Genomic DNA, 242,163 nt, shown 5'->3' with positions numbered 1-242,163 from the left:
GGATCTACAACGAGATCTATAGCGAGATCTCCAACTACACCAACAATTTTTGCACCTGTAGCAGATCCTGCCATTGCTCGAGCACAGGCAGAATGGCACAAGAAATACAAGTATGCATATCAGCTGATCAAGCAGAATGTGCAAGGTGTCATGCTAGGATAGCTCGACATCATCAAGACATCCAAAGAAGCATGGGATATGTTCGCAGCTATCTACGAGTCCAAAAACACTTCTAGGATTCTCACACTAAGAAACCAAATCAACCAGAGTTTTCGCAACTGCAGCGAAACTGGTCATCCTTATGTACTCAGGATTAAAGGTTACAACAATCAACTCGCAATAGTTGGAGAGACCATGAATCCAATAGAAATGGTTCAAGTCATCCTGAATGGACTAGGAGAGGGATACAAGAATCTAGTCCAGAGTATTGCCATCCAACAGCAAAGTCCGACATTGGAAGAACTTCAGTCAATTTTACTCAGTGAAGAACTCACGACTCAAGCCATTCATGCACGCAAAGGTCATTCCAATGATCAAGCATTCACAGCTTCAAATAGAAGCAGAGGTAGAGGCAGAGGCAAAGGTAGAGGTAGATCATTCCAGAGAAGTGGTCATCATCAACAACAAAATCATCATCAAAGTCAGAATCAGCATCAACATCATCCTCAACAACATCAGCATTAGAAGAGGAAATCATTCCAATCAAGGAAGATCCCAAGGACGAGGGGATGCATCCACCAATGTGTCAAACATCCAGTGCAACTATTGTTAGAAGTTTGGACACTATGAAAGAGATTGCCGTAAGAAGCAGTATGATCAAGGCGGTCAATCCACCAACAATCGAGGGAATTTCTGCGCAAGGGAAAATCATAATGGTGGACATTCTAGTCACAATCATTATGCAAATGAAGATGGGAATATGTTCCCTGCAAATGAGGAAATGCAAAAGACCGATACAGTGTATATAGACACGGATTGCAATTCAAAAGAGGATTTCAGTTATCAAGTCGACCAAGCAAATCAGGATCCTTGGTACATCAACAGTGGTGCATCATCTCATATGACAAAGCATCAAGAATGGTTCACAGAGATGAAACCATTAGAAAGTCAGAATAATGTCATCTACATGGTAGATCATACACAAAATCCAGTTCAAGAGACAGGCATTATCCCTATGAACAATTTCAGTGGTATGAAAGGATTGGTGAAAGATGTACTCAATGTTCCGAAGCTCAGCAAGAACCTCTTGTCAGTAGGTCAATTGATGGAACACAACTATCGAGTCATCTTCGACGGAGATGAATGCGCTATCAGAGACAAATCTAGAGGATTTTAGCTAGTAGGAAAAGCAGTCAAGGAAGGATAGTTGTTCAAAAAGCTAGCTATAGTACCAGATTTGCATGCCATGTCACCTCAATCGCAATAGATGCCACTATCCACAAAATGGCTCAAGAGATATGGTCATGTCAATTTCAAGAGGTTGATAGATCTCAGGAGTTAGAATATGGCAATTGGGATTTCTAAGCTATAGTTTCTTGGAAAAGTTTGAGAGTGCTCTCAACAAAAGCAAGAACGGAAGAGGGAGAGAGAGAAACAGAGAGCCACACAAGTTTTGGTGGGTGCAGAACACCCTAATCTTCTTTTTCATTCATTTATATATGTGTTTGAGTATTGTACATAACCGGGGTAAAGGCATAGTGACCTTTAACCCCCACAACCTCCCACTTAAAGGATAATGCGCCTTTAAGGGAGAACAACCAATGAGCATACTATCCAATGCCCATCAATACATGACAATACTCAAACTGTTGACTAGGTAGACTCTTCGTTAGCATATCTGCAGGGTTATCATCTGTATGAACCTTGACAAGCTCTATGCACTTGTCCTCAAGTACCTCCCTGATGAAATGGTACCTGACCTCAATGTGTTTGGTCTTTGCATGAAAGACCGGATTCCGTGCTAGCTGAATAGCACTCATGGAATCACTATGCAATGTTGGTACACCTGTATGAATCCCCAAATCTCCCACTAGCCGATCAAGCCATATAGCCTCCTTGCAACCCTCTATGGCTGCAACATACTCAACCTCTGTGGTAGACAAAGCAACGCACTTCTGTGCATGGGACATCCATGACACTGCACCACCTGCAAAGGTGAACACATAACCAGAAGTGGATCTCCTACTATCCACATGCCCTGCATAGTCTGAATCTATGTACCCAAGTACACGCATGTCTCCTCTACCAAAGTAGATGCACATCTCCTTGGTACCCTTCATGTACCTCATGATGCACTTAACTGCCTCCCAACACCTCTTTCCTGGATTAGCCATATACCGGCTAACAACTCCCACTACAAATGCAATGTCTGGTCTAGTAGCTATCATAGCATACATAAGACTCCCAACTGCTAATGCATAAGGAACCTTGGCCATCATGGCCCTTTCCTCATCTGATTTGGGACTATCTGTATGACTCAGTTTCACATATGGAGGCAATGGAGTACTCACTCCCTTCCCCCCCTCCATATTGAAACGCTGCAATACTTTTGTAACATACTCTTTTTGTGAAAGCCAAAGGAGTTTCCTACTCCGATCACGCACGATGCGCATACCAAGAATATGACCTACAAGTCCCAAATCCTTCATATCAAAGGCCTCATGCAACTTGGCCTTTAATGCATCTAGCTCATAAGTATTCTTGCTAGCCAATAGCATATCATCCACATATAGTGCCAAGATTATCAGGCTATTATCCTTAGCCCTTTTAGTGTAGAGGCAGTGATCAATTTCACTCCTTCTAAAACCCTGGGACCGAATGAAAGCATCAAACTTCTGATACCATTCTCTAGGTGCTTGCTTAAGACCATAGAGACTCTTCTTCAGCTTGCAAACTAAATGCTCTTTGCCCTTTTCTTCAAAGCCTTCCGGCTGCACCATGTATATTTCCTCATGCAAATCCCCATGCAAGAAAGCTATCTTGACATCCATCTGCATAAGCTTCATATCCTCTGATGCCACTAGTCCAAGCATGCATCTAAGTGTGGTCATCTTCACAACCGGAGAGAATATCTCATCAAAGTCCACACCCTTCTCTTGCGTGAACCCTTTAGTGGCCAAACGGGCCTTGTACCTAGACACATCATCACCTGTGACCTCCATTTTGTAGACCCATATACATGGCAATGCTTTCTTTCCATGTGGCAAAGAAACCAAGTCCCAAGTCTTATTCTTCATAAGTGAACTCATCTCTGATTGCATAGCATACTCCCACTTGCATTGATCCTCGCGCATCATAGCCTCTCTATAGCAAGAAGGCTCCCTGCAATCAGTAAGCATCACATAGTCTACCCCTGGAACAAACCTATCAGGTGGTCTAGACACTCTAGATGATCTTCTCAAGGGCATTTCTGCTTGCTATCCCACCTGCATATCAGCCACATTTGGCTCATCATTTCCACCAATAGATGATCCATCATCTACCCTTGATTGTATACCTATGGGAGTACTTGGTGGTACCATTTCTTGCACATTTGGTGCATGGACAGCTTGCTGTCTATCAACATATGCAGGTGCATTCACATCCTGGAAAGTGATTCTCCTCATTTCCACATCCCTCATGGGTGCCTTATGCATCTTCTTCTCATTGAAGACTACATCATGGTTGCGTATGATATTCTTTGCTTCTGGATCCTAGAGACGATAGCCCATCTCTCCACTTTCACCATAACCTAGAAAGATGCATTTCCTAGACTTAGGATCTAGCTTCTTTCGAAGCTCTTTTGGCACATGTGCATATGCCTCATACCCAAATATACGCAAATGAGAGTAAAAGGGCTTCTTGCCACTCCATGCCTCTTCAGGAATACCACCATCCAAACTCTTACTAGGTGATCTATTGATCACATGCACTGCGGTCTTCATTGCCTCAGCCCAAAAACCACCAGAAAGACTTGCATTGGAAAGCATGCATTGCAACCTTTCTTGAATGGTACGGTTCATCTTTTCTGCAACTGGATTTTGCTCTGGAGTATGAGGGGATGTGAGCTCCCTCTTTATCCCACGTGTATCACAGTCATGAGAGAGATACTCTCCACCATTGTCAGTCCGTAGGCATTTAAGCGTTCTACCTGACTGATTCTCAACCAAGGCCAGCCATTTCTGAAATACCTGGAACACATCACTCTTTCGAGCTATAGCATAAGCCCACACTTTCCTAGTTGCATCATCAATGAATGTCACATAGTATTCAGCCCCGCCTAATGACCGTGTAGGCATGGGACCACATACGTCTGAATGCACCAAATCAAGCTTTTCAAACTCTTTCTTTCCCCTTCTTTTATGGGATGATTTAGTCTGCTTCCCATAGAGACAGTGCTCACAAAATTCAAAATCAGAGAAACTCAAATGCGGTACATAACCCAAACGGCATAAGAGTTTCATTCCATTTTGGCTCATGTGCCCCAACCTACAATGCCACAAAGAAGTGCTTGGCTGCTCGGTTATTACAATTGTGAAGATAGTGGGAGAGAGGGAAGGAGTCTCACTTGTGGCTTTCTCACATACACAATGGGGGAATACACACAAAGGTGGAGGCTGAAAACAGTTTTCCTCTTCTTAGTTGTGAAAGCCAAAAGAACTCTAGTGCAAAGAAATAGAAGAACCCTATATGTGGGTCTCAAACCAACTAACTGAGCCGCGAACTAGAGTACATAAGGATAGATGTCATCCAGCTATTATTCATGGGTGGTGTACCAACCGCATCTGCAGCTCTAACAAGTCGGTGACATAAATGCACAATGGTCACCCTGGCATATCACGAGTGGAGCTCGATATGTCAACACTCCCCCTCGAGCTCAATCCCAATTCTTGCACACCAAGCAGGTCTCTGAACTTGCCAGCTTCTCTGTGCCCAATGCCTTCATGAATATGTCAGCTACCTGATTCTCTGTGCTGACATAAACTAGATCAATAACACCTAGTAAGACCTTCTCCCGCACATAGTGATAATGCACCTCGATGTGCTTTGTTCTAGCATGAAAGACTCGGTTATTTGCCAAGTGTATACTGCTCATGTTGTCACAATAAATGACAACTGGCCCATCTATAGACTGATGCATATCATAAAGTAGCTTATGCAACCAAGCTACCTCACATGCAGCCATTGCTGCACCCTTGTACTCAGCCTCTGTCCTCGACAAGGCAACTATAGGCTATTTCTTGCTGCTCCAAGTGACTGCAGCACTCCCAAAAGAGAACACATATCCACTGGTAGATCGTCTATCAGAAATAATACTAGCCCAATCAGCATCAGTGTATCCATGCAACTGTATCTGAACCCCAGCCTCATAAAATAGTCCATACTGTAATGTGGACTTCACATACCTGAGTATGCGTCTAGCCGCATCCAAATGCAGTTTCCTTGGAGCCTGCATAAACTGACTTATCAATCCAACAGCATAGCTCAAATCTGGCCTGGTAATAGTCATATAAAACAAACTTCCTACTATGCGTCTATACATAGTAGGGTCTTCCAGAAACTCACCTGCATCTGCGCTCAGCTTCACCTTCTGCTCTAAAGGAACTGAAATAGGCTTACAGCCTGTCATCCCATATTTGGATAGCATATCCAATCCATACTGCCTCTGCAAGAGCTGTATCCCACTTGGTGATCTAATCACCTCAATGCCCAAGAAATAACGCAGCTCTCCCAAATCCTTCATCTCAAACTTCTGCTTCAATAGCATTTTCACATGAAGGATATCTTCATCACTATCACCTGTGATGATCAAATCATCAACATAAATGACAAGCAGCATAATACCTTTCTCTGGTTTTCTCACATAAAGTGAGAAATTTGCCTTGGAAATCTGAAAGCCAATAGTGACAAGATACTGTCCTATCTTGTCAGACCACGCTCTAGGTGCTTACTTCAAGCCATACAAGGCTTTCTTCAACTTGCAAACAAACTCAGGATGAACAGCATGAACATAACCTGGTGGCTGCTCCATAAAGACCTCTTCTTGCAAATCACCATGCAAGAAGGCATTCTTTACATCCATCTGATGTAAAGACCATCCCTTTGATGTAGCCATAGCAATGACTGCTCTTACGGTTGCCATCCTTGCAACTGGATTGAATGTTTCTTCATAATCAATGCCATATGTCTGTGCATACCCCTTGACAACTAATCTTGCCTTGTATCTGTTCACAGAACCATCTGCATTGTGCTTGACCTTATAAACCCACTTACAACCAATTGCATTCTTGTCTTTAGGCAAAGGCACCAATTCCCATGTAGCATTTGCTTCCAAGGCATCCATGGCTTTCTCCCATTTTTATTTTCCCATGGCTTGCTCAAAAGAAGTGGGTTCTGGTTCCTATATCACTTTGACCATATAGGTATAGTGATTGGCTGTAAATCCATTATATTTCAGCATATCCACAGGATACTTGACTTTGGTAGACCTGCGCAAAATAGGCTCACTACCAGGTGCTCTTAAAACATCCCTGGTCTTCCTTACTCCAGGTGTAACAACAGAACGAATACCCAACTCATCATCAATGCTCTATTCTGAGCCACTGGATTCACCATCGACATAAGAGTGACCTGCATTCACATCAAACATGGGCTGATCTACCTTCTCTTTTCCCTTTCGTGATACGTGCATACCACTATCTGCATTGCTTTGAGGAGATTCTCCTGATCTCAATCTGCCTGTCCATGGCGAAGTATGTGAACCACTGCTAGAGGACACTACAAGTCCACTAATATTTTGTGATTGCTGCTGTGAATTCTGTGCAGCATTACCATTTTGTGCATCTACATCAATCATCACATTTACTGGTTTATACCAGTTGCTCATCTCATCAAAAACAACATCTCTGCTCACTGTAAACTTACGAGTAGAAGGGTTATAGCATCTATACCCTTTCTGCTGCAGAGAATAACCAATAAAGATGCACTTCTCAGCTTTTGGATCCAACTTGGACCTCAACTCATCTGGCACATGAACATAGGAAATGCAACCAAAAATTTTCAAATGAGAAATATCTAGTTTCCTACCAGTATACATCTCCTCTGGAGTCATGCCATGTATTGCTGCAGTGGGAGTCCTGTTCATTATGTAGACTGCTGTAGCAACTCCTTCAGCCCAATAAAAATCTGGTAGGTCTTTTTCATTTAGCATGGCCCGAGATACCTCTCCAATATGCCTATTTTTCCTTTCTGCAAGTCCATTTTGCTGTGGGGTATGACTGCATGAATATTGCTGCTTTATGCCATGCTCCTGCAGGAACCTTGCAAACTCATTTGAGAGGTACTCTCCCCCTCCATCTGACCTTAGGCATTTTATTTGCAGGCCTGTTTCTTTTTCCACCATAGCTTTAAAGGCTTTGAAGTGCCCAAACACTTCACTTTTCTTTCTCATAAAATACACCCAAACTTTTCTACTGTAGTCATCAATAAAAGTGACAAAATAATGACAGCCTCCAATAGATGCATCTTTAGTAGTCCACACATCAGAGTGGATTAATTCCAATGGCTTCTTACTCTCTTGAACATGTCTAGGAAATGGTTTCCTTGCCTGTCACATACCTTATGCATTTCTGCAACCTTGAATTTAGGCAATCCTGCAACAATATTTTAGGCTTGCATTGATTTAAGTCGTTGTACATTAACATGACCAATGCGTTTATGCCAGATATCAATATCTGCAACTACACCAGTCCGATTTGCAAACATTGCTGCACTCAATTCAGGCATGTCCGCATCCAACGTAAGCATCCTGCCCTTCTTCTTTCCTTTTGCTATCAAGCGACCGTTATTTTTTGTATCCTCAACAAAGCATCCATGAGGATTAAATCTGACCTGCAAGCCCTGCTCAACCATTTGTTCAACAGAAACCAAGTTCTTGGTGATGTTCGGGACATGAATTACATCAGACAGGTATTTCTTTTTCCCATCTTGCATAGACAAAGGAATTTTACCAATCTGCACAATAGGATGTGCAGTATCATCACCAGTCTCCACAAATCCTGGTCTTTCCATTTTCCTTGCATATCCTGCATCCATTATGCATGACCTGTCATGTGGTTTGACGCACCTGAGTCAACATACCACACATCATTGCTTTCTTCTGCACTTGTCACAGAGTTGGTCATGTGCTGCACCATAAATAAATGCTCATTTGTGTCATCACCCTGTCTACTAGAAGATGCATAATTCCCTTCCTGCAATTTTCCATTCATGATGTCATTCTGCTTTTTATAGCAGCCTTTAGCCATATGACCCATTTTACCACAATACTAGCATTCAACATTGCTGTTTGCATTTTGGCCTCTCTGCCATCCACCACGACCTCTTTGGCTCCCCCTACCTCTAGAGTTACCACGTCCTCCTCCAAAGGACTGGTTTTCTTGAGTTTGCTGCATATTCTGATTTCTACCATGGCCTCCAGATCGGCCTTCTCTACCTCTACCTCTACCTCTACCTCTACCTCTTCCAGCATTTGAGTAGAAGACAGTTTCTTTTGAAGTTCCTCCTGAAGAAGATGCACCACCATTTCTCTGCTCTTCAGAAATTAGAAGAGCAAACAACTCCTCAAAATCAGGAAATTTTTCACGGACGGCAATGGATGTCTGGAACTGTGCATAATCCTTTCCTAGACCATTCAAGGTCACAGAAACTAGATCATCATCTTCCACTAGCGACCCAATGGAAGCAAGTGCATCTGCAATTTTCTTCACCTTCATGTGGTAGTCATTGATGCTCATATTTTCTCTCTGCACATTGTGCAACTCCTGCTTGAGCTGCATTTTTCTGGCTTGCGTATTTGTGCTATACATTCTTGCCAAAGTACCCCATGCCTCCTTTGGCGTACTTGCATCCTGAATATGCACAATCATAGAATCTGAAATACTGATAGACAGCCAATACATAACTTTTCTGGCTCTCTCATGCCATCCTTTAAATGCCTGCATTTCCTGTTGATTGGGAACATTAGGAAGAACTGGTTCTTCTTTATTTCCTATAATGAACTCCCAATAGCCTTTTCCCATAAGGAAATTCGTCATTCTAAACTTCCATGCTTGGAAGTTGTTCTTGTCAAGCTTTTCAGTGACAATCTGTGAAAGAGAATCAGACGCCATTACAGAACATTGCAAAAAATTCTGTCACTGCAAAAAACACAACTTCTGCCTCACACAGGCAAATCTGCAAAACTGACGAAAGTGGTATTTCACCACACAGTCACTTCCTAGTGACGATTTTGCATGAACAGGCAATAAGGATGATTCTGTAACTCCCAATATCTCTGTGCACATGCATACGATGCAATTTTTACAGCAACTTTTCACAGACCTGCAGAGCAGTGGTCACACAGCAAAAACAGGGCCTTTTTCTGAGTGCCTGCGAAGAACTTCCGCCTTCAAAACGGGCCCTAAAATGGCCTCGAATCAGAAAAATAAAGTCGTAGTAGTAGTAGTAAAGAGAGGGGGTACTTAGAGACTTAGAGGAAAATGAGGACTTAGAGGGGACTAATAAGGAGAGGGAACTAACCAAGGAGAGGGGCTAACTAAGGAAAGGGGACTAACTAACGAGGGGGGAGGGGGATTTGAAAATACGAGGGAAGGGGGTGATTTTTGAAGTACGAGGGGAAGGGGACTAACTAGGAGAGAGGACTAACTAAGGAGAGGGAAGAGGGGTTTGAAATACAAGGGAAGGGGGGGGGGGGGTTTCTTAATGATGATGGCGGTAGGGCAAAGGCAGCTCGTGGCAGTAGCAAAGGCGGCATGGCAGCCTCGACACATGGCGGCTGCGCAGCGGGGCAAAAGGGTAGAGGCTATAGGAGAGCTGACAACGGGGCCACGTGGCTGTAGGCAGCTACAGAGGACGTTGGGCTGACGTGGCTAGTAGGTCTGGGGCGTGCCTTATATAGTGGCTTGCAATGCATTTATCGACGTGTTTTTTGGTACGAATCGAGGCGCGTGACCCTACACAAAGGTAGCGCACTGCCAGCGACTATAGGTCACATAGTTGACGACGATAGAGGGGCAGCATAGACTTTGAAGGCCGCCGGCCACTCCATCTTTTATTACAAGCCCCCCCTTATTACACAAAAACCGATGACCCCCTAATTAAAGAGGAGAGACAGCCAGACTGGGGCCTAGACGCCCATGTATGTTGGGTGGCGCAATTTGCGATGCCTTGTGCCACGCGGCACAAGGCCTTATTACACAAAAGTCTGCGCCTTGGGGATGACACATAATTTATGAGGCGAGGCCACGCGTGACCGCTACAGTAGCCGGGGCTTTGAAGACCCATGATTCTAGACACGGGCTGGTCTCCTTTTTTTTTTCTTGAAAAATAGAAATTGCCTATCAACTTTACAAAAGACATTGTCTAAGCAAGAAGAAAGTGACTTTCAGAGAGGGAAAAGGAAGCCCCCTTGTGATTTCTTGATTCTTGTGTGTCCTCGACGATGTCACGTTGATGTCGGCATGCTACAACATCACAGGTCCACACAGTCAGAGAATCACTGCTCTGATACCACTTGTCACGTACCGGTTGGAGGATGCACATGTGTGAAAGAATGACCAATCTAGAATGCACATGTGTGAAAGAATTGACCAATCTAGAATGCTCATGCAATCCACAAACCACATATGAATGCATAATGCCTCATGCACACATTCCATGCATATGAGAGGTCACAACCTCTCGTGCCTCTTGGGATCCATCCCTTGGGCATACCCCATTATTCTACCACATGTGTGAAAGAATGACCAATCTAGAATGCACATGTGTGAAAGAATTGACCAATCTAGAATGCTCATGCAATCCACAAACCACATATGAATGCATAATGCCTCATGCACACATTCCATGCATACGAGAGGTCACAACCTCTCATGCCTCTTGGGATCCATCCAACAGTCTCACTGGAATGCAGCCAAAAGAGTCTTGAGATATATCAGAGTTACAAGACAGTTTGAAATAGAATACAGAGGAAGTGATCCAAGGTTGCATGGCAATAGTCTCAGCAAATGGTTTGGCAAGGAGGGAAAGAGAGCTGCTGAAGGTCTGGAACTGGGAAAACATGACGGCTATGGGGATAATGTGATAATGACTATGTCGAAGATCATGAGACCAAGAGATCGACACAAGGATATGCATTTTTCCTTGGTCAAGGTGCTATATCATGGTTGTCAAACAAACAACCAACTGTTTCTTTGTCTTTGACTAAAGCAGAACAGCACTCACTACAGGTGCATGTGAGGCTATATGGCTAAGAAGACTATTTTTAGAAACATATTACTTTGATAAATCAAAGCCAACAACAATATACTGTGATAATCAATCGGCTCAAGCATTGGCCAAGAATCCAGTATATCACTCCAGGACAAAGCACATTGATGTCAATGAGCACTTCATTAGAGAAAGAGTGTTACTTGGTGACATCACACTGTAGTTGTGATAGCAAAGAGAATGTTGTAGACATCTTTACCAAACTACTCAATAAAAAGAGCTTTTTTAGAAACACCAACACGCTCTTGGTTTGACGCAGAGGAAGGACATTCTTATTAAAGGGGTGTGATGGAATGTAATGCTCAGTCCTTCTTCGATTCCCTAGAATCATCATCTTGAGGGAAGGCCTACTTCATGATGTTGATCTTGAGGGAAGGTGTTGAGAGACCACGCTCAACATCCTGTGATTACATATGTTGCATAGCACTAACACATATAGAGTGCTATAAAGGAAAGGGTTAGATGCCCTAACCCTGACCCTAAATGGGTTTGTATATATTCTACATTTTCAACTAAATTTAGTGTACAGTTAGTCATTTGTGGTGTGCTCTCTAGCTGTGCCCTCTCTCCTCATCTCCACTCTTCTCCTCTCCCCTCTTCATATTTTGCTAGAGCTTAGAGGGTTGGGGTTGGGGTCTAGGGAGTATCCTAGGCCTAGGCAATAATATGTAAGACCTAAAGGGGCAAAGAGGTATGAAGGTCCATTATGGGCATGTGGCACTCAAATGGGCTCCAAGTGGCATGCACTGGGTGTGGGAGAAGACTCTAGAGAGAGAGAGAGCTATGAAGGAACTCAAAGGTGGTTCAAGCAGAGACACATACAAGCTCTCGGGGAGTCGCATGGTTAGGTGGTTAATGATTGAGTAGTCCTCTTTTGTGAGAGATGTTAAGAACACACACAAACCAAAGCCATAAAACAAAACTTAGCACTTACCAATCCTCATGGATAGGTAATCGGTTGGAGAAACACAATTTCAAATTTGTCACAAGATCATTAGAAAGATAAGGCATATGCTTCTCCTACTAAGAATAGGTAAACGCCAGATTCACGGACTTTTGCAGCATGATGAAGGTCCTTACAATGCTACATATCAACCTAATTCTTGGAGAGATGCTCATTGTACCTCCATGAATTCGAATAGATCATTCTTCACACAAACTACGATTAGCACATCAAAAAATGCACAATACAAAGACTGCAAAACCAAAATCAAAATGTACTAAACGACACCAACAGCGTCACACCAATCAAAAAATCTTTCCTTTGAAGCTTGTATAACTCAATACCTCTCGGGATATAGAAACGGCTCAAACAATAAAATGTCAAATGCCTTTGAAGACCACGAGGGGATGTAACAACAAAATATACATTACTCATAATCGTCCTTTTTTGTTTGAGACCAATCACAACAGACTTAATGTGACCTGCTAAACCTCCTTCACCAAATGACTCATAGCAGCTATCAATAATTTCTGACTCCATCGAAAAATTGGATTCATTGAAGTGTTAAAAGGAACTTCGACACTCTAGAAGTTGCAACCTGAACATGTTCATCAACAAGGATACATCTTGCCATTAAGCTTTATCACTTGTAAAAAGAAAATATGCAACAAATCATTCAACTCCCGTGGATCTAGTTTCTCAATAGGCACGCTGCAATCCAACCCCCTAGACTTTCTCTACTCTCCTAGTCCAACCATCCTTCAAGACACTCCTATTCTCCCCTCCCCTAGAAACCTCACCAACCAAATCAAGATCCAAGTTGAGAAAAGGAACATTCCTAGCACTAGCTCCACACCGTGTCAAGATACCCCCCATTGCCCTCAAATACCACAAGAAAAAGCCCAGTTTGTAGCACCAAGATGAAGATTGCAACACCAAGACGAAGCAGAGGCAAGACCAAGCTCCACAATACATGCAACGAAAGAGGGACATTCAACACACCTTCGAAATGCATGCGGGGGGCACATTCAATAACTACATGCCTAAGCAACACGCGGACCTATCAACAATTCACAATGTACAACCTGTAATCAGTCACTAAACACGATCAAGATGTCGCCATGTGTACCTCCTCCCTCCAGCCCTCCACGTGGGGGAATTATCCACGGTCGGGGATCCCGGGATTGCCCGGAATTTGGCTTGTGGCCCGCCGACCGCAAGCTGGAAGCGAGGAACCACTATACCCCAAATGAAAATTCATATTTGCAGGGCACAACACGTGGATCGACGAGAGCCTCCGCTCGTCAATTACCCGCTTCGCTTGCAACCCAATCGAGATTTCTTTCCATGTCTGCGAGCTGTACGACCTCGTTTCTTGGCATCGATGGCTCTGGCAAGCTCATTCTTCCATCTGCGTTCCACCCTTCTCATGTTTCCGACCATGGAAGCCGTCACCGACAAAATTCGACCCGCACCGGCCCCAACCATCCTATGCTCTTACAGTATTTCACGAGCGCCAACAACTTGAACGACTTAAGTACGATGCTCGATGTATATGGGCAATCTCAAGTCAAACATAGAAGACTGCTGGGAGTTCGGAGCCAGGCTGGAGCTGTAGAAGCAGTGAAGCCACAGAGTTCGAACGTGCAGGCCTTGGATATGGGCAAAAATCGCCTCTCGAAGGTTAGAACTGAAATGTTATGTGTGAGAATTTCTCTTGTAGAGTGTTTCATTTTATTGTCCTCCACATAAGTATTGCATAGACCAGCAGTACGAGTCAGTATTGCAATCAATTCTACGTTTTGGACAGCAAGCGGAACGACATGTTAACCATGGCCCGTGAGCCTTGGAGGACATTGATCAGTCTTTGAGACAAAAAGCCCACGACATGCATTATTCTGGAGTTTGCACATGCAACTAAGTTCTCTCAAGTTGTGGAGCTACAGTTGAGGCCGAATTCATTCGTTGGTGCTACAATTACATTTGAGAGAACAAGATAAACTTATGTTGTGCTACCGAGATATGTAGGGCTCCTCTGCTTTGTGAATCGAGGGAATGGTCTTAGATATTGTAGAGTTTTGCAAGAGGCCTTATTATAGAGCTCAGGATTTTTGTTTCCCAATCGTGGGTGGGAAATTGAGCTTGAAGGCTTTTATGATCTTGGGATTCGCCCTTCTGTCGTTTTTCTTTCAGGAGTGATGTGGTGAAGAGTGTGGAGCTGATACGGTGCGAGATGCCACCCACATTTGGTTAGGGACATCATAGGGGGATCAATGTAGTCTTTTAGAGGCTGTAATAATCACTTTTCGAAGGTTTTCATCTAGGATCTTTGGAGTTGTTGCCGTAAAAGATGACTAAAAGTGTCTGCTATTGCCATACAAGGAACTACCATTACTTGTGTTGCACTAACCTTTGTCACGGCTGAGTCTGCCCTTCATCTCCGGAGTTGTCTACAAAAACTCAGTATGAAGACCTTTGCATAAAATGAATGCTCAAGCTTGTGTGGGTGTGTTTGTGAGAGCATATGTTGATACTATGGTTTACACCCACCGGTGGGCACTTAAGATGTCAGTGGGGATGTCATAGTAGCTAGTACTTGCTATGTGTGATGGAGTTTATGGTGTTAATTGATTGTCATGAATTGAAACTATTGGAGAAATAGGATCAATGCCCCACTGATGATGGCAGTGGGGATGTCATAGTAGCTAGTACCTGTGATGGAGTTTATGGTGTTAATTGATTGTCATGAATTGAAACTATTGGAGAAATAGGATCAATGCCCCACTGTGAGCTACCAAATGAGGAGACTTGAAGGGGTTGATACCTCAGCATGCGCAAATAGACTTCAGTGAGAGATGCGTTATGTGGAATAGGTGTGCTACATATAGGAGGTCAAGGTGTTATACACATAGGTATTGATGTGGCTGAAGTAGGCGTAGCAAGAGGAGAAGCTCCACATGATGCATCCTTAGAATCTGCTGCTAACGTATCAACTCTTGTTCTCTTCCATACTACCTGTGGGGCATTTGAATCCCCACTTGTTGGAGTCTTGCTTACACAGAAGCGTGATTTCCAGCTGAATAACTCAATAAACTTAGAATTTAAGAACTTTTATAGTTCCACATAAAAATACCACAACTTTAAATGCATTCATCCACCTAGCAACATAAGATAAAAGAGATAGAGACAAGTACATTGGCACCCAACTGCGTGAGAATGAGGCTGCTCCCCCAAAGGGTAAAACCGGTTGTATTTGTTTAAATATCTTAGCCTTACTACAATGGTAGTATGGATCTTTGGACAAAACCCTGTCTAGGAAATGAAGAGTTCTAGACCAAGACTCAAAATATAGGACTATTACAATCATCTTCCTTTCCAAACTGGGACAATACTTTGCATGTGTCTAAAAAGTGGTGGTATTTAGTTGCATTTAAAGTAGTACACCCATCCGATAAGCACATGGTCAGATAACGCACCTAAAAGCGTGTTTTTTTATGGTTGTGCATAACAGTGAGGCACAAACGGTGTTTAATGCTTGATATACCATGCAAAGCATATCCGATGGGCACAATACTTTGCATGCACCTTAAACTCTATGGAGTTGACTTACATGCAAATTGGCGCTCTCATCCCATAAGTACTTGTTCGAATAACACACCTAGGACGGTGTTTTTTGACGGTTGTGCATGACACTAAGGCAAAAACGGTATTTAATGTTCCTCGACCATGCAAAGCATATCCGATGGGCACAATACTTTGCATAAACATATGACTGAGGATCATCTAACAAAGTAACCATTGGCAACCTTTGGCCTGGTACGAGTTGGAGAAAGCCACATAAATGGTCTTGGTCCTCCTTCTTATCCCTTAAACATAGGAAATTCCGATTCTACCCGTTAGGGCTAGTATAGAAACCTTAGACTCTGGAAATATCAATCTTTTCAACACATGCAAAACCCTAACTATCTAAAAATTAAAAAAAAGAGAGTTTAGAGACAAAATCAATCACCTTCAAGATCAACCAAAAGCGAAAAAAGATTTTGAAACAAGGGAAAAAGAAATAGCTCAACCATCAATTGCACCTTATAGAATAAAGGTTGGCTGCTAGAGAGAGAATGTGCTTTTCGAGAGAGAATGCCTAGAGAAAGAAAGCATCTATAGAGATGGCATCTAGAGAGAGAAAGCATCTAGAGAGAGAGAGCATCTAGAGAGAGAACGTCTAGAGAGAGAGCATCTAGAGAGAAGGCATCTATAGAGTGGAAGGCTGATAGAGTGGCTTGGCAAAGAGGGCTGATGGAGCGAGGCTAGGAAGCAGAGGGAGGAACAAGCCAAGGCTGATCTAGATTGAGGCAAGGCCCTTAATTTATAGAAGAGCTAGGGGAGCTCAAAGCTAAGGAATAGAAAAAGCTTTTACAAGAATAGGGAAAGCTTGGAGAAAAAGCCAAAAGTAGAAAAGCTAGACTCTAAATACAATAAAGCTTAAATCCTAGAAAAGCAAGGAAAGAAAATAACTTTTAATATAAATTTAACTTTGTATTTTATACCACGGTACCCATACACAATAATTAATTGATGTAGGGGCCTAGGACTCAATTAAACCTAGAACTTAAACGACTTAAATCTAGCTCTAGACAACTCAAAATTCTACCAAATTGGAACTCTTGGAAAGCCCTAGAAACTAGATACGCATGGACTGGGTTTTGAGATCACTTTCAACACACAAGACTAGGTGATCTAGATCTGTCCTCATTGACTAAGCATCATAGCCTCACACTCCAAGGCTCACCCCCAAGCCCATTGAAGGTGTTAGGAATAGAACAATCGGGTAAGGAGAACCCTTGTAGATGTGCGAAGTGTCATCAGTCTCGTACGGCATGTCGGTAATTTAATACTAGGTGGAGGTGATTCAGTAAGATAGTCATTCGACTCGTAACTTCAATGGTGTGAAGTCCACCCCATGCACGAGCTTCCAACTTCCTGTCATATGGATGTGACTATGATGGGTACGACCCATGGCCATGCTGTAGATGGCACAGAGAGAGAGAGAGAGAGAGAGAGAGAGAGAGAGAGAGAGAGCATACTGAAGACGGTAACATAGACCATACTGAAGATGGTAAACATAGTCCATGCTAGAGATGGCAAACCAAGACAGTAATGAAGACAGTAGATCACATTGAAGATGATAGAGCCATGCTGAAGGTGACTGGTCGCGCTAATGAAGGCGACAAATCGCGTTGAAGGCAATGAATTTCACTGAAGGCGATAAGGGCTGTGATGTTTGGAAGGGGTCACACTGAAGGTGACAAGTGCTATATTGGAGATAGGAATACGTGGTGATCAGCCATGTAAAGAGAGTACTCTGAACTACCGATAAAGATGTGCACATGGTAGCAGAAGATGCCCGGTCGGGATGTGAGGTCTTGTCACAAGAACTCAGATAGAAGAATACAAACGTGTGGTCAATAAAAATGAGATCTCAAGAAAGTAAAAATAATGATCAAAAAATATGGTAGTCAAAAGAGCCATTGTTACACCACTCCAAGAAAGAATTGATTCATTTGGAAGATGTATAGGACATGGATTAACGCCTTTTCTAGACATACCAAGAAAATGAACTCTCATATGGGATGTGCTACCCTTGTGATCTCCTCCACAATGCTAAATTGTATCCTTTCCATGACCCTTTGGACTCCAGAGGAATCTTGATGTAATGTGCAATGCTTAATGATTGTGTAATTGCCGTGCGACCTTCTTTAAAACTTAATGCGAGTCGTCTTTGCATATGCAACATAGAAAGAAAGAAAGAAAGAAAGTTTATTAAAGTCTTCAGAAGACCGATGGGTCTATGAGACTAAGAGAAACTTGATACAAGCAAGCTGAAAGGATGGAGCTACTAATGAGCTACAATGTCACAACTGTGGTCCACTCTAACCCCCCTCATCAAGGGTTGGGGAGCGAGAGCATAAAACTAGGGATAGTTAGCTGTCGGTTGCCTGTGGCGTAGTCTTGCGCTGTCTCCTGGTCACCGCTCTACGTCTGACAAGTGCGACCATGACCCCTGTCAATCGCGCTGCCACTTTGAACAAGGAGGGAATGTCTCCAAGCATAATTTGTGTGTCGATCCTTTGCTTGAGGTGTCATGTCATTGGATCTGGATCTTGATCACGTCTAGGGCTTGTGGAGTGGGAACCTGTATGGTATGGCTGGAAGAACTCTGTGATCATGCTTTGAGAATACTCTACTAGGGTATGTCTCTGTGATTGAAGTAGGTGCTCACGATGTTTGACTGCCTCATGGGCATACTGCTCCTTCATTGCATCCAACTCATTGTGATAAGCAATGGTTACTGGGGAAACTTGAGGCTTCCTTGAAAATGCATCAGCCACTACATTCTTTTTACCTTCCACATGCACTATCTGGAAGTGAAATATGGATAAGAAAGTGGCCCATTGCATATTCTTCTCAGATAACTTCGTCTGAGTGAGGAAATATCTCAGAGATTGATGATTTGTCTGCACTGTGAAATCAGCCCTAAGCAAATATTGCTTCCACGCAGCAAGGGCATGAATTACAGCCAGCAATTCCTTCTCATAAATGCCCAGATGTCTCTCATCATCCTACAAAATTCTATTCTCATAGGCCACTACCCGTCCTTCCTGCATACTGACCCCTCCAAGGCCATTCTTTCCACATGCATCAGCTTGGACATGAAAATCTTTCCGAAGATTTGGCAAGATCAATATTGGGTCTGTGGTAAGCTTTTCTTTTAGCATCTCAAATGCTGCAATCTGATTTTCAGCCCACATGAAGGATTCTCCTTTCTTCTGCATAGCATAGAGTGTTGAAGCAATTTCAGCAAATTGGTGAATAAATCGCCTGTACTACGAGCATAAGCCCAAAAAGCTTCGTACTTCATGCAAATTGTTAAGCTGTGGCCAATTGCGAATTGCTTTAATCTTCGCAGGATCCATACGCACTCCATCCTTAGAGATAATGTGCCCGAGAAAGTGAATCTCAGGCATAAAGAAATCACTTTTTTTTTGCATTTACAATCAGCCTATGCTTGCTGAGTTCTGCAAATACAATTGCCAAATGCTTCCTGTGCTCTGCCTCATCTTTTAAGTACACAATCATATCATCGAAGAAAGCGCCCACAAAAGTCCTAATGCTCACGGAAGATTCTGTCCATCATCCGATTAAAATTGGTAGGAGCATTCGTAAGCCCAAATGGCATAAGTAAGAACTTATACAACCCAAAGTTGGTCATGAAGGCTGTCTTGGACACATCCTCTGGACTAATGCGTATCTAATGATACCCACTCTTGAGATCTATGCGACTGAAAATGGCTGACCCTTCCCATCTATCCAAGATATCATCAATCCTTGGAATTGGAAATCTGTTTTTTATGGTTATCTTTGTTGAGTGCACGATAATCAATGCACATTCTCCAAGAACCATCACTCTTTTGCACCAAGAGAAGTGGTGAACAATAAGGGGAAGAACTGGGTTGAATCAGCCCCTTATCCAAAAGGTCCTTCACTTGGCTCATGATTTCTTCTTGCTGAGCCGCACTCACCCTATAAGGTGCCCTGTTTGGTGGACTACTCCCTGGCACTGTATCAATTGCATGATCCTTAGGCCTCTCAGGTGGAAGTTCACCCGGTAACGACTCAAAAAAACACTCTCCGTACAAATCAAAAGAGATACATGAATCGGAATCCGATCTTGGAGGAGCTCCCGTCTGCTGCTGCCCTCCACCGCCCGTCGCCATCACCTAGCCCTTGGCCGCGCCCTGCCCCCTTGGCCGCGCCCTGCTCCCTTGGCAGCGCCCTGCTGCCTTGGCCGTGCAGGCTCCCTTGGCAGCGCCCTGCTCAGGTCGCCCCCCTTCAGCCCTCTCGCGTCGCGCCCCCTTTCAGCCCGCTCGGTCGTGCCTCCCCTTCAGCCTGTCTGGCTGCTGCAGGTCGTGCCCTGTTGGTCGAGCCCCCCCTTCAGCCCGCTCGCGTCGTGCCCCCCCTTCAGCCCGACTGGCTGCTGCTGGTCGAGCTCCCCTTGCCCTTCAGGTCGCCCCTTCAGGCTGCCATCTAGGCCGCCCTTCAGGCCGCCAGTAGCTGTTGTCTGCCCCTCCCTTGCGCTTCAGGCTGGGCTGCTTCAGGGCCCTCTCCGGGGCTGTTCTGCTCGTGTTCCGGGGAGCTGAGTTCCTAGGCTGCTTCCAGGCATTGGCAGAGCTTTCTGCTGAAGGCATTGGCAGAGCTTTCTGCTTCAGCATCGAGCGGCCTGTTTTCATTCCACGCAGGCTGAAGTTTGGGGCATTCTTTAACCAGGGGTTTTTTGGGGATTCTAGAGGTTGGTTGCGAGTTCTTGGTGGGTATTTTCAGCAGAGGTAGCTCCTCCCCCTCAGGACAGCGCAAGCTGAGACAATGGAGGACACTAATGCCACTCCCGTCGCCGAACCTGAGGAGATTGAAGTCACAGTTTCTTTTCCTCCTGACATTGTGCAGATGATTGAGGTAGCAGAGGAGGGTTTTCGTTTGACGCACATCATTGGCTTTCTACCCAGTAGAGGCCAACAGTTACGTGATTGGGTGTACACCAGCATGGCCTCATTGGGTGTCTCAGTCACGGTTTTCCGATTGGTTGGCAGAGGGTACTTTTCTTTTGGCCTTTAGTCTACAAAGCAGGCTCAAAGAGTACTTATGAGCTCACCGATTCAGTTTCAGAGCAGAGTCATCCATTTGTGGCCTTGGCGGAAGCACTTCAGTACTACTTCCTCGGGACCGCGTCAGGTCTCTTTTTGGATGCTTTCCCCTGGACTTCCTGATGAGGTCAGCTCTTGTCGCAGAGCTGTGGAGCATATGGCTAGTGTGGCAGGTACAGTCATCCCATCAGGTGCTAGACTTTCCTATGCTCAGTCACTTGCTGGTACAGGTGTTACGAGGGTCAGACTCACTTCAGAGTTCCCCCCTCCTCGACCTTTGCCTACTTTGATTTCGTACTCCACGGGAGATGGGGTCCAGATGCAGCAGAGGGTTTTGTACGAGGGGCTTCCTGATCAGTGTCTTTTTTGTCGGAAGAGAGGTCACCTTATTAGGGATTGCCCTAGTCGTCGGCTTCGATCAGAGACTCCGGAGCCTTCTCATCCTACGAGTGACCCAGAGCCTACAGTTCAGTCTCCAGGGGTCTTTGAGCTTGCTTCGACTCATTCAGAAGAACGAGAGGAGACTCCTCTGGGGGAGCCTCCAGTGGACTCAAAGGACCTGGAGGTGCCTCCAGTGGAACAGCTTTCATGGAGAGCTCGGAGGAGACGGAGACAAAGGGAGAGCCAGCAGTACGAGCAGCTCCAGGTACGAGCTCACAGATGGCAGAGAGTTGAGACACATGTGCAGGAGACCCCGGAAAGGGGAGATGCAGAGGACCATCCGCAGGCATGTCTTGACACTGTGCAGGAGACGGTAGCTCAGGGAGTCGAGACACATGTGCAGGAGACCCCGGAAAGGGGAGATGCAGAGGACCATCCGCAGGCAGGTCTTGACACTGTGCAGGAGACGGTAGCTCAGGGAGTGGAGACACATGTGCAGGAGACCCCGGAAAGGGGAGATGTGGAGGACCATCCACAGGTAGGTCTTCACACTGTGCAGGAGATAGTAGCTCAGGATTTGATGACTCTAGACACTACTACCCCGGAGGTTCAGATATTGGTTACGGAGACAATTATTCAGCAGGAGACTGCTCAGGCTGTAGTTATTGTGATGGATGCCTCTCCCCAGCAGTCCATTGAGAGAGTGGTTTTTTTACGACACAGGTCAGAGTCAGAGCCCGTCCCAGGATCACATGTGCTTGTACGAGGTTTCCTCGAGACCCCTTTCACAGCCGCGTTGCACAGTACCTTCCTGTGTTGCTATGCGGAGCGTCCTTTTAGACACCCCTCCCAGTACAGCCTCGTCCTTGCAGCTTTTCACTCTTGGTTTATCCAGATCTTTTGCGAGTGCGGTCACATATTTTGCTCAGTACCCAGACATGCGTGAGGATTGGGAGATCCTAGCAAACGAGATCGAGCGAGATTATCAGTCACCCACGCGGACATGCATCTCGTCGCATATTCTTCCTCTCCCTCTCACCTATTCCAGGAGTGGAGTCAGGACGGCTCAGCCCTTTTCAGCTCTTCTGACTCCTAGACCTGACCCCAGGATGGTTGACAGAGATCTGCCCGTTGAGTTTTGGCCCTTTTTGGCTCGAGGGGTTATCACAGACTCCCTCACTCGATTGGAACTTCTACCGGTGTTTTGCCGACGGTCAAAGGAGGTAGAGGAGTACTTGGGATCTGTTTCTCTCTCCAGAGAGGGGCACGTTCTTCGTTTCTCCGCAGGTAGCTTTCGATCTCGGGGGAGCGAAAGCTGGTCAGCTGAGTTACTTGACAACGAGATTGCTAGATAGCTCATGAGCATGACTGAGTTTTCATCGGTTCACCGTATTGTCGGCTCGCAGATTCATTCTTGCCCTAGGACTCTTCGACCTGGCTTCGGTGGTAGGGCCTTTCTATTTCTGTTCTTTGAGATTCAGGGAGACTTTGATTTGCCCAGGAGTGCTGGTTGGTTTGACTTTCAGCTCCTCAGTTCGCGCCAGAGTACTATTCCCTTGGATGGAGCCATTTTACATGAGTTGGGGCAGATTTGGAGTTTCATCAGAGACCGACTTTGGATTGCGCCGTCAAAGAGAGAGTTTTGTGCAGTTGCCACTGGCACCCCCTCACTTCCATCCGATGTCTAGGTTGTCCATCATTTCTTGGAATGTGAGAGGACTGAACGGCCGCAGATTTACCTCAGATGCAGATGGTCGTAGATTGGGAGTTCCTAGATTGCAGTTGCTTAGGGACTCCCTTCGGTTTATTTCCTTAGGGTCCCCTCCAGACATTGTGCTTATCCAGGAGCATAAGCTCTCCCAGGACAGGATTGACAGATGCAGATCCTTACTCAGAGGACAGAGCCGGACATATTGGAGCCCAGCGGATGGCGCGAGGGGAGGAGTTTACATTTCAGTTTCAGCTAGGTGGGCCTCAGAGATCACCCAAGAGGGTACACTAGTGGAGAGCAGAGCATGCTATGTTATTCTTCAGATTGAGAGCACAGCAGTTGGTGTTCTCAATGTGTATGCTCCCGCGGATCCAGCCCACAGATGTGCTTTTTGGAGACAGCTCAGAGAGTCCCTTCTGTTAGAATTATAGATATAATTCAGCAGTGACCAATGTAATTTAATAAGCTAGTTAGGGGCACTTTTCCCTCTTTAAGAGGTTTTTCCCCCTAACCGCAGTTAGTCCACTAACTATGGTTAGTGACTACTAAGGTTTTGTCACTAGGACAAAACCTTATCTCTCACTCTTTCAGTTGTACTCTCACACTCTTCTATTGCAACTAAGCTTTCAAGCTTTCAGCTCTTAGCTCACTCTCTCCCCCAAATCTTACATTTGGTTTTAGAGCAGATCGTGCTCTAGGACCTGCTCTAAGCTCCCGCGAGCTCTCTTTGCTGCTCGTACCTTCGTCAGCTGCAGTCTTGTCGTCAGTACCTATCGTACTTGCTCGCATTTGCCATAAGTGTTGCGTCCGTACTTGCTTGTACTTGCTATACCGTACGTACCTGCTGCCTTCGTACCTTTCGTATAGTCTTGCCGTACCTGCTCGAATCTACTGTTCATCGTCCGTACCTACGCTTCTTTCCTGATCGCTCCGTACGTTCGTCGTACAACTTCGCTATCCGTACTGTACTACCCGAACTGTACCTACAGCAGCACCATACCAACCTTACCTGCGCCTACGCCCGTACCAGCATACCTGCAAACTCGACGTCCGTACCTACGACTGTACTATTTCTCGGCCGTACGATTAGTCGCCGTACATGCTGTACTTGCACGTACTTGCCGTATGGTCCTGCTTCAGTACAGCTCATCATACGTAATTGTACCGTACATATGTACTTCTCCGTACATCATGAATCTGCTCATCCGTACTCACCGTATCAGCAGATCTGGTGGTATTTGTACATACATTTGCAGTCTTTTGTAGCCATTTGGGTATCTTTGGGTTCATTGTTGCTTGTGAAGCAGACATTGCAGGCAGATTCAGAGGTTTAGCCCAAAAATTTGGGGCTTTCTGTGCTTTTGCCCCTTTCTGGTTGCAATTTCAAGCTCGAAATTTGGGGCTTTCAGTTTTGCAGTACAATTTCTTGCAGAAATTTGGGGATTTTGTGATTACACTGCAATTTCGCAGTGAATTTTGGGGCTTTTGTGTTGGGAGAGCAATTATGGAGATTTCAGTTCATGCTGCCTTTCTTGAAGTGTTTTGCAGCACTTTTGGCAGATTCTGGAGAGTTTTTGATGCTTGGACAGATTTCTGACAGTGCAAGTGCAGACATCTGAGTTGCATTTACAGCCAGTGCTTGGCTGTGTTTTTGGGAGTTGTGCATTTCATTCCCAGTAAGGGAATTCAGTCTTGTATCTGCTAAAATCTCTTTCTTAGATATGGCCCAGCAAAATCAGAATGATTTCCAGTTCGGTGGTCTTTCACAGGAAGACAAGTTGGATGGTACCAACTACTCCCTCTGGAGTTTTATGGTACGCAATATTTTGATTTCTCGCAATTTATGGGATTATGTGAATGGGGGTGAGATCCGACCAGCAGGTATGGCACCTAATACCCCTCCCTAGCAAGGAGGTGGAAGAGGTCGTGCACAGGGTGCAGCTGCAGAACAAGTTGGTGGTGCAGCTATAGCCACTATTCCAGAGCAGAAGAGATGGGATTCACGGGATGCCTTAGCTTTGTCATGCATCTCTCTTTCAGTGAAAAGATTTATCATTCCGCATATCCAGTCGTGTAAGACCTCGAAGGCAGCGTGGGATATCTTAGAAAGCATGTATGCAGCCCGGAATGATGCAAGGGTATCTTTCTTGAAAAGAGAGTTAAGTAATACACATATGGAAGAGGGTGACTCCATGTCAGTCCACCTCACAAAGCTACAGGATCTCAGAGAGCAATTATTGAACATTGATGAGATTATTCCTGATTCAGAGATGATTACCACCACTTTGAATTCTCTTCCTGAGTCTTATCTCAGCTTTCATACCTCGCTGAACTTATCATTGAGGGGGGGTGCAAATCCTCTCACTTTTCATGAGTTGATAGGATTTCTGCTTCAGGAAGAGCAGACCAGGAAAAACTTGGCTTCACGTGCAGGTGAACAAGCTATGCTCTCAAAGTTCAAGTAAAAAACAAAGGGACAGGCAAAGACATCAGTAAATCAGCCGTCGAGTGGGTCAGGACAGTCTTCACAAAAGGCTAAAAATGATGCAAGTAAGCCCAAGAAGAAGGGTTTTTGTCATTACTGCAAAAAGCGAGGTCATCACATTGCAGAATGCAGGAAAAGGCTTGCAAAAGAGAAGAAAAACAGCTCCGGTATGGCTGTTTCAGATTCAGCTCCTCATGCATCTGACAGTGGGGATGCTGCAGCCAACTTTGTTGGACAGGATTATGCCTTTTTATCTTGCATTTCAGATTCTAGGCTGGCTGCTCCAGATGCTCGGGATAGTACAGCCACTTGTAATGATGATACATATGCCTTTTTGACTTGCAGTTATGACCCCTCTACGGATGCATTAGTTTCCAGTGTCAATGAAACACTGAATACTTGGTATTTTGACAGCGGTGCCTCCAAGCATATCACTTCTAGGAAGTGTCTCTTTACTTCCTTGCATCCACCTCCCGCTGGTAAGAAAGTCACTTGTGCCAACAACTCGTCATATTCAGTACGTGGCACAGGAGAAGTTGAGCTTACCGCCATTGATGGCTCAGTTTTCAGACTTTCAGATGTCTTGTATGTGCCTGGTATCACCAAGAATCTCCTTTCAGTGTCCACTCTTAACAGGGCTGGATTTCAGGTCATCTTTGAGGATGACAAATGTGCTGTCCGAGACAGGGAAAATGATTATGCCTTGAGATTATCTGGTACTCTGCTGCGTGGGCTTTTTCAGCTTGATCTTTTTGAGAAAAAAGCAGCCCATGCTCTTGCAGTTTCTACTCCTACTGCTGCCATGCAGAATGCAGCATTATGGCATGCCCGATATGGCCACATGCATTACAACAGCTTGATGACACTTCAGAAGCACTCTATGGTTGATGCATTGCCACCTCTTGAGATACCTCCTCCACATGCCTGTGAAGGGTGCATTTTAGGCAAGATGCATAGATTCCCCTTCAAAAAGGATGGTTCAGTTAAAGCTGTCCGGAAATTACAGCTTATACACAGTGATTTCTGTGGTCCCATGAGGACTCCATCATTGGGTGGTCATCTCTACTTTGTTACTTTTATTGATGATTACTCCAATTTCACTTGGGTCTTTGGACTAAAGCGCAAATCAAAAGTGTTCATGGTGTTTAAACACTTTTCAGCGATGGTTGAAAATGAAACTGGACTCAAGATACAGACATTGTGCACAGATAGAGGTGGGGAATACTTGTCTGCAGATTTTGATGCTTTTCTGAAAGGCAAGGGTATTGTGCATCAGCTCACAGTGAGGTTGACCCCTCAGCAAAATGCTAAAGTTGAGAGGAAAAATAGAACTCTTATGGAGATGGACAGATGTATGCTGAAAAGCAAACACATGCCTCACAAATTCTGGCTTGAAGGTCTAATGTGTGCCAACTACATCTTAAATCGGGCTCCCACTAAGGCTTTGAAAACAAAAACTCCCTATGAGGTTTGGAATGGGAGAAAGCCTTCAGTGGATCATTTCCGAGTCTTTGGATGCCTTGCATATGCTCATGTGCCAGTTGAATTTCGGCATAAGTTGTGAGATAAGGCAATTAAGTGCATATTTGTTGGGTACAGTGCAGAAAGCAAGGGGTACCGTCTCTACAATCTTGCTACACGCAAGATCATTGTCAGTAGAGATGTGATATTTGCAGAAAATTCAGCTCACACTCAGGATGAATTTCATATGCCTTCTTCTTCAGAGGATGTTTTTGAGGGGATGCTACCCATTGCCTTGGGTTCCCCTGCTGATATTTCTGATACAAATCAGAATTTACAGCCACCTCCCGATGCTCCAGTTCAGCCACAGGATGTCTTGCCACCTCCACAGGCAGTGGAACAGGTAGTTCAGCAAGAAATTGCAGACATACATGCAGCAAAAACAGTCCCAAACTGGCTGTTACAGACTCTCAGGGAGAGTAAGATTGATGCTCCATTACCTGGCAGGACTCGCAGTGCAGCAAGGCACATGGAAGGTGCTAATTCAGTGGAATCAGCATATGCAGGTACTCTTCTCGATGAGGAGGAGCCTGCAACATTCGAAGAAGCAAAGGACAATGTGCATTGGATGAATGCCATGCATGATGAGTTGCAGTCCATTAAGAAAAATCAGACTTGGGATGTTGTAGACTTGCCACCAGGTAAACATGCCATTGGCACACGATGGGTTTTCAAGGTGAAACGGAAGCCAGATGGCTCCATTCACAGATACAAGGCAAGGCTGGTTGCTAAAGGCTATGCTCAGAAAAAGGGCATAGATTATGAGGAGACTTTTGCTCCTACATCCCGGATGACCACCATCCGATCTGTTATTGCAATGGCTGCACATTTTGGGTGGAATGTTCATCAGTTGGACATAAAAACAGCCTTCTTAAATGGAGACTTGTTGGAAGAGGTTTATGTCAAACAACCTCCAGGCTTTGAAATTACAGCAAATGCACTTCAGGTATGCAAGCTAAACAAAGCTTTGTATGGGCTGAAACAGGCCCCTCGTGCATGGTATGCCAAGATTCATGCCTTTTTGACCAGCAAGGGGCTGCACAATAGTCCTACTGAGAGCACCCTCTACATCAAGATGGATGGGGGGGGAATTTTAGTCATCCTTCTTTATGTCGATGACTTACTGCTCACAGGGTCCAATGAAGATAATATTGCAGATTTCAAAGCTGATTTGCAGACCAACTTTGACATGTTAGATTTGGGACTGCTTCACTTTTATTTGGGGATCCAGTTCTCTCAAGAGAGACGTGGCACTGTTATGTCTCAGTCCAAGTATGTGCAGAAACTCTTGGACAGATTTAACGTGCATGATTGTAAGCCCATAGCCACTCCCATGGAGCCAGGGCTGAAACTCACAATGCATGATGCAGGAGAATTAGTTGATGCCACACTTTACAGTCAGGCTGTTGGATGCCTCATATATCTCTGCAACACTAGACTTGATATTCAGTTTGCAGTATCTCAAGTGAGCAGGTATATGCACAGCCCAAAAACTATGCATTGGCAGGCAGTTAAGCGCATCTTCCGTTATTTGCAGGGCACGAAGTCTTCTGGCTTGTTATTTCCCAGGGGGGGGTGACTTGCAGATGCATGCCTACAGTGATTCAGATTGGGCTGGTGATTATGACACTAGGCAGTCCACTCGTGGCAATTGTTTCTTTTTGGGTAAATCTTGCATTTCCTGGCTGAGCAAGAAACAATCTACAGTGGCTACCTCATCATGTGAAGCTGAGTACAGGGCAGCTTTCACAGCAACAGTTGAATGTGTCTGGCTGCGACGTCTATTTGCTGATCTTCATCTGTCATTGGAGGGTCCTTCTCCAATTCTCACTGATAGTCGGAGTGCCATTGCAGTGGCAAAGAATCCAGTGTTTCATGCTCGCACGAAGCACATTGAGGTTCACTATCACTACGTCAGAGAGAAGTTGCATGCAGGAGAGATCGGTATGATCTTTGTGTCCACACATGACAATGTTGCAGATATTTTCACCAAAGCACTACCACGTGAAAAGTTTGAGGCATTTCGCTGTGCCCTGAACTTATATCCGTTTGGTGATTAATCAGCCTTGTACATGACATTGGCACTGTAGGGGGGTGTTAGAATTATAGATATAATTCAGCAGTGACCAATGTAATTTAATAAGCTAGTTAGGGGCACTTTTCCCTCTTTAAGAGGTTTTTTCCCCTAACCGCAGTTAGTCCACTAACTATGGTTAGTGACTACTGAGGTTTTGTCACTAGGACAAAACCTTATCTCTCACTCTTTCAGTTGTACTCTCACACTCTTCTATTGCAACTAAGCTTTCGAGCTTTCAGCTCTCAGCTCACTCTCTTGCTCTCTCTCTCCCCCAAATCTTACACCTTCCTCAGGCAGACACCTGGATTGTTGGAGGAGATTTCAACATGGTTGAATTCTCTGAAGACAAGTCGGGTCAGACAGAGGGTGACCTTTCTGATAGGGAGAGAGTGGAGTGGGATAGTTTTGTTTTGCATGTTGGACTTCATGATGCAGCTCGATTGGACGACTTTTGTCACTTGGCTGACAGTCTTCAGTTCTCTTGGTCTGGGGTTTTCCATGGCTCTCTTTCTTTGGTCAGACTTGACAGGTTTTATATTGGCCAATGGGGCCAGGCCAGAGGAGGACAGATTCGGATCCGCCCGGGTTATGTTTTATCTGACCATGCTCCAGTCCTATTACAGATTCTTCCTACCTCTCGATTGGAGAGCACATGCTCTATGAGAGTTTCGGACTTTGTTTTTCAGGACACAGAATTCGTGGAACGGTTGAGAGAGGCTTGGTTGTCAGAGGACACTCCTGTGGATCAGGGCTGGTTGATGTGGGTAGAGGGGGCTTTGGCTAGAGTCAGCATGGCTTGCCAGTTGAGGGCAAAAGAGGAGAAGGAAAAACTCAGAATCAGAGATCGGAATGCAAGCGCGGAGGTATCCAGATTTCAGAGATCGATTCAGAGTTTTCCTCATTCTCTTTTCATCAGAGGGCAGCTTTTGGAGGCTCAGGAGAGACTAGAGGAGATTCAGGGCAGGAGGGCCTAGTTCAGGTTTTACTCCCAGCAGACTTTTTGGATTCAGAAGGGGGGTAGATGCTCTAGAGAGTTCTTCAGGGCAGTGGGTCAGAGATACTCTTCGGACAGTCTTCGTAGACTTGTGGATGACGTCGGGTCTCTTCAGACGGACCCTCACCGTCTTGTTGAGATCACTTCTGATTTCTATTCCACTCTTTACACCGCCGATCCAGTCACCGAGGAGATGATCAGATGCAGAGAGGAGATTTGGAGCCATGTCCCTCTGATGGTCTCAGTCAGGATGAGTCATGTTTTGGATAGCCCAATATCACTCCTGGAGATCACGGACGCGTTACATGAGCTGCCCAGAGACAGATGCCCGAGGGAGGACGGTTTGTCGCCACTTCTTTTTAGAGCTCTTTGGGATACGATTGCGCCTCATCTACTCTCTACCTTTTCAGAGGCTCTCGATACAGGATCTTTGGGCAAGACATTATGCACAGGTATGATTTGTCTCATCTCGAAAGGGGGAGACAAGACAGTCCTACGTAATTGGAGACCCATTACATTTCTAGGGACAGCCTACAAGATCCTAGCGAAGACCTTGGCTCTTCGCCTAAAGCCTATGCTGCCAGATATCATCAAAGCTACTCAGACAGGATTTGTCCAAGATCGGAGTATCTTGGATAACATCTTCACTTTTTGGGAGGCCACTCACTGGGCGAAGGAGAGTCAGCAGGAGATTGCAGTTCTTCTTCTCGATTTTGAGAAGGCTTATGATAGGGTGGACTGGGGTTTCTTGGAGGGCACTATGAGGAGGCTAGGCTTCAGTGATAGATGGATTTCTTGGGTCTCCTCACTTTACTCCCACTCTTCTAGCAGGATGGTGGTCTGTGGAGGCAGAGGACCGGATTTTCAGCTATCCAGATCGGTACGACAGGGATGCCCGCTTGCACCTTACCTTTTCCTTTTCGTAGCGGAGGCTATGGGATACTTTATGCAGGCTACCAGTCATGGCACTTTGGGCCTCCATCTGCCTATCCGGCAGGAGCAGGAGCTTTTGGACATTGAGTTTGGTGACGACACGCACTGACAGTCAAAGGAGATGCATATAGTCTTGCTACTGCTGCGGATTCAATTGACAAGTTCTACCTAGCCTCAGGGGGATTTGTCAATTGGAACAAATCAAAAGGCATCTAGACTGGAGCTCAGTAGGATACCCCAGCATGGGGAGGAGACAGAGGCTTTGTATGGATTCCCAGAGGCACCTCCACGAGATATCTAGGCTTCCAGGTTGGCATTGAGGTGTCCCCGACGCAGCAGTTTGCCCCAATTCTTGAGAGCATCCGGAGAAAGCTAGCCTACTGGAGTACGGCTAGACTTTCTTTGGCCGGAAGAGCGTTGGTACTCAACCAGGTTCTACTAGCGACTATGTGGTACGTTGCGTCATGTTGGTGCTTTCATGCTAACTCGATCCGTCAGGTGAGGAGATTGCTCTGGAACTTTCTGTGGAGTGGTGGCGACGGTTCTGAGGACACTAGGGCCAGGGTTTCATGGGATACTATCACTTTACCCTCCTCGCAGGGAGGACTTGGGGTTCTTGATCCTGAGATGCAGAGCAGAGCCCTTTTAGTCAAACTTCTTGTTAGAGGTTTGACTCCAGGAGATCAGCCGTGGAAGCAGTTCCAACTGCATGGGATTCACCAGTGCACCCCCAGAGCAGCAGGCCAATGGGCAGGTAGAGTCAGTTGGATCTTCCTGATGGACCAGCATTCTCAGCCCTCCTCACCACTTGTGAAAAGGCTTATTCAGATTTGGGATCATTTTCGACAGCACCTCATCAGAGCAGTTCCCTCCTCCAGAGAGGAAATTGCCTGACAGCCACTTTATCATAACCCCCTGGTTCGGTATCAGGGATCTTCCCCTAGTACAGAACTTAGGACTCCCTTGGCCAGATGGCATGCTCAGGGGGTTGTGACAGTCGGAGATTGGTTCAGGGGAGGTGTGGAGATGTCAGAGGAGGAGATCAGAGATAGACATGGGCCACTTGGACAGATTGCTTCCACCAGATTACTGATCATGAGAGCTATTCCTCAGGAGTGGAGGGATATGCTTACAGATCCAGCCTATGTTCATCCCATCTCTACTTGGTCAAGTTGTTTTAGTGAGGCAGGGCTATGCATTGCAGTTCGGCACCGTTTACTTATTTTGAGACAGACTCCTCTCACAGATTGTATCCCAGTCAGCCCCTGGATCGACAGGAGCTCCTTTGGTAGAGAGTCAAGGTCATTGGTTGCGTGGGTAAGGAATGGGCCACAGATCCTTCCAGGTTGACCATTGTAGAGGATCCTAGATGGAGACTTTGGATTTTTCAGGGTCGACCTCTTGCGGAGCTCGACTGGGACCCAAGTGAGTGGGCATTGGCCTGCTTCGGTGACAGGCGTTCGTCCTCTTTCCTTTTTCCAGTACTCGACGAGGGCAGGTTACAGGCTTCAGCAGAGAGACTCTCATCACCTACCATCTGCCTCACAGCATTCGCACACACAGGGACTTACTGCAGAGCTCTTGCTGAGCTACTGGACTCACTTTTGGGGCATCAGTAGAGCCAGGAAAGTCTCCTACTTTCTTTGGCTCACTATACATAGGGGTATACCTGTGGGTACTTGGCTTCAGCAGATGGGTAGACCCTCCTTGTGTATGCGTTGTCAGCTTGCAGAGGAATCTAGTAAGCATTGTTTATGGAGCTGCCCCAGCTCTAGAGTGGTATGGACAGGTATCTTCAGGTTGTTCTCATATGTTACATCCGAGTCCTTTCTGATGACATGGGGCGCTGCCCTTTGGGGGAGAGGATCTGGAGCCTTTGCTCTCTTTGAGTCAGAGCCAGGAGATCACGGTTTCTTCATGCAGCGTCGCCAGAGACGGGGTCCCACAGAGGTCAGCATCATGGAGCCGCAGGATTTACTTTTGGTACCTGTACCAGCTCAGGATTCCATGCCTACTTCACTTGCAGGGTCAGCCTGGGAGGTGATTTCCAGCATTACCCTATGGCGGATATGGTGTTCGCGATGTTCTTTTGTCCTTGGGGGCCATTTATGCACGGAGGCTGACACTCTCGCTTCCATTTGGGCGGAGATTATCTTCACTCTTAGGAGTCAGTGGGAGCGGTGTACAAGCACCTCTTTGGCAGCTCGTGGGAGACTGTTATCCTTCATGAGGACATGGGACTGCTCATTATTTTTTCATTTGACCCCTTTTGGGATGTCGTGGCATTTTAGACCACCACCATGGCTTTTTTGCCACATTGTTGAGGCTAGGGATAGAGTACTTTCTGTCCCATCTGTTGTACGATTCGTTTTGAATGGAATATATCACTTTTTCTTTAAAAAACACTCTCCAAACTGATTAAGAAAATTTGTCCGCTCTTTATCTAGCTTAGAGATTACAAATTGTGGATCATCAGACTTAGTATCCTTTGCAAAAACTAAATACGCAGAAATATGATGTTTCATTACTGAGCATATAGCTGAAGCAGGTACAACAGGGACTGACTCTCCCTTTAGTTTGACATCCAAAAGATGCTTCTTTCCTCTATGTTCCACGGAGATCTTCCGATCATATGTGTGTTGGAAAGGTCACCTCACCATCTGTAAGCCACTGTATGAGGAGAGCATGGGGGGGTGAACCTAGTGTCTGAGAGAAGGCCACACGGGCAGCACTATGGCTGTTATGGGGGCAGAGATCAGAGAAAGAGAAAAGAAAGAGATGGGGCTGTCAAACGGGCAGCACCTCACATCAAAAGAAGAGAGGAGGGTACCTGGCTGATCTGCAGGAGCACAAGGCAAAGTAGAGGACAGCAGCAGGGACCCAAGAGGAGAAGCGTCTCATGGCACAGTGTTGCAGCAGCAGAGGCGCACACGTGCGGGGCAGGTTTGGGGCCTGCACAAGGGCCTGTGGATGTTGGAACAGCTGCAGCAAAGGGCAGCCTAGCAGCAGCCCAAAAGGGCCTGGCTAGGGCCCTTTTATAGGGCTGGTTGGACCAGCCAACCAAGTCGGCTAGGGGGAGAAGAGAACTGACCAGCAGTCGGCCATCAAAGGCTGCTGGGTCTGTTGGAATGGTCACCTCCCCATCTGTAAGCCCCCATATGAGGAGAGCATGGCGGAGGTAGACCTGGTGATATTGGGGCTGTCACATGGGCAGCACACGAGCTGCCATGTGGGCAGCTGTCAAAGCAAAGGACAGGCATACGGCCTGCAACAGGGCCGTGTGAAGGGCGTGCTGACATCAGCAGGATACGGCCCCACTGTACAAGGCTGTACGGAGGATTCTTTGATGGCTTCTTTGATGGAGAACAGGGCTGTTGGAAGCTTGACAGATGGCGGGACCTGCAGTGGCCAAAGGCGCCTGCATGGCAGGGCCTTTGGGCCTTGTATGGAGCCTGCAACAAGGCTGGAACAGGGCCAGCAGAAGGGCAGAGGCCTGCGCCTATGGCGGGCTGCCACGTGGCCAGGCGGGTCTGTGGAACAGCCCCCAAACCAAGTCGGTTTACAGACTGGGAGGGGGCAGACTGGTTGGCCAAAACAGACCTAGGGGTCGGCCCTACCAGGTCGGTCCATTTCAGGGTCCCTTGGGCCTATAAAAGGAGAGGCATTTGGCCTCATTCATCATCACTTGGAGCAGCCCTCAGGACAGCAGACATGAGCAGGAAAGGGGGAGCCTTAGGCCTACATTCAGGAGGACAAGGTTGCCTAGAGTGGCTGCCCACCTAGGCTGGCGTCTGGACAGCAAGGTGGAAGGGATCTAGACAGAGAGTCTACATATGCTCGAGGTGGAGCACGCGGGCTCAAAGATCTAGAAGTGTCAGGCTTGTAATAGAAGGACCTTTTGGTATTGTATCCTGTCCCTAGTTTTTGGACGGATGGAAATATAAAGTGTTGCTTCTATATTTCTCTTTGAGCATTGTCTATTTACTGGCTTGCACATCTATGCACATAAGTTAAGAAGTTTGTGATCCCACACCCCCACATCACACCGTGTGAGCTCCTAGGCATTACTATCAGTCTTCCGCTGTGCATACCCTCTGTTAGGTCATTTCTAACATGGTATCAGAGCCCAAGTAGGAGGCTCACAGGTGTGGGAGCTTGAAGGCAGGGACCTTGCTGAAGGACGGCCCTGATTCAGATGCTCTTGGGAATCGACTTCCACGACTGGAGGATTATGCCCTTGCGAGAAGGAGGGTGACTCAGGTTCAGTCAGGTGCGTTCAGAGTTCTAGTCTACTGAAAATTGAGTTTGGTTGACTTTGCTATGTAGTATAAACAGCAGAGATGTCGACCTCTACAGCCTCTTCAGCCCCTACTCTCCCTTCCTCCTCTTCCAGTTTTCTCTCATTCACTATCCCTAACTTTGGAGAGTCTGGGAAATTGGACGAGACCAACTACCCGATCTGGAAAGTGAAGATCTGGAGTCATTTAGTGGCTCGGAAGCTGTGGAAGTTGACAACGGGAGTGGAGGCGAAGCCGGAGGACATGGTGGACTGGCAAGGGAAGATAGTCATGGCAATAGACAGAGAGGTGCTCGAACCTTGGGAAGATGGAGATGCCCATGCCCTGGCATTAATCATAGGGACTACGACGGACTCTGTTCTTCCACATATCCAAATGGCCGAGACGTCAGTACAGGCGTGGGTCACTCTGAAGGATCTATGCGAGACTATGCACGATGGGGGAGGTCGATACAGAGGAGCATTTTCTACGTGTCTATCCGGCCTACTATGAGATCCAAGGGCGATACCACTGTCTCTTTCAGGAGGGGCTTGGCTTCAAACCATTCACATAGCTGATACGTTTCCCCAACTAGGTTTGCATTGGGCTCTACCTGATTGAGATGCGGAGACACAGAAATTCCCTTGTGCGGCAGGCCAGAGATCAGCTATAGTTGATGCCTCAGGACACCGAGCTAGATTGAGCGCAGACACGCGTCACCGATTTTTACGCATCCGAGCCAACATCAAATGAGATCGAGGGGGAGGAGCTCGAGGAGACGAGAGCACTATGGATCAGCAATGAGACCCGTCACTAGGATGTGGCTGGACAAGAGAGGCGAAGACCACACATAGCACGTGGGGTGACCAGAGCACGCACGATTGAGGTCCGGCCTATCTCAGCCCTCCTTAGAGGGGACTGCCAAAGACGAGGCATTACTCTCGATGTAGCCCATTGAATACAGAGATCCAGGAGAGTGCGCTCCTCACCTTCGCGGGAGACAGCCCGACAGATAGAGATACGTGAGCTCTTTGCATTACATCAGAGGGCTATCAGAGAGCTGGGTTATATAGAGCCTGCACGTGTACTTGGAGCTCTGGTTCTGAGCAGTACTTGATTGCTCTTTTCCTACTATTTTGTACTAGCTTTTTGCCTTTTTAGCACTTAGCACTCAGCAAGGGCCTTAGTGAGCCCTTTGCTTCAGCCCACAGTGGCTTGTATGGGTTACATAAATTTTGTACCTTGTCCCATAGACCCGTGAGGTCTTCTAAAGACTTTAATACACCTTACCTTTCCTTTCTCCGTGTTCAAGGTGTCATTCTCAGCGTCGCATTCCATGCAGTCTTGAGGAGTGTCTTTCAAGTTCTCCAAATTTAAAGCAAATTCTCCTTTATGTTGGGAGAGGGCCCCCTCATGGGTCCAGGTACCCAATTAGTTGTCAATTCCATTTCTCTAACCCTAAACTCTCTCTCTTCCTCTCTGTTGTCATGCACAAATACGCCTCGCACTAAGGTTTAAAGGTGGTCTCACTACGATTACTCGATCATGAACCGCTGTATGTTACTCCTATCTACTCTTTGCTTCAAGGTCCACAGCTGGCTGAGATCTCCATTCGGTGCCATCATCATTAGCATCAGAATTTGAAGAAGAAGATGTATCTGAAGAAGAGAAAGAAGAGACACGTGTAGGTGCAACTACAAGTGATGTAGATGCAATCTCTGTGGACCTACCCTCTCCTCTTGCAGCTCTGTGATCATGTGGCACGCAGTAACAGTTCTCGCTCCTCAGTGAGAAAGACATAAACATCATCATCCTCATGTCTGGGATGAAGTTAATCATCATCCCACACGTATTTTGTATGGGTTCACCTCGATTGGACCTTATGTCTTCTTCATTTTCCGAAGCAGCCATAGGTCTGTGTGGACATACATAAGCCTACCTTAAAAATTAAAAGACTCAAATTTAAATTATGCCATAGATTTTAGGAGTCATGCTTCAACGTAAATTTTAAGTTTTCAAATTTCAATCTTGCTGGAATTTTGATACTTTTCTCTCAAGTTGAGCAATGAATAGTCTATTCCTTTTCTTGGTATGTGTAAGGGAGAATACACTCCATTTTTCTCTCGCATGTGCTAGATGAGCAGTCCTGTGAGCGGACTCTAATGGCAAGCTGCCTCAAGGCCAGAGTGCCCTTGCCATACTTGTCCCACCATGAAAGAGGCCTTAATTGGGACTTAGTGATGCATGCACTACCAAACTCCCCAAAGGAGTTTCTGAATGTGAGGAGTTCATCCTCCATGGAGTTTTGCGGACTCGCATCAGGGTATGCTCTCTCTAGAAACTTGGCTCATCCCTGTGACAACTCCTCATCATCACTTTGGCCCTCCCTCCTCCATAGAGGGTGCACAATATGGGCCATTGCATGGGGTTGGCCTATGAAACTTATTCCATCTAGTATCCCATATATCCATATCTGTCATAGCCTAACATAATAGATATGAAATGCTAAGTAAAGGAAAGTCTCAGGCTTTAGCTAACACAAATTTGAATTGGAAAGGAAAAAAATTTAAGCTTGCAACAGCTCAAACTTGTTACGTGGATTTACCGGTCTCTTTGCAACCAAGTGCAGCCTTTCATTGCCTCTCCAACCTTCTCCATGAACTCGTACACGAATCCTAAAGTGCAGTCACTCACAACCATGCATCTTCAATTTTACCAAGCATTACCAAGATAATGAAAAGATAGGCAAAGCGAGTTTTAGTGGGCTATAGAATCTCCAATATGATGTGCTTCTTGAAAATAGCAAGGGCCCTATGCTTTTGGGTATTGAAAGTCACTAAAGTTCGTGCCTTGTCAACAACTGTGGCTACCCATGGAAGCTTGCCTATAGTCTCAATAAGGAGATCCAAATTGTGTGCAACATAAGGTGTCCAAATTACTAGCATTGTTAATGATGACATGCACTACATTTTGAGGTGCCACATCCTCAAGAGCCCTCTTAATATGACCAATAATATTTTCACTTGTATGAGATTCATTGGCCACATCTATGGACCTGAGAAACACAGTGCCAACACAACATGACACAAGAATATGCCTCCTCTTTGTATCTAATCACCCATCAGACAAGATAGAGCATCCATATCTAGTCCATGCTGCCTTAATAGGCTGACGCTCCTTCTCTACCTCAAATCCTTCTGCATGTAGGTCTTCAGTGCACAACATCTCATGACGGTCTTGCATCTCCCATTGCTTGCACAAACTCCACAAATGCAGGAGTACGTGCAATGGTAAAAGGAAAATCACACTTGTAGAAGAATCTGCGACATGCTCTGCGAGCATTGCTTGATAAAGATGCAGCCCAATCGGCCCGTAAAGATTTTGCCCCGTGTGGTGCTCTACTTTTTCTCCTTGCTGCCTTTGATGGGGCTATAGATACACCCTGTGTAGGTAATGTAGTGGATGATGACGAAAGCTTAGGTGGTGGTCCACATTCAACACTCAATGGAAGACTTACACTAGGACTCCCAGGAGGAGATCCATGTACTGTCATAGCGTGGGGAGCCTCAAACCTTAGTGTCTTTGATGCACCTGGAATGCCTCCCAAACCAAGAATAACGTCATCCGGGACATCTCCTACACACCCATTCGATCCTCTCCCGGATATGCCAAGCAAATGTGTCCTCACACGAGGCGCACTTTCACAAAAGGTGCCCCCATAGTGCTTGCACTTCCACTTCTTCATCCCAGATGCACGCCCCAAATCACTAAAGTTTTCTCAAATTCCCAAAGCCTTAATTTTCCCTAATTTCCAAACACGTTTCTTTGTAAAAGAAACGTTTCGAAACCTGAGAAACGTTACAGTGCCGTAGAATCCCATACAACATTCAAATGATGTGCAATGACCAATCGTGCAACGCGCCAATGGCGGTGCAACAACACAACCTATGCTATGACCAGTCTTCAATGTTGTACAATCATAATTATTGAATAATTGAATTCAGTATTTAGTTGTTTATACATTTGTTGCATTTTGCACAATCGGTTTGCATTTTGCACAATTAGTTCATAACATCCGTGAAGCTTGATGTGAGAGACTCATGGATGTAGTGCTAGGTTTTTGGACAAATACTTAGTGAATGGGACATAGTTTACAGATGGTGCCCGAGCTCAACATGATCTTAGTGTGAGAAATTGATGGATGTCGTTCTTGGTTGATGATATCCTTATGTACAATAAAAGTCTTTCTAACTATAGGAAGGTAGCATGAGCTATCCTTCATTAGCATTCTTCCACTAGTATGGATTTCAGCCTAAGGCCTGTGGGCTACTAGGTTATATAACAGTAAGGCTGACGCTGTTGCTGATTTCTTGCGATCGCAGTAGGATATGTTGCAATTTGTGAAGGGGAACCTTTGCACTGATCAGGATAGGGCTTAATTTTATGCAAATCTAAAGCGTTGACCCCATCTATCATCAGGATCCAGGCTCCAGTCAGTCAGTTTATCTGAGGATACCTATGGATTCTAGGGCATTAAGAACTGGTGAAGTTTACAAGCTGAGTACATTACTGCAGGCCCTATCGTGTTATAGTATTGCTTTATGAGCTGGAGTTACCTCTAAGTGTGAGGATAGACTAGTCTTTCATGTTAGCCACTTGAAAGAGGTGTTGGGTGTTGCTGATAGTTTGGTTTCTATTTGACGAGCTTGTTTGGTCAGTTTAGATCCCTCATGAGTTGTAACATGCAACGGTAATCTGATCGTGTAATTCACAGCAAGACCTTCTTTAAACCTTTAGCGAGGAATTAGCGTTGTACACCATAGAGAGAGAAATGAGATGAGGGTAGAGAGAGAGAGTAGAGTCGACAACCGATTGGTTCCTTGTACCACTGAGGGCCCCTTCCCAATCAACGGAGAATTTGCTTTATACTTGGAGAACTGAGAAATACTAAGAACACTTTTCGAGAGAGCACGAAAAATGCGCTTCTGAGGAGCTCGCTGTGCACATGTATAGCAGACCCAAAGACTTGAGAGGCAACGCCGACCAATACCGAGACCTTGATGCTGTCCACACTGACGATGTAGGACGCTTCTGCAAGGCAAGGGAGAGGCTTGTGCTGTCCACCGGAATGCAGGGTTATTGCGTGAGTGAGAGAGTGAAAGCTAGGAGTGATAGATCCTATGAGAGAGGTGAGAGATGATTTAAATAAAGAGCTGAGAATGAGCTGTGTAAAACTGTAAAAGATAACTGAAAAGAGCTGCTGAAACAGACCCCAAACCTTACTCGGTTCGCTGTCCCGACTCCCCGTCTGATGCGCTGCCAGAACACCTTCCCAGAGGGCTGACTTGATGCCAAAGGCTGAGGCTGGTCAAAGGGCCACTGGGGGTGAGTGTCAAGCTATTCAGAGGGGGCTGAGGAAGACCTGTAGGAGGCTGAAGTGCTGGGAGAACTGAATGAGGAAAGAGGGCCTGGAGGCCCCCTATTTATAGGGCTTTTGGGGCTGGTTGGCTGGTCCCTTGGCCCCATAAAGGCAGCCGTAGGCCCCATAAATGGCAGCCTAGGGAGGGGTGCAGGGTAGCCTATAAAGGCAGCCCTTCCCTTGCCATTCTCTTCACTTGTTCCAGCCCCGAGGGGGCCCAGAAGGGCTCCTATCCTAGGCTGGATCCAAACCTATTCCTAAACCTAACACTAGCCTACGGTTCTCCAGTGGGTACTAGTGAACAAGGACTGATCTTCTGACTTGACCTAAGGCTGAGAGACTGACTTATGTAGCTTGTGCCTGACTGTCCCTGGACAAGGGCTCACAAAGGGGTCACAACATACAGCAAAATCTCCTATTAGGTAACTATTACACACTTGTCGATGTAGCCAATGTGTCACTTTGCACCCAAGTGCAGGGGTGCATGTGACATTCCCTCCTCCTTAACTTGGCGGTAGGTTCATTGCTTCCAAGTAGTCTGCCAATATCTGGGAAACTCGTGGAAAAAATATTCATCCAACCACACTGCTTCATGGATACCTTGATCACGGAACTTGGTGTAAAACTCCCAGATTTTGCGTCCTGACCCATGCTTGAATTTATGAAGAAGGATCTGTTTTGGCTGTAAAACTTCGGTTTCATCAAGAACTTCAGGTTGTTGATTGTCAGAAATCTCTAAAAGAGGAGGTCCAAAATATGGCTTCAACCAAGCTACATGGAACACATTGTGCATAGTCCAACTGTTTGTGCATAGTCCAACTGTTTGGTAGGCGTAACTTCATTGAGACATCGTTGATCTTTTGAATAATAGGGAATGGTCCAAAGCTCCCGAAGGACAGCTTAGGATATCACTTGCCCACTTGCTTCAATCTTTGCTTGATAATGCTTAAATACACCCATTGACCCTCTTTATACTTGACATCTCGTCTGGATTTGTTAGCCTGGCGCGTATATGATGCTTGAGCTTTGGCGATGCGGATTTTCACGGACTCCGTAATCTCTGCCATTGATTCGATGGTTTTGTTGGCTTCAAGAGATGGAGACACCATCCGGGTGAGGAGTGAGGTAAACCGTCGTCCAAACGCCGCTTCATAAGGTGTGCGACCAAAGGTGGTTTTTCAAACCTTGATAAAGAATCATCCAATTCCTAATGTGAGCAATGAGGTTGATGAGACCATTGAAGGAGAAGCACTGATAAATGTGAGGGGTGCATCAATATATGAAGATGATGTAGATTTGCTATAGCAAGTGGGTCACAGTTGAGTTTTGATGTGACTAATGTCAGTCAAGTAAAGAAGAGAAAAAGGGGAGAACAATCATCTATGGAGGACTGCTTAAGGAAAAAGATATTGGATTTTTTTCCTACATATGGGTGCATTCTTGCTTTTGATGGATGGACTAACAAGTAGGCTAGAACCTTGATAAATGTAAAGTGCATTACTCCCAAGGGAACAATGTTTTTGGAGAGTATAAATATGGACCTCTAAAAGAAAAAACTTCAGCATATATTATAAAAATACATGAAAGAGCAATTCCAAGCATTGTTTCATGATGATGCTAACACCTGCTCCTCCGTCTAAGATTGCCATAGCTTTCTAATCATGGGAAGGAGATGGGCAACACTGCATTCGTGCCATCACTCTCAAAGTATTGGTCGAGTTTGTTGACTGGCACCTTGGAAGGTCTTGAGCTTCACTAGGAGATTCAACATTCTCAGGATTTGTGGATTGGGGTGTTACTATTTGCTCATTCATCCAATCTAAGAGGTCTCTTCATAGAGTAGGATTATCCTGTAATAGTGTCGCGATGGGCATCTTGATCTCAGTGGACAAGAATGAGGCTAAATGGTACGTGAATGAATGATGATTAATATATTGCATTCTTGAAGGTGATTTTGAAAGCATATTTGTTGCTTTCGACATAATATGTATTGCAGCATGTTTCTTTTGCATACGCAAATTATTATTATTTGTTTATGTTTTTCCTTGCAACTTCAAAAGCATGGTGCATGGAAAGATTTGGTCATATGTGATGGAGATACCGAAAATGCATGCCTCGATCTCTTTCTCGTAGTGTAAATATTGTGGATACAAGTTCACGAGCGATTTTACTCGCATCAAGCAACATTTTCTCGGAATTGGCAGTGACATTGAAGCTTGCTCATGCACTCTGTCTGATGTTCTTCCATTATGCAGATCATATTTAGAGAAAGTGAAATCAAAGGAAAGGATCTTGATAGCATGAAGGCACAGTACGCGGAGTCAGCAGAGTTTGGCACGCAGTTCCAGTTAGCCACGACGCTTGCTCCAGGTCATTACTCATTAGAGGACGGTTGGCTTTTCTATAAGAAAAGATTATGTGTACTCAAAGACAAACGACAGTTGCTTCTTCACGATGCCTATGACGCCCTTACCGATGGTCATAGAGGTATCAATGGGACTTTGGAGAAGTTAGAGCACTATTTCTATTGGCCAAAGATGCGGAAGGACGTATATGGCTATGTTTAGAATTGTCAGATATGCCAAAAGGTCAATGCTTCCCACAAGAAAGCGGCAGGCTTACTTATGCCATTGCCAATCCCCGACGGTCATTTTCAGAACATAGGTATGGATTTCGTGGGGCCACTTCCAACATCCGCAGGTACGCGTAATACTCAATGTCTTACTATTATTTGTCGCTTTAGTAAATATTGTATGCCTATTCCCTGCAAACAAACGGCCAGTGCTGAAGATGTGGCTCGTTTGTTTATTGGTATCCCATTGGAGGGTTGCCAACGACCGTCACATCCGACAAGGACTCCAAGTTTACGTCTAACTTTTGGCGAGCCTTGTTTGATAATTTTGATACTATGCTGCGGCCTGCTCAATGGTTTGGATGGAACCTTTCCGACTGAGAGTGTCTGCAACGGGGTTGTTTTTGCCGGGAACGTACTCGATCATTCGCCCAAATTGCTGGAATATCTGGCTCCACCGTTGCTACTTCCGATCGCTCCATTGTGCACTAGGCATTATCTGAAGCCACTTAAGGGCTTGGTGATCTGTCTTAACTGTGAAAGTCTGTCCGTATAGGAAAGACTTCCAATGTTTTAATGCTTGGATGACACCGAGGAGCTCTCTATCATAAACCGAATAGTTCTTTTCGGCATCGTTAAGCTTTTTGCTGTAATATGCCACAGGCCTATCCTCTTGTTGTAAAACTGCCCCGATGGCAACATTGCTAGCGTCTGTGATAACCAGAAATGGATCATTCTAAGAGGCAATCTTCATAACTAGTGCTGTTGTGGCCAGCCGTTGTAAGTCATGGAAGGCCTGCAAAGCTTTGCCTGTGACTTGAACTTTTTGTCTGCGTGTCTTTACCCCCTTGAGTAAATCTGTAAGAAGGGTTGCGTATGTTGAGAAACCCTCCATGTGTGAGCTGTATGCTTGACACAAACCCACAAAGGATCAGATCTCCTGAGCCGTCGTGGGGACAGTCCAACTTGTGAGAGCTTGGATCTTCTCAGGGTCCAATCGAATCCCTTGAGCACTAATGATGTAGCCCAAATACTGAATTCCCAGCAAGTCGAGTTCACTTTTCTTTGTGTTGAGATATAGTTAGTTATTACGTAATAACTGTAGGGCACATCGCACATCCTTAATATGCTGCTCGGCTGTAGCGGAAAAGATAATAATATCATCGAGAAAGATGAACAAGCACTTTCCAATATACTCTACGGATACCCATGACATCATCTTGTTGAATGTTGGTGGTGCATTCTTCAGACCAAAGGGTATGACGATGAACTCGTAATGAGCTAGCTCTGTTCGGAAAGATGTATTTGGGATGTGTGCTTCAAAAACCCGGACTTGATGGTAGACACTCTTGAGGTCAATCTTTGAAAAAACTCTTGCACCATTGAGTCTTTCCAAGATGTACTCAATGCGGGGCATAGGAAACTTGTTGCTTACCGTAAGCTTGTTGAGTGCTCTATAGTCGACACATAGTCGTGCGGACTTATCCTTCTTTGCCACAAATAGAATGGGTGCAGTAAAAGGCGAAGGAGATCTAATAAACCCTATGCGCAGTAATTGAGACAATGGCTGCTCTAACTCCCTCTCCATAGACTTGGAAAGTCGATGATCCACCATTGCTTGTCCCATCGGAGGAGCAGTTTGAACCGTAGTGATTTGGTATTGGACGTAGACAAGTGCACATATGGCACCCTTGTGGGCGGCGCAATCTGCTTGAATATGAGAGATTAACGGAATCCCTGGTATGCCCCGATCACCACATATCACGGCGGGCTCAGGTAAACCTTCCACAATCGTGAAGGTGTTCTGCTGCCAATCAGGCGTCGGAACATGCTCACGGAACCACTAAATCTCGAGGATCATGTCGCACCCCATTAAAGGAGGCATAATAAAATCCCCTGTAAATATGGCCTTTTGAACGGAAAAAGTGAAATGGACAGCCTTATGCGTGATGTGTGTGTGCAAGCCAGGCGTGAACCCGTCCACTGCAAGCTTTGAGGCACCAAGGTGCACTTCACTGTCTTGGCAAGCTGAGGGGAGATGGCATCTTCTGAACTCTCCATATCAGATAGGACAATAAACTGATGCCGGTGGGAACGGCATTCAAAGCAGGGAAGATGGCATTCGTAGCTGAGGATGCAGGCGGGGTTGGAAGAGCCAATACATTGGCGATGGACGTGTTCTCATTGGGAGTCATCTTTGGCTTGGACTCCTTCTTTTGACTAGAAGCCTAGTCGTCTTTATTTTGGAAGTGGTTGTCCTTCTTGTGATCGTTACTCACTGTGTTGTTTGAATGCTGTGGGATTTTTGAACCTTTCTGGACCTGCTTGGGCTTTCTCCCGTTCAGCATCATCTCTTGATTCTGTGCGAGAGTCAACGCCCGCTCGTTATCTGGCGGGTCAAAGTTCCAGATGGTATAACGGATGTTTGTGTCCAATTCTTGAATGAATTGCTTCATCTTGGCGCTCTCCGTCACGCCCAACTGCTGCGCCAGCGTGATGACCTTGTTATTGTATGTCAACACAGGCATACCATTTTGGGAGAGACGAGAGAACTCATCCTCCAGGTTAAGGGTGGGAGAAAATGGGCTTCGAGGTCGGCCACAAACGTTGCCCAAACGAAATTTGTCTTAAACGTCGTTGGATTAGTATGCTTACTAGCCCAATGTTGCCACCAGGTCACTGCCTCACCCGTAAGATGAGGGGCTGCGAGGTGGACTTTATCTTGCTCATCTTGAATCCACGCTAATGGAAAATGAGCTACAAACTGATGAATAAATTGCCAAATTGCTGAATGGTCACACTTACCATCATACTTAACAAAATTTGGAGGGGATCTAGTGAGTGGTGTTACCTTTGTCGATGACGAAGCTGTGGCGGTGACGGTTGCTGCGCTCAAGCTTGCTTGCATAGCGGCTAACATCTGTTTGTGTTAGAGAAGCATCGCCTCTCGGTCTAGCTTTTGTTCCCTCTCTGCCTAGACAAGCTCTGCGCGTCGCAGTGGCTCCTCATTTTTGCGTTTCTCACGCATCAACAAGAGCAATTTTTTGAAATCTGTGGTTCTTCTCTCTTCCAGCGGCTTTTCCGCTTCTTTTTCCTCCAGATGTTGTTTATCTGGTCCAGCTGTCTTCTGCTTTCTTCTAGATGGGATGAATGTTCTTCGAGTTGCTGTAGGAGGACCCGATTCAACTCTCGAGGGTTCGCCATCACTTCTTGCGCACTTGGCGGAAGTGTATTTTGTTGGTAGTCTTTCTCCTCTTCAAAGTCTTCAAGGGTGAGTCCTTTTCTTGATCCTTCCATGGTGCTTAATTGTGTGTCCTTTCTGGATCTCAACACAACCATACACTCATGGTAGTCAAGTTGGATACAGGCCGAAGCTTTGATACCAATGTAACATGCAACGGTAATCTGATCATGTAATTCACAGCAAGACCTTCTTTAAACCTTTAGCGAGGAATTAATGTTGTACACCATAGAGAGAGAAAGGAGATGAGGGTAGAGGGAGAGTAGAGCCAACAACTGATTGGGTCCTTGTACCCACTGAGGGCCCCCTCCCCCAATTAAGGGAGAATTTGCTTTATACTTGGAGAACTGAGAAATACAAAGAACACTCTTTGAGAGAGCACGGAAAACGCGCTTTTGAGGAGCTCATTGTGCACACGTATAGCAGACCCAAACACTTGAGAGGCAACGCCGACCAATACCGACACCTTGATGCTGTCCACACTAACGATCTAGGATGCTTCCGAGGACGTTAATCTCTCTCTCTCTCTCTCTCTCTCTCTCCAGCCTTCAAGCAGATGAGAGGGAAGGAAACAGGAAGAAGAGCAAAAAGAGGAGAGAGTGAGAGATGGAGAGAGACTCAAATGTGCGGGTGTGAAGTGATGAGCCACACCACAAACTCATAGGTTTTATTAGGATTAGGTTTTTCCCCCTATGACTGTCTTAAGACAGTCATAGGTGTCATATCTTTAATAAAGGGGTGGCAATGTGCCTTTACCCCAACAACCTCCCACCTAAAGGCCAATGTGCCTAAAGGGGAGAAAAGAATAAAAATTACAGCAATATACAGTTACTGTATACAAGACCATAAAATAAGAGTGGTCTCATCCTAATCCCATGATGTGGCGGCAATGTGCAAACCGCTCTGTAGGCAAGCTCTTAGTGAGAAAATCTGCAGGATTATCATCAGTATGCACTTTCACAAGCTCAAGTCGCTTGTCTTCCAGTACCTCCCTGATGAAATGATATTTCACTTCTATGTGCTTGGTCTTCTGATGAAAGACCGGATTCTTTGCCAACATGATAGCACTCTGACTATCACAATGCAAAACTGGCATATCTCCTGTAATGCCCAAATCTCCCACCAGCCGAGTAAGCCATATTGCTTCCTTGCAAGCCTCAGTGGCTGCAACATATTCAGCTTCAGTAGTTGACAGTGCAACGCATTTCTGCAACCGAGACACCCATGATATAGCACCTCCTGCAAATGTGAAAATATAACCGGTAGTAGACTTCCGGTTATCTGCATTCCCTGCATAGTCTGAATCTGTAAAACCATGCACCAATGCATCTTGCCTACCATAGCATATGCACAAGTCTTTGGTACCCTTGAGATACCTCAAGACACCTTTCACTGCTTCCCAGTGCCTCTTGCCTGGATTTGCCATATACCTGCTGATGACTCCCACCGCAAAAGCAATATCCGGACGAGTGGCAACCATGGCATACATCAAAGAACCAACTGCAGATGCATACGGAATCTTGGCCATTTCAGCCTTATCATCATCTGATCTGGGGCTGTCCTTACTGCTGAGTTTTAAATGTGGAGGCAACGGGGTACCAATAGACTTCCCCCCCTCCATTTTAAACCGCTGCAGTACTTTGTCAATGTACTCCTTCTGGGACAGAAACAAAAGTCCCTTGGACCTGTCACGAGTAATCCGCATGCCAAGAATATGATTTGCATCACCCAAGTCTTTCATGTCAAAAGACTTATGCAGTTGTTTCTTCAAAGCACTAATCTCATGCTGAGATTTACTGGTAATAACCATGTCATCCACATATAGAATGAGTAGCATCAAACTGCCATCCTTTGCCCGTTTGGTGTACAAGCAATGATCGGTCTCACACCTATGATACCCTTGGGACTGCATGAAGGCATCAAACTTCTTGTACCATTCTCTTGGCGCCTGCTTGAGTCCATACAAGCTCCTCTTGAGCTTACACACAAGCTGCTCTTTCCCTTTAACAGCATATCCCTCTGGCTGACTCATATAGATCTCATCATGGAGATCTCCGTGAAGAAAAGCTGTCTTCACATCCATCTGACATAAATCCATGTCGTCATGAGCAACAAGAGCTAACACTGCTCTCAAAGTAGTCATCTTGACTACAGGGGAAAAGATCTCATCAAAGTCAATGCCCTTCTCCTGCTGAAATCCCTTGGCAACCAATCTGGCCTTATACCTTGGTAAAGCATTTGACTTTGTAAACCCACTTGCATGGCAAAACCTTTCTGCCTGCAGGTAGCTGCACCAAGTCCCATGTATCATTTTGAAGTAGGGAGTCCATTTCTGACTGCATGGCTTTCTCCCACTTCTTTTTCTCTGTTCTTCCCATAGCTTCCTTGAAGCTGGAAGGCTCACCACAATCTGTCAGCATGATAAAATCAGCCACATTATTGGCTCCTGGAACAAACCTGGCAGGAGGCCGTTGTACACGGGTGCTCCTCCTAACAAAATGTTCCGGATTAGGCTGCTGTCCAGCCTGTTCGTCATGCATGACGGGTGGCTGTACCACCATATCTGGCTGTTCTACAGCCCCATCTGCTGGCATATCCAGTGGTGCATCATTGGCAAAATTATCTGGCTGATTTTCAGCCTGTATACCCTCTTGAACAGGGTTATCTGCAGCAGCCTGCTGCTGCATATTAATGGGCATTCTTTGCTGTCCGACATCATCATAAATAACCCTTCTGAATTCCACAGGTTGCACGGGTTCCTTGTGTACACTATCCTCTTTAAAGATGACATCATTGCTGCGTATAATCTTCCGTTTAACGGGATCCCATAACCTGTACCCCATTTCACCTTCGTCACCATAACCCATAAAGTGAGTTCTTGTTTAATGCCCTTAGCTTCACAAAACTGTTCAAAAGCATGTGACACATACTCACCCCCATTATCGGATCTGAGGCATTTCAGCCTACGACCTGTCCGATTCTCAACCTGAGCGACAAACTTCTTGAAAGCATCTAAGGCATCGCTTTTATGCTTCAAGAAATAGACCCACACTTTGCGTGTGGCATCATCAAACAAAGTAATAAAATACTTTGCACCCCCTAGTGATAACTGTGGCATCTCACACAAATCAGTGTGCACTAGATCAAGCGGTGCTCTATTCTGGGGAGTTCTCCTCTTATGAGGAGTCACAGAATGCTTGCCAAATATGCAATGATCACAAGTAGGTAAATCTGAAAAAGAAAGAGACGGCAGATAACCCAAACGTGACAGTTCTTGCATTCCTTTAACAGACATGTGTCCCAACCGGCTATGCCACAATGAAACCTTTGGCAGCTCGGTTAAAGCAACAACATGATTACCCACACTGGAAACATAAAGAGGGTACAAGGTATCACTCTTATAACCCTCAGCCACTACAACCTGGCCATCAGTAATCACCCATTTGGAATCCCCAAATGTGGTGTGGTAACCACTGTCATCCAACAAGCCAGTGCTAATCAGATTTTTCTTGATTTGCGGCACATGGCGGACACCATCAAGCATAAATGACCGTCCATCAGGGAATACTATCTGTATACTGCCAATCCCTGCAATCTGACATGCATAGTTGTTCCCAAGATGAACAACTCCATGAGTACCTGTGTAGGAAGTAAACCACTCCCTATGAGGAGTAACATGAAAAGAAGCACCTGAATCCAAGAGCCAGGTGTGCATGTCATGGCCATCAATAACCAAAGTATGTGCAATTACAGCAGAAGAGCATAAAACATCATGTATGTCACTGTCACTATCCTCTGCTGCAACATTCACTGCATCCAAGTCATCTGCCTTGGCTTTGCCTTTGCCTTTGCTTCCACTGCCTGCATCCTTTGTTTCAGCCTTCTTGGCTTTCTGATCCCGTATGAACTTGAAGCACTTAGACTTCACATGTCCCTTCTTGCCACAATAAAAGCATTCAATATCCTTTTTGCCACGGGACTGACTGCGGGATTTGGACTTACTAGCAGATCTCCCCTTTTGCTGAGTCCTGCCTCTATCTTGTACCTGCAAGGCATTTGAAGACTTGCTGCTCGCATTATTCTTCCTGCTCATCTCCTCCATAAGGAGAGAGCTCTCTACATCAGCATACATCAGAGTGACATTCGAATTAGACAGGGTGGTCTTGAAAGTGTCCCAACTCTCAGGGAGGGTACACAACAAGAAAGTAGCCTTGAACTCCTCATCAAGGTTCAATCCCTGTGCAAAGCTGTGTAAAGATGGCATTGAACTCACTCAAGTGTGAGGTCATAGCTGTACCTTCCTTCATGCGAAGATCAACCAGCTTCTTGAACCAATAAACCTTACTGGCTGAGCTCTTTTGGGCATACAACTCTTCTAGCCTCTGCCATAGGCCATAAGAGGTCTTTTCAGCCTGAACATTGAACACAAGAGTATCAGAAATAGTGAGCATGATAGCTGCCCTTGCGGACAAATCAAGCTCTTCCCAGTCATCATCTGCCATGTCAGATGGCTTGACACCCTTTACCCTTATGGGCTTAGAAATCTTCTTAAGCAGAAGTACATTCAAACACTGTTCTGCCCATAATGCATAATTGTGTGCCCCTTCCAACTTCTTTATGTTCAGAATTGATGATTCACTTCCCCCTGATGCCATATCAGATAAGGAAAGTACCTGACTCCCTGTAAGTCAAGAAAGACTGAATAAAATTCTGATTTCTCAGAAAAAACCTGCTCTATCAAGAGCCAGGAGCACTCACAATAGTGCTGTTTTTTACTGTCAGAAAATCTGCAGCAAAACAGAAAATTCCCCCCAGTTACTGTACCTTCTGAAACACTGTACCGTGCTCAAATAGGCATAAGAAACAGTAATTTCAGAATGCTGCAGCTGCTCCACAAGTGCTTTAACAGTGCATAATCAGCTGACAAAGCACAAACACTGCTGTCCTGATCACTTCTCCCACCTCAGATGAGGTATTGCACTGATTTAATATGCATAAACCACTTGGCATACACCAAAAAAAAATCTGACACTTCAGCCTGTCACAAAACCTGCAACAGAAAATGGGATAAATCCCAAGCAATCACCCTTCTGCCAAGGGGATAAAATGCATCTGAAGATCTCTGTCGGTAACCCAAGTGCTCTCAAACAAAATCTGGGCAAAAGCCCCTTGATCTGACACCTGAACCAAGTGAAGAACACCTCAACACTGAGGTAGCATGCAATGTGAAAATCTCTCTGACAAAATCAACCAACAGTGTAATGCATATACTGCCCTGTGTAGAAATGACATACACAGATCCCAACGTACAAACACTCAATGAGGAACCTTTTGAGCACTGTCAACGATGGACAGTTAGGGACCGAGTAAACTCGATGCGCCCTGGCCAAGCGTGGCTCAACTGAAGTTCTCTGAGTGTTGCACAAGAAATGTGACCTGCATGAAAATGTCACCTCCACACTGCGGAAATCGAGGCAAATGTGTGCTCTCTGGCACCACACTACCTCAAGGCATACAAAGCATCAACTGCCAGGCAAAAGCCCTATGATCTGCTCACCCGTAAACTGAGATTCAAACCCAGTAAAAGCATAAAAGTCCTCTGCAAAATCAAGGCATTTCCTTCACGAAAACAGATAACTGTGCAATCAACCACACACTGTGGTTCTGTTCACCTCAAGCACGAGGGAGATGAAGGTACTTGCTGTACTTTCAAGAAAACACAGTTTTGAGAACTGAAAGATGACCCTGAATGAAAAGCAGAGTGCTCTTTCTCCTTCTCTTTCTTCCAAAAAAAATCTGCTGTACTTCCTGTACCTGCGCAGTCCTGCTGTACTTCCTGTACCTGTGCAGGGTACGGAATCCCAGAAGAGAGAAATTTTTTTTTTCGAAAGTTCTTCCCTGATGCACGTCCTGTACCTGCGCAGTGTACGTCCGTACGGTACGGCTCCTGTACGGCGTCCGTACGGCAGGTACGGATGGCCGTACTTGGGTGCGCGCTGCGCGCTCTGCCTCTGCGCGGCCTGGTGCTGTGCGATGCACGCACTGGCTGCCCCTGCGCAGCTAGCAGCAGCTAGCTGCTGCTGTAGCTTTAGCTGCGTGAGCAGTTGCGCTGCTCGTGCTGCCCCGCTCGCCTTCGCCCTTGCTCGCGCTGTGCCGCTGTGCCCCCGCGCTGCGCTGCCGTTGCTGCCCGCAGATCTGCGACTCCTGTCCGTACGGATGTACGGACGACGTACGTCCGTACACCTGCGCGCCGCCTCTGCTGTCACGCTGGCCCGCGATGCGCCCTCACTGCCCCGCTGCAGCCCGTGCTGCCTGCGCAATGCCAAGCTCTGCCACGCTGCCTGAGGGCACGAGTTCCGAGGGGGTAGAGGACAGGAGTGGAGAGGGAGAGATGAAGGCTCTGATACCAGTTGAGAGGGAAGGAAATAGGAAGAAGAGCAAAAAGAGGAGAGAGTGAGAGATGGAGAGAGACTCAAATGTGCGGGTGTGAAGTGATGAGCCACACCACAAACTCATAGGTTTTATTAGGATTAGGTTTTTCCCCCTATGACTGTCTTAAGACAGTCATAGGTGTCATATCTTTAATAAAGGGGTGGCAATGTGCCTTTACCCCAACAGAAGACCCCTCTCAACACCTCCCCCCTCTCCGTACCCGTCTATACGTAACTCTCCGTACCTCTTACAGCCCGTCGCCCGTCAGCAACAACGCATCAGCAGAAGCCTGTACCTCTCCGTCTGTACCTCTTCGTCTGCAGCCCGTACTAGTCCATATCAGTCCGTACTTCTCCTTCAGCAGCCCGTACCTCTCTGTACAGCCCGTCAGCAACCCTCCACCCGTCAGCCCTTTGCCTCAGCCAGCAATTACCTCGGCTAGCAACAAACACGCTAACCCTAACCCCGAGTTGGGCTAAACCTCCAATCCAACCTGGGGGTTAGGTTAGGCTAGGGGGTTCAATAGACAGCCAATTATGGATTGGCCTACCCTCAACTCCTTCAACCTCCATCAGGACTCGGTACTGTACAGTTGCAGCCTTGACACCCTCTCCATATGCACGGAATTACCAACAAGAAGGCTCAAAACGACCCATCCTTGGGCAACAAGATCAGATTTTTTATCTGCAGCATGCATTGAGAGAGCTACGATTGGAACTAGCAGAAGTAAAGGCTCGACTTCACATTCTGGAAGGGCCTGGTAAGTAGGCAGTAATTGATGAGGCTGTAAAATCTTGTAAGGATTCCCCTCCTACTCCACAGCTAGTCTCTACAGTCAAAGATCTTGAAACAGTGTCCAAACCTCTCTCCGTTTGCTGGTCCAAACCTCCGACTGTTGTGCTGCGTGGACACCTTCAGATCAGGCTGAACTGATGGCCAAGAGACTGAGGCTAGAGCGGGGCCAGATCTGAGGTGTTCACGGCTGCACAAGGAGGCTGAAGTGGAGCTGTAGGAGAGCTGTAGGCAGGAGCAACTGAATGCTTCAACAGGGCAGCAAAAGGGCCCTTTTATAGGGCTGGAACTGAGCCAACCCAGTCTGTAAACAGCCGACTGGGTCGGTCTGTTTTACAGACTGGTTGGCCTACAACCAGCCTATAAATAGCCCTCCCTAGCTCATTTACTAGGGGAGTTTTTGGGCTGCCAGAAAGGATGGAAAATGGGCAGTTTACCGTGAAGGCGTAGCCCGAATCAAACATTTAAATCAAAACCAAAAGACTCTCAGTCTTAAACTGATGTATGGCTGTTTACTCTTTCAGACTATTATGTAGGTAGTGTAAAATAATGGGGGTTGCGTTTGCACTCCTTGGGAGCTGCCATGTGCCCTTTCTGAAGTAGATGTACTAGAGGGTTTCTTGCTGTCCCATAGACCTTTTGGTCGCTAGTGGACGTTAATGGACTTTCTTTCTTTTCTTTCTCCTTTCCTGCCCTTGCACAAACAACTCATGATGTCAATTTGCTGCAGTATGCATAGCTGCTGCAGGTTATCTTTTCTTTCTTATAATTTGGTGATCATGGCATTTAAGTATATGTAGCTGCTGTTGGTTATCTTTCTTGTCTAAAAATCTGGTGACCAATGCATTGAAGTATATTTGTCTTGACACATAGGAAGTGGCCTTACAAGTTGAGAATACATTATACAAAGCCATCTCTCTCCAGAAATATCAAATATTTCTTTAAATTTAAAATCCCTTTGAGTTTTGCATGCAAATGCACTTAGGTGAGCTAGTACCTTGTATAAAACTTATTCTTTTTTGTTACAGGTGCCAGTTTCTCATATCAGAAACTTTTCTATAATTGCCCATATTGATCATGGGAAGTCAACTCTAGCAGACAAGTTATTACAAACAACGGGTACCGTCAATGCTAGAGACATGAAGGAGCAGTTTTTGGATAACATGGACCTTGAGAGAGAGCGTGGTATAACTATCAAATTGCAGGTGCTTATGTGTTGGGCCAATTTCAGTGTATTTTATGGGCAATAAAAATCTTCCTTGAGTTCGTTGTCCAGGATAAGGGCAGCTCGTTTGTGCTAGTTCTTTCTGCAGGAGTGTACATCACCAGCTGGTGACATTCTTGATGTATATTAGGCATTTGTAACCAAGATAGACGATGAAGTTGTATCAAAGTACCTTTTTGCAGCTGTTACCACCTCAAGCTGCGAGTACAGCATTGGATTAATAGAATGTACAGACTTACATGTGACTTGCACGTGTTTGTGGTACCAATGGTGCGAACAAGTTCGTCATTTTAAGGATTCTCTTAAAATACAGAAAACTGTGCATTGGAATGGGCCTCTTTTGTCTTGCTGAAAAAGAATGCTATCTGAAATCACTTACACAAACCGACAAAGGTGAGCTTCAAGAACTATATTCAGTAGAGTTTGGAAAGTTGCTGGAGCATTAGTCAAGCCAATGGCATACACCAAATTCATAATGCCTGCTGTGTATTATTGGTCACCATCTTTGATACTTGTTCAGTGCTTCTCAAGACAGTAATTCAATCTTAGAAAAAGATAATGCCACCCTCAGAGAATCCAAGAAATCTTTAACTCTTAGAATGGTAGATCAACTGTTGTAGTCACCTTATTTGATGCTTACAATCTTGGATGTGCCATCTTTTTTCATAACCAATAAAAGTGGTGGAGTGTTGGTTAAAGGAGTCTTGCACTTAGTATGCACATCTTCTGTTCTTTCAAGATAATGGCTGCAGAATTCAGAGTGCTGGTTAAAAAAGGTTCTTGGACTCTTCTATTGCTTTCAAAATATGTTCCTTTGATATAATGGCTGCAGAATTAGATTGATGCGATTAGCATTAGTTTCTAACTCTAATTCATGATCAGGGGAAAATGCTGGAAGATCTTTGTTACTGCTTCAAACTTTTCTGGATAGCAGCAGTTGTGCTTAGCATTCATGGTCAGGCCTCTTGATGGAAGAGGTGCGCTGGGCAAAATGGTTGCTTTCAAAATCTGACAACGTCCGTCCTGGCCTATCTGCCGCAACCAGCTCCCCACTGGAAGACCTTTGTGGGCAAGAAGCCACAGGAAGTAGGAGATCTTCCGCGGCCGCCAGCTCTCCCACAAGGCCTTCTAGAAGGCCTGCAAAAAGAACCTGGAAATACCCTGTGCGTACCAGCTGGGCCGCTGGGTGGGAGGGCGGCTCTGCATCCTCCCAAGAACTCGCCTGCCCAATGTCGTGCTGTAGGCAAAGAAAGAGGTCGGCCCCTGACCTGTCACAATCTCTGGCCATCTCCACTCTCCTGGGTCCCAATCAAGCTCTGACAAGGCCCGCCCCTCCCAGAGCCAGAGTCGCCAAAGCTGCAGCTGATCCTGCTCTATGCTAGGATCGGTCCGCCAAACCTTCCCCATGAGGCCTACGACCCGAACCCTCTGCCATGGGAGTAGGGGGTCGATGAGTGCATCCTCTCTCCTGAGTCGTCCATCCCCCATAACCGCGAAGAAGGAAACAGAGGAGTCGTCCATCCGCCCTGCGACCACCAGTGGGATGCCACGGGGGGTGAACTGTCCCAGCCAACGGTCATCACCAGGCATGAGGATCTGAAGATCAGGTGGAACCAACCAATCAGCTGGAATCGCGTCGTCGATCTCCGTACGTCTCGCCTGGGCTCCACGGGCACCTCCAGCTGCGTCTGCAAGATCAGCCGTCTCCAAATGTCTGTACGTGTCCCTCCAAACTCGAAGGGACCGGGCTGGCCCCCGCATCCAGCCGTCCCACCTGATGTGTGATCTCTCCCCCAACTGAAGGCCCTCGGCATCTCTGACCTGATCATTCCAGATAAGCGGCTGGCGATCGATCTCCTCCTGACAGCTAGGAGGGGACTGAATGAGACTGAGGCGGAGCCGCCTCCAAACCATGAGGAGGCTACGAACGAGTGGGGAGCGGGGCTGAGTGAGTGGGGCGGAAGTGAAGATCCACCTGAGGGACGGAAGCCACTCTCCACCTCGGCGCGAGACACAAGAACTGACCCCCTGCTGAAGTAACATCTTCCACGTCTGCCCCGCCGGGGTCAAACCGCGGATGACTAGCTTGCCTAACAGGGCTTGACTTTGAAGCTCTGGATCGATGACCCCCAGGCCACCCTCAGCCTGCGGAAGAATGACTGTCTGCCAAGCAACCCTGGCTCTGGTATCTCTGAGGCCATCCTCCCTGGACCAAAGGAAGTTCCGAACCAACCTCCTAAGCTGTGCCACGCTGGATCTCAAGAAACACCAACAGGAAGCCACATACCAAGCCGTGGCTAGGAGGACCTGGTTGACTACCAGGGCACGACCTGCAAGGGAGAGCTTAGCAGTGCTCCAGAAAGCCAGCTTCCGTCGGATGGAATCTAGCACCGGGAGAAACTGCTGAGCTGGCGTGATATCCAGGCCGACCTGAAAACCGAGATATCTGGCTGTCTGTCCCCGCGGGATCCACCTGAAACCCAAAAACCTCCCCCACTAAGAGCACGCCCCGGGGTCTGTGAGAAAACCAACTGATTTGTTCTAGTTGATTTTCGCACCGGCAGCCGAACAGAAGACCTCCAGGGCCATCCTCACCCTCTCCAGCATCATCTCATCGTCCTGGACATACAGTGCTGTGTCATCCGCGTACTCCGAGTCCAGGAGCTCCGTGTCCTCCCGGAGTGGAAGGCGAACACCCCTGATCCCAGTAGACCTCGCCCGAAGGTAGTATGTCATAGCCTCAGCGAAGAAGAGAAACAGGTAAGGAGCAAGGGGGCAGCCCTGACGCACTGATCTCTCCAGACTAAAACGCTCACCCATCCTGCCGCCAATGATGACCCTGCTAGAAGCTGTCCTGTACAACGCTGAAATACCCTGAATCCATCCTGCTGGGAAACCTAGTCGCTCCAGAGTCCCCTCCAGAAAAGACTAGTCCACTCGATCGTAGGCCTTCTCAAAGTCGAGAAGTAGGATGGCTAGGTGTGATCCACTGTGCTGAGCCCACTCCGCCGCCTCTGAGAAGGTGAAGACATTATCCAGGATACTGCGATCCTGGACAAAGCCTGTCTGAGTGTCATGAATGAGGTCTGGAAGTAGAGGCCGAACTCTGGCGCTGATCATCTTGGCAAGGATTTTGTAGGCAGTGGTGAGGAGGGTGATCGGGCGCCACTGACGGATCTCCTGTCTATCTCCTCCCTTCGGGATGAGGCAAATCAGTCCCGAGGAGAGGCTCTCTGGCATATAACCGCTGCTGAAAATCCTCTGAAGAGCTGCTAGGAGGGGCTGATGGATCTGATCCAAGAAGGAGGTGAAGAATGCCCGGGATAGCCCATCCTCGCCCGGGGATTTCTGCCCGTCGATGGCCATCAAGGCCTCCAACATCTCGTCCGTGGTGAACGGTGCCAACAACGTCGCCTGCATGCTGGGCTGGCTGGACCAGGGATGGAGTGTGCCTCCACACCTCCTCACTGGAGCGTCGAGTGGGAGGGGCAAGCGGCTCCTGCTGGAAAAGGGTCCTGTAGAAGTCGGTAGCCAACCCCAAGACCTCACCCGGATCCGTAACGATGTGCCCCTCCGCTGTCCTGAGACTCCGAAGCTGATCACTTGCTGCTGCTCTCTGGCCATGCGTCCTGAAGAACTCCCTGCACATCCGGTCACCCTTCTGAGCCCAGAAGGAGAGAGAGGCGTGATAGGAAAACTCTGAACGGCGCTGGAGGGTCTCCTCAAGAAGGGCTCTGGCTCGAAGGGCCCGGATCCGAAGCTCCTCCGAGCCCGGGGCTGCCTGCTGGAGTCGTTGAATGGAGGCGAGGTCTCTCCGAAGAGCTCTCTCTCTGCCCCACCACTCCTGTTGAACCTGTAGGGCTGCGAGCTGGCAAATCTGGCTGCACTCCTGCAAAGCCTGCGCCACCGAATCAACCAGATCCATGCACTCGCCCCAATCTCTGTCCCATAGATTGCATATACTGCTGCGTACGTCCACCCTCGAGAAAATGGAGTCGGGAATCCGGCATGAACGGGGGGGATGGGCCTGAACTGCCGAGTCTAATGATAAGAGCACAGGCGCATGGTCGGAAAGTGTCGTCCCTGGAACTATACCCGCCTGACCGCCTCTGCTGATGGCCCAATCACTGACATAAAATCTATCCAGCCTCTCCAGGAGTCTGCCTCCTTCCCTGCGGAAGCCCCACGAGAAGTCCAAGCTCCCGTGCCAACGCCGGAAGGACGGGTCTCTCCAACTGTCCCTACCTCCTGTCGCGAAGATGAATGAGTCCCAAGCGGACTGCTCTGCTTGAGACATACCTGTAAACTCCGGTCCTCTGCCCTGCTGGTCCTCCAAGGTCTCCAGATTGTTGAAGTCACCTCCAACAATCCAGGAATCCATGTCTGGGAGAATCCCTGTAAGTGTCCTCCAGAAGTTGGCTCTGCAACGGAGGTCTGTGGGAGCATAAATGTTGAGGATTCCTATTCTGGAACCCTCCAGTTCCAGGCCTACCCAAAGGGCACGGCCTGGGATCAACGTGCCATGACCGAAAACTCCCTGGGCTAGCTGCTCGCACACGGAAGTAGAGACACCACCACTCCTCCCCTGTCCGCCGATCAAGTGCTCCCAATAAGTGTGAGAGCGTCCAGGTAGAATCTTCCCGCAGCTACGGGAGTGAGCCGCAGAAAGCTTGTGCTCCTGGAGCAGAAGTACATCCAAACGACCAATCACTGCTGGCTGAAGTTCCTGTCTCAAAATGAGCTTCCTAGGACCACGGGTGCCAGAAGAATGAAACCCGTTCACATTCCAGGATACGAGGTGTAGGCTCATGGTGAGGACTGGGAGGCTGCGAACAACTGTCTGCTCGCGGTCGAAGTCGATGAAGAAGCTGACATTTTGGAGTGGAGGCGCTGACGCTTATGAGAAGGTTTGGAGGGGGAGGCGGGGTCGTCCTGCCCGTTCTTCAACACCTTCAGCAAAGGCGAGAGGCCTTTGGTGCCATGAGCAAATGCTTTCTCGAGCCAGCTCGAGATCTCTGAAGTAGTCATCCCGTAGAAGGCTCGGAGTTTCTGAGGAGTCCAGGCTCTGACATCCTGGGGGAGGGGCCATGACAGGGGGGGCCTGAGGATCACAATCAGTCTGAAGCGTTTGGCGGCGCAACGCCACCGCAGGCGCACGTCACCCTCGGACCACTGAGTCTCGAGAAGCTGCCCACCGGACGGGCCTATCCAGGAGCAAACCTGAGCGTGCGTCTGCTCCCTGAGAGCCTCCCAGACCGAGTCGTCTGTCCAAGTCTCGGTGCCGTCGCTGAGGAACGTGAAAGCAAAGCTAGGGCCATCCCTAGGGGCCAAGGCGGCTATCTTCCCATCCGCCCCTTTGCGGAGCAGGAAGATACTGATGTCGAGACAAGCAGGGAAGGTCCCGAGGTCGGCCACATCCAAGTAGTCCCAGGGGCCAGATCTGTAAAAGTCGCGAGGAAGCTCTCTCTCCTGAAGCTGAGGCCCATCAGAGTCTGCCACTGAGGGGCTAGCGGACAGAGAAGCCTGCTCCAGTGGTGGTGTAGACTCAGGGTGTCCTGCCAGTGGAGGGGGAGGGGGAGGAGGCTGGGGGATAGGCGACCCAGACTCCTCGGAGGTGACTAGCGGAGGAGTTGGAGGAGGGGGAGCGGGGGCTGCCCTCGGCTGAGGAGCCGTCGGTGCAGCTAACTCTGCAGGAAAGCTGAGAGAGGCGGGGGGGGGGGGGATGGGGATGCATCTGGAACTGGGGCTGAGAAGGAGGAGGGGGAGACTGAGGAGGAAGAGGCGGGGGCTGAAGCTGCGGGTCGGGAGAAGGGGGGTGCAACTGGGGAAGGGGCTGGGACTGAGTGGAAAGGGGCTGGGGAGCGGAAGAGAGGGGGACCTGAGGCTGTGAAGGGCGGGCTACCGTCGAAGAAGAAGCTCTCCCAGGTCCCTGGGGCGGCTGCCTGTCAGGTCTCTGAGGTGCTGCTGCAGGTTGGGTAACCTCTGCCTCCTTGCCTTTATCCGAAATCTTCTTGTTCTTTCCTCTTTTCCTTCTAGCCTCAGTCCAACCGCCGGCTAACTCTGGACCGGACTCCGGCTGCCTCTGCTCCTCCTGACGTGGCTGCCCGGAGGGGGGGGGAGGGGGCGGGGGAGGCCGAGAAGAGCTGGCGAATCGTGGACAAACTGCCGCCAGGTGCCCAAAGCCGTGACACCTTAGGCACTGGCCTGGCTGTCCGGTGACTACCATGCTCTGGGTGATGCTGCCGGCATCTGTCACGATCTCGATCACTGCAGGGAGAGTCGCAGGATCCGCCACAGCCACACGGACTCGGGGGGCTCCTGCCGTAGTCACCGCATCGGCGAAAGTGTCGTGCATAACCCAGCCAAAGTGGGAGCCCAGGTCCCTGACAATCGGCCGCAGCTCAGCAGCAAGACCTGGAAAAACTAGCGTCACTGGATGGCGAGGTATACGGAACTGAACATCAAAATCCGCTGCGCTGAATCCACGGTACCACGGGACTATCATAATAATCTTCCCATCCACCGACGTGGGGGAGCCAGCAATCAGGTTGCTCGTAGCTTTCGCATTGGAGAGTTTGAGCCAGAAGATGCCCCTTCCCATAAGGGCCACCTCCTCAATATGGCCGTCCTCTAGCATGAGAGTGGACTGGAGCCAGTCCCTGATGGCTGATCTGGAGGGGGAATGTCCAATGACTCTGCCATAAACAGAGGTAAGGGCAAAGTCATTGGCAACCTCCTGAACCCGAGATGATTGTTGCTCTGTCAGGATGACGCGGTAGGCATCTGGAGAGGGAGGGTCCGACTGGGCCTCTGGTTCCGGGCAGGGAGCCGCCATACCGCCAAGACAAACTGCGAGGCTTCCGATGAAGAAGAGGTTGCCACCCAGAAAAAAGGGGGGATAGATGCGGGAGGGTGGAGCCTGGGTGTGAAGAAGACGGGTGCGGAGGCGAAAAGCGGGAAGGATGGAGGGCGGAGGGCGGAGGAAACGGGGCGGGAGGCCGGGAGGCGGAGGTGGCGCGGGGTGGAGGAGTGAGGACGGAGAGCGGGTGAGGTGAGAAGGCGGGAGCGGGGGAGAGGCGGAGCGGGGCGGGAGGGCGGGAGGGGGCGGGGTGGAAGGGTGGGGCGGAAGGGGCGGGGCGGAGCGAAAGGGCGGGAGGGGCAGGGGCGGAAGGGCGGGGTGGAAGGGGTGGGGGTGGAGCGGAAGGGCGGAGGGGCGGGAGGGGGCGGGGGCGGTGTGGCGAGGGGGCGGGGGGGTGAAGCGGGGGGGCGGGGGAGGAGCGGAGTGGGCGGCGGGGTGGGTGGAGCAAGGGGGCGGGGGGGGGGTGAGGCGGAGCGGCGAGGGGGGGGGTGGGCGTAGCGAGGGGGGGCGGCGTGAAACGGGGGTGAGGCGGAGGGGCGAGGGGGTGAGGGAGCGGAGAGGCGAGGGGTGAGGGAGCGGAGAGGCGAGGGGTGAGGGCGGAGGGGGACGAGGGGGGGAGAGCGGAAGGCGAGGGGGGCGCGGCGGCAGCGGCGGCGAGGTGAGGCGGCGGGTGAGGGGGGGTGAGGGCGGAGAGGCAGGGGGTGGGGGTGGTCGAGACGAGGAGGAGCTAAGGGGGAGGTAGAAGTTGCGGGAGGGGAGGGGAGGCTCGCAAGAGCAGCGTATGTTTGTGATATGCCCTTACTATGCACACATTAGGAAAAAGTTCAGCTCTCTTCTCCAGGGACATAACAGACTGGCTGATTTGCTACATAAGGCGTCACCCTCAGCTTTAGGAACATTTGTATCTAAGCTTTTCAAGCACAGAAACTCACCTAGACATAAAGGGAGTTTCTCTTATTACCCTCCCCTTTGAGGGAGGAGTCTTTATGTATGTAAGGTTTTGTATTGTTTCAGGTCCCATAGGCCATTTTTTGGTCTTCAGAGGACGATAATATATTATTATTATTCTTCTTCTTCTCTTCCATTTACCTTTAGAGTTGGTGATTTTATTACCAAATAATGCCTCAAGGCGATCCCAAATCTCCTTAGCTGTTGACTTGAAGTCCACATGATGGATGAGAGAGTCAGCCAAGCAAAGACCAATGAGGGCAATGGCCTTTGCATTCTGCTGCTTCCAAAGCCTTTGGTGTTGCTGATCAAGTAATTCAACTTTGTCGTCCTCAACAACATCCCAAACACCTTCACGCATAATGAGCAGTTGCATCTTCGTTTGCCATGTGGGAAAACCTTCCCCCTTGAACTTCTCCACGAGTAAAGAACTAGAAGACAATGAAGTCATGATGACAAGGACCTTGATGAAGGCGGACAGCAAGCTGAGATTAAGGACCCGCAAAGGAATGGGCTGGTCTCGGGCAGATATAGGTGTCTAGTGGTGCTCCAAATGCCTGAAAATGCAGAACTGAGTGAACCCAAGTCAAATAACAGCAACTAGATACCTGAAATGCAAGAATGAGCCAAGGGAAGAGCACTTGTGGGCTTGATAACTGCTCAACTGCTCAAGGTGCTGTAGCACATCTGAAATCCTCAAGTAGGTAGCTGGAGGGGCGCCAAATGCAATGATATATCTCGAAATGTGTGAAGCACTCTTGTAAACCAGCTCCAAGCTATACAGAGATGGTGTAGTAGGGTGTAGATGTACAGCCCTGAATGTGGCTGCAGAAATGAACACCAAAGGGCTGCTAGGAAAGGCGGAAAAGAGTGCAGCAATGAAGGTGGCTGTGCAAAAACCCTAATCGGGTAGGAGGCAGCTGAAAGGAGGCGGTAATGAGGAGAGGGAAAGCTTCAGCTGTGACAGAAATGAGGCTGCTGCATAGGCTTTAGGCTTGAGCAGAATTAGGGTTAGGGTTAGGGCAGAGATGACGTGGCCACTATGCTAGGGTTAACCTGGTTGTGATACCATGTTAGAAACATGGTGTGAGGGAGAGAGAGAGAGAGGCTAGGGAGTGAAGAAATGTAGACAAATGTAGAATCCATGAAGGCTTTCATTCATTCATCATCACTAAATGAGAGAAGTGAAGTACAAGCCTTATAGGCTACACACTCACACACTTGCACCAAGTGCATATGGGATAAGTCCCATAGTGATAAATGGCACTCACACAAGGACTAGTACCAGATCTCCTAGTACTACACACCAACACGTCACATCAACACAATTCTTTGACTATGAAATCTCCAACATTGCCCCTATGCGAAGTGCTCAGTGCGGAGTCCCTCATGATCTTATGATCTCCGGTTATGATGCCCGAGAAGGGCAGCCCGTACATTCTGTGCATGAGAATTCTTTTTCTTCCATCGAGGTCTCATTTTAGTTGAAGGGAGTACTTTGGATTTTGTTTGAAATCATGCATGGCATATGCAGGCGGTGCAGTAGTCTCCGAGTGCTTTGCACCCATGGCATATACATACTCCCTTTTGACAAACTTTGGTTAGATTTCCTTTGTGAACTCTTTACCCTAGGAGTGAAGAGGCCACTAGGGAACTGAGGTAAATGCCAGCAGGACGATATCGCAATGGCACTTTATTGAAAGGGATTCCCAGCTTATAGTCTTGTTGAAGACTTCAAAATCTGCCTTTGAGAAATACACTTAATGCTCTCTCTCTCTTTTGATGCACTGTGCTTCCTACCTTCGTAACCAAAGGACTAGCACATGCTTCCATTCGAATGCCTTGGTGGTGGTATTTGGTGTCAAGGGTTTGAAAATCAAATGAGGTGAACTACCCAAGTGTTTATGTAGCAAGTCTCTAGGGATGTCTCAGGAAGAAGATACATACAACTTTTCTTGACCAGGTCTCTAGTGAGTTTTACATATTGGGAAGACTGTACTTCTGAAAAATTTCCATTTTTTTCAAATAGATCCAAAGGGGCTTAGGTTAATGGGCATGCCATCGTTTTGACAATAATGTGGGAAGACATAATTTTTAGAAATATTAATAAAGCATACCTTAACAAGTGGTCTGTTGGACCTTATTTGCATTCTCTGTTTACTGTGATCGTTTTCAGTTTAGTTAAATCTTGGCTGTGTTCACTCTCTGATTGCTTTGATCTCCTAATTGTTTTTTCTTCGGCCTTTTTTGTAATGCGTTTACAAAATTCTGTTTTGTTGGTCTTGCTTATATGATGTCTAGCGTCAAGGGACATGTACATTTTCCTTACATCATTGAAGCTTTTCAGGCGGCACGTATGCGATATCTAGATAAAGAAGGCGAGGCTTATTGTTTGAATTTAATCGACACACCCGGTCATGTTGACTTTTCTTATGAGGTAATTATATTTTTTCTATCGATTGTTTGGCAGCACATGTGCGGTATCTAGATAAAGTTGTTGAGGCTTATTGTTTGAGATTAATTCACATGCCCGGGCATGTCGACCTTTCTTATGAGGAAATCATGTTTTGTCTATCTATTGTGCATCTTTTGTTGCAATCTGCTGATGTACAAAAAAAGTTCATGATGAACATACGCTTGCTTGAAATTTACCTCATGCATTTTATCGGGATCTACCTCATCTTTAGCTTCAGCTTCAGTCGCAGCCATGGCCTCATCTGCAGCCACATCACTCCAACCACTTCTTCAACTACAGATATACCCATGACACAAGGTCCGACATCGACCTTCTCCCCCTCTCCGGCGACACCTCTCTCCTCCCTCTCTCCTCCCTCTCTCTTCCCTCTCCCCTTCTCCCGTTACTGTTACAGTCTCCCCATCCGCTTCATTACCTATGTCACCTATATCGGAGGCTTCATACACTGTTCCACACTACTCCTTAACTTTTCTTTCCCCTCTCCTCAGCCAGCCATCTCTCCCACACCCAGCTGGTATCATTCCACCCACGCCCCAGTCATCCCCTTATCTCAATCAGCTAGCCCAGTCACCGCCCACCATTTTGCCACACTCCTAGTTTTGTACCACAACCTTTTCAGTTCCATCTTGGGCGAGGACTAGTTGACCCATTACCAGATGCTTGGGAGTTTCTGCTCATGGAGGTACACAACATTTGTGTATGCAAGGTGGAGTTGACTCGCTTCGCACAGGAGCAAGCCGGCTTCACCAAGGAGCAAGCTCGTGCCATGCAGGAGCAAGATCGTGCCATGCAAGAGCAAGCCCGCGTCATTCAGCAGCAGGCTGGCCTCACTCAGGGGCTCAAGCAGGACATCTTGCACCTCCGACAGGAGGTAGCAGCCATCTATGTAGTCCTAGGAAGTACCACAGTGGTCCAGGCACAGATTGCGAGCATGCAATCTATAATCGAGGAGACATCCAGATGGGGCTAAACGGGAACATGTCAAGGCTACCGTTTTGGGCCACCCTTATGGAGTAGCAGCAGAGAGCCAGTAAGGCTCTCAACATCAGAGTCCGTGGCATTCCACGCACCAAGGCTACACCCATGAGCGATGCGACTACATTTGTTGCCACCACTCTTGGGGTAGCTGAGCACAGGATTGAGAGGGCATGGCTGGTGGGGAGAGACCCCAATCAAGAGCAGCCTCTTATCATACGATTCCATGATGCCCAGGCACGATTCTCAGCTCTACGGCATAGATCAGTCTTATGGGACTAGCCATTGATATCCATGGGATGAGGATCTCACCCCCTTACGGGTTGAGGAGATGCGCAGGCTAATATAGCAGCGGGTCATGCCCGCAAGGATGGGAAGTGGCCGATAGTTCGAGATGGATGACTCCTTACGGGCCCCCATCAGGCATCTGTCCCTCCGGGTCTATGAGACTTAGCATACCGAGACCCTATCATGTACTCGGAGTTTTATACAGTTCGTGACATAGTCTTTTTCACAGAGACACAGAGCGCCCACTACCAGTAGTCAGTGGGTACGCATGGGAGTTTGCTTTTTGGGGACCATCTCAGTAGAGTAGAAAGATACACACTCCATATTTCTCTGGATCCGGATCCCACACATAGACAATCGGGATTTGTTCGTTGTAGTATGCTACTCCCCTTCGAGACCTCCCACTTTGCTCGAGATGTCTGAGAGGAGACGAAGACATCACCATACGCAGCTCTCTACCAGGACATTGTCGACTTCTCGAGCCACGAGGAAGTCCTCCTAGTTGGGGACTTCAACACGAGGAAAGGGGTCTGCCAGATACACTTCTCGATTTTAGAGATGATTCAGTAGAGCGGAGAGATACACACTCCAGATTTCTCTTGATCCGGAGCCGACACATAGACAGTCTAGATTTGTTCGTTGCAGTATGCTACTTCCCCCTCGAGACCTCCCACTTTGCTCGAGATGTCCGAGAGGAGACGGAGACATAACCATACACAGCTCTCTACCTGGACATTGTCGACTTCTAGAGCCACGGGGAAGTCCTCCTGTTTGGGGGCTTCAACGCGAGGACAGGGGTCGTCAGTTACACTTCTCGATTTCAGAGACGATTTTATTCTACTGCCAGACATTGATCTTGAGGATGTAGGTATGATACGAGTTTCATCTGAAAGACGAGCTCCGGTCACATCTTACGGGCAGACTCTGCTAGATCTAGGCGGGATGCATGATCTTATTATTTACAATGGCCTTCATAGATGGCCCTCCTTAGGTGGTTTTACTTGCTTTCCACATGGAGGGGGCTCTAGCGTTGTTGATTACATCATGGCATCCCCTGCCTTCACCTCTTGTATCATTGATTTTACAGTCACACCCTGTCTTCCCGGGGCTGATTACACATACATCTTCTTTAGTATCTCTACACCCCATCTCACAGCACGTCCCACTCCACAGGTCTCTCACACTACTTATCATGACATACATTTCGACCGCAACCTCTTGCCTATATATTCATCTCGCCTTTACATACTTCTCACATATATTGACTTTATACCCTTACCAGAGGACCGTTCTGCTCTGGTCACCCGATCACTACACGAGGCTGCCCTTCATGCTTTCCCTCACACTACTCGCTCTACTCATGCATTAGCACTTGGGACCGTCCCTTGTAATAGCTGGTACGATGATGAGTGCAAGGCTTTACGCAGTCAACTTAGATACAAAACCAAAAACCACCTCCCGAACGAACCAGAGACGCTACGTGAATACCGTCGATTGGTACATAGGAAGAAGTTGGATTTTGTCCGCGAAACGAGGAGGAACTACTGAATATTCTATTTAGTAACAACTCCAAGGACTTTTGGTGGAGATTTCTAGAGGGGCCGTCCCCTTCACCGCTCACTCAGATTCAAGTCTGGCATAATTATGCACGCACGCTTTATGATGTCCCAAATCAGCCAGCTTCTGACCTCTCACACATACCCTGCCCCACATTCTGCACACTCTTCACTTAGGGGTGTGTGAAGGATGCCGTTATGAAACTTCATAATGGTCGAGCGAAAGATCATGAGGGCCTATGCATTGAATTCATTGCATATGGCATTAATCTTCTAGCCCCGATCCTAGCAAAGCTTTTTAATGAAGCTGTTTGACTGGGGTTCCCACGCACCTAGACTGTGAACACTATTTCACCTATCCACAAGGCAGGGGATCCCATGAGCCCGGAGAACTATAGGACCATTATGATCGGACATGTCATGTCCAAGATTTATGCATCAGTGCTTGATTTTGAGGTCAGTGGATTCGCAGAGATGTTGGGATTTAGAGCAAATGGACATGTTGGATTTTGACGTGCTCATGGGACCATGGATCACATCCTCACCTTGGTCCGCGCGTTCTGGAAATGTGAACGAAAGCACTGCCTCTCTAGTCTGACCAATGAAGCGTACACTCTGCTCAGTCGGGCCTGCATCGACAGTCTCATAGTAAAGATAGGTCCAGAGAAGAGAACCCCTAGGTATGTATATGACGAAACAATCTCAACCGGTGATCAGTCAAAAGCGAGCTGCTCCTGGTGCATAGCGGCTCGGGATGTGTTGAAGATCATGACCTTGGTTTTACCAAGGTTGACCTTCAAATCATGGGAATCACAAAAGGACTGTAGTGCATCTAGGTGTCTCTAGACACCCTCTACTGAGGAAGATAAGAGTGTCACATCATCTGCGCATAACAAAATCTGAATCAAAGTGCCAGCGAGAGAGCATCCCACCCCCTAGTGTCTGCATAACTGTCTCAAGCTCATCAATGTAGAGACCAAGCAGGGTTGGTGATAAAGGACACCCTTGTTTGATCCCAATAGTACTCATGATCTCGTCTGTCCACCCAGACCCTATCCGAACTCTTCCTGAAACCCTCTCGTAAAGTGCCATGACAGCCCAAATGATCTCCTGGCCATAACCCAAGTTCTGCAAACGCCTGATGAGGCGGGCTCTCGGAACTGTATCAAAGGCTTTGCGGAAATCCACAAAGCACCAATAAATCCTTTGTTTCTGTGCCATTGCCTCCTCAATAATACATCTAAGTGCTTCTTGACTCCTTGGTCCGCCCAGCGGGGATGTATGGCAGCCGTAGTTGGAGGCTGGATCTGTCAAATATAGAGTGGGCTCAGGTGGAGCGCCTACAGGTTCTTATGCTATCACGGATGATTCGTAGTACGTCGTCAATTCCTCACCAGATCATTTAGGCTGAGTTTGGATCATCTCCACTACAGCTTGATGTTGCATTTCGGGTTATCACCTACCTATATCAGGTTACGGGAAAAGGAGATCGCACTTCTGGACGCAACATATTACCTTGTCTAGCATTGTCCTCCTCTATGGCACTATCAGCAGCAGGTGATCAGAATGAAAGAAAATTTATTAAAGTCTTCGAAAGACCGATGGGTCTATGCGACTGTGAAAATCCTGATACAACAAGCTGTGGTAGTGGAGCTACTAAACGAGCATCCATACCAATGCAAAATGCAAAAATGCAAAATGGCAGTACTAAGTCCTAAGTACAACATAGTCATGTCGATGGTCGACTATATATCAATCTCAGCATCATCATCAATATCATCATCATCATCGGCAGCAGCAAGATATCAAGGATGGATGAGGCAGTGGAGGCATGAAGTCAGCAATAGAGTACTGTTGGCCACTTAGAGGTGCGGTCCTGGCACGTCTCCTGGTCGTAGCTCTGCCTCTGACCAGGGCTATTGTGACCCTCGTCGGTCGGGCTCCGACTTTAAACAAGGAGGGGATGTCAACCAGAGATGCTGGTTTGCACGCATAGAGAAATGGTTTGAGCGACTGGGACTCCACATGGATAGACTCCCCCCCTTCCAGTATAGCATTGACGTGCCTTTTTCCTGTCTCTTCTCTCATGAGGTCAACCAGGTCATTCGTGAGGATCTTTTGTAGCTACACACTTTTAAGACTTGGTTGGGACCGAGCAAGCTTCGAGTAAAGCTCAGTTTCTACAGGGATCATTCTTTATATATTACAGCGGAGGGTTTTATTGACCCACCAGTTTAAGTCTCTTCACATAGACCTTGCATTGAGAGTGGCAGGGCTGAGAGTTTGCCCAGGGAGAGGCGCTTATGCACATTATGTGACACACAGGAGATTGAGTCGGAGGAGCATTTCATTTTCAGATGCCCACTATACTAAGAGATTCGAGGACTCTTCTATTTTCACCCCTTCATCAGGGGATCTTGGGAAGTGTGCCTGGAAGCACTGTCTCTCCGGCTGAGCTAGAGCTCCCTATCCTCGTGTGAGTTGCGCCCGAGTTGCATCGATCATTGTGAAGACAAGCCTCTCGAAAACTGTCCCAAGGTAGGTGTATGTCTGTACTATCTCCATTGGCTCCCCTCGGTAAGTGAAACTATGTCGTAGAAGTACTGCTTGTGTGTGTTGAAAATCATGACTTTGGTCTTGCCAAGGTTAACCATTAAATCTCTCTCTTTGCAAAACACCTCTAAAGCTTCAAGATGTCGTTGTAGGCCTACTGCAGAAGAGAAAATGATAACTATGTCATGCACGTATAGCAGGATCTGTATCATCAAGTCTGCAAGCAAGGATCTCTCTCCTCCTAGGTGGTTGAGAAAGTTGTAATCTCATCAATGTAAAGCCCAAAGAGTGTCGGAGAGAGTGGGCATCCTTGCTTTTGAGAGGGAAATGAGAGAGGGAGTGGAACGAAGAAGTCAGAGAGAGAGAGGGGGAGACACAAAAGTGTGGGTGTGAAGTGTTGAGCCACACCACAAACTCATAGGTTTTATTAGGATTAGGCTTTCACCCTATGACTGTCTTAAGACAGTCATGGGTGTCATATCTTTAATAAAAGGGTGGCAATGTGCCTTTACCCCAACAACCTCCCACCTAAAGGCCAATGTGCCCAAAGGGGAGAAAAGAATAAAAATTACAACAATATACAGTTACTGTATACAAGACCATAAAATAAGAATGGTCTCATCCTAATCCCATGATGTGGCGGCAATGTGCAAACCGCTCTGTAGGCAAGCTCTTAGTGAGCAAATCTGCAGGATTATCATCAGTATGCACCTTCACAAGCTCAAGTCGCTTGTCTTCCAATACCTCCCTGATGAAATGGTATTTCACATCTATGTGCTTGGTCTTTTGATGAAAGACCGGATTCTTTGCCAACATGATAGCACTCTGACTATCACAATGCAAAACTGGCATATCTCCTGTAATGCCCAAATCTCCCACCAGCTGAGTAAGCCATATTGCTTCCTTGCAAGCCTCAGTGGCTGCAACATATTCAGCTTCAGTAGTTGACAGTGCAACGCCAGGTGTGCATGTCATGGCCATCAATAACCAAAGTATGTGCAATTACAGCAGAAGAGCATAAAACATCATGTATGTCACTGTCACTATCCTCTGCTGCAACATTCACTGCATCCAAGTCATCTGCCTTGGCCTTGCCTTTGCCTTTGCTTCCACTGCCTGCATCCTTTGTCTCAGCCTTCTTGGCTTTCTGATCCCGTATAAACTTGAAGCACTTAGACTTCACGTGTCCCTTCTTGCCACAGTAAAAGTATTCAATATCCTTTTTGCCACGGGACTGACTGCGGGATTTGGACTTGCCAGCAGATCTCCCCTTCTGCTGAGTCCTACCTCTTTCCTGTACCTGCAAAGCATTTGAAGATTTGCTGCCCGCATTATTCTTCCTGCTCATCTCCTCCATAAGGAGAGAGCTCTCCACATCAGCATACATAAGATGGCTTGACACCCTTCACCCTTATGGGCTTAGAAATCTTCTTTAGCAGAAGTACATTCAAACACTGTTCTGCCCATAATGCATAATTGTGTGCCCCTTCCAATTTCTTTATGTTCAGAATTGAAGATTCACTTCCCCCTGATGCCATATCAGATAAGGAAAGTACCTGACTCCCTGTAAGTCAAAAAATGACTAAATAAAATTCTGATTTCTCAGAAAAACCTGCTCTATCAAGAGCCAGGAGCACTCACAATAGTGCTGTTTTTACTGTAAAAAAAAATCTGCAGCAAAACAGAAAATTTCCCTCCAGTCACTGTACCTTCTGACACACTGTACCGTGCTCAAATAGGCATAAAACAGTAACTTCAGAATGCTGCAGCTGTTCCACAAGTGCTTTATCAGTGCATCATCAGCTGACGAAGCACATAACACTGCTGTCCTGGACACTTCTCCCACCTCAGATGAGGTATTGCACTGATTTTATATGCATAAACCACTTGTCATACACTGTTATGTTCACTGAAAGGAGGCTCCAAACACTTCAGCCTGTCACAAACCTGCAACAAAGAATGGGACAAATCCCAAGCAATCACCCTTCTGCCAAGGGGATAAAAGGCATCTGAAGGTCTCAAACAGTAACTCAAGTGCTCACAAGCAAAATCTGGGCAAAAGCCCCTTGATTTGACACCTGTACCAAGTGAAAAACACCTCAACACTGAGGTAGCATATAAAATACAGCGCTCTCCTGGTACTTTCACCTGACAATGTGATGCATAAACGGCCCTGTGTACACAGTAACAACACAGATCCCAACGTACAAACACTGAAGAGAAAATCTTTTGAGCACTGTCAACGATGGACAGTTAGGGACCGAGTAAACTCGATGCGCCCTGGCCAAGCGTGGCTCAACTGAGATTTTTCAAGGTGTCGTACACAGAATGTGACCTGCAAGAAATGTCACTGAATACACTGCGGAAACAAGACCAATGTGAGCATTCTGGCTCCACACTGCCTCAAGGCATACACTGCATAAACTGCCAGACAAAAGCCCTTTGATATTGCAAAATCAAGGCATTTGACCTTCCCGAAACAAGATAACTGTGCAACCACCACACTTGAACAACCGGGAATGAAGAGCAGAGTGCTCTCTCTTTTTCTTCTTCCCCCCCAAAAAAAAAACCTGCTGTACCTGCGGTACCTGATGTACCTGCTGTAGGGTACAAATCCCACAAAAAAAAATCGACCTGTTCCTCCCTGACGCAGTGAACGTACGGCGGCGTCCGTACAGCACGGCCGCCTGTACGGTGTCCGTACGGCGGTACGGACGTCCGTACCCGACCGTACGACGGCTATATGCAGCCTATGCTGTGCGTTGCGCAGCAGCTAGCTGCTGCTGCGTGTGTGAGCTGCCCCGCGCTGCCTGCGCGCTCGCCTGCGCGTTGCCCTGCTCTGCCCGCGCTGCCCGCACGTGCTGCCCTGCGCTGCCTGCGTGCGCTGCCTGCACTGCCTGCGTTGGAGAGGAAGGGATAGAGGGAGGGGTAGAGCGGAGTGGAGAGGGAGAGGTGAAGGCTCTGATACCAGTTGAGAGGGAAATGAGAGAGGGAGTGGAACGAAGAAGACAGAGAGAGAGAGGGGGAGACACAAAAGTGTGGGTGTGAAGTGTTGAGCCACACCACAAACTCATAGGTTTTATTAGGATTAGGCTTTCACCCTATGACTGTCTTAAGACAGTCATAGGTGTCATATCTTTAATAAAAGGGTGGCAATGTGCCTTTACCCCAACAGCTTCAACCCGATCGTGCTCTCAACCCAATCTGATAGATCTCCTGGTGCATGTGCTGTCCCTCTGACAGCAGACTCGTATATGCTCATCACACCCCAGATCTCATGCCCATGTGCAAAGTATTCTCTTCTCAATCCCTCATGGTCCATGGCTTTGCGGTTGTGGAGCTGGTGTAGCGCAACTCGTACATTCTCTACGATGAACAAGGACGACTTGGTGGAGAGGAAGCAAACTGTGGTGGGGCATAGTAAGTTGGACTAAGGGGAGACAGTGACGATGATGATGATGCTACAAACTCTGGCATTGTCCCAGGTACTATCGCATCCGAAGGTAGTGGTGTCGTCACATCCAAGGATGGTGTAGAGGATATCTGTCATGTGCACGGATTGGTATCTGACGTGTACTAGGTACACAGGACTAGCTCAGGTAGCCTGGGGAGGCTTAGAGCTAGGTAGGCTTGATTCTCGGGTTGAGTGGCAAGGGTACGAACTATTTATAGGTCTTCGCTATTTTTGGCGCTTGGGGCCCGAGTCTATATAAGGGGCCCAGGGGGTTCAGTTCTCAGTGAGCCGATGGGAGCAAGTTTCGTTCCCAGGTGCTAGGTCTGATCCTGGATTGAGTCGCGGACGCGCGCCTGCATCTTAGCGTAACCCAAGGCCCAGTGGCAGATCCCAGGCTTCACAGCGCCACCTGGTGGTATGGGACACCAGGCTGGTTTGGATCTGATTGGGAGTTCGTGCCAGTAGCTTAGCTCGTGGCTCGGAGGGGACATCTCCTGATTCGGGATCACATCCCGTAGATGTCATGGTTGGGTGGTGAGCAACCTGCTCAGTTTCTCACGTCGTGTGTGTTTGTTTGCAGATCAGAGGTTTCAGGAGTGCTGGGATGCGTCAGTTGGTATCAGAGCCAGCTCCTGAGGTAGGAATTTCTGATGCGAGTACTTTGGACGATTTCTTCCTCTAGGTATGCCCTAAAATTCGAAATTTGCTGCTGCAAATTCTGGTTGGTTCACGGGTTATCAGGGGTGGTCAGGATGTATGGAAAAGGTAGGAGAAAGAGAGAGTCTAGATTTCGGAATTCCTGAAGGGTTGAAGTGAGAGAGAGATGAGCGTAGTTGGGAGAGAGCGGAGGTGTAGGAAGGAGAGGCGATAGAGTAGCTGAGTGGCAGGCGTGCAGATCGAGGCTGATCGGGGCTGCATGGGGGTCGAGAACGCAGAGGTGGAGGCTGTGTTGGTGCGCCATGGCTGGAAGGATTTTCGGCCAGGGCAGGGAGAGGCACAAGGGGCTGGAGCAGGGTGCGGCCACCCTGTGGGAGGTGCTGCTTTTTTCGAAAAAGCACCACCCTCCAAAGTTGGGAGGGTGAGCCTTTTTTGGAAGCAGGGCTTCCTAATTTGGCTGCCCTGTTCCCTATATAGTTGGACAAGGTTCCAAGTCCAGCCACAGCCTTGCAAGAAGCCCTCTTTGCCTAACCACTAGACTGCGCCATCAAGATTCGGGACAGCCTGCGACAGGCTGCCGAATAGCTTGCGTCATCAGCCATACAGCCTGCGTCATCTGTCGTACACCTGCGACAGGCTGCCGTACACTTGCGTCAACTACCGTACACCCACGTCAGCAACCGTACGGACTGCGTCAGCGTCCATACAGATCGCGTCAGCAACCGTAGAGCCACGTCAGCCATCCGTACTGATTGCGTCATCTGTACGGTCAGCAGGAGGATTCCGTACTGTACGGATTGCTGCAGGATTTCGTACACTGCAGCCTGCAGCGAATTCAGCAAGAGGAAGACTCCGGGTTTATTGCGCCTGCGGTTCGCCAGTTTTCAGCATCTTCTTCCGTCAGCATCTCTTGGGACGGTTTTTCTCTGCTCCACTCTCCTTCCAGCTTCGATTCCCCCAGTTATTTCTCTCAGTTTATATTCGTTTCAAATCAGATTTCAGTTATGTCTGATTCTGCAAATCCCGAGTTCACCATGGGAGAACAGGATTTGGATTACACTCCTGTGGGAGAGGAAGATCAGGGTCTTTATGATGACCTAATTACGAAAAAGGCCTTCAGTGAATTCACCACTGCTCTGGATGGAAAATTCGAGCAGGTTAATGCGAATCAAACGGGGTTGACACAGCAACTCCAAGGGATTCAAGCGACTCTCACTCTTCTGGCTAGCATTGTGCAGGCACTCACGCATGTGGATGCCATGGCTTTAGTGCTAGGCCCGAACATAACTCCAGACCCTTTTTCGGGAGATCAAAAGTCTCGAACGAAGGAGGTGGTTGACACTTGGTTACACAAATGGCAGGTACACTTCCAGTTCCACCCGTACCGAGATGAGAAGAAAATCCAGCTGCTAAGAACTTCTTGCAAGACATGCAGGAAATGTTGCAGTTTGCCAAGGAGTCTATTAGAAGTGCCCAAGATAGGGACAGATTTTATGCTAATAGACATCGTTCACCAAGAGAGTTCTCTGAAGGAACGATGGTATATTTACGAATTCCTAAGGAATCCAAGAGCCTAAGTACTGGTTTGGTTCCGAAATTATCCCCCAGATACTGTGGTCCTTTCAAGGTCATTAAAAGAATTGGACCAGTTGCATATCGACTACCTGATGTTAAAGTACATCCAGTCTTTCATGTCAGTAGACTGAAAGAACTATTGGGTGTAGATGATCAACTTGTTTCTCCTCACGAGATAATAGAAGTTACAGATTTGACTTTTATTCCCCACGAACCTGAGTGTATTCTTGAATTTCGTGACAGACAGATTCGCAATCGATCTATCACGGAATACAAGATCAAGTGGAAGGATCGTGTTGAGGAGGATGCAACATGGGAGACATTACAAAACCTCCAAAGAACATTCCCGGGTTTTTTAGCGAACTCAGGAGTGAGTTCTTAGAGGAGGGGGAGTATGTCATGTGCACGGATTGGTATCTGACGTGTACTAGGTACACAGGACTAGCTCAGGTAGCCTGGGGAGGCTTAGAGCTAGGCAGGCTTGATTCTCGGGTTGAGTGGCAAGGGTACGAACTATTTATAGGTCTTCGCTATTTTTGGCGCTTGGGGCCCGAGTCTATATAAGGGGCCCAGGGGGTTCAGTTCTCAGTGAGCCGATGGGAGCAAGTTTCGTTCCCAGGTGCTAGGTTTGATCTTGGATTGAGTCGCGGACGCGTGCCTGCATCTTAGCGTAGCCCAAGGCCCAGTGGCAGATCCCAGGCTTCACAGCGCCACTTGGTGGTATGGGACACCAGGCTGGTTTGGATCTGATTGGGAGTTCGTGCCAGTAGCTCAGCTCGTGGCTCGAAGGGGACATCTCCTGATTCGGGATCACATCCCGTAGATGTCATGGTTGGGTGGTGAGCAGCCTGCTCAGTTTCTCACGTCGTGTGTGTTTGTTTGCAGATCAGAGGTTTCAAGAGTGCTGGGATGTGTCAATATCGTTGATGAGGAAGGTGATGCTAAGGATGATGATGAGAAAGAAAGAAAGATATATTATCATCCGTGAGAGGCCTCATGGGCCTATGGGACAAAGTACACCAAGAGAAGGAACTCATCCATGCCTCTGTGGGCTGAGCAAAGGGTGCGCTAGGGCCCTTGCTGAGTGCTATGCTAAGCTAAAGAGCTCAAACAAAACTTAAAACTGAAACCTAGCACCGTGTCGGCTCTCCGGTGGGCTGAAAAGATGTCCGTCGAGCTGTCTCTCGCTGTGGCGGAGGGTCAGCTCCACTGTCCAAGCCAATTCCTGGCTTCCATAGGCATCGAATCCCAAGCATACACTAGCACCCAAGTGTCAAGGCAAGGCTAAGGCATTCCCTAGTGTCTAAGACCAATTGAAAGCTGACTATGCATTCCACAAGGCATCTAGCTTGCTCCACAACACTGTCCCTCTAGCTCCAATCTAGGCACACCCTCTGCGTCTAGATGTCTGTCCACAACCTCAATGGCCAAGAGAAAGTAAAAGAAGCCAGTAAAACAGGAAAATGAGAACTCTACCATGAAGGACAAACATTGATTAGGGAATTCAAATCTAAGCCCAAAGACTATTAGTCTTAAACTGATGTAATGAAGGCACAGGACTATAGGTATGCTCTATAATAATTTTCAGCTGCTTAATGCACTCTCTAGGAGATGCCTTGTGACGGAAATTTTCAAGGAAGGCTGAAAACGTCATTATAATTGCTTGTAATAATTTCAAAGAATGCTCGATTTTTCTTTCAAAATGTTGATGTGATTTTCAATCTAGGCCTGTTTTAATGTGTCTTATATGTGTGATAATGGGATATAATTTGCATGCCTTCTATTTTACAGGTTTCACGTTCACTTGCAGCTTGTGAGGGTGCTCTGTTAGTAGTAGATGCTTCTCAGGTAGTCTCATTGACAAGCTAAAGGACAAGATCAATTAATGAGCTATCAATGCACATTGTTAGTCAACTTTCGAGCATTGCACCTTTAAGAATGGCAGTTCTTTTTAATGTACAGTTTTACTAACTATGGAACTGCAAAAGAGTTTTAAAAACCAACTGCAGGGGGAAGTACATGCCATGTTGTTGCAAAACCGTATTCACTACTGGTTATGTATTTTATGGTTTTAAAATGTTATAAAGAACAATTAATTTTGATCCAGACTTCCTCAATTCTGGTTTAGGCATTTTTTGTTGTAACTTAAATTATCAATGCTCCCCCAGTGGAGAATAGATTCCTCTTTCAGGAAAATTAGAAATTAGAAATTCCCCTTAGGCTCGTAGGAAGCAACCTATGATAACTAAAAGAAATAACCTACAATGTTGAGTTTTACATTAAGGCTTCATAATTTGGAGCATTCTCCTCAAGGATCTGTCATTTTTGTTTTTTTAAATAGGGTGTGGAAGCTCAAACACTGGCCAATGTTTATCTTGCGTTGGAGAACAATTTGGAGATAATTCCAGTACGTCTTTGAGTTCTTCTTCTTGTTCACACAAGTGCACATCTAGTTTGTCCTCCGAGTGGCATTTCTCTTTGTTGTAAAAATAATTGTTTTATTACTTGGCAGCTCACCCCTTGTAGCATGATTTCTTTTACTAATGCATTTTCCATTTTTTTGGTTGGTGTACAAGCTTTTTATATGCCAAAACACGAACACTTTTCTTGAATAATAATGGGAAATAGTGTTAACACAAGTGCACATCTAGTTTGTCCTCCGAGTGGCATTTCTCTTTGTTGTAAAAATAATTGTTTTATTACTTGGCAGCTCACCCCTTGTAGCATGATTTCTTTTACTAATGCATTTTCCATTTTTTTGGTTGGTGTACAAGCTTTTTATATGCCAAAACACGAACACTTTTCTTGAATAATAATGGGAAATAGTGTTAACATTTTGGGCTTGCTTTGGTGAGAGTAGGTGCTCAACAAGATTGACCTTCCAGGAGCAGATCCTGAACGTGTTAGGAACGAAATTGAAGAGGTCACAAACTTTTTCTCTTTTTCAATCTTTTCTGTGTATATTCTAGCTGACATTGGTTGCTTTTAAACGCTGTTTAACTTCTTCCCATCTGATACTTACAAACCTAAGTTTTTCTTGAATTTGTAGATTGTGGGGCTGGATTGTTCTGAAGCAATTCTTTGTTCCGCCAAGGTAATTCATAATTGGTGTAATGTGCTAAATTTCATTTTTGTAAGAAGCCATATGGCGCCAAAGATGACACATTTTATCTTTTGCAGGAACTCCTAAAATAAGTGTGTATTTTGAAAAAATTCCTTCTTTCTTTAAAGTAGATTTTCAACCACTGCATTGGCTTCCTATTGGGTACTTATGCAGGGATAACATCATTTTCATACCAAAGAAGGGAGAAAAATAAAGTTCTGGTGACATGTATCCCAAAGCAGATGTTTCTTGCAAGTTTCTCTATTTTCATTCAGTTGCATGCATGCAATTTCATTTGTGTTGCATTTTTTGTTGCAGCCAGCAAATTCCTCTCAAGAATAGGATCATGAAGTTTTCATCCATGTTGCGGCTTGCGGATATTGCGATAATTCTATCTTAAGTGGCACATGCCCTAGCAACCAGATCGTCTAAGCATTTTTTGCTTAGAAATGCTCGTTTGGGAGAGACTAAAGTGAAATTGTATAGTCTTCACAAGCATTGTAGCTTGAATGAAGAGAATGTGGACTATTGTTTAATTAGCTTTCTCCTTTGGTGCTAGCCTTTGTCGCAGCTAAGTCTGCTCTTCTTCTCTGTGTGTTGACAAAACTTCAGTGCGAAGATCTTTGTATAAATGGATGCTCAAGTATGTATGGAGGTGTAGTTATGTATGTGTGAGACATATTTTTAACTATGGTCTACACACACCATTGGGGGTGCTGATGATGGTGGGGATGTCATGGTAGCTAGTTCTTGCCATGCGTGATGGATTTTATGGTTTTCAACCTTGTGAGTGATTGTCATGAGATTGAAACTGCACTATGTATTGTCTTTCCAGAGGATGAGTTGGAGCATGTCCTTGGATTTATCTAGATATATATTTGTTGACCTTATTGTTAGAAACATGGTGTGAGTGAGAGAGATAGGTTGAAGAAGTGATACTCAAATGAAGAATAATGAATGCTTTCATTCATTCATCAAGTATGACAAGACAAGTGAAGTACAAGCCTTATATAGGCTACACACTCACACATTTGCACGAAGTGCATATGGGATAAGTTCAATAGTGACATGTGGCACTCAAACATGACTCACCAGATCTCTAGTACTACACACCAACACATCACATCAACACACTCTTTGGCTATGATAGCTTCAACACTCCCCTTCAGAGCAAAGAGTGTGAGACCCAACACGCAAAGAGTAGACCCCCCTCCACCCCAATACTGCAAAGAGCAAGTCCAACTATCCAAAACCTCCCGTGTGATAGTGGCTTCTCAGTCAGCTTGCGACCGGCAAGAGCAAACCATCACTCGTCACCGCCCCTTACTCTGAACTGGGTGGTCAATACCATCAAACCAAAGTAAAGGACAATACATTCATTTTTGGGGGACAACCCATCGCAGAGTACCTCTAATTGACTCCAAATACATTCAATTTAGAGGGACATTTCAAGGCTGAGAGCCTTTATTTGACTCAACACAAGCACACATAGCATAGAGTGCCTAGAAAGCCCAATCCGTGTCATATGGATCGCCTCAGGGGGGCTCTTCATGTTTAGCTTGTTCTTTAGCAGGGAGATTGGCATGGTGCTTTTCTTGTTCCTGTTCCTTCCTCTTGATCAATGTGTCCTTTTCTCTTGCAAAATCTGCAAATAATGTTCTTGTTGGTCTTCCATTTGCTTGTGGAAGCAAATGCTTGATCACCAGGAGAGGAAAGAGAGACTTCCTTATTGCGACGGTCCTTCTCAATGAGTAGTGCCCAAATGTGGTAGTAACAAGGCGAAGGACTTCAAGAGTTTGCTCAAAGCAAGAAATTCCATGCATACTCATCATAAGGACAGCCATCTTATCTTGATCATTAGGTGGGCTCTTCTAACTTGAAAGTTGTTGAACAAGAGATTGAAACCATGGTAGCTGATCACTCCTCACTCTCTTCTATTTTAAAATCTTAAAACTTGAGCTTTAAAAAGACTTTAGAGTTGGTGATTTTATTACCAAACAATGTCTCGAGGCGATTCCAAATCTCCTTAGTTGTTGACCTTGAAGTCCACATGATGAATGAGAGAGTTGGCCAAGAAAAGAACAATGAGGGCAATAGCCTTTGCATTCTGTTGCTTCCAAATCCTTTGGTGTTACTGATGAAGTAATTCAACTTTGTCATCCTCAACAACATCCCAAACACCTTCACGCATAGAAGCAGCTGCATCTTGGTTTGCCATGTGGAAAGCCTCCCCCCTTGAAATTCTCCACGAGCAAAGAATTGGAAGACAATGAAGTCATGATGGCAAAGACCTTGATGAAGGCGGACAGCAAGCCATGCAAAGCAGCTGCCTAGAACAGCTCCGGGGGATGAATTGGAGATGAGGAGCAGCTCCAAAAATAAGTCTGGAAGAGGCGGTTCTGCAGCAATTCGTTAATGCAAGCAGCTGCTGCAAAACAAGTCAAAAATGCCTTTAGAAGTGACGAAAAACTGCAATGAAGCTCAGTAATGGTCGAATTCTGCTGTGACATCCTGCAAACCTTAAAAAAGCTTTGGGAGGCCCTTTGGGCTCTTCCATCACAGAAGTACCCCAGGGAGGACGGGCTGTTGCATGATCTCCATGTGAAGCATGCTATGAAAATTTGCAAAGCATGCAATAGTAATCCTCAAAGGTCAGCTTTGAATTTTATTCAAACTCGTAATAGCTATTGAGTGTCAAATTTCTCTGGCCTCAACTCTCATGGCTCAAGGCAATTAAAATTTCTGTATGGCATGTTGATCAATAATGGTTATGTCTCCTATGACTACATATACATGTCTTGTGAATCTGTGATAGTTTTTGAGTCTCCTCCCCCCCATTGGAAAAAAAATATTTAAAAACTTAACTAGCGCCTTTCATCCTCTAAAATTTAGGAGTCTTTAGAGTCTTGTACTGTACACGCCTCTTACACCTCTTACCACCTTGCTATAAATCCATCTCTCACATGTAGTATGGATCACCATGAAACAGCTCAAGACCTCATCCTATTGATTCCAGATCGAGCTAGGGCGGGAGATTGCGGCCATGCAACATCTTAGAGATATATACTGGATTTTCATGTATTCCAGGTCAGTACATAGTCCCTGCAAATGCCTATCTCATCCGAGGTACTATCATTGTGGCATCTCAGCATGAAGCTACTTCAAATAATCCATGAGTATATACCATCAATAGGAACTGAGGATGTCAGTGGCAGATCTCTGATATGTTCTAGAGACATTGTGACTCCCAATGGGACCCTGGTCAGGCCCATGCAGGGCTTAGACTACTCATGGCTGATACAGGACAGGATAACATGAGTGGAGTCCTTGGAGCTCCCTCCAGTTCTTACCCATTTGTTTCCAGTATTTTTTCATTTTCATAGTTTTCAGGAGGTGTACTAGACATCCTTAGCTCCCCCCATGGAGGTGTATCTCCATGATGGGACCTAGTTTTCTTTGGTCTCAGAAGCTTTTTTGGCCTTTAGTAGACATTAATAAATCTTTCTTTTCTTTGTTTCTTTCGCTTGGCTGATGGAGACTAGCATTGCTGTCACAAGCACCCGTCCTATTGGGGCCACCATTATTGTGGTGTCTCCATGTCAAGTTGCGTCACTGTGTTGCGCCTATTTGGAGTCGAGGGAGCCAATGACAAGACCCTGGACACCTTCTAGAGATATTGAGACTCCTGATGGGACCCTGATTCGGCTCAGACTACATGACTGACACAACATATGACATGACATGCTATGACACAGGATAGGACATGACATGATGTGCCAGGCGCTACTCGTACCCAGATCCACTTTGCCCGTGCCTTGGATCCAGTGTTTGTGTGTCACTTAGCCAGAGAGCTTCCGGTCTTATTGGAGGCTGATCTATACCTCGCCCACGCCTCAGCTACCCTTGTCACAGGGATATAGGATGCTGCCACCAGATCCTTTTCTACGAGATCTTCACAGGTACGAGATGGGAAGATGCCTCAAAACCCCTGGTTTGATGACGAGTGTAGAGAAATGCAAGCTCACCTCACACGGGGGCGAGTCTTGGGTCAGTTGACGCCACACGATGCACACGGGATCTTTCAACGGCTGACACGCCGCAAGAGACGGGCCTTCCTCACACATAGGATGGATGAGATCATCAGATCATTTCGCAAAGGAGACCCAACCATTGGGTGGGGATTCCTCGTGGAGGGGAAGCCACCCATCCCCATCACCGATCTCAGCGTGTGGCACACTTGTGCATGCTTCTTATATGATGTTCTGAGGCAAACACCGCCAGACATGTCCACTATGCCAAGGCCCACTACTTGTCATCTATTCACTACGCAGAATGTGCGGGCTGCACTCCGTCGGCTCCACAATCGGAAAGCACAGGAGCGTGAAGGCCTTCGGACAGAGCACTTTGCACATGGGCAGGAGGTCCTAGCACTGATCCTTGCACATATGTTTAACCTTGCAGTTTGCCACGGCTTCCCACCAGCGTGGAGCACCACTACTATCGTACCGATACAGAAAGCAGGAGACCCCATGGACACCGGGAACTATCGTACCCTCATGATTGGCCACACATTGGCCAAGATCTATGGATCGGTACTAGAGAGAGAGATCAGCAATCATACAGCGGCATGGGGGCAACGAGCACTAGGGCAGGCAGATTCAAGAGGCAACACTCTACTCTAGACCACATTTTTACTTTGAGGGCTATCATTGAGGAGGCGAGGTCCAGACATCATAAAGTCTACACATGCTTTGTAGACTTTCAAAAGGCCTTCGACACTGTTCCATGATCCCGCATGATCAGGAGACTACAGGAGATGCAGATCCCAGAGATGCTGATTTGGGGTGTGATGAGCTTATATGAGTCAGCCAGAGGCAGGGTCCGTGCCCTAGGCGGCCTATCAGATTGGGTCGAGAGCACCATTGGGGTGAAGCAGGGCTGCCCTCTCTCACTGACTCTTTTTTTAGACTCTACATTGATGAGATCACATCTTTCATAGATTGCCTAGGTGGCGAGGGCTCATTACTAGGGGATCTCCTCATATAGATACTGTCATATGCTGATGATATAGTCCTTATATCCTCTTCAACGGAGGGACTACAAAGAGATCTGGAGGCTTTAGAGGTGTTTTGCAGAGAGAGAGATCTGACGGTCAACCTTGGGAAAACTAAGATTATAATCTTCAACACCTCACGAGTAGTGACTAACCGACTCACTTTCACCTATCGTGGTGAACCAGTGGAGATAGTGCAATCATACACATATTTGGGAGCAGTCTTCATAGGACCCATCTTCATGATGAAACATGTAGCCTAGGAACGCCTCACATGAGGGTGTAGTGCTTTGGCTAGACTAGAGCGGTAGTGTTTCCAGGTGCACTTCCAGGATCTACCAATAAAGGGATGGCTTTTCGACACACTAGCGCGGCAGACTGCCATGTATGCAACACCTTTCTGGGGGTGCGATCTTCTGAGGACAGATTGGAGGAGCTTCGAGCGACTACAGGTGAGGATGGGATCCATGATGATCCGATGTAAGCCCTTAGTTCCACATGAGATAGTACAGGCAGAGTTCGCCATGACACCTCTCCAAGTTGATGCCATCTTTTAGACAGTGACTTTCATCCACAGGGTGTGGGACTTACCCCATTGGAGACTTCCCAGGTTGGACCTAGAGTCATCCAAACGACTCATAGAGAGCGGGGTAGACACATGGTATGCACACATATCTACATGGCTTGCTAGGCACGGTATTTAGATGGATAGGCTTCCCCCCTTTCAGTACAGCATGGATGCACCTCCTGAGTTGATCCGGCGAGATGAGATTAACCGTATTATACGGTTAGAACTCCTCCAGCTTCACACATCCCGGACTTGGGGGGAGGACCAGAAACTCCCCACCAAGACCCAGTTCTATTGTGACCACTTCCTGAGAGTATTAGAGGAGGGATTCATTATTAGACCCCAGTATCTCGAGGATAGAGGAATGTCTCATGCACTGAGGATTGCCATTGGTCAAATGCGGGTTTCATCCCATCAGCTGAGGATTGAGGCAGGGAGAGCAGCGGGTATACCTAGAGAGCAATGGATCTGCATGCTATGTAGGCTGGGTGCGGTTGAGACAGAGGAGCATTTTCTTTGTGTTTGCCCAGCCTACTACGAGATTCGAGGACGCTACCATTGCCTCTACCTAGAGGGGAATGGCTTTAGTACTTTGTCACAATTGATCCATTTCCATGACTAGGTCTTTATCGGACTCTATCTGATGGAGATGCGGCGGCACAGAGAGGTGCTTCTACGACAGATCAGAGAGTAACAGGGGGTGGTCAGGCCACTACAGGACATAGAGGATGATCGGACACAGCAGCACGTGACAGACTCTATACATTTGAGTCAGCCCACGGACACAGTGGAGTGGAGGTAGAGGAGCTAGCCGATATGAGAGTAGTCTGGATGAGCAGCCGGCACAGTACCGCCGAGAGAGGGGTGCAGAGGCCACATGTGCGACAGAGAGCCCCCAGAGTACATTCTATTGAGGTCCGACCTATCATAGCTTTCCTCAGAGGAGACGGATAGAGACGAGCGATCACTCTAGACATAACCCAGAGAGTCTAGAGATCGAGGAGACCGCGCCCCCCACCACAGCACGAGACAGCTCGACAGACGCAGATACGAGATATTTTCGTAGCACACGAGAGAGCCATCACTGTACTAGGCTTCGGTTTCGTCCCAGCGCCTAGATAGATTGATTGATATGATATGATTATGATGATTATGATTATGATTTTGTTAGCATAGATTAGTACTCAGCAAGGGTCCTAGCGTACCCTTTGCTTCAGCCCACTGAGGCTTGTATGAGTCCGCTTTTCTGTGCACTTTGTCCCATAGGCCCGCGAGGTCTCCCGTGGATGTTAATATATCTTTCTTTCTTTCTTTCTTGAAATAGTGAGTTTTCTTTAGTTCAGTCTATGGCCGTAGTTCAGTTTATCAGTAGTTTCTTGGAGGTGTGATAGACACCTCTAGTTCCCCCCATGGGGTGTACTCATATGATGATTTTCAGCTCACAGGCGTTTTTTAGCCTTCCACTGACGTTAAAAATATCTCTCTTTCTCTCTTTGGCATTTCTTTGGATTTTGTTATTTGTTATTTTCTGTTCTGCTCGTGTTTTTTATTGTTTGGGTTCGGACATTAAAGCTTAGTGTGCACTGGTTTTAGTGATTCCAGTTATCTTTCGAAACCAAGGTAAGAGCTCATGCTTGGGTACTGATGAGCATCAGCACAACTTTGCTAACTAAGTTATATTTATTTTATTTTTCTCTTGTACTTAGTTTTGCTTCATGTCCATTAGAAAAGCCCTTCTTCCCTTGTCTCTTATTCTTTTTATTCTATTGCTGTTTAAAAAAAAAATTAATTTGTATAATTGGATATATGCTAGTCTTATGAAGGTATAGGGAACATGTCTAATGTCTCATATGTGGCATTCGAAACTCAGCTCTCACATAGAAGCATCCAGCCCTCTGTACAAGCTTTCCTTTTTCTTAGGGAGGAAGGGTTGGGTTTTGATTGCAGTATGTAACACTAGAAAAGTTCTGGAATCAGCTAACTTTCAGGCAATTTATCTTCAGTTTTATGTGAAAGGTCTCCTCTATTTCAGGAAGGCATTGGTATAAGCGATATCTTGGAAGCCATTGTTGCCAAAATTCCAGCTCCTAAAGCCACTGCGGAAATGCCTTTAAGAGCTCTTATTTTTGATAGGTATATCCCCAGAATATCTCTGGCTTGCAATTTTGACTCTGTTCGACAAGAGTTATATTTTTGTTGGTTGAAGTAGTAGTCAGGTCCATGGTTGTATGAGCTGTGCATTTTAAGGTTTGAATTTCTTTCCAATTTTCACCTGAAACGTTCTTGAGCTATTATGATTTCCTTTTCTGATTCTCACCTGGAATGTTATTGCAGTTATTATGATTCATATCGAGGAGTAATTGTCTATTTTAGGGTGGTTGATGGAAAAGTACGCAAACATGACAAAATTCTTTTTATGGCAAGTGATAAGGTAAGTGGTGTTCTTCCTCACTAGACTTGAAAATTGGGTGTGAGATTAGCTTTATTCCATAGTGTGAAGAGTTTTATAGGTATACATATAGTTACGTTAGGCTATTCTTTGAGAAGATATGGACTTTTCTATCCAAAGCTCTGTGTTGGAAGTTCTGAGTCGTTGCCTATTTTATTGACGGTGGTTTCCTTCTGGAGCTGTTTTGTTCTTGGAGTCTTGAGGAGAGGGAACTTTTTTCGGATTATATGCTTAAGAAAATCTTTGTATTCAGGGGATTTATTACTGTCAAAAGCTTACTTGGTTTGTGCTTTGCATTCCTTATCAGTGCTAAAGGTACATAGCCTTTGCACATAAAGTTCATGCCCTTGAACTACAAACCCTTGCGGCTGCTGAACATATTCACTCTCCAGAATATATAGTACTTTTGGCATCCATTCAATAAACCTTCCAGACATAGGGTGCTGCCGTAGAAATGAATGTCCTAATGTTAGTCATCTTGACTGTAGGAGCAAAGATCTCTTTATAGTCAATGCCCAACATTAAATATTAAAAGAAAGAAATAAATATAAAAAAATAAAATAAATAAAAGTACACACACACACACACTTTTTATATAGTGAAAACTTTTGTACAAGAGTAGCGACCTCAAAATGAGGCAGCTGAAATTATACATCAGTTGAAAATCTCAGTGTATGCTAGATATACATCATTATATCTAGCATTCACTGAGATTTACAATGTATGCATATCTAGATATACATCATGATCTATGCAGCGTGTCTGCAAGCAATCAAAGAAAGATTGCTGCAGAGAACGCTAAAAAAAGCCAAACAAAGAAAATATAGGATCACTAAAGACTTTACAGTTCCTGTTTGTCCATAAAGTCCAGAGTGCCCAATAGCGAACCCAAACAAAGAAAAGATGAAACTCTGGTCTGGGTGGATGGAAACCAAAGGGCCAGAAAGACTTCCCTAAAGGAATAGTCGGGAATCTCACTTGCAGGCGCTGTCGAAGAAGATCAATGAACTCACGAGAACATGGATAAAACCAGAATAGATGAGGCACAGTCTCCTGAGAACTCAAACATCTGTGGCAACGAGTAGGAGCAATGTGCCTACGAGCTAACATCTGTCCAGATGGAAAAATGCCCAGAAGCACTTGCTAGAAGAAAACTTGTTGCTGAAGAGGAGTTTTGTAGGCCCAAAGTTGCTGTAATCTCTTTCTCCACCACTTGGCTGGGCGATGCATTTGCCAAATAGAATTGCCTTTCTCTGAAACCCAATGTTGAGGCAAAAGGATTTTATACAATGCAGGCACCGTAATTCGAGATAGCCTCAAAGGGCGAGAAGATGACCTTGGAGAAGTCAAAGTCCAACCTGTCCTGAAGTTCCAAAGTAGGAATTGGAACAAAAGGCGAAAGCATATATGCAATTTGTTGCCACAAAGCACGATAATGAGAGCCCAAGACATATCGTGTAGCTGTCAGAGAAAAAGGTAGCATAGAGCCATCATCATGAATAACATCAGCAACATAAGTGATGTCCTTAAAAGAAACAAAGTACGAACGGCGAGGTTCCTGTAAAAGCCAGTGGAGACTGAAAAAGTGTCGACCAGTGAATGCTTTTTGCTCGCAAAGAATTACCCAGCAAAGACTGTTGACCATGCCATTCGAGATGAGAGAGGACATGCTTCCAATCAAGAAGCAAACTGGAGACCAAAGGGCAGCCAGGGAAAGTGCCATCGATGCGACCAAATAAGAAATCCCAGTAATTGATTTGCCAGTGACCAAAGGCAGAAATATTGATATGTGTGACTAGAGATCTAATCATAAGAGCCCAAGGCTGATCACCTTGCAGAAATTGCAGCAACATTTTTCCCCTGTGAGCAAGGATGTGCACCTGGATATTTGTGATGTTCAAACCACCATGCATCTGAGGAGAACAAAGTTGATGCACTGAAAGCAGCTTGAGACTCTTTCTGCCATGTTTGGAACGCCAGAAGATTTCCATTATGGCAGACATGAAAGAAGCAAGATCTGCCTTGGTGAACAAGATCAATGGCAAATAAAATTGAATATAAGCCACAAGGATGGATTGCACTATCCGAAGCCGAACATGCAAAGGACAGGTTTCCAATTTCCAATACTCCAGCTTTTTTCGAAGCTTGACCATCACCCAATCAGTTTGTTGACGACGTGTGAGACCCCACCCGAAAGGGTAACCAAGATGATGAACAATCTGAGTGGGTGGAATGATTTCCTCGGGCCATAAAAGACTATGCCAGTCTTTAGAATACAATGGGAGCAGCTTGGAATTTTGAAAATTTACATGAAGACCAGCTGCCAAACCATAAATAGAGAGAGCGTGCATCAAAGCCGAAAGATGATTCTGCGTATTCTTCAGGGTAAAGAAAGAATCATTAGCATAGGCTTGAGCAACCATGATGCGATTTGCATCCAATTCCAAACCATGAAGGGAGCGTGCAGCCACGAGATGATCAATATATTTGAGCATAGGATGGGTAGCAATGGCATATAATAAAGCACTAAGGGGACACCCCTGACGGACCGAACAACGAAGAGTCCACTCATTAGAGAGATCTCCAGAAAGAATGCAAGCTGCATTGCTGTCCCTGTAAAGCCAGTAAATATATTGGTGCATTTTTGTTCCAAACCCCAAAGCTCGCATTGTTTGCGAGATGAATTCCCATTGAATAGTATCAAAGGCTTTTGCAATATCCACCTGTAAGAGTAGAACATCCTGCTGCGTGTATTTGGCATATTTAATCCCAATATAAGCATTGGCAATATTATATGTGATATGCCTACAGGGAACAAAACCATATTGCGAAGGATGCAGCCCATCATGCAAATAACCTTTAATACGATCAACAACCATTTTGGCTATGATCTCGTAAATAACTGGCATGAGCGTTATTGGTCTCCAATCAGTGAGCGAATCACATAGCTGCTTTTTTGGAAGGAGCTTAACAAGTCCTTTTTTCCATGACATAGGCATTTGCTGATTTTCCCATGTTGAATTAACCATTTGCAGCAAAGTAACCTTGAGAATATCCCAGAAGGCAATAAAAAATACCATAGTGAGACCATCCCATCCTGCAGATTTCCATCTGCCATAGGATTTAATAGCATCTGACAATTCTCTTTCAGTGAAAGGAATTTCCAATTCCAAAGTGTGAGCATTAGAGAGAATGGGATGGACATGCTGCAAAAGAAGCTGGCGGGCAGACACGACCTGAGGAGAAAGAATGGCTACATACCCAAAATGAGATGAAAAGTGATGTGCACAAAAAGCAGCAAGCTCTAAGCGAGATGAGGACCAAGAACCATGAGGCATCCTGATCCGACAAATATTAGCAGCCTGTCTTTTGTAATGCAAACTTTTAAAGAATTGCTTGGAAGAGCAACCTTTATCCAAAAAAGCCCTTTACCGAGATCGGGTTTCCCATTTAGCAAGCTTTCTTCGATCATTCGATTGGAGACAAAATTTGGCCTGACATAATAGCATGCTTTCTTCTGAAGACAAAGGCCGAAGATGACCGAGTTCAGTCAAACTTTGGCAAGTGTATTTGGCATGCTTCATGGTCTCCCTTTTGGCTGGCATGTAGGATTTACCATAATCCCAAATAACTGCTTGCATTCTTGCAACAAAAGCCTGCCGTGCATAATCCAGATCAATGTGCATTTGATGAGAAAGAAGCTGAATGGCATCAGAAATCATGGCTTTAAAATCAGCATGGCCAAGGTAACCATTATTTATCAGCAAAAGGCGTCTGCAAGCCAATCTATCATCTGGAAAGTCATGCAATGAGAGCCTTAGCCAAAGAGGTGCATGATCAGAATATGTGAAAGCATGGTCAATCCAAAGTTGACAAGTGAAGGCATGAGAATGCTGCGGATCAACCTGATACCATCTGCCCAAGCGTGCTTGATATGAAGATTGAGCATTATGCTGAAAGGTATAGCTTGTAAGCATGGGCTGCAATTCCTTCCAGAGATCAACGAGAGACAACTGAAGCAAAAAATCAGACCATGCCTGCTTTTCAGAAGCCAACGTGTGAGTGTGGCCTGAGGTATTATCTCCCGGTTGTGGGGCATTATTGAAATCACCACAGATAAAAGCATAATGCGGCTAGGGATATTTATGCATAGCATCCCAAATCAAAGCTCGATTCCTGGAAGATTGAGGAGCATATACAGATGCAAATTCAAAAATGTCTCCTTGGACAAGGCATTCGTATGATCATCCATCGACCATGGTGATCATTGAAAGCCACAATGGGGTGAAGATCATGCTTAACCAAAAAGGCTATCCCAGAGAAAGAGTGCTCTCCAGCATAGAAAATGTCATAACCAGAAAAATGTCGAGATTTACCAGCATACATATGCTGATTATGCTCTTGTAAAGCCACTATATCAGGCTGCAATTGGTGTATATAAAGCCAGACCAATTCCCATTTTCGACCATCACACAACCCCTGTACATTCAAAGTGACACATTTGAGATGATCAAGCATATTTACAGATATAGGACATATATGTACAACAGCAAAAAAGCCTTCTTTGTATGCATTTCCACCTCAGTATCTGGGCCTTGGCCCTGAGAAGAAAAGTCAGCCTGAGGAGAAGACAATGAGGCAGCAACTTCCTCTTCTGGAAAGAGGGTGCGATTGGCAGTCACCGCAGCCCAAGTCAGATCAATGCCAGAGTTTTCAGCTGGTGTTTTGCCCTGAGAGGAGGCACCATTCCAAGTCCGGAAGGGCAAATGTCTCCTAGGTGAGATGACTTTTCTTGGGGTTTGCCAAGCATCATTCAAAAAAATTTCCCCCTTCGCTTGAGGATGAGAGGCCGAAGGGACAGATCACCATTTGAAGTAACCGGTGCTTTCCCTTTGTCCTGGACAGCAAAAAACTGTTTTACCCCCTTAGGCTTCATCAGAGAGGAGGCATTAGAATTCTTGCTCGGAGGCGATGACAATTCAGCCTACAATGGCATTTTGGGAGCACGTGAAGGGCATTGTGAAACCATATGCCCGAACTTCTTGTATTCAAAGCAAGCACCTGCAAAGAGACCCCATTTCAATTTATAAAAGGCACTGCCCATCAAAACATTGCTCACTATGACCGAATAAGAGTTTGGGGTTGGATTGTTTGTATCCCACAAAATGCAAAATCTATTTGAATTGCCATTAGGCCGTGGTGGGCAAACCACTTTGCCAAGAGAGGCTGCAATTTTTGGCAAAAGAGAAGCGAGACATTGGGGCAAATCCACAACTTCCACCCAGACAGGGCATCTGTGTTTGATCAAAGCTTGATAATCTCTGGTAGGTGACCAGGGCAACACATGAACCATTTGCTGCCCATAGAAGACAGGAGAGTGCTCCAATAAAATCTGTCTATGCTCTTCATCTCCCATGATCACTTCAAAAAAGCCCCTTGCTGCATAATGAACTTTTTTGACATAGCAACCACCCAGGGTTCTAGTCAAGCAATTACCAACATCTGCAGCAGCATGCATACGTCCTAGAAAAAAGGTAATAATGGCATGCTTGGCATATTCCTTAATAGGGTCAAAAATATCATCCATCTCCACCATGATGCCCGTGGTGGGAATTGGATCCCTCCAACTCTTTCGAGTGTCTTCAAAACCGTCATGCATCACCTCATAGACAAGCTGAGCCTCTGCAGAGTCATGAAGAGGGTGATCCTGACCCATAACCTACTTTTGTTTTTTGTGTTGCATTGATCTATCTTTATGAAAAGTCTTTTCATAAGGACAATCGGCCATTTGAAGGTGAGAAAGAAAGAAAGAAAAAGAAATTTTATTAGAGTCTTCGGAAGACCGATGGGTCTATGAGACTGAAAGAATCACAGTAAGGGTGGAGCTATTGAAACGAGCATCATCACCCGTGCTGAATCCTAAGTTTGATCATACGTAATCAAATACATCTGGATGTAACAATGAAAAGAAAAGGACTGGAGCGGAGCGGAGCGGAATCCTCCGTATGTCATGTTCCCCTGGTTGGTGCATAGCCGATGATGGGACGCTGGTGCTTGTCAAGGGGTACCGTGCGTCTCGGTCTCTTGGACGAGGCTCGACGCAAGACCAGAGCCACCGTGACTCCCGTGGGACGTATCCGGGGTCTAAACAATGACGAGAGGTCCCCAAGAGTGATATGTGTGTCCCCTCGATGTCTTGTGTGTCGTGCTGTGATCGTCGGGTCGGGGTAGAAGAAGGAACCCAGAACTAAGGATAAGAGCATGAAAGAGTGCTGAAGCTGCGGGATAGAAGACTATACGGAAAGGGCTTACAGTACGGAAGCTGTATAGTGCAAAAGGACAAAAATTGTATGGTAACGTTCTCTGCCTGTACGGATTTTTACCTGCGTGTATAGACTGCCTACCTGTAAGTAAGGAATCCTTGTGTGGACAGCAAAACACAAATAGGACGGAGAGACTTTGCAGGAAAAATGGGAGGGCCCACGTGAAGCAAAGCAAAAGTACGAAAGATCTGTACAAACTGTACGGCAAAAAACAGCAGGTGACGGGGCTGTACGGACGATGACAGCAAAACACAACCGGAACGGAAGGGCTGCGCTGAGAATGTACGGAGGGGCAACTTGATGTAAGCAAACGTACGAATGATCAGTACAAACTGTACGGCAAAAAAAAGTGCAGGAGACAGGTTTGTACGGCTGAGGACGAGAGGTTGTATGGCTTGCGTGAAGAACCAAGGAGGCTAGATCACCACACCCTCTCTCTCATGACCACCAACGCTCCACACACCACACACACACACACACATCTTTTTTTTGAGAATCCAGTTATATTTATGTTACAATCTGCAGCCCCCTAAATGACCAATGGAATTGCAAATGGAATGCTAGGGAGCAGACAATAAGTTGAGGAAACAAGGAGTTCTTGCAAATGGATAATAAAGAAAATACAAGAGATAGATGAAGGGCACGAAGAGAAGGGCATCCCCTTCTTCCGTTACACGGTCAGTAATGCCAGGAAATTCCAGCTCAGCTGTATAAGTTGGAGGCCCACCAGAGCTCCTCATTGGGAGAATTTTGAGATTTCTGCAGACTTGCAGAAATTTTTTTGGCAAAGGCTCTGGAAATCCCACCGGAATAGAAAAATTACTCTCTTCTTTTGGCTTTCAATTCATGGTGGGATAGCAGTGAACCATTGGAGATCCAGGTTCGGGGCTGACTCTACTTGCCCTCGTTGCCTTTCTGCTTCGGAGACAGTACAGCACTACCTTATGGATTGCAAACAGGCGAGAATCATTTGGAAGGGGATTGCAAGACTTTTCAGCACTTTTGTTCGCCTCCCCTTCTATATGACCTGGGGATCAGTGGCTTGGCTCACTCCCTCAGGGCCCCAGGTTTTCTTTGAGAGACATGACTCGCGTCTTGGGCTCTTCACATCCGACACCTTGTGGAGTCGTGCTCTTTAGAGGATGTTCCGGCCACTCTCTTCAGGGCTGCTCATTCCTCGGTTGACTCTCCATGGGAGGTTTTATCTAGCATTGCAGCATGGCACATTTGGAGGTTCACCCTTTTCAGACCTTGGCCAAATACTTGGACAGATACGGTACACACTCTGATGGCGGGATTGGAGAGACTCTCCCTTCCTTGCTGAGACTTCTATAGGGTTGAGTTGGCATTTTCAGCCTCAGCCTTGGTTTCTTTCTACCTCATTCTTTTGAGGTGTTTTTTATTACATGCTTAGCATGTTGTATTTCGACACAGAGCTTGCTCTAGCGAGTTTCTTTCTTACTTAATAGAAGTCTCTTTTTTGCAAAAAAAAAAAAGAAAAAAAGAAAAAAGAAAATACAAGAGTGGCCACTATATGTCCCCAAAGTCAACTGGTCGACCAAGACTAGGAAAAAATGTTGTAATTAGACTATAAGGCCATACTAGGGCTAAGTGCTAACAAACCCCCCTCCATGGTATGGCTAAAGTATCTTGGATACATCTCAGGTATACTTGGAATATATGATGGTTCCACATATTTGTCCAAGATGGATATATCAACCTATGATACTACAGGGAGAACAACATCACGTATTAAATGGTGCCAAGTGTAAGGAAACCTCAAACTTGGGTCGTGGTAGAGCCTTTGTGAAGAGATTTGCTAAGTTACCCTCAGTGGGAACATTGGACAACTCTATATCTCCAGCTACCACTCGCTCTTGAAGATAATAATAATGGACCTCAATGTGCTTCATACATGCATGAAACACGAGATTTCGTGCAATTGCTAAAGCACTCTGGCTGTCAGTGTAGATGATAGTAGAAGCCTGGATGATATGAAGATCTAAGAGTAACTTACGGAGCCAAACACTTTCTACTACAGCTGTAAAGGCTGCCATGAATTCAGCTTCGCAACTAAAATTGGCAACTATAGCTGCTTCTTGCTGAACCAAGAGATGCATGAAGAGCCAAGCATGAAACACTTGCCATTGTGTGACACGCAAATCATTCTTCGTGAATGCATGCAAATCCAATGAAGACTGATCACTATAAAACAGTCCCAAATGTTGTGTGGCCTTCAAGTAACGGAAGACCCACTTCATTGCCTGTCAATGCTACGTGCTGGGCTTGCACATGTACCTTCTTATCTAGGAAACAACATACTACAAATCAGGCATACTACAAATCAGGCCAGGTATGACATAAGTAAATAAGGCAGCCCATAGCTTGCTGGTAAAGAGTAGCATCAAATGGGGCTCTCACATCTTCGGAGGAGAAACGGAAGCCAAGTTCCAATGGACTAGAAACCACATCATCCAGCCCCCATTCAAAGCACATCCCTACATACTCTATGGTCACAGGATCCCATTGGACTCCTAGGATCATTCTAGAGAGACACCACCTTCACACACGAGAGGGGGAGCAGCACCGTCTCATCCACAGCTTGTGCCAGGAGATATCCCAGCTCTGAAAGGAGATGGCTCCATGGTGACAGCCCCACACAGTGGACCAGCAGTACAGGCAGTTGAGGCACAGATAGCCACTATACAGTTAGCATTGCAGAGACTACCAGATGGGTGGATGTTGCGAAACACGAGACCACGAAGGCCACCGCTTGAGCCACCATTTTGGAGCAGCAGTAGAGGGCCAGCAAGCCTCCCAATGTCAGAGTACGTGGCATCCCTTACTTAGCTACAACCCCCATGGATGACGCGATCCGTTTCGTGACTTCCACCCTAGGGGTTCAGGAGCATGGGATTGAGGGAGCTTGGCACATTGGACGGGAGCCCAAATAAAGCGGCCTCTGATCATCCGCTTTAGGGATGCCCATGTCTTCCTTGCAGCACTGCGCAGACACTCAGCCTTATGTACCGACCCAGAGATTCACTTACATGAGGATCCTACGCCCCTTCAGGTGGAGGAGAAGCATACCCTCCTACAGCAGTGGGATGCTGCCCGCAAGGAGGGGAAGTGGGCAATAGTCTGGGAGGGGCGGCTCTTGATAGGGACCCGACGGGCATCTGGTGGCTCCTCTACATAGGGGGGCGGGGTCTATGAGCTTTAGGGCACCGAGACCCTGACTTGAAATGCTTGGAACTGCAGTGGTACTTTATGGTTAGATCCAACAAATTCCTCTGAATCTTATAGAGGTCGAGACATAGCTTTTTAACAGAGACACATCAGAGTCTAGAGCGCCCTTTGTTATATCAATGGATAAGACATGGGAGAAAACATATCGGGATGAGACTTTGGAGACAGGAGGAGTCCGAGGATAGGGAGGAGTGGTAGTACTATACTGATCATCACTTATTGGGATGATCTCCATCGAGAGACAAGATGTACATGCTAGGTTCTTCACGTGAGGATCTCTTTTACTTGTTTTTCGCGCCGAGATTTGGGGGATGGGGGAGGGGGCTCCACCGTAGTTGACTATGTCATGGGATCTCTTGCCTTCACTTCACATATCACTGATTTTTTCCGTCTCACCACCACCCCCACGAGCAGACCACACCTATTTGTTGTAAGTATATCCACACCACAGTCCACCTCGCACACTACGACGCCATGGTTGCCCTCTCAGTGCATTGCTTTATGCAATTGCCACTCATCCAATGCCCATGTACATGGATCACCATGTGTCCTTGCATGGCTTAGAGATTTATGGCAGCAAATCTTTCATTGCCTGGGCTTATGTAGTTGACTCCTTTTTCACCTATAAAATGCAGAAATGGACATATCATGCCTGATGAAGGGGCCTTCCCTTTTCCGAGCCTAAACCCTTGAGCTTCGAGCTTGCATTGCCAAGATAGCTTCAAAAAGCAGCCACCTAAACCACTCTCTCTTGGAAAAATGGTGAAATATATGTCCTTTGAAGGAAGTACTCAACCATGTGCACTGTGAGTCTGAAGTCTTGGAGTCTTACCCAAGTCCAAGAGTCACCCTTTACTATTGTAATTATCATTGGATGTCTCTGGAACAAGATGAGTCCTAAACTCAAATCAGGTACTCAAATTTGTGTGAATGTGTGTGTGTGTGTGCGTGTGTGTCACACACACATGCATGCGCGTGCGCACACACAATCACATACACACACACACACAAGTTTTGCATACTGCCTATATCTTTGGGTGAAAGGATACTATTTTACACATGCATTATACTTTTGTATAGTACCTATAACTTATGATAAAAGGAACACACACGAGAGAGAGAGAGAGAGAGAGAGAGAGAGAGAGAGTCTATTAATGTCCATTGAGGTCTATGGGACAGCAAGAAACCCTCTAGTACATCTGCTTTAGGGAGGGCACATGGCAGCTCCCAAGGAGTGCAAAAAGCAACCCTCAATATTTTAGAGTGCCTACATAATAGTCTGAAAGAGTAAACAGCCATATATCAGTTTAAGATTGAGAGTCTTTTGGTTTTGATTTAAGCTCTTTGATTAGGGCTACGCCTTCACAATAAACAGCCCATTTTCCATCCTTTCTAGCAGCCTTGACTTTAGCGCCTTATTCTTGAGTTGCGTCTTTTTTATTTTCAGGTGCCCAGTGTGCTACGAGCTCCGAGGTCGCTACCACTGTCTCACTGTCTCTTCAGAGACGGCTTCGGGCTCCTTTCCAGATTCCTCGCCTACCTAGATCAGAGATGCCTCGCGGCCTTCATTCACGAGGGGGTCCGACACAGAGAGTACTTACTCAGGCGACGGGGCTTGGCCACACCATCAGACACCTCTCAGAGCAGGATCACAGAGTTCTTCCCATCGAGTGACATTGATCGTCCAGTCTCTAGCCGCAGACGTGACAGAGACCCCGACCTGATGACCGCAGCACGACACACGAGACATCGAGGGGACACACAGATCACTTTGGGGAACCTCCCGTCATTGTTTAGACCCGGGATACGTCCCACGGGAGTCACGGTGGCTCTGGTCTTGCGTCAAGCCTCCTCCAGGAGATCGAGACGCACGGCACCCCTTGACGGACGCCGGCGTCCCATCATCGGCTATGCACCAGCAAGGGGAATTGACATACGGAGAATTCTGCTCTGCTCTAGTCTTTTTTCTTTTCATTGTCACCTCCGCGAGAGGATACTTCGAGCACGGCGACATGAGCATACTTCTTGCTTGGCTAATCCCTCTCAGAGTTCTATCACGGAGTTTTTTCAGCTAGATCACATGGACACCCACGGGACGAGGCCTCGACATGACCGTGACCCGGAGCCTGTGAGTCGACAGCTCAAACAGAGGGTTGATACACAGATCACACTTGGGGACATCCCCTCCATGTTTAGAGTCGGGTCTCGCTCGACGGGGGTCACAGTAGCCCTGGTTAGACGCAAAGCTATGACCAGGAGACATGCCAGGGCTGCACCTTTGAGTGGACGACAGCACTATATTGCCAATTTCATGCCCCAATTGCCACATCCACCCTGATGTCTTGATGGTTATGATGATGATGATGATGATGAGATAGTCGACTACTGACATGACATGACTATGTTGTATCTAGGATTTAGTACTGACATTTTGCATATTTTGCATTTGCATTGGTGTGGATGCTCGTTTAGTAGCTCCACCACCAGAGTCTCATAGACCCATCGGTCTTCCGAAGACTTTAATAAACTTTCTTTCTTTCTATGCATAGTTTAGTTCCTTTCAACTTGTAAGACTGTCTGAGGAGCCAGACCTGTTTAGAGACTCAAACAGGCCATCATCTATATCACTAGCCAAAACCCAACGTCTTCAATACGCTCAGATTTCAGCACAGACAAAGTTCACGTCTACCGTCAGAAATCAAGCGATGGACGTTCAATATCCAAGTTTCGGGTTGCCATGGCCTGACCTTAGCGATGGCTTGTTCTATGAGGACGTTGTGTCTCCATCTTTTTCACTGTGATTAATCATGGGCAGACAGATGAGCTGCTAAGCTCCCTGTCCTGCTGCTCCCTGCTGCCCTCCGTCCTACACCCCTCTCCCCTTCTTGCCAGCCCTTCCCTTCCCCTCCTTCCTCTTCTCCCTGCCAGCCCCTCCTCCCGGGCTGCTGCCCCCTCACCCGCTGCCTCTCCCGCTCCCTTTCCTCCCTCTCCCGCTGCTGTCCCTCCCGCTGCCTCTCCCACTCCCCTCCCTCCCTCTCCTGCTGCCTACCTCTCCCTCCCTACCCCCGCTACCTCTCCCTCCCTACCCCCACTGCTTTCCCCGCCTCTCCCTACCCCCCCGCTGCCCCTCCCTCCTTACCCCCTGCTCCCCCTACCCTGCTCCCCCTACCCGCCCCTCCCTCCCTACCCCGCTGCCCTCTCCCCTCCTCTCCCTACCCCCCCCGCTGCCCCTCCTTCCTTTCCCGGTGCTCCTCCTACCCCTGCTCCCCCTACCTTCTGTCTCCCTTCCCCTCCCCCGCCCCTACCTTCTGCCCCTCCCTCCCTCCCTCTGCTCCTTCTCAGCCTCTGCCTCACCATCTCTATCCTTCCCTCCCCGTCCCCTCCTTCCCTCCCCCTCAGCTCCTTCCCTACCTTGCCTCCCCTTGCCTGAACCCCCCCCCCCACCTCTTCAACCCCTCTAGGAACAAGAGAGGCAGCAGGTTGCCGGACGGACAGAGCATCTTCATGTTCGTGTGGGCCATTCCACCTTGATTGACGAATGGGTTCCCATTTAGCCAATCCTCGACCGCTTCCACCGGTTGCAAAAACAGTTACCTTTTCCAAAGACGAGCTTCAGCAGCTCAAGAGAGATTCAGAGCATGAGTATGCCACCTCACTCTTTGCTCGCATCCACGGTTCTCACCCTTATAGGCTATAGGCTAGGGATTGGATGCTTTCGGCTTTACCTGGAGACCTCGCAGGGCACCTCACCGATGTTCGTCTGCTTGGACTAGGGTTCTTCCAGGTGGTATTTGATTCTCCAGAGTCAGCAGGTTCAATACTCAAGGCTAGTCCTTTGGCATTGAGCTACAGGAGGATCTTTTTGACACCCTTCACTTTGGACTTCGATCCAGTAGAGGAAGATAGTAGGGTTACCTCACTTTTCATTAGATTCCCCAGCCTTTCTCAGGTCTACCATTGACTCTTACCGTCCATAGGAGCCACTTTTGGGTTGGTCACAAAGACCCCCCCCCCCCCCCCCCCCTCTCCCTGGCATGCCCTCTTCAGCGGCAGAGGTTGTTAGATTAGATGGGGTGCCACAAGTTAGGGTCATCGTCTCTGACCCTGATATTACAGATGATTACATTATGCTTTAGCGACCAGATGGTTTCTTTTTTCGACAGAGAGTCGAGGTTGCTGGGAGACAGGATCAGTGCAGGATTTGCAGGACCCTTGGGCACTTCGCCAGGGATTGCCCAAGGAAGAAGAAAAGGCCCAAACGGTTTTTTTTGCCTTCTCGTCCTACTTCTTGTACACACGCTACTAGAGCCCCCCCTTCTCCCCCACGACGTTCGGGACTAGACCCTAGACCTGGACCCTCTTCTTCAGCGTGCACAGTATGACCAGTTCCCCATTTGCGCCACCTCTACGAGGCACCTCGGACCATTCTCAGTTACAGGCAGGTGATATTCTTGCAGGCGTAGATGTGGTTGCCCCAGTCCCCTCACGTGCTCATCAGGAGGGGCAACCCACTTCTTCAGGTCCTATCACTAATGTTCTTGATCAGCCCTCTCCCTCTGTTAGTCACACTTCACCTCTTGATAGAGGTAAGGGGGTTTTTTCTCCTTCTCCCTCGGGTGTAGGGATTCTTCACACTCCTATGCCAGTTCCCTCCTACAGGAATGCTTTTGCAGTAGTGGCAGATTTGGCAGAGGAATGTACCCTCTACCCTCGGGGAGCCGGTTATTGGGATTCCGTTGGACAGGGTTTCCCTCTCTGCTGGGGTGGGTTTTCTTTCACCAGTTGATTTCCCTCCGCTTGACAGGAGGACTCTTTCACAAGAGAGGATTTTCTCCACCACCAGGTCGGGTAGGGCCTTTCACCCGGCCTCCTCCTCCCGTTGATGAGGATCGTTAGTTGGAATGTTCAGGGCCTCGGTGGTATACCTCATCGCCGCTGTAGGCAACTGATTCGTAACCAACTCCATCCAGGTGTTTCAGGTGGCCCCATTGATATCCTTATGCTCCAAGAGCATAAGCTAGATGGTAGAGATTGTGCCAAGTGAGGTAAGCTTCTTTCTAGCCATACTTTTTGGTCACCTGCCTTGGGCACCAAGGGAGGCATTTGCATTTCTATTTCTTCTTCGTTGCTCCCTTTGGTCATTGGACACGGAGTCATAGTCCCCTCTAGAGCACATTGGGTTATTTTGATGATTGGTGGGTGTAAGGTTGGCTTTCTTAACCTTTATGCATCCAACTTGAGAGGGGATCTTGTCCTTCTTTGGAAGGAGTTGCTCTCTTTGTCACATATTGCAGATTCTTGTATTATTGGGGGCGATTTCAACATGGTTGAGATGCCTTCAGACAAAAGAGGGGGTAGGGAAGGTGGCATTCACTCCCTTGAGAGAGCAGCATGGGATGCCTTCCTTTTTCAGTTCAGTGGCAGAGATGTTTGCTATGATGATGCTTTGCACACTCAGCCACAATCTCTTCTGTTTTCTTGGTCGAACAGGAGAGTAAGGATGCCTATCCACGCATGGATTGACAGATTTTATGTGGATGATTGAGCACTGGACAGAGGTGGGACAGTATACATCAGCGTTGGGGTGTCCTTTAGATCATTTTCTCGTTGTTTTGGTGGTTTCAGAGCCTCGGGCGAGAGGCCGCTCTACCAGTATCAGGATTCCAGATGCCTTCTATGCAGAGGAGGGCCTCACAGAGGTAGTGCTATGGATTTGGGTTTCTCACCTGCAGGGTGGGCAGTTGTTCCCGTCAGATGTGGCTGGAGTCCTCACTGGCATTAGCAACTTTTATCATTCTGTTGCTAGTATGAGGAGAGATGAGATTTGCAGGTGAGAGATGCAGCTAGCAGCTCTTCAGAGAGGAGCAGAAAAGGCCTACAGATGCTTGGATTCAGGAGCGCCTTGCTACAGCAAGGGCTCATCAGCAGACACTTTTAGATCAGAGAGCAGAGTATGTCTTTCACTCCAGAGAGTCTTTCTGGATGCATATCGGAGGTAGAGTCAACAAGCAGTTCTTCTCTACTCTCGGCCCTAGACATAGTAGAGAGAGTGTTTCGCAGCTTGTTGACTCAGACGGGATACTTCAGACACGTCCAGATGCCGTCATGCAGATTGCTTCAGATTACTATGCCTCCCTTCTGATTGCAGATTCCGATTCTCAGGCGAGAGATGATGCTAGACAGATTATTTGGCAGCATATTCCTATGTTGGTGGATAGAGGTATGAGAGCCTTACTTGATGCACGCTTCACCAACATAGAGTTCATGACCGCTCTTACTGCCCTTCGTAAGGGTAGTTGTCCAGGGTCAGGCAGCAGGGACGACCTCTTTGAGAAACATGAACGAGATGGTCCTGAAGCTCCAGAGGTGGAATTGGCTGAAATTCCTGAAGGAGCTGAGAGAGTAGATGCCAATAGGGACGATAATGAGATCCCAAACCGAAATGACGAGCTGCAATAGGAAAATGCATCACACATCCCTTGTCATCTACCAATAGAATGGATCCGTTTAGACCAAATGAAGTAAGAGTGCCGGAGCTCCTGTAAAGCTAGTGGATCATCAAACACGTTTGACCAATGTATACTTTCAGATCACAAGGAGTTACTACCCAGAGAGGGCCGTCCCACCCATTTGAGATATAAAGGATTTGCTTCCAAATTTGACTCACAAAGGACCTCTTAATTTTACCATTAATATGCCCAAATAGGAAGTCCCATACTCTGTACAAACTGAAGCATCATATTTGCCTTGTCAGCTAGAAGATGTAAGCGAATGTTCAAAATATTGAGACTGTCATGCATCTTCAAGGTACAAAGGTGTTCCATAGATAAGAGCCTGAGAGCTTTGCGGTGATGATGAGTTTTCCTAAAGAGCTCCATAATGTTAGACATGAAGGAGGAAATGTCCCGCTTAGTAAACATCATCAAAGGTAGATAAATCTGTATAGATGCAACTAAGATGGATTGGGCTATGCGAAGCCACACATGCAGAGGCCAAGAGGCTAGTTTCCAGTGTTCCATTTTCTTGTTGAGCTTTTCAAGCACCCAATCCAGCTGTTGCCTACGAGTGATTTTCCATCCCAATCTATAACCTAGATGACGCACTAGCTGCACTGGTGCAACAATTTCCCCTGGCCATAGCAAATGATGCCAATCTTTCATGCGCAAAGCAAGAATCTTAGATTTCTGAAAATTTACATGTAGGCTGGTAGCCAAGGCAAATAGAGACAACACATTCATAAGGGAGTATGATTGTTTCCCGAGTTCAAATCCACGAGCTTATACTTCCAAGCTTGATTCCAATGGCCTTTCATGATATACCCTTTCCTAGAGAAATGGTGTTGTGCACCCTTTTGATGATTCCACCCCATACCCTCTAGGTTTGTCTCCAAGGTCTGCACATACTTACCAACCACGTAGCACCAAAAATACAATACCAACATAGAATGTACATCCAAACCACAAACCACAAAACACTATAGATATGGTGTTATTCTTGTCATACCACAAGTACATTCCTTAAAGCATATTCCAAAGATGTAAAGCTGCATATTGTAGTCAAGAATCATATCCATGCTTCAAAAACAAGCAAACATATCATAGTCAAAGTGTTTCTGACAACATGCAATCTAACCACTACATTCATCAATTGAAAAGAGCATAAAACCATAGCATTAGAGATGTGCCCTATGGTATGGATGGGCTGACCTGTAAAGAGCAGAAACCCCTCTAATCCACAAATCTGAAAATCCAAAGCGAAGAAGGGTTCCTTCTAGAAAACCCCAATCTAGCTTGTCATATGCTTTTTCGAAATCTAGGAGTAGAATTGCCAGTCTATGGCCCTCATTCATAGCCCACTCAGAAGCCTCCCAAAATGAGAATATGTTATCAAAAATGCTTTTGCCATGCACAAAGCCTATCTGTGTGTCATGTATAAGATCTGGCAGGATGGGCTGCAATCGCAGGCTAATGGCTTTTGCCAAGATCTTATACAAAGTGCCCAATAAGCTGATCGGTCTCCACTAAGAAACTAAATTTCTGCAACCTCCTTTTGGAAGAAGATGAATGAGACCCTCCGAGAGTGAGTCCGGCATCTCACCCGAGTCCCAAAGGCCCTGCAGGGCTGAGGTGATGTAATCCCCAATCTGATCCCAAAAAATAAAAATAAAAGGTGGTGTAAGTTTACCTTTGTTCGTACAAAAGAAAAGTGAAAACACTTCGGGATGTAGCTTTATATTTTAGCTTCGCATCAGATATAGAACTGGTTTATGATAGAGGAATGGGTTGAGCTAATGTTAGTAAAGAAGTGAATCCCACTAGCCTGAGGTTAATGGTTTTTAACATCTCAACCACCCTACCCTCCTTATGTTGATTACTATATAATGGGTGCATATTCTGATGAGACTCTAATACAAACCTAAGCTTTAATCCCAGGTAACGGTGACAATGTCTAGGTGTCATGATTTCTGACTTTGTTATCTCTGGAGAGTCATTGTGTATGCGTTGGATACCCCCAATATATGAGTAGGACTTTTCTATGTTAATTCTTTTATCTCAAATTTTGTCATACCACTGTTAACATCTAAGGCTAACAAGTAGCAATGAGAAAATGAATATGGCGGCCTATGTATGTGTGACTGTGGGATTGGCATACTGCATTGTCTGTGGGTGAGCAGGTCTGGAGACCACAAGAGTCCCTTGTGACCGACCCCATGTACTAATAGCTTCAATGACCTTGTGGCTATGGAAGGATTAGTAGAATAACATGTGTGTGACTTAGAACCTATGTGTGATGAAGGTGCTAAGTATAGACATAACAAGGAAAGTTGGGGCCAGTCAAAAGGTCTTTTGCACCCATCATCACAGTGAAAATAATGATTTTTTAAAATTGTTTTTGCTATGGCATGAGTAGACATGTAGTCCATGCATCTGTTGTATAAGTGATGTCATGTCTGATCAACAACAATGGTAAATGATCAACAACTATGGTAAGCATGGATGTTGAATGTCAACGTGTCTTGCAAGCATTTAGTGCAAAGCAAGCATAGTGAGAGCTGTGCCTAGCTGGACACTCTAATCCACAGATTTGCTTCTGGCAGTAGTTTTAGCACCTTCTCTATACAGGCTGAACCCCTTGTACATTGGTACTCTAATTATTACACTTTGACTTTTAGAGCACCAATAGACTGTGGGAGTGAATTGCTTGTGGTAATCTTCTCTAGATAAGGACTAAATGAGATGTATGTGGATATTAGAATGATTTCTAGGACTGGTTTGTCTCTAATATTGATTATGCTCCATCCAGATTGGCTCATGTGTCCATGCCCTCTTATATTGTTGCTCTAGTAGGAACCTTATTGTATAGTCGATTTGATCTACCCACATTTGGAAAGGCTTTACAGAGAAGTCATACAAGTAGGAGTTGTACATAATGTTCCGGCAGCAGTTTTGAACCTCCTATACGGCATTTGTAGGAGTTTTACATAACCAAGAAACTTGAATGCCCAGTTTGTTTTCGGCAGCAGTTTTGAGCCTCTTGTATGCCAAATGAAATGCTGTAAATATGAGTCTTTGTACTGTAAATTGGTGATTTCTGTCTTCTAGAGCAGCTTGGGCCTGTGGGAGCTAGTTGGTAATCTTCTCTAGATAAGGACTGAATGAGATGTATGTGGATATTAGAATGATTTCTAGGACTGGTTTGTCTCTAATATTGATTATGCCCCATCCACATTGGCTCATGTGTCCATGCCCTCTTATATTGGTGCTCTAGTAGGAACCTTATTGTATAGTCGATTTGATCTACCCACAAAGTCTTTATGGAGAAGCCATACAAGTAGGAGTTGTACATAATGTTCCGGCAGCAGTTTTGAACCTCCTATACGGCATTTGTAGGAGTTTTACATAACCAAGAAACTTGCCCAGGTTGTTTTCGGCAGCAGTTTTGAGACTCTTGTATGCCAAATGAAATGCTGTAAATATCAGTCTTTGTACTGTAAATTGGTGATTTCTGTCTTCTAGAGCAGCTTGGGCCTGTGGGAGCTAGTTGGCTGCAAAATATTTTCAGGCAGGGTGCCCAAGCAATAATGACATTGGTGTCAGAATATCATCTATAGGAACTGTTTTGTCCGTGTTAAGAATATGATTGCTCCTTGTCAACATTAGTGTTACATCTATGAAGATAACTCATGTTCCCTGATTTGGATGGATATTTGCAGGAGTATGAGGTTGATGAGGTCGGTGTTCTCTCTCCTGGTCAGATGCAAATAGACGAGCTTGTTGCTGGAGAGGTAGACACTCATTGGTTCTCCTCCTTTGTTTTCTTGGAGACAAAGGGGTTGTGGGGTGTAGGACAGCTCTGGATTCCAAAGGGGAAAGGAAAGCAATATATTGACATGCAGGACCTTAAGAATCCCTTAAAAATAAATATGAACTATATAATAAAGGTGAGGGAGTGCCTAGTTAACAAGCCCACATCCTTTTCGAAAAGCATGAACACTTTATTCGGTACTCCTGTCAACACAACACCACCCAAAGTATTCAACATAGCTTTAACAAGCTTATTTGGCCACAAATTAGATTCTTAATGAACCAAGCCTACAACAAAAAAAAAACTACTCATAACAATTCAAAAGCATAAAGACAAAAGAACAAAGTACAGACAACAAACATCAAAGAACAACACACGAAAAAACATAAAAATTACAAGGTGACTCAATCGGCTCAAAGAAATATTGAATACAAAATCTGTATTTCTTTGTGGAATCCAGTGCTTTCTTAATGCAAAAATATAGAATTGTAATTAAGTACAGTGTGAGACCTGTGGAGTCTCAAAGGTTTACTATACCATTTTTTCCAGAACTGGAAGAATTGCAGTATTTTTTTGTTGAGTGGGAACTGTCAGGTGTGCTTTGTTGGTATGCACCAAGATTGCCTTGGTCACTGTTTTAGTTTCATTAAAATACAAAGGTGAACATAAGCAGCCAGATCAAAACCCAGTAAGGATGATGGGTCATTTGATTGAGCTTATGTTTAAGGACAGAGCGTTTGACATTTGAATGATGAAACTGTGTTTTAAGGGGAGCGAAAAGCTACTGGAAAGAAATAAAATACGGGCAAAAAGACTATACCAAGGGTCTGAATGTCAAATTTTACAGCCCAACCGTCCTATTTTAGTTACATAAATCAAAGAGCCTTTGTGTAAGTCACAGAGCATTTGACATTTGAACCCAAAGGTGATGCTGCATATGAAGTGGAGTGAAAAGATAAAGGCTATGTGAAGGCTCTGAATGTGATATTTCAATGCAATAAAATACAGGGGCACAAGGAAGGTCGATAGATGCATCTGGAATATAGGTATCACTCAGCAAGTCTAAGGGCTGATCTGATGTGTTAACACAGTGAATGTAAGGCTGATGTGTCAATACAGTGAATTTATCATTATTTAGCACATCGCATCTAATGGTACTTTCTTTGGCGACATTGGAAGTCTACGCATGCACACTTGTGTCACACAAAACATAAACTTATCATGTGAAAGGTACTTCATCTATTATCTCATCTCATCTTTGGAACATATCCAAGGGCTTGATCAATGCGCAATGCTAAATGCCGATTATTTATACATGTGTTCTTAGTGAGTGTGAACGGTTTACAAGAGCTCCTAGATTGAACTTTGGGCAATGCTCCAGAGATGGAGCGATCTTGTTTGGAATCTTTGAAACCCAAATGACAGCTTATGCTTGGGTATTGATGAGAACATAAGCATAGCTTTGCTTGCTTAGTTTTTTAAATTCTAAATGTCTTACTCTTTGTTATGTTTCATGTCTCTTTTGAATGTTCTTCCCTTTGCCTCTCTGTGCATTGGTGGCCTTCACCACTTGTGCTGGCTCGTGGCTTAAAAAGGGGGATGTCTGTTGCCATATACAAATGTGGTCTTGATATGCCTTGGATATAAAGAGGAAGTATTGAGTATTCCCCCCGAGGACTCTTGGGTGCTCAGTGGGCTTTTGCGTTGCCAAGGGCAGATGATGGACCTCTTGTATTCGGTGCCCTCATCCGTTGACATGTCGTCCTTTTTTAGAAACACCCCCTACTAGGTTAGCCTCAGCCAACCAAGAAATACAATGCTGATCTCTAGCCTGAAGCTACTTGCAAGACCATTAAAGGTTATAACACAAACACAAGGACATAGATGGGGTTGGTAATGCACCACCACCCAACTGTAGATTCTTGCGATGATCATCCTCGAGCTAGACATCAGACAACCCTAGACCAATGCTCTTGTAGGTAGTATCAAGCAATGCTCTACAAATAGGCTGGTCATCCTGGGGTCTTTGTCACTCACTATGGATTTGGGTGCTCCATGATGCTTGAAGATTTGTGCCAAGAACACTTTTTCCATGTGGTTTGCTTATATAGTTTTTCTAACAGGTATGAAATGTGCCTGTCTGCTGAATCTGTCAACGATAGTTCATATATCATCATTCCCTTGTTTTGGCCTAGGAAGATAAAATCCATGGCTACGCTTTCCCATGGTGATTGAGGCACGAGAACAGGCATCAAAAGTCCGAGTGTTTTCTGCCACACCTTTAGAAGTGACATGCCTATATAATGGATGTTGTCGAGAAAGAATTCATTCTTTTTATCACTGATATAGAGTTTGTTATTATGGAACTCATGAAATACTATAGGTATCCTGGTACAGCAACAGATCAGGGACTTCCTTCAGCCACCCTCAGTTCTAGCTCTACAGTGAGGGATCTCCCCCTTCAGGATTCTTCCTTCCCTACAGTACTTATTCTTTCAGTTGTATTCAGCCGTCTGGGCCAGACATTGCTTCAGTTATTATTCCTCTTTTGAGGCCCATTATATTTACTCCCTCTGATTCTCACACTCAGTCCACAGTTTCACTTGTGTTTTGAGTGTATTATTCTATCAATTCAGATAGCAGTGAGCAGGAGAGAGAGTGAGTTAGGCTCTCTCCTTGTTACAAACCCCCTTACAAGGTGAGTGCAGCTCAGAAAGAAGAGATTATGACCCACATACAAGATTCTCTTTCTAAAGGGCTCATTAGACCTACTTCTTCACCTTTTCATTCACGTGTGCAGGTAGTTTAGAAAAACGAATGGGCCATTTCGCATGTGTGTGGTCTACAGAGCCCTTGGATCTCATAGTACACAGGACACCTGAAGATGAAATGCTCCTCTGTCTCAACCTCCTGCATGTCACACAGTGTGCATATGCGCCTCTCCCTAGGTAGTCGCTCTGCTCTGCCGCTCTCGATGCGAAGTCTGTGTGAAGAGACCCGGAACTTCCCAAGAGAGATCCTCAGCAAGTGGGGTAGGTGAATCTGCGTGTATCCTGGTGGGTCAATGAAACTTTCCACTGTGATATGTAAGAAGTGATCTCAATAGAAGCTAAGCTTTATTGGGAGTTCACTCGGTCCAAACCAGGTCCGAAATGTGTGTAGCTGTAGTAGATCCTCACGGATAACTTGGTTGACCTCGTGTGATAAGAGGGGAGAAAACAGAGCATCCATGCTGTACTGGAAGGGAGGTAGTCTATCCATGTGGAGCTCCAATCACTCAAACCATCTCTCTGTACGTGCATACCAGCACCTCTGGTCTCCTCTTGCTGCAAGTGCCATAGAAGAGAATAGAGCTATCCATGGTAGCCTGCTACGCCTCGAGGTATAATCTCCATATTCCCTAACTCGGTACAGATATGTGATGACGTGAAATGCGGCATCTAGCTGTAAAGGGGGTGACCCAAACTTAGCCTGAATGATCTGGTGAGCAACGGATGACTTACCATGAATCATCCGTGATAACATAAGAACCTGTAGCCGCTCCACACGGGCCCACTCTGTATCCGACAAGTCTGGCCCCCAACAAGGGCTGCCGTACATCCCCGTTGGGAGAGCCAAGGAGTCAAAAAGCAACCCCTTGGTGCGTGGATCCTGAAAGTGCGAGTGGAAGCACTGCCTCTCTAGTCTGGCCAATGAAGCATACCCTCTACTCAAGCGTGCCTGCATCGCGGGTCTCATAGTGAAGCTGGGTCCGGAGAAGATAACCCCAAGATAAGTGTATGATGAAACTATCTCAACAGATGACCCCGCAAATGTGAACTGCACTTGACGAATGCAAAGCATATCCGATGGGCACAATACTTTGCACACACCTTCAACTAGGTGGAATTGACTTACATGCAAAGTGGCACTCCCATCCCATATGTGCTTGATCGGATAACATACCTAGCAGCGTATTTTTTTACGGATGTGCATGACACTAGAGCAAAAGTAGTATTTAATGCTCGATCGACCATGCAAAGGATATCCGATGGGCACAACACTTTTCGTACTCCTCAACCTAGGTGGTATTGAAATGTTCTCAAAGAGGCACACCCATCCGATAAGTACTTGGTCAGATAACACGCCTAAGAGCGTGTTTCTTTGCAGATGTGCATATCACTAGAGAAAAAATGGTGTATAATGCGTGATCGACCATGCAAAGCACGTTTTACCTAGGTTAACCTTCAAGTCATGAGACTCACAAAAGAACTGTAGTGCGTTTAGGTGTCTCTGAAGCCCCTCTGCTGAGGAAGACAAGAGAGCCACGTCATCTGCATAGAGCAGACCTGGATCAACGTGCCTGCAAGAGAGCAACCTACACCCCCCTGTGTGTGCATCACTGTCTCAAGCTCGTCAATGTAGAGACCAAACAAGGTAGGCGACAAAGATACCCTTGTTTGACCTCGATGGCACTCATGATCTCGTCTGTCCACCTGGATCCTGCCCGAACTTTACCAGAAACTCTCTCTTAAAGTGCCATGACAGCCCAAATGATATCTTGGTCATAGCCTAAGTCCTGTAGGCGCCGTATGAGGCGGCCTCTCGGAACCGTGTCAAATGCCTTGCGGAAATCCACAAAGCAACAATAAACCGTCTGCTTCCGTGACCTCGCCTCCTCGATGATACATTTGAGTGTGAGGATGTGGTCCATGGTTCCATGATCACGCCGGAATCCGGCATGTCCTGTTGCTCTAAGTCCTCAACACTCTGCAAGTCTGCTAACCTCGGAGTCAAGTACTAATGCATAAATCTTGGACATGACATGTCCATTCATAATGGTCCTGTAGTTCTCGAGGCTCATTGGATCCCCTGCCTTGTGGATGTGTGAGATAGTGTTAATGGTCCAAGTGTGTGGAAATCCCAAACAGACAGCTTGATTAAAAAGCTTTGCTAAGATCGGGGCTAGGAGGTTAATCCCATATGCAATGAACTCAGTGCATAGCCCCTCGTGATCCTCCGCTCGGCCATTATGAAGTTCCATTATGGCATCCTTTACCCCTCCTCTAGTGAAGAGGGTGCAGGATGTGGGACGAGGCATGTGAGAGAGGTTAGGGACTGGCTGATTTGGGATGTCATAAAGTGTGCATGCATAATCAAACCAGATCTTAGTGTCAGTGAGTGGCGGAGGGGACCGTCCTAGAAATCTCCGCCAGAAGTCCTTAGAGTTGTTACTAAACAAAATGTTCAGTAGCTCCTCCTCGTTCCGACGAACGAAGTCTAGTTTCTTCCTCCGTACCAGTCTACGGTATTCACGTAGCGTATTCGGTGCGCTCGGAAGACTGTTTTTGGTTTCGAATCTAAGTTGACGGCGTAAAGCCTTATACTCATCATTGTACCAACCATTACAGGATACGGTTCCAGGGGGTGGTGGGCGGGTGGTGTGGGGGAAGGCAGCCTCGTGTAGTGAGTGGGTGACAAGGGCAGCACGATCCTCTGAAAGGGGTATGAAGTTCATATAAGCGAGAAGTATGTATAGATGGCCAGAGTAAGAAGGTGAGTGATCCCGATCAAAGCGTATATCGTGGTAGGTGGAGTAAGCACTGAGTGGGGTGGAAGGTGCTATGTGAAGGGAGGTGGAGATGCTAAAGAAAAGGTATGTATGATCAGCCCTTGGGGGGAGAGGTGCTACAGTGAAGTCAGCAATGCGAGATGTGAAGACAGGGGATCCCATGATGTAATCAACAACATTGGAGCCCCCCCCATGTGGAAAGCATGTGAAATCACCTGATGCAGACCATTATAGATAATGAGATCATGTATCCTGTCGAGGTCTAATAGGGCCTGCCCATAAGATGAGAATGGACCTCGAGCGTCAGCTGAAACTCGTAGCATACCTGCCTCCTCAAGGTCAATATCTGGCAGTAGAGTGGAATCATCTCTGAAGTCAAGAAGTGGTACATGACGGGCCCTTGTCCTCGCATTGAAGTCCCCTACTAGAAGGACTTCTCCGTGGCTAGAGAAGTCAACGATGGACTGATAAAGGACAGCAAATGGGGATGTCTCATCATCACCTCGGATATCTCTGGCAAAGTGGGAGGTCTCAGGGGGAAAGTAGCAAATTGCGACAAACAGATCCTGGCTGTCCATTTGTCGAATCCGGATCCAAAGAAATCTGGAATGTTTCTCTCTCTGCTCTACTGAAATGGTCCCCCGAAGTGTGGATCCTAAAAGGACTGCAACTCCACCTGAACCTCAAACTCCTCCTGTACCCCTCTTCTCATCTCTGTAGGCAGACTCCCATGTATACCTACTGACTATTGGAAGAGGGCGCTGTGGACTCTGATGTGTCTCTGTACAAAAGCATTAGAAAAAAAGGGAGCTCATTTTGGGGCCTTTTAGAAGAGAGAGAAAATAGGCTCTCAACCAATCAGGAGTGGGTCAACGTAACGTTGAAAATTCAACAAAAGAAGATGAAAATAAGAAAAAGAAATAGTACTATATGTTCGTAGAAGCATGTCATATTAATGAGGTGATCTAATTTGAATCTTTAAAAAATTTATTTTCTGTGCAGAATTTGGTGATTCTGACACCGCAGACGCGTCCGGAACGGCTCAAAATCCCAAGAACGGCACTGGAAACGCTGGAATCGGACATCCGGAGGCCCGGAAACGGCCAAAAAATGCCAAAAAGTGAGATTTGCAGAAAAACGCGATTTGGTACCTTTCTGACAGCAGAAAGGTACCAAATCGCGCTTTTCTGCAAATCTCACTTTTCGGCAGAAAGGTACCAAATCGCGTTTTTCTGCAAATCTCACTTTTCGGCCTTTTTTGGCCGTTTCCGGGCCTCCGGATGTCCGATTCCAGCGTTTCCAGTGCCGTTCTTGGGGTTTTGGGCCGTTCCGGACGCGTCTGCAGTGTCAGAATCACCAAATTCTACACAGAAAATTGTTGCTCTTTTATGAACATTGAATGTAAAGCATGTGAAAGAATATATTTATTCCTTTTCACACTGACATTTCTCACGCAAGTATCCATATTTTCTTGCTTTTGTAGAGAGAGAAAAGAGAAAATAGTGAATTTCTTACAGGGCCTCAAAATGAGCTCCCTTTTTTCCTAATGACTATGCAGTGGCCTGTATAGGATTCCAAGAAGTACCCTGGTTTTGACCATAAGGTACCATTATAGTGCAGGACAGGGTCTTGGATATCTGAGTCTCAGAGACCCCGCTTCCCTATGTAGGGGAGGGGGCAGGTGCCCTACGGGGGCCTATAAGAAGTCGTCCCTCTCATACCACTGCCCACTTGCCCTCCTTCCGAGCCTGATCCCGCTGCTGCAGCAAAGAGCGCCTCTCCTCATCCTGTAGAGGGGTGAGGTCCTCATCCATAGAGATCGTTGGCTGATCTCGAAGGACTGACCTGCGTCGATGGATCTAAGAAGTGGGTATCATAAATTATTAATATTATCCTCAAGACATACATAAAACAGCTTTTTCGAACTACCTTTGGATTGCTTGAATAGTTCGTAATGTCCATTGGTCTTACAAATTCTCCAGCCACCTTCAATCGGATGATGGATTGCATTTTTAGCCCCCTCCGCATTGCACAAGTATTTTCTTTGATGATATCAAGGTCCAATGAGGACCATAAGAAACACTTAGCCAGGCTATATGAGCTCTAATAAGTGTACATTTTAGCTAAAATAATTGGCTTTGATAAAATCAATAGCTTTCTCCCGAAAACTGGTGCTCCACCATGAATAGCTTCTTTTCGAATGTAGGACCTGTTGGAAAGCTGAAAGGAAAGCAAAGAGTGGACACAAACTCAGGATACTTGCATTACTTGCTTTTAGAATGAAGAAGAGTGAGGTCCTTGAGTAGGCACCTCATACATGCTCACTGACATCACTGATGACCTCAGAGCTCCACAATCATCTCCTTAATCTGCTCCTAGATTCTCTCAATCATCCTATGTGGCTCTTCACCACCTAACTGTGCTTGTGGGCACCTAACTGTGCCTCTAGCACTCACACATAGAAACATAAGGTGTGCTTGAGGCATACACCTTGAGATATCCCAACAAACCCCCCCTCAAGGAAATGCCTCAAGCTATGTCAAGGATACATCTAGTCTCATAGTTTCTCATGCCATCTCATGGTGGTCAAGGATAAATCTATGGCTAGGTTCTCATGCTAGCAAGGGTTCCCTTGGGTGTAAGGTAAACAGAAAGGGATACAGAAAGACCTTCCAATGGTTATCTCCCCTGCATGTACATGCACACAATGTCTGCAGGAGGTACCATGGAACAAAAACATACACATGGCCTACATCATAAGGTGACCAGAGGTGTTTACAAAACACACAAAACACAATAGTTTATTTTCATTCATTTTGGAGGACTATCCAGGCTGAGTACCTTGACATAAAAAGAGAGATCTGGAGCATACATAGAGATGATTTAAAATGCATAATCTTCATGGGATGCCTCATCTTGTGGAGGCAAAATATCCATGTCAAGGCAAGGTCTTACCACATGGGCAGTGTCTAGTGCCTTATAAGATGGTACTATGATAGAACAAGTGGATCTGAAAATCATATCCTTCAAGATAATAATTATCTTGTCATCTCCATAGTTGTGTAGAGAAGCATATCTTAGGTATTTGACCTTCATCTTTTTCTTGTACTTGGAGTCAAATAAAAGTGCCATGAGAGGGTAGATCTCTGGCTTTGTAGTTTCTTCCTTTTTGGCAACCATTGTTTTGGCAATCTTCAACAAGGAAGTCAGGTTGACATTTTCATCCTTTGTAGCATAACAAGACATTGCTTTATGTTTTGGCTTTTCACATATTTTGCATAAGCAAGCCATGAGAGGGTCTAACCCAGGTATTGGGCAGTGTCTTCTCTCTTACAGGGCTTAGAATAACAACTGAAATGCTTCAAAATATAAGCATTTAATGTAGCAAAGTCTTGTGACCAAATTTCAAACAATGATGCTTCTTCTTACATGCTTCATAGAAGTGGCTAAAATGAATACTTTCCAATCAAAACTAGGTCTAGCAATTCAAAACAAAACTGAAGCCACACTTGTACTGAAGTTATTGAAAGTTTCAAAAAACCAGAAATGCTAGAGTAGCATTTTATGTAGCATCATCTTCAAAAACTTGTCCAAAACTGTCAAAACCAAAAGGCTGAACTTGGAGGGCTTGTAGCTCACTCTTCAAAGCAAGGAAAAGAGGGCTTTCTGAAGCAAAAGAAAGCTCATATACCAGAGAGGGTCCAGCACAGAGGTTGGACGAAATGGTGCGCACTTTTGCCCGGGAGAGTTGCTACAGGCTGAACCTGAGTTTTGACGATTTCTCCCTCGTTACTGAACCAAATGACCTGAAAAATGGCTCAAAATCTTCGTCTTGAGGTCGCCCATCTACTCCTAAAAGGGCTCAGGCAATGGCGGAGCAGGCAGGGAGTATTGAGCAATAGAAGAAATTCGCTGTTTGGAGAATGGCAGCCAACAGAGACGTTTTTTTTTCAATTGCTTGCAGGTGGAAGTTCGCCCATACTAGAGGAGTTTCCAGCTCAGAGGGTTTGGGCAATGGTCGTTTGTAGGTGGAGAACCAAGCTCTCAAAGATTTTGGAAGAAAGAGGAAAATGGAGAAGAAGAAGATGAAGAAGAAGAAGATGATGTGGCAGAAATGGGCTCAAGGGGGATCAAAGGGCTCTGATACCATGTTGGAAAGCTGAAAGGAAAGCAAAGAGTGGACACAAACTCAGAATACTTGCATTACTTGCTTTTAGAATGAAGAAGAGTGAGGTCCTTGAGTAGGCACCTCATACATGCTCACTGACATCACTGATGACCTCAGAGCTCCACAATCATCTCCTTAATCTGCTCCTAGATTCTCTCAATCATCCTATGTGGCTCTCCACCACCTAACTGTGCTTGTGGGCACCTAACTGTGCCTCTAGCACTCACACATAGAAACATAAGGTGTGCCTGAGGCATACACCTTGAGATATCCCAACAGGACCCCCCTAAAAGCTAGTCACCCATCTTTTAGTGGCTCGTCCTCTTAAAACATGGATGAATTCACCACTCTCCAATGCGCTGTAGAGAAATAAACAAATAACACAACATTCACCCATTAATTGTTAGCCAATGCGTGCATACTCGTGCTCTTGACTAATCCTAGTCCTCTATGGGTGTCCCCACCATCACGTAGAAAAAAAACAAACAATAAAATAAACTTTCTGTAGTTGACAGATCTTTGACGGGAGCTGAAATAAAATCTCTCTGAGGATAAATACAATTTTGGGACATAGACAGGAGGCTTTTGGCCCTTCTATATAGTATAACAAGGGCTGGTTCGAGAGGAGTAGTAGAAGCAAACTATGCTGATACAATTTGAATGAGTTCAATGTATGATATAGATGAACCTAACAGTTTTGAGGATGGTCAAGACAATGAGCATTGGATGAGAGCCACGAAGTCATATTCTTGAATTTTTTCAAACCCAGATGGCAAGGTTTTGATGAGAATGTAAACTTAGTATGACTTCAAAGCTATTTCTTTATTCTACAGTCAGTTGTGCTTTTACCTCTTCCAAACTCTCTTATTGCTTTCATCTCTGTTCTTGCCTCTTCTCTCTCTCATTGCTCCTTGGCTCCTTTCAGCACAGCCTGCTTGTGAAGCACTGATGCTGAGTTGGCACTGTGAGCTGACACTGTCACGTGTCAGCCTTCAGGTGAGGTGGCACTGCCATGTGGGCAGCTGATGTGGCAGATGATGACGTGGCACTTGACTACCCCTGATGACATGGCACTAGTCAGAGATAACCATGGTTAGGTAACCGTGATCAAAGGTAACGATGGTCAGAGGTAACCGGGGTGATGTGGCAATAACCGACCATATCGACGTGGCACTGTGGATGAGGCTGCCACGTGGCAGATAATTTTGCCACGTGGCCAACTATTGACCAAAAATGATTTTTAATATTTGTAGGATTGGACAGTTCTTGTGTTATAAGGTCTTTGTTTTTCATCCTATTTGAGTTTGCAGTGGAAGCATGTGCAACTAGGAGATCTTTTTAGAGTCTGTTCTCTTCATCTTAGGCTGCTATGTCATTGGATGAGCATTTGAATGAGTCGTGTCATGTTCATGAGATATCCAATCATACTTTCATACATATTGGATTGTTAGATTTATCATTTATGACATCTGATAGAATAAGTTTGGGCAGCAATTAATCACAAAATGGAGTAGTAAAGTGTTCAATATTAACATTCAGTGTGCCACATCTTCACTTTTTATTGTTTTTTGTTTCTTTGTTGTTTTTAGAGCTTTAGGGTATAGGTCTAACTTTGGCTGTTTGTACTTGCACTCCGTGACTTCAGCTTAGAAATCTGATACAAAATGAATGTAAAGCTGAAACGAGGCAAGTGATCTGGAGCTGAAGTCACGGAGTGCAAGTACGAACAGCCCAAGTTAGACCTGATACCCTAAAGCAAGGTCAAAAAGCCCCTAAAAACAACAAAGAAACAAAAAACCGTAAAAAGTGAAGATGCGGCACACTGAATGTTAACATTGAACACTTTATAACTCCATTTTGTGATTGATTGCTGCCCAAACTTATTCTATTAGATGTCATAAATGATAAATCTAACATCTTCTGGACACATATAATGTGTCTTAAACATTCTACATTGCTTCTGTATTACAGATTATGTGTGTTCTTTTTATAATAATCATGGAAAGAACCTTTATGGGATACTTCATGTATTCTGGCATTGATTGTTGATAAGTATCACTATGATCGTTCTGATGGAAAGGAGTGCATATATGTCAAGCAGATTCCCAAATCTTCTGGATGGTGGTGTTGATGAATGCTGAGCAGCAGGCATTAATAAAGCATGGGGTGTTGGAATTGTGTGACAGACTCAGATTTCCTAAGTGTTGCATGTGTGCTGTTGCTGGACGATGAGCAATAGCAATGAATATTGTCGCATCAGAAATTTGAGTTGTGTTAATAGACTGAGACTTTCAAGTGTTTATAACCTCTGTCTGCAAGGTTTAGTGGTCTGACAAAATGTTTTCCTTCATGCTTAGGTGGGCTATTTGGCTGCATCAATTAGATCTGTAGCAGATGCTCGAGTTGGAGATACAATCACTAACTTTGCAAGGAAAGCAGATACAGCACTTCCAGGGTATCAAGAAGCAACACCTATGGTCTTTTGCGGTCTCTTTCCTGTTGATGCGGACAAGTAAGAGTCATCTGCTGTACATAATAAAATTTCAAGCCATGTGTATTTGGTTTATTTCAATTCATATCGTATAGTATTTGTAAGGCATGAAATACATGGATTTATATCTCAAAGCATTTAGCTTGTTACATCATCTTAGCGTTGGGCTACCATACATGGTATTGCTAGTGTACCAGATACCAGGTTTCGATACAACAAGTTGGGATTAAGCTGATGATTTCTTTAAGGTGGCTTAATTGTGCAGTTCGCAAGTTTTAACATCAGTCTTGTGCCGACATGATGTGGTTACCATAGATTTTCGGAGCTTCGTGAAGCATTAGAAAAGCTGCAGCTGAATGATGCTGCTTTAAAGGTGCTTTTCTATGTGGATGGATTTGTAGCATGGTTTTGAAAGCTTTATTACTGAAATCTTTGTAGATTTGCATTATGCTCACTCAATGCATGTTTACAGTATGAACCTGAAACTTCAAGTGCGATGGGATTTGGTTTTCGCTGTGGCTTTTTAGGTCTTCTACATATGGAAATTGTCCAGGTTCCTTCCTCTCTTTTATGTGGCCTGCAATGCAACGTGTTTTACTGATGGCCAACGAGATTCAACGTTTTAAAGATTTTATGGAGGCAGTGATGATCAACTTGTTGAGGGTATGGTTGACTTAGAATGTGCTGCATTTCAGGAAAGGCTTGAAAGGGAATATGGCCTGAACCTGATAACAACTGCTCCAAGTGTGGTATATCATGTGATGTGCTTGGATGATACAATGGTAATAGAATAGCTCCTCTGTTCGGTTGATAAGGTGACACCATTTAATGGATAGGGAAAGTCTTAGGCCATTTTTAGGGATAATGAGTTTGGCTTGTTGTCACACATTGTAATATTATTTGGTTAATTTATTTCTCATGATTGTTTGGCTTTACCTTTCTTTGCAAGGACAGGTTGAGTGTTCAAATCCCTCTGAATTGCCAGATCCTGGAAAGCGTAAGGCTATAAAAGAGCCCTTTGTCAAAGTGAGCCCTATGCTTTGATGAATGTTGAGTCTTTGCTGGTGTTGTGAACGTATCAAAGTCAAGAATTGGTTTTGGAGTTTAAACACAAAGAAAAGTGTGATGTAGACAGACATGCATTATTTCTAAACAGGAAAGCTGTCACCTCTTTTATCGCTCGACATATCCTGGAAGAAGAAAGTTGCCATTTTATTAACAATAAACACAAACACGTTTTCCAGGCACATGCAAAAAATGTATTGGCTTTTGCCACGCTTGAAATGATAAAAATACTAGATATGTAGCGCAGTCAAAATATCATGCTTATAAAGCTCCATGGGTGTGGATTGTCAAGTACAAAATGTAATCACAAAGGAAGACATGTGGATCTCACAGCGGCTCCGCCGCTCACAGCATCTCCTGCCCCCTGACAGCAACTCCAGCAGCTTTCTGCTTGTTTGCAGCCAATTCCATCAGTCCTACCCTTAGCTTTTTATTGTATCTGCTTTTTCTTCAATCTCATAGATAATTCTGTCTTTTGAAGATAGTAATAGGCTTTCTTTCTATCTTTCTCTCTAGCCTCTTGTTGCACCTTAAGCAGAGATGTTTTACAACTTTCATTCATGAGCTGTACAACACGGAGACCAGTTCCTCAAGGCACATAGATGAGATCAGGGTGTTCATTCAGATCAGAGTGATCTCTGAGAGGCCTAGAGCGAGAGATACGATAGACCCATCTGCGTGTCGAGGTATAGATCAGACTCGTGGATCTCTCCTTCATGTTTACCAGACCAGAGGCATGGCTGACGGACGTATGAAAGAAAGGAAGAAAGAAATTTTATTAGAGTCTTCGGAAGACCGATGGGTCTATGAGACTGAAAGAAGACCTGATACAAATCACAGTAAGGGTGGAGCTACTGAAACGAGCATCATCACCCGTGCTGAATCCTAAGTCTGATCATACATAATCAAATACATCTGGATGTAACAATGAAAAGAAAAGGACTGGAGCGGAGCGGAATCCTCCGTATGTCATGCCCCGCTGGCTGGTGTATAGCCGGTGATGGGACGCTGGTGCCCGTCAAGGGGTGCCGTGCGTCTCGGTCTCCTATTCGAGGCTCGACGCAAGACCAAAGCCACCGTGACTCCCGTGGGATGTATCCCGGGTCTAAACAATGACGGGAGGTCCCCCAAAGTGATTTGTGTGTCCCCTCGATGTCTCGCGTGTCGTGCTCCGATCGTCGGGTCGGGGTCTCTGTCACGTGAGCGGCTAGAGACTGGACGATCAATGTCACTCGATGGGAAGAACTCTGTGATCCTGCTCTGAGAGGTGTCTGATGATGTGACCAAGCCCTGTCGCCTGAGTAAGTACTCTCTATGTCGGATTCCCTCGTGAATGAAGGCTGCGAGGCATCTCTGATCTGGGTAGGCGAGGAATCTTGAAAGGAGCCCGGAGCCGTCTCTGAGGAGGCAGTGGTAGCGACCTCGGATCTCGTAGTACACTGGGCACCTGAAAATAAAATGCTCCTCTGACTCAACCTCCTGACAGTCGCTCAGTATGCATAAGCGATGCTCCCTAGGAATCCCTTCTGCTCTGCCGCTCTTTATGCGGAGGCGGTGTGATGATACCCGAAACTGTCCGATGGAGATCCGTAGTGAGTGAGGCATATGAAGCTTAGTGTACCCCGGTGGTGTGATGAATCCCTCCTCGGAAATGTGAAGACAGTAATCTCTGTAGAAACTCAGCTTCACTGGAAGCTCCCTTGGCTCCAACCAGGTCCTAAAGGTGTGTAGCTGCAGGAGATCCTCTCAAATGACCTGGTTGGTATGTGGCCCGATCGTGACGGTGGGTGGGAATATTGGAGGGGCATCTAAACTGTACTGAAAAGGAGGTATCCTATCGATGTGAAAAGGAGGTTTCCTCCGGATCATCCGTGAGAGCATGAGGATCTGCAGTTGGTCCACCCGTGTCCACTCTATCTCTGAAATGTCAGGCCCCCAACAAGGGCTGCCATACATACCGGCTGGTCGGACCAAGGAGTCGAAGAGAAGAGTGTCGGTCCGAGGGTCCTGAAAGTGGGAGTGGAAGTATTGTCTCTCTAGCCGAGCTAGTGAGGCGTATCCCCTGCTCAGTCTGGCCTGCATCGTGGTCTCATCGTGAAGATCGGGCCGGAGAAGATGACCCCCAAGTAAGTGTATGAGGATAGGATCTCAACTGGTGACCCACCCAAAGTAAAAGTAAACTGTTTCTGTTGCATGTTTGCTCGAGAGGTGTTAAAGATCATGACCTTGGTCTTGCCAAGGTTGACCTCCAAATCATGGGATAAACAAAAAGCCTGCAGTGCATCCAGGTGTCGTTGGAGCCCCTCGGGTGTGGACGACAAGAGTACCACGTCATCTGCATAAAGAAGAATCCTGATGATGATCCCGGTAAGTGAGCAACTGGTCCTTCCGAACGTCCCCATGAAAGTCTCAAGCTCCTCGATGTAGAGGCCAAACAGAGTCGGTGATAAGGGACAACCCTGTTTGACCCCTATGGTACTTAGGATCTCATCTGTCCAACCTGCACCTGTACAAACTCGGCCTGAGACTCTCTCATATAGTGCCATGACTGCCCAGATGATCTCGTGATCAAATCCCAGTGTCTATAGGTGTGTGATAAGATGAGCTCGAGGTACTGTGTCAAAGGCTTTTTCAGAAATCCACAAAGCAATAGTATACCCTCTCCTTCCGTGATCTGGCCTCCTCAATGACACTCCTGAGTGTGAGTATGTGATCCATAGTCCCATGGTCTCGCCTGAAACCGGCCTGACCCTTTGCTCTGAGCCCTCTCATCTCTGCGAACAGGCTGACCGATGCATCCAATACAGCAGCATAGATCTTGGACATCACATGTCCAATCATGATAGTCTTGTAGTTACTTGGGTCCATGGGATCCCCTACCTTGTGGATGGGGGTGATGGTGTTGAGTGTCCAAGTGCGGGGGAAGCTAAGGCAAACAGCGTCATTGAATAGCTTTGCTAGGATTGGGGCTAACGTGTCGATCCCATATGCGATAAACTCAGTGCATAGCCCCTCATGATCCTTAGCTCGGCCATTGTGCAGTTTCAATGTCACGTCCTTGACTCCCCCTCTAGCGAACAACGTGCAAGTGGTGGGACGAGGTGTGTGTATGAGGTCTGGAGTGGGCTGGTGTGGGACATCATATAGATGGTGTGCATACATGTGCCAGACTCTCGTGTCGGTGAGGGGTGATGGGGACCTGCGCTCAAGGAATCTCCGCAAAAAATCCTTAGAGTTGTTGCTGTACAAGATGTGCAACAGCTCCTCCTCATTTTGACAAAGAAAAGCCTGCTTCTTCCGACGTATGAGACGTTGGTACTTGCGTACCGTGTCTGGTGTGTTCGGGAGGTGACATCTGGTTTCAAGTCGGAGCTCTTGGCGATAAGCTTTGCAATCCGCATCGTACCAATTGTTGCAGGGTACAGAACCAAGAGGTGGTGGTCTAGTGGACCGTGTGGTGTGGGGAAAGATTTGGAGGGCAGCCTCGTGGAGTGTGCGACTAATCAGGGCAGCATGGTCCTCTATGAGTGGTATGTGATCGATGTAGGTTAGGAGTTTGTTTAGGCGTCCAGAGTAGGCCAGTGAGAGGCTGTGATCAAAGTGTATGTCGTGGTAGGTGTCGTGCTTCCTATGTGGGGTGTGTGGTGTGGCTAAGCATGGGGTGGCGATAGTGAAGAATGGGTATGTGTGATCAGCTTCTGGAGGGAGTGGTGCTACGGTGAAGTCGGTGACACATGAAGTGAAGGTAGGGAATCCCATGATGTAATCTACTACACTAGTGCCCCCCCCGTGTGGGAAGCAAGTAAAACCACCTGAGGAGGGCCATAGGTCAAGCCCGTTGTAGATGATGAGATCATGCATCCTGCCCAAATCAAGGAGCGCGTGTCCATATGGTGTAACAGGCCCGTGTCGGTCCGATGAGGTCCTAGTCATACCTGCTCCGTCTAGGTCCATGTCTTGAAGCATGATAGAGTCGTCTCGGAAGTCCAGGAGTGGTGCCTGTCGCGTACTTGTCCTGGCATTGAAGTCCCCAACAAGGAGAACTTCCCTGCGGGCTGAAAGGTCTGGGATATCCTGATGTAAGGGTGCATATGGAGATGTCTCACCCTCTTCTCATGCCACTTTGGCGAAGTGGGATGTGTCTGGCGGGAAGTAGCATATTACTATGAAAAGGTCACGGGTGTCTGTGCGTCAGGTCCGGATCCACATGAATCGGGAGTGTGCGTCCTTCCTCTCAGTGGAGATGGCTCCAGCGAGGGAAGACCTGTACAATACTGCGACCCCGCCTAATCCTCGGACTCCTCCTGTATCCCTCGTCTCATCCCTGAAGGCTCACTCCCATGTGTGGCCACTGACTATCGGTAGTGGACGCTCTGGGCTCTGGTGTGTCTCCGTGTAAAAGACTATGTCTGGTCCTGTACAAGACTGCGAGAAGTTTCCTGGGTCTGACCATAAGGTGCCATTACAGTTCCAAATGGTGCAGTCTAGGGTCTTGAAAACCTGAGTCTCATAGGCCCTGTCCCCCTGGGGGGTACGGGTGGGAGCCCGACGGGTGCCGGTCAACAACCTACCATCTCGGACCACGGCCCATTTCCCCTCCTTGCGGGCAACATCCTGCTGCTGCAGAAGAACTCGTCGCTCCTCAATTTGTAGTGGTGTCAAGTCCTCGTCCATGGACATGGTGGGATGCTCTCGTAGAGAGGCTCGGCGTCGGAGTGTCGCTAGACGAGCATGTGAATCTCTGAAGCGAATGACTAGGGGCTGCTCTCGGTTGGGATCTCTGCCAACACGCCATGCTCCCTCTATGCCAGGGTTGGGGACCCCCATGGTGGTGGTCACAAAGGTTGCCTCCTCCATGGGCGTCATAGTGGTGCTGGTGCTGTCTCGCGTGATCCCTCGTATCCGGATGTTAAGGGCCTTCGAAGCCCTCTGCTGCTGTTCCTGTATGGTGGCTGAAATGGTTGCCTTTGCGGGCTTCCGTTTTGCCACGTCCACCCATCTAGTCCCTCCAGGCGCTGCTCTGAGGGTCCCGAGCTCCTCTCGAAGCTGTGTGATGTCGTGTCTGAGTCCTTGGATAAGGGTGCCCTGCTCGTGTATAATGCGGGCCTGCTCCTGGGTGTATCGGGCCTGCTCCTGGGTGTAATGTGTCAGCTCTGCCTGACGGGCCCGGATGCTGTGTATCTCAGCTAATAGGGAGCACTTGTATGGCAGCACAAGGCCATAACTAGGAGATAAAAACTGGGAATATCTTGGAATGCAACAATTGATGAGCGGTATAGATTTCTGTCGATGTAGTCATTGACCCGTTGAACCAGGCTCTTTGGGTCTATTTCAGTGCGTGTGCTGTTTTTACACAGTATGCACACTTCGTCCATATTGGTTGTCAACATGCGCCTCTTCTGCGAATGGCTCCCCAATCTTGGGCTATCACAAGAATCTCCAGTCTCATGTCCTTGGAATGGTCAAGGTGGCCTCTCAATCAATTGTCACTGATCTCACAATTTTGAACAGTGAAGTCTAGACTATGTTGTGCAAAAAGTAGGGTTTCTGCAACCCCTAGATGATGTGACAGTGCCATGTGGCTCCCCCACATTTTTAATTCGCCCACTACATCCATGAGTTGCCCGAGCTGAGCTAATTGATGTCTAAATGTAACAACGGCCACTGGTTGGGCCACAATTTAATCAAAATGTTGTAAAATTGAATATTATTTTTCTACACTCTTTTGATGCTCAATTTAATTTCCTACAACCCAAAGATGTTTCCGCACCATTCAAATTTCCTGCCACAGTGCTCTGAAAATATCCGACCTTTGCGTAGTAATGTAGAACTGCACTTAATGTGCTTTGTCGCTGAATGAAACACATGATTCTTAGCCAAACTTGTACACCTTCTGTTGTCACAAAACAAAGCTAAACTTTCCCTTTGTGGCATTCGAATCTCTCTTAGTAAAACCCTCAACCATACGTGCCATGCTACCTGGTTTGTACTCCAGTCGAATATAATGAAACTGTCTGTTTGTTTTGAGCACTCTACTCCATGCCACATCAGCTAATCCAAGTGAGAACAAAACCAGCGGTAGACATCATCATTTCGTTCACTAAGCTGCACGTGTCAAGTTCTTGAAGATGTTTCTTCACCTGCTCTATAAACCAGGCGCAAGTGCACGGTACCATTAGATACTTGAGTTTCTTGGCTGCTCTCCTATGAAACTTTCTTGGCTCCTTCATAAATTTACTCACTTTGTGGACTGCATTTGTTTATGTCAAGCCTTGGAGTCCCAATTCTGTCATATCAGATGATGTACGTAAATCAGTCTTAATTGCTGCCATAGGTGTATCATTGTTGCCAATGATGCATATATTATGGACACATAATACTGAAAGACCAATCCCCATTTTTTTAAAGTAATAGAGGTTTGAGTTTGCAAAACTTTTAAACCCGGCTGAACAAAGTGCTGATGCTACATAGCATACCATGCCATTGGTGTGTGCTCCAAGGCCTTCTTTAATCTCAAGGCAAGCTGTTCTTTCCCTCATGGTTTTTTTATTGGATCTAGTTTTTTTCAGTCTCATAGAGCCTTTTGTCTTTCGTAGATGTTAATAAACTTTCTTTCTTTCTTTTTTTCTTTCTACAAAGCCTTCAGGGTGCTCAAGATAGGCCTCTTCGTTGAGATAATTACCAGCCTTGCTTTGAACTTTTAAACCCATCTGAACAATGTGTGATGTTACCTAGCATACCATGCCCTTGGTGTGTGCTCCAAGGTCTTCTTTAATCTCAAGGCAAGCTGTTCTTGCCCTCTGTTTTTTTTATTGGATCTATTTTTTTTCAGTCTCATAGAGCCTTTTGTCTTTTGTAGATGTTAATAAACTTTTTTTCTTTCTTTTTTTCTTTCTACAAAGCCTTCAGGGTGCTCGAGATAGGACTCTTCATTGAGATAAGTACCAGCCTTGCTTTGAACTTGTAAATGTTGCCTTTGAAGCTCTTCTTGATCCTGTCCCCTTGGTGTTTCCTGCTGCTGGCATGCTCCCTGGGCCTGGACGCCTTCATTCTGGGCCTTTTCTAAAGGTTTTCTGGACTTTCTTTGCGACAGAAGTTCTCTGAAGCCGTATTCTTGGACGCCTCGCTCGGCGCACTGATTTCTGAGGTTTCAGTGGACTGGAATCTTCATTCTGGTGGACGAATTCATGGCGGATTTGCTACAGCTTGCTGGACGCTCTCTTTGATGACCTTTGCTGTCGCTGGAAGTCAGTCAAGGACAGCTCCCTCCTACCAGAGTCTGCTATCTGCTGTTCAACCATCTTCTGAGGCTGTTTCGAGCTGAAACAGGCTCCTTTTGTTGGCCGAATTCTTGTCTTCTTCTTTTGCTTTGTGCTACTGTCATTCTTGCTGAGTTTCTAGAAGGTTGGATGCCCTGCCGTTGGCCTGGGAGAGGACTGGGCCACTGGTTGTGATACTCTCTTCGGGGGGGTGCAGTGGCAAGCCTTGGGCTTAGTAATGGCTTTGATTTGTGTAGATGCTTTGCTTGGCATGATGCTGGGTTGTTCTGCTTGTGATATGTATGGCTACTAAAGGGAGTCCCTTGTATTTGAACTAACGAGTGAATAAATAAATACCGCAAGGGGTGCCAAGTGTTGGGGCCAACATGTGTCACTGTGTATGCTTTTGAGTAGGGGCATTCAAGCCTTCCTTGTTTTGTATGGTTCAGTGATGCTATGGTGTGAATTTGTATGCTCTAAGTATTGTGTTTGGGCAATGGCAATGGAACATGGTGGCTGTATTTTGGTGTTGTGAGATAATAGTGTCAGATATATTGCCCTTTTTCAGTCAAAGGCGGGTTACAGTGGTTGCGTTACCGGGAGTTGAACCCAATCATCCAGAGGAGTCCCTAGGCAGCTTGGGCAGAGAAAGTATCTGCTGATTTTCTTGGTACAGCCACCCATTGCCTTTAATATGGAGCATATAAGGCTTGGTTATGATGTAGACTCAGAGCCTGAGCTAGAGCAGCAGATAAGGGGAGCACACCTTGGAATAAGAGTGCAAGATGCAGCCCTTGAAGGGCAGAATACTCAGGTTGATGCATTGGGGCAGCCAGCTCCACAAGTACATAACACTGCTAGTACAGTTGCATTGGGTGCGGACCCAAGTGTACAGCCAAATGCTATGGCCGTAATGCAAACTCAAATGGCTTCTGTATTGCAAGTTTTACATAATCCAGCTCTATTGCCGAGGGCAGAGGCACAGCCCATACAAGATCCACAAATGCAGGTGCGACAGCCACTACAAGAGCCACAGACACGAGTGGTACAGCCACTTGCAGTGCCATAGAGGCAAGGACCAAATGGGAATGAGCATGGTAGCAATGCTCAGAATGTGCAGCAAGGGCAGCAAGCCCAACCACATTATGTGCTTCAGCCAACTCACTTTGGAGGAGGATCTATATTTCAGGCCATGACCTCACAGCCAGCACAAAATCCTTTGTATGCTAATGTGGGGATACAGCCTCGAATGTAGGGGGGCAGTCCCATGGTGTCTCACACTCAAGCAGAACCACCTGTGCCACCAATCTGTGCCAACCAAGTCCTGAACCGCCTGCCACCAAATCAGAAATGTGCAGGCAGTGGTCTCGATAGAAACGGAACTTCACAGGAAGCCCTATCTGTGCCAACCAAGTCCTGAACATGTGTAGCTATAAGAGACCCTCCCGGATGATGAGGTTGAACTCATTGCCCCGAAACGGGAGAAACGGGGCATCAATGCTGTATTGAAAGGGTGCTAGCCTGTCTATATGGAAACCCAGTCTCTCAAACCATGCATGTGTGTGCATACCAGCATCTCTAATCACCCTGAGCTGTCATTGCCATAGAAGATGCTAATGCCAACCAAGGTAGCTTGCATCTCCCTGTAGTAGTGTAGGAGCCATATGATCACGCACAGTATAGATAAGTGATAGTTTGACATGCCACACTTGACTGCAATTGAGAATGCCCGAACGCAGCCTGAATGATTTGATGAGGAATAGATGGCTTGCTGCGGATCATCCATGACAATAAGAGAACCTGTAATCTCTCCACTTGAGTCCACTCTGTGTCGGATAGACGTAGGCCCCAGCAAGAGAGAGAGAGAGAGAGAGAGAGAGAGAGAGAGAGAGAGAGAGTTTATTAAAGTCTTCGGAAGACCGATGGGTCTATGAGACTGATAGAAAACTGATACAACAAGTAGAAAGGGTGGAGCTACTAAACGAGCATCATCACCCCGTTTCTTTTCAGTCATGCACTTGTAGATTTCCATTTGAAAGGTGCTTTTATAAGCACTCAAAAAGCATAGTCCATGAATTTTAGTCCAGCCAAACATGCATACACCCTTAGCTTGCCAACAACAGAAGAAAGAAAGAAAGAAAGAAAGTTTATTAAAGTCTTCGGGAGACCGTGAAGGTCTATGAGACGAAAGATAACTGATACAATGAGCATAACGGTGGTGGTCTCAAAACGGGCCAACCAACCGTTTCTACAAAAAAAGAGGTTATGAAGGACTATGTGTCTAGTCCTGATACAAAAAATATATGTGTCTACCTCCAGATGATACAAAGAAGAAGAAGGGGGGGGCACAAAAAAGTGGGGCAGAGGAGGGAGATATAGTATACATGTGCAGGTGGTGATCGTCAGAGACCAATCATAGAGGGGCCATCAAATGGGAAGTCGGAAAAAACCCTGCGATAGATGATTGGCCTCTGACGTCACGCGGCCTAGTCGAGCTCGGTCGTCGGGGGCGGTGGGTGGCCCTATGGATGAGGGCAACGGTACCCCCAGTGGGGCGGGCCGAGAGCAGAGACGAGATGTCATGGACCTGGATGTGTGAATCTGTCCGTTGACGCAGCTGTCGTGACTCTGGCTCTCGCTCACGTCCGCGTCGTCGGCTAGACTGAGAAGAGGTATCCTGTGGTTGAAAGAAGTCAGTGATAGGCCGCTGGATATCCTCACGCTGTGTGTGCTGCTCGTGTCGCCGTGCTCGGAGAGAAGTATCTCGGTGGCGGGTCATCTCATGTAAGAAAGCGGCAAGGCACCGTGCTCGAAGAGGAAGGCAATGAGACCAACTGTGAAGAGTGCAATTACTTATTCTTAGAACGAGGGTGGCTACCTTTTTTTAATAGAGAAAAGGAACTTCTATTAATGCTTAAAATCCAACCATACGAATTGGCAAAACCGGAAAGGTGCCAATTGTGGCAAAAAACAAAACGGGCTGAAGAAAACCCGCCTGTTGCCAGAGATCCCAGCTCACTACCTAGGGATTCTCTGTAACAGGGGCTAACAACCATGGTGGTGGACTATACAGCCAGCGAATCCCTCGCGGCGTGAAATCATAAAATACACCTGTAGGCCAAGCCTTGCAGAAATGTGCCTGCCTATCGTCAGTAGCTCGAGAACCTGGAACGCCGCGCTCCCAAATAGATCGCAGCGTATAAATGATATCCTGCCAAATGGCAACCAGCGCAGCCGTCGGAGGAACATGGTGCTAGCCCATGACCCAGCTGCAACGGGCCACCCAAATGTTCCAGGCCGTGATGCTGGCCACCGTCTCCCAGACACTATCCTCTCTCAACTGAGGGGGATGGTGAGAAGGGGGGGAGTAGCCAAGTGAAACTCAATGCTGTGAATGCTCCGACCCTGTACCCGGTAAGTTGGCGAGACCGTGTCTATGGAGAAGGCGTGGCCCCCCTCTGTAAGCCAAGCTGCCATACCCCACGTGAAATCTCTCTGCGTGCTTGAAACCAGAAGGTAATTCTTTTCACACAAATTCACCACTTAATCAACTGGAGAAAGAGAACATAATCACACCATGAAAACGACAACAGAATGGGTACAATCTCCCCCCCCTAGATGAGTGGCTCACGCTTCCTCATCTAGAGTATTTATGATATTTCATAAAAGCACCAAGGAGCCAAAATTATCCCTCTCATCCAAAAATGAGGGATTTGCTTTACATAGCCATCTTAGGGCCCAAAATGAATTATGTCCATAACAAAATATATTGCTCAAACTTGCAATAATAAAACAAATACAAAATTGGCCCATGGCCATATAATAATGCGCTGTGCGACACCTCGATTGGTACCCTCGAATTGGAAGTGGATCAGTCGTGAGAGTGGGCCAAAGCCATGCCCCTTTTGAAAAAGGCAGTGGTAGCGCCCTCGGATCTCAAAGTAGGATGGGCAGACACATAGGAAGTGCTCCTTTGTCTGACCGTCCCCATCGTGCACAACCTACAAGTCTGCTGCTCTCTGGCCAATCCTCGCTATGAGTTCCATCACCTGTACTCAAGCCGCCAATTACATTAGTTATTAACAATCGATTGAACGAATCACTGAATCCACCGATCCCAACATAACCGTGCTCAAAGCATAGTAATCAAGCACAACACCAATAACACTAGCGACATTAGTATTAACATGGAATCACCCACAATACCGATCATCTAGCATGGCAAAACACAAGCTAGTCAGGCGTCCCCAACTAACCACACAAAGTATCCACTAGGACCCCCGCCGTGTCCGATGCGCTCCTATGGAGTACTTTGCCATAGTCACACACGACTAAAAATAATAATGTCCAAAGCAAGATATATCATAAATATAATTTCTGTAACAGTGCTCTGAAGCCGTGCCACAATTGGAAGCGCTCAGAGCCAAATCCTCTGAGCTGCTGGGCAGCTCCATAAGTAGTTAGGATCCATCTGCAGCTGCAATCCATCCGCATCTGCTCAAAGCCACGGGCCCACTAGGAGACCACCGTGTGCGACCATCCAGAAGAAATAGGATATCTTTCGTAGATGCAGGCTAGACCACAGGCAGGCCCAAAATCTGGATCTAACCTCCTCGGGCATCTGCTGCGCACTCCAGTGTCTCTCCCGCGAAGGGGTCCAGGCCATTGCGTCCATTTGGATGCAACGTCCTATCCGCGTGGTGCACGAGAAGAAAGGCACCTCCTTCACTCTCTTTGAGAGACCTGCTCTAACCGGCCATAACTACTCTCTGGGGTCTCACTGTATCTCGTTGAAAGGGCGTCCCTCCCATAACCATAGTCTCCAACGGGAGGCATCTAGGTCTGTGATGCAAGAAGGGTCGATCGACCACTCCTTGCCCAAACGTCCCACTACTCTGACCCTTTGCCAACCCACCTGGCCTAAGACCCCGTCCATCTCTTGATCCCTTGTGATCCAGGGCTGCAGCAGTTTGCCCGGTCCCACATCATAGAACCGCGCTCTCGTGGGGGCTGGCGATTGCGGGCATAGCTGAATCCGCAGAGGTACACCCGTCCTAGAGAACTGTCCTAGCCAGGGTGCCAGAGTGAAAACCTGCAGTCCCTCCCTCCAAGAGTCCGGAATAGTTGCCTCTATCTCCACCATCCTCTGGCTGGCCCCTCTCAGATGAGAAAGGACCTCCAATCGTGTCGTTGCCTCTGTTGGGAGTCTAGACCATGTCTCAGGGAGCGAGCCGGGCCACTGTCCCATTGTGCCCATCCAATGTGTAGCCGCTGCCCTAGCATCAAACCATCTTGGTTTCTGACCTCCGGGTGCCATATAAGCGGCTGGCGTGCAGACTCCTCCGTGTACCGGGGGTTGACTCGGATGAGACCTACTGAGATCCACTACCAGACCCTCAAGAGACTCCTCATTAGGGGTGAGCCCTTTCCCGTGAGAGGGACCTCCGAAAAGATCCACCTGTGGGACGGCTGCCACTGACCACATGTGTAGGGTGTTCCTCAAGAGACCATGCTGGAGGAGAAGTTTGCAACGCTTCATGCCTGGAGTGAGACCCCTGACTATCAACTTGCCCAATAGGGCTCTGCTCTGCATCTTTGGATCTTTAATACCCAGGCCTCCCTGTGCTTGTGGTAGTATCACTGTCTGCCACACAACTCTAGCTCTGGTGTTGTGAGTGCCATCTGATCCTTCCCAAAGGAAGTTACGCACCAAGCGTCTCAATTGTCCCATGCAACCCTTGTGAAAACACGAGCAAGAGGCTATATTCCAGGCTGTGGCCAACAGGACCTAGTTAGCCACGAAGGCCCTGCCTGCCAGAGAGAGTTTGGCTGAGCTCTAGTAAAGAAGCTTGCGCCTCACGCTCTCAAGGACCGGGGCTATCTGCTGCTCTGCGGAGATGTCAATGCCCACACGGCATCCCAAGTACCTCGTTGACTGGCCACTCGGGATCCACGTGAAGCCTACCAATGTGCCCCACCGAAGAATCTCCTGGGACTACTCAGTCACTGAAAGAAAGTCGACTGATTTGCCTCAGTTGATCGTTGCCCCTGAGGCAGTGCAATAAACCTCAAGAGCTCCCCTGACCGCATCGAGGCTCTCCTCCGAACCCTCCACATACAAGGCCTTATCATATGCGAACTCGGAGTCCAGAAGCTCCTCCTCCTGTCTAATCGCTAGCCTCATCCCTCTGAGGCCAACCGTTTGCAACCTGAAGAAATAGTCTAACACCTCCGCGACAAACAGAAAGAGGAAGGGAGCCAGTGGGCAGCCCTATCTCACGGAGCGGCTGAGCGAGAAGGCCTCCCTGGTGAACCCACCAATCAAAATCTAACTGGAACTCCTTGCATACAAGGTGGAGACCCCTCTCATCCACTTGTCTGAGAAGCCTAATCTTTGCATCGTGCGCTCCAAGAAGGACCACTCTACCCCCGATCGTAGGCCTTCTCAAAATCCTGTAGCAGGATCGCAAGGGGCTGCGCCTCCTTCCTGGCCCAATCCAGCACCTCTCAGAAGGTGAATATGTTGTCTAGGATGCTACGCTCGTGGACAAAACCTATCTGCATGTCGTGGATGATGTCGACTAGATGTGGTAGTAGCCGCAAACTCAAGACGTTGGCTAAGATATTGTATGCGGTGTCTAGCACAGTGATCGGTCTGCACTGTGGAATGTCCGAGCGGTCCCCTCCCTTCGGGATCAAACAAATCCAGCCTCTACTCAGGGACGGTGGGAGTGCTTCTGAGTCAAAGATCTCCTGAAAGGCCAGCCGAAAGGGGGTGTGCACAAAGGGCCAAAAGCTCCTGAAGAAGAACGGGGACAGCCCATCCTCCCCTGGGCACTTCTGAGTCGGAAGTGCCTTGAAAGCTTCCCGAAGCTCGTCATTTGTGAAGGGAGAATCCAACCGGTTGCTCACGCCCTGAGAGACCACAGCTGGGACATGCTCCCATACCGCCTCGCGGGCCTCTCACACCTGGGGGTGCTTCTCCTCAGTTTGAAAAAGGTGTCGATAGAAATCTGAAACCAACTCCATAATCTCATGAGGGTCCGAAACCACCCTGCCGCTAGCGTCTCTCAGTCTCTGCAACTAGGCACTTGCCAACCTAGGCCCCATGGCCTGAAAGAACTGGCAGCTCATCCTATCCCCCTGCTGTACCCAACGAGCACGAGCGGAATGGTAAGAATACTCAGCCCTCCTCAACTCCGTGTCCTGAAGCTCCAGACGTGCACACTCATATCTGTTAGCAAGCCATTGCTACTCCATGTCCTGCTCCCTGAGACGCTCAATGGAGGCTAAGTCACGCCTCAAAGCTCTCTCTCTCTCCCCTGAAAGGAAAAATGACAGCGGAGAGCCTGGGTGCGGAGCTCCTCACTGCTCGTCTGAATCGCCTCGGTTATCCAGGATGGCCAGCCACCCTCCAGAGTGTCCTCTGGCTGCTGCCAAATCTTCGATATGACTTGCTGTACCTCCTCCCACTCGGCGCCGAACTAGTGGGGTAACTGGCTCGATGCTTACCTTGATGGCCCACTGCATCAAGAAGGAGGCCTCGACTCCAAGCCTATCCGCGCATTGTTGTAGCGTCTAGTATGATGCTTGCTTAAGTTGAACCTCAACACCTAGGCGAAGCACTCAAATAGCTGCTCCCAAGTCCCGTCTATTTGCAGAAAAACCCAACTAAAAAGTGGCGGTCTTCCCATGGGAGACCCACAGTTCCCTCCCCTGTGGGCCTAGCCACTCCTCCCTCATCCTGAACATCTGCTACCCCATCATCAGATCAATCAGCGTGGGGGTCCACTGCTCCTCCCCACTAGCTGAGAATTGAAATCCCTAGAAGAGCCGTACACTCCTATGGAACGTCCTTTTTGGGACTGTAAAATCAATACTGACACCTCCATAGCAAGCGGGTATCTGTCCAGAATCTCTAGGTAGTTCCGCGGTCCTAGCCTCCAAAACTCTTCGGGCAGAGGATGACCAGGGCGGGGCTTAGGACTTGGAAGCTGAGAAAAGGGCCCCGATGACCCTAACTGTAAGGAGACAGAGCTAGGGATGGGCCGCGTCGAAGAGTGCTCAGGTACCCCCCTTGCCCATAGGTCGAGACGAGGAAGGGCGGGAGTCGGGCGGGGGGGAAGGAGGCTGCTGTAAGGGGGCCGGGGGGGCGAGAAGGGGAGGCCGGGGGGGTTGGGAGGTGAGAGTAATAGCAGCTGGGGGAGGGGGGGCGGATCAGGGGGCGACAGGGGTGCGACCCCGAGAGGAGGGGGCAGGGGTGGTGGAGGGACCTTTGGAGCCGACTCTGCTGGGGCTCCAGACTCCTGCTGAACGGGAACCTGTCTGTCCTGTTGTCATCTGCGGGTCCGAGGGGAGATCGTAAAAGGTCTCCTCCTCCTCCATGTGTGTTCGGTTCGGGGACTCCGCTGGCACCTTCCCCTTCCCCTTCCTTGTGTCCTAGGAAGAAGAAGTCTGCGCCTTCTTGCGCTGTTTAAGTCTGACCCTCCTCCTCTTGTTTTTTTGAGGTGATTTGGAGGGCTTCTTTTATTCCAGCTTGGTCCAAGTCCCTTGGGCTGCTGCCTTGCCTGCTGCTGGGGTGTGGCCGACGGACGGCGCTGAGCCTCCCTATGCTCCTGTCTCTGGTGAGGGGCCCTGCCCGCCAAACAGTCCCGTGCCAGGTGACCCATCTGTCTACACCAAAGACACTGCCCAGGCAAGCCAGATATCTCTACACGCTGTCTGAAGTCGCATCCATCTAAGGTCTCTAGGAGGATCTCCTCTAGGAGGGACTCTGGATGCTCTGCGATAACCCGAAGGCGAGGGACCCCATTGTCTGTTACCACTGAAGTTGCTGTCTGTGGCGAAGATTCTAGAACTGTGCCAAAACAATTCCCTATGGAAGGAAGAATAGATCTGTACTCCTTGGGGCCCGGGAAGCGGAGCGTCACTGGGAATCGTGGCACGTGATGAGTCGAATCCATTTCCTCGACTGTGAAGCCATGGTACCAAGGAAGGAGGTAGACGACATGAGGGCCTAGTAGGATAGGTCTCTGCTCGACAAGGGAGGCCGTGGTGTCGGGGGAGTTCAGCTGCATGAGGAAGACTCCTCTCCCATAAATCGTGACCTGCTGGATGTGGTCAACCCCTAGGGCTAAGCTCGCCTGAAGCCAATCCCTGTCCTGCAAAGCCTCTACTTCATACTTGACCCGCTGCTTGTCTTCTGGAGAGAGCATAATCTTAACCACAGTGAGGGTCGAAGGTGCCGCCATGTGAGCCCTTCTTGCGAGACCAAGGGTCGCTGTCAAGGTTAGTTCTCTGGAGAAACAAACACGAAGAGCTCGCTGCCTGAAAAGGAAGAGAGGCTCGGATCTCCAAGTAGTGTTGGAGCTGTGAAGTAGAAGCTGCACCAAGGTCTCCGTTGGGCTGCTCCTAAAAGGACAAGCAATAAAAACCGATGGACAGTATTCAAGCGCAAGCACCTTACAGAGGGTTACCTAGAAAAGAGTTGCTGGAGAGGCCACACAAACAGCTAAGACTAAGTTGCCAGGCCAAGGACCAGCTAAATGAAACCCATCACCTCTGCTTTGAACTCGAAACTGAAAAAGTGTCTTGCAGATGCGTACTGAAGGGGAGCGAACAGCTCCAGCACCAGCGTGGGAGTCTAAGGGCTCACTTGTGACCACTGCGAGATGGAGGCATTGCTTCCCAAAAAGGGCGACAGAAAACCTATGCGGAGCTGCCTGGAATTGGCCAGCCACAAGCAGGCGAAGGGTTGGTAGCAGCTGCAATCAAGAAGACTTTCACGTTGCCCCAAGTTAACTCAAAGTTCAAGGCAAGAACCACCAGCAAGGTCCGCCAGCCCAAACTCATGAACAACAAGTAGCACTTGCGAGCAGTCTGAGCTGCGAGGCAGCTCTCAAACTGAGCTTTGAACAGGAATCCGAGCACCATGAACAAGACTGGCATCAACTAGCTGCAGCCTGCTGGAAATATGTCGCGACCTGTTGGAGCTTGTTACCACTCCAACTGCTTCTAAGAGTGCCACGAACTAGCAACGTGCCACGCACAGACCCTGCACCTACTCACGAACCAGAATCCCCTTGCAAATCGAGCTTCTTCCGTGTGCGGCTTGTTAGCAAGGAGGAGCAACGACTTCTTTATCAAACGAACAAGTGCTCCAGCTACGCCTCTTCAGCCAAACTCTAGGCTAGCAACAACGCATAAGCCTTGAGGCTTGAGCAGGAACATCAACAACGTCCTAAACAGCAATGCCTCCAATAGCGTAGCAACCGAGGTCAACATGGGCAGCACCCCCAGCATCCATGCCTTCATTGCCGACCACACCTTACCGAAGCATCTACACGAAGACAATGGCCAGCGAGCTCGACTCCAATAGCTACAACAATCGGGCGACCTCCAACGAGCGTCGAGCACAGTCCTTCACCGGCTCCATGACGACTCCCTTGATGCTCAACCACTTGTGCATGGCTACTCCATGAGATTTTGTCAATTGAGGCCCAATCCTAGCCAGTGGCAGCTCTCCTCAAAATAACAAGGGTGGTTACTACAAGGCAAGGATATGTAATAAAGAGCAAGGATATTCTTAGAACAAGGGTACCTACTATAAGGGCAAGGATATTCTTACAACGAGTGTGGCTGCTACAAGGGCAAGGATATGTAATAAGCAAGGCAATGTTTCTAAGGACTAAGTGCTTTTAGGTAAAATAAATTCAGCTAAAATTGCTAGAGACCTATGCTAAGGAACCTTGTGGCAAATAGTTTTAAGGGTTCACGTGTATGGGAAGCCAAGACAAATTGCGCCATTGAAAAGCTTTGCGAAGATCGGGGCTAGGACAACAATCCCATATGTGAGAAACTCAGTGCATAGCCCCTCATGAGCTTTCGCTCGGCTGTTGTGGAGCTTCAATGTCGCATCCTTGACACCACCGTTGGTGAATAGAGTGCAAGTGGTAGGGCGAGGTGAGGGTGACAAGTCCAGAGCTGGCTCAAGGAACTTGTGCCAAAAATCTTTGGAGTTGCTGCCAAACAGAGTGTTCAATAGTTCCTGCTCATTTTGGCGGACAAATGCCTGTTTCTTCCAGTGTACTAGACGAAAAGCCTTACACTCTTCATTGTACCAAGAATGAGAGGCTAATCAAGGCGGCACGATCAAGGCGGCACGGTCCTCTAGTAGGGGTATGTGATCAATGTATGTGAGAAGTGTTTATAGCCATGCGGAGTAAGCGGGGGGGGGGGGGGGGGGGGAGAGAGAGAGAGAGAGAGAGGGAGAGAGAGAAGAAGAAGAAGAAGAAGAAGAAGAAGAATATATTATCGTCCTCTGAAGACCAAAAATCGGCCTATGGGACCTGAAACAATACAAAACCTTACATACATAAAGACTCCTCCCTCAAAGGGGAGGGTAATAAGAGAAACTACCTTTATGTCTAGGTGATTCTCTGTGCTTGAAAAGCTTAGATACAAATGTTCCTAAAGCTGAGGGTGACACCTTATGTAGCAAATCAGCCAGTCTGTTATGTCCCTCAAGAAGAGAGCTGAACTTTTTCCTAATGTGTGCATAGTAAGGGCATATCATTACCATGTGTTGTTCTGTTTCTGGCATACCCTGGTCACATAATTGGCATATTCTGCTCTCTCTTGGCATGTCTTTCCATCCTCCTATTTCAATTTGCAGCTGGTGTGATCGGGTGCTAAGTGAAGCCAAAGCCCTCCGCTTATCCATTGCCATAGGTGTGCAAATGTACTTCTGCGTGGCTGACTCCTCTGCCGCATAAGTGGGCCAATATTGGGGGTTGATAAATGTGCAGTAGTACTCGAACTTATCTCTGTTTTTAGCTGTTTGCCATTTCCTGTGTAGTGCATTCAGCAGGTCACGATGAAAAGCAGCTTCATCTACCTCCTCTGGTGAGTAGTTCAAGTACTCCTCTACCTCCCACTTCCTGAACCAATTTCTCAGATCTAGTGCCCATCCAGATGCCAAAATCTTGCTCTTGTTTGTCTTTTGGGGCTTTTGACTTTCTCCCCATGCCCTCTTTGGCAGCCTTTCAGCATCCATGCCTTTGACCTTCGTAATGTATCTGAGTACCTTCTTTAAAGTATGTAACTCTATGGGTAAGCATCCTGTCTCTAGAAGTAGCACAGAGAGAGAGAGAGAGAGAGAGAGAGAGAGAGAGAGAGAGATTAACGTCCACAGAAAGCCTTGCGGGCCTATGGGACAAAGGGACACCAAAGAGAAAAACTCATACAAGCCACAAGGGGCTGAGGCAAAGGGCGCGCTAAGACCCTTTGCTGAGTACTGTGCTGAAATAAAAAGAGCTCACTGGCTCAAACAAAAACAAGTACAAAAATAAATAAATATATCATATCAAATCATGTGCTATCTGCTATCGGGAGTGGGCTGAGAACTGGAACTGGACTGGAAACTCAGAAACCGAAACCGAGCACCGTGGTGGCTCATCTATGAGCGGTGAAAATGTCTCGAATCTGAGTTTGTATGGCTTTCTCATACTATGGCATCGGAGGGGGGCGTGGTCTCCTCGATCTCTGAACTCGGAGAGAGAAAGAAAAGAAAGAAAGAAAGTTTATTAAAGTCTTCAGGAGACCGTGAAGGTCTATGAGACTAAAGATAACTGATACAATGAGCATAACGGTGGCGGTCTCAAAACGGGCCAGCCAACCGTTTCTACAAAAAAGTGGTTATGAAGGACGGTGTGTCTAGTTCTGATACAAAAAATATGTGTCAACCTCCAGATGATACAAAAAAGAAGGGGGGGGCACCAAAAATGGGGCAGAGGGGGGAGATACAATATATATGTGCAGGTGGTGATCGTCAGAGACCAATTATAGAGGGGCCGTCAAATGAGAGGCCGGAAAAAACCCTGCGATAGATGATTGGCCTCTGACGTCACGCGGCCTAGTCGAGCTCGGTCGTCGGGGGCGGCGGGTGGCCCTGTGGATGAGGGCAACGGTAACCCCAGTGGGGCGGGTAGAGAGCAGAGACGAAATGTCATGAACCCGGATGTGTGAGTCTGTCCGCTGGCGCAGCTGTCGTGGCTCTGGCTCTCGCTCACGTCCGCGTCGTCGGCTAGACTGAGGAGAGGTATCCTTTGACTGAAAGAAATCAGTGATGGGCCGCTGGGTGTCCTCACGCTGTGTGTGCTGCGTGTGTCGTCGTGCTCGGAGAGAGGTATCTCGGTGGCGAGTCATCTCATGTAAGAAAGCGGCTAGGCATCGTTGATCCGGGACTCGCAGCATGTGTGGGAGGGGGCCGAATCCATCGCGGAAGAGGCAGTGGTACCAGACTCGAATGGCATACTAGATAGGACATCTGAAAGCAAAGTGCTCCTCCGACTCGATCTCGTGCAAGTCGCAAAGTGGGCAAAGGCGGCCCTCTCGTGGGATACCCTCTGCGTGTCCGCTCTCGATCCGTAATCGGTGTGACAAAACCCTAAATTGACCGAGGGAGATCCGGAGCGCATGTGGTAGATGAAGCTGTGTGTAACCCGGAGGTGTGATGAAGCCCTCCTGTGAGATCTGGAGGCAGTGTCAGCGGTAGAAGTCGAGCTTCACAGGAAGCTTGGAGTGAACAAACCATGTCCGCCAGGTGTGGAGCTGGAGCATATCCGCTCGAATGAGCCGGTTGACCTCCTGGTCAATGGGGGAGAGGGGAGATGATGGAGCGTCAAGGCTGTACTGAAAAGCAGGCAACCGGTCTAAGTTGAGGCCCAGTTGGGTGAACCAACTGGAAAGACGACTATACCAGCATCGCTGGTCCCCATCAACGGATAAGGCCATAGAGGAGGATAGGGCTAGCCAAGGTAGGCGGAGGCGACCGTCGGCGGAGGAGCTGAAATCCTTGACTCTATGGAGATAAGTGATAGCCTGGAAAGCCGCATCAAGCTGTAGGGGTGAGGCACTGAACTCTGCTAGAATGATCTAGTGTGTTACCGATGGTTTGCTGCGGATCATCCGAGCAAACATCAGTATCTGTAGGCGCTCGACTCGAGCCCACTCTGTGTCTGAAAGGTCGGCTCCCCACCACGGGCTACTGTACATGCCTGCTGGGCGGACCAAAGAATCAAAAAGGAGAGACTTGGTCCGCGGGTCATGGAAGTGGGAGTGGTAGCACTGTCGCTCCAGCTTGGCAAGAGCGACGTAGCCCCGGCTGATCCTGGCCTGCATGGCCGGGCGCATCGTGAGAGAGAGAGAGAGAGAGAGAGAGAGAGAGAGAGAGAGAGAGAGTTTATTAAAGTCTTTGAAAGACCGATGGGTCTATGAGACTATGAAAAGCCTGATACAACAGTCAGCTGGTAGAGTGGTGCTACTAATTGAGCGTCCACTCCCATATAAAGCAAGAAATGCATATCACTACATGACCATATACAAAGAAAAGCAATCATGTACAGCCTCAATATCATTGTAGTCTCTCAACTCCCCCGTCAAGGGTGAGGGGAGCGATGTCATAAAATTTGATATAGAATGCTGCTGTCCCCGTGTGGCTGTAGCTCTGTGCTATCTCCGGTCCCTAACCCTGTGTTCGACAAGGGCGACAGTCACTCCGGTCAGTCGTGTACCCACCCTGAACATGGATGGGATTTGTCCAAGTGTAATTGGAGCATCTCCCCTCGGCCTGAGCTGTCGTGTCACTGGCTAGGGGTCCCGGTCACGCCTAGAGCTAGCAGGGGGAGTATCCCTATCATTGAGTAGGAAGAAATCTGTGATCATGTGCTGAGGGCAATCCAGAGATGCACCACTCCTATGTCTGTGTGATTGCAAGAGGTGCTCACGATGCCTAAGCGCCTCATGGATATCGGCAGCCAGGCATCTCTGATCTAGGAAGAAGAGAAAACGGGACAGTGACCCATAGCTCTCTCTGAACAAGCAGTAAAACACCCCCTGATCTCATAGTAGACTGAACATCTGAAGATGAAATGCTCCTCTGACTCAACCTCGTGCATGTTGCATAGGGTGCAAATGTGTCGCTCCCAGGGAATACCCTCTCTCGACCACTCTCAATGCGGAGTCTGTGTGAAGAGACACGGAACTGCCCAATACAGATCCTCAATGAGTGGGGTAAATGAATCCGTATAAACCTCGGTGGGTCAATAAAACCCTCATTTGAGATATGAAGGCAATGGTCTTCGTTGAAGCTGAGCTTCACAGGGAGCTCTGTCGGCTCCAACTAGGTACGGAAAGTGTGCAGCTATAGAAGATCCTCATGTATGACCTGGTTGAACGTTGAACTCATGACCCCGAACTGGGGAAAAAGGGGCATCTATATGGAGCCCTAGCCGCTCAAACCACCGCAATGTGTGCATGCATACCAACATCTCACATCCCGTGCCTCTGATAGTGCCATGGAGGAAGACATGGCCAACCATGATAATCTGCTACGACTAGATGTGCGATCGCCGTAGCTAGGACCCGATACAAATAGGTAATGACATGAAACACAGCATCAAGTTGTAGCGGTGTGTATCCAAATGCGGCCTGAATGATCTGGTGAGGGACTTACGGCTTACCTCGGATCATCCGTGATAGCATAAGAACCTGTAGCCGCTCTACACAAGCCCACTCAGTGTCAGACTAATCAGGCTCCCAACATGGCCCTCCATACATCCCTGTTGGGCCTACCAAGGAGTCAACGAGCAAGCGTTTGGTCTGAGTATCCTGAAAATGCGAGTGAAAGCAGTGCCTCTTCAACCTGGCCAGTGACGCATACCCTCGACTCAAATGAGTCTACATCGCCGGTCTCATGGTGAAAAGAGGTCTGTAATTGTAGGGACAACCTCAACCGGTGACTTGTCAAAAGTGAACTGCTCCTCATGCATCACAGCCCGAGAGGTGTTGAAGATCATGACCTTGGTCTTGCCAAGGTTGACCTTCAAGTCATGCGACTCACAAGAAGATTGCATCGTATCTAATTGTCTTTAAAGCTCCTCTGCTGAGGACGACAAGAGCACCACATCATTAGCATAAAGCAGTAACTGAATCAGAGTGTCACCAAGCTATAAATCTTTCAAATTCTTTTTTTTTTCTTTTGCAAGAAAAGCACTTCATTAAGTATGAATAGAAACCGCAGAGCAAGCTCAAGTGTGGGAGTACATACGGTCAAGCATGAGAAAAAACAGCTCAGAATGAGCAAACAAAAATCCCAGGTGGTAGCTGAAAATGGCACCTCATCCCTGAAGGAGAGTCAGAGAAGAAAGGACAACCCTTTCAGACTCTGAGAAAAGCAAGCCTCCTAGCAGTAGCAGTCTTGGAGGTTCCCTATATGTTCGCCCAAATGGCCATCAAAGTGTGTATAGTATCTGCCCAGATACTGGCCATAGTTTGAGAAGGGTGAACCTGGGAGTCCTCCAAAGCCTGTGTACATCTGGCTCTCCAAATATGCCATGTTGTAATACTAGCCAGAATCTCCCAAGATGTGTCTACAGAAACGTGGGGAGCTCTGAAGATGTCGTGGAACAAAGAAAGCTGTGTCCGTGTCATGTCCCTCGAAGAAAACCTGTCGATGAGTGAGTGACAACCAAGCAACTGATCCCCAGGTCAAGAAGAAGGGTGCTCTATGAAAAATGCAAAGTATCCTAGCAACGCTCTTTCAAATCGTCCTCCCCTGAGTGCACTCCCAAAGGCAGTCTTGCACTGACTCAACCGCTGAGTGGCATCGAGGACATGTAGGATCAGCCCCGAACGTGGATCTCCAAAGGTTCATTGCAATCCCTCCATGAATAGTAAGCCAAATGAATAACGTGATTTTCCTATTCGTGAGGGATTTCCAAAGTCTCCTCCAAAAGTTTTTTTGCATCTCTGCAAAAAAGTATCCCAATGAGGAGCTCTAGAGGACCTCTAGCCTCTACAACTGAGCTGGCATCTCTTGGCATTTCTGACAATGTAACGAAAGAAGGGGATGCTCTTCTCTCGATGCCCTTCCAAATTCAAAGTATAAGTTGACCATTAATTGATCATACGTAATGAGTTCTTTATTTATTTAATTATGTTCAAAGGGTTACTTTCATTTGGTCAAAGTCTTGACTCCGGTCAAAGATACTTAACCTCGGTTAAGTAAGCCTAACCTCAATTTGGAAGATCTCGCTTCGGCCAAGATGGTTAACCACGGTTAACCAACCGGTTAAAGTGCTGACTTCGGTCAAAGAGTGCTGACTTCGGTCAACGAGAATTGGCTCACGCCAAGAGGGTTTCCCTTTTAACCAAGGTGCGCCAACTTCAGTTGGAGAGACTTGGCCATAATTAAGGCTCTTTGACTGATGGACATGCCCCTTAATTACGACCAAAAGGGTTGACCTCGGTCTACCAAGAATTGTGTTCTATGTTTTGTTCAAATGTTTGCTTGGTGGGAACACCCACAATGACTAGGATTAGTCTACGGATCATTATTTGCATGCAAGACTCTAACCTTTAATGGGTACCATGGTTGTGCGCTTTAGTTTATTAATTGCAGGTACCAAGCGGGGCTGAGAACCCAAGTGCTTTGGAGCTGAATGCACAGCCAGGAGGTGTCCGTGTGACTCAAGGGCTACAAAGACCCTAGAGTTTTTTCCCTTTGTGGCATGTAATTAAAGTCTAGTTAATTTTTTGACAAGTGGCATGTTTCCTAATCAAGGAGCCTTGAGCTCTTGTAAAGATTGCACGTTTTGAATTGCTGCACTACACAGCTCTACGCTGAACTTTGTATTCAGAATTTCTAGCATGAATAAAAACCTTGGGGGGGGTCTAGCGCAACAAGTTGTCCTTGGCCCTAGTGTGTTGCGAGGGAGGGATAGAGGGAGAGAGTTGTTTGCTGTTATGTGATGGTTTCAATGGGAGAGGTAAAGAGACTTGTTCGTAGTGATGAAGCAGGCAGATTGCAATAAGGAAAGTAGTCTGGTTAGTTAAACCAGTACCCCAGTTAGCCTAACTTTGGTCTAGTTAGTCAGGTCTAACCAAACCAGTCTGGTTGGTGTAACCAGACTGTGACCAGTCCAATTACTCTGGTTAGAGTCCAGTTACAGACTAACCAGACCAGACCAGCTGGTCTGGTTAGTGTAAGTAGCCGGTTACTCATCCTGTTACTGTGCCCCCCCCCCCTTCAAAAAAAAAAGAAAGCAGAGACAGTTTTTGCCATCATTTTCCACCCTCCTATCAGTCATATTTCTCTCAGAAAATCAGCAGAAAACAGAGAAAATCAGAGTTTTGCAGAAATAAAAGAGATGCATGCCTTTGTGCATAGAGAAGGGGAAACAGATGCATTCTGCAGCAGCCAGAAAAGGGGCAACACAGAGAATGAATGCTTAAGCAACTTTGGGGGTTTATGCATTGAGTGGACAGCCTATTACTGGCACAAGTTGTGAATGCAATACACCTCTTATTGAGGTATTTTTCTCAGGCTGAGTGCATTGGTTGCATATACTCTGTGAAAGAGTTGGCAAAATCTCAGATAAGTTGCAGTGATGGCTTCACAACAGCATGCCCAATCATCCATGAGGGAATGACAGAGTCTATCAGGTTCATTAAGAAGAGGCTATGCAGATCAACAAAGCGAATGCCTACAGAGAGCTGATTACTGAGTTGGGTGAGGCAAGAAGCGACCCTTTGTTTCACGGGATGGTACAATCTCTCTTTGAGGAAGAGCCAGAGAAGCCTCCCTCTGGAGCAAATCAGGAAGCGATGGGCAAAAAGATATCTTTGAGTCCTACTCCTGTTTCCACAGATGATACATTGGGAAAGAGTAAGAAGTCTCGCCATAAGGACAACAAAAGAGGAAAAGAGCAGGTCCTCTTCCAAAGAAGAAAAAGGCGAAGCATCTTCATAGTTCATCTAGCTCGTCTTCTTCTTCTAGCTCTACCTCTTTATCCTCGAGATCATCTTCTTCTTCTAGATCCTGAGAGCCAGAGCATAAGAAGAAGAAGAAGAAGAAGAAGAAGAAGAAGAAGAAGTCCAGCAAGAAGGCAGAGACTAAAGAGTTCAAAGATGGTGGGAAGTCAGTGAGATTTGCCACTTACAATGGCTAGTATGGCCAAGCTGAAAAGGCAATGCAGTTCATAAGGCAGTTTGATGCTGCCTTTAGCTTGGGAAATTTTAGTGAGTCCTCGAAACTTCGTATGGTTGGTTTGCACTCGACTGGTACAGCCAGTGCATGGTGGCTAGCTAAAACTGCTAATTATACAGCTCCCAAGAAATGGAAGCATTTCAAGAAAGCCTTTTATAAGCAGTTTCTTCCCAAGCAGTTTTGGGACCATGTCCTCCTTGGTTGGGAGACTAGGCAAACAGCTTCATTGAAAAGCTTTGCTAGGATTGGGGCAAGGACATCAATCCCATGTGCAATGAACTCAGTACACAATCCCTCGTGATCTTTGGCTCGATCTTTGGCTCGGCCATTGTGAAGCTTCGCTATGGCATCCTTCACATCCCCTCTAGTGACAAGTGTGCAGGTGGTAGGGCGGGGTATGTGTGAAAGGTCAGGATTAGGCTGATCTGGGATGTCATATATTGTGTGTGCATAATCATACCAAACCTGAGCATTTGGGATAGATGATGTAGGACCGTCTCTTCAGAAATTCCGCCAAAAGTCTTTAGAGTTGTTACTCAACAAAGAATTCAGGTTTCTTTCTTCGAACCAATCGACGGTACTCGCACACCGCTTTCAGTTCAGAAGGAAGGTTATGTTTGGCTTCAAATCTGAGCTGTTTATCTTTAGGTCCGACTGCAGCCCCAGCCTTCCTTGCAAGCCTGTGTTCCCTCTAGCGATTCCTGTCCTTGCTTGCAGCCTTCCGTACAGGCTGTACGGCCTTTCCGTACAGATTTCAAGCCTCCCCGCAGGTTCCGTACCTGCTGTCCTTGCTGTGCGGATTTTTGCTGGCTGATTGCTCGCGCTTTTGCTGCTGGTCGCCTGATCCTCCTTGCTCTCCTTTTCTATGAGCTCTCTTCCTTGTTCAGCACTTTTGCAACCCTTTTCTGTACCTCTGTTATTTGCACGCTCTTGCTGTCCTTTCCTTTCCTGTGCTTTTGTTTGGCTGTCCTATTGTGTTCTCCCGGGCCTTTTTCATTTTGTCAAATATCTCATCTGCTCCCTCTTTTCCAGCCTTCTCTAGGTCTTCCTCTTTGCTGTAAATTGCCTTTAGTCTCTTTGTTATTCATGGATTCAATGAAGATTTAATCACACAAGAAGCAAAAGCACGTCTTGGGTTAGGATGACCCCGTACACGCCTCACTTAAGGCTCAACTGGTTTATGATGTTATGCATGAGGGATTTGAAGATAGTCGCATGGATTGGAAGGATTCTACTCCCATTGCTAGGATTATGGTAGAGGTCGAAGACGTAGTAGATCCAATGTGAGAATATGCAAAGTATGCTGTAATTATTTTTTCCCAAGTCGAGTGCTAGTTGCATCAGATGTGGGCAAGTGGCTAACCAGAACACTAGGTGGTTGCTTTGTTCGAAAGGTACATTATGCAGCTCGGGTTTTTTTGAAGTTATAATGATTGATGAGCAGCATAAACAGATGCTCTTGGAGCATTCTCCACTTTTTTATGGACAACAGATAGTCCATATTTTGCCATGGTCGCCCATTATGAGGCTTTGATTCGACATCATTGTCCGGTATGGGTGGAAGTGGTTGATTTTCTTCAATGTTTGGCCTCGCTTTTGCCAAAAATTGCAGCCTCTTTAGGCACGGTAGTGTGTTCACCCAGGCCAAATGGAAACTCCAACAAGTTTTGCATTCTGTGGGATACTGATAATCCCACTCCTGAATCATACTTTGTCACAGTAAATAATGTTGCTATGGGGAGTGCTTTTTATAAGCTCAAATGGGGGTTATTTGCAGGAGCTTGCTTTGAATGCAACAAGGTTGGGCACATGGCCTCCCAATGCCCTCTGGTATTAGATAAAATGCGTGCGGATGCTATGCTTGCTCAGATGCAAACTGAGGATATTGCTGGTCCATCGGTGGTCAAAAATAAGGGCAGCAAGCAAGCTAATGCAGCTTAGGAAAAGGAAAAGCACTTGTTATCTCAAATGGGAATACTTCATACTTCCATGCCTTCCACTTCTCAAAAGGAAAAAAACTTTGCAGGAGGCTTGGCAGACTCCAAGGAAAACTGTGACAGTTAGGAGACCGTTGCCTTCTCGCACATGGAATGGTCCTTCCTCAAATGGTCATACCTCTGAAGAAAATTCAGGAATTGGTATCACATGCGCTGTTGTGACAGCAAGTCGTACTCTTTTCCCTGAAGAGGAAATTGCGGGTTTGCTGTCTTCTCAACAGGCGGTTGTATCACTTTAGGGCAGAGGTCCTGACCTTGAGGTGGAAATGCAGACTTGATTCAGCTTTGCTTCCACTGTACATAAACTGTAAATATGCTTTCACAAATCCAATGTTTGATGCTTAATGTACATGGTTGTGTGATGCTAGAAATGGAAACTGGTATGGGTGTATCTTTTCCCTGAAGAGGAAATTGTGGGTTTGCTGTCTTCTCGACAGGCGGTTGTATCACTTCAGGGCAGAGGTCCTGAACCTGAGGTGGAAATGCAGACTTGATTCAGCTTTTCTTCCACTGTACATAAACTGTATCTCAATCATTTACCGCCTAACATAGTGTCATTACAAGAATATAATCAGCATATGTATGTGGGTCAACATGGTCCTTTTGCCGGCTTTGAAAAGTTTTATGCTAGACGGCACTCCTTTTCAGGAGTGGTTTTTTTGGTGAAGCATGATCTTCAGCCTGCTGTTGTTTCAATGACACTCAAAGCAGATGGATGGTTATGTAGTGTCTTACTCAGGGACAGATTTTTGAATTTGCTTCAATTTATGCACCCCCATCCTCTCGCAGCAAAGGTTTGATTTGGGATGACATGCAGCAATATCCCTGGAGACAATATGCTTTTCTCTGTGGTGATTTGAATAATACCCCTCAGCCAAGAGACAATACATCTGGTATAAAAATATATATTTATTCTCTGGTTGACCGGAGTCAACACTCTTGATTATAATTAAGGAGCTTTGACCAAGGGTCGAGGCGCCTTAATTATAGCCAAGTCTCTCCAACCGAAGTTGGCACATCTTGGTTAATCGGGGTTAACCCTCTTGGCGCATGCCAAGTCTTGTTGACTGAAGTCAACACTCTCTGACCGTAGTCAGCTCTGTGGTTCTCTGGTTAACCGCAGTTAACCCTCTTGGTAATAAACCAAGTCTCCTTGACCCAAGTCAGGTTTACTTGACTAGAGTCAAGTATCTTTGACCGTAGTCAATCCTTTGACCATTAAAATAACTCTTTGACCATAATTAACACATATAAAACTCTTTAATTATGATCAAATAAATGGTCAACTGTGCTTTGACTTAGGATATTTACATTGTGGTGACAACAGCGGTTCGCAGCAGAATAGTGGACCTGTGGGAGCAGGATTGGGACCCCATGGGGGATATGGCAGCTCAGGTAGCTCAGGTTCTTATCGAGTCTAGTCTCATATGTCAGCAGGAGGCGATTTTGGTCAGGTAGCAATGGTGGGCGAAGGAGAGGGGTCTCAGACCAGACCTTGCCTCGATACAGCGGATGCAGCAGTCTTCTCCAGGCTTTGAGGAGCTCAGACGACAAGAGGTTAGAGCCCGAGCCATGTTAGGGGAGATCACCCAGCGACGCTCAGAGTTCTCGTTTCATGCTTCCAAGTCCTTTTGGGCTAGGAAAGGCGACAGGATGTGCAGAGAGCTCTTCAGGACTCTTGGCTAGAGGTGAGCAGGGGAACAGTTCCGATCTCTTAGAGCGCAGGATGGTAGTGTCAGGACAGATCCAGACGAGGTCAAGGACTTGGCGAATTTCTACAGATCCTTGTTCCAGCAGGAGTCCCCAGACCCTCGTGCCCGCCGATGCAGGGAGGAGGTGTGGAGGTATACGCTGTCGCTCGTGCAGCCTAGCATGAGTGAAACCCTTCTCGCCCCATTCACCGTGGCAGAGATGCAGGATGCTGTGAGCGATATTGATGGGCATAAATGCCCAGGTGAGGATGGGCTCTCTAGAGCTTTCCTCACCACCTTTTGGGAGCAGATCCACCAGCCCTTGCTCGCAGCCTTCCAGCATATCTTCTTTAGCGGACAGATGCCAGAGAGCCTTGCGACAGGCTTGATTTGCCTCATCCCCAAAGGGGGGGACCGTCAGGAGATCAGACAGTGGCGCCCTATCACCCTCCTCCCGACTGCCTATAAAATCCTCGCCAAGATGATTAGTAGCCGCATCCGACCCCTGCTACTAATCATTCGACCCCTGCCTATAAAATCCTCGCCAAGATGATTAGTAGCCGCATCATTCTTGGAGGGCACACTTTCTCGGTTCGGTTTCCCGGACGAGTGGATCAAAGGTATTGCTAGCCTCTACAGATCGGCCTCCAGCCGGGTTATCATGAGTGGCAGGATGGGGGAGAGATTCACCCTCGAGCGCTCGGTACGTCAGGGCTGCCCGCTTGCACCCTACCTCTTCCTATTTTTTGCGGAGGCCATGACTCACTTCCTACAAGCCCGCACCATTGGTCTTCGAGGGATGCGCCTCCCTATTCGGGACGATGCAGAACTTCTAGACTCCGAGTATGCAGAGGACACGGCCCTGTATGTGCAAGATGATATCGAGTCACTGGAGCGAGTGAGACTGTCTTTAGAGGTTTTTTGCCTAGCCGCTGGGGTGAAAATCAGCTGGCATAAGTCATTTGGTTTTCTTACGGATCTGGGAGCCAGCTCACAGTGGGGTATTTTCCCGGGGTTTCGCTGGATCCCTAGAGGACAAATGACACGTTACCTGGGATTCCAGGTAGGGCTGGATATCACGTCGGCTCAGCAGTTCCTACTGGTCCTAGTTTCCATACGACGGAAGCTAGCCTTCTGGAGCACGGTTCGGCTATCTCTGGTAGGCAGGGCCCTTGTGGTCAATCAGGTCCTTTTAGCCACCGCTTGGTACGTGGCATCTTGCTGGTGTTTCTCGAGATCGTGCGTAGCCCAGCTGAGGAGACTGGTGCGAAACTTTCTGTGGTCTGGCTCAGATGGTTCCGGCACCACCAGAGCCCGGGTCGCCTCGCAGACGGTCATTCTCCCCCAGACAGAGGGCGGTCTTGGCATCATAGATCCAGAAATGCAGAGTCAGGCATTACTTGGCAAGTTAGTCATCTGCGGTCTGACCCTAGGAGGGCAGACGTGGAAGCTCTTGCTTCAGCATGGTCTCAGCACGTGTATCCCCCAGAGAGGGGGTGATTGGCAGCCGTCTATCCGGTGGATTTTCACTTCAGCCCCGCTGTCCCTTTCTCCGCGGCCTCGTCTCGGTCTGGAGGAAGTTGCGGCACAGCCTCTCTCAGGTTCCCCCCAGCTGCTGAGAGGAGATAGACAGACAACCCCTGATTTGGAGCAGCCAGGTGACAGATGATGCAGGTTGCCAGCTTGGAGAGAGATCCCATATCCCATGGGCACTTTGGGCGTGTGGGCCTGCGCGCTCGCTCCGGGTTTGGAGGGACGTCTATAGCCAGTTGGGCCCAGGCGAGCTGGCAGCAGCAGTAGGTACGGCACGTGGGATCCAGGCTCGGCGAGCGGAGATCGATGCTGCCATTCCTGCAGGTTGGAGGATCCCCATGATCACCAGACAGCTCCTCCCAGGAGATGAGAGGTGGCTAGGGCAGTTCACTCCCCGCGGCATTCCTTTGGTGGTTGCAGGCCTTTTCTCGGACTCCTCGATTCACTTCTTCTCCGTCGTCGATGGTAGCCGTCCCCAGAGCAGAGAGGCCGTGATTGACCCCCAGCTTTCCTGGCAGCACCTTCGCATCATAGGGCTGCAAGGGAAAGCGTGGCATATAGACCCCCTGATTGTTCAGGACCAGGATTGGAGACTCTAGATTTAGGAGGGCCGCTCCTTGACAGAGGTGGAGTGGGACCCAGGGGAGTGGCGTTGGCCACCACTGGAGACCTCAGAGAACCCTACCCCCTTCTTCTCATACAACGCGCGTACCGGTAGGCGTGCTCTAGGGGCTCTCCAGCACAGGCTACCCACCCAGGCACATAGTTGGTATGCCCAAGGGATATCTCTGGTCTTTCTTCGTACATTCTGGAAGACTCTTTTGGCAAGTTGGCGGCCGAGGAAGATCTCTTACTTTCTTTGGATGGTGGTCCACAAGGGGCTACCAGTTGGGAGATGGCTGAGGCAGATGGGGTAGGAGGGGCACTGCCTGATGTGTTTTCAGGAGGAGTCCCTGAAGCACTGCCTTTGGAGCTGTTCGCATGCTCAGACAGTGTGGAAGGGAGTCATGGGGATCTTAGCGAGGGCTGCACCCGAGCTAGGACCAGTCACTTGGGGAGCCGTTTGTTGGTGCAGCACCGAGATGGGACATCACTTGGCTTATGAGTTCTCTCGGCAGGATCCAGTTTTCTTAATCACGCAGGCCACCTGGGCATACATGGAAAGCTTCCCTTGGCATCTGACAGAGACAGATGCAGGAGCAATGACTCGGCACCCAGTTTGGGAGATCATAGGGAGTATTGTAGGCTGGCATATCTGGACTTCCAGATGCACGCAGACCTTAGGAGATTAGGCTTCTTCTGCTACCCAGACCCTAGCGGACATTTGGAGCACGATCATTCACATGCTCAAGGGTCAGTGGGATCAGATTCAGGGGGAGTCCCGGGCAGGGAAGGAGAAGCGACGGCGCTTCCTTCGCGACTGGGACCATCAAGAGCTGTTCTTCCAGCACTCTGCTCAGAGTCTTCAGTGGCATTACTCCCCCCCACCGTGGCTGTTTGTCCACACTCAGATGATTATGCCTTGAGAGGCTTGTAATTATTTTGTTACCACGGGCTGTATCCGTTTTGTGATTACAGCCCGCTGGCCTTTAGGCCTTCTTGTACTCTCGTTTTCAAGCAATATAACTAGCGCTACTTTTTGCGAAAAAAAATAAAATCTTGTGGTAGATGGAAATATCCAGGATGGGATGGTCTTACAATTGAATTCTTCCTTGCATACTGGGATATCCTTAAGTCAACTTTGTTGCGAATGAATAATTTGTATTGGGAAAAGCAGCGCATGCCAGATTCTTGAAAATTGGGCTTGTAAAACTTCTTTCCAAGAAGCAAATATGTGAATCATTGGCTGATTGGAGGCCTATTACTCTTATGCCTGTCATTTTACAAGATCATCATTAAAATGGTGGTTGATCGTACTAAAGGGTATTTACATGATGGCCTTCATCTCGCACAATAAGGCTTTGTTCCTTGTAGGCATATCACTGATAATATTGCAAATGCCTACGTTGGAATAGAATTTGCCAAATACACTCAGCTAGATGTCTTGTTACTACAAGTTGACACTGCCAAAGCATTTGACACAATTCATTGTGATTTTACATCACAAACCATGCATGCATTGGGTTTTGGACAGAAATTGCAGTAGACTATTTATTGGCTTCATAGTGACAACAAAGCCGCTTGCATATTGTCTTGGGATATCTCGATAGCATGGACTCTTTGCTGTTCAGTTCGCCAGGGCTGTCCGCTTAGTGCACTCTTATTTGCCATAGCCACACAGCCCATGCTTCAATACATGGATCATCTGGTAGCGGAAATTCAAGGAAGCAGTGCTTTGATTGGTCAAGCTTATGCAAATGATTCCTTTTTTGCAGCGCAGAAGCCCTAGGCAGGGCTGTAGCAGTAGGGGGACGCCATCGATCTCCTCTCTCTCACACTCACATTGTGCACACGCACATGTGCACGCGCGTGCGTGCGCGCACGCACACACACGTGTGCGCTCGAGTGCGCACACATGCACATGCACGCTTAATGCGCACGCATGCAAGGATGAATGAAAATGGTGTGGGCTATTCTTGTGGAAGGGCATTAGATTTTAAGCATCCTAAGTTTGTTTGTGTTACATGCGCTTCATGGTGGGTGCTTGATAGCTTGTATTTTGGATTATGCAATAAAAATGCAGCTTGCATATTTTGCAGTATTTTAATGGATTCCAACACTTTCATAGAATGAGTTTCAAGCCTTCTTTAAAAGCCTTCTATCTATTCTTTTGCTGAAGCTTGAGATGATTACACCAAAGGACTACATTGGCCCACTCATGGAGCTTGCACAGGACAGGAGAGGTGAATTCAAAGAAATGAAATACATCACTGAGAATAGGGCTTCCGTGGTATATGAGCTACCGTTAGCTGAGGTACGTGGTTTGTATACTCTATATTAAGAAAAGAACACCTGATTTGTGAGTCTGATCATTTATGTCTAGCCCAGTTTGTTTTCTATGAAAACATGTGCATAGAGTTTGTTGCTTTCTGGTATCACATACATTTGTTGTTTGAGGTGATTGTGCATGGTTTAGAATGCATACTTGTGATGGTCTTGCGTGATTTGATTGATGCATGTAGATGGTTGGTGATTTTTTTGATCAACTCAAGTCAAGAACTAAAGGCTATGCTAGCATGGAATACTCTATTATTGGGTAAGCTTGCTTCACTTTTATACATGTGTTTTGCATGAGTTAATACTCCTCTGCTTGACTCCATAATTCCATGCAGTAATTGATTGATTATTTTTAACACCAGGTATCGTGAAAGTCAGCTAGTAAGGCTTGACATTTTGATCAATGGGGAACGTGTTGATCCATTAGCTGCCATTGTTCATAGAGATAAGGTAAAGATGGTATTCAATTACCAATATATATAAAATCTTTGTGTTATTTCCATTACATCTTTGAAGAGCAGTGGGGGGCACCTAGTTACTTCTCTTTTCTTGTGATGTGTGGACGTTTGAATAACGTTCTTTTTTATCTTGAATATGTTCAAGGAGGGCATTGCATACACATTAGCTTGTAAATGTCTTGTGTATTGTTTGTGTGAGGGTGCACATGTGAGTGCATGTGCAATTGTGTGTTCTAGATATCAAATTAGGTTGGATATTTTGATGTCACATTCAGAAATGAGGGTTGAATATTATAAACATTGTCCTTGTTTGAACGTTGCATAGATTCTCTTTTATTTAGATTCAACAAGGTAGCATAGGTAGTTGTAGATATATTGCTTGCGTAATGGCATGATAGGATGTTGAAAAATAATACAGCATGCTAGGTGAATTGAGCAAACCGGGATAAGGGCTTGCCCTTCATTTTTTTCTGAAAAAACAGTGCTAATTATATTACTTCGAGAACAAGATACAAGAGGTCAGCTTATAGCTGACGGGCTGCGTTCACAAATCGGACACAGCCCTAAAAGGTAGCAAAATAAACCATCCTCTCACGGAGGGATAAGACGAGTATGAATGAACAGCCATCGGGGTGGTGAGTAGTGCCACCGAAGGCCCTGCGTAGTCTGCTCGAAGAAGAGGCCCTGTGTGTCCCAAGCCCGGAGGAAGCGTCTCCGCTTCTCCTGACCGGCCCGGGAGTCTCCCTGAATCTGGTCCCACTGGCCTCTGAGGGTATGAATAATCTCACTCCAAATCTCCGCCATGATCTGGGCAGTCGATAAGGAGGTGCCACCGAGGATCTGCGCGCAGCGCGAGGTCCAGATGTGCCACCCTGTAATGCTGCTAATAATCTCCCAGACTGGCTGCCTCTCCCGAACTCCTGTATCAGCCTCTGCTAGGTGCTGTGGGATACCCTCGAGCGGTCCCCACGTCCCCTGTGTAATAAGGAAAGTGGGGTCCTGCTGGCATGCCTCGAATAAGTGATGAAGACCAGGTGCGGTGCTGCACCAACAGAACGCGCCCCAAGTGATCAATCCTAGCTCTGGTGCTGCGCGAGTAAGAATCCCAAAAGTCCACCTCCACACATCCTGGGCGCGAGTGCAGCTCCACAGGCAGTGTTTTGGTGTCTCCTCATCCGCATGGCAAATCTGGCAACATCCGTCCTGGCCTATCTGCCTCAACCAGCTCCCCATTGGAAGACCTTTGTGGGCAAGAAGCCACAGTAAGTATGAGATCTTCCGCGGCCGCCAGCTCTCCCACAAGGCCTTCCAGAATGCCTGCAAAAAGAACCTGGAAATACCCTGTGCGTACCAGCTGGGTCGCTGGGTGGGGGGGCGGCTCTGCATCCTCCCGAGAACTCCCCTGCCCAGAGTCGTACTGTAGGCGAAGAAGGAGGTCGGCCCCTGTCCTGTCACAATCTCTGGCCACCACCACTCTCCTGGGTCCCAATCAAGCTCTGACAAGGCCCGCCCCTCCCAGAGCCAAAGACGCCAGAGCTGCATCTGGTCCTGCTCGATGCTAGGGTCGGTACGCCAGACCTTCCCCAAGAGGCCTACGACCCGAACCCTCTGCCACGGGAGTAGGGGGTCGATGAGCGCACCCTCTCTCCTGAGTCGTCCATCCCCAGAAACCGCGAAGAAGGAGATAGAGGAGTCATCCATACGTCCTGCGATCACCAGTGGAATGCCACGGGGGGTGAACTGTCCCAGCCAGCGGGTGTCACCAGGCATGAGGATCTGAGGCTCAGGTGGAACCAACCAAGCAGCTGGGATCGCACCGTCGATCTCCGTGCGTCTCGCCTGGGCTCCACGTGCACCTCCAGCTGCGTCTGCAAGATCAGTCATCTCCAGATGTCTGTACGTATCCCTCCAAACACGAAGGGATCGGGCTGGCCCCCTCATCCAGCCGTCCCACCTGATATGTGATCTCTCCCCCAACTGAAGGCCCTCGGCATCTCTGACCTGACCGTTCCAGATAAGCGGCTGGCGATCGATCTCCTCCAGACCATGAGGAGGCTACGAACGAGTGGGGAGCGGGGCTGAGTGAGCGGGGCGGAGGTGAAGATCCACCTGAGGGACGGTAGCCACTCTCCACCTCGGCGCGGGACACAAGAGCCGACTCCCTTCTGAAGTAACATCTTCCACGTCTGCCCCCCTGGGGTCAAGCCGCGAATGACAAGCTTGCCTAACAAGGCCTGACTCTGAAGCTCTGGATCAATGACCCCCAGGCCACCCTCAGCCTGCGGAAGAATGACTGTCTGCCAAGCAACCCTGGCTCTGGTATCTCTATGACCATCCTCCCCAGACCAAAGGAAGTTCCGAACCAACCTCCTGAGCTGTGCCGCGCTGGATCTCGAGAAGCGCCAGTAGGAAGCCACATACCAAGCCGTGGCTAGGAGGATTTGGTTAACTACCAAGGCACGACCTGCAAGAGAGAGCTTAGCAGTGCTCCAGAAAGCCAGCTTCCGTCGGATGGAGTCTAGCACCGGGAGAAACTGCTGAGCTGGCGTGATGTCTAGGCCAACCTGGAAGCCAAGGTATCTAGCTGTCTGTCCACGTGGAATCCATCTGAAACCCAGAAATCGCCCCCACTGAGAACACGCCCCAGGGTCTGTGAGAAAACCAACTGATTTGTTCCAGTTGATTTTCGCACCAGCGGCCGAGCAGAAAACCTCCAGGGCCATCCGCACCCTCTCTAGCATCCTCTCATCGTCCTGGACATAAAGGGCTGTATCATCTGCGTACTCCGAGTCCAAAAGCTCCGTGTCCTCCCGGAGTGGAAGGCGAACACCCCTGAGCCCTGTGGACCTCGCCCGAAGGTAGTAAGTCATGGCCTCGGCGAAGAAGAGAAACAGGTAAGGAGCCAAGGGGCAGCCCTGACGTACTGATCTCTCCAAGCTAAAGCGCTCACCCATCCTGCCTCCAATGATGACTCTGCTAGACGCTGTCCTGTACAAAGCTGAGATACCCTGAATCCAACCTGCCGGGAAACCTAGCCGCTCCAGAGTCCCCTCCAAAAAGGACCAGTCCACGCGATCGTAGGCCTTCTCGAAGTCGAGAAGTAGAATGGCAAGGTGTGATCCGCTGTGCTGAGCCCACTCCGCCGCCTCTGAAAAGGTGAAGACATTATCCAGGATACTGCGATCCTGGACAAAGCCTGTCTGAGTGTCATGGACGAGGTCTGGGAGTAGAGGCCGAACTCTGGCACTGATCATCTTGGCGAGGATTTTGTAGGCAGTGGTAAGGAGAGTGATCGGACGCCACTGGCGAATCTCCTGTCTATCTCCTCCCTTCGGGATGAGGCAAATCAGTCCCGAGGAAAGGCTCTCTGGCATCTGACCGCTGCTGAAAATCCCCTGCAGAGCTGCAAGGAGGGGCTGATGGATCTGGTCCCAGAAGGAGGTGAAGAATGCTCGGGATAGCCCATCCTCACCTGGGCATTTCTGTCCGTCGATAGCCATCAAGGCCTCCAACATCTCATCCGAGGTGAACGGCGCCAACAACGTGGCCTGCATGCTAGGCTGGACCAGGGATGGAATGTGCCTCCACACCTCCTCACGGGCACGACTAGCACGAGGGGCAAGCGGCTCCTGCTGGAAGAGGGTCCTGTAGAAGTCAGTGGCCAACCCCAGGACCTCCCCCGGATCCGTAACGATGTGACCATCCGCTGTCCTGAGACTCCGAAGCTGATCACCTGCAGCTCTCTGGCCATGCGTCCTGAAGAACTCCCTGCACATCCGGTCACCCTTCCGGGCCCAGAAGGAGAGAGAGGCGTGATAGGAAAACTCGGAGCGACGCTGGAGTGTCTCCTCCAGGAGGGCTCTGGCTCGAAGGGCCTGGATCCGAAGCTCCTCCGAGCCCGGGGAAGCCTGCTGGAGTCGCTGAATGGAGGCGAGGTCCCTCCGAAGAGCTCTCTCTCTGCCCCACCAATCCTGTCGAACCTGTAGGACTGCGAGCTGGCAGTTTTGGCTGGACTCCTGCAGAGCCTGCACGACCGAGTCTACAAGATCCACGCCCTCCCCCCAGTCTTTGTCCCAAAGACTGCAAATGTTGCTGCGCACGTCCACCCTTGAGAAGATGGAGTCGGGAATCCTGCATGATCGGGGGGGGAGGGTCTGGGCTGCCGAATCTAATGATAGGAGCACAGGCGCATGGTCGGAGAGTGTCGTCCCTGGAACTATACCCGCCTGGCTGCCTCTGCTGATGGCCCAATCACTGACATAAAATCTATCAAGCCTCTCCAGGAGTCTGCCTCCTTCCCTGCGGAAGCCCCAAGAGAAGTTCAGGCTCCCGTGCCAACGCCGGAAGGACGGGTCTCTCCAACTGTCCCTCCCTCCTGTCGCGAAGATGAAAGAGTCCCAAGCTAATTGCTCTGCCTGAGCCATACCTGTGAACTCCGGACCTCTGCTCTGCTGGTCCTCCAAGGTCTCCAGGTTGTTGAAGTCTCCTCCAACAATCCAGGAATCCATGTCTGGAAGAATCCCTGTAAGTGTCCTCCAGAAGGTGGCTTTGCATCGGAGGTCTGTGGGAGCATAAATGTTGAGGATTCCTATTTTGGATCCCTCCAAATCCAGGCCTACCCAAAGGGCTCGGCCTGGGATCAACGTGCTGTGACCGAAAACTCCCTGGGCTAACTGCTCGCACACGGAGGTACAGACACCCCCAGTCCTCCCCTGTGCGCCGATCGAGGGCTCCCAATAAGTGTAGGAACGTCCAGGGAGAACCTTCCCGCAGCTACGGGAATGAGCCGCAGAAAGCTTGTGCTCCTGGAGCAGAAGTACATCCAAACGACCAATCACTGCAGGCTGAAGTTCCTGTCGCAAAATGAGCTTCCTGGGACCACGGGTGCCAGAAGAGTGAAACCCGTTCACATTCCAGGATACGAGGTGTAGGCTCATGGAGAGGGATGGGGGGCTGCGAACAACTGTCTGCTCGCGGTCGAAGTCGAAGAAGAATCAGACATATCGGAATGGAGGCGCTGCCGCTTATGAGAAGGTTTGGAGGGGGAGACGGGGTCGTCCTGCCCGTTCTTCAACACGTTCAGCAATGGCGAGGCGAGAGGCCTTTGGTGCCATGAGCAAATGCTTTTGTCGAGCCAGCTCGAGATCTCTGAAGTGGTCATCCCGTAGAAGGTTCGGAGTTTCTGATGGGACCAAGCTCTGACATCCTGGGGGAGAGGCCATGACAGGGGAGGTCTGAGGATCACAATCAGTCGGAAGCGTTTGGCGGCGCAACGCCACCGCAGGCGCACATCGCCCTCGGACCACTGAGTCTCGAGAAGCTGCCCACCGGACGGGCCTATCCAGGAGCAAACCTGGGCGTGTGTCTGCTCTCTGAGAGCCTCCCAAACCGAGTCGTCTGTCCAGGTCTCGGTGCCATCGCTGAGGAACGTGAAAGCGAAGCTAGGGCCATCCCTGGGAGCCAAGGCAGCAATCTTCCCATCCGCCCCTTTGCGGAGCAGGAAGATACTGATGTCGAGACAAGCCGGGAAGGTCCCAAGGTCGGCCACATCCAGGTAGTCCCAGGGGCCAGATCTGTAAAAGTCTCGAGGAAGCTCTCTCTCCTGGAGCTGAGACCCATCTGAGTCTGCCACTGAGGGGCTGGCGGGAAGGGAAGCCTGCTCCAGTGGTGGTGTAGACTCCGGGTGTCCTGCCAGCGGGGGGGGAGGGGGAGGAGGCTGAGGGATAGGCGACTCGGACTCCATGGAGGCGACTGGCGGAGAAGGTGGAGGAGGTGGAGCGGGGGCTGCACTCGGCTGGGAAGCCGACGGTGCAGCTAACTCTGTAGGAGAGGCGAGGGGGACCGGGGGGGGGGGGATGGGGATGCATCTGGAACTGGGGCTGAGAGGGAGGAGGAGGAGACTGAGGAAGAGGAGGCGGGGGCTGAAGCTGCGGGTCGGGCGAAGGGGGGGGAAACTGGGGAGGGGGCTGGGACGGAGAGGAAATGGGCGGGGGAGCGGGAGAGAGGGGGATCTGAGGCTGTGGAGGGCGGGCTGCCGTCGAAGAAGAAGCTCTCCCAGGTCCCTGGGGCGGCTGCCTGTCAGGTCTCTGGGGTGCTGCTGCAGGAAGGGTAACCTCTGCCTCCTTGCCTTTATCCGAAAACTTCTTGTTCTTTCCTCTTTTCCTTCTAACCTCGGTCCAACCGCCCACTACCTCTGGACCAGACTCCGGCTGCCTCGGCTCCTCCTGACGTGGCTGTCCGGGGGGGGCGGGGGCGGGGGCGGGGGGGGTCGAGACGAGCTGGCGAAGCGTGGACAAGCAGCCGCCAAGTGCCCAAAGCCGTGGCACCGCAGGCACTGACCTGGCTGTCCGGTGACTATCATGCTCTGGGTGATGCTGCCGGCACCTGTCACAATCTCGATCACTGCAGGGAGAGTCGCAGGATCCGCCACAGCCACACGGACTCGGGGGGCTCCTGCCGTGGTCACCGCGTCGGCAAAGGTGTCGTGCATAACCCAGCCAAAATGGGAGCCCAAGTCCCTGACAATCGGCCGCAACTCAGCAGCAAGCCCTGGAAAAACTAGTGTCACTGGGTGGCGAGGTATACGGAACCGAACATCGAAATCCGCTGCGCTAAATCCACGGTACCACGGGACTATCATGATAGTCTTCCCATCCACCGATGTGGGGGAACCGGCAATCAGGTTGCTCGCAGCTTTCTCATTGGAGAGTTTGAGCCAGAAGATGCCCCTTCCCATAAGGGCCACCTCCTCAATATGGCCATCCTCTAGCAGGAGAGTGGACTGGAGCCAGTCCCTGATGGCTGACCTGGAGGGGGAGTGTCCAATGACTCTACCGTAAACAGAGGTACGAGCAAAGTCAATGGCAACCTCCTGAACACGAGATGATTGTTGCTCTGTCAGGATAACGCGGTAGGCATCTGGAGAGGGAGGGTCCGACTGGGCCTCCGGATCCGGGCGGGGGGCCGCCATACCGCCAAGACTAACTGCAAGCTTCCGATGAGGAACAGGCTGCCACCCAAAAAGGGGGGACGAAGCGGGAGGTGGAGCCTGGGTGTGAGGCGGGCGAGGCGAAGTGAGGGGACGGGGGGGTCGGAACGGAGGGCGGGGTGAAGGGTGCGGGGTGCGGGGAATACGGGGGGGCGCGGAAGGGCGGGGGGGCGGGGTTGGAGTAGCGGGGGCGGAGAGGTGAAGCGGGGGGCGGGGAGAGCGGAATGGAGGCGGGGGGGGCGGGTGAAGCGAGGGGGGTCGGCGGGTGAGGCGGAGCGGCGAGAGGGGGGGGGGGTGAGGTGAAGCGAGGGGGAGGGTTGGGTGAAGCGAGGTGAGGCGGAGGGGGCGGGGTGGAAGAGAGCGGAGGGGGGGTGAGGGCGGCTGAGACGAGGGAAAGGGGGGGGAGTGGAGGCGAGGGGGGGGGCGGCGATGGTGAGGTGAGATGGAGCGGAGGGGCGGGGCGAGAGAGCAGCGAGGGGGCGGGTTGGAGGGGAGCGGATGGCGAGAGAGCAGCGAGGGGGAGCGAGAGCGAGGCGAGGGCGCAGCGAGGTGGGCGGCGGGTGAGGGGGAGGGGGGGCGGGGGGCGAGGGCGGAGGGGGAGGGGGCGGGGGTGGTCGCAGCGAGGGGAGGAGCTAGGGGGGAGGTAGAGCTAACGGCGGGGGGGGGAGGGGAAGCTCGCAGGAGCACTTTTCAGCAGCCGGTCTTCCCAAGGAATAGCTTAAGGGCTTGCCCTTCATAAATGAAATGTGTTGGCATTGTCAAAGTACGCATTGGTTAGATCATGGGTTCCAAATATATCAGCCATAATGTATGGACTCTTAAGCTTTTTGTACTTTTTGTTTTGGTGTGTTTGAGCATTTCTTGTTTGGCAAGGCATGGGTTACCCTAGGAGGCTTGCGAAAATTGTCATGAGCATATTGAAACTATCAAACTGTATTATTATAGTTGCAAGCTGGCTCAATGCATATTTACAGATGAAGAACTAATTTGTTCAAATTGCTTTTGGGGGTCCTCATTTGCAAGCGCTCTTTAGGCCACTAAGAGCAGACAAGGGGGAGAAGGGGGAAGGGAAGAAGGAAGAAGGGGAATTATGATGGTGTCGGGCCCGGGAGGGGAGTACACGGAACAAACTGAGTATGGGTGTATGGAACTGTAACTGTACCCTTTGGTCCGACCCAGGTGGTTTCTTGGAGACATATACAGATAGAGACATCATCTTCTACATTGAGACACATGAGAGCCCAGAGAGAGGGCTGCCCATAGTGACATGATACACCTGGGAGTCAGCTCTTAGGAGAGCACTGAGGAGATATATTGGAGTACGAGGCTCTGGAGGCGTAGTTGTCCTTTTCAAGACACACTTGAGACCACTCATATCTGTGGTACAAAGAGAGGAACATGCACGTCATATGTAGATATGAGTCCAGTTGCTAGATGCTTGACCGATCTTCATTGCGGTATGCTACTTCCCCCCAGACACGTCATTAGTGGTCACTACAGAGGGACACAGCCCATATCAGACGATACATGATGATATCAGAGTTCTTCAGATAGGGAGACACTTTCCTTCTGGGGGACTTCAATGCAAGGACAAGAGATAGGCAAGTGGGCCTACTAGACTTCACATACGAGAGAGATCCCCACATGATTCCAGAGCTAGATGCAACAGAGCTTGGGATCCGGAGACACTTTGGAGATACCTCACATGTGATAGCATACGGACGAAACTTACTTGAGTTGGGAGCAGTCCATGATCTCATCATCGACAATGGCCTTTAGAGATGGCCATCATCTAGGGGATTTACTTGTTTTCCACATGGTGGTGGGACTAGCACAGTAGAATACCTACTTGGCCCATCAGCTTTTGTCTCATGGATACATGACCTCATAGTGCCCCCCTCCCATTCGGAGCTGACCACTCATATCTGGCCTTCTGTGTCCTTCCTAATACGCTAGTCACGGAGAGAGCTCCTACCACACCTGCCCGTACCGAGATCCACTTTGATTGTGCCCTTGATCCAGTATATGTGAGTCACTTAGCCAGAGACATTCTGGCCCTACTGGAGGATGATTTAGTCCTCACCCATGTCTCAGACACCCTTGTCCACAGTGGTACAGGACGATGCCACTAGATTCTTTCCTACAAGACGATGCGCACGGGCCTGAGATGGGAAGATGCCTCAAAATCCTTGGTTTGATGACGAGTGCAGAGAGACACGAGCCCACCTGACACAGGAGCAAGCCTTGGGTCAGTTGACGTTATCTGAGGCACAAAGGATCTTCTGATGGCTGACACACCGCAAGGGGCGAGCCTTCCTCACACACAGGATGGATGAGATCATTAGATCATTTCGAGGAGGAGACCCGACCATTGGATGGGGGCTTCTTTCAGAGGGAAAGCCACCCATTCCCATTATTGACTGGGGAGTATGGCACACCTATATATGATGTCCCGAGGCAAGCACCATCGGATATGTCCTCTATGCCCAGGCCCACTACACGTCATTGTTTACTACACAGAATGTACAAGCTGCACTTTGCCAGCTCCACAACCGGAAAGCACAGGATCATGAGGGCCTACGGAGAGAGCATTTTGCACATGGACAGGAGGTCCTAGCTCCGATTCTTTCACAGATATTCAACCATGCAGTCTATCATGTCTTCCCACTGGCCTAGAGCCCCACCACTATCATACCGATATACAAAGTAGGAGACCCCATGGACACTGGAAATTATCGCGCCCTCATGATTGGCCACTCATTAGCCAAGATCTATGGATTAGTACTAGAGAGGTAGATGAGCAGGCAACACTCTACTCTAGACCACATTTTCACTTTGAGGGCTATCATTGAGGAGGCAAGGTCTAGACACCAGAAAGTCTACACATGTTTCCTAGACTTTCAAAAGGCCTTCAACACTGTCCCACGATCCCATATGATCAGGATACTACAGGAGATGCAGATACCAAAGACACTGATCTTGGGTGTGATGAGTCTATATGAGCCAGTCAGAGGTAGGGTCCATGCTCCAAGCAGTCTTATCAGATTGGGTAGAGAGCACGATTGGGGTGAAATAGGGCTGCCCCCTCTCGCCGACTCTCTTTGGGCTTTACATCGATGAGATCACTTCGTTCATAGATCGCCTAGGGGGCAAGGAATCATTACTGGGCGACCTCCTGATACACATGTTGTTATACGCTGATGATATAGTTCTTATATCATCTTCAATGGAGGGGTTGTAGAGACATATGGAGGCCTTAAAGGTGTTCTGCAGAGAGAGAGAGAGACCTAACAGGCAAGCTTGGGAAGACCAAGGTTATGGTCTTTAACACCTGATGAGCAGTGATTCACCGACTTAGCTTCACTTATAGTGGCGAGCCAATGGAGATAGTTTAGTCCTACACATATTTGGGAGCAGCCTTCATAGGATCCATTTTTACGATGACCCATGCAGCTCAGGCATGGCTCACAGAGCGACGTAGTGCTTTGGCTTATCGAGGCTTCTTGAGCATAGCAAAGGTAAAAAATACTGGGAGTGAAAAACATAAGTCTGTCGGCCATAATGGGAGTTTGCAATCAATTTGTGTGAATAGGACCCCCTAGCGAGAAGAACTCACCCTATTAATTAATTTCTCTCTTTTTTTTTTTTGGGGGGGGGGGGGTGCAATGGTCAATTAAGGTAAGCTCATTGAGATTGATTATGGTAGTGGCGCAATTGTCTATCACGGTGGCGCAGCAGGCTGGAGGCTTCTTCCAGAAGCCTCCGAATCCAGAAGTTTCTATTGCCCTGGGCATAAGAGGAGGGGGGCTGTAGAGTGCTTAGTGCGGGCTGTGAAGGCCTCTCCAGAGAAGGTAGGGGGGTTGTGAAGGCTCTCCAAGAGAAGGAGGAAGACGTTGAGCGGAAGGTAGGGGGAAGGGAGAGGAGTGGGAGAAGTGAGAGGGGGAGGAGGGAGGGAGAAAAAGGGAAGAAGGGGGGTTGAGGGAGGAGGTAGAGAGTAAGGAGGGAGCGTAGGCGAGAGAGGGACCGGAGCAGGAATTGATGCGAATGGAAGCAGCTGCCGTGATAGGGAGGGTATTTGAGCTTAGGTTAATCGTGAATATCGATTGATGCAACACATAGGGATAAATTAATTAATCGAAATAGGACGAAAATGTGAATAGCCGTGAGTTGAATAGAAACACAAATATTGTACTGAGGTGAGATATGAAGATGCCCCTCATCTAAGGCACCACATGCTTGGCATTTCAAACAATCTATTGGATTTTGCCATAGTAGCTAGTCCCTGCTATGCGTGATGGAGTTTATGGTTTTCAATCTTATGAGTGACTATCGTGAGATTAAAACTGCACTATGTTGTGTTTTTAGAGGATGAGTTTGGGAATGTTCATGGATTCATCTAGGTGTATATTGGATTTCACCATGCTTATGGGATAGTGATAACTGCTCAACAATTAGGAGAGAAAATATAGTCAAGTGGAAAAAGGAAAAAAGAACATTTGGCCAAGTTATAAGCGATAGTTCCAGTGCCACATCTCTAGTCTCTCGTCTTACAGGGATTTGGGCCCCTCTCTAGTCTCTCGTCTTACAGGGTCATAGATGCTTGGTGACTTTTTCACAAGGCTGTTCGACACAAAGACCATATGCTCCAGACACATAGACGAGATTAGGGTGCACAACATAGTCACAAGAAACACTCCTAGATTTTGCCAAGTGTTTCGTTTAGAAAGGGTTTAAAAAAGTATTTTAGATGAAATATATATAAAACATAAATAATTATCTTCAGATTCTCTCTCTCACATATCTACACCAGGTTAGATCATATGGGGACTGCAAATCAAGGAGACAGAGGTTGCCATGGTTGGCTCTCGATTCCCTCATGAGGTTGGCAGCAGAGGGAGACGAGCGATGCTGGTATGCACGGAATCATAGATGGTTTGTGAGACTAGGGTTCCACATCGATAGGATACCTCCTTTTCAGTACAGTTTAGATGCCCCTCCGGTACTCCCACCCACCATCCCGATTGGGCCACATACCAACTAGGTCATTCGAGAGGATCTCCTACAGCTACACACCTTTAGGACCTGGTTGGAGCCGAGGGAGCTTCCAGTGAAGCTGAGTTTCTACAGAGATTACTGTCTTCACATTTCCGAGGAGGGATTCATCACACCACCGGGGTACACTGAGCTTCATATGCCTCACTCACTACGGATCTCCATCGGACAGTTTCGGGTATCATCACACCGCCTCCGCATAGAGAGCGGCAGAGCAGAGGGGATTCCTAAAGAGCATCGCTTATGCATATTGTGCGACTGTAAGTAGGTTGAGTCGGAGGAGCATTTTATTTTCAAGTGCCCAGTGTACTACGAGATCCGAGGTCGCTACCACTGCCTCTTCAGACACGGCTCCGGGCTCCTTTCCAGATTCCTCGCCTACCCAGATCAGAGATGCCTCGTGGCCTTCATTCACGAGGGAATCCGACATAGAGAGTACTTACTCAGGCGACGGGGCTTGGCCACATCATGAGACACCTCTCAGAGCAGGATCACAGAGTTCTTCCCATCGAGTGACATTGATCGTCCAGTCTCTAACCGTCGACGTGACAAAGACCCCGACCCGACGATCGCAGCACAACACACGAGACGTCGAGGGGACACACAGATCACTCTGGGGGACCTCCCGTCATTGTTTAGACCCGGGATACGTCCCACGGGAGTCACGGTGGCTCTGGTCTTGCATTGAGCCTCGTCCAGGAGACCGAGACACATGCCATCCCTTGACGGGCACTAGCGTCCCATCACCGGCTATGCACCAACCAGGGGGACATGACATACGGAGGATTCCGCTCCGCTCGAGTCCTTTTCTTTTCATTGTTACATCCAGATGTATTTGATTATGTATGATCAGACTTAGGATTCAGCACGGGTGATGATGCTCGTTTCAGTAGCTCCACCCTTACTGTGATTTGTATCAGGTTTTCTTTCAGTCTCATAGACCCATCGGTCTTCCGAAGACTCTAATAAAATTTCTTTCTTTCTTTCTTTCTCAAGGTGATGAGGGTGACACATGCTACCTTGGTTGGTGGCAACAGCATCTTCTATGGTATTAGGAGCTCAGAGTGATCTGAAATGTTGGTACGTGCGCACATGCGGGTGGTTTGAGAGATTTGGTTTTCATATACATAGGCTGCCACCCTTCCAGTGCAACATTGACGCTCCATTGGTCCTGTTCCGGGGCAATGAATTCAACCCAATCATCTGGGAGGATCTTCTACATCTACAGACATTCAGGACTTGGTTAGCATAGGCAGAACTCCATGTGAAGCTCAGTTTCTATCGGGACCACGTCTTGCACATTTCAGTGGAGAGTTTCATCATCCCACCAGGGTATACCCAGATCAACTTACCACATTCACTTAGGATGGCCCTTGGACAGTTACGTTTGTCATCGCACCAACTTCGTATCGAGAGCCAACGAGTAGAGGGGATACCTAGGGAGAGTCGTATCTGCACATTGTGTGAGTGCCATGAGGTGGAGTCAGAGGAGCACTTTTTCTTCCGTTGCCGAGTCTACTTTGAGATTCGTGGACAATACCATTGCCTTTTGAGAGAGAGATTCGAGGGCCTCTCCAGACTCCTCCTATACCCAAATTAGAGATGCTTGGTAGCTTTTATTCACGAGGCTGTCTGACATAGAGATCATCTCATCGGATCGAGGAGACAGGAGCAAGGGACCGTGCCCGCCGGCCCATCCCAGAGTATGATCACAGAGTTCTTCCAAGCAGAGTAGGTTGCTATCCTGCCACGGTTAGCAAGAGAAGTAGAGACCCCTGAGACCAAGAAGCGCCACACCCGGCAGAGGACAGACATAGAGATCACACTCACTGACATCTCCTCTATTTTCAAACTTGGGGTGCAGTCGACCGAGGTTAGAGTGGCCCTCGTCAGACGTTGAGTAGCGGTCAAGAGGGCACGACAAGTTACTCATCCAGATTGCAAACAATAATCCATTACGGGCTTATTACCTACACTACCTAATCTGTCATTGGGTGTATCCTAATGTTTTGTATGCCTGTTGTATTGTATTGGATCCAACTGTGTCTCCACATGATGATGATCAAGCCAGAATGGCTGTATATGATTATGGTGGACATGTACTATGTTATCATTGACTGTGTCTATACAGCATCGGTATTTAGCAGACTTTAATAAACTTTCTTTCTTTCTTTCTCTCTCTCTCTCTCTCTCAAAAGAGCTCTCACCACATAGGAAGCACGATACCTACCACGACATACACTTTGATCACAACCTCTCACCGGCCTACTCTGGACGCCTAAACAGACTCCTAACCTACATCGATCACATACCACTCATAGAGGACCGTGCTGCCTTGATTAGTCGCACACTCCACGAGGCTGCCCTCCAAATCTTTCCCCACATCACATGGTTCACTAGACCACTACCTCTTGGTTCTGTACCTTGCAACAATTGGTACGATGCGGAGTGCAAGGCTTATCGCCGACAGCTCCGACTTGAAGCCATATGTCACCTCCCGAACACACCAGACACGGTACACAAGTACCAACATCTTGTACGTCGGAAGAAGTAGGCATTTCTTCATCGAAATGAGGAGGAGCTACTGCACATCTTGTACAGCAACAACTCAAGGATTTTTGGTTGAGATTCCTTGAGCGTAGGTCTCCATCACCCCTCATCGACACGAGAGCTGGCACACATATGCACACCATCTTTATGATGTCCCACACCAGCCCACTCCAGATCTCACACACACCTCACCCCATGACTTGCACATTGTTCACCAGAGGGGGAGTCAAGGACGCAACATTGAAACTGCACAATGGTTGAGCTGAGGATCACGAGGGGCTATGCACTGAGTTTATCGCATATGGGATCGACACATTAGCCCCGATCCTAGCAAAGCTATTCAATGACGCTGTTTGCCTTAGCTTCCCCAGCACTTGGACACTCAACACCATCACCCCCATCCACAAGGCAGGGAATCCCATGGACCCGAGTAACTACAGGACTATGATGATTGGACATGTGATGTCCAATATCTATGCAGCTGTATTGGATGCGTCGGTCAGCCTGTTCGCAGAGATGAGAGGGCTCAGAGCAGAAGGTCAAGCCGATTTGAGGCGAGACCATGGGACTATGGATCACATACTCACACTCAGGAGTATCATTGAGGAGGCCAGATCACGGAAGGAGAGGGTATATTGCTGCTTTGTGGATTTTCGCAAAGCCTTTGACACAGTACATCGAGCTTGTCTCATCACACGCCTACAGACACTAGGATTTGATCAGGAGATCATCTCGACAGTCATGGCACTGTATGAGAAAGTCTTAGGCCGAGTTCGGACAGGCGCAAGTTGGATAGATGAGATCTTGAGTACCATAGGGGTCAAACAGGGTTGTCCCTTATCAGTGACCTTGTTTGGCCTCTACATCGATGAGCTTGAGACTTTCATCGGGGCGTTCGGAGAGACCGGTTGCTCACTTGCCAGGATCATCATCAGGATTCTTCTTTATGCAAATGATGTGGCACTCTTGTCGTCCACACCCGAGAGGCTCCAGCGACACCTAGATGCAGTGCAGGCTTTTTGTTTATCCTATGATTTGGAGGTCAACCTTGGCAAGACCAAGGTCATGATCTTTAACACCTCTTGAGCAAACATGCAACGGAAGTTATTACTTTTACTTTCAGTGGGTCACCAGTTGAGATCGTATCCTCATACACTTACTTGGGGGTCATCTTCTCGGGCCCGATCTTCACGATGAGACGAGCGATGCAGGCCAGACTGAGCAGGGGATACACCTCACTGGCTCGGCTAGAGAGACAATACTTCCACTCCCACTTTCAGGACCCTTGGACCAACGCTCTTCTCTTCGGCTCCTTGGTCCGACCAGTCGGTATGTATGGCAGCCCTTGTTGGGGGCCTGACATTTTAGAGATAGAGTGGACACGGGTGGAGCGCCTGCAGATCCTCATGCTCTCACGGATGATCCAGGGGAAACCGTTTGTACGACATCACATCATTCAGGCCGAGTTTAGTGCTTCTCCACTCCAGCTAGATGTAGCCTTTCAGACCATCACATACTACACCGGGTTAGATCATATGGGGACTGCACATCAGGGAGACAGAGGTTGCCATGGTTGGCTCTCGATTCCTCCATGAGGTTGGCAGCAGAGGGAGACGAGCGATGCTGGTATGCACGGACTCACAGATGGTTTGTGAGACTAGGGTTCCACATCGATAGGATACCTCCTTTTCAGTACGGTTTAGATGCCCCTTCCGTATTCCCACCCACCGTCACGATCGGGCGACACACCAACCAGGTCATTTGAGAGGATCTCCTGCAACTACACACCTTTAGGACCTGAGTCGAGGGAGCTTCCAGTGAAGCTGAGTTTCTACAGAGTTTACTGTGTTCGTATTTCGGAGGAGGGATTCATCACACCACCGGGGTACACTGAGCTTCATATGCCTCACTCACTACGGATCTCCATCGAATAGTTTCGGGTATCATCACACCGCCTCCGCATAGAGAGCGGCAGAGCTGAGGGGATTCCTAGGGAGCATCGCTTATGCATATTCTGCGACTATCAGGAGGTTGAGTCGGAGGAGCATTTTATTTTTAGGTACCCAGTGTACTATGAGATTCGAGGTCGCTACCACTGCCTCTTCAGAGATGGCTCCGGGCTCCTTTCCAGATTCCTCGCCCACCTAGATCAGAGATGCCTCGTGGCCTTCATTCACGAGGGGTCCAACACAGAGAGCACTTACTCAAGGGACGGGGCTTGGCCACATCATCAGACACCTCTCAGAGTGTGATCACAGAGTTCTTCCCATCGAGTGACATTGATCGTCCAGTCTCTAGCCGGAGACGTGACAGAGACCTCGACCCGACGACCGTAGCACGACACACGAGACATCGAGGGGACACACCGATCACTCTGGGATACATCCCACGGGAGTCACGGTGGCTCTGGTCTTGCGTCGAGCCTCTTCTAGGAGACCGAGACTCACGGCACCTCTTGACGAGCACCAGCGTCCCATCACCGGCTATGCACTAGCCAGGGCGACATGACATACGGAGGATTCCGCTCCGCTCGAGTCCTTTTCTTTTCATTGTTACATCCAGATGTATTTGATTATGTATGATCAGACTTGGGATTCAGCACGGGTGATGATGCTCGTTTCAGTAGCTCCACCTTTACTGTGAATTGGATCAGGTTTTCTTTTAGTCTCATAGACCCATCGGTCTTCCGAAGGCTCTAATAAAATTTCTTTCTTTCTTTCTTTCTTTCTCAAATAGGCATATACACATTGAGCACTCTCGAAAGAGTCAAGACACAAGTGAACCTGTACTAGGGCGTTTTGCCCAATGCAGTGGTGTCGCCCATTTCTGCAAAACTTTTCTAAGTGTTTCGCATTCTAGAAACACGTTTTTTGGTTACACTGGTGCATAGCCGAACTCCACTTAGGGCATGAAAACGTTGTTCTTTTGGCTAGATAGCATGGATCAGTAGGGCCTAGGGACATGGTAGAGCCGAGGCTGAGAGCAAGAGACGTGATAGACTTGCCAGGGGGTCGATACACAGATTAGGGTCAGGGATTTTCTCTCCATGTTCACCAAGGTTGACGGGTGTGACAAGGGCACTTCTCGGACAAAGGACCTCACGAAGGAGACCACAACAGACCACACATGTTGATCGTCGCTAGCACTCTATCATAGGTTTTGTGCCACCGTTGCAGCCTCACACATCAACAGGATCTCCCATGGGCTTGACCTCCGCCAACATCTAAAGCACGATCGTAGTAATGCCATACCACATCTTCCATCCTCTCCATGGGCTCAAACATTAGGTATGTAAGGATTGATCTCCTCCTAGCCATCTCAGCATATGAACGAGTATCTGCTTCACACACATACACATAGAAGTCACGATTCACAATTACTCATTCTTAACATGAGCCCCTTGACCCTAGAGACTCCTACACATAATTAACATTTTGCCATGTGTCTAAGTCGTGGTTTCCCCTATTGTGTACTATAATGCATCTCTTCTGCCACATATGTGGATTGTCCCAGACAATTTAACACCCTATAGCCAATTATGATCAAAGCATAAGAATATAAGCGTAGCTTTGCTTATTAAGTGAGTAATATTTTTAAATTTTCTCACTCATAAAAGTGGTTGACAAAATCCCTTCTTTCCTTTGTTCTTTAGCTTGTTCTATAAAAACATTTTTAATTATAAGTTTGGATATATATTCGAGTCTTATGAGGTTATATAAAATTCTTATCGAAGCACGAAGAAATCATAGGAGTCTCCAGTCTCTTTTCAGCCTTATAACTGGGACCTCGACAAACTCAATCCTTGATCATTTAGTTTGATCTCATAATCTATAAACAACGGTAAATCATGCCACAATTGTGTATGTACACACAATTTACAAACCACTCTGTATAACCCCATATACATCGGATGGCTACATCAAAATAGTACATGGTCTCTGTGAAGCTTCTACCAATTGACCTATCCGAGGTCGTTTCTCGAATGTCATTGGAGACCCTCTAATGCCTAGATGTGTGCAATGGTCTTTTTGAGCTCCTCCTGAAAAAGGGAGTGTGGGAGGTTGATGCCTCGTATAATCCACACAAAGAACCATGGGGCAAATTTTGGCAAGGTGACCCCTATCGAAATTCTAGTGAAACTTCCCTTGTTGCATCGCCTAGTTACATTTGTAGAATTGGTTCAATGTCTTGAGGAGCCCCTCATGTTTGTGCATTTGAAAGAAGCTAGGGTTACCCACTAGCCAATACTCTGGCTCTTGCTTAGGGGTCTTTGGAAAAGATGAATTGCTCCCAAGGCATTCTCCTTTCTAGGGAATATTTGAGAAGAACCTTCGAAGGATGTAGGGAATTTGTATAATTGTGCAAGCCAAGGCACTGAACTTAAGCTCTTAGGCAAAAGCTCCTCATGATCGAAGAAGCGACAATGCAGTTGAAGAATATGGTGATACTGACAAAGATGAATCACATGTCTCTTGTGTGGACGGGTAAAGGGAAAGAGGATGTATCAAGGGAAGACTAGGCTTGGGGGGTTTGACAAAATCGGTTGGTTGAAGAAAGAAAGTCAGTCTATTAAAAGGGTCTATGAGACTACAAGAAACTCCAGTTAGCCACCGAAGCATTGAGTGCTACACAGGCGCACTGCATGTGACCATCCACTACCACATCGCCCTTTAGAAGACCAAAAAGGGTCTATGTGACAATCCTCCTCCTATTTCTCCTGACCCTATCTCTATACTTGCTAGTGCGCCTAAAGAGAGAGCAGAGATGCAAAGGGTCATATATGCACAAGCATAGAAAAGTTGTCCCCCTACTGAACTGCAGAAAGCTGTGACAAGCCTACCTTCATACAAAAGACCGGTGTCTGGCACGGACCCACTAACGAGTGTATCAGCTAAAGTGCGCAATGAAATCATGTCTAAGGAGAAATTCATGCAGACCCTTCAAAGAGAAGCTAGAGAAGCGCCAGGGAATGCCCAGACATGACAATGCCCATGTCCTTACCTTCACATTCCAGACATAGTTGTCATCAAGGTGGTATCCCACATGGTGTCAAATGACGAAGCTAACTGAAATACCTCCCAGATCAGTAGATAGACTCTTAGATCTTAGTAAGGCCTCTCCCCATGTAGGGGAAGGAGTTTTGTTGTTTTTGCTGATGTAAAAAACTTGTACATCTTCTTGACTTTATAATATAAACCCGCATTTTACCCCCCCCCAAAAAAAAAAGAATTACAATTCAATGAGGTATTCTATCCTCACTTTAGATCTTTTCCTCGCTTTGTTGTTGAATACAATGAAGGAAAGTATGAATGCCTTTGAGTTTTTTACTGAGGAAAGCACTAATTCCTTTGAAAATAAAATTATTGAATATTAATGCCTTTGAACTTTTTTTGGATACAATGAGGGGAATTATCAATTTCTTTGAATCTTTTCTAATCCTATTGATAAGAGCAAATAAATAACTTCTAAATGAAACCTCCTAGAAACAATTATCAAGGTTGCTTTAGGAACATGTAACATAGTGCATGGACCATTCAAAGGATTTTATTAGAAATGTAAATTAGCACAATTACATTCGACAAATGGCCTTAGCACAATTACATTGGACAAATGGCCTTAGGAATGTCAAATTGCATTAACAATCTTTTTGGATTTATTATCTTTAGTCACATCAATAGACCCTAATCCCATCATACATATAAATAGTCACATTAACAATCTTTTTGGATTTATTATCTTAGTCACATCAATAGACCATAATCACAGCATATATATCTTTAAGAATAAGATGTCATGATGACGTAAATCATTCCATTTCAAAACAAGCTAAGAAAATCTTTGTCCCATCAATAATTAGGTTTCTATGTAAGGCCATTGTCGGCATCTTTCTTTAATCTTTTATGATCTTTCCAAAGGTGAGCAAGGGTGATACGTATATTAATGGAAATGGGAGCCAAAAGGGAATCAATCCCTAATTCCCAACATTTTTTGCTTGCATATTGAGGAAAAAGCATAAAAAATAAATAAAAGGTTTGGTATAAGATAACTTCATTATTTTTTAATACTTCAGCCTTGAGCTAAAATAGGAATAGCATATAAGTATTAGCAGTGGTGATAACCTCTTGTTGGGAGTTCTCTTGATAATGAGAACCAAGTGAGAAATTGGTTATGTCATTTAAAATCAAGGTCTATTTTCTTCAAAATTTGACCTATCTCTAGATGAATAGCATGCAATGTGTAGCAAATCATCTTATATGTCAACGCTAATATGAGAATCTATCAAAGTAGAAAGAAAGAGTGGGACAGAGAGATAAATGCACACACTAACACTGATAGATAAGAAGCATACACATTCATCATAGTGCCACCTAAGCACTGAGTGCCACACAAGCACACTGCAGGTGACCATCCACCACTGCCACATCACCCTCTGTGCCACATCATCATTTTGTATCACCCTCTTGGGATCAAAATTTGGCCATCCTTTCGGTAGCCATAACTTTTGATCCTGAGGGAATTTCGTGGTGATCCAAAAAGCGAAAAAAATCGTCAGACGTGCTCTACGCGGTGAGCAACTCATATCTACAGTTTGACTTTTCCACAGGTCAGCATCATTGAATCCTCATCATCGGAACCACCTCTTGATCCATTGCAGCATACCGGGCACATAAAATGATTTAAGATAAAATTCTTTTGCTGTTATGTAGAAGAAGAACATCGATAAGACTTTCTTATTCATTTATACTTGCATGAGAATTACAACTATGGGGGACAAAAAAAAGTATCCATTTTTGTTTTTCAAGGTAAGAGTGCTTCTTTGATAAAATGTGTGAGAAATGAGATGCTTGCAATGGTTCTTTCTTGACGCTTTTTGATTTATTTCTATCGTTAAGCTATGGCTACCTCTTCGATCATAAAGTAAGTCAAGTGATCTTTTCATTTGGCATCAACAGAACCATCTAAATATTAGATGAAAATTAACATTTTCAATGTTCCCATTCAATTGTCCAATATAACGTTAGGCAATGTGTTGACTACTACCATACAATGAAATTGATGGGTGGGGCCACTAAAGTTTTCTAGTTTGCATCCCTTAGCACATGTCATGGGATCTTTGCAGGGACGTATCATTCTATCAGCCTTAGGAGCTCCACAATTCAAAAACGGGTGTAACTTCCAGCTAATCCTCGAACCGAATTCATCGATTGATCGATCGCAGGTAACATCCCAACAACTAAGTTATGGAAGCACCTCGCTCCAAGTGAGTGTGCACCTCTCATGCGTCAACACCCAAGAGAAATACAAAATCCATAACCATAACCTTGCCTATAATGGTGGTGGTACATATAAGGAGAAGTTTGGGAGGGCGAAGGGAGGTGAGGGGACGGAAGGGCAGATTGGTAGCGTCCTGAGTGAAAGATCGGGGGGTGCTCTAGAGGGAGCCAAGAGGTGTCTAGGAGGGTTCTAAGCGAGCCTTGGGCCATGAAGGGTTTCAAAGGGTTGACACTGGTCATCAAATTCACCTTCCAAAGGCCCTTGGATTGGCCTACTAGTCCCCCACCTAGATCTAAATGAGTTGGAGTCAATTCTTGTGCAATGATGCGTCGGATGTGTCGGCTCTTTTTGGGGGCCCTACTCTAAGTGTGAAGCACAGCTCTCTGAGGCTAAAGCTATAACCTACTCCTAGCATTGCTCCATGGAGGTCCACTCAATTTGTCTCATGCTAGCTGTCATCTGTTGGTCCTCCTTGCATTCTCTTCTTCTTGTGATTTTGTATCAGTATCCACACTTGGCCTAAGAGAAGTGCATATGGATTAGGTTTTGGGGAATAAAGCTATGGGGGAAGGCTTGGGGTCCATGCATCTACTATCATCAATGTCATGTGAGACCTCCAATCTCCACTCGTTGACCAATCTCCTTGCCATTGAGGATCTCTAGCATAATCATTGAAGGAAGAGTGGATGGTTGAACTTGTGGCACCTCCTCATGCATAAGGATTCATGACTATATGAAAGTGGGCACTAATTGATCGAAGCTTACTTCTAGCCTCTTGTGGAAAACTTGGGAGCCTCAAGGTGGTGGGAAACCTAGGCATATCAGTGTCTAGTTTTCATGTCGTTTACTATGAAAACAGCTAGCATGGAATGAAGAAAACAAGCTGTGAACATAACTAAATCTGGTTCCTTTTGAGTTCGGTCTCTATAAAGTCGGAGCAAGATACTCCATGCTTGTAGATGGTTATGTGATTGATGTGGTCATGTGCCAGTGCTGGGCTCGCTTGAAAAAGTAGCAATGATCCACAACGAGACGGGAGTGTTGGGATATGTGTGATCAAGGGCTTGCTAGGTGCATGTGTGCATCCACTAGTAGTCACATGGTTGTATGTGTGTGTGTGTGTAGAAGAGGCACACTTAGTGCCATAGACCATGGCACAGGTGATGATGTAATGCAAAGGCCCCCACCATAGTTGCATTTGTACACGTACGGACCTTTTTTCTGTATGTGTTCCGTACGGCCATACGTACGGATTTTCGTACGTGACTTGGGGGGGGGGGTTCGGGATCCGTACCTTATAGTTTGATTTGGCTCCTATTTTCTAATCCGTACGACATGTTTGTGAAGGCTCCGAATCCCAAGAAAGGCCGTACGTCCCTGAACCGACTCTCCCGCCTGCACACTGACCTTGCTTCCTCAAGAGCCTATTTAGGCAGCCCTTTGCCCTCTTCTTCAGCACCTTGCTGCCCTCTGTTTAGGCAGCCCTTTGCCCTCTTCTTCAGCACCTTGCTGCCCTCTATTTAGGCAGCCCTTTGCCCTCTTCTCAAGAGCCTATTTAGACAGCCCTTTGCCCTCTTCTTCAGTCCCGACTCCTGACTCCCCTCAGCCCTTCAAACTCGAGTTTGTGCAGCCTCTACTTGCTTTGGAGGTGAGTGGTCACCGTACAGTTGCAGCCCGCAGCCTGCCTCTACGCTCTACTTGCTCCAAGCATCAAGGTAATTGCAATGGCTGCTCTCTTTTCCCGTTTTGCAACAAGTGCTCTCTCTTTAGTTGATGCCATATAATAGGGCAGCCTGCAAGGGCTTCAAGCCCTCTTTGGAAATTGTTCCTTTGCCCAATGCCTTGGCTCTTGTTTGCCCTCTTTTGCAAATTTGTAGCTTGCAGATCTGCAAATGGGAAGACAAAAAGGACCAGAATGGGAATTTGTAGAGGCCTTAAAGCCTTTAGGGAAGGGCCAATACACTTGTAAATGTAAATATTGCCCTCATTCATGGGATGGAGGACCGACCCGTATAAGGGCACATTTTCTTGGGCTCACAGGCTTGGGGGTTGACAAGTGTACCACTCCTCCCGAAAATGTGAAAGATACTTGTCGAAGATTGCAAGCAAAGGCGGCCCTGAAAATTGCTGCAAAACAACTTGTTGAAGATGTGGCTGATTTGGGAGATGCCTCAGTGAGTGGTACTGCAAGTGGAAATGCATTTGTCAGTGCATATGAGCCAAAGCAAAAGAAGCAGAAGATGTCAAAGGGAGCCTTGGCCAAGGCATGGTAGTCACAGGCACGGAAGGATGCATACATTGCTTTCCGTCGTTTTTTCTTTGTAGAGGATATTCCTCATTGGAAGGTGAGGAGCCCTTATTTTTTGGAGATGGTTCATGCCATTGGCTAAGTTGGGCCTACCTTCAAGCCTCCATCCCACAATGTTTTGCGCACAACAGAGCTAACTAATGAAGCAGTATGCATAGATCAAGCGATGCTACAGTTCTGGGATAAGTGGAAAAAATATCGCTGCACCATAACTTGTGATGGCTGGTCTGACACTCGGCGCCGGCCTATAATCAATATCATGGTCTCATGCATATTTGGTTCAGCCTTCTTGAAGTCCGTGGACACAAGTGGGTAGTATAAGTCAGGGGAGTACATCTTTGGGATACTGAAAGATGCCATTCTTGATGTTGGGGCTGAAAATGTGGTGCAGGTGTGTATGGACAATGCATCTAACTGTGTGCGGGTAGGAGAATTGGTGGAGGAAGAGTGGCCTCACATTTTCTATACTAGATGCACATGCCATTGCCTTGACCTCTTGTTTGAGGGCATTGGAAAGCTTGCATGGGTGAAGCTAGTGTTGGTACATGCTAACATGATTGTGACATTTGTTACCTGGAAACACACCGTGGTAGCAATGTATATAAATTCAGCAAGAAGGAATTGGTGAAGCCATCACAAACATGGTTTGCTTACATGTTTATCATGTTAGCAAACTTGTTGGATGAGAGGGTATACAATGGATTGCGCCACATGGTTGTCAGTGATGAGTATTGCAAGAAGAAGGTGTCACGCACTGTGAAAGCACAATAGGTGTCTTCTATTATATTGGGTGCTTCATTTTGGCAAGATGCAAGACTCATTGTGAAGCTTTGTGCACCTATTTTGAAGATCCTTCGCCTAGTTGATAGGGAAGGGGCTACCATGGGACTTGTATATGAACTCACTGATTGGATGGTCGAGAAGATGGCAACTATTGATGGGATTGAATCCTCAAAGCTGGCTGATGTTAGAGCCTTGTGTGTTGACAGGTGGGATATGATGTGTTCTCCATTGCATGCGGCAGCTTTTGTTCTCCATCCTATTTGGAGAGAGAAAAATCCAAATAGTGACAAGGAGGTGCACGATGGGTGGATGGATGCCAGAGAGCGGTGCACCAAGTATGATGTTGACAGCCAAGTCACCTTATGTGATGAGTTGGATATTTACAAATCCATGTCAGGCACATTTGCTCGTGCGATTGCAAAGGATGAAAAGAGAATGCACCAAGGGATGAAATGGTGGGAGACATTTGGGGCTCACACACCCAATTTGCAGCGGTTAGCTCTTCGAGTGCTCTCGCAAGGCACATGTGCTTCTCATTGTGAGAGGCACATTCTCTCTTATCCATACTAAAAGAAGGAATGGGCTGCTTCCAAAGAATACCGAGAAATTAGTATACATCCATACTAATTTGCGTCTCATTTCCAAAATCAAGGAAAGGGGATTTGAGAAGATAGAAGTGACCTTAGAAATGATCAACAAGGAGAAGGATGATGATAGGCTGCTAGCGAGGCAAGCAGATACAGAGGGAGAAGACATTGCAGCCCCTATTGTTACACTTACAGGAACGATGGATGTTGCTGCAGCTTCAAGCAGCTCTAGTCTTTTGGAGTTCCATGGCGAGGCAGATGAGGATGATAGTGATGAGGAGGAGGAGGAGGGTGCGGGCATTGATGCAGATGATGATGAGGATGAGGATGAGCAAGAGGATGAGGATAAAGATGCAGCTTGAGGCTTGAGCCTCATCGGTTGTGAATTGTCATGCATGCTTTATTTCCGGGCTGTGGCACACTGGCAGCCTTTTCTAAGTTCTTTATGATGTTTTTCCTTTCATGTTTTGGTGTAGTTACTAGTACCTACTTCCTTTGATCATGATGTTTTGGTGTAGTATTGATGATTGATCTATGATCTATGATTCCATCATTTGACACTATGTATCAAAATCTAGAATCCAGATGACTACGGTCTCTGGAGGCTGGAGTTTTTCATGAATGATGAATCACGACTCATGAGTGATGACTTTAAAATTAATACAAGTTTCAAGTTTCAGTTTAATACCTCTATGTCAATTTAATGTGTACAATGATCAATGATCAATCTATATTTTTCTGAAATTTTTTGGGTAAAATTAGGGTCACGTATGTTTCAGCTCCAGGGGCTGAACCATACTCCAGTCATACTTCCGTACTTGTATGACGTATGCGTATGGTAAAGTATGGAAAAAACTATGGCCCCCACATATGGCCCCCACATAGGGTTGCCTATGATTGTGGAGTTCCTATGATTTAGGAATTACCTCCTTTGATGTAGGAGAGGTGCCATTGATTTAGGCCACCCTCTCTCTCATTCTATAAAAGAGAGGACTTCCTCTCAACTCAATGGAACATTTTGCCATTTAGTTCCTACACCCTCTTCCATGATGTCCTCCTTCACTACCACTTTCTAACATTTGGTATCAGAGCCTCCTTGAGTCCCTAGCCCATTGTAGCTTCAATATGCCACCTCATCATCTTCTTCTCCACCCTTCACCTTCTTCTTCATTTCTGCCCTCTTTCTCTCGAGATTTTGCTTAGCTCCGTTCTCCTCCATTAAGCGACCATTTCCATAGCTCTTTGAGCTGAAGTATCCTCTACTTGGGGTGCACCTTTGACACCAAGTATTCTCTGAATTTTCACTTCGTTTGCCCGTGCCGACACAATGATTTTTGTTTATCCCATGATTTGGAGGTCAAGACCAAGGTCATGATCTTTAACAGCTCTCGAGCAAACATGCAACGGAAGCAGTTTACTTTCAGTGGGTCACCAGTTGAGATCGTATCCTCATACACTTACTTGGGGGTCATCTTCTCCGGCCCGATCTTCACGATGAGAACAGCGATGCAGGCCAGACTGAGTAGGGGATACGTCTCACTGGCTCGGCTAGAGAGACAATGCTTCCACTCCCACTCCAGGACCCTCGGACCAAGGCTCTTCTCTTCGACTCCTTGGTCCAACCAGCTGGTACGTATGGCAGCCCTTGCTGGGGACTTGACATGTCACAGATAAAGTGGACACGTGTGGAGTGCTTGCAGATCCTCATGCTCTCACGGATGATCCGGGGGAAACCATCTGTACCACATCACATCATTCAGGCCGAGTTTAGTGCTTCTCCACTCCAGCTAGATGCAGCCTTTCAGACCATCACATATCTACACCGGGTTAGATCATATGGGGACTGCACATCAGGAAGATAGAGGTTGGCATGGTTGGCTCTCGATTCCTCCATGACACTGGCAGCAGAGGGAGATGAGCGATGCTGGTATGCACAGACTCACAGATGGTTTGTGAGACTAGGGTTTCACATCGATAGGATACCTGCTTTTCAGTATTGTATAGATGCCTCTCCGGTACTCCCACCCACCATCCCGATCGGGCCACACAACAACCAGGTTATTCGAGAGGATCTTCTGCAGCTACACACCTTTAGTACCTGGTTGGAGTCGAGGGAGCTTCCAGTGAAGCTGAGTTTCTACAGAGATTACTGTCTTCGTATTTCGGAGGAGGGATTCATCACACCAGTGGGGTACATTGAGTTTCATATGCCCCACTCACTACGGATCTCCATCGGACAGTTTCGGGTATCATCACACTGCCTCTGCGTAGAGAGCGGCATAGCAGAGGGGATCCCTAGGGAGCATCGCATTTGCATATTGTGCGATTGTCAGGAGGTTGAGTTTGAGGAGCACTTTATTTTCAGGTGCCCTGTGTACTACGAGATCCGAGGTCGCTACCACTGCCTCTTCAGAGACAGCTCCGGGCTCCTTTCCAGATTCCTCGCCTACCCAGATCATAGATGTCTCGCAACCTTCATTCACAAGGGGGTCCGACACAGAGAGTACTTACTCAGGTGACGGGGCTTGGCCACATCATCAGACACCTCTCAGATCAGGATCATAGATTTCTTCCCATCAAGTGACATTGATTGTCTAGTCTCTAGCCGCACACGTGACAGGGACCCCCACCCGACAATTGTAGCACGACACACGAGACATCGAGGGGACACACAGATTACTCCGAGGGACCTCCCATCATTGTTTAGACCCGGGATACATCCCACGGGAGTCATGGTGGCTCTGGTCTTGTGTCAAGCCTCATCCAAGAGACCGAGATGCACGGCACCCCTTGAGGGATGCCAACGTCCCATCACTGGCTACGCACCAGCCAAGGTGACACGACATACGGAGGATCTCGCTCCGCTTCAGTCTTTTTTGTTTTCATTGTCATACCCAGATGTATTTGATTATGTATGATGAGACCAGTTGGAGAAGGCGCTACTGTCATGAGCAATTCTGCGCGTTTTTTGGGCAATCCTCCTAAGTGGACAATCTCTGGTATAAGATCTTGGAATGCACATTAAAAGCGCTCTCAGTTATGCTTCATAGAGTTTGAATCAAGCCCTCCAAATTACTCTGTTTTTTACTCGTCAGTTTTGGGCATTTTTGATTGTTGAATGCTTAATGCAAGCTTGGAGATGACTTATTGACATAAAATTATTGGTTAATAATGCCTAGCTCTTGTTCATCTTCCAATGCTTCATATGTGAAAGCAAAGAAGAAGAAACAAGCACCTAGATATGTCAATAGGAACGTAACAAAACTTGTGAAGGAAAAGTCACATAAACCATATTATTATTTTGATGCAAAAAGTTGAGGATTTTTTGCTTTTATGGCTTGCAATATGCACTTTTATGGTTAAGACTCATAAGCCATGAGAGCAGACACTGCCTAAACATAAAGGTAAGACCCTCTCACGGCCACCTTTAAGATAAACAAGTTTAATGGCAAAGGTTTTCACACTTGGCAAATGAAAATCAAATTTAAAGGGAATTTGTGGGACTTGGTCAAGGCAAGGAATCAATCATCTCAAGAAGGTAAATCCACCACAACCAAAGGTAAAGGGAAGGTAAGTGACTCTTCTTCAACTACACCTGCAGATGCTAAAAGGTTAGAGAAAGCTTATGCAATTATTGCATTATTTTTGGGAGATGATTATGTGCATCATATTTCAGATTTGGAATCCCCTTTTGAGGCCAAGCATAAGTTAGATGTGTTATTTGGTGCTAGCTCTCATACTTTTAAGTTGAATTTGAAAATTAAGTTCTTTGAACTTAAGATGGACGGGGACAATGTTGCAGCTCATGTTAATACTTTGAGGAGTCTTATAACACAATTGGCCTCAATTAACTCTCCAGTTACTGAAGATGATGCTATGGCTGTGCTCTTGAAGAGTATGCCTCAAGACTATGATTATGTTGTGACTACCTTGAAGAATCTTTCCCAACCCACATTGGAGGGCATCATCAGTGCTCTACAAGAGGAAGAGAGAAAGAACACTTCAAGAATGGGTGAAGTGCACACACAAGCACTTGCAGTAAAGTTTTCATCAAAGAGCAAGTACAAGGCATGCAAACATTGTGGAAATACTAATCATCTTGGAAAAGATTGCTACAAGATCCATCCTTGCACTTATTGTGGCAAGAACAATCATTCAGAGAGTTTTGCAATGAGAAGAAGAAAAACATGGCAAATCTAGTTGAAGAGAGAACTCCATCAACAAATGAAGAATCAAACTTTGTGGTAGAAGATAAAGACTATACCTTTTGAGCACTTTGTCTTTTGAACTTTATTTATCATCACTTGGTCATATTTTTGAGGTTCTCTTTCTGGAATAGTACTCCAAAAAGAATGTTATGTGTTTTGTCTTTTTTAAAACACCTTTGGTCACCATATGATGTAGGCCATGTGATACGTGTTTGGTCTATCCCATTTTTGTAAACCTTTACCCTTGGGCACCTTTGCTAGCATGAGATTCTAGCCATAGATTTATCCTTGACCACCATGAGATGGCATGTGAAACTATGTGACTAGATGTATCCTTGACATAGCAAGAGGCAAACCCTTGAGGGGGGTATGTTGGGATATGTGTGATCAAGGGCTTGCTAGGTGCATATGTGCGTCCACTAGCAGTTACATGGTTGTCTGTGTGTGTGTGTGTGTGTAGAAGAGGCACACTTAGTGCCATAGACCATGACACAGGTGATGATGTAATGCAAAGGCCCCCACATGGGGTGGTGCCTATGATTGTGGAGTTCCTATGATTTAGGAGTTACCTCTATTGATGTAGGAGAGGTGCCATTGATTTAGGCCACCTCTCTCCTATTCTATAAAAGATAGGACTTCCTCTCAACTCAATGGAACATTTTTCCATTTGGTTCCCACACTCTCTTCCATGATGTTCTCCTTCACTCCCACTTTCCAATAGGGAGTCCCACCATTGCCCTATCCGTAAGCTTGTGGGTTATATGCTCAATCTCCTTTTTATATGGTGGGAGGAAGCAAGCTTGAAGGTAGAGGGAGTGAAGGAAACTGCTGCCATTGAACTTTTTGGCCAAAAGTAAAGAAAGTTTATTAATGTCCATAGGAGACCATAAGTCTATCGGACAACAAAAAACCCCAAGACTAATACATCTGATTAAGGAGGGCACAAGGCAACTCTCAAGGAGTGCAAAGCAACTCCAAGCTATTCAGATTACCGATATTGTAAACTCAAATAAAAGAGATACAATTGGCCATACATCCATTTAAGACTGAGAGTCTTTTGATTTTGATTTAAACTTCTTGATGAGGACTATGCCCTCACGATATAGTGCCTATTTTCCTTTCTTCCTAGCAGCCTTGACCTTCTGTTGCTTGTTGGGTTAGTCAAGTACGTGTAAGTTCTTTGCTATCCAAATCTTAGTATCTTTTAGTTTGTATGATTGAAATAGTCTAAATAGGACTCAAAGGTCATTGTCTTAATATGACTGTTGGGATAAGCTAGAACTCTAACTCATCATGAAGGCAGTGGACGAGAATAGAGAAACCAGTGTCCCATGGGATTTTTTTGTTTGTTTCGGAGGGTGGGGGGGTGGTTTGTTGAAGTGGAAGTGTTGGAAAGGCATGGTGACAAGGTAGAGGCAACAATATGAACAATGAAACTTGTTTATTCATTGAAAGAGTGTCATTATATATACACTAGGTACATCCATAGATTACATCATATGTGAGCTCATTAGTGAGCATCTAGATCCACAATCATCTCCATGAATCCATCAATCACATGCCACCCTCCTAGATTCACGCATTCACACCTACTAACTGATACATCATCAGTCACACCTAACTCAAACATACCTACACACACACACACACACGTGTTCACACACTCACTCATGTGATCACACTTACAACCATAGGCCTTGTAATCCTTGGTATTGACCCCAATACATCAATTTGTTCCATCATACCCCCCCACAAATAGATGACCTCAACCCTAGTAGTACTCCATGGGAAACTTCATGGCTTGCCCACCTCTAGTGACAACACTCGTGATCCCAACTTGGCACTCACTCTAGTTGCATCAGCAGTAGACTCATTTGGGCATCCTCACCCCAACATGATCTCACTTCGACTTTGGTCTCTTCTTTTACAATCGGAAGATTGGACAATGACTGTGCATGGGAAATTCCCATGGGTCTAACAAGGTAAAACTCACATAAGACTAACAATCATTTGAGGGGGACATCCCAGGGTAGAAAACCCTTATTGACCACACACAAAACTCCTAAGTTGAAGATGTGGGAAAATTCCCCCCCTTGATGTTATTGTACTTCGTGTCGATTGCATTGTACTTGGTGATAGTTTGGGTTCTAAAGTAGATGGAAGGGAGAACAAAAACAGGATGCCTAACTAAAGGCTACAAGTCTACTGGCTGGACCGATGAAATTGACATAGGGCTGTTTGGACTCCTACAAACATAAATAGGCCTTTCTCTCTTTGTCTCCTTCATTCCATTCTCTAGGCGTCTTTTGCTGACCAAGTCAAAATTATGTTGCACCACCCCTGATATGGAATTTGGAGGTGTTGGGCACTGTCTTGTTGCTGCTGAGTGGGGTGCACTCATGAGTGGAGGCAAAAGAGTGGCTATACTCAAGTTGGGGATGGAGCCACAAATTGCTAGGTCGGAGCATAATGGGTGAGGATAGAGCAAGGAGCGTTGCACGCATAGTCACCAGAAACGTTTCAAACAATCTGCTAAGACCCGAAGTTTTGTTGGGGTATAGAAAATCAGTGCCAAATATGCCCCCTGATACCCTATAGACACATAAATATGACTTAAAGGGGTTCAAAATAGGCAAAAAATATGAGAATAAAATGAATAGCAGGGTTTTTTGTTTTTGAGGCAAAGCTGCCACGTTTCATTGTCTTTGACACGTTTCAAAACGTCAAAACATTTTAGAATTGATGAAGCACGTTTTTTTGTTACCATGGAACTTGGGCGCCGAACAAGAAGCCCACAAACAGCACCAAGGAAGGGCTGGGGAGAGGGTGGGCTATGGCCTAATGCAGTATATTCATTTGCAGAAATGTTCAATTATTAGTTCTCTAAGAGCAAAGAACAAAGGATGGGGAACCAACTAGGGCTAACCCTGGTTCTGTAAATATAGAGGATGCGGCAATTGTGGTGAACCTATCCAAACATTAGAAAGAAAGTATCAAAGTTACAAATGGTGGGAGTTTGGAATCCATTTGGAAGGAATTAGTTTGTAATGGGGATGTGACTTTAGGATTTCAAGTGCACACTTTGTTTCATTTCGCAAGAAACACATTTAAGAAAGGTAATGTCAATACAACAAATTGTATAGTGTTTGTAATGGTGAGGATTATCATATTGAGTTTGAATCATGCAGATAAAGTTTGGTTTCTTGGTTTATCTCATATAATGGATAACATTCTTGAATATATTTTTGTAGCTCATCTGATTGTTGCGACTCTGCAGATAAAAAAGACAGTGATAATATTCAACTTTCAAAATGATCATCACTAACCTTTTCAAGCAAGATAGGGCATGGGTAATAGGGCCAACAACGATACATCCGGTGGGAGTTTGGAATCCATTTGAAATGGAGATGAGACTTTGGCTTTTGAAGTACACACTTTTTTTCATTTCGCAAGAAACATATTTAAGAAGAGGTAATGCCAATACAGCGAACTGCACAGTGTTTGTAAATGGTGAGGATTTTCATACAGAGTTTGAATCAGTGGGCAAAGTTTGGTTTCTTGGTTAATCACATACAATCTATAACATTCTTGAAAATATTTTTGTAGCTTGTCTGGTTGTGACTGTGCAGATAAAAAAGACAATGCTAATATTCAACTTTCAAAACGATCATCACTAATCTTTTCAAGTGAGATAGGGCATGGGTTTAAGGCCAACAAAGGTGGACTTTGCCAGTGCAAGGGCTTTGGATAGGTCATCATGGATCTTATTGATGGCCAGCCACAATATACATTCAAAGCTGTCCAAAAAACTTGTAGGCTTGCTGGATGGTTGGCTTCGATGGCGTGATACATTTAGAATGCATTTTGCTAAACTCTATAATTTACTTTGTATCACTTTTATGATAGTGTATTCTGAAGAGCAGAGTTCACATACGTTCATTAATCTGTGTATCTTTTGTGCGCGTGTGTTCTTACTTCTATTCGTTGCTTCCTCAAGTTGCAGTTTGATTGAAAGCTGTGGAAATTGATTTCATGATTATCTTTTAGCTGTGCTGCAGGCTTTTAGCGTAGGACGTGCATTGACACAAAAGCTGAAGGAGCTTATTCCTCGGCAACTGTTTAAAATTCCAATCCAGGTGGGTTTAAATTATTGACGTTTTAATTAAGGAGACATTATCCCTTTGACACATAATTCTAGTTCTGATTTAAAACCAGAATTGTATGATTTCTTCGAGTTAGTTGTTTTTCTGCATTTCTCAAATTTAGAGTTAGATACATCAATGCATTATGATTCTAATTTTTATCCCAATTCTTTACTTGTGGTGTCTCCTGGAAGTTAACCATTGTCATTCTGACTTTGTTATCTTATCCTGGTGTATAGGCTGCTATAGGCGCCAAAGTTATTGCAAGTGAGGCTATCTCGGCTATACGGAAGGATGTCTTGGCCAAGTGCTATGGTTTGTGCTGCCTCTCAAAGAGTCCTTGCATGTTTTTGTTATTTTGGTGCAGGATTTAATAGCTAGTAATCACTTCGTTTACCCAAGAATTCTGGAATCTTTTGAGATGGCAGCTTATGCCTGGATACTGATGCACATAAGTGTAGCTTTGCAAGCTATTATTTATCTATTTTTAACTTTTTTGCTCTTTGCTTTGTGTCAGGTCTCTTCTAAACGCCTCCTTCGCTTCCCCTCTTTTTCTCTCCCCTCCCCCTTTCTCTCTCATTGTTCTTTCGTTTGCCTTACAAAAAATCCAACTTAGGCATATGTTCTAGTTGTAGGAAGGTATATGCTTCTCAAACAGTCCTTGCATGATTTGCCAGTATTGCTTCGGAAACTGAATGCTAGATTTAATATAGTCATATGCTGATCAGAAAGTGTATAATATAAAGCGTAATATGCAGAGAGGTATGCAGGATGTGACAGTCATCATACACATCAAAACAGTGCATGCTGCATTTACAAATATAGAGTGGCTTTTATTAGCTCTATGATTTCTGATAGTATACAGAATACAAGACAGAAGTAAATAATCGAACTCCTAGTAGAGAATACTTGATAGATAAAATGGTTAGAGACAAAATGCAATTATGCCTGTAGGAGAAGCTGGGGACTTTCTGAAGTTAAGAGCATGAAAATGGTGCTAGAAACAAATGCTGGTACACCTCAGTATATCACTTAATAAAAAGAAAGCTGTGTTGGTATGAGAATTCAGAGCCCTGCTCCTCTATGAACTGCAGCTAGTCAGGTCCTCTAGCAAAATCTCTCTTTAAAGAAAAAGCTTGTGGGTGAAGACGTTGAGCTGTCCCAATGCAAAATGGAGGAATGGAGTGGCTTCTGGTTGTTGATACAACTATTTGTACAGGGGTGAACCTAGATTCTACTAAGGGCGGGAGCGGCTTCTTGTTGCTGTTGACAAGAACTCGAGGAGCTGCCACAACACTGTTCAGTTCTGCTTGCCACCTCAAAGACCTACTTCATTGCTGCCTCCAAATCACAAAGGCCTACCAACATAGACCTGATTGTCATTGCTCACCTGCTCATGGATGCCGGTTTCTCAACTTTGTGACCTGCTCTAGGCACCAATCATTATTGGCAACAACTTGCACCAGAAGCGTTGATGTCCATTTGTTGTCAGCAGTCCACTTGACAACTACAAACCCGCCACAATCACTGCGAGTGTGCCTTCGCTTCATTCATCACCTGCTCCAGAAGGGTGGATGAGATGTGAGACATTATTAGTATGGATCTGTGTTGTCATTTGATAGTTTGCCATTTTTGGCCGTCACCTGCTCGTTTTGTACTGGTAACTTGCTATCTGTTTGTGAGGGCCTCAACTGGTGATGTAGAGTGCGGTTTCGCTTCATTCATCACCTGCTCGAGGAGGCAGTACGCGATGTGAGATGTCATCTGTATGGATCTGCATTGTCATCTGACAGTTTGACATTTTTGACATCACCTGCTCGCTTTCTACCGGTAACTTGCAATCTGTTTGTGACAGCCTTAACTGGTGATGTAGAGCGGATGCCACTTTATCTTTATCCTTCACAGTAGTTTATTAAAATATACACAGAAAAAATCAGAATGGGAGACTGGTTGAGGGGCCAGTGTGGGAATCCCCTGCTCATAGGTTCAACACAATCCACCTTCAGGGTACCTGAACAAGTCTGAGGGACCAAGACAACACACAGTCTGACCAAGTGCATGCACAAGACTTTTGATCGGGCTCAACATGGGTGAGCCATGCCCATTCGGATATGACCAAGTTAATTACTTTTAGAATTTATGATGTAATACAGTTTGCACTGTTTTGCTTTTCAACAAATTGAGGAGTGTCTGACCAAAATAGCATTTAGCTGATCACCCTTATCCCACTAGGGCCTAGGGGAGTGAGAATAGTTCAGTTGAACACTGCAACTAGCAGCTCATTCTAGTTCAGGAAGCACCTTTGTTAATGCAGTCCCAAGGTACTTTAGTACCCAGCAGGTCAGAATAGTTATTCACCATAAGTGCTTCTATGGACATGAGAGTAGCGGACCAGATTGGATGGCAAGCAGCACTATAATGGCTATTTTCAAGCAGAAGAAAAGAAATTTTGCTGGAGAATGGCTGAGCTTGCGGTAGGGGCTGGAATGCAATTGATGTAGAGGTTCTGTTCAGCAGAGTCTCATTGCAAGCTTGGAGCAAAAGGTCGTTGCAGATTTAAAGGTTTGTTGCAGCCTCTGACTCAGTGCAAAGGTTTGTTTGCAGGGGCTTTTATAAGAAATTAACCAATGGCAGGGATGAAGCTGAGGGTGACCTTGGAGCAGCACGGAGGAGCAGGTGAATCGGAGGAAGGGGGACAGCAGGTTGCTGACTGTTCCTAGGGGAGAACTGGCTGGGATTGAATGGTACAATGGGGAAGAAAGAGCCTGGCATAGGCAAGGCGAGGTAGGGGCAAAACAGCTGCTGGAGCAGTCGAGGAATCAACTGTGTGGGAGAAGCTTATCTTTGGGTAGAATATCGCAATGGAGAGGATAGAGGTAGCTTGGCAGGCCGGTTAGGCATATGAGAGAGAGCAGGTGGGTAGATAGCTTGCAGCAAGGAGGGAGCTGATTTCAGCATGGGATTTTCTGTTTGGGAATGAGGCCCTAGGGGGGGTCTTTTATAATAGAGGAAGGGAGGTGAGGTGGAGGTAGGGACCAACCACTTGTCCCACATGCTTGTGAATGTAGGACACGTGGTTCAGTTCTCCCCTTTCTCCCTCTTGTAAGGTTCAATCTTCAATTTCAACAAAAATATATTTTGAAATTGCGCCTTGTAGTGCTCCTTTCCCGAGCTCTTCAACATGGTAGCCTCTTTCCTGAGCTCTTCGACATGGTAGCCTCTTTCCCGAGCTCTTCGACATGGTAGCCTTACTTTAAAAAGCACCAAATTGAATTCACAGGTCTAGTTACTAATAATAGTAATGAAGGAAATTGATCTCGCTTAAGCTATGAGTAGCTCTGCTTCATCTTCTTTGGGGAGAAGGCTAGTTCATTCATTAGCCCTGTCAATCATCTGAATTTGATACTCCTAAAGAGCTTCCTTGTATTGCCTTGACATTCTGAAGAAGTATTATGCCATTGGCTAAAAATAGTAAGCGATCATTCCATGGCCAATTTGATTCATTCAAGGCCGCATCCCTGGGACGAGATAGTTATCCTAGAATGGGACCAGACAGTTATCCTAGAATGGCTTACGAATCACTTTTTTTTTTCTTGAAAAAGACTTCTATTAACTATGAACAAAACCTGCGAGAGCAAGCTCAAAGTGGAATACAACATGCATTGCATGAAATAAGGCCTCAAGATAGTCAAAAACCTCCTCAAAAGGAGGTATAGAAAACCCAAGGCTGAGGCAATGCCACCACAACCTTGTAGAGGACTCCGAGAAGAAAGGGGAGCCTCTCTGTTCCCTAAGGACAGTAGCCCTCCTAGCAGAGGCCACTCGAGAAGATCCCTGCATGCTCATCCAAGTATCCATCAAAATATGTATAGTATCTATCCAACTATTGGCCAAAGTATGAGAGGGGTGGACCTTTGGAGTGGTCTAAGGCCTTTATGCATCTAGCTCCCTAGATATGCCATGCTGAAATGCTAGCTAGAATCTCCCAAGAGGAATCCCACTTAAGCAGATACCTCTTTGAAAGGTAGGGCGGGTACATCATCCAAAGGATGTGACTCAACTAAGTGTCATCGAATCGAGAAAGTAGAAGAATTCATGCCTCTCGTGAAATACCTGAGGAGTTGAAGAGAAAGCCAAGTAACTAATCCCGAGGTCATGAAGAAACGGTGTTGGGCAAAGGTGCTGAAAATCCTAGCAATCCCTTTTCAGATAATCCTTGCTTGTTTGGAGTCCCATAAGCAATGCTGAACTGATTCCACCACAGAGTGGCAACAAGGACACATAGAGTCCATCTCAAACCTGGACCTCCACAAATTAACTGCAATCCCACCATGAATAGAAAGCCAAAAGAATAGAGTATTCTATTCTTGTGGTATTTCCAGAGTCTCCTCCAAAAAACTTTATGCAAATCAGCAAAAATCTGAAACTTGTCCCAATGAGGATCCCTGGAAGGTCTCCAGCCTCTGCAACTGATCTGAAACTTCCTAGCATTACTTACAGTCTAACGAAAGAAGGCGAGGCTCTTTCTCTGAGTGCCCTTCATCAATCCATTCCCTATCTTGTGGGTCCCACTGCAAATACTTTTTTGGGGCCCTACCATAGAGCCACAACCTCCATGAACCCAAGGCCAAGAGAAGTGGGTTAGTGTCTAGGTATCACAGAGAATTCGAACTATGCTCTACAAACCCAATGACCCTAATAGGCTAGAAAGTAATCTCCAAAAAAACATCATTTGAAGGTCTAGATAGACTGCCTCCCAACTAGACATCAAAAGCCAAGGCATCCTTGTGCGATTGTGGCCAAGCAATAACCTGAAGTGGAATGCCCAAACCCAAGAAGGCTCCCATCCAAGTGGAACAAGACAATCCGTCTCAATCCAATCCACTAGAATGGCTGCATTAATCTGCTGGATCCTCCCCGCAGTTCCTTTGAGATGACTTGTTACTTGCATTCCACGGTCCTCCGGAAGCTTTTTGAAAGCTTTCTAGGATCCTACAAAGGAGGCAGGGCTTCTCTCCCATCTCAACCACTGCATATAATGTGACTGGCCTAGCGGTCTACCATGCTCATTGAGTATGCCGTCATTCCACATGATCGGCTGCCTATCAATCTCTTCAAGAGAAACTGGGGCTATTCTTTGAAGAGTATTTCTGAAGTTGCTCCAAGCTTTGAGAATGGCCACCAAAAGAGGAGAGGAAGGAGACCTGAGGGGGGGTGAAGTAGAAATCCACTTAGTGCTACCCATCTAGTCTTTGCTTGAAGAAGGGGTACATACCTTTATGATTCAAATAAATAAATCCTTTCAAGGCTCTTGCCTAGGCAAAAGTCCCCAAGCTTCGCAAATGGCCACCATAAGAGGAGAGGAAGGAGACCTGAGGGGGACTGAACTAAAAATTCACTTGGTGCTACCCATCGAGTTTTCGCCTGAAGAAGGGGTGTATGCCTATATGCTTTGAATAAAGAAATCCTTGTCAAAAGTCCCTCACCACAAACCTGCAAAGTAATGCCCTGCACTGCAAGTCTGGGTCCGTGAAATTGAGACCTCCTTTTGTGGGAAGGATCAACGCCTCCCAAGCCACCATGGCCTATCCACAAAAAACTCCTTATAGGTCTCTTGAGTTGAGTAACGCAATCTTTAGAGCTGCACCAACAAGAGCAAACATACCATGCCATGGCCAACAGAAATTGGTTTAAGAACCACCACTCTAGAAGCCAAGTTCAATTTGGCTGAACTCCAAAAGAGAAGTTTCCTCCTGATGCTCTCCAACACTGGAGCAAACTGTTGTGAAGAAGAGATACCCATATTGACCTGGCATCCTAGATATCTGATGGAAACACCCCTCTGAATCCGTGTAAAACCAAAATCAGCCCCCCAATCAAGAGTGTCCTCATCACTGATCCAAAAGCCATTGGATTTATTCCAGTTAATGTGTGCATGTAGTATAAAACAAATCTAAGGCTACCGTGAAAGAAATGAGCGTATGAGGAGTGGCATCCCAAAAAAAGCAGTGTTATCCGCCAAGTCGTAGTCTTTGGAATGAGGTGGATGAGACCCTCTATAAATGATCCAGTAGTACTAGAGTCTCAAACACCTTGTAGGGCTGAGGTGATGTGATCCAATCTCATCCCAACGGGCGATAAAGAATGCTGGGGAAATCCCATTTAAACCGGGCACTTGTCCTTATGAAGAGGAAGTAGAGTAGTCATGAATTCCATATTGATGAAAGGTGCATCCAGTGAGATCCTCATATCTTGTTTCACCAATAGTAGAATATGTTGCCAAATTTGTACCCTGGCATCACCTCTGACCAGCATGTCAAGATTGGCTGCAAGAAGGGAGGCATAAAAATTAGTAGCTATCCACATGACAACATTTGGATTAGTCTGCAAAACCCCGTCTGAGTCAATGAGTTGAGTGACACGCTCTCTACTATGTCTCGAGCAATGAGCAGAGAAGAAATGCTTATTGAATCTACCACTCATATGAGTCCAAAAGGACTCTCGTGCATGAAAGGCATACTCTGCTCTCTGATCTAGCAATGTCTACAGAAGAGGCCTTGCTATGCAACATCAAGGCGCTCCTGAATCCAAGCATTTGTAGGCCGTTTCTACTCTTCCCTCTGAGGGGCTGCCGGCGAAGACCGAGTTTATTTTTTGAGAATCTCTTGCCTTTTGGTATTAGCGACCAATATCAAAGAGGACTGCTGCCACATGTGAAGGGGATGGCACTCCACCTTGCATATGAGAAACCAAAATCTGTAAAAGAGGTCCTCCTCTGCATATAAAGCATCTGGAATCCTTAGAGTGATAGAGCGACCTCTCCTATGAGGCTCGGAAACCATCAATACCATTGGAAAGTGGTCTGATGTAGAGACCTGGGGAGCGAACCACCTCTATCCAATGCCCAAGCGTCAAGTACAAATAAGCTGCCTACGGTAGTGATGAGGTACACCACCGAGGCCCTGTATGTTCTAACTAACAATCCTCATCGGCGAGAGAAAGTAGCCGATGAGGAAGTAGCATGAACCACCTTACCCGACCTAGCGGCAGAAACAAACCCTTCAATGGGGTAAGACCTCTTGCTCGAAGTGCGAGGGAGAGAACCAAGCTATGGAAAGTCTATGGGTGAAAGAACCTGTCCACTTGAGGAGGGGATCAAAAGGAATACGAACCAGTGCCTCTCCAAAAATGGAATACATGAGATTCTTATTTGGAAAGTTCGCTAGATCTGCCAGGGCCGGAAAAGAATTCCCGAAGTTCAGGCTTGGCGTTGGGGTACACAAAATGCCTCCAGTCAAAGTTGGAGATATGGTGGCTGCAACCCCCTTCCCTTTGTCTAGCAGGGAAGACGCGAACAAAGTATGAGCCTGCTCGTAAGAACCATGACGATGAAGAGCTGCAATAGGGTTAGGGGAGGGACCTGCAATCGGGGCATCCGGATCAGGATCTTGAGGAAAGCAGGGGTGACCTCGAGAATCGTTGGGAGAGAGGGGGTACTGAAATTTGGGCAGCCTCTTGAGTAATAGCCTCCAGAACTGCAGAAGAAGTAGCAATGGAGGTCCCAATGTGAACATGAACAATAGCCTCAATGGGGCCATCCGCAAGAATGGAAATGTTCGTGGCCTCAACCATAGTAATCACCTCTCCCATACATGTTGATGATTGTGTATACGACTACAAAGAAATTCTTTTCATAAACCCCCTCAACAAGCCATGTGCTTTTGGATTAACATTTACTCATTATCCTACCTGTCCACCCAAGACGTCAAAGAAAGCTTGCCTAAAGTCACTAGTGAGCTTGCTATGAACATCACATGCAATGGGTATGTCAAATACCAAATGAATATAAGTGTGCAATGATATGTCAAATACCAAATGAATAGAAGTGTCCTATCTTTCAAGTCATTCTATTAACAATGGAATCTCACTAAACGTGTCAACAAATGTCCAATTCATGTCATGAACTTCTTGATACTTCCGAAAGCTTGTGAAAAGGCCACAGCAGCATGCGTTTGAGGTGCTTGTGGAATGGTTAATGGCTGTAATAAACTTTGTGATTTTGTCTTGTTGTGTTTGTCCATTCGACAATTGTGCATGACGAATCACACTGATACAAGTCTTCCATATCCATGGCTGGTAGGATTTTTTTCCAATTTTGACTTTGTAGGTGGAACACCTCTTACGTCCAACAATTGTTGAATTATGACGATGTGCAATGTAAGTTTTCAAATGGGTCCAACATAGCCTTCATGGATGCAGTGGTCTTTGTGACCACCACCTTTAATGAAGCCAGTCCATATCCTAGAAAAATCAGGATCAATGTCATTCGTGGTCTTAATGACTTCAATTTCCTTATGATATGGGACTGAGGTTGAATTTACTTGATGTCTTCTATTTCAATGATGTCATCTTTATAATCTTTTTTGTTCTAGCTTTTTTCGGCTGTTTTCAAGCTTTACACTATAATGACTAAATTCTCTACTTTAATGGATTTTTAATTATGTTAACAGGGTAATGATGTTACTGAATTTTAGGTTTTTAAACTTACATTGTTTCTTTAGATGAAGTCCACTACCATGAAAAGTCTTTTAAGAGAAAAAGCAACCTCGCAGTGTAGAAGTTTTGTTGACATTACCACATGTTTTGTTACATGATTGAGGTATTTGTTGACATCAATGGCCTCTCTTGTTGCAGGTGGAGATATCTCAAGAAAGAAAAAGCTCCTTAAAAAACAGGTATGCTTTACTGCTTCTTGCCCTTACTTACGGTTTAAGATGTTAAAGTGTACTCAGCATTTATTTTGAAATTTGCACTAATGGTTTGTCTATATGAGCTACAGAAACTTGAATGTGGATGATATTAGTCGGGCTACCATAGCATTAGTCTAGTGGCTTGACTGTGAGAACCTATGTAATCAAGAACTTGATGGGGACATGATGATGTCGATGATGCAGATGATATTGCTGTTGTGACTATGTCATACTGACACTTTCTAGGACTGTAGCATTTAGAGGTGAATGTTAGAAAATCAACAAAGGAAAAATATGTGTGCTGATTTGTATGATGGTGCTCAAGACTAAAGGTTAAAGATAGAAATGAGCATCATTTTGTTGGCTCTCAGTCCAGGACTGAGAGAAGATTTCAAAAGATGCAGGTCATTCTTAAAAAAAAGGGATTCAGCTATTCTTGCAAGAACTCTAGACACCACATCAATGAATGCATTAAAAGGTTGGAGAAAGAAATAAAAGGAAGGAAGCTGGAATGACAGTTTCAGATTCCAACGCATCAGATATGCAAACAAGGGTAGTTAGGTGTGATGCAAACAAGGGTAGTGCTTGTTTGTATCTGATGCGTTGGAATCTGAAATTGTCATGCCAGCGTCCTTCTCAAATGCAAACCTTGTTATTGATGATTGGTTTGCAACGATGATGTTAGGTGTGATGCCAACCATGCGGTTGCTTCTTTTAGTGTGAGTGATGCCTCAGATGCAGTTTGGTTCTTTGATAGTGGTGCTTCCAGCCTCATCACTTCTCGGAAGAATTTATTTGTAGATTTATAAGCTCCTCTTGTTGGCAAAAGAGTATCGTGTGCCAACAATTCTTTATATCTTGTGGAAGGAGTTGGGAGGATTTTACTCTCATCAGTTGATGGGACTGATTTTATCCCTTTCAGATGCATCGTATTGGTCGAGGATAAAGATGAATTTACTTTCTCTATTCTCTTTTTGGGAAAGAGGCTTCACCTTCATTTTTGAACATGACAAGTGAATTTCAGGGATAGAGACAAACACTATCAAGGAGTCACTATAGGTAATTTGAATCAGGTTTGTACCAGCTGGACAAACATGACAGAAATATGTGTGGTGTGTGTGTGGCAACAGTGACTGCAGAAATAAAAAAAGCAAAATTATGGCATGCAAGATTTGGCCATGTGAACTATGGTATTTTGCACATGTTGTAGAGACATGTAATGGTACATGATATGCCTTCTTTGGAGACGACTCCTAGACATGTCTATGAAGGGTGTATATCATAGTTACCAGGGAACGGGAACGTTTCGGGAACGTGGGGGGTCGGAATGGGAACGTATCAGGAAGAGGGAATGGGGGTACGGGAATAGGAATGCCACGTCATATGACATGTCATCAAATCACATGGAAACATACCAAAATATTGAAATAAAATGGGGGCTTGCAAACGGGGCTGAGTGGGTAAGAGTAGGAGCAGCAAACTACGGCCAAAATTATGGCCAAAAACAGCAATTAAGTGACTTTTACCACTCTTGTGACTTGTCAGAAGCGAGAACGCAATTTGGGAACGTTCCCATGGAGTTCCCTCATTTGGGAGGGTTCCTGGATGTTCCCGTGTAGTATGCCTTGTGGGAATGGCGTTCCCACGTTCCAGGAAGGCAGAACGGCATTCCTTGGTAACTATGGTGTATATTTGGAAAGTTTTATGGGAATGCTTTTCGTAGAGATGGATCTATTAGAGCTGAGAGGAAATTGCAGCTCATACACAATGGTGTGTGTGGTCTTATGAGGACACCACCTTTGGGAGAGCATTTGCATTTTGTTACGTTCATATCCCCTAACAGAAAAATCTGATGTCTTTTATGCCTTCAGCAGTTTGCTGTTATGGCTGAAAATGAGTCTGGTGCAAAGTACAGACTTTGAGAACAAAGGGGTGGGTGGGGGATTACATGTCAAATGCCTTCAAAGAATTCTGGAAGGAAAGAGGGATTATGCATCATTGTACAACCCCTTGTACATCTCAGAAAAATTGTGTGTTGCTGAGAGGAAGAATAGGTCTCTAATGGAGATGGGAAGATGCATGATGTAACCAGCCTTCGGGACCACAAAGGGCGGTAAACCACAACTAACTCTGATCACACCGTCAATTACAGCCACTTAGCACCACCCAATTAAACACACCACATCAATTAGCATAAAAGAAAGTACAAGTGAGGCTAGAATGCCCTTGCTCAATGATCACACATTGACACCGATTGGCCCCAAACACTTGGCGCCCCTTGCGGTATTTATTTATTCTTCTTTAGTGAAAAGTAATAGCAAACTTACAACCAGGGCGCACCCTGAACTGTTCCCACTGGCTACCACTGTTCACCGGCCCACACTAGGCACACACTGCATCAAACTGGCAAACTGTGCATCCCAACTGCTAGAGCAAGGCATAGGCATCCTCTGACCTCAATAACCTGATCTCAACCTAGGTTCACCCTCTGTAATTGGGTGATTGCAACAGACCCAGGGATGTGAACAAAAAATGAGAGTAAGAGTGAGCAAGAGAGTGAGCTGAACGTTAAGTCTGCTGAATAGTGGACTGAAATGAAGTGAGTACAAAAGAGAAGTGAGGGGTTTTGTCTAAGTGACAAAACCCTATCTTATCCACTAACCGTAGTTAGGGATTAGATTGTGGTTAGGGGGAAAAACCTCAAATAGGGAAAAGTGCCCCTAACCCACTTATTACATTACATTGGCCATTGCCTAGAATATGATAATAATTCTAACACCCCCCTGCAGTGCCAATGTCATGTACAAGGTAGCGATCAATCACCAAAAGGAGATAAGTTTAGGGCACTGTGAAATGCCTCAAACTTCTCACGTGGAAGTGCTTTGGTGAAGATGTCTGCAACATTGTCATGTGTTGACACATAGATCATACTGATCTCCCTTGCATGCAACTTCTATCTGACATAATGATAATGAACCTCAATGTGCTTCGTGCGAGCATGAAACACAGGAGTCTTTGCCACTGCTATAGCACTCTGACTATCAATGAGAATTGGATAAAGACCCTCTAATAAGAGATGAAGATCAGCGAACAAACGTCGCAGCCAAACACATTTAACTGTCGTTGTGAAAGCTGCCCTGTACTCAGCTTCACATGAGGAAGTAGCCACTGTAGATTGCTTCTTGCTCAGCCAAGAAATGCAAGCTTTGCCCAAAAAGAAACAATTTCCACTAGTGGACTATCTGGTATCATAGTCTCCAGCCCAATCTGAATCAATGTAAGCATGCATCTGCAAGTCACCCCCCTTGGAAACATCAAGCCATATGACTTTGTGCCTTGCAAATAAAGGAAGATGCATTTTACAGCTTGCCAATGTGTTGTCTTTGGGATGTGCATATATCTGCTCACCTGAGATATTGCATACTGAATATCGAGCTGTATATTGCACAAATAGATGAGGCATCCAACATCCTGGTTGTAAAGTGTGACATCCACTGATTCACCTAAGCTTCCGCCGCGGCTCCATGGGAGTGGCTATAGGCTTACAATCATGCATGTTGAACCTATCCAAGAGCTTCTGCACATACTTGGATTGAGACATAACGATGCCACGCTTGTTTTGTGTAAAATGGATCCCCAAATAAAAATTTAACATGCCCAAATTTGTCATGTCAAATTCAGCTTTCCACTCAGCTTTGAAATCTGTAATTATTTCCTCATTTGACCCTGTGAGCAGCATGTCATCTACATAAAGAATGATGACCAAAATATCCCCCCCCCATAATTCTTGATGTAGAGGGTGCTTTCCGTGGGACTATTATGTAACCCCTTACTTGCTAGGAATGCATCAATCTTGGCATACCATGCACGTGAGGCTTGTTTCAGCCCATATAAAGCTTTGTTAAGCTTGCAAACCTGAAGTGCATTGCCAGACAGTTCAAATCCAGGAGGTTGTTTGACATAAACCTCTTCATACAAGTCCCCATGAAGGAAAGCTGTTTTGATGTCCAACTGATGAACATTCCAAACAAAATTTGCAGGCATGGCAATAGCTGACCTTATGGTTCTCATCCGGGATGTAGGAGCAAAAGTCTCTTCATAATCTATGCTAGTCTCCTCATAATCTATGCACAGAAGCCTCTTCATGCAAGTCCCCATGAAGGAAAGCTGTTTTGATGTCTAACTGATGAACATTCCAAACAAAATTTGCAGGCATGGCAATAGCTGACCTTATGGTTGTCATCCGGGATGTAGGAGCAAAAGTCTCTTCATAATCTATGCTAGTCTCCTCATAATCTATGCCCTTCTTCTGTGCATAGCCTTTGGCAACCAGCCTTGCCTTGTAACTATCAATGGACCCATCTAGCTTCTTTTTCACTTTAAAAACCCACTTGATACAAATGGCATGCTTACTTGGTGGCAAATCCATAACATCCCAAGTCCGATTTTTCTCAATGGACTGCAATTCATTGTGCATGGCATGCATCCAATGCACATTATCCTTTGCTTCTTCAAAAGAGTCAGGTTCTTCTTCATGAAGAAGAGCACCTGCATAAGCTGTCTCAACTGAAAGAGCCCCCCTTGCGTGACTTACTGCACTACGAGTCCTGCCAGGCAATGGGGCCTCAAGCCTACTCTGCCTGAGAGTCTGTCACAACCAATTCGGGACTGTTTTGGTTGCGTGTATCTCTTGAAGCTTTTGCCTGACAACTTCATCCACACCCTACGAAGGTACAAAATGAGCCTGTGGCTGAATTGGGGCATGTGGATGAGGAGGAGGTTGCTGTAAATTCTGATTTTCAGCATGACCCTCAGGTGGGGAACCAAATGCTATAGGAAGCATCATTTCAAAAACATCATCCGAAGAAGCTGGAATAGTAAATTCAGCATGTGTATGTGCTGACTTCTTTGAAAATATAACATCTCTACTCACAAAAATCTTGCGAGGAGGATTGTAGAGACAATAGCCTTTGCTTTGTGCACTGTACGCAACAAAAGTGCATTTAAGTGCCTTATTAGACAACTTATGTCAAAACTTCACAAGCACGTGGGCATATGCAACACAACCAAAAACTCTGAATTGATCCACTGAAGGCTTTCTTCCATGCCATGCCTCATAGGGAGTGATTGTCTTCAAAGCCTTTGTGGGAGTCTGATTCAAAACATAGTTTGCACACATGAGGCCTTCGAGCCAAACCTATGAGGCAACTTTTTATTGGTAAGCATGCATCTATCCATCTCCATAAGAGTGCGATTTTTGCGCTTAGCTTTACCATTTTGCTGAGGTGTAAGCCTCACTGTAAGCTGATGCGTGATGCCTTTCTCCTTCAAAAATGCCTCAAACTCATGAGACATATACTCCCCTCCTCTATTTGTGCGAAGTGTCTGCACCTTGAGTCCTGTCTCATTCTCAACCAGCCACAAAGTGTTTGAAATGCATCACTTCTGATTTTGCCTTAAGACCATAGATCCAAGTGTAATTGGTGAAGTCATCTATGAATGTAGCATAATAGAGATAACCACCAAAAGCAGGTGTCCTCATGGGACTGCAGACATCACTGTGAATGAGCTGTAATTTAAGTGTAGCTCTCACTGCACCATCCTTCTTGAAAGGAAACCTATGCATCTTGCCAAGGATGCAACCCTCACATGCATGGGGAGGAGGTGACTACAACAGAGGCAATGCATCAACCATAGCATGCTTCTGAAGTGTCATTAAGCTACCATAGCTTATGTGCCCATACCTGGCATGCCATAACTCCGCATTCTACATCGCAGCAGTGGGAGTGCTCACTGGAAGTGCAAGATTGGATCTTTTCTCATATATGTCAAGTTGAAAAAGACCCCGATACAAAGTGTGAGACAACATCAAAGCATAGTCATTCTCTTTGTCTCTAATTGCACACTTGGCATCATCGAATATAACCTAAAATCCTCCTCTATTTCGAGCCATTTTTGCCAGATAAACTCAAAAACACAGCAAACTGAACGAGTAAAATCCCCTCTTGGGATGCAAAATGCACAACTAAAATTTGCCAAAGAAAATCTGCCCACAATGACAAATATTGTCACAGCCTATCAGAGGCTTGAAATGCACCTCAATGCTCTGCAAATGCCCAAAAATCTGCAAAGAAAATCTGCAAAAAGTGGCAAGAGTCTGCAAATCGACTCACACTGAGTCCAAAACTGCTTGCAAACCTCTCAAATGGTCTTTCAACTACCAAAAGCCCCAATTTCTTCAGGGAAATGGCATCCAAAAGAGTAAAAATTAACTGAAACCCCCAAAAATGCCTGAACTTGCAGTTCACAACCAAAAGCCCCGAATTTTGGGGTGAAATTGAGCAAATGTCACTCAAATTTCAAGTCTCCTGCAAAAAGCCCCAAATTTTTAAATTTGTTTGCCAAAGCCCCAAATGTGCTGAACACCTGTTACACAGAAATGCCTTCTTCAACCCACAACCAAACAATGGCTACATGCAACAGATCTGTAGACCAAATGTGAGCTGCAGGTTGTACGGACGGGAGTTGGAGATACTTGTACGATCAGTCGATATGGACTGACAGATTGTATAGTGCCTACACAGTAGTACGAAATCCGTACAAGTGTACAGAGATTGGTATGGACAGAATGCGGCGCTGCTGTACCAAAATCCGTACACAGTACGGACGGCGGTGCTTGGCTGTGCGTGTAGGTACGGACGGCGTTGTATGGTCGGAACCCTGCAGGAGTACGGTGAGCAGTACGAAAGCTGAGTAACCTCTGGAAGGTCTAGCGCAGCAAGGAGCAAGAGAAGATGCAGAAGTGGGCGAATTCTAGAGTAGGCCCTTGATTTGGACGCCATCTTCCCTAAAGGAGGGGAAAAGATGTTAAAAGTGGAGCTGGTAGGCTGCATGTCTGACACGTGGCACATTAATGCCCCTAACCCCCTGTACCAAGGAAACGTTGGTTTCCTAAGGGAAACTTTTAAAGGCTCTAACCCCACTAACCAATGACAAACATTGGTACTGTCTAGGGGCAACCTTTTAATCCTTTTTAACCCCTCTTCCCACGTGAAACTTGGGAATTTATATGGGGGCAAACTTCCCAGCTCCGTCACACCCCTCTGCGAGGTCAAAGTGATGCCATGCCTTGATTCTAATAGTTAGGTCTAGCCAATATGTCCAGTTAGATGTTAACACTAGGGGCTTTCAGGAACTCATTGCTCCTCGGCCAGTCCCCCATGGCCAAGCTGGTTACAAACTTAGTCATAGCTTATTTTCTTACAAAATTCACGTCCCCGTGACATACCCCCCTCTTGAAAGAGCAAACATAATGGTTTGCTGCTCCAAATTACAGCAAATAACAATGAAAGAGAGAGGGCATGAATAACCCTTCCAATGATATACAATGATATACAACTGGCCATGAACATATGGTCTAGGAGAGCACGTGAATCCATCCATAAGTCTAGGGATAACCAACTGGAGTGACTAGTACACTCATCATATAAGAGTCTCATGGCAGAAATACTGTTAGCCAACAGCACCTTGGGTGAACATGAAGTATCACCAAGCGACCCTATGATACCTTGTGAGCTGTCCGTCCTGAGGAGGTGGAGTCATGACCCCCCTCTTGAGCACCAGGTATTGCTCCAGATGCTCGGCTGAACCTGTATGTCCCTCGACCGTAGTCGGCATAAGCTGGAATGCATCCAAATAGAGCTGCACTAGCTCAGGTGAATCTGCTAGTTCACCTTCCTCCAACCACTTTGCATCCAGCGCTGAATAATTCTTTAACTTTACCGAGTAGCGACGCTGAGTGTGACGCCATACTTTCCTGTCAGAGTGTGCCAAAATCTGGTCAGGAATAAGTACCTCATCAAGCTCTTCGACCTTGGGCTGATCCTCATGAAGCATATCATCTGGCACTTCACCTTGAAAAGGTTTTAACAAACTAACATGAAAGGCATTATGAATGGTCCAGTGATCTGGTAGCTTCAACATGTAAGCTACATAATTTATCGGTGCCAAAACTTGGAAAGGACCATAGTACCACATCTTCAACTTAGTGGACACTTTATCCTTGCCTTTCATCTTCTTTAGTCGTGCTTTCTGAAAACGCAACAGCACCCAATCTCCTTCTTTCAGGATCATTTCACGGTGGTGCTTATCTGCTGCCCTTTTGTGCTTGTCCTGACTTTTCTGGAGGGCTGATTTAACCTTCTGATAGGCAACATCCAGACTTTCCACAAACCTGTCCGCTTCAAAAATCTACTCCTTCATTTGCAAAATGGGTGGAACCTTGCATTCCCCTGCCACAAAATCAAAGGGTGCTTTTCCTTTGGAAGAATGCACCGTAATGTTGTATGCAGACTCAACAAGTGGCAAGAACTGCTCCCATTTTGATTGCTGATCTGAAACATAGCACTTGAGGAGATCCAGGGCAGTAGAATTCGCCTCTTCGGACTGCCCATCTGACTCTGGATGAAGGACGAAAAATTCAGAGATGTACCCATGTTTTCGAAAATACCTCTCGAGAAAAGACTAGTCATCCTGGGATCTTTGTCACTGACAATTGATTGAGGCATCCCATGATGTTTGAACACATGTGACATAAAAAGTCTTGCCATTTGATCTGCTGTAATCTTTATCTTTATTGGAATGAAATGGGCTTGTTTGCTGAATCTGCAAATTATAGTCCATATCCCATCATGTCCACTGGATGTACGAGGCAAATCAAATTTGAAATTCATGGCAATAATCTGCCAGGGCCTATCTGGAATATGCAAAGGATGCAACAGCCCCGCTGGCTTTTGCCTATCATATTCTGCCTTCTGGCAAGTGATACATGTCCTGACATAGGCATCCACATCCTTTCTCAATGTAGGCCAATAAAAATAATGTTCCACAGCCTTAACTGTAGCCTCAATACCTCTATGACCAGCGTATGGCGGAGCATGACTTTCTGTGAGAACCTTGTGCCTAAGCTGCTTGGTGACACAAAGTCTCCCATGCGTCATCATAAAATCATTTTTAAGGGCATAATGGTCATGCTTTTGCCCAGCCACAAGCTGTTCATATACCCGTGAAAAATCAGCATCATCTGCATACTGACCTACCATGTCATCCAATTCATTGTGATGTGAAATGGTCACTGCTAAAACTAGAGGCTTTTTAGACACTACATCTGGATGTGGCCTCCTTGAAAGAGCATATGCTACCACATTTTTATTGCTCGGCACATGCACAATCTGAAAATGGAACATAGAAAGAAAATTGGCCTATCGCATGTGCCTATCGGACAACTTCCTCTGGGTGAGGAAGTACCTCAAGGACTGATGGTCTGTCTGCACATAAAAATGAGCACCCAAAAGATAGTGCTTCCATGTGGTAATTACATGAATAACAGCCAACATCTCCTGTTCATAAACCTTCATGTGGTACTCTGTATCACTGCCTGCTCTCATATGCCACAACTCTTCCATTCTGCATGAGCACACCTCCAATGCTATGCCCACAAGCATCACAATGGACAGCAAATGGTTTTTGTAGGTCTGGTAGAATAATGATGGGGTTTGAGCATAACTTCTCTTTGAGTTCCTCAAACGCTGCAATTTCCCGATCCTTCCATTTGAAGATGACCCCTTTCTTCTGTAAAGCATACAGAGGTGATGCTATCTCAGCAAAGTAACGGATAAACCGCCTATAGTACGAGCATAAGCCAATAAATCTTCGTACACTTCATGGATCTTCCTCAAAGGTGGCCAATTTCTGATGGCTTCTACCTTAGCCGGATCCATCCTCACTACATCTGCTGAGATAATGTGGCCCAAGAAGTGAATTTCAGCTATGAAAAATTCACTGTTCTTGGCATTTATAACCAGCTTGTGCTTGCGCAGCTCTTCAAAAACTGTGGCCAAATGCTTCTCATGCTCTGCCTCACTCTTAGAGTACACAATGATATCATCGAAGAATGTGCCAACATACTCCTGATGATTTCTGAAAATTATGTCCATCATCCTGTTGAATGTGGCAGGAGCATTTGTTAATCCAAAAGGCATCACTAAAAACTCATACAAACCAAAGGTCGTCCTAAAAGCTGTTTTGTGTTCGTCCCCTAGCCGTATGCGTATTTGGTTATACCCACTTTTCAAATCAATACGGCTGAATACCGTGGACCCTTCCAATCGATCCATAATGTCATCTATTCATGGAATTGGAAATCTATTCTTGATCGTGACCTTGTTCAGAGCCCTATAGTCAATGCACAATGCACATCCGCCTTGACCCATCCTTCTTCTGAACAAGAAGCACTCGAGAGCAATAAGGAGAGGAGCTTGGCTGTATCAGCCCTTTTTCCAGCAGTTCCTTCACCTCACTCATGATTTCCTCCTGTCGGGCTGCACTAACCCGATACGGAGGCTTGTTGGGTGGTGAGCTACCTGGAATCACATCAATACCATGATCCTCCGGCCTTTTGGGTGCAATTCCTGTGGCGAAGCATCAGAAAAACAATCCTGAAATTGCAAAAGACTGTGAAAGGCTAGGACTTTCCTCACTCAAAGAGCCCTCTTTTGCAAAAATCAAGTAAGCTGAAAGATGCTTTTTCATTATATTTGTAATAGCAGAAGCTGATACAATAGCGACTGACTCTCCCTTATGTTTTACATCAAGAACATGGGTCTTGTCTCGATGAGTAAGTGTCAGCTTCTTGTTTCCGATGTCAAGCACACCTCCAACTCGGTAACACCATGGAATCCCCAGTTGGAACAAATTGATATTTTGGGCATAGCATATGGTCTAGACATTATTGATTGTAGGACAGTGTGTGAAGTTGTGTGAGCACTTCAGTAGGTGAGTCTAGTGACTTGGTAGTTAGGTATGTCAGGTTGGTGTGATGTGTGGGTTTGGAGTGATCATAGGAGGTAACTGATTGAGCTAATCATGGGATCTACCAACATGGAGGCAGTTGCCTATATATGTAACCACTCATGAATAAAGACTTGTTCATTGTGATTCATCATTTGCCTCATTGTCCACAATGTTCCAACATGTGGTATCAGAGCCTCTAGCCACCTCTAGCCACGCCTACCTAGCCTATGCCACTTGTCCACCTTCTTCCCCATTGCAAACATGAGCTTCCTCTTTCTTTCCTCTTCTACCCCGACCTTGTAGGATTGAATTTGTCAAATCTAACCGATGGATTCCAGAATGCTTCGAGCTCAAGGTTCCTCTCCTTAGGGCGCACCTTCCAACCGGAGGGATTGACTAGAAACATCGCAGATCTGCTGTGCTGACACTATCTTTGCTGAGCGAAAATTTGCAAAATTGTGGAGTTGTGGTTGCAATTGGGTTCCAAGCTCTTAGCAAAGGTTTAGCAATGCCTCAAGCTTCCTACTCATGAATTTTGGTTGACATTGGTCCACAGAATTGGCCACAATCCTCGTTTCAAATTCTGATTTTGTCAGTGTAATGCCGGGCAACATGGCGCGATTCTTTGCGAATGCTTTCTGCTGCTGATGGGCGACTACAAGGGCAATCTTTCCCACCCGAAAGCCCTCTGAATGATGCACCATAGCTCTCCAATTTCGGCCTACAATCTCTGATTTCTCAAATTGGGGAAACTTGGAGAAGTTCAGTCAAAGTTTGACTATTCCAGTCATTTGACTAGTCAACTATGATGTTTATTATCTATTTTAGTTTGCTGGACTCTCAAATCTATATGCTGTCTGAGATTCATTCATATTTCAAGTCTCCAAGTGTCACTAACACTTTGGAAATTATGCTTATGATGATGTATGAGATGAATTTACATTTCAATGATTTCTTTTTGCCATACATTTATGAGCTTCTATGTACAAGAGTAGACACTGCCCTTGTTCTACTGACAAGTGGTAAGACCCTCTTCATATTTGATTTATTTGAAGGCATATGGGATGCATGTGATCATAAAGTTGAAGTCAACTTGCTGGAGGCTAATTTTTTGGTAGCATACTTTGCTAAGAAAGGAGCTGTACCAACAATGATATGCTTGTGCTCTCGGAAACTATGAAAACAGAAAGAAATTTTATTAGTGTCTTCGGAAGACCGATGGGTCTATGAGACTGAAAGAAAACCTGATACAAATCACAGTAAGGGTGGAGCTACTAAAACGAGCATCATCACCCGTGCTGAATCCTAAGTCTGATCATACATAATCAAATACATCTGGGTGTGACAATGAAAAGAAAAAAGACTGGAGCAGAGCGGAATCCTCCGTATGTCATGTCGCCTTGGTTGGTGCGTAGCCCATGATGGGACGCTGGCGTCCGTGAAGGGGTGCCGTGCGTATCGGTCTCTTGGACGAGGCTCGACACAAGACCAGAGCCACAATGACTCCCGTGGGACGTATCGCGGGTCTAAACAATGACGGGAGGTCCCCAGAGTGATCTGTGTCTCCCCTAGATGTCTTGTGTGTCGTGCTGCGGTCGTCGGGTTGGGGTCTCTATCACGTTTGCGGCTAGAGACTGGACAATCAATGTCACTCGATGGGAAGAACTCTGTGATCCTGCTCTGAGAGGTGTCTGATGATGTGGCCAAGCCCCGTCGCCTGAGTAAGTACTCTCTGTGTCGGACCCCCTCGTGAATGAAGGCTGTGAGGCATCTCTCATCTGGGTAGGCGAGGAATCTGGAAAGGAGCCTGGAGCCGTCTCTCAAGAGACAGTGGTAGCGACCTCGGATCTCGTACTACACTGGGCACCTAAAAATAAAATGCTCCTCCGACTCAACCTCCTGATAGTGGCACAATATGCAAATGCGATGCTTTCTAGGGATCCCCTCTGCTCTGCGGCTCTCTATGCAGAGGCGGTGTGATGATACCTGAAACTGTCCAATGGAGATCCGTAGTGAGAGGGGCATATGAAGCTCAGTGTACCCTAGTGGTGTGATGAATCCCTCCTCTGAAATACGAAGACAGTAATCTCTATAGAAACTCAGCCTCACTGGAAGCTCCCTCGGCTCCAACCAGGTCCTAAAGGCATGTAGCTGCAGGAGATCCTCTCAAATGACCTGGTTGGTGTGTGGCCCGATCGGGATGGTGGGTGGGAATACTGGAGGGGCATCTAAACTGTACTGAAAACGAGGTATCCTATCGATGTGGAACCCTAGTCTCACAAACCATTTGTGAGTCCGTGCATATCAGCATCGCTCATCTCCCTCTGCTGCCAACCTCATGGAGGAATCGAGAACCAACCATGGCAACCTCTGTCTCCCTGATGTGCAGTCCCCATACGATCTAACCCGGTGTAGATATGTGATGGTCTGAAAGGCTGCATCTAGCTGGAGTGGAGAAGCACCAAACTCGTCGGCCTAAATGATGTGATGTGGTACTGATGGTTTCCCTCGGATCGTTCGTGAGAGCATGAGGATCTGCAGGCGCTCCACCCGTGTCCACTCTATCTCTAACATGTCAGGTCCCCAACAAGGTCTGCCATACATACCAGCTGGTTGGACCAAGGAGTCGAAGAGAAGAGCCTTGGTCCGAGGGTCCTGGAAGTGGGAGTGGAAGCGTTGTCTTTCTAGCCAAGCCAGTGAGGCGTATCCCCTACTCAGTCTGGGCTACATCGCTGGTCTCATCGTGAAGATCGGGCCGGAGAAGATGACCCCCAAGTAAGTGTACGAGGATACGATCTCAACTTGTGACCCACTGAAAGTGAACTGCTTCCGTTGCATCTTTGCTCGAGAGGTGTTAAAGATCATGACCTTGGTCTTGCCAAGGTTGACCTCCAAATCATGGGATAAACAAAAAGCCTGTAGTGCATCTAGGTGTCACAAGAGCCCCTCGGGTGTGGACGACAAGAGTGCCACGTCATCTGCATAAAGAAGAATCTCGATGATGATCCGACAAGTGAGCAACCGGTCCCTCCGGAAGCGCCCATGAAAGTCTCAAGCTCATCAATGTAGAGGCCAAACAAGGTTGGTGATAAGGGACAACCCTGTTTGACCCCTATGGTACTCAAGATCTCATCTATCCAATCTGCGCCTGTCCGAACTCGGTTTGAGACTCTCATAAAGTGCCATGATTGCCCAGATGAGCTCTTGGTCAAATCCTAGTGTCTGTAGGCATGTGATGAGATGAGCTCGAGGTATTGTGTCAAAGGCTTTGTGGAATTCCACAAAGCAGCAATATACCCTCTCCTGCCGTGATCTGGCCTTCTCAATGACACTCCTGAGTGTGAGTATGTGATCCATAGTCCCATGGTCTCGCCTGAAACCGGATTGACCCTCTGCTTTGAGCTCTCTCATCCCTGCGAACAGGCTGACTGACGCATCCAATACAGCAGCATAGATCTTGGACATCACATGTCCAATCATGATAGTCCTGTAGTTACTCGGGTCCATGGGATCCCCTGCCTTGTGGTTGGGGGTGATGGTGTTAAGTGTCCAAGTGCGGGAGAAGCCGAGGCAAACAGTGTCATTAAATAGCTTTGCTAGGATCGGGGCTAGCGTGTCGATCCCATATGCGATAAACTCAGTGCATAGCCCCTCCTGATCCTTAGCTCGGCCATTGTGCAGTTTCAATGTCGTGTCCTTGACTCCCCCTCTAGCGAACAACGTGCAAGTGGTGGGGCGAGGTGTGTGTATGAGATCTGGAGTGGGCTGGTGTGGGACATCATAAAGATGGTGTGTATACGTGTGCCAGACTCTCATGTCGGTGAGGGGTGATGGAGACCTACGCTCAAGGAATCTCCGCCAAAAATCCTGTTGCTACTGTACAATATGTTTAGCAGCTCCTCATTTCGACGAAGAAATGTCTGCTTCTTCTGACATACGAGACGTCGATACTTGCATACCGTGTCTGGTGTATTCGGGAGGTGACATCTGGTTTCAAGTTGGAGTTGTTGGCGATAAGCCTTGCACTCCACATCGTACCGGTTGTTGTAGGGTACAGAACCAAGAGGTGGTGGTTTAGTGGACCGTGTCGTGTGAGGAAAGATTTGGAGGGCAGCCTCGTGGAGTGTGCGACTAATCAGGGCAGCATGGTCCTCTATGAGTGGTATGTGATCGATGTAGGTTAGGAGTCTGTTTAGGCGTCCAGAGTAGGTAGGTGAGAGGTTGTGATCAAAGTGTATGTCGTGGTAGGTGTCGTGTTTCCTATGTGGTGTGTGTGGTGTGGCTAAGCGTGGGGTGGCAATAGTGAAGAATAGGTATGTGTGATCAGCTCCTGGAGGGAGTGGTGCTACGGTGAAGTTGGTGATACATGAAGTGAAGGTAGGGGATGCCATGATGTAATCTACTACACTAGTGCCCCCCCCTGTGTGGGAAGCAAGTAAAACAACCTGAGGAGGGCCATAGGTCAAGCCCGTTGTAGATGATGAGATTGTGCATCCTGCCCAGATCAAGGAGCGCATGTCCATATGGTGTAACAGGCCCGTGTCGGTCCAATGAGATCTTGGTCATACCTGCTCCATCTAGGTCCATGTCTGGTAGCATGATAGAGTCATTTCAGAAGTCCAGGAGTGGTGCCTGGCGCGTGCTAGTCGTGGCATTGAAGTCCCCAACAAGGAGAACTTCCCCGCGGGCTGAAAGGTTTGGGATATCCTGATGTAAGGGTGCATATGGCGATATCTCACCCTCCTCTCGTGCCACTCTGGCGAAGTGGGATGTGTCTGGCGGGAAGTAGCATATTGCTATGAAAAGGTCACGAGTGGCTGTGCGTCGGATCTGGATCCACATGAATCGGGAGTGTGCGTGCTTCCTCTCAATGGAGATGGCTCCACTGAGGGAAGACCTGTACAATACTGCGACCCCGCCTGATCCTCGAACTCCTCTTGTATCCCTCGTCTCATCCCTGAAGGCTGACTCCCATGTGTAGCCACTAACTATTGGTAGTGGACGCTCTAGGCTCTGGTGTGTCTCCGCGTAAAAGACTGTGTCTCATCCTGTATAAGACTCTGAGAAGTTCCATGGTTCTGACCATAAGGTACCATTACAGTTCCAAATGGTGCAGGCTAGGGTCTTGGAAACCTCGTCCCCCTAGGGGGTATGGGTGGGAGCCCGACAGGTGCCGGTCAACAACCTACCATCTCGGACCACGGCCCGTTTTCCCTCCTTGTGAGCAACATGCCGCTGTTGCAGAAGAACTCGTCGCTCCTCAATCTGTAGTGGTGTCAAATCCTCGTCCACGGACAGGGTGAGATGCTCTCGTAGAGCAGCTTGGCGTTGGAGTGTCGCTAGTCGAGCATGCGAATCTCTGAAGCGAATGACTAGGGGATTCTCTCGATTGGGGTCTCTCCCAACACGCCATGCTCCCTCTATGCCATGGTCGGGGACCCCCATAGTTGTGGTCACAAATGTGATCGCCTCCTCCATGGGCGTCGTAGTGGTGCTGGTGCTGTCTCGCGTGATCCCATGTATCCGGATGTTGAAGGCCATCAAAGCCCTCTACTGCTGCTCATGTATGGCGGCTGAAACGGTTGCCTTTGTGGGCTCCCGTTTCGCCACGTCCATGCATGTAGTCGTCTCTGCTATAGCCGATTGTATCGTGGCTATCTGTGCCTCCATCTCTGTGACTGGGGTCCCTCTAGGCGCTGCTCTCAGGTTCCCGAGCTCCTCTTGAAGCTGTGTGATGTCGTGTCTGAGCCCCTGGATAAGGGTGCCTTGCTCGTGTATAATGCAGGCTTGCTCCTGGGTGTATCGGGCCTGCTCCTGAGTGTAATGTGTCTGCTTTGCCTGACGGGCCCGGATGCTGTGTATCTCAGCCAATAAGGAGTCCCAAGCATCTGTTGGGGGCCTAAGATATCCTAGTCCAGGTGGGAACCGGATCTCGAGAGGGGTTGGAATGAAGGTGGGCTGCTAAGGTTGTACTGAGGGTGGGGACAGCGTGATCTGGGCGGGGAAGTGGTATGTGGGAGTAGTGAGGCCGGACGAGGTGCGGCTGACTGAGAGGTAGAGGTGATACGAGGGAAAAGTATTGTGGAGCCGTGGCCGGTGGTGGGGCTAGTGGTGAGGCTACCGGAGAGGAGAGTTGTGATGATGATGCATGAGAGGGAGAGGTGGCGTAGATGATGAGGCGGATGATGGTGGTGAAATAGTGGTGGTAACCATAGAGGCCGAGGATGTGGTGAGCGGCATGGGCTTCGGGTGGGCCCCTTTCTTCTGGGCCGCGGTGTTGTCCATTGTCAAACCGCTCCGGTTGTTGCGTTTGTTGAAGTCCTCCAGACTGAGTTGCTTTTGTGTTTTCCCCTTGTCACTGTTCCCCTTTCCCATCTCCTCGCGTATGTAAAATTGAACGGAAGGGTCTCCCGCCTAGTCCCCTGTCCTCATCCCCCTTTGCCACTCATTAGGGGGGAGGCAGGAAAGAAGGGATTGCAGGAGGGGGCCCGGGGGGGGATCAAAAAACCAAAAAAAATACGAGAGGGTAGGAGGAGTTGTAGGAGGGCGGAGGGGAGAGGGTGGAGGGCGGAGGGGCAGGGCGGAGAGGCAAGGGGCAGGGCGGGAGGGAGAGGCTAGTGGAGAGGCTAGCGGGAGAGAGGGCAGCGGAGAGGCTACGGGAGGGAGCGACAGGGAGGCTGAGCGGGGCGGCTGAGATTAAACGAGGAGTAGATAGGGAGCAGACGAGAGGCTAGCGAGAGAGAGGGCTACGTGGGCTGAGAGCCCTTCGAATGGGCTGGGGAGCCTAGAGGCTACTCGTGACCACGTGCGTAGCGCAAGTGTCCAAGGGCCGAAGGTCGGCCTTCAGCCTGCTATGGGTGGAGTGTGGCTCTGCGCAAGCGCTCCTAACGATGAGTGCCAGATCGGCAGAGGAGGTGACGGTGAGCGACGGACTAGCAGAACAGAGCAGCGACGGACGTGATGGGCGAGCAGGTCGTGAGCTGCGATGAGCGATGAGTGACGGACGTGATGGACGAGAGAGGGCTGAGAGAGGTTCGAGGCTTAGAAGGATATGTTCAAAACGAAGAAGAAAGAACCAGACCAAGATGCTGCAAATACCTCTACCAATGAGGAATCGACTGAGGAGACTTTCATCTAGGAGGGCATTCGCCCTAAACTCTTAGATTAGGATTGTGTGTTTGGAGTCAATAAGGTGCTCTGCCATGGATAGTCCATCCTAAAATGATATGTTTTGCCTTGAAGTCAGTTGAGTGTGCTTGTTGTCCATGTACTTGGTAGTTCTAGAGACACCACCCATTGTAAACCAAGAATCCTAGGAGTGAGTCATCATGTGGTGGGCAAGCCATGGAGCATCCCATGTACTACTGCCAAGGGATGAGGACATCAATTTGTGGGGGGGGGTGTTAGAACAAATTGATATTTTGGGCATAGCATATGGTCTAGACATTATTGATTGTAGGACAGTGTGTGAAGTTGTGTGAGCACTTCAGTAGGTGAGTCTAGTGACTTGGCAGTTAGGTATGTGAGGTTGGGATCTACCAACATGGAGGCAGTTTCCTATATATGTAACCACTCATGAATAAAGACTTGTTCATTGTGATTCATCATTTGCCTCATTGTCCACAATGTTCCAACATCCCCAACAAAACGTCACACGCAGGTAGTGGCATAATATAGAACTCTTCTGTGTCCACATAGTTCTGAATGTGCAACCGCAACTTCCCGATGATCTGAGTGACAAGAATGACCAACTTGGGATTAGCCATGTTTGCCTCACACTGAGCTCCCATATCTTCTGCACGTATACCCAGCTTTGTTGTGAGCTTAGGTGAAATGAAATTTGCTCAGGCTCCCAAATCAAAGAAAATAAGACATGATTGATCCCTGATCTTAGCCCAAGCCCTGCATAACTCCGTTTTCTCCGATTCATGCGTGCCTCCAATAACATCAGGCAACAGACCAGCACTCGGCTTTGGCTTCTTTCCCCTTGTGTCATCTTTCTTTGCCTCTTTATGCTTATGCTTTTCCTCTGCAAAAGACTTCCTCTTACGATGAGGGCAACATGGGCTCTATGGCCTTCCTGCTAATAAAACACTTGTGGGCTTCAAACAGTGCTGCCTGCTTCTCCTCGGGAGACAAACCGAGGTCGTAACAAAGGCTGTCCCCACCTCTGGCTTGCAACAAAGGCTAATTTTGCTGGTTTTTCGAACCGCTTGGCCTTTTTAAAATCTTCCATGGCATTACCTTTGTTTCCCGACCTGTTTTTAAACCCACTGATCCATCCTTGCATCAAAGCACATGCTGTATTTGCATTCTCTATGAGTTGGGACAGATTTGCCACGTGTGTTTTTGTGCAATAATCCCTTATCTCTTTAGGCAATCCACATCAGTCTCTCTCAACCTGCTCAGAGAAGGGAACCGGACGGTAGGAGCTGACAGGTTACAAGGCATCCCAAAATTTCTTATTATATTCATCCAAGTTTCTGCAACCCTCTGCATTAAGCTGATGCCACTGAGTCATAATGTACGTGGTGGTCAGCCATGCCGTTGAAAACAACTGCTTAAACTCAACCCATGTCGTGGGAGCTTTTCCTTGCAAAAGTAAATTAGTCCACCACTGAAGGGCATTACCCCTCAAGAATGAGCTCCCAGTGAAGTTACCTCCGGTGTACGCAGCATCAAACTGTTGCAAATACATCAAAGCTTTCAACCGGTCCTGCATCCCATTGAAAATCTCAAAATTGACTGCTGCCCCATCTTCTTTGAAGTTCTTTAGTTTGCCCTTAGGCGCTAGATTGCCATACACTGGTGGCTGCAAGTATGGGGGCTGCATCATTCCAGAGACATTAGTTCCAGTTCCCATACTGGGACTACCCATGCCGGGTCCTGTACCAGATATCTGTGGGGGTCCCAAGGAACCACGCTGCATACGAGGCATCCCTGTCTGCATTCCGGGCTGCATCCCATGTTGGCATACATTACATTTGCACTCCTGGGCTGCATCATGCCTCCCATCATAGGCTGTTGAACCGGCTGCATCCCTCCCGTTCCTCCCATGGGCTGTCCCACCATGGCCTAGAAAACTGATCCATTGCCAAAATAAGCTGGTTGCATCACAGACTTAGGACTGCTGTCCTTGATACACAAACTGAAAATTATTGCCTTGCGAGGGATTTTGCTGCAAATTTGCAGGCTGTTGGGAATTTCCCATCCTAGATCCATGCAAAGGCATATCTGGTCCATGCAAAGGCACCTCTGGTGGCTGTTCACTAAAAGTTACATGCCTGTGAGTCTTCTTTTTCTTCGCTGCCGGCTTGCTTATGGGAGGTGCTTGCAGAATTTCTGCAAGGTTTTGCATGAGCAAATTCAAAGCTTCCATGGTACGTGCCACTTGCGCTTTATGGAGAGCTTCCGCCTCTGAATCATCTGACTCATCAGAATCCTCCTCATCCTTAGGGGCTACAAGGGAACGTGCTGTCCCGCATTTGGTGCATCATCACCACTGGCATAAGGCTCTTCCTCGTGGCCATCTGACAACTCTACCTCCTCCTGCGTGGAGAGTCTCTGACTACTCACGGTGTGACATCACTGTAATACAGATGCAATAACCACTTCTCTTCACCCAAAGTTACCAGGGCCCACCTTCTGCAGAAAGAGAGTGTGGTCCCGGCAACGGAACCACTGTAACCGGCCTTCGGGACCCCAAAGAGCGGTAAACCACAACTAACTTTGGTCACACCATCAATTACAGCCACTTAGCACCCAATTAAACATACCACATCAAATAGCATAAAAGAAAGTATAGGTGAGGCTAGAATGCCCCTGCTGAATGATCAAATAGCAACACCGATTGGCCCCAAACACTTGGCGCCCCTTGCGGTATTTCTTTATTCTTCTTTAGAGGACGATCTTCCAGTATCAGGATCCCCGATGCCTTATACAGAGATGATACTCTCATAGAGGCGCAGTCTTGGAGATTTGGGTTTCTCACATGCAGGGGGGGGTGGCCGCACCTTCACATGTGGCCACAGCACTTGCCAGTATCAGTGACTTTTATCATTCTGTCGCTAGTGCTAGGCGAGGTGAGGTACTCAGGTGGGAGATTGGTATCCGCCGGTAGTTGACAGCCCTACAGAGGGAGGAGCAGAAACGACCCTCAGATGCTTGGATCTAGGAGCGCCTTGCTACAGCAAGGGCTCACTTGCAGATATTGCTAGATCAGAGAGCAGAGTATGCCTTCCATGCACGGGAGTCTTTTTGGATACAGATGGGAGGGAGAGTCAATAAACACTTTTTCTCTACACTTGGTCCCAGACATAGTAGAGGGAGTGTCAGGCAGCTTATTGACTCTGACGGGGTTTTTTAGATACCGTCATGCACTTAGCGACAGATTTTTATGCCTCCCTTCTTTCTGCAAACCCTGACACACAGGCCAGAGATGTGGCTAGAGATGAGGTTTGGCAGCGTTTACTTGTGTTGGTCACACTAGAGATGATATGCTCACTTGAGGCACGATTTACCAACACAGAATTCAGGACTGCTCTCTCCGCCCTTCATAAGGGCAAGTGCCCTGGTTTAGATGGTCTTACTCCATCTTTTTTTATAGCCTTTTGGGATATGATAGGTGATCATATTACTTCAGCCCTGCAGGGCATTTGGGACTCAGGTGAGATGCCTGACTCACTCACCGAAGGACTTATACACCTTATCCCGAAAGGTGGCGACATGAATTTTATATCCCATTGGAGACCCATCACTCTTTTGGGCACTCTATACAAAATTCTTGCCAAGGCGATCAGCATCAGATTGCAGCCCCTTTTTCCAGACCTCATCCATGATACTCAGACAGGCTTTGTGCATGGCAGGAGCATATTTGATAACATCTTTTCTTTTTGGGAAGCCTCAGAGTGGGCTATGCAGAGTAGGCAGAGGCTGGCAATTCTACTCTTGGACTTTGAGAAAACCTATGACAGAGTAGATTGGGGTTTTCTTGAGGGCACTCTTCTACGATTCGGATTTTTAGATGCATGGATTAGAGGGCTGGCCCCCCTTTACAAATCAGCCCACAGCCAGGTTTTGATTGGAGGGGGTCCGTCAGGGATGCCCTTTAGCCCCCTTCCTTTTTCTTTCTGTGGCTGAAGCTATGAGTATCTTTCTTAGATCTCAGGCTGGTTTATATGGGGCTGAGACTGCCCTTGAGATAGGAGCAGGAGCTTCTGGACTGTTAGTTGGCTGATGATACTGCCATTTTTATTGAGGCCTCCTCGCAGTCATTGGATGCTTTCCGAACAGCCTTGGATATCTTTTGCTCAGCCGTAGGAGCACACATCAACTGGCATAAATCCTTTGGCTTTTGGATCAGTAATGAGGGCACTCCAAGCTGGGGAGTTGACATTGGCTTCTCCTGGATTCAGAGGGGTGTTCCTGTCAGATATTTGGGATGCCAGGTAGGGTTGGGCATCTCTCCAGCACAGCAGTTTACCCCAGTATTGGAGAGTATAAGGAAAAAGCTTCTCTTCTGGAGCTCAGCCAAACTTGACCTTGCATCTAGAGTTGTGGTAGTGAACCAGGTTCTCTTGGCCACTGCCTAGTTTGTGTGTTCATGCTGGTGTCGGTCTAGAGAGTGCATCACTTAGCTCATTAGACCAATCAGAAATTTTTTATGGAGTGAACTCGATGGCATGGTAGATGTTGCAGCGAGGGTGGCCTAGGAGACCATTATTCTCCCTACATGTGAAGGGGGCCTTAATATCATTGACCCGGACCTGCAATGCAGGGCATTGCTTTGTAAGGTGGTGGTGAGGGGTCTCATGCCTGGGCAAGAACCTTGGAAGGACTTCTTTTTTGGACGCATTCAGGCTTGCACACCTACCTTGGGAGATGATTGGGTGGACAACCCTCGCTGGATGATTACTTCTGCCCCTCTCAGATCTCCTGCATCTCATCTCATGGCTACCATTCTGAAAGCTTGGGGCAGCTTCAGGAAGCCAATCATTTGGAATGACAGTATTCTTGATGAGCATGGCAGACCACTGGGCACTTCGCATCACATGCAGTGGTCTAGATGGGAGAGAGGTCCCACCTTCACAGTAGGGACTTGGAAAGTATTTATCAGGCTACCTGAGGATCAGAGACTACAGTCCATGAGTCACCTCAGAGGGGTAGCACGCAGGATTCAGTAGATAGATGCAGCCATCCCGGTGGACTGGACAGTTGATATGCCTATTACTTCTGCCACTTGGATGGGAGCTTTCTCGTGGACAGCAGTTCCTCTTCAGGTGATCACTCTTTGAGGTGTTGGGGAGGTTGCACTTGTCTGTGATGTTGGGGATGGGGCTATACTTTCTAGATCCACCGATGATATTCTTCTAGAGGTTGTTGCCTTTCAGCCTGTCAGGATTGTTGGCTTTGCGGATCCTGGAGCGGGCTTGAAGTGGTATTTAGACCCCGACCCTTTGCTCTTGGCCCTGGGATCCTGGAGATTGTGGTTATATGGAGGTGCACCTATCAGGTGCTTACAGTGGGACCCAGGAGAGTGGGAATGGATAGATCATGGACACCGAGAGAGGGGGCTTCCCTTCTTTCGTTTCACGGTTGGTAATGCCAGGAGATTTCAGTTGAGCAGTAGGGGTTGGATTCCCTCCAGAGCCCCCCATCGGGACAGCTTCTTCATCATCGCAGATTTACATAGGAACTTCTGGAGGAGGCTCTGGAAATCCCTCAGAAATAGAAAGATCACTCTTTTCTTTTGGCTTTCTATTCATGGACGGATTGCAGTGAACCTGTGGAGATCACGATTTGGGTCTGACCCTACTTGCCCTTGTTGTTATTCTGCAGATTAGTCAGTGTGACATTGCCTTTGAGATTGTAGTCAGGCGAGGACTGTTTGGAAAGGGGTTGCTCGGATACTCATCATTTTTCATACCTCCCCTTTCTTCATGACTTAGGGCTCGGTCGCCTGGTTATCTCTTACTGGGCCCCAGATGTTTTATGAGGGTGAGCCTTCTTCTTTGGCACTCTCGGTCCGCAGGCAGGTGATAGAGACCTGCTCTCTTCAAGATGTACCATTTACTCCCTTCAGAGCTTCTCATGCTTTATTGGAAACTTCCCGGGAGATTATGGCTAGCATTTCCTCTTGGCACATCTAGAGAGCCAGATATACAGAGGCTCTGGATGGCACCCAGATACACCCTTCACAGGTGTTCACGGGTATTTGGACTGACACGGTTCATACTTTGATAGCCATTTGGGCTAGCATGTAGGGCCCTTCACGGGAAGCCTCTTCTAGGAGGACTGTGTTCCTACGAGTTTGGAGGGGTTCTCCCTTTTTCTCGGAGGGTTTTACATGATTGAGATGGCACTATCAGCCCCAATTCTTTCTTTTTGGCTTTTGAGCTTCTCATGCATTGCATGGTGTATCCCATATGGAGCTTGCTCTAACGGTTTTCTTTAATACTTAATAGCCAAAAAAAAAAAAAAGTAATAGCAAACTTACAACCAGGGCGCACCCTGAACCGTTCCCAATGGCTACCACTGTTCACCAGCCCACACTAGGCACACACTGCATCAAACTGCGAAACTGTGCATCCCAACTGCTAGAGCAAGGCATAGGCATCCTCTGACCTCAATAACCTGGTCTCAACCTGGGTTCACCCTTTGTAACTGGGTGATTGCAACAGACCCAGGGAATCCCATAGAGAATCTCAAAACAGAGAACTAGAAAACAATCCCACAGTGAAAACAAAGAGAAATTGGGCTGGAAATCTGGGATTGCGCGCCCACAGCACGGGCTGCAACCAAAAACACCTGCTCCTCACAAGAACAGGTCCCTAAGGTATCCAGAACCCCACCAAAGGCTTCAAAACAGAGTTTCACAGCCAGAAACCCTAATTTGCAGCAAGTGAAACCGGCCTTGAGCTGCGTGCAAGCACCGGACACCTGAAATAGGGTTTGTACAGGCTGTACGGACTGTTTGTCAGTCCGTACAGGCTGAAAAATGTGCTGTACAGCAGCAGATATGCGCCAGGAGGAGCTCCAACAGATCGCAGAAGGTGCTCCTTGACTTGGGCTGCGTGCAACACGGCTGGATGCAAGGAAACAGAGAAAAACAGCAAAAAAACAGCGACCAGCAACCTCTGGAAGGTCTGGCACATCAAGAAGGAGCGGGAGAAGATGCAGAAGTGGGCGAATTCTAGAGGAGGCCCTTGGTTTGGATGCCATCTGCCCTAAAGGATGTTAGGAATTCACCCTCATGGGAGATCCTTGGGTTAAGTGTAGTCTAGGGCACGTGGTGCATGGACATGCAAAAACGTTGTGATCATGAGGTTTCTCCTCCACGCTTCTGGGTGGTCGTTCTCCTTCTATGCTTCGTGATCCTTCTCAGCTCCACGAGAGTCAGATAGACTGCCTCTTGGTCATGTGTAGGATGGGCTTTCTGATTTCGGGAGGGCAGTATCAACTGCTAAGCTCTGTGTGAGCAAGTGTTGTGTGTTCTTTTTTGTTTGTAGAGCTCTCTGTGAGCACATGTCGCTCAACTTTAATTTGTTCTCCCATTTTGGCTGAGGGAGGGATTGTTAGGAATTCAACCTCATGGGAGATCCTTGGGTTAAGTGTAGTCTAGGGCACGTGGTGCATGGACATGCAAAAACGTTGTGATAATGAGGCTTCTCCTCCACGATTCTCAGCGGTCATTCTCCTTTTTCTATGCTTCATGATCCTTCTCAGCTCTATGAGAGTCGGACAGATTGCCTCTTGGTCATCTCTAGGAGACATGAGAACCACATATGCTGCCTCTAAAGCTGAGGGATGATTGGTGCAAGCTGCTAGTACTTGCCGACCTCTGAAGTCGTTTTGGAGGAGTCTTGCTCCTTATATCTACTGTGAGCAGATCGAGGATAGTGAGCTTCTAGTGTAGAAGCATCTGGAGTCTAAGGCGTGTGTCTCCATCTACTGTGGAGTGCTCTCGGCCTGTGTGGCCTTTGCTAGAGTCCTAGTATCGAGCTGCTTGTGTAGCAGCTCTCTATCTTCATTGTTAAGGGAGAGGTTACAACTGCGTGTTCTACATTGATGAGCTTGAGAAAGTGATGCAAACACAGGGGGGTGTAGGTTACTCTCTTGTGGGCACGTATTGCTCTGCGCAGATAACGTGGCTCTCTTGTCTTCCTCAGCAAAGGGGCTCTAGAGACACGTAAACGCACTACATTCCTTTTGTGAGTCTCATGATTTGAAGGTCAACCTGGGTAAAACCATGGTCATGATCTTCAATACATCTCGAGCCATCATGCGTCAAGAGCAGTTCACATTTGAGGGGTCACCTGTTGAGATAGTTTCATCATACACTTATCTTGGGGTTATCTTCTCCGGACCTAGCTTCACTATGAGACCCGTGATGCAGGCACGCTTGAGCAGAGGGTATGCTTCACTGGCTAGACTAGAGAGGCAGTGCTTCCGCTCGCACTTTTAAGATCCACGCACCAAGGGGTGGCTTCTTGACTCCTTGGTTCGCCCAGCGGGGATGTACGGTAGTCCTTGTTGGGGGCCAGACTTATCGGATACAGAGTGGGCCCGTGTGGAGTGGCTACAAGTTCTCATGTTATCACGGATGATTCGTGGTAAGCCATCCGTTCCTCACCAGATCATTTAGGCTGAGTTTGGGTCACCCCCTTTACAGTTAGATGCTGCATTTCAGGTCATCACGTATCTGTACCAAGTTAGGGAATATGGGGATTGCACCTCGGGGCATAGCAGGCTACCATGGATAGCTCTATCCTCTTCTATGGCACTTGCATCAGGAGGAGACCAGAGGTGTTGGTATGCACCTACATAGAGATGGTTTGAGCGACTGGGGCTCCACATGGATAGATTACCTCCCTTCCAGTAGAGCATGGATGCTCTGTTTTCTCCCCTCCTATCACACGAGGTCAACCAGGTTATCCGTAAGGACTACTACAGCTACACACATTTCAGACCTGGTTGGGACCGAGTGAACTCCCAGTGAAGCTTAGCTTCTACAGAGATCACTTCTTGCATATCATAGCGGAGGGTCTCATTGACCAACCAGGATACACGCAGATTCACCTACCCCACTCGTTGAGGATCTCTCTTGGGCAGTTTCTGGTCTCTTCACACAGACTTCGCATCGAGAGTGGCTGAGCAAAGCGACTACCCAGGGAGAGGCGCATATGCACACTGTGTGACATGCAGGAGGTTGAGATAGAGGAGCATTTCATCTTCAGGTTTCCTGTGTACTATGAGATCCGAGGGTGTTTCCACTGCCTCTTTAGGGATAGTTATGCGATTTTGGCCTGTTTTCTCTCCTACCCAGACCAGTGGTGTTTGGCAGTTTCATTCATGAGGCAGTTAGACACCGCAAGAGGATACTCCGAGCACGGAGACAGGAGCAGACTTCTTCCTCGGTTGATCCCTCTCATAGGTCTATCACGGAGTTCCTTCAGCTAGATCACATGGACCCCCACGAGACGAGGCCTTGACATGACTGTGACCTAGAGCCTGTGACCCGACAGCTCAGACAGAGGGTCGACACACATATCACACTTGGAGACATCCCCTCCTTGTTTAGAGTCGGAGCCCGACCTACGGGGGTCACAGTAGCCCTGGTCAGACATAGAGCTACGACCAGAGAGAGCTACGACCAGGAGACGTGCCAGGACCGCACCTCTGAGTGGCCGACAACACTCTTTTGCTGACTGCATGCCTCCACTGCCTCATCCATCCTGATATCTTGCTGCTGCCGATGATGATGATGATATTGATGATGATGCTGAGATTGATATACAGTCGACCATTGACATGACTATGTTGTACTTAGGACTTAGTACTGCCATTCTGCATTTTTGCATTTTGCATTGGTATGGATGCTCGTTTAGTAGCTCCACTACCACAGCTTGTTGTATCAGGATTTTCATAGTCTCATAGACCCATCGGTCTTCCGAAGACTTTAATAAATTTTCTTTTTCTTTCTTTCTTTCTTTCTATCCTTAACTCTATGACATTTTGCTGCAAGTAATAAATATGTTCATGTTGCCTAATGACGTGTCGCTTTGAACATGCGTGTTGGTAGGTATATGCAAATGGAGAGGGCGTCATGGCTGTCAATGTCGCATATCGTGATTTAGTGGAGGTTGCTAGTGTTTAGGGGGCTTTTGAGGAAAGAATTGGTCACTCTATGCTGGCCATATCTGAGTACTCCCAAAGCTAAAGCTAACTCCCAAGCTGGGCCTGGAGTTCAGCCCAACCTAGGGCCACTTGAAATTGTAGCTGACAAGCTGACGAATCCTAACTGGATCGGACTAGTTGGGGCTGAACTGAAGTGGCGTGAACCCTAACTGGTCGACGACTTGGAGCTGCTTAATGACGAGTTACTTGAGCGACAAGGTACTTGAACGGGGCATCTGCGAGGCTACAGTAGAGGGCTACGACGGACGATGAGCGACAGTGTTACAACGGTGTACGACGAGTGACGGGTGAGGAGGAGAGCTCGAACGGAGAGGCCTCTTTATCGTATCTCAGGGGAAGTCTCAGCATTGTTAGGAGCAACGCGATAACAGAGCAACAATGTGAGAAGCAGAATGGGTAAAATACACAATACAGAAAGCATACAGAATGGAAGAGAAAGAGAGACACCAATATATGTGGTTCACCCAGGTTGGGCTACGTCTACAGAGAAACAACCAGTCTTGCGTTTTTCTTATCCAGCGAACGAGAAGATACAAGATATAAGCAGTATATCCACTGCTCTCATGCTATGTGATCCATACACTTATTTTACAATTTGTGACCACACAACTCATGTGCCATTTTCATGTATTTCGGCGTGGGGGGTCCCTTTTAAACCCCTCGACAATTGTAGTAGGGGGGACACTGCTCCCCCTATACCCTCCCTTCATAGAGTGGGTATAAACACGCTTGGGTCCAAAGAATGGCACAACAACTTTTGAAAGAATCAGACTTCACATACAACAAGCCCAATAATGTCAAACTGAAATTACTCATTGCTTCAGCCATAAATAAATAGAGGGAAGGGGCTAGAAGCCATCCCTGTTGGCCTGATCTAGAAATCTGAAATCTTGGGAGTGTCCTCTCTAATAAGCACCTGGCTGTGGATTGTCTATACAAAGAAGAGACCCTCTGAGCAATGCATGTGAAAATCTGCACCAAAGAAGGGTAAAATCCAAGAAATCCCAATCTACTTTGTCATATGCTTTCTCAAAATCCAAAAGTCGAATGGCTAATCTCTGGCCACTCTGCATAGCCCAATTTGAAGCCTTCCAACTTATCAAAGATACTTATGTCATGCATAAAGCTGTCTATGTATTGCGAGTAAGATATGAGAAAAAACAAAATTTCTGTAGTCGGATGCCAATCTCCTATATGAGAATCTCATGTCTAATAGAATGATAAAAATCACTAATATCAGGGAGAGCTATTGCCACATATGGAGGAGAAGGCACTCTGCCTTGCATATGAGAAATGTAAATCTCCATGCTGGCTTTGTGAGGTTCTCCTTTGCGTCCTCGGGTGTAATGCATTCCGAGTCACCTCTATCTTATGCCCAAACTTTCAATTTATGCTTGGATGGGCATCTGAGGTCTCCTATTCAACCACGAAAAAAGGAGCGAATGTGGCAAAGTGTGAAAGACATCATCTATATAAGTGTCTTTGCCACTGAATTAAAAAAGGAAGGCATCTCTTCTCTGCCAACTGAGTGAATGCCACCCTCTCTTCCCTCCTTTTAGTCTGAAGGAAACTCCTCCATTCCAAGAGAGAAGTTCCTTTGAGAAAAGGACACGATCTCCTCTATTGTTGGGGCACAGAGGGTGAGAAGACCAATCTTATATTTCCCGATAACAAAATAATCTATTGTGATCTAGAGGGTGAGATGATACATGTCCAATCACAAGGGGAAGAAAAGAATTTGGCACTGAAATGCAAGTTTCTCCCCTAGTGTCCAAAGCAGGGAACCAAAAGGTATGGCCATTAAGCAATCATCTGCTTTGCACAATCTTTAGTATCTAGTTTGTATTCTTGAATAAAGAGAATATCAATAGGAAACCCAATGACACCTGGATGAATTTGGTCATGAATTAGTTGACTTTGGTGGTGATGAGGCATATCACGAAGGCCCTAAATATTCCGATTAATAATCTTCATCAATGGGAGGAAGTAGGCTAGAAAATCTTACCCTACCTAGTGGTAGAAACACTCCCTCCTGTACAGAAGATCATCTAGAGTAGTGCAGAGGAGGAAAATCTACAGGGAAGAGAGCCCCCACAACTATGGAAGAAGACGCTCTATCGCTGGAAAGACTAAGAACTGTGTCACCAAAGGTAGAGGACACAAACTCTACATCTCCAAAATCATACCAAAGGAGAGAAGAAGAAGATATATTAATGTTCGCGGAAAGCCTCGCGGGCCAATGGGACAAAGTGCAAAACACACCAAAAGGGAAAAGAGCCACAAAGGGCTCGAGCAAAGGGCGCGCTAAGGCCCTTACTGAGTACTATGCTGAAAATAAAATAATAACAAAGAAGCTCAATAGCTCAAGTGAAATCAAGTATAAAATATATCACATGCTATCTGAGGTAGGTTAAGACTAGAGTTGCTACTAAAAATCCGAAACCCGGTAAAAATGTCTCGGATCGACGTTTGTCTAGCGGTCTCCTATGGTGGCGGAGGGGGATGTGGTCTCCTCGATCTCTGAACTCATTGGGCTAGGTTCGATCCCTCGTCTCGAGCGGTCTCCTCTGAGGAAAGCTGTAATAGGTCTAACCTCAATAGAGGTGCTGTGGTCGCTCTTTGTGTCGCGAGTGGCCTCTGCACCCCTCTCTCAAAAATATAGACTGCGTGCATATCGGCTAGCTCCTCCATCCCACTGTGTCATGGGGCTGACTCAAAGACATACAAATTTGTGACCCGCCATTGTGTCTGATCAGCCTCTGTATCCCGTGGTCTGGTCGCTCCACTGGGGAATCTGATGAAGAGTGACATAACCCTTCTATCTTTCTTAACAAGGTTGAAACCCAACGTGAAGGGTGTGAGAAAGATCCTCTAGAACCAAGCGCCAAGGGGCTAGCCGTGAGCACGATGCGAGGAAAAAAGCCACCTAGAAAAAAACTTGTCCCGATTATTGAGTATCTGAAAGGCGGGGTTCGGAGGTCTACAGGTAAAGAAACAAGCATCCATTCCTAGCCTATGACCTAGAAGGGTGGGACCCATAGATGCATGGAAAGGGGATGTGAGAGCTCTTGAACTCCACATCCTTTTTTATCTACAACTCCTTGTCTTTTGAAATATGCAAGTTCTTGCAGCCAGTGGAAGGGATCGAGGATTGCCTGAATGAGAATCCATTGGACAATCAAAGATGGAAGGACGACTCTGACAGCAAGAAGTTCCATCCATCGCTTTGAAGAGGCTACAAAGAGGGGGAGTTGAGGGAGAGAAGAGAAGGCAGCTTGCTAGTAGGCAACAAAAGAGAAGAGAAGAGCAGCAGGTTAGTATGCGTCATGAGGGGAAGAGAAGCAATAATTTAGAGGAGTAGAGAGAAAGAAAGTTTATTAAAGTCTTTGGAAGATCGATGGATCTATGAGACTGTGAAAATCCTGATACAATGAGCTGTGGTAGTGGAGCTATTAAACGAGCGTCCATACCAATGCAAAATGCAAAATGCAAAAAATGCAAAAAATGCAGAATGGCAGTACTAAGTCCTAAGTACAACATAGTCATGTCGATGGTTGACTATATATCAATCTCAGCATCATCATCAATATCATCATCATCCCCAGCAACAGCAAGATATCAGGATGGATGAGGCAGTGGTGGAGGCATGAAGTCGGCAATAGAGTGATGTCGGCCACTCAGAGGTGCGGTCCTGGCATGTCTCTTGGTCGTAGCTCTGCGTCTAACCAGGGCTACTATGACCCCTGTCGGTCGGGCTCCAACTCTAAACAAGGAGGGGATGTCTCCAAGTGTGATCTGTGTGTCGACCCTCTGTCTGAGCTGTCGAGTCACAGGCTCCGAGTCACGGTCATGTCGAGGCCTCGTCTTGTTGGGGTTCATGTAATCTAGTTGAAAGAACTTCGTGATACAGCTCTGAGAGGGATCAACCGAGGAAGAAGTTTGCTCCTGTCTCCGTGCTCGGAGTATCCTCTCGCGGTGTCTAAGTGCCTCATGAATGAAACCTGCCAAACATCGCTGGTCTGGGTAGGAGAGGAAATGGGCTAAAATCCCATAACTATCTCTGAAGAGGCAGTGGAAACGTCCTCGGATCTCATAGTACACAGGACACCTGGAGATGAAATGCTCCTTTGTCTCAACCTCCTGTATGTCACATAGTGTGCATATGCGCCGCTCCCTGGGTAGTCGCTCTGCTCTGTCGCTCTCGATGCGAAGTCTGTGTGAAGAGACCCGGAACTGCCCAAGAGAGATCCTCATCGAGTGGGGTAGGTGAATCTGTGTGTATCCTGGTGGGCCAATGAAACCCTCCGATGTGATATGTAAGAAGTGATCTCTGTAGAAGCTAAGCTTCACTGGGAGTTCACTCGGTTCCAACTAGGTCCGAAAAGTGTGTAGCTATAGTAGATCCTCACGGATAACTTGGTTAACCTCATGTGATAAGAGGGGAGAGAATGGAGCATCCATGCTATACTGGAAGGGAGGTCGTCTATCCATGTGGAGCCCCAGTCGCTCAAACCATCTCTCTGTACGTGCATACTAGCACCTCAGATCTCCTCCTGCTGCAAGTGCCATAGAAGAGGATAGAGCTATCCATGGTAGCTTGCTACGCCTCGAGGTATAATCCCCATATTCCCTAACTCGGTATAGATATGTGATGACCTGAAATGCAGCATCTAGCTGTAACGGGGGTGACCCAAAGTCAGCCTGAATGATCTGGTGAGGAACGGATGACTTACCACGAATCATCCGTGATAGCATGAGAACCTGTAGCCGCTCCACACGGGCCCACTCTGTATCCGACAAGTCTGGCCCCCAACAAGGACTGCCGTACATCCCCGCTGGGCGAGCCAAGGAGTCAAAAAGCAACCCCTTGGTGCGTGGATCCTGAAAGTGTGAGCGGAAGCACTGTCTCTCTAGCCTGGCCAATGAGGCATACCCTCTACTCAAGCGTGCCTGCATCGCGGGTCTCATAGTGAAGCTCGGTCCAGAGAAGATAACCCCAAGATAAGTGTATGATGAAACTATCTCAACAGATGACCCCGCAAATGTGAACTGCTCCAGATGCATGATGGCTCGAGATGTATTGAAGATCATGACCTTGGTTTTACCCAGGTTGACCTTCAAATCATGAGACTCACAAAAGGACTGTAGTGCGTCTAGGTGTCTCTGAAGCCCCCCTGCTGAGGAAGACAAGAGAGCCATGTCATCTGCATAGAGTAAAATCTGGATCAGCGTGCCTGCAAGAAAGCAACCTACACCCCCCTGTGTCTGCATCACTGTCTCAAGCTCGTCAATGTAGAGGCCAAACAAGGTAGGCGACAAAGGACACCCTTGTTTGACCCCGATGGTACTTATGATCTCGTCTGTCCACCCGGACCCTACCCGAACTCTGCTAGAAACTCTCTCCTAAAGTGCCATGACAGCCCAAATGATCTCCTGGTCATAACCCAAGTCCTGTAGGCGTCGTATGAGGCGGGCTCTCGGGACCGTGCCAAATGCCTTGCGAAAATCCACAAAGCAACAATAAACCCTATGCTTCCGTGACCTCACCTCCTCGATGATACATCTGAGCGTCAGAATGTGGTCCATGGTTCCATGATCACGCCGGAATCCGGTTTGTCTTGCTGCTCCGAGTCCTCGACACTCTGCAAGTCTGCTAACCTCGGAGTCAAGTACTGATGCATAAATCTTGGACATGACATGCCCAATCATAATGGTCCTGTAGTTCTCCGGGCTCATGGGATCCCCTGCCTTGTGGATGGGTGAGATAGTGTTAATGGTCCAAGTGTGTGGAAATCCCAAACAAACCGCTTCATTAAAAAGGTTTGCTAAGATCGGGGCTAGGAGGTTAATCCCATATGCAATGAACTCAGTGCATAGTCCCTCATAATCCTTCGCTCGGCCATTAGAGCTGCGGGTTAGTATACAATGAGTTAGCAGCTAGCGTGAGAGTGAGTGTTAGCAGGGAGGGTTGAGGGAGCTGCAGGTTAGCTATGGAGAGGGAGAATGTTAGCAGGGAGGGAAGTGGGAGCAGGGGGGAGAGTGGTAGCAGCTGCAAGGACACAGAAGGAAGGGGGGGGGGGGAGTATATAGTGGCAACTGCCTGGAGGCACCATAGGTAGAGGATTAGTAGTTGCGCAATGCAGCTGGTAGCAGGGGGAGGGAGAGAAAAGGATGGAGGGTGAGGCAGGAGTGCGACAGGGAGCAAGGTCGACTACCTCAGGGTGTAGCCTATGCACATATGCCTAGTCACTTGAGAAGCAATCTGAATGTTAAGGCAATTAAAAGGAAGTAGGGAGAGTACTCAGTAGATAGGTTGGATTTTGCATCAAAAGTGTGTACAACGGGTGAGGAGGTGCACTTACATAGTTCCCTCCACTATATCTCCATTTTGCCCCTCTCTAGGCCTAAACATTCCCTAGCTAACTTGGACCTACTAACCCTTACTAAATTGGCCCAATCTTGGCCTTCATTACAATCCATCCCTTCTCAAAAATAATTTTGTCCTCAAAATTGCAGGTGATGGTTAGGCGCCAACGCTCCCTGCTATAAAAAGGACATGCTCCATCATGCATGCCACGAGGGTAAAAAGGAAATGTGATGTGTTCCTTTGCCTTTGGGGGTCATGTCATGTGGGGAGTAATCCATCCTAGCACACATACCATAGATCACTATCCCTATGCCCTGGTGACAAAGTCGTCGGCTTGCCAACTTTGTATCATGTATCGACATGCCGGTGTGGGAAAAAGCAATAGGTGAAGCGCAATTACTACCACAAAGAACATGCAAGTCCTTGGAAAAAGGAGTACTTGAAAGCGTCCATCACTACCACTAAGAAGATGCAAGTCACTCATCATCACAAAGCTCCATAATCACATAAGTACCGGATGTCCCCATGGTTTTTGCTCTGCACACCCCATTGTGCTTTGCTGTCTACTTTTCTCCACATGGGAAGCATTGAATGGTTTGACATATACCACTCTCTTTGCATTTCTCTAGTTTGACATATACTACTCTCTTTGCATTTCTCTAGTTATGATGTCCTTACCAAATGTGAAAAACTGAAAATTATCTTCATTATAGCTGCTATATTTGGATTTGTATATTTGGATTTGCACAGCTCCATAAGTTGCTGTAGTCCCCCAACATTCCATGGATCTAGAGTTCCACGTAAGAGACAATATAGGGATACAATACTTGGATGCTAGCATACATGTCTTTCGGATCTCTTCCAAGGATTATGTCTTTGCTGAAACATGGTGCATCTAGCCTCCAAACAGCAAAATAATCTGAGAGAGACAAATCAGCCCTGCCAGGCATTGTGTAAACATGGTCCCACAATGTTTCCTTGTCACTGGATACACCAAATTCCAACCTCTTGACAACAAAATAATCAAACACATTGTTTGAAGATGTTTTGGTAGAACAAGGAAAGGGCATTGGATGCAACATGCAAATGCCAGAACCTGTTTGACCTCTATTTGATTCAGGCTGACAAGGGTCAGCTGTCCATGTTATTGTTGTAGTAAGAAGACAGCACAAACATGGAAATCCCCCAAAAGCTATCAGCCATGCCCCCCATAGTCTTGAGTACGCATGCCATATGACTGCAGCTGAGCACCATTGAACAAGTCATCTCTGCCATAATCTTCAAATACCACTAACCAAGATCCAATCAAGCACTGCAATGAGTACCCCCTTTCTTGAAGGTGAGGCGAACTTGCATATGTTGATGATATTCAAGATATACTGCAACCGAATCTATAACAAAATTACCATTCACTAGCTGCATGCTTCTGGCCCTTTTCCCACACAACACCAACATGTTGCATGTAACATAACTTTAAAATCAGAGGCTATTATTCTCTTGCAATCATTCCTTTCCAAGCGGCTCTTTCAAGCTCAGTTAATTCTTTTGCAGAGTTGCCTCTGCTTAAGCTCTCCAGACAAGGCACACCTCCCAAGATTAATATCATCGTGGATTTCCAGTCAGCTGATAAAATACATTTCCATAAATCCTCATTGTGGATGGACTGAAATAGTGCCATGCACATAAGGTTGTGTAATGTGTTACCCATTGAAAATAGTAGCATTAGAACTTCAGCCCCATAGCCACAATATGCAAATCTGAAAGCACAATGGACCCATTTTTGTCCAGGCTTGAAAGTCTGCCTCTCAAGCAGCCATTCATTTCAACAACAGAAGTCCCATCCACGATTACATTCTGCAGGTGGCCATGAAGGAAGTGGCTAACATATGGGTGGTCTCCCTGTAATATCAACACCCATGGACCTTCATTGTTGACAAGCTGGAATAACAGCATGCAGTATAAAGAAGCATAATGCCCTAATGTTAAGCATGCCAAAATTTGTGGCCCAAAAATCTCAACATCACACGGCATTAGGATTGAATATCGAGGCTTGTCTTACTGGCTTATGTCTGCAGTTTGCTGGACAAAGACATATTTTACATATTTCTGAATTTCTGGTCTAGAGTCCAGTGATATCTGCATGTTGTTAGTAGTCCACCTTGATGAACTAGAATGAATAATCCTGACATCACCCTCATAGTTTTGTTCAGCCTCACGATGTGCACATGGATTGGATTTTGTAAGTGCTAAAACATGGCAGCAATACTTATCATGTGCTGTACACAGTACGAGGACACCCTCCAATGTTATGCCCTTTCATTCACACGACTCCTAGGAGATGCCATTTTTCTGAGTGTAGAAGGAAAAGCTCCCAGGTATACTCGCCTAGTGAGCAGTAGTGAAGGGCATTAGTTATGGTAAATTTGTGAGCCACATCCCCCAGAGTCATGCTCGTGAATGCGATGTGATGCAGCTGTTGGATTAAAACTGTTCTACCTAAATCCGCAAAGAAGAAGGTTGAAAATAGAGAATACGACAAGCGATTGGTTTTGTGTTGGTAGGCTGCTCGTATCTTGCAGCAAAGATTAGACCTGTGGGAGAAGTGCTCCCTAACATCAGCGCTGGTCCTCTTGTTAAATGTTATGTATGATTGTCTTTATGGAAAATCGACTTGAAGGATTGTCTATATTATATTTATGAATATTATGTTCACATCATAGCGCAATCCAAAGAGCATGGGATGCTACAAGCGATTGAGAGGTTGATGAAACACACATGTTATGGGTTCATCTGTGATGCTCTTATTGTGTTCGTGAGTTGAAGAGCTGTTAACAGTCCCTCGATTTCTCTCGTCATTGTTTTGGAGCCGGCGAGGAGTTTCCTCAGGAACTTCCTGTGACTTGGGATGCATTTATGCAGCTAGTCCATGAGGCAGAGAAGGATTGCCATTTTACAAGGAGAAGTCTCCACACAAGCTGAAGGTAGACAGCTAGGTGGGCATGAGCCATATCAACCCCATATTGATGAAGAGGTAGTGCCAATTCAAACAAGGTGTGAGGACGATGAGAACGATAATGAACAGTAGAGGGGCAGTGAGGGTTTCCACTCTTCAATGTTGATGTGTTTGACAGAGAACCTATTGTAGCAATTCCAATGCAACAGCACAGCGTAGAAGTTTCTAATTGTTGTCCCATCCGGGTGGAACATGCTGGTGTTCTGCAGTCTTGCTCTCAGGATCTCAGCTCACTGCTAGGATATGCCGGAAATAGGCACCAATAGCCAGGGTGCAGGGCTATGTGAACTGCTTTCGGTCATGCAAAGCATGCCCTCTCAATGCAGTTAATGGTATACGGCTGTCCTGTTTTTGTTTTGGGTATCTTAAAATAATCCATTGCTTGAAGATCTTAATAAGCAATTCAAATATCTTGTGTAGATAGAATCGGTGCTGGGTGTCACTGGCCTCCCTTTTCTGTGGGCATGCTAGCGACAGTGCTCTCCATTTTTGCTAAATTTGATAGGCCTAATTGTCCAAACATGTTGGATATAGTCCCCCTTAATCTAGAGGCCACAGAAGGAGCAGGGGAATGAGGTGGAGCTATGCTGGTGTAGGGGGCTTTGAAAGCCCTTGGGCGAGAGGGTTCTTGCATTTCCTCGTTCAAGCTCTCGGTCTCGTCCGAGAACTAGAGGGATCACTGTGTTGGGGCCCTAAAATTGAGTGAGAGCTGGGGATTGAACTCCTTGTTGGAGTTGAACCAAAACTGGGATGAAAGGTAGGTTGCGAGTAGCTTAGATGAGAAGTATAAGAAGTCAGATCACTACTATTTGAAACCAAAAAGACAATCGACTTAGGTCTTACAGTGTGAACACCAAAGATGCATACTGATATCCATCCATTTCCAGACCATGCACCTATAATTTATTGTACAACACATGGCCACTTCTTGCATTTTTTTGCATTCTGCATTGGTGTGGATGCTCGTTTAGTAGCTCCACTACCACAGCTCATTGTATCAGGTTTTTCACAGTCTCATAGACCCATCGGTCTTCCGAAGACTTGAATAGACTTTCTTTCTTCTTTTCTTTCTTTCAACAAATGATCTTTGTCACTGTCCAGTGGCTCGACATTAATTGATCTAGTGACTTTCTGTTGCGCTGGTGAAAATTGATTATCCATTTTCTCAGATTCACTTTAATGTTTCTTGAGGAAATGATTTGATTCATGAAGTATTGTAAGTAGTTTCTAATGATTGTAAACCAGTGGGATTAATTAAAAGATGCTGAGTTTTCCATTGATTGCAAAACACACAGGTTCTCAACTGTTACTAAGCTAAAACCATTTTTTAAAATGTAGACTTTCGTCACCCTACTATTCGTTTGAGATGTTTTCCTCCATACAAAATTTTGCAGGCTGAAGGAAAGAAGCGAATGAAATCAGTGGGAAGAGTAGAGGTGCCACAGGAAGCTTTCATGGCAGTCCTTAGACTGGAGAAGGAAGTCATATAGCTTGCTCAGAGCAATGTCTGGTACATCTATGTTACCAAGCCTTCCTGTTTGTTCCTCTCAATTTCATTTTGTTATGTTTTTCAAAACTTTGCAACCAAGAGAGCCTTCTGCGTTTTCAAAAGGATTTTCTTCTCATTTGTGCAAGAGTGATTCTTTAATAGGTGAAACCTTTTTTGAATTGAAGGAGGAGGCACTCACCTTACTAAATTTCGTGTGGTCTGTCTAATCTGCCGAAGGGTGCAGAAACTCTGCTTCTGCCTTGTATGCAGACCGAATGCTTCCATGCACTAAATGAACCAGGGAAGTCAGGCTTTGGGTATCAACTAGGGAGCTTGCAAGAGAATTGATGCTGTTTACATGATACTCACAGGAATAGGGTTTCCATAGCAATATAACATGGTGGAAGCACTCAGGACATTAGCATGATGCATATTCCATATGTATTTGATAAGACACTTGTGTTTCATTCTTTATTTGATGAGGTAGATTTATAGGTATGAAGATCCAGCCGTACCCAAGATAGGAAATTTTCCTTCACATTCACATTGGTATGTATCCTCTTTCTGAACTATATATCATAGGAAAGTGGCCCGAATGATGATTCACGTTGGTTTTTGTCAAACTGTTAAGCTGCCTAGTAGCTTAATGCCAAACTTTATATTATTCTTTCTACTAATTAAAGATGTGGTACAAATTGTATTTCATTCAATTCTATCTATCAAGTTTGGTTTCAATTGTGATATTGACGTTTGTCGCACATGTCCAAACTTAACGTGCATCTTTATAAAATGAATGAGCCATCTCTTTCTTTGGGACAACCTCTCATAATACTGACTTTGGGTATCCCATGAATGTAACAAAGATTGAGGACTATTACTAAGTTCTTCCAAAGCTCCTCTCCTATCATATCCCCGTACTAATTTAAGTCTGGTTTTTGGCCTCCTGTAATGAAAGAGGGCGAAAGGACTAATGTAGTACTCTAGAGGGGATCGTGGAGAGCACTATATATTCAAACCCAGCACTCTTGTGTGCACTTTGGATATGACGTCTAATCTTATGCCCTCCCCTACTACCCATGTTCGTACCACTCTCTCTCTCTCTCTCTCTATATATATATATATATATATATATATATATAGAAAGAGAGAGAGAGAGAGAGGATGGACCTAGACAAGCCAGGTGCTAGTAGCGATTTCTCACTTTCTTTCTTGACACTAGACCTCACAAGATCCTGAGCCACTGGCACATGAACTCCTCTTGTCTCTCCTCAGTCGTCGGTGGAGTTCGTCTCATAGAGAGCTACAGAGGTCCAGCCACTCGGATTGATAGCTGATCATTTGGTAGGTGGCCAGGGGCTTCCTCCATGGTGTTTTTGGGTTTTCTCTTGTGGTGACAATGCAATGTATCACTTTTTTCTCGTCCTAGAGACGTCAGCCCCATCCTTAGGGTGCTTGTTTAGTGGCCCTATCCTTAGGTTTCATTGTATCTAGTGTCTCATAACCCTTTGGTCTTTTGGAGATGTTAATAAAACTGAGAGCAGTCGACATCACTCTATCACTGATTTCATGCCTCCATTGCTGCCACATCCACCTTGATTTCCTGATGGCGACGATGATGATGATGTTGATTTATAGTCGACCACTGGCATGACTATGTTGTACTCCACACAGAGAGTCACGAGTAGTGGGCTCTGGGCAGGCAGGTTTTCGGAGACAGCACTCCACCTTGGAATGCATCTTCAACTTGAGGGCTATTATTGAGGAGGCAAAGTCAAGGCACCTAAAAGTCTGCACTTGCTTTGTGTAGACTTTCGTAAGGTATTTGATACTGCCTCACGTTCCCACTTGATCAGGAGGTTACAAGAGTTGCAACTTCTAGATATCATGATTTGGCGGGTTATGAGTCTTTAGAGTCTGTCCACAGGAAGGATAGTTTCTTGGGAGGTTTATCACATTAGGTTGAGAGCACTATCGGAGTGAAGCAAGGCTACCCTTGTGTAGTCTTGACAGTGACACACATATCGTGGGGATCTTGAAGGAATGTTGATGGAGGCTCCACTCCAACGAGAGCAATGCAAGCACGAGCCATTCACTTATGTCTCGCAAGCGGCTTTCGGATTGTTACATTGTGTTGCCACGACAGCAAGAGGGAAGGGGGAGAGGGGAGAAGGGAGGGAGAAGGAGAAGGGAAGAGGAGAGTGAAGGGGGATGGAGTGGCAAATACAAAGGTACTACGAAGGAAACAAGAGAACACCCAAAGACACTCTTGAAGAGAAGAGGGAGCTTGTATTCCAAACATGTGCATACAACAATGAAGACCAAAGTCAACCATTGGTGATTATATGCTAGTTTTGCAAGCTTAGTTATGATATACTTGGCATTGAGTGCAAATTGTATTTCCAAAGTACCCAAGTTTTGCATCAATTTCTCCTTAGCTTCTAGGATCAACCAACAAGCTACCATTTTGTTTGACTCTGACAAACTACCAGAGACTGATCCCACCCCTTCTTTAGCAAAAGATAAATACAATCTTCAAATCTCCAAGGTAGATAAGCTTGGACAATCTGACCTAAAACAACTTGGACAATTTGGCCCAAATCCTTTTGATGATCCTTTTCCACCCAACCTTTGTCCTAGGAAGCTTGCTGCATCTGCATGTGTGGTTGCAAAGACACCTAGTCTCCCTCTACTTCAGAAGGGTACTGTTAAGCGTTTAATATTTCCAAGTTGTCCTGATCTGGAAAAGTGCTGAGTGTCTTTTATACATGTCACCTTTTGAAGGGAGAGCTAACCCTTTTTCTTTTAGTACTTTCTCTTTCTTTACATTTAAAAGGCTCTTGGGCTTACACGGTGCCAAGGCATCTTTGCTATCCTTTCCATCTCTCCCTTACTGTTTCACTCTTGTGTGTTGGAAATAGCACTTGTGTTAACCATATAAGAGGACTAAATAGCAATTGTGTTAGTCTCAAGTCTCTGAGACCGAAGTTATTTGGGGCTCAAACCTCGTGTATGAGGCGCAAAACTTGGAGTGGCGAGGTCAATCTTGAGCTACTTGGCGGCTTGACCCCCGTGAGGCAAATAGCCACTTGATGTATTTGTGGCAATTTGCGGCTTGAACATGTGACAGCTTGGGATATTTGGGACTCAAACCCCCTGAGCTTGCACTGTACTCCTTCCATGGTTGCAACCGTTGAAGTAAATCATGAAGCCTAATCACTGGTTACCCTGCATTTTGCGATTGTACTCTGTGGATGTTAACATGCCCCCCTTCTTATTGCTGAGCCGTCCTCAGATCAGCTCTGCTGGAGGTGTGTGGAGAGAACCGTATGGAGGATTGCATAGCGTTCCCATTGGCGTGCAGTGAGCCGAGTTAGGTACGAGCAAAACTTCTAAAAATGAGTGGCGTGCATGTCTTCGTACGTGCAGATGTGGTGGTCGTGGAGATTGAGGACGCAGAGATAAGAGGAAGAGGTTCTAAAATTGAGTGGGATCGATGTCGGGGTTGAAGACAATCAGATTGGTCAGATTGTGGAGCCGGTCTTCAATGGACCGACTATGGGCAGGGAGATCACAGAGGAGTAAGAGGAGAAGGTGGTTGAAGTGAACCGTTGCAAAACGACAGCTGGATCGATTATCGAGCCGTACGTGTCGTTAAAGGACTGGAGATGGAAGCAAAATCCCTCATGCGTCATCTCTTTTGGAAAGTTGTACTTGGAAAATTTGTACAACATGTTGGGGTCGTGTTGTTGGAGCTCGCGGAATTCAGCCCAAGTCTATCGACATTCCATGGGCATGTACAAGGGGTGGATCCGGCGATCGACGTGGGCATTGTCATAGTAACATAAAAATTGCTCCTTTTTTAGGAAAGGGATGCGCCAGCGAGACGGTAGGTCGGCGTCGGCATCGGTCAGGGGAACTGGAGCATCGGGGGCAAGGTGGTAGCCTCCTCTTGTACGCTTTGGATGTGTGTGCCGCCAGTCGTTGAAGGACTGAGTAATGAACTGCGCGAGAGGGCGCACCTCCAGGATTTCATAGAGGTGGAGGTGGGAGCCTTGGAGGTGCTGCTTCCAATGGTGCATGAGGGAACTATCTGGCAGTTTCTAGAACGATTGCACGTCGGGTCTCCACTGTACATCTTTGGGCGAGGAGGGAGGAGTTTGAGGAACCTCATTATCTTCAATCGGCATTGGTTCCTCCTTTGTTGTCTCTGTGGGCGTCGTATCAGCGGGCGTATGTACAAAATTAATTGAATTAAGCAATGTATTGAGGGCCTCTTCTGGGAGGTCGATTGGAGTAGTAGATGAGATGGACGAGGAGGTCCCGTGCTATGTGGCGGTGGTGTTAGAGGCATTGGAAGAGTACTGATGCAGATTTGTGCAAGGAAGGGGGGGTGGGAGGGGTTGGGTGGCTTGCAGGTTGGGTTGGGCGGGATCCAGGGGAGGTGGTCGTGGAAGCTCAATAAGGGGGGCAGAAGAATTAAACATTGTAATGGCTTCTTGGCATTCCTTGAAAACTTCGTCGGGATATGCTACATGGATTGTTTCAAAAGTGCTCACCAAGGACTCAAGTGATTCTTGGAGAGCTTGTAGCACCCAATTATAGAGGATTATTATGTCGAGGGGATGGTAGGCGGTGGATTGGTAAGCCGCGAGATGCCCTTGCGTTTGTATTGCAGAGGCTTGGCAATAGGTCTACATCCAATTAATGTCAGCTTGCAGATTATCTGGAGTGCAGGCCCACGGGCTGAACTCCTCAAGCTTTGCTAATTGCATCACATCATCGTCCATAGGATAACTTGTGGACTTCGTGATGACGCGGCACTATGCCTGGGAATTAAGCAAAATGGGATGGGCTGCAAGAGTTTTGAGGTCAGAGGGGTGAAGGAGAGAGAGGCTAGATGGCTGAAGGTCTAATGAGAAATAAGACACGGCGAGAATGGGGAGACAAAGATCGGAATTACGACAGAGGATGGTTTGGAGGGCATTAGGAGGGAGTGGGACAATGAGGTC

The 242,163-nt window shown here is 46.9% G+C and overlaps 1 protein-coding gene across 5 annotated transcripts; it reads left to right on the top strand.

Annotated features, from left to right (window-relative positions):
- The first annotated feature begins 13,444 nt into the window (after window positions 1-13,444).
- Window positions 13,445-237,837, top strand: LOC147891500 (Small GTP-binding protein). 5 transcript variants are annotated; one of them, XM_087388079.1, is made up of 23 exons: window positions 13,445-13,933; window positions 54,810-54,986; window positions 65,161-65,250; window positions 78,139-78,195; window positions 78,689-78,754; window positions 79,208-79,270; window positions 79,397-79,441; window positions 87,104-87,204; window positions 87,406-87,502; window positions 107,306-107,377; window positions 119,474-119,628; window positions 119,923-119,980; window positions 120,080-120,160; window positions 120,303-120,389; window positions 120,562-120,633; window positions 154,980-155,114; window positions 155,323-155,396; window positions 155,500-155,587; window positions 189,405-189,482; window positions 189,728-189,803; window positions 198,183-198,223; window positions 237,060-237,175; window positions 237,399-237,837. In XM_087388079.1, the coding sequence occupies exons 1-22, from the start codon at window positions 13,598-13,600 to the stop codon at window positions 237,153-237,155; spliced, it is 2,145 nt and encodes a 714-aa protein (XP_087244205.1). In that variant the 5' UTR covers window positions 13,445-13,597; the 3' UTR covers window positions 237,156-237,175; window positions 237,399-237,837. The 5 variants fall into 5 exon arrangements, 4 of the variants coding, with proteins under 4 accessions (XP_087244205.1, XP_087244204.1, XP_087244206.1 ...); XM_087388078.1 differs by having other exon boundaries at window positions 237,392-237,837; XM_087388081.1 differs by lacking the exons at window positions 13,445-13,933; window positions 54,810-54,986; window positions 65,161-65,250 and adding an exon at window positions 73,863-74,146 and having other exon boundaries at window positions 237,392-237,837.
- Window positions 237,838-242,163: the final 4,326 nt, after the last annotated feature.

Source organism: Dipteris shenzhenensis, chromosome 17 (assembly GCF_047967505.1).
Source record: "Dipteris shenzhenensis isolate YYH24624 ecotype China chromosome 17, Dip_SZ_1.0, whole genome shotgun sequence".
Taxonomy (NCBI): Eukaryota; Viridiplantae; Streptophyta; class Polypodiopsida; order Gleicheniales; family Dipteridaceae; genus Dipteris; species Dipteris shenzhenensis.
The sequence above is the reverse complement of the archived record's forward strand: the minus strand, read 5'-3'. Positions and strand labels throughout refer to the sequence as shown.

Bases quoted from the DNA above. Each gene is read 5' to 3' on its own strand.
- LOC147891500 (XM_087388079.1), top strand. From the start codon at position 13,598: ATGTCTGCGAGCTGTACGACCTCGTTTCTTGGCATCGATGGCTCTGGC. The intron at 78,196-78,688 runs GTAGTCTCATTG...TTTTTTAAATAG, and splicing joins TAGTAGTAGATGCTTCTCAG to GGTGTGGAAGCTCAAACACT. The intron at 107,378-119,473 runs GTAGACACTCAT...CTTCATGCTTAG, and splicing joins ACGAGCTTGTTGCTGGAGAG to GTGGGCTATTTGGCTGCATC.